We start from the raw sequence: 230,386 nt of genomic DNA on the forward strand, positions 1-230,386 counted from the left end.
CCTGTCACTGGAGATAGCCATCGTTGTCCTCCTGGTATTTTTCTTTCTAGAATGAACAGTCACAGATCTTTCTATTGGTATCTTCTATTCAACTGCCTCCAAATAGGTTTCACTTTTCTAACTTCCTTCTGGAAGTGGGATGCTCTCAATTAATTATAATCCAAGAGCTGGGGATTGGCCAGACCTGAGAATACCATCTCCATTCTGGATGCCATACAGGGCAGAAATGGTAAACAATTCCGCAATACATGTCTTTCAACTTCTATAATATAGCTTTGTCACTAGAAAACAGCTGGAGACTCTGTTTCCTAGTCTCCCAGTAATGAAATTTGAGGGGAAATGATGTATATGTAATACTTCTGGGCCAAGGTTTTTGTTTTTTTCCCCAGTTTGGTAAATTTGTTTTTTTAATATTTTATTTTATATAATTCTTACATCATTTTTCATTTTTGCACAATGTATACATTTTCATTTTGGTTATATTCCCCCTACAATTGCACTCCCCCTTATTTTGACCCTAATCCTTCCTCTCCCCGCCCCCCGCCATAGTGTGTATCTAGTTTATAGTTGCATGTTGATTTGATTTTTACTTTGTATTAATTAGTCTTTTTCCTGGTCCCTTATTTAGAGTTCCTAAATTCCTGCTATGAGTGAGACCATCCGGTATTTTTCTTTTTCTTTCTGACTTATTTTGCTGAGCATGATCCCTTCTAGCTCCATCCATGTTGCTACAAGCTGCATGTGTTTATCTTTTTTGATTGCTGAGTAATATTCCATTGTGTATATGTACCACATCTTCTTGATCCAGTCATCTATATTTGGGCATTTGGGTTGTCTCCATAGCTTAGCTATTGTAAATAGTGCTGCTATAAACATAGGAGCAAAGAAAGTTTGTTCAATAAATGGTACTGGGAAAACTGGGTAGCCACATGCAAAAGAATGAAGCTTGACTACACCATGCGCAAAAACCAACTCAAATGGATTAAAGAACTAGACATAAGTCCTGAAACCATAAAATATATAGAAGGAAATATAGGCGAAACACTACATGACATGCACCTCAAAGACATCTTTACAGACACATCACCCAAAAGCAGTGATAGTGAAGGCAAAGATAAACAGCTGGGACTACATCAAATTACTAGGCCAAGGTTTTTATAAAGCTGAGGTTTCCTCTCCACTCTTTTTCTCCTTTTCTTTAAGATTTATTTTTTTTTATACAAGAGCTGGGGCACAGGCCAGAGGTGCGGGAGGGTGAGAGGATTCACCAGAGACAGAGTGGGGAGAACAGGTGGATCTATTGAAATACACTGCTGAGGGGAGCAGCGGGTGAAACAGGAGGGGCTTGCCACGCCATGTGGGTATCTCCCTGGCTGGCCGGGCATCAAACCCGCGCTGCAGTGGTTGCGGACAGCTTCACAGCGCTGCTCTCAACCCACTGTGCCACCGGGGAGGCCCTCTCTCCTTTTCTTAAAGTTAGATGTAAATGACATGAGACCAAAGTTTAGAATCACCAGATGGAAAACCCAGAACCCTAAATGCCCTATTATCACCCTATTACCATGACTTAGAGATCCCAGTTTTGTTCTTTCCATAGAAGAAAACAACACAGAAAATATAGAATATCTAAATGAGCAGGAATTCTATTTCATTTATGGGAAGTCACTGTGAGTTAGAGATGTATTTTTTACAACAGCTATTACCCTGATACCACACAGCGATTAAAATAGTATAAGAAACCACTGGTTTTGAAAGGAGGAATAGGGTGCTTATACTGGTTATCATCTGAAACTCCTCATAGCTATAAACTTTGATTTTTTTTCCCCATTCAGTAGTAATGTACTGCTGGGGGGGTTGTGTGGGTTTTTTTCTTTAATACAATTGCAGAACTTGACAGTTATCCCTATTAAATTTCATCTTATTAGATTCTAAATCATTGAGATGATTTAGAGATCTGTTTGGAATTTAATTTTTTTCATCCAGCATATTAACTATCCCTTTAAACTCCCTGGCATCTACAAATTTGATGACAGCTTCCATCTTTGAAGCATTACAAAAATGAAGCATTATTAAGAAGTTAAACATGGGTTAACATTTCCAGAAATACTGTAACAGTTGCATACTTTGTGTACTCTCTATGGATCTTTGCCAATATTGGTTCAAAGCACAGTTCCATCATTCTAGTCAACTACCGTCATGAGTTTTGCAGGACTTGAAGACAGAAGGATGAATACAATGGAATGGAATACAATCAAAGGGAGAGTGTTCCTCTCCTTTTAATCCCCCTAGTCCTAGAGTTTCTTGTCAGCTCCACATCACTCCTTTGGATGTACTGGCTTCAGGCTTTTCTCCACTCCCCAGATTCACTCTCACACAGTTCTTCTCCTCTAAAACCAATCTGCTTGTGTCACCCTCCTCCAAAAGATATCCAGTGGATTCCCATTACATCCAAATCCAATCATTTCATGTACAAAGACCTTTCTGACATGGACTCCTACTGCCTAATCAGACTCATTTTCCTCCAACTCCATCATAAATTCTCATCATTCACTATGTTGACTCTTTCAACAAGCCCCTGCCTTGTAAATATTGTTCTCTAGCTTGAAACAGTCAACTCCCCCCACAGTTTGACTTGAAACAGTCAAACTCCCCCCACAGTCAACTGCTTTCTGAACTATGCTTTCACATTCACTCTGCTCAATTTCATTGTCTACAGGTCTCTCTTCCTCCTCTACGCTGTGAGCAGGTTGAGAACAGGCTGTGGATTTCATCTGTTTCCCTAGCTCCTAAACAATGCATGCCTCACTGTTGGTGCCCAACTAGTGTCTGTTGAAATAACGATGCTGTGAGGGCAACACAAATGGTGAGTGAATGAAAAAAGTGGTAAAAGGTGAAAGATACCACTATACCATGGAAACAAAAAATTCAAATTACCAATATTAACTCAATGTTAGGAGAAATGTCCATGCACTACTGTTCACCCTACTCCTATAACCTAAGACCTATGACTGGGGATATTTTTCCTTCGCAAAAAATTCTAAATTTTTTCTTTCCAAAATGACTGCGGGTCACCACATCGACACAGAGCTTTATCATTGCAAGTCCTGGACCTACATTGATACATACAATATAGATCAGGATGTCTCTTTATATTTAAATATAAATATATTCAAGAAGCATGGAGCTCCCTTAACATTTAAATCCTTTTAGGATGTGGAGAAAAAGGAACTCTCCTGCACTGTTGGTGGGAGTGCAAACTGGTCCAACCACTATGGAGAGCTGTGTGGAGATTTCTGGACCTACTAAACATAGAGCTTCCATATGATCCAGCAATTCCACTCCTAGGTATTTACCCAAAGGACACAGAAACATCAATTCCAAAGAGCACCTGCACTCCTATGTTTATAGCAGCACTGTTTACAATAGCTAAGCTTTGGAAACAACCCAAATGCCCAAAAATAGATGACTGGATCAAGAAGATGTGGTACATATATACCATGGAATATTACTCAGCATTCAAAAAAGATAAACACATGCAATTTGCAGCAACATGGATGGCACTGGAAGGGATCATGCTCAGCGAAATAAGCCAAAAAGAAAAAGAAAAATACCGGATGGTCTCACTCATAGCAGGAATCTAGAAAACTTAAATAAGGGACCAGGAAAATGAATATAAGAAAGTGAAAATCAAAATCAACAAAAAACTATGAACCAGAGACACTTGTTGGGGGGTGGGGGGCGGGAGGGGAAGGATTGGGGTCAGAATGGGGCGTTTGCAATTGTATGGGGGAATATAAAAATAAAATTTAATATTAAAAAAAATAATAAAAAAATAAAAAAATAAAAAGTACCTGAATGCAAAAAAAAAAAAAAAAAAAAATAAATCCTTTAGTCTAGTTCTAAGATTAGTATTCACATAGCTGGTCTGGTCAAATCATTAGTACTATTTACTTGTTTTGGTTTGGTTTTTTTTTTTTTTTTAGTAAAATAAGAAAGACTTATCAAAGAAAAATGTCCAAATACCTAGAAATAAATTGAGTAAGAAGAAAAAATCCAGTAATTAGTCTGGGAGTACAAAGCAGGGTTGATTTCATTACATAATAGTTTCCAAAGGGAACTAGCTGTCTTCCCTTTGAATCTTGATTAAAGGTGTACATAAGAAGGGGGTATTCTACTTAACTCTCCTTGGGGATTCTTTCCATGATTTTGTTTCCCTTGAGTAGTTGGTATGATTAACTGGGCTGGATTCTGTCATAATTGTCCTGGAGTCCTTTGTATTTTCAAACTGCTTTGTAATTGTTGTTTTTTTTTTTTTTTTTAAGATCTCCTTAAAAATGAACACATTAGGTGATGTGATAGGGCAAGCTCAGCCCAGGGAGTTTGTTGTTGGCAGAACCACGATAAAACCATAGAAAATCTTTCTACCTTCTTTGGGACCTCAGGGTACTCTTTCAAAATATTTTCACTTCCAAAATTTAAAGATGCTCAAAAGAACAGCAAGCTTCACTTTCCCTCTTTGGACTTAGGGCAAGACTGCCAGATAAAATACAGAGCATCTGAACTTCAGATAAGCAATGAGTAATATTTTGTTGTAAGTACATCTCATGCATACTAAGAGTCTTGTATTATGTTTGCTAAACTCAGGAACCCTAACTTAAGCAGACAGTATTTTTCATCCTAGTGCTATATAAATTTGGGCAAAGAAATTAATCTTTCTGGGTTGATATTTCCTTATCTCAGAAAATAAAGTAGTGTCCTACCTGACCTGAATTAACTTCCATTGTCAACTAGGTTATGGTACAACCTGTTTCCACCTCCCAAGACTTACCTCAGAGTGTAGCTATGGAGTCATGGAAGAAAGAATGCTGCTTTTGGAATAAGAAAACCTGGCTTGGAATCCCAGTTCTGCCACTAACTAACTACGAGGTCTCAGGCAAATCAAATCTTTAGAGTCTCAGAAACTTCTCCCAAAATGAGTCTGTATAAAGCTATAAACACTGCTGGTTTATTTAAAATTTACTCAACTCCTACCAAAGTTACTCTGTTCAACCAATATTAAAGTGACTTATTACCAAAGCTACATCTCCAGAGACTTTACTCCCCTATGAGACCCAAACTAAGTTTTCAAGTTCAGATAAATTCTCAGACGATGCCCACATCTTTGATTTCATCTTTGTACTTCAAGAGATTTAGTTCAAATGTTGGTGCTGACCCTCAATTTCTTCATATGATAAATGGGTAAAATAACACCCATTGCATCTATTTATTATGAGAACTGAAGGAGGAACTATATACAGCAGGCCTGGCACACAGTTTATCATTAGAAATAACTAGTTCTTTCCTCTTCTCTGTGGTTCTGTAAAAGGCCTCAATTGAAATCTGGGCCTGAGTACAAGCTGTTGGCAGGTAGGGTATGGGGGCACCTCAGTTTCCCTCCCCCTTCTTTACCTGGCAACTCTGTGGGCATAGCCCAGCAGAATGAGACCATCTCCCATCTCCAGCTCCCCTTAGGAGGGAGTCCAAGGTGCCTGATTCCTTTTGTGTTCCCTGACTTCTATAGGAAAACAATAACCTTCCCTAACCTCAACCAGATTCAAACCAGAAAGAAGCAAAAGAAAAGTCACCTTGACCCAAAGGGGCATCCATCCTTTCCCACACCAGATGCAGGATAATGAAATCCAGACCACACAAAACTCCCCATGTTTGATTATTACTCCTTGAGCCCTCCCTGCAGCGGGTCTTCAAGTCTCTCTCCCGCTGGCCCCAGACACAGCTCTTCCTTGCCACATTTTACAGGTCACCAGGCCAGACCGCCATGGGGACCCAAGATGTCAGCACTAGGGAATTTCAGAACTGCCCAAGGGATATAGGACTCACCCTCTGCAGAATCCAGCTTGGGAAGAGCAACCCAGAACCTTGCCCACCCATCCATGGTGCAACAGTGACCTCCGGTGGCAGGTGCGCCTCCGGCTGAGCCAGGAGGACGAAATGCCTGCACTTGGTTCTCAGAACTCCAGCCTTCAGCAGAGGCCAGCATCAAGGATGAAATCTTCCAGGAACCACTTTCCAGAAAATGTAAGTAGAGCACATAAACAAACAACCCCAGAGTTAGGCACTAACTGAATCTCCCTGCCACTGACAAGCCTAAAATGGTTAATGGCCCCTCTGCTGACCACAGGATAAGGTCTGAACTCCTAAGGACAGCAGAGAGAGCTTTATGGGATGTAGGCAGGATTACCTGTTATTGGTACAACTCCCATCTCCTTTAATACACACCAGATTTCTCCCTAGCCCCTAAGTGGCCCCTGCTCTTTCCTCCACTTTAAATGACCTTTACATTTCTCTGCCTGGTAAAACTCCTTTTTCTTTTTGAGGGTTTTTTTGTCAGAAATTGTTATCTTCATGACATCTTCACTATTATCTCCCAGCCACTGCAGAATTATGTTTTCAAAGCAAGTGGAGCTAATCCTGATCCGTTTATCTATCGAAGAGACCATAATAAGACACCTGTTAGAATGCCAGTCATTGTAGTGGGGTGTACTTGTGATGAGCAGATCTTATCTCTCCTGACTCATTCTCTGCTCCCCTCAGCAGTGTATTTCAGTAGATCTACCTGTTCTGCTCCCCACTCTGTCTCTGGTGATCCCTTTCACCCCCCTGCACCTCTGGCCTACACCCCAGTTCTTATATGCATACATAAAAAAAATAAATCTTTTAAAAAATAATAAGATTTGCCTTGACTGGCAAGACAGGAGGTCTGATGAAGCTGTCCTAAAAGGTCCAGGTGTGTGATCCTGGAGGCCCTGCCCCCCAGCAGGGGCTGTGGGGCTCCACTCTTGATTCAAATATATGCCCTGTGCATCTGGGAGATGATAATGTGTATGCCTGTTCCTCAGCCTCCAGGTAACAAATGCTGACTTCAGGATCCAATGCCTCCCTTCTCATCATTTTATCAAAATGGGGAAAGACAGCTGATTCTGACAGACAGCGCAGGGGAGTAATCAGGAGCTGAGAAAGGAGGGAGGTAGTTGAGAGGGAGAGATGGAAGGTAGTTGAGTATAGGCCAGAAGACTATGTGTCTATGCTTTTCTGTGTCTGTGTATCCCAGAGAACTCTTACGTGCAGATGAAGGGCCACAATCAATCTAGAACAGCTCTCCAGGGAAAGGCTGACAGGAAGAAGAATAGGCGGTCACTATGAAGGCACCAGGTCTCCATAACAAGCAGCCTCTCTCTATGGGGACACTTAGCACAAGAGAAAGACCTGTCTACTCAATGATCTATTTGTCCCACTAGAAAATAAGTTCCCTGAGGGTAAAAGATGCATTTCCCTCAACTAGCACAGTGTCTGGCACAGTTGGCACTCCTCAGACACTGGTTTGTACTAAAGAATCAGTAGGAGGGTGGGTAAAATTGGTTATAAAGTTCCCACAGATCCCAATGCGTTGGGCGGGAGCACTAGAAGGTTCCATACCTGCTCAGGCTTAGCCTGCATCCTTTTACAAACATTGCTATCATGTCCATTAGAAAGTATGTTCTTTTTGGAAACAGATGATAATGATTTTAAATTCAGACTATGCCATGTCATTCATTGGGTCATTTATTCAAATTACTTAAGATTCTGTTCCCTCACCTAAAATACAAAGATAATAATATCCTCACTAAACTGTGGTGAGAATAAGAAATCATATATGCAAAGAAATCATATATGCAAAGAAATCATATATGCAAAGTGCCTTACTACAGAGTAAAGCTAACAGTAGGCCACAGCAAAAGGTAGCTGTTGTGATTATAACTCAGTGCAAAGTCTCATGGTGGAATTTGAACCCATACCAACCCCAGAAAACTTAGTGAGTAAGCTTACCTTGTTCTGTTACCTGATTCTTAGCTAGTACTGTTGTAAAAGGAGGCCTTGGCCAGACTGGAAAGTTTCTGTCCAATTCTGTGGCTGGAAAGGGTGTGAGTGCATCAGCCTGACAGTAAGAGGGCTTTTCTGAGTGTGAAATCATGTTTGCATGGAGGTATGACTGTGTCCATATGTCCACCTGTTGTTGAAGGAGTTAGAGGTGGGGAGCTATGAAATTCTCACAACCCGGAATCACATCAGAGTTACACTAGTATTTTGACATCCAAGCAAAGCAGCGATACTACAGATCTAGTTCTCAGGATTATAGGTAATAACAGAAAGAAGGGGTAAGGGGTAGTAGAGAATAACAATGCCTGTGCCTGAGGTTGCTGGTAGTTGAGAGAGAAGTTCAATAACTCATGAATCAGTCCAAGCGACCACCTATTCTCAGCCACCTCCCGTCAGTGACACCAAGATCTGTGCCTAGCACTGTTTGCTCATACCCGATAATTCCACTCTAATGATTTTGTTGTTTCAAAAGAAAAAAAGAGGAGTAGCAGCCAGTTTCAGAATCTCCCTGGATCAAGTGGTTACATTTTAGAAACTGATTTCAATCAAAAATGTCTGACAGAGATAAGATGTGTCCCTGTGTATTAAGGTAATTCAGGGTCTAAGATCCTAGAAGTGACTTTAGGGAACCAGGGACCAAAGGCAGGAGTATTTTTCCCTGATATCTATGGGGAGTGATGACTCTTCATCACTAAGCAATCTCTTTCACATCATGACAACTCCAAAATGTGAATCTGAGACCAGACCTCTTCTACAATCCAGACCCTTCATCCCACCACCTGGCATACATGTCTACTTCAATATTCTCAGATCCCTAAGACTCAGCTTTCGGCAATCTAAACCATGGCAACAGCATGGCAACATCATGACAACAGCATGGCCCCCTGGCACTCTCCCTGTTTCTTCATTCTACTCCCTCCCCACATCTCTTTGCCATGTCTGAGCACCCTGCACTCAATGCTATTCCAGCAACCCTGGGCCAAGTCTCTACATGCATTTTGGTCTTCTATCTACAGGCTTTTGGGTCTTCTTTTGTAACAAATTACTACAGAACTGAAGGTTTAAAATAACACAGAGTTATTAGTTATTATCTTTCCTCACGAGAGGAAACTCGGGTGGTCAGTGCTGCATTCCTTTCTGGAAGCTCTAAGGGAGAATCCATTTCTTAGCTTTTCAGTTTCTACAAACCACTCACGTTCCCTGGCTCATGACCTCTTCTTCCATCTTCGAAGTCATTAACATAATATCTGCCCATCTCCGTCATCATACTCTGCCTGACCAAAGCAAAGAAAGCATTTCTACTGTCATGGATTTGTGAGATCTGATGGAAGTCAGCTGCTTGACCCAGTGTACTCCCCCCACTTCAAGATCCTTCACCTTACCCACATCTGCAAAGTTGTCTCTGGCACCAAGTCATTCATGGGAAGTAACATGGGAGGTTCTGGGAACTGGGATGTGGACATCTGTATTCTGGCTACCGCAGTGTGCATTATTTCATAATCTCGAGAATTCTGAGAAGGCTACTCCTGTGAGCCCCAATGTACAGATAAGAAAACAGATTTAGTGAGGTTGCCTGAATCGCCTAAGTTATTTTAATCCATGGCAGAGAGATTCGCCCTGAGGTCTGTTTGGCTGTCTAGACTATCCTGCATTCCTACTTTCTAAATATCTCTTGAACCTTTGGTCCCACTGCACTTGTTCAGCCACTATGATTTACTTAGCTCACTGGGTTACACTAACTGGTCTCTCTCTTCAGTTTTTCAGTCTGTTCTCCACTCTACTGCCCAACCTATCTTTGTAAAGGACACATCTACAGTCCCCACCAAAGACACACCATTATCCTTGGGGCAAAGCTCAGACTCCTGGACATGCTACACAAGGACTGTAAAATGTGGCCTCTGCTTAACTCTGCAGCTTCACCCATCTCACCCCAGCCACCACTGCCACCCCAGAACCCCACAATCTCAGTACTGAAAGCAAGACAGAATTATCATTTTCCCAATATCATGCCCTCTATTGGCTCAGATATTTCCACACACTAATCCTTCATAGGGTGACGGGGCAGACTGAATAAAATAACAGATGCAAAGTGCTTATTATTGTCCATAAAACATAGCAAGTGCTTAAATAAAGGAAAGCTAGCAGAGAAAGGCAATCTTTGTATGATAGTGAATAATATATGAGAAAACTTGCCAGCGTAGGTCTAAAATAAGTGAAATAGGAAGTTTAATGGAAATTTATCAAATATGCTTTTTATTTTTTCAATTTATTTTTCCTGGACTCTGATTTCCTTAAAGATTGGTTTGAGTAGAGCTAGGAAGAACAAAAGCATATTTCTAAAACAGTATAACTATCCATTACTGAATAACAAATCCTCTCCATCCTGTTGTCCAAGGCTATAGGCACATAAATGGAACAAAAAATAACAGGAACTCAAAGATTAAACCACAGCTCCCTCTGTTATAAACTACAGTAAGTGCAGGAGATGGGTTAGTTAACATAAAGGTATCTATCTTTGTTCTCGAAGCACTCTGTCACAGTGGACAGACAAAGGTCTAGGTGGTTTAAGGAACAGGGTGAGTGATCTTTATAAATAATTTGCATTTCTGTGTCAAATAAAATTTTTCCTAGCATGATCTAGGGAAAATATGCAAGACTGGGTCATATGTTATCCCAGACCTGCACGGGGAGTAAGCCACACTATTAATTCATTTGACAAAGGTTGACTGCACATCTACATGTATCAGGCACTGATAGACATAACCACCCGTTACCTGCTTTTAAGGAGCTCATAGGTTAGTGACAGACAAAGGCAAAGAGCAAAGCCTGGCAATGAATGCACTGGGGAGAGAGATAATCCCATGCAGAGTGACTGAGAAGTTCAGAGAGGAAGAATCTCCTCCTCTTTAGGATGGTCAAAACATCTTCACTAAAAGTAAGAATGATGCTTTAGCTGAATCCTACAGAATGTCCCAGAATAAAGCAGATATCAAAATGTGGGATGGGGCAGCATATGCACAAAGGCACAAAGCAGCATGAGGGGAAACAGCTGAAGATGAGATCAGAAAGGGAGGTAATGCGAGCAACATCTTGCTGCGTCTTGATTGGGATGTGAAGGAGTTTGAAGTTAATGGGACCCAAGGATAATTTTAAGCACACAGGCAATACATACACTAGTATTTGGGCTGCCATCTAGCAGACAGATTGGAGGGGGAGGTAGAAGTTTGTTAAGGAACTGTTGTAGTGGTCCAGGTAAGGGTTTTAATGATGTCCTGAGCTTCAATCCACAATGAAAATGAGATGAGAGGCAAAAGAGGGAATAAAGAAGATTGCTGGCTAATTGGAAGTGTGTGCTGCCATTCCCTGGCATAAGGAATGCTAAGATTAAGATCAGTTGATGTTGGGAGGCGGGAAAGATAGAGGAGAGATGATTGAGTTGGGTGTATATTTTTCAGTTTAGCGTATCTCTGGAATATCTAGGAAGAGATAGGCAATCAATAGTTGGACATCTGGCCTTGGACTTGGGAAAAGAGATTCACAATAGAGATAAATTTAAGGGAAAAAATAGGAAGTGTTGGCTGAAACCATGAGAGGGAGAGTGAAAGAGAAATAGCAAAGGTCCCTGAGAAAATCTAACATTTAGCTTTTAGGTGGATGAGGAGACGTTCCTGGGTGGATTGACATGCAGTCATCAGAAAAGTCCAAAGAAAAATCAGTGATTGTCACTTGAGCCAATGGAAGACATCAGCTTCAAGAAGGGAACACTAGCCCAGCACCGCCATCGAGTTCCTAAGAGGTGACAGAAGGCAAAGACACAGAGCCAAACACCAATCTATGCAGCCACACTCCCTGCCTCTTCCCCTGCCATGCCAGTCACTTTCTATTCTATTGCCCTGCTTTCTTCACTCAACATTTCTAACTGAAAGTATTGGTTGATTTTCTGTCTGCATTATCTGTCCTCTGTAGAATCAAAGGGCAGAATTCAAGTGTATCTTACTCATCTCTGTCTTCCTTTGGATTTCACATAGCAGTTCTTGATTAGAGTTTGAATGCAAGTTTATTTGAAAGACAGTCCAAGGCAACATGGGAAGGGGATCAGGAAAGAATAAGTGTTTAAACCAGTGATCCCTGTGGGCAACAGGTGTATAATCCCTCCAGGAACCTTGTCAATCCAGGACACACATCAGATTTCCCACCCAAGGGGCAAGGGAACTGTAGTTTGTGGCCACCTACTCCTGCTGGGTACTGCTTGAAACTAAGGGAGGTTTGGAGAAGAGGAATTTCATTTCCCAGCACTTCGGGCCTATCCTGGATGTAGGTGGAACAGCTGCACAGGGTAGAGAAAGCCCTCAGACCAAGAAACTAAGGTGTAGGCAAAAGAAATCTGAAGTTGGGTCAGAATGTACAGAAGTAGTAGGTTCAAGGGCATAGGGGCAGGTCCCTGACAGCATCCTGTATGACTCCCAAATCCCTGGCACAGAAAATCATACCCAGAACATTAGGAGGTCTCAATAGGTACTTGAGTGACTATTGCAACCAGTGAGGAAAGAATGGCCTTCTCCAGCTTTATTTCATGCCATGTTCCCCTTGACCTCAGTATGTTCTAGAATACTGGGCTTTTCACCAATTCCTCGCTGCAGGACTTCCTAGTGTGCTGTTACCATTGACTGACTGTTTCCTTTGCCCTTACATGCCACTTCCTCAGGAAAGCCCTCTTTAACCTCCTTCCCAATAGTCTGTGTGTCTGAGTTATGAGCCACCACAGGCCCAGGTGGCCTCCTTCCCTTTGCAACACTCACCACGTCTAAAATGACTCCCTCATTCATCACTGTGACTGTAATACCCCGCAGAGTGCCTGTTGTGTAGCAAGTTTTCAAAGTGTAGTTAGTTATTAAATAATTAATGAGTTAAGATGATACTTAGATGATCATGTGGAAATTTTGTGTAAAAAAGTGAAGTCTTAAAATAGAAGCTGAAAGAGATGCACAAAGTTGTTGCTGGCAAACAGGCAGTAATATTCCGGTGGCCTTGAGGACACAGTAGAGCTTGGATCATGAATACACAGTGGCACTGCTCTTTGGGGCCCTCTGTTTGCCCCCATCATGCTCAGAAAAGCAGGGGTAGCACCAGAGAAGGTAGATGGTTGTGTTGAAACTGCATTGGGGGTTTTGGAGAAATTTAAACATCCCAATTTGGGAGGGTAGACTGACACTAACATGCCCAGGGGGTGGAGGTAACTGGAACAGTGACCAAAGTGATGCCTGCAAGGTCGAGGTTGTCTCGAGGGAAAAGCACACTCTGGAGGATGGTAATGGGTATGCAACGAAGTGAGTAAAAAGGAGATAAAAGATTAGAGGTGCTGATAGGGAGGAGAGCATGAAGGTGTCAAGAGATGAAGGAACAGAAGCAGAATGCTAAAGTTTGTAATTTCAGAGAGGGAGAAAAACTATAACAAGGAACATGGGAACTTCAGTTTCAGCAAAGCCAAGACTGAATTTAACTTCAACTGGAAAGGCTTATGCTAGATGGCACAAGTTATGAAATTCTTGTGAAAGGTGTGTACCAGGGAGGTCTCTTTTGATACTCTCTTGAAAATAGTTATCTGGGACCTCCCTGGTGGCCTATGGGGTAAGTCTCAGCACTATCACCACTAAGGCCTGAGTTTGATCCCCAGCCAGGGAGCTAACCCACATAACACACAGCAGACCTCTCCTGTCTTGCCACTGCTCCCCTTAGCAGTGTTTTTCAGTAAATCTGCTTGTTCTGCTCCCACTCTGTCTCTGGTGAGTCTTCACACCCCCTGCACCTCCGGCCTACACCCAACTTTGTCTATGTAAAAGGAAAATAAAGTTATTCTATCTTGTTCTCTACTGTACCTCTAACATAGACAACAGTGGTTAGAACTCAGTGAAAAGTGCCAGGACTCTATGAACATTTGTTTAATGAACAAATAAATAAAACAACAGAAATCTTGACCCATTTGACCTAAGCAAGCAAGGAAATGTATGGGTTTATCCTTATCTAAGCTCTAGTCACAGGGTAAGGCTTGCTTCAGGCATTATTGAAATCAAATATCAAATAAAGTAATTAGGAATCAGACTCTCTCCATATTCTGGGCTTTATCTGTCATTGTTTTGGCGTCATTCCTGGATGTCACATGGTAGCAAGATCTGGGAAGAATCACTTTCCCAAAAATTCTAGCAAAACCCTCACTGTTCCTAATTGAATAATATGCCCATTTTCCAAACAGTCACTGTGCATAAGAGAATGAGACATTATTATTAGGTTAGGCCTACATCACAAGTTCTAGTCTGAAGGCCAGGATAGAGTCAACCTACTCCAGTTCCAGAGTCTGAGAATGAAATACTTGTAATTTGATGAAAAGGAAAATAAATGCATAATGTGTGGCAAAATAATGGCAGCCCATGACAAAGAGGTTGGCCCATATTTTCTCCAATAGCAATGGGGAGCTGCTGAGAAATTTGGGGAAAGCAGGATCATTCAAAGATACTGGATCTTTCAAAAAGATTATCCTGGAACAACGTAGATGATGAGCTAGGAAAGGCTGAGGCTAAAAGAAGGAGAACAAATAGGAGGACATGGTTCAAGTTCAAAATCATCAATGACCAATGGAGCATCTTCTCTGTCTGGGAGCCTGGAGGTACGACAATGAACAAGACATTAACCCAAGCAACTTTCAGCATAATAAAGAAGATAGACAAGTTAACAATTGACACGTTAATAATTGCATAATTCTAAGTGCCATGAAGGCTTCCTAATGTACCATGAAGTGCCATCTAAGTTAAGGTCTAAAAGATCAATAGATACAACAGTTTGTCCAACAAGATTCAAGTGGAAACACTGCCCATTTGCAAAGGTAATACATTCAATACAGCAAAAGCATAGAGTTCTACTACTGAAGTATCAACATATGAGGTCAAATTATTAGAGGCCAAATTTGGAAGGACCTTGCATAGATACAGTAAAGAATTAGGCTTTATATCTCAGAGCTTTGAAGAACCGTGAATAGTGTAGAATCACCACTTTCAAAAAAACAATCTGGCCAAGGGGAATGTGGAAAGATTACAAAATCAGTAAGATCACCACAGAAAAGGCTTTTGCAGAAATTCAGGGAAGAGGTGGTGCTATTAAGATGGTACCAATGAGAATGAACAGCAATGGACAAATTTGAGAGTTTCAAATTTTGGAATCAACTATACTTGGAAGCAAGATGATACAAAGGATGCAAAGGAGAGTAGGGAGTCAAGGAGGACTTTAGATTTCTTATTAGTGTGACTAGACAGATAGGGACACTATTCACAGCAGGAGAGCAGGTTTGGAGAGAAAGATAATGAACTTGTTAGTAGACATGCTGAGTTTGCAATGTGAGCAGGATATCAATGTAGAAAGGCCCAGCTTGTTAGCAGATACACGGAGCTGGAAATCAGGAGAGAGTCTGCCACTTAAAATATACAAGCAGGAGCCATCAGCATAAACACGGTAGCTGAAATATTGAAATGGGTGAAATCAATTTGGTATCATTCAGGGTTCAAAGAGAAGGATCCTGGCCACAAACACCCAGGAAAAACTAACATTTAAGCTAACTAAGGACCAGGATCCATCAAGCATGACCAAAAGGATAAGGCAAGGAGAAGAGTCTAAACAAGGGTTGCAAAGAGTTTACAAGAATGGAACTGAGAATTATACTTATGATGTAAAGTGAACAGAGTTCTTCACACCCTGCGGGGAGGAGGGAAAGGTTGAGTTCAGGAGCAAGTCACAGGGTTGAAGATTGGGTGACCAGTTGGCTGGTTAAGAAAAGACAGACATTAGATTCCAAAAATATTGGGTTGTTGGAAAAGTCATGACATATTTTTTCTGTTTTTCAAAAATGCGTCATGACTCTTCCAACAACCCAATAGTTGTTTGAGGGGCTAGTGGGACACCCAGTAAAAGAAATATTGACACAGGGCATTCAGGAGCACATCTGGAGAGCAGCCTAACAGTGGAAGCAGTCACTATGCTGGTGACATTTAGAGAGAGATAGGCCTAGAGTAACCATTAGTTGAGATAGGAGCCCCAGGAATCTCACATTTAAGGACTAGGCAATGAAAAGTGGTGCCACAAAGGAAAATGTAAAGAAACTGAGAACAGGGAGAACTGAGTTGGCACTTGAAAAGAAAACCTCCTTACCTGTAGATCAAATAGTGCTTTGGGATATGGGTCCTTGTACACTTTTCAGCCATCAATTTCCTCCACTGCTTTGGGCTAGAAAGTTTAATTACATCATCATTCCACATATCTTCTAAAATCATCCCAAAGCTTATCAAAGTTCCAGGACCCAGGAGTTCTTTAGAGCTCCCTAACCTGCCTTTGAATAAAGGACTTTCATGGGTTAAAAGCACCACTTAATCCAGAAATGGCCTGAATTTCCTACCATATTTGGAAATACTTCCATCATTAGAGTTGAGCAGAAACACACAGCATTCTTCAAACGCTGTTCCTCTTTCTTCCCTGGTATTGTGAATGGCTCAGCAAGTGGGCCCATCATTTTCTTGCTAATTAATTTAGGTCTAATTGGTTTCAGCCCACACAACAGTGCAGGTTGTAAGAGAGGGCAATAGCAGTCATATTCCACTAAAAGTACCTAGCAGCATCAAAGCCCCCGCCATTAAGCAATTCACTACAGAGGGAAGAGCTCTTAAGAGCTAAATAAAGTGAATTAAATCCCCCCCCTCCCAATTAGCTTCAGAAAAATCTCAAAGTGCTCAGAACTCTGTCAAAGCCCCAGGAAGCATTTCATCTTACTATCACCATTCTAGCATAACACATTCTTGCAAGGAGTTACCAAACACTTCCCAGCCTGCATGCTGTGTATTGTTTAGAAGGATTTCAAGTTCTCCAAATGACTGTTACCTCCATGGATGCCACAAAGTTTTCCTTATTATTTTATCCCCAGAGACTAACTCAGTCCCTGTAGATAGTGCACAATTAATGTCTGTTACACAAACAGATGACTGAATGAAGAGAAAGAGGCAAAAAGCAAAGGTGGGAGAGCAGAGGGATTGATTTATAGCGCCACTCCAATTCCAAAAGGCATAATAAAAGCATTCTATTTAAAGCTAGTGAGCCAACCCTATCATCTACCAGGTATGTGACCACAAATAAGTTAGTTGACCTCTCTGAGTCAGTTTCTTCTTTCGTTTAATGGGAATGATGTCCATACTACATCCTTGAAAGAGCAAAAATAAGGCTGAATTTATGAATTTGAAAGCATTTTGTAAACAGATAATGGCTGCTCATAAGGTTAGGGACTCAACTTCAAATTATTCTCAATTGTGACTACAGTTACATCATGCTGAGCTGTCACACAATGAATGATATTTAGGCTCACTCAGTTTCCGGCAAGTTTATGTCCTAAATGTACCAAGAAGAATGAAACCCAGTTGCTGTCCTTGAGGAGCTCACAATTCAGGGAGAGAGACCAACGTGAAAATGGAAATCACTATTCAGGGTATATTAACCTGCAGTGGAAGTGAGTGACTGGATGTCACAGAGGAGGAACAACAATTCTACAGAGCAAATCAGGGACCAGGGGTGGGTGGGGGAAGGGTTATTTGGGCCACAGTAAAGAACAGACACTCCCCAGGTGGAAACAGAACAGCCTTCCTTTTTATACTCAACATGTAACAACGGATGGTTTACGTGTTTATGTGTTTTCTGGCTTGTCCCCACATTTGGAATGTTCCATGATTAAAATTCATTTTTTTAGGAAAGAAAGAAAGTTGGGGCAAAGGATACCAGGTGTTTGAAAGGTGGGTTTGGTGGATCATGACAGACTGGGGAGAATGTTGCATGCTAGAGTGAACATTTTGTTTCATTGTCTGAACAAAAGGGAATCAACATTAGACAACTAAACAGGATTGAAATGATTTTTTATCGTTGTCATCAAGTGGCACCATAATGAACGAACTTGACAGCAACCAGGTGAAAGCCTGGTCCATTCACCTTTGGCTTCCTGTATCCATGAGCCATGAAAATGTCCTCCGTATTCTATGAGTAAGCCAGACAAGGAAAGTCATTAGAATCTGGGGGACTATGGGTATATTTGACATGTTCAAGTTGACCGTGTGCTTTCAAGGCCAGTGATGGAGGAGCAGGCCTCTCCCTCCTCCAAGGCAGGGGGGCAGGGAGCCAAGCCAGGCATGCAGAAATATTTTGTGTTCACTCTTCTCCCCAGCTTCCCCAATAAGTCACCCTCGCACCCCCTCATACCACATGAGGTCCCAGCCCGCCCCAGGATTGAAGGCCAATTGTGTGTTGCTGTGACAGCAAGTATTTAAAAGGAAAATAAAGACGCGACGAGCTGTGACACACTATCATTAAGTAATCATAATTTCTTCCCTATATTACGACAATAGATGTCACTCTCTCATCTGGAAGGCAGGCCATGTATAGAAACACCATGTCAAAAACCCTTTCAGACAAAGACAGAGGGGGTGAGTTAGCAGGGTGCAGAATAGAATATTTTGATGGGTTGCATCCACCCCATTTCCCACCCCCCACTCCTACATGTTCTGATAAAAGTCAGATCTGTAAAGAACTTCAAAGGCTTCCCAGTCTGACAAACAGTAATAAAACAAGAAATTGAAAAAAAAAAAAAATCTGCCAGAGTGCATGGAGGAAGCGGAGCTGACAAGTGTTATGACGGTTCTGTTTTAGCAATCCACAGACTAACTGCTGGGCACTTCCTCCTAGCGGGAAGTGAGTCTGGGCTGTCAACTGTGAAGGAATACAGAAAGGTCAGGCGCGAAGGGGGTGCCGCAGACATGGAACGAGCCAGCACACATTCTTGCTGGTTATTTTTCTTCCCTTCCACATCCCTCCCCAAGCCCACAACCTCTTATCACCTTAACTGCTCCCTTACCTCTTCCTTCCTATGAGAAATGTGAGAAAAGCAAGATCAGTCAGGTTGGGATCACCTTCCCTTCCTCCACGGAATGGAGGGCTGGGGGGCTAAGGGAAGCAACAAACAAATAGCTCTGGAATCCAGGACATCTGGCTTCTGTTCAGACCCAATCACCGACCTTGAGAGCATATTGAAAGCATTTGGCTGTCTCAACAGTCTAAAAGGAGCTATTTATTTCAGACTCAACAACCAGCCCAAACATATGCTTCCATTTGGAAACAATTGGAGGTAAGACAGAGTTCCTTTCTTTTTTTTTTTTCTTTTTTCTTTAAGGAGGAAGGTGGAAATGACACAGAACTTTGAATCAGAAGATTGACCTCCCTTCCAACCACTGATCTGCACTTGCCTTACAGCAGTTGCGTGACTTGGCTCCCTGCATCTCGCTGCAATTTCAGTCTCTCAACTGCAGAGTCGTGATGCGATGCCTCTCTCCTAGCATTATTGAGAGATTTAAATAACACAACAGAGCCTGAGGATGTGGTGCAATGCCTGGAAGAAGGTTGCTTCTTTTCTCAGACAAACTGCTTTGCTGTGGTTCGGTCACTGGGTAGTGAAGCACCTGTCCCTGCCCCCACACAGAGCTGCCATCATCATGTGGGTAACGCGTGTCTACGTGTTTGGTAACTTTAAAGTGCTTTGCAAACATGAGGGATTATGGTGGGAATCATTATCACACCAATAATGAGGAATAATGTGTTGAAAACAAATGCTTGATTCCAAAGGAATCTGGGTAAACTGAAAATAAGAAGTTTCTAGACAATCACTGGGCATATATTTAGCCAGGTTGATGACTCAAGCCACAGCCACAGCATTAGCCATTCAAGTCATTATCTTGTTCTCTGTCCCTCCCTCAAGACTGCCTTCCTCAGATGCCCGTGGTTCTGCTTCCTGGAGGCAGTTAGAAGCCATCCTGTGGGAGTGTCTCTAGAAATATCTGCTAACATGAAAAGTATGTGCTTGGGCCAAGGCATGATGCAAATTACTTCCACCTCTACACCTCCATGTGCATTCCTTAAAGATAAAGACAAAGCCTGAGGGAGACATTTTGATGGCTGGAGGACATTTTCATGGCTCATGGATACAGGAAGCCAAAGGTGAATGGACCAGGCTTCACCTGGTTGCTGTCAAGTTTGTTTATTATTCCTTTACTTTGGCCCATTGGTGGATCCTGAAATATTCCTCTAAACTTGACCTACCACCCAAAACATTCCTAAACCATCCAGCCTTGCTTCTGTAATCTCTAAGCCTAAGAATTTCTAAGAACAAAAAAAAAAAAAAAAGGATTCTTCACATAAACATTTAAAATGTTTAAGCTTTTCATTAACTCTCTTATTCTCACAACCACCCTGCACTGTGTCTTGCAGAGAAGGAAACTGAGTCTCACAAAGCAGCATTGCAGAAACTTGCACCAAGCGGTCTTTTTTCAAAATCCTATCACCGCTTCCAACCAAGACAGCCCACACTGCTTCAGCGTGGGGAGGTGAGTTGGGGGCAATCCCAGGACAGGGAAATAAGCTGGAGGAGCCACGTCAGGACCTCTGTAACCCCAGACGAGCCCTTGGGATCCAGTGGAGACCCTGCAGAGCTTCAGACAGTCCCAAGAAACCCCCTCCCCGCTCCAGATGTGGGCCAGGAGAAATTTTTCTCCTGTCCAATCCCTGCAGAATGAACCTTCTGCCTAAAACAAAATGTCAGTCCTTAAAATCGTGGCGGGAGAAACAGAGGGCAATGGCACCATCTCACCTCCAGACCTGGCCACCTGGGTTCATGGTACTTTCACCAGCAGTCCTGAGCCCCACACATTCTCGCTGCTAACTATCCTCCTTGGGGCGACCTTGGGGAGACCTTGGGGTGACCTTGGGGCGACCTTGGGGGCCGGAGGCTTGATGTGCTTGCTTCTTTCCCCTTGCATGTAGTCTTGGGCATAAGAGCACTAACAGTGGTGCATATAAATCATCGCTTAATCAATTATAGGAAGTCATTACTTACTCTGTCCCTAGGAACTTCGTTTTAGTCAATTAACTTAGCAGTCCAGTGAGTATGAAGCAGAACCAGAACCATGGCTGGTGTGCAGGCCCTGACCCATCCCGCCAGAGGGTGGCGCATGCGCCTTGAGAAAAACCCTGAACTTCCTACAACCTTGTCCTCATTATAATAATATTCCGCCTCCGGGTGGGATTAGCCTCGGTTTCCTGAACATATGCACAAGGACGCATGTTCTCCACTGCGGCTGCGCAGGGGTGTTCCAAGCACCCCTGCTTTTTCCCCCTCCCTAGTAATAATGTCACCCCGTCTTAGGCTTCTTATGGCTCTTATAAGGAAAGGTTGTTGCCCTGGCAGGGAGATCCCCTGCTCCTCAGGAACATTCTGTCTTGAATAAATCTGAGCTTCAAAATTAACTGCCATACTCGAGAACCCGCTCCTGCTGGCCATTGCCACAGCGTTTCACCGCCCCCCCCCCATCTCTGGCCTGTCCCCCAGCTCTTGTATGCAAAAATAAATAAATCTTAAAAAAAAAGTTAAAATCACGAAAAATAAAAGGACATTAATTTTTTATTATTTTATTTTATATAATTCTTATATCATTTTTCATTTTTGCACAATGTATGCATTTTCATTTTGGTTATATTCCCCATACAATTCCCACCCCCCTTATTTTGACCCTAATCCCTCCTGTCCAACTCCCCCCTCCCACCCCCAATAGTGTGTCTCTGGTCTACAGTTGCTTGTTTTTAAGGGACTTAATGATATACTTTTTCTTGTTCGTGAAAATCTCTTTCTTCATTAAGAGAGATGTCAAGTTCCAAGAACTAGGATGTGTATTTCTTTTCTTTTTTTTTTTTTTAATATTAAATTTTATTTTTATATTCCCCCATACAATTGCAAACGCCCCATTCTGACGCCAATCCTTCCCCTCCCGCCCCCCACCCCCCAAAAAGTGTCTCTGGTTCATAGTTTTTTGTTGATTTTGATTTTCACTTTCTTATATTCATTTTCCTGGTCCCTTATTTAAGTTTTCTAGATTAGGATGTGTATTTCTAATAGCTTTGTTTATGCTGTGAAGTCGTCCGCCTAGGGCCGGGTGCTGCCGGCTGCTGCTGTTTCTGAGCCTTGGATGTCATGTGTGGCTGGTAGCTCGACTGCATTTGAATGTTCCATCCACACCCAGTCCTTATATCTCACCCAGTCATTTGAGCCAGAATCTGTGCAAAATACCAGAATTCTGTCTACATCATATTCACTGTCCAATAGCAAAAATTTTTCACCCTTCCCCTTATAAGAAACTTCCACTCATCAGGAGCCACATACCCATTTCTTTTGGGTACGGAAGGAACTTGGTTATTCTTTTGCCTCCAGCTTCTAATATTGTTAGGGGGAAAGGATGTCCTGAGCTAATCCCATACAGGCTTTGTGGACCCCACTCCCACTCCAGACTAAAGCCATCAGGACATTGGGAAAGACAAATCCCATCACCACCAAGGGAGGGTGGCTGGGACCTGAGGGTGGAGTTCGGCAGCCAGGTTGGGTATAAAAACCAAACACATGGGCCTTGCGGGGCTCGCTATCACTCGCCTCCTGGCTTCACGGCTCCTGGCTGGCCGCCAGCTCTCAGAGCGCCATTTGGGATTCCTGATCGGCGGATCGGGTAGGACTCATTTAAAACTTTGTCTCCCACTCTTCTCCCTGAGCTGTACATTTCCTCATTTCCCCTTTCCTTGTAAATAAACCTTTTATTAACCTTTCGCGTGTGCCTGCAGTAGAGCATGGATAAGTCCTTCTAAGCGCGCTGGTGAGGACCCACAGTCAGGCACCCCGTTTTGTATCGGGGTTGCTCTACAACAATATCATGTGATAAGTTTGGTGAAGATGGTATAAAGAGCAAGCTGTTGTATCTTAAGTAGCCAAAGAATCAATAGTTAATGCTCTCAAAGACTATTGTGACTTATTAGCTGTCTTTCCTATCTGCTATCTCCTGGTAAACTTTAGGTTTTGATGGGTGGGAGGGATGATCCCCAAAGGATTTGCAAACTGATATGTTATTTTCTAGTATAGTATGCAATGTGGCTTTTCACTTTCTTATTTTATACTTCTAGTAAGTTTGATCGCCGTGTTTTTATAATATAATAATGGGAGTATTGTATCAGTTAAAACCAAACTGTCAAACCAAGCTGTCAACCAGTTATTTTAGCTTGTACAGCAAGACTTTCTTACAGTGAAATATTTCTGCAGTGAAATGCATACAGCAAGGAAACTACAAGGAATCAAGAGAGGCTGCTCCCCCAGAGAATTCCATGTTCCTGGTTCTGCCAGGGGGCTGGCCCCCCTGGGTTCTCAGCTTGTTGAGGACACTGAGTCAATCTGTTGTCTGACCTCTGGCTTCTGAAAGCAGTTCATGCTTTGGCTAGACATGTCCTAGGTTTCCTACCAGCTAACCAACCAAGCCTTCTAGCAGGACTTTTAGTATCACTAAGTCCATCAGCGAAAAAAGCAAGTGAAAATGTGGTTCTTTATTTTTTTTTTTTTAATTTCCCTGAATGAATCAGATTGATGAACTATTACAGTTGTAAAATTACAAAGACTTACATGTAGGACTCCATTTTTTTTAAATGTGCCTGATTCATCACAAGTCTACATATCCCACATTAATTTAATTAGCTAAGTTTTAAGTGTCATATATTTACATTTATATTTACATATTTCTATGTGTAAACTTAAGAAGTAGATGTCTAGGTTTATATTAAGTATGTTGTCTAACTTTAGGGTTTTTGTTTGTCTGTTTGGTTGGTTTTGTTTCTTTGTTTTTTTGCCTCCACCAAACTGCCCAGGCCCATACCCCATCTGCCTCCACATCCCATTCCCTCCTCCCTTTTCCCCATTCCCTTTGGTAACCATTATCTTCTTTTTTGCTGAATTCAAAATTTTATTTCTTCTATTCTTTTGCATATAATTTTTAGGAGGGGGTATGTATAGTCTACAGATAAGTAAAACCATTCTGATATGTGTCCTTCACTTTTTGGCTGATTTCACTCAACATAATTGCTTCAAGTTTCATCCATTTTGTACCCAATGCCGTATCTTCACCTGTCTTTACAGCCGTGTAATGTTCCATTGAATACATGCACCATAGTTTCTCTATCCATTCATCTGTTGAAGGGCGCATGGGTTGGTTCCACAATTTGGCAATTGTAAAGAGCACGGCTATACACATAGGTATAAATAGATCTTTTCATGCTAAGTGGAAAAAATCAAATAAGAAAGTGCTTCTTTGCCTTGCTCTAACTTAGCTACAGCCCCTGTGGGAAGTTTTGACAGTTCCTTGTCTTCTCCAGTCCTGCCCAGTCTGAGTTAGGTACACTAATACATACTTCCATGGAGCCTTTCATTTTCCTGCAAGATAACAGATGTAAAACAAAGTTAAAGAGACTTAAAATTTCAGAATTCTTTACTAACATGAGCTCCTGCCAAAGTTCTGCCCCAAATTTATTTATTTGTTTGTTTGTTTGTTTATTTTTGCATAGAAGAGCTGGGGTGTAGGACAGAGGTATGGGGTGTGAGAAGGAGTCACCGGAGACAAAGTGGGGAGCAGAACAGGCAAGTTTACTGAAATACACTGCCAAGTTAGCAATAGGCAAGCCAGGAGAGATCTGTACTATATGTGGGTTAGCTCCCAGGCCAGGGCTCAAACTCAGACAGTAGTGGTGATAGTGCTAAGCCTTAACCCGTAGGCCACCAGGGAGGCCCCATCTGCCCAAAATTTATATTTATAATTTTCTGTTCTTTTTCTCAGAGTGCCTCGTTGTGTAAACTTTGGGTCTCTTGAAACTTAAGTCTAGTCCTGCAAAAAAATCACAGCCCAATAAAACCAGCACGAAAGTTTGATAACCACAGTATAATTTTACCAATTATTATCAATTCAAATAATCCTATATAAAATTATATCAAACAGAATTCACCTTCATATATAATTCTGACCAAGTGGGTTTTATTTCAGGAATGTAAGGATAATTTAGTCCTAGGAATCTAATACTATATCATGGTATAATTTATATACTTAAAATATAAATAAATATATTTATCATGATAATATCTCTATGGAGAAAAAACATACATCTTCATAACTCATGCTAAGTCCTGTCTGGAGCTAGACCTGGGTCAAGTGCTCAGGCTGCAAAGACTGAAGCAGTTGAGGCCCCTCAAGCATATCTCTATGGGAGACCTCCAGCTGGAGACCCTAGGGGTGCTAGGTTCTTCAATGGCAGCTAAAGATGTGCAAGCAAGTATCTCAGGAGAGAGAGACAGGCCTTTTCCGACCTTGCTGGGAAAACCAAGAGTCAGTTTCACTGTACAATGTTCTTTGAGGCAGCCCTGAAGACCTATCCAAGTTCAAGGAGAAAAGATACAGTCTCCACCAATATGGGGACATGTCAAAGTTTTGCAAATATGTTTTTAAAAGCATCATGACATCATTCTTAAATGAGGAGACACCAGAAGCCTTTCCATTAAAGTCAGAAACAAACACTTACTAATTATAATTTAGCACTTGACCTTGTTCTACATTAGGGGTGGGCAAATTTTCTCTGTAAAGGGCTGGATAGCAGTTACTTAAGGTTATATAGGAATGTTGTCTCTGTCAAAACTCTTCAGTTATAGTGAAAAAGCCCTAGGTCATATGTAAATGGATGAGTGTGACTTGACAAAGAAGTTGGCAGGCTGAAAAACCCACTGTTTTATAGAATTTCAGGCCAGCATTAATTTACAGATAAAGGAAGAAACAAGTATAAATATTGAAAGAAGGAGTTAATATATTTTTTGCAGATATTATGATACACGTTTGCAAAACCCAGAAGAATCAACTAACAAACTGTATCAATTAATAAGAAATTCAGAATGTTATTAATCTGAATTACATGGCTATAATAATGAATATAATAAGAAATATATATTTGGTCTTCATGTTCCTGACACAGGTTCTAAACCCCTGGGAGTTTCCTAAGACAGGGGCGAGAGGAGTTACCTTTCGTTATTCATAATAAACACCTTTCAACCTTACTGGAGTTTATGCTAATGAGGTGACTATGGGTGGGCTCTAGAGGACTGGTTGCCAGAGGAACCAACCTTGTGATTGAAGGTAAAATTTGCAGTCCCACCTCCATCTCAGAAGCAGAAAGAGGGATGGAGATGAAGTCAGCGCCAAGGAATCAGTTATTCATGCAACACAATGTCACCTCCCTGCAATTTCTAAAGTGACCTTTGAAGAACACAGCCTGTTACGAGCTGTGTGACATTGTGTTACAATGTGACAGCCTGTTACAAGCTCAAGATCTTGAGCTTGTTAATTAACATCTTTGGGCCTCAGTCTACATGCCTATAAAATGGCAGCGTTGATTACTCCTTTGTAAGATAAATGGGGTGATCTTTGCATTTACGACTAGTTCCCATGGGGCACTTTTCAGAGTTTATCCAGGGCCTTGGTAGACTCATGAAGAAATAAAATCTTGCTGCAATGTCTTTCAAGGCAGATAGAAGATGAAGGATGGAAAGGTGGGCTATTTATCATATAGTTTCTGAGGATATTTATCATATAGTTTACAGAACTACAGAGTCTTAGACCTGTGATCTTCAAATTAAGAAACTCTACTTCTACTGCAGCCTCCTACCAGAGCCATCTGTTACATGCAGGTATTCTAAAGCTTGTTCAATAATGATGCCCTTGACCTATAGAAAACATACTATTAACTCTCAGGAAACTACTATTTAAAACAGAGCTTCTCAAATATTAACATGCATAGAATTCACTGGGATTTAGACTGAAAATGTAGAATCCGACTCAGTACCTCTGGCAGGGAGCCTCAGCACCTTTTTCCATTGAGTCTGATGCAGCTGGCCCACCAGCCACACTTCCTGTAACAAGGTTGTATAGAAGCAGTTCTGGAAATGCTGATGTGTGTCTTACATCTCTAGAAGTGTTCCTGTACGTGGATCTACTCATCTCTCCATTATTCAAGTGCACTGACTTGTCAACTTGTGTTTAATTGTATTTGCACCTGTCACAAGACAGGTTGGTTAATTAAATGTGTCAGTCAGCTTATTATCCAGTCAGGGGGGAAAAATCCTCATCCAACCCCAATAATAGTGACAGACTCCAAAACTTACAATACTACATACATTTTTGCTTCAAAAGAAAATAGCAACAATAATAAATATGCTATTTTTAAGTGACATTAGTATGATATTTGTTCATTGGATATTTTAGATATTTTACAAATCTTAGGATAGTTGACAGAGCCACTGGACATGAAATTCCTTACTTTTCTGAGCTGCCATTTCTTCATCTATAAAGTGATGATTTGCATGTCAAAAACTAACTAGAAAGTGTCAACTTGAAAGGGCTTGGCATTTAGTCAGGAATCAATACATTAATTTTTAATTGAAATAATTAAAGATGACATTTGCGTAGGGGCCCACAGCATGTAATTTAGGCTTTCTCTAAAGCAAATATTCTCAAACTTTAGTGAGCAGCAGAATTACCTGGAGGGTTTGTTAAAACATAGAAATTGCTAGTTTCTAAAATGGTCAATCTGGATCCAAGAATTTGCATTTCAAACTAGTTCCCAGTGGGTGTCAATGCTGTTAGTCCAGGGAACACTCTTTAAGGACCACTGCTCTATTAGAAGAGAGAAAAACATGTGAGAAAATATACGATTACAGAAAAGGCCACTGTGGAACATGGCCTTCTGTCCCAGGGCTACTAATAGGAATATGTGAGTCTGTATGCCTTTGGGGAACAGATTCAATTTCCTAATTCTATTTCATTTCAGACCTTCAGATTAGATTTCCTGAACATCTGAAAAAAAAAAAAGAAAAGGAAGAAGCAGCCCAGTAGTGTAGTGGTTGACACTTGTCCAAATACATTCCTTTAAAAATAAAGCCTCATTTATTCCACAGTGTTCTAACATTTCTATATGCTTTAAAATATCTTATTCTGTGTAGTATTATAATGAACCACACACCTCCTCCCTGGGAGGTAGACAGGAGAAGAATTTGTTTCTGGATATGGTACATGAAGACCCATAAACGCACAGAAATTGCACCACTGGGGCCAGGACACACCGCAGGTAGGAAACAGGCAGAAATCAAAGCCCAGCCTTCTGATCCCACAGCCTGGGGTTTTGGCACCAAGCCCCCTGACTGGAGACGATGGTATTTGGGTTGCTCTTTTCACTCCCATGCAATACTCCCTTTGCTCCATCTTTATGTTTCAATTCTTATTCTTCCATCACTCACAAAGGTAAATGTGATTAAGGCTGAATATTCCTGAACTTATTTATTTATTTGTTTGTTTGTTTGTTTGTATGTTCATTTATTTATCCACCAACCGGGGCACAGGCGAGATGCGCAGGAGGGTGAGAGGATCCACCAGAGAGAGAGCGGGGAACAGAACAGGCAGACTGACTGAAATACACTGCTGAGGGGAGCAGCGGGAGAGACAGGAGAGTTCTGCCATGCCATGTGGGAATCTCCCTGGCCGGCTGGGAATCGAACCCGTGCTGTACTGCAGAGGCTGAGGACAGCTTCACAGCACTGCCCTCAACCACCTGCGCCACCAGGGAGGCCCTATTCCTGAACTTCTATTAAAGTTGATTTTTGAACCATCGCTCCTAACTTTTTAACATAATGTGAACCTCCCTCTGCCCCCATATATTGATAACATTAAAAATGCCATTGATAAAGAAACAAAGCAAAGGACAGACAGACACATCCAAGCCAAAACAGCCCTAAAAATCTGACTGCAGACCTGAGGCTACCAGTGGGGGAGGGGCTGGTGGTCCCTGATGGGTTTTTTTTTTAAGGGTGGAACTTAATCTTTATTTACAGGACACTGCAAGATATGAAATTCCACATAGAAACAGGAACTCCATTGAAAGAAGCCGCTTCTTATAGTATGTACAGCTTGAAACTACTCAAGTATAGTTTTATTGTAAAAAGTGCTGCAATAACAAACCATATTTTAAAAGTTCTTAGTAGAGAAACAATAAGACAAACTTATACCAAACACAGCACACAACACTTTATGCCTCAGCTGTACAGTCTAAAAGTTAAAGGTCCCTGGAGTGGCATCCTGCACCCCAAACATTCTTGTCTCTGCCTTTAATTGTGCCACAGCCTCTACAATTCCCCTCCCTCTAGCCCACACCCCTCCTCTGTAAGGCAGACAAGACTGCCAGTCCACAGCACAGCAGCGGGACCCCTCGTCATAGAAATAAAGCTTATTTATTCCATGACTTAATAATACAGTGATCCGGGGGCCTCCCTGGTCGTGCAACGGGTTAAGACACAAGCTATGAAGCTGTTCACAGCCTCTGCAGCACGAGTTCGATCCCCAGCGCAGCAGACCTCTCCTGCCTCGCCCGCTGCTCCCCTCCGCTTTGTACTTTGGTCAAGCTGCCTGTTCTGTTTCCCATTCTGTCTCTGGAGAATCCTCTTGCCCCCCCCCCCACCTCTTTGGCCTTTACCCCAGCTCTTGTATGCATAAATAAATAAATCTTTAAAAAATAGTAATAATAATAATACAATGATCCTCATTAGCCCCTACCAACCATTAAGTAGGAAGGAGAGTCTGCCCTGACTTAGCTGAATCCATTAAAGGGAACTAAATTGTCCCTTTAGGGAATACTTAATCTCTCCATGAAAAACTCAATGTCTGTGCCCTCAGACTGCGCAGTCTCCTGCTTGCCTCCCTGCTCTTCTCTGCAGGGACATCTGTGTGTGGCAGGGAGGCAGGGAGTGGCTTGCTGGAGCACATGGTGGAAGCAAAGATCTGGGATTCTTATATCAACTGACCGGAGAGGGAGGGTGAAAACGAGGGGAAGTCTGCCTTTCTCTTCTTCTCTCTCAGTCCCTTCTTCTCCTTTGCATTTCGTCTACACGAATCCGAATCTACCTCCAGGTAGATGGATACCTGAGACCACCAAAAAGTCGCCTATGTACTCATGAAGCCAAAACAAAAGAACAGAGTTATCCTCCTTCCTAACTCCTTTATAATGAAACAGAGACATCTCCATCACAGGGGGAGGGTACATGTTCCCAGGGCCAGGACCGAGAAGCTATAGAATACAAAGGGCAAAGGGCTGTTGGGCTCTGGAGGAGACTCCTGAAAAGCGGGAGTCATGCAGAGAGGAAGAATCTATTGCTTCTCAGGCTTTGAACTTGCACCTGGGAGTTGGGTACTTGGAGAAGACACGTGGGTGAGAGATACATGGGGAGGCCGACAATGGCAGCCTTTATCTTGACTTGTACTTTGACCTTGCTTCTTTTGTCGCAGACTTGCCTGGCCCCTTTCACCCCCTTCCTATGATTCCAGAAGGTGCCTTAGACTTGTGGCAAGCTTTCAGGCCTCAGTGGCCTTACTTTGGGCCAACGCTGTTTGGCTGAGCATTTACCACAAAGGGATGGGTACGTTTGGGCATTTGTTGAAAACTATTATTCTTTCTTTTTTTCTCTTCTTTCTATTGCACACTAACTCAGTTAAAGTTCTTTCACACTAAGTATGCTTTGTGCACATGGATGGCCAGACCCCCTAAAGGCCAGACAAGTTTGGAGCATGCAAGTTTGGAGGCCCTGGGTGACCCTCTGTCTGCCGATAACAAGAACACCTTGTTTACATTGTTTAGGTGTTCATTATATCTCTGTAAGAAAGACACCAGAAGATGAAGATCAAGGGAAAGATGATGAGCCAAGCCACCCTAGAGAGACCAGAAGCAAGTGTGACCAAATAGGGAGGAGAAAAGTAAAAAATTATTTAACTAGAAGGTTCAAGATAAGAAGGGAAAAGAACAAATGAAGCAGAATGTTTGGGCTGGCAGAAAGAACACTTCCTCCAGGAAGCCTGCTTTGATTTTCCAACTCTGTATTGGATGCTTCTCTTAATGCCCTTCCATTGTGGTAGACTTAGAGGCTAGAGTCCTAATGGCCAAACCCAGGGTCTTGGGAGTCTTTCTTGTGTTCTGCAGGTAGCAAGCAGACAGCAGGGCAATGACCCTGAAGGGACAAGGTTACAGAAACTTGAGTCTCCGAGCCCACAGGAACTAGCACCCATTGACCAGAGAGGCTGCTCGATGACTTAGCAGTGACCTTGGGGAGAGGAATTCTAATAATGACTGAGCCTTAATTTCCTGCCAGCAAGTTCACTGGCGATTCTGAGAGAGATGAAATTTGGTTTAAAGGAAATTAAGCAATTTGATCTGCTCTGCACACCTGGGTTTAGATACTGGGGTCCAGTCCCATTCTTATTGCTGAGCTTATCCAGAGGGAATCTGAACCTGGAGGTGAATCTGAACTTGCTGTCTTATAAGTCCTGATACCATTCCCAGAGGCCAGTCAGCTCAGGGCGTGTGCTCAACTCACTCTGTGGATCTCATATCTTTTTATCTCAGAGATAATATGAGATATGAGCTAATATGAGAGTGACAAGCAAGGTAGACTCCCTCCACCCTGTTCTTTAAAGCTGTTCTTTTCTTTAAATACAATGTGGTTTATTTATAAATGAGAACAAATGAACAATGCTCAGTATCTCAGAAGTTGAAAAGGTGACAGAGATAATATCTAACAGAGTCTTTTATTCCTCTTCCCATTCAGAGGTTTTTGTTTTAATTATATAGACCAGAAGTCACTCTTACTACCTAAACAAATTAATTTATTAAAATATATGAACACTAAAATTAATAATTTCATAAACAAAGAAGATGAGATGAACAATTTCATAGAACTGCATGTCCGTCATGACAGATCCCTGTGGGGGGAACTGCCAGCACAACTTCACTCATCTGTGAGGACACAGCACAACCTTTGTAGAGACAGACACATTCACCTCCTCGTCCAGCACGGTCAGCCTCCACTTCTTGTTGGTTTCCTTCCGCTGTGGACATCCATGTCCAGCTGTCCGCTTCTTTGAGCAGACACTTCCCTTCCTCATCCAGCCATTGGAGGTGGACCAAGGCCACGGGGATGATGAATTCCACCCACGCCTCTGGGGGGGGGCTTCCCAGTGGGCCTCTTCCACCATCATATCTGGAATCAGTTGAGTTTCTGTAGCCACTTCTCTTTTTCACATCTTGCTAAAGCAGAGTTCTGAAAAATAAAACCACATGCTCAACTATTCCCCAGAAGAATTACATTATCAAAGATAGTGTCCATGGGGACTGCCTCTGGCTGGCCAACATGTCCACTTGAGATGCAAACCATCTTGTCTCTTGTTCCCCGTCTCTGGGGAGACTCAGTATTTTTACCAAGTGGTTCCTCCCTCTTCTTCAGCCCCATCAGCGGCTTGCACATGCCCACAGCCTGTGCTGTTTACAACAAATGTGTTCAAAATCAAGCCCTCTGGGAGTTCCCACGACCTTGGCATCCTAAGTCCTCCTTCAAGCTAACTTTTCAGTTTTCTCTTCCACCACCCACTTGCTGTGTGGGAATACATACACACACCACAGACACACACACACACACACTGCATACACAGACACACACACCACATATACAGACACACACATACCCCCCACATGGACACACATATACACACACATATCCCCCATGTATACAGATACACACACAGAGACACACACACACACCACATACATACACACACACCACATATACAGACACACACCCACACACACATATATACACACATTTCACACAGATACACACTCCCCACACACACAGACACATATAGACACACATACACCGCAGACACACACACACACCCCTCAGCTGCTCCCCTTTTGTGAGTGCACCATAGTCAGTCACATCTCTGTGTGTGCCCCATCTCCCCTGCTGGAAACGTCTTCCTATTAACCTCACTCTTCTGGGGATCACACCCACTCAAATGTCCAGATACTCCTCAGATGTTGCAGCCTCCCCTGACTCGGCATAGGGCAGAACTCCCTGCTCTGGGCTCCTGGCAGCCAGGACCACTGTGTCCAGAGCACACACCTTTTATAGCAACTGGTATATCTGCTTCCTGTCCTTGACCTAAGGGCTCTGAAGGAGGGGGGGCGGTGGCGTGTTCTGCGCATGCTTTACACCCCGGCATACTGCAGGGTCAAGGATGTGGTAAGCACATGGTATCTCTTATATAGATGAATGACTAAAAAAAATAAAAGCAATCTGGCGGCCAGAAGAAAGCAATTACATTACCAGGTACAGAAATTAAATGTGTTTAAGCAAGACACTCAAGTTCAAGTCTACTTCAACATGTAGTCAAATACATTTTTTAATTCCTAGTTGACATTTAGTAATATCATTCCTGGGTTTCATTTGAAGAGAAAACATTTCAGATGCATTTGCACATAGCAAAAATTAATTTCATAGATCACTCTTGCGCATAGGTGAAATAAAGTGATAACTACAAAATAAATCAAGGTATTTCTTGAGTTTTCACCCAGATTGCAGCTCTTTGGAATATCTTAGATGTGGCTGCTGACTTCTCACACTGTTGCCTTGTGTGTCATCAATCACACCAGTCATAAAGTGTTCCTTAAAGTAACTCAAGAAATAACTTTTAGGATTTGTACACATAAACACTCTATTTCCAGTAATGATGGTGTGAGGAAGTTGGGAGTTTCTCCTCAGGAGAAAATAAGTATAAAATTAGGTGAAAATCATAAAATGTACTATTTCAGCTCCTTGGAGAACATCAAAAGATAGGCAACAACTTGAAGAGTACGGACTCAGGAAAAGAGGCTAATGTTGTAGTAAGAATGGCAGGTTCATGGCCCAGAGAAACTCTGTTATCCCTAGCTCAGGTAGTACAAACCCACAGAACTGCTGGGATGGATCCGAGCAGACAGATCTACAGTAGAGAAACTTGGAGAGCCCAGGGGCATAGGGAGGCTGAAATGGAAACCGTTCCACACCTCTGGTGCTGGAAATACCCTGGATGGTCAGCAGAAATAAGTACAGCAGTGGACACACATAGTGTCTTTGAAGGCCCCCCTCAAACCACCAAACCATGGCAGCAAAGACTATGCAGGAACAGGGGAAGCACCTTGGGGGAAGCCAAGGAGACAGGAGCAGCAGCACAGCACAGAGAAAAGGAATTTTGCAGTTTGAGTCCAGACAAATGAATTGCTTACTGATCACTTAACTGAAATGAAATACCAACTCTCGTAGAGCAGAACAAAATCCAAAGTCACTATAAACTATGATTTACAGTGTCCAGGGCCCAAGTGCAACAACAAAAATTTATTTGACATGCAAAGAACCAGAAAGTATGATCCATAGTCAGGAAAAAATAGATGTCAAGTGAAACCAACTTTACTAGGATTCTGAGCTGGATTTAAGAAGCAAAGCCTTCAAGTAAGTATTATAAATAAATATGCTGAAAGAGCTACAAAAAAAAAAAAACAGGTCAAAGATTTAAAGGAAATTATGCTAAGACTGAATAAACAAATAGGAATCTTGGCAGGGAAATTAAAAACTATTTCATAAAAAATTACAATTTCTAGAAGTAAAAGGCACCCAAAATTAAACAAAAATATTCACTAGAGGGTCTCAAAAGCAAATATAAGATTACTTAAGAAATAATCAATAAATTGAAAGAGGTCAAACCACTTACACAATCCAAAGAACTGAAGAAAACAAGATTGAAGAAAAGAATAGTCTTGAGGTCTGTATGACAACACAAAAAATGCCTATGTGTGAATAATGTGATTCCCAAAAGGAAAGGAGAGCAAGAAAGGGGCAGAAAATATATTTTAAAAATAATCACCTACAGGTTTTGCAAATTTGATGAAAAATAGTAACTACTAATTGCAAGAAGTGCAACTAAATTCAAGAGAATAAATACAAAAAGAACCACTGGACAAGCACAGCAACATGTTTGGTTAAAAATAGCCACAAAAGACAATTTTTATTATGATGATTTAATGTCAACCCACACTTAAATATCTCAGAGACCCAGATATTTATAAATGATTGCAAATAATTGAACAAAAAATTTTAGAACAGTGGATCTCAAATATTCATCCCTTAAAGTGATGAATTTTCACCCCTTTGTAACAAAATTGTAAAATTAAGAAAAATGTAATTTATTTTCATTAAGATTGTGGTTAAGGGTCTGTCCTTTTTTTGAAGGTCTGTCCTTTAAAAGGTCTGTCCTTTTTTTCTGAGAAAACACTTTTTCTTTGGGAACCTATTAAAAGTAAGATAGGTAATTTTAAGAGATTAAAAGTAAAGTAGACAGATGCTAACTTTTTTTAAATTGGCAAGCTAAAAGTGGCATTGACTTGATTTTTCCATTTATGGGGTATTTTTGTTGTTGTTTGATTGTTTTTTAGTATTACAACTCGTAAAATTCACAGGTCTGGAAAAGGTAGAGCACCCTCACAAACTGCAGTTACAACCTCATCCACCAGATGGCAGAGTAGCCCTACATTTGACTCCGTGAGGCTCCACCTTCTGCTCTGCCTCTGAGCCCTTAGCAAAAAACCTTGCCAAAAAGACCTTACTTCCTCCTTTTTAGAATTCTCCCCACCCCCAGGAATATTTTGAAGAGAAGTATGTTACATCTCAACCTATAAATGAACCTCCCCGCAGTATTATATTTATTTAGTCTTGCCTATGTATTTTTAAAATTCAATATAAAGCTCTTTTCATCAAACAAAGACCTGGGTTTCAGAGGTACAAAAAGACTAAGTGAGAAAAGGCTGAGGAGGAATCAACCCTAAACGTCCACCCCATTCCTACACCTTTTCCTCCCCTACACACACACACACACACACACAAGAAAGGGCAGTTGTGTGATATGATTTCCCAGGTGGGGAAATACAACCACGTGGGGGAAACAAAAAGAGAAACACACGCAGGCTGCCACCCAGTGGTGTCGACTGTTTCCTTCTAGATTCATGAGAACAAGATTTTTCTACTGAGTCTCCCCACGTGGCGAGGGAGGGCCCTGTGCCAAACCCCTTCTGTGCCCATGTGGATGCGGACTTGTGCCCGCTCAGGGTCAGCATATCCCAGTCCTTTGTCATCTGGCCTGAGGCTCTGCCTATGCCAGGCTCCTGGGGACTTTGTGGTCCCTGGGCTTGCAGCCCCACCCTGCACACAGAGCAGTAGGGCCTGCCCCAGGGCTCGCTATGATTTGGGTAAGAGACACATAGTCATCCTCTGTGGTCAACTTTTAAGAAAACCTCCACTTCAGAAAGCCTGAATAAATGTGCCATTCTCCCACAACTGCTCTGTCTTAGCAGAACTGATTGCATGGAAAGTTCCAAGTCTTCAGGAAGCCAGTTGCCTAAGCAGTGGCTCCCTGGTCTCGGGTCAGGAGCACAGCCTGGGAAAAGACCCAGGGACATCCCTGCACACAGAGCTCAGCCCGGCTCCCTCCTGGCATCTCTCTACCTCCAGTCTGCGTTTTCCCTCTACTTCTATCACCTTTTTACCCCTAGACCTGGCTTCAAATTCAGACTATAGAGTACCCCCTGTTCTTGGTTTTCCTCTTTTTTTTTTTATGTAGAATTACTTTCTTTATTCCTAAAGCCTGACTTTCAAAATTATCATCTTATCCAAACAATAATTTGACTTTTAAAGCACAGCAGTGAGTTAACAATTCTAGTCACTAGTATTTTCTTTCTTGAATCACCATCAATTGAAGTAATTATGGTGGATAAGCCCAAAACCTTGATGGAGTATTTTCAAAATAATTATCTGTTATACACATAAAACAAAAATATATATATACTCATTATGAATATATCACAATAAATATACATATTTGTACAATTCATTATTGTTCTTACATATCCAAGCTACTTTCCTTTGATTATTGTTGAAGTGATAGGTATGGGCTAGAGTTAGCTAAAGCCCTTTGGAAATTATTTTCATTTAGATTTTTTTTTAATTTTGATGATTATACTTGATTTTCCTTTTTGAGTTTTCAGCAAACACAGCGGTGTGAAAATATTACATACAAGATATTTTGAGAGCGAGAGATCGCAGTCACCTGCCTTTTATTACAGTCTATTTCTGTAATTGTTCCCTAGTTACTGCTGTTAATCTCCTACTGCACCTGATTTATAAATCAAACTTGACCATAGTTAGCCATGTGTAGGAAAAAATAGCCACATGGAGTTCAGTCCCATCCTGGGTTTCAGCCCCCACGGGGCCTAGGGACAGCACCCTGGACTCACGGCCGCCACAGCTCCCTGGATGCTGGGCCAGGGAGCTCATTGCTGGGCTGTGCAGTGAAGGTAGGAACCTCGCCTGCACCTTCTTATGGGGTCTAATCCTCTCGATCGAACCTTTCCTTAAAAAACATCTCGTGGGCCTCCCTGGTGGTGCAGGTAGTTGAGTGCAGTGCTGTGAAACCGTCCGCAGCCTCTGCAGGGCAAGTTCAATCCCAGCTGGCCGGGGAGCAACCTACATGGCGCAGCAGACCTCTCCTGTCTCACACGCTGCTGCCCTCAACAGTGCATTTCAGTCAGTCTGCAAGTTCTGCTCCCTGCTGTGTCTCTGGTGAATCCTCTCACCGTCCCGCACATTTGATCTGTACCCCAGTTCTTGCAGACATGAATAAATAAATCTTTAAAATATATATTTTTTAAAAAACATTTCGTGCTTCTAAATGCTGCCCTGCATTCCTATCAAAATTCATTCTTCTTTGTCAGGCTTTATCCGGTTTCTCACAAAGCAAGCTGGCTGAATTAATTCCCAATAATGTGAAAATGACTAATAATAGCCTCTCCCTCCTAGACTTACATAATCCTCCATCGGAATTGCAGAACTGGCGGCGGTCAGGAGGGGGCTAGTGCTGGCAGGTTTTCTGGTTCAGACTCTGTATTCTCCAAATGATGCAACTGAACCCCGACATTTAGTGATGGCCCAAGCCCAGAGGGTTTCACCCAAGGGCCCAGCCTCGCGCACAATAGACACAGTGTACTTGCTCTCGGCCTGGACTCTTTCCAGGAGCCCACACCGCCACTGGGATTCTCTTCCTGCCCACTTTCCTTGGCTTCTTCCTATTGTCCACTTCCGAACCCACAAGATAGTTCTCCCCCACCCCCTTCCTAATCACCACTATCACGTGTAGGAGGCACAAAGGTCCCTTTCACAGGGTGGGTCCTCAGTGCTAACCCTTCTTTAGGGAATGGCTCTGGTATCCGCTTTCAAGGTAGTGGAGAATGGTGTTATTTCGGAGAACAAGTAGAAGAGATCTCTGGAAGAGAGAAAAAGACATCCGCAAAGGCAGCCAGGTCTGTGCACACCAATAAATATAAGGCAGGGCCAACTGCATAAACACAAACAGGCCAGGAGCAGATGAGACCTAAGTTTCCCCTGTGAGAAGACTCTGCCTGTTAAAGAACAGGAGGAAAAGATGTGGCTCAGGTGCCAGATTGATGGTGCAAGAAATCAGAAACTAGGTGCAGCTGGGAAGGAAGACTCCAGAGGACCCCAAGAAGAGAAGAGGGAGCAGACAGCAACTCAGCTCGTCCACAGGCCCTATCCTCGCCACTAGTCATTCCTTTCCCACGCCCGCTGCCCTGGGGAGCTCTCTAAGAGGTGAGTGCTTGGACTGTCCCCGGAAAATTACATGAGGCTTTCTGGGAGCGCGGCTACTATAGGCTGAAAGCTTCGTGTGAAATCTTTAAGCCCCAATGGGGTGGTACTAGGAGGTGGAACCTTGGGAGGTGATTAGGTCATGGTTAGAATGAATAACCATAGTTAGAGTGAATAAATAAAGATATGTTTATTTATCTTTATTATCTTTATTATCAAACGAAGATATGTTTCTTTGATAAACAACAACTATAACCAGAAAATTAGTGATTCTGATTTTTTTAAAGAAATGGGCCACAAATCAAAAGTAAGGGGTATTATTGGAGAACACTTGTCACCCTTGTGGAAGAAATTAGAGGTATCACAGAGACTATTTTGCTTAAAGTTCTGTATCCACGTAGTTTGGGGTCCCAGACTTGGTTTGATTTACTTGGTCTGTGAAGGCAGGTGGCAGAGGAGGCAGCTGCAGTATCTGCTGCCACATCTGCCGTGAAAACCGTGATCCACCTGAAGGACAACGGTGTCCTGACCCCTTTCCTTGTTCTTCTCAGCGCAGAGTTGTGGGTTAACTGTATTATTCATTATTCACACCTCGGTCTCTTACATAACCAGAAGCAAATTGTATTGGGACATCTCATCTCAACTTGCTTTTTTTAAACATGTCCTTTGGATAGAGAGGTTTTTCTTGCCCATTATTGAACAAACCTTCAGAAAACAGCTGTTTAATTTCTGTCCAAAAAAAAAAAAAACCCTTCAGAAACAGGGCAGGAACCGTGCTTGTGAGACAGTGTCCTTTCTGGACACCGCATTTTGCTATCCTGATATTTTCATCTCATTGTGATTCACATAATCAAACTGTGCTTTGGACTGAATGGAAAAGGAGTCTGAAGTCTGGGCAGACCCTAACATCAGGCATGACAGAAAGTGTCGGAAACAGAGGCTCCTCATCCTTTTTTGTCTAATATATTATCAGAGGGGGGCTCTAGTAAGTTCAATCTCTAAAAGAAAAAGTAAGTCTCTCTGTGTTATTATAGGTGAAGCCATTTATTTTGAGAAAATGACATTGGTGGGGGGGGCACGTAATATACAAGCACTAGAAAATGTGCGTGAACAACAGAAAGTTTGTAATGCAAATGTGCGGCCATCCGCAGACTAGGAGGAGCTGGGCAGAAACAGGGTGTGAAGAGACGGGAAAGTTTTCTGCTTTGCTGATCAGGACTCATTATGAATTGTCAGATCTCTTCTGATTATTAATATTACTCAACAGTGATGTAAGGGGAAATCAGAAGCACAGAATGTTGAAAGCTGCAAAGTTCCTCCTGGTGTTTTCCAAACTTTATTTACCTATAAACTTGTAATTAAGAAAGAAAGAAAGAAGAGAGGAATAGAGAGCAAGAGAGAGAGTGTGGAGGAAAAAGAAATCACTAATTAATATGTAAAACAGAGGAAAGGGGAAGTGGGAGATGTTTTGCCTGAAGAAATGAGTAATGTGAAGAGAACTCACAAATCTTCCACCATCTTCTCTCTAAAGGCCACTGAAAGTTCTACAGAATTTCTTAACATTCTGGATCACAGTCTGTAAACAAATCATTCAATCCAGTCTTCTCCTTTTACAGAGAAATCACTCAAGGTCCCACACGGTGAACCCCAATGCAAAGCCAGAACTACACCTCATCTCCGCAGCAAGTCCAAGTCTAGGAGAAAGAAATGTGACTCCTTCTGAACCCTACAGATGTCTGCCCTGAGCCGTGAACTTCCGGATAGAAAGCGTGAGATGAAACCAAGCCCCAGGAACAATCAGGAAACCAATCTTCATAGCAAGATAATAAGCATGAGAAAGTATAGTCAGAAGCTTTGCCAAAGACCCACATCCAGTGACCCAGCACCCCAGAACTGGCTGCCTGGCTTCTGGTTGATGTTGAACTGTTGGTAAGGAAAGTCTGAAGCTCCGTTGCTATTCCCAAGCACCTAATAACCTCTCTCTGGACTTCCCCAGGGAAGAGCTACTGGTGGCTTGGGCCTCCAATTAGAAAGAAGTAATTTTCTCTCCAGACTTGGCCAGCACAAGTTCCTCAGTAGGACACAGCCAAGCAGACGAAGCTTAAGTGTTATCTGTCTCATAATAAGGGGATAAATTGCACATGGTACCTAAATTCCATCTGAGGAATTCAAGCGATGTTTCAGAAAGGATTGCCTTCTCTTAGTAACAAAGCCCCCCAATACACAGGAACACCCACAGGGCAGAGCTGATGTTTCCCTGCACCCACCTCCTGCCATATTTTCCAGGGACACCATCCTCCTCCTCGGCACCCCCCTCCCCACTCCCAGCAACTCTCAAGCATCTCAAGTTCTTTAACCTGAAGGCACAGACACCTTCTTGCAATAGACACCTCTGAGTTTCTCCACTCTTCTTCCCTTCCTCTGCTTACCCTCCTTTCTTTATATCTTCTGTAATCCAACCTATCATCCTCATTCAGACTTGTCCAACTTGTGTCTTTTGCAGGTTTTTGCCTCCTCATCCTCTTCCATAAAAATCAAAGGGAAACAAAAAGGCCAAAGATGCTGTTCTTCTCTTTATGGACTTGAGACCCATCACCCATCTCACTGAGTCACACACTTGCTGCACGGTGAAATACCTCTGGTTCTTAGGAAACCCCCCAGCTCCCAGCTAGACACTGTGCCCTAATTTGGGCGGGGTTCAGCTTAAGCATCAGCATTTGTAAAAGCTCTGTGATGTTTCTAAAGTGCAGCAAACTTGGGGAGATACATAACTGTGTAGTCATGCTTCTCAGACATGAGACGTGGGTGTCCACACTAAACCTAGTTTTCTGTGCAACTGTCAGAACCTGAGAGATTTAGATTAAGTGGGTTCCATTTTGCAGATTCATGACGAGGCTAAACCCTTCAGAACAGAGCCTTCTTTCCCTTTAGCTAGTTTCAAATTTAGATTGTCACTCTGAAGCCAACATAAGGGACAAGCAGATTAAGACAAAGTTAAATGTGTTCTGAGTTGCTCACAAAAGAAAAGAAATGGCAAGTAGGAGAGGGAACTTAACTCATGGTGATATCCATCTGTCAAGTACAATTTTGAAGTCAATTTGTTATTCAGACAGATCTCGGCTCTGGTCAAAATTCCATCATTCTCTTTAATAGCTCCTTCTCTGGAGGTAGCAGTGGAACCCACTGTAAAAAAAAAAAAAAAAAAAAAAAAAAAAAAATGATGAAGCTCAGGAAGGTGAAATCTTTGTCCTACAGTCACGCATTCAGTTTATGGTGGACTCAGAACTGCAAGAACTCACTTGTCCTGTAAAATGTTTAGGCAAGTTAAATTTGCCACCAAAATTCTCTAACATGGAGGAAAGGAAAGCATTGTACACTGTTGGTGGGTATGTAAACTATTATGGTGCATCCATTCTGAAAAACAGTATGGAGTTCCCGCAAAAAATTAAAAATAGAGGGCCTCCCCTGGTGGCGCAGCAGTTGAGCTCCGGGCTGCAAAGCTGCCTGCAGCCTCTACAGCACTGGTTCAATCCCCGGCCACCAGCAAGGGTTCCACATGGCGTGCAGACCCCTCCTGCCATGCCCACTGCTCCCCTCAGCAGTGTACTTCATTAGTCTGCCTGTTCTGCTCCCCACCCTGGCTATGGTGAATTATCTCACCCTCCTGAGCTTCTGACTGTACCCAGTGCTTGTATAAATAAATAAATAAATAAATAAATCTTTTTTAAAAAATTAAGAATAGAAATACCATGTGATCCAACCATCCCATGCTGGATATTTATCCAAAGAATACAGAAATATGAAGCCAAAGAGATATGTATACTCCCATACTCCCTTGAAGCACTATTCACAATAGCCAAGAATGAAAAACACTCAACTGATGATTGGATAAAGAAGATATGATATACATATACAATGGAATACTACTCAGTCATTAAAATGATATGAAATCATGACATTTGCCACAACATGGGTGAAGCTAGAGAGTATTACGCTCAGTGAAATAATTCAAATGAAAAAAATCTTGGCATGATTTCACTCATATGTAGTATATAAAGAAGCAAAATGAATGAACTAAACAAAACAAAACAAGCTTTTAGACTATAAGTACAAAATGGTTACCAGAAGGGAAGGAGGATGAAGAAGATAGGCAAATTGGGTAAAAGGAGTTAATTGCACAGTGATAGATGGAAACTAGAATTCTGGTGGGGAACATAAGGGAGTACACACAGATACTGAGTTAAAAGGCTATGCATTTGAAACATATGTAATGTTATAAACCAATATTACATGAATAATAAAAAAAATTCTGCTGACATTATTAATATCTCATTAAAAACTCATCAATACCATTCATGGTAACAGTAGTAGGTATATTAGGTCACAATGCTGACTACAGACAGGAAAACAAAGAGCCTTGCCCTAGAGGGAGTCTCCTTGGACCTACTCCTCTACCTTGCTCCCTTGTGTATCTGACTGCACTTCCTGAGGCTGTACCATGAGCTTTTCACTGGAGAGTGATTCATTAGCCTAGGTGACTGGGTGGTCCTAACCACAGACCCAGAGGCAGCCAAGGTCACTTGCTTTAAAGCTCAGTCTGCTACCACAGGGGAGAAATCTTCTGAGTTTTTCTAAGTTCTTAAGCAATAACTGACAACAAGCCGAAGAGGAAGGTGCCTTGGTCAGGCCACATATCCCAGGCCTAACTCTCCCCTCAAGCAGTGTGGTCTTGGCCGGCCACACCAAGTCATCTGGAAAGCAATGGGACGGTCTCGAAGGACCCTTCCAGCTCTTTGATTCATGAATTCCATGTTCTGACTCACAGGACAGTCATGCAGAGCCAGGAGGACTCAGAAATTGGCGGGTCCCTAGAGTTCCATAACCATAAGTGAATAAGCTTTTCAGAGTGGACTTGCAAGTTTTGAGAATTGTCTGCCTCACTGAATGGACAGGGAAACCTGTGTGTGAGCAGAGAAATAGCATAGTGAGAGAGAAACCAAAAGTTCAGATTTTCTAAGACATTTCATATTTTAATTGTTGTGTCCCATCATCCCCATAAATATATCCTACTTGTCCAAATACAGTCCCTGGTTATTAGAAAAGAAAGTCCAATCTCCATTGCCATGGGACAACCAAACTCTGCTGCTCATGTTTGATTTACACAAAGCAATTTATACATCTTTGTTTTATTCTGCCAAGAATAAGTACATGTATTTTGTCCTTAATAATAATACTTTGTAAGCACCCTCAAGTGTCTTGCTTGCATTTATGGTTTTAGGGATTATTTCCTTTGTCCATCAACCCTTCAAAAGAGGTGGTGTGATATGTTATCCTATTTATCATATGACAAAACTCAGTGCCAGAAAGGTTAAGTATTTTGCTAGAAAATGTCAGAGTCTCTGCTGACTCAACCCTGGTATTCCAACTTCATTTCCTATTCATCTGTAGCTCAGAACAATAACAGTTTCTACCCCCTTAGGATTTGGAATCTCAGTGTTGTCAGTATGAAATAGGCTTACCAATGAGAAAATACTGGTTCACTGTCAGAGTCAACCACTGCAGATGACTCTGGAAGTGTTGGTGTCAAACTAAGGCTCAGTGAGCAGGCTCAATGCACAAATAAACCCTGGCCCACTGATTTTGATCTTTGTGTTGGCCAGCGCTGTCTTATGCAATGAGGCCTGGCGAGTGGTAATAGAAGCCAGGCCCTGTGTGGGAAGCAGCTGCCCTGTACACTGACTCACAGTGGAACTAATCTATAGTCTCTCCACTAAAGTGTGGTCCAGCAGCAAAGGAGCTTGGAAGCTTGTTAAAATACAGCATCTCTACCCCAGGTGCCCCAAAATTGGAGCCTACATTGTCTCCAGGACCCCAGGTAGTTCACAGGCATACTGTACTTGAAAAGTACTTCTCTGAGCTCCCCTCCATCTTTGAGTTTCTACAGGCAGTGATTTCATAAGTGCGACTTCCTGTTCACACCCTTTGGCCAGCAGGCTAGCCAGTGGGGAGTTAGCATAAGTCCACTGTGGCATTCTGGACACCCAGATTACGCATAGATATGTCAACAAAGGCCTTGATAGCTACTGTAGAACTTCTGGCACCATGCAAAATGCCTGGGAGCCACAGAAGAGAAACTGGTTAGTCCACTGCATTGGGAGGAGAAATAAGGTTACCAGACCCCACTTTCCTCCCTTGAAACTTGAGAAGGTAAGGGGTGAGCTTGCAAAAGCTGTATCATTGAACTTGCACTCTCACTATGTCAAGATTAGGAAGCTGATTTTATCCCTCCGTCCTCCTATTGTCACATCTGTTTCTCACTGGTCCCTCTCCTTGTCTCTTTCCCTTCCCCAGCATGCTCTGATCCTGCCCACCCATCCCCAACACACACACACACACACACACACACACACACACACACAGAGTTATATTTTCAAAGTTGAAGAAATGTAAGAGCTTCTGATTAGGACCCAAGAGAGAAGCTTCTGCAAATATATTTGCATTAATTACCACATTAATTTCTAGACCCAGGGAAAGCTCAGCAAACCCTAAAGCCTTCCTGCAGGCAATCACCTGCAAGACCTGACAGTGGACGAGGGGGGTTAGTGAGGCAGCAGCTAGAGCTGGAAAGGAGCAGGCTAATGGTTCCTCGCAGGTGTTCAGCATAATGGGGTGTTAATTGGGTAACAGGTGGAAGCACAGAGGGTGGAGGGAGCAGCAGAGTGAACAGGGCAGAAGCTGACTGCCATAACCTAATTTTAAACAGGGTGGAATTTTCCTTCTCTTACTTCAGTTAGGGTTCAGAAATTTCAGTCACAATAAAACTCAACAGCACATCATCATTTATAACAACTAATATTTAGAGCTGCTCCCTACATTCCCAGCTCTGTAATCTGAGGACGAAAGTATGAATTGCTGGCCCAAATTGAAAACACTTCATCTTTTCCCGTGTTGGCAAAGGAGATACAGTCAGCATTACAGAAGTTCTCAGGAACAATCTCCCTCAGATGCACAGCACAGCACCGCCAAAACTCAGCCGTAGGCTAGATTGTTTCTGTGTGCCCACAGTGTTATAGGGGAGGGTGAGATGCCACTGTGCTGACCCCAGAGGATTCCTAGGTATATCCCTTTGCTACCAAGCAGGTGCTCAGCATTCAGAGTCCTTTCATTCATTCATGGGCTCAAATACCCATCCCCACCTTCTCTTTTATAAGCTCCTTCCCCAGGCAAATTCAATTTTTTGACAACTTACTATGTGCTAGTCCCTTGACAAGGTACTAGAGGGCTATGAAAATGAAGAAGAAAAATGCTCTTTCCAGAAGGCCCAGATGAGCCAGGGTTCCAGAGGAGTGAAGGAATATACAGAGCATAAACCGAGAGAGAGCAGTGCTGGGGATGAACAACATGTTTAGATGCTCAAAAGGACAACTCAGGGTTTTTTTTTGGGGGGGGTGTTGGGTTTTTGTTTTATTTTGGGGAATATTTATTCATGTGTTTATGTGTGTATTTTTTTAATTTATTTTTTTATTTTTATATTCCCCATACAATTGCAGCTGCCTGATTTTGACCCCAAACCCTCCTTTCCCCACCCCCCTCCCAAGTGTGTCTCTGGTTCATAGTTGTTTGTTGATTTTGATTTTTTCTCTTTCTTATAGTTATTCTTTTTCCTGGTCCCTTATTTAGGTTTTCTAGATTCCTGCTATGAGTGAGACCATCCGGTATTTTTCTTTTTCTTCTGGCTTATTTCGCTGAGCATGATCCCTTCCAGCTCCATCCATGTTGCTGCAAATTGCATGTGTTTATCTTTTTTGATAAATATTGCTGAGTAATATTCCATGGTGTATATGTACCACATCTTCTTGATCCAGTCATCTATTTTTGGGCATTTGGGTTGTTTCCAAAGCTTAGCTATTATAAATAGTGCTGCTGTAAACATAGGGGTACAGGTGCTCTTTGGAATTGATGTTTCTGTGTCCTTTGGGTAAATACCTAGGAGTGGAATTGCTGGATCATATGGAAGCTCTATGTTTAGTAGGTTGAGAAATCTCCACACAGATTTCCATAGTGGTAGGACAACTTGGTTTTTAACAGCTTTATTGAGAACTAACTTAGCTGCAAAAAATGGCTTATACATAATGCCTATAGTTTCATCAGTTTGGACATAGGCAAACACCCATGATACTATCACCACAAAGTAATAGACACAGCAAAGCCTCCCAGAGGTTCCTTGTGTCCCTTTGTTCATAGTAAGACACTTACATTGAAACCCACCCATGTTCAAGTGCATGATACCATACTGTTCACCCAGGCACAACGGTGCATCTTATTTGCACAAACACATGCATCTTACTTGCCTGAAGCTTCGTACCCAGCCATCCACAAGACCCCATGTCCCCCCACCTCCCTACCCCAGCAACTCCTCTTGCATTCTCTGTTTCTATGAGTTGGACTGTTTCAGATGCCTCCTATAAGTGCAGTATTTGTCCTGTGACTGGTTCATTTCATGCAGTTTGATGTTCTCCAGGCTCATCCTTGTCCCCATAAATGGTGAATTTCCTTCTTAGGGTTGAATAATATTCCATTATATATAAAAAAGAAGGAAATCCTGCCATTTGTGATCTTAAATATATGTCTCCATATATCCATACACATATAGCCACATATATCAGTATATAATTCTCTTTATACATTCATCTCTCAATGGACAATTGGACTGTTTCCACATCTTGGGTATTTGAATAATGTTAGATTCAATTCACAGCAAAGGGAGGGAAAGACAAGGTGACTGAAGGACAGATGAATGGCAGCCCAAGGATGGGAAACTGCATGGAAGTGTCCATGACAGCAATCCTGGGATGTAAGAAAGAGGGGTGTAAGCTCACAGGAAATCCTGAAATTGGCCTCAGAGGGTTTAAAATGACTGTCCAGGCAACAGAAGGCCTGGGCAAGCCTTGGTGGAGAAGAGCCCTCTGCCCTCACAGCCCCACTGTGTGGACAGTGGACAAGGAAGGGAGGGACTAGAGGTATGCAGACCGATGGACAGTCTCAGACTGTCTCAGAAAAAAATGCAGGAATCCTGAAAATCGTCCTGTGCCTTCTCTGTTAGGTAAGTTTCTGACAGAGTCATCTGCCTTTAATATGAAGGGATGAGCAGGAGCTGCTTAGGGAGCCAGGACCTTAGCAAGGATTGACCCAGGCCTTCTCGCCTATGTTGCCCTTTGCTCCCTTAATTCCAGGTCCTTCTCTGCCTAGAAGGGAATTTCTTGCATTCCATCCTGACCTTTATGGACTGAATGTTTGAGTCTCCGCAAATGTGTATGTTGAAACAAATCCACAATGTGGCGGTATTAGGAGGTGGGGGGTTTTGGCAGATGGTAAATGAGGCAGGAGGCTCACACAAGCATTAATCAGCAAATGACAGGACCCAATGTAGCTCCCATCTCCTATTGTTTCCCCTTCTGGTGGACTGAGGGGGTGGCCCTCCAGAGCTGGTTCAGGTTGTTTCCGGAGCAAGTTGAGAGGAAGCAGACCACTTTCATGACCTCACAGTCTATCTGCCACTCTTCTGTTGTTTTGTTTCTGTGTAAGCCCTGTTTGTGGTTTCAAATAACTGCTTTAGTTGAGGTCAGCAGTCATGAGGATGTAGCCCTTAGGAATGGGGTTAGTGCCCTCGTGAAAGAGACCCCAGGGAGAGCTGTCACCTTCCACCGTGTGAGGACACAGCCAGAGACAGCCATGTAGGAACGAGGAAATGGGCCTCACCGGGCACTGATCTGTCAGTGCCTTGATCTAGGACTTCCCAACCTGCAGAACTGTGAGAAATAGAAGTTTATTCCTTAAACCACACTGTCTATCATATTTTTGTTATAGCAGCTCAACTAAGACACCAATTGATTCTATTGACTTCTGCTGGGCATCTCCATGCAGCACTTAGGACAATGTCTGGCACAAAACCAGGACTACTATGGCTATTTCTGTGGTCTGGCTGAACTTTGGCCCACTCTTCTCCCCCTGAGCTGTGTGTGAGAGACCCAGTCCTCTCACAAGTTCCTAGTCTGAGCAAATCTGGGCCAAGCATTCCAAATTGACAAGCTGATTTGTACCCAGGGGCCTCCATTGACTGGTTTTTCTTGGTTAGTTAAAGTAGGTTTTCAATAATCCCATAGAGTACTAATTAGGCCACTTTCATAGTACAGGGATAACTTCCAAATCAGGAAAAGCCAATAGGTCACCCAAGTAGTTCTGGAGTCTCTTCTTTCAGGAACTGAGTATTTTTTTTTTTTTTTGCTCACATGGTTGTGCCTTCTGTCTTCATTCTTCACTGCAACCTGAGTGAGTTTCTAAACTGCAGCCCCAGCATGCCATCTGTATCAGCCCTCTAGTTCCAGTAATAAACAATCCCAAACAGCCCCTGAGAACAGTAACAACAATCTATTGGGATTCTCTGGTGCCTCTGGATTCTGGCAGGGCTCAGCTAGACGGTTCTCACTCAGGGCCTTGCCATGTTCTAGTCAGACGGTGCTGGATTGAGATCCCAGGACAGGCACCCAGATCTGGGGGTGCTTTGGGCAACCCTGTCTATTCTCATATGACCCCTCTGATGTGGCAGCTATAAGACATTCAGACGTCTTCCATAATGGCTTAGAGTTTCACAGGCAAGAACCCTGACAGTGAGTCAGAAGCAGCAAGGCCTGTCCTAACCTCACCACAGAAATCACTCGTGTCATTTCCATCAATATCTGTTCAACACAAGTGAGTCACAAATCTGTTTACATTTCAGAGAAAAATTGGGCCCTGTCTTTTGAAGAGTGCCTATCTATATTTAGCTGAACTACTCCAAGATAGTGCTGCCCCAGCGTCCATTTTTTTTGGCCAGGTGGCCCTGAGGGATCTAACCTGACATTAGCCCCCCAAGCAAGCACCTGCCTAAATAACCTGCAGAGTTCCAAGCAAGTCAATATCCCCATGGGACCTCCCCAGCAGGCCTTGAGAACAACAGTCTCCTCACCCCTCAGGGCCTTCCCTTATGGGCTCAGTGGAATTTGCTAAAATCGCGCACTTCTGGGGTTGAATTGACCTATCTGGCCTTAGCCCAGGAGCCCCAGGCACTCCATCCTCATGTGCCCCAGGTCTACCATTGTCCCTGCCTTGACCTCTCTGTGTGGCTCTCAAGGATCACCATGCACTTCCCCCAGGCCTCTGGGTGGTAAACTTCTCTATTTCCATTTCCCTTGTGGGCTTTTTATGAACCGCGGCTCATCATCAGACAACAGCACGGTACTCCTTTTTTTTTTTAAGATGTATTTATTTATGCATACAAGAACTGGGGGACAGGCCAGAGGTGTGGGTGGTGAGATTCACCAGAGAGAGAGTGGGGAACAGAGCAAGCACATTAACTGAAATACACTGCTGAGGGGAGCAGCGGGCAAGTCAAGAGAGGTCTGCTGCACCATGTGGGTAGCTCCCTGACCGGGGATCAAACTCATGCTACAGTGGCTGCGGAAAGCTTCATAGGTTGAGTCTTAACTCCTTGCACCACCAGGGAGGCCGTCCAGCACTGTACTCTTTACTTAACAAATGTTAATTTTACAAAGTCACAAGCATAATAGGTGTTGCAGACATATCTTGAAATTCTACCATCAGCCCTCTACATAACATCTGTCCATTGCCTTTGGGGTAACAGTGGAGCTCCTAGCAGGCTCTTTGGGCTCCCTGATCTCCATCTTGTCTGGCTGTCTGCATTTCATTTCGGGCTCCTAACTTCTTGCCCCTGCTCACCGTCTCCTACCTACGCTCCAGTCTTACCAGTTGACTCTTGAGTCCCTGATGAAGGTGTCAGGACTGGCCACGTCCACCCTGGAAGGCGCCCATATCCATCACACCCTGCTCCATGCAACTTACTGAAATCATTCAAAATGGAACCTGGAAAGGCTTCCACTAACCAGCCTCTGGTCCCGAGGGTTTGGGGTCCACCTCACTGCCCATCATTTGGGAGCAATTCTCCCCACACCTGCACGTCTTCGCCTATATCTTACACTGAAAGTCGGCCCTTAACCCTGAAATCAGGTGTCACTCATCACTGACTCCCAGCTCCTGTCCACCCCAGTGTGCTGTAGGCCCTCAAAACATGATTCATGATTGGTTGAGGGGCCAGAGTCTTCAAAAATCTGCACTTTTAGATTTTTATCTGTGTTTATCTTTACATATGGGAAAATCCTTCTGACAGCTGCTGAGATATATCTAAAGCTATTCAACGGGGGTTCACTGGAAAACAGAATCTCATAATTTACTTGTGAGATGCAAATCTAAAGCAGGAAAAATAAACTGAAGCAAGGAGAAATGTGATGCTACTGCTGAAGACAAGCCACAGGGAGACAAAATGGGGTTTGACAAAGGTATCCATTTGGCATGTGGGATATCTCCAGAAAGGCTGTGTACAGAAAATGGTGGGCAAATCACTCTGCCCTTGGCTGCCCATTTCCAGACTTCTACTGGTGAAAGTTTACTCCATGGGGAGTTAATACCCCCATTCTTTTTTAAAATTGTGCTATTTTTTATTGAAGTAAAAATTCTGCTTTACAACACTGTATGTGACTAAGGAGTACAGGTTCACAGCTCTTCAAATGTGTTACCACACTACACCTACTACCAAAACACCCATAATCCTCCTCCACAGTCCACTGGACACCCCTCCTCCGTGCTCCCCAGTCCCACACTCCTGCTCTGGTAGCCTCAATCCTAGTCAGATTTCTTCCCCCATACTTTTAAGTTGCAATAAAGGAATCGAAGTTGCAGAAAAGGGATTTCAGAAGAGGTGCCAGGATGTGTACCGTATTCGAGTTGCCTATCACGAAGTGTGCTGGAGAGTGTTGTACCTCAAACTATATGTGGTGACAATTTTTTAAATTTCCAACGTATGACAGACTGATATTTTTGCAACACACCATAAAAATGAATTACTTGAAAAATAAATTTCTAAAAAAATTCTTACAAAATACTCTCTGAATAGTACTGCTACAGAACATATGAGTCACTCTTGGCGGGGGCCAGAGGGAAGTTTTATAACCAAATAAATGTGAAAAACACTGTAAATGCTGCTGCCTCCTCCTTGCTGAGAGTCTCTGCCAACCCCAGGGCTTGGGAAACCTGGATCCTTGTTTAAACCTCGATAATGAGGGAAATATTCTTTCCCAGGTAAGCATCTGGATAGTAGGGAAAATGCAACAGGTCAATCAGTAAAGGAATTGGTGTAAAAACTGTCAGCAATAGGATGATTGAAAGCAAACTGGACACCCACATTCACCACCACCACGTAGCAGCCAAGCTCATTTTCTCCCTGGAATATGCAACATTGGGGAGACTTGAGCTCGCTGTCTGTCTGCGGAAGCTAGAGTGACATAGAAATTAGAGGACTGAGGAAGGAGCCTAGAGTGAGACCTCCCCACCCATCCCCCCACCCACCTTGAGTGGGGCTTTCCCTAATGAACTTGGTAATGTGGCTTTCAAAACACATACGTGAGCCTGAGGGCGTTATGCTAAGTGAAGTAAGCCAGACACAGAAGGACAAATGCTGCATGCTTCCACTTATGTGAGGACTCTAGAAGAGTCGAACACATAGTGACAGAGAAAAGATGGTTTTCGGGGGCTGGGAGGAGGAGGAGGAAGGACTTGTCAAAATGTTATAGGACAGGGAGAGGGGCTAACAGGGACACTTCCAGTTATGCGAGATGGTTATAGCCTAAAGGTTGGCTGTGCCATGTCTGGCCTGGAGTTCACAACACTGCATTGCAGATTCAAAAATTTGTTAAGAGGTTAGAGGTTATGTTAAATATTCTCACCCCAATTTTAAAAGTGCTATAGGTTATCAAAACAGGTTTAATGAAACACTGGTATTTGTTTCCTAAGTTCAACAGGGGAAAATCAGGCCCTGATAAAAGTAGCTTTAACATTCCTATGTTGTCTAGCACAGTCCTTTGAATACAACAGATATACAATACACAATCAATGAATATTTATATGATGAAATATTCTGTGGGTTTCATCTCAGTAGGTTCTACTACCATTGAACATTAATTTATCTCAGGTTCTGCTAACAGTTAAATATCTTGGACATGTAAACATCATTAAAATTTCACTTCCTGAGGTCGAGCGTGCCAGTACTTTTCATCTTCTACTCTTAGATCAGATGTCTGTTTGAGGCCTGAGCTCTTCTCTTCCAGAACAACCACTTTGCTGTGATGGAACAACCTTACCGGCTGTGATCAGAATGGGAAGGAGCTCAGGGAAAGCTGTGAGCAGCTTCAGGGGGTGGCAGATGCTGTGGTTTTCCTCTCGGCGCAGCAGTTGTGTTGAGCTATATGTTTCTGCATAGACACATTCCCTTGGCAAACAGACTGTTCTTTTTGATTTATGCTTCCAAGAGCCTGGCAGCATCGTGAGCGAGAAGGGAGAGAGGCTGCTTCTCCAGCAACAGGAAACTAAGGCTGTTCAGCAGGAGCCAACCCCCTGGGATGCAGAGCCCAGGACAAACCACAAGGGGTCACTTTTGTGCACAGAAGAAACCCGATTAGGAGAAGAACACCACTGACTGGAGATGATAACTGGAGATTGCCAGTGGAGGTGAAAAAAGAGAGATTATAAACTGGTTGAGCTTGTCAATGCAATTCCTAGGTCCTTTACAAGGATAACAGGCATTGAGCAAGTTTAATGAATAGGAAAATTAGCTGCTTCCCTACAGTTCAGCTACCAGGTAAACGTTTAAATGTCTCAGGAAAAAAGGAATTAATAAGCAATTCATAAACCTTGTTCTATGAACACAATAAACTCCCAGCTCTCTCTCCAGCTATCTCTTGCTCTTTCTCTCTTTCTCTCTCTGAGCTGCAAACATCCTGTAAGGGGAAGTAGCCACAGCATTCCAAGGGGAGATTTCTGTTGCCCTGAAGGTCAATGTCAGTTAACCAGACAGCTTCTTAAATTTGCACACAGACACAGTTAGGGATCAATTCTTGCATGCAGCCCCCACAGGACAGCTGCAGAGTTCAAGTTTTTATTACAATCTGTTGAGTGTCTGTGTCTCTTATTCTGCTGGTAGATAGACCATGAACTCCTTTAGGAAAGAAACCAGGTCTTATCCACATTCTTTTCCCCTACAGTAGTGTCTGCAAAGATAACCACCACCGATTCATGCCAAGCCATCAAGAGGTGGAGCAGATTCTCCATCACCTTGAATCTGGGCTCTTCCTATGGCCAGCTCTAACCAGTAGAAAGTATTGGAAGTGACACCATGTCGACCCTAGTCCAAGACTATCTGAGGTCTGGCAGTTTCAATTTTCATCCCCTTGGAAGCCAGCCACCTTGTAAGGACGTCTAAGTATCCTGCTGGAGAAAGAGGCAACATGGAGAGACCAGTGATAAACTTGGGGCTAAAAGAGAGAGAGAGGTCTAACCCGACCCTAGCCATTTCAGTCTCACCAGTTAAGGCACCAAACATGTGAGTAAAACCATTTTGCATCGTCTAGTCTTCATTAAGCAACTCCAGGCAATACCACAGAAGCAGAAATACCTCATCCCTGTCCAGCCTGGCCAAACTGCAGATTCAGGAACAATTAAACCATTGTTGTGTTTCCACTGCTGAGTGATGGAGTAATTTATTACATAGCAAAAGACACCCCTGTCCACCTGCCCCATAGGGTCATCTGTATAGTCATACATAGTAACAGCACAAAAGTAGGCTGAGCTCAGATATTACCTCCTCCAAGAGGCCTCATTTAATCTTCCCACACTTGAAGTTGCTTCTTTATAACATGCTAGTAACCTGTGCATTACTTGGCATGACTTTTACCATGTCATATTATATCACACAACATCATATCATATCATGTCATAATGACTGTGATGCATGGACTATATGCCCGAGTCTTTCCCAGCCACGACTCAAGGACAGGAAGCACATTATATTCATAGCTGTATCCCCAATGCCTTAAATATTTATTGAAGGAATAATTCAACACATAAATAAGTGGAAACTGAGATGTAGGTCAGAGCATGGGCACACCCCGATAGAACAATCTTACAAAGCTTTAACTTTGAAAACACACCACACAATAAGAAAAACAATCAAAATCCAAGGATTATCCAAGCCAGCAGTGTCATTCTCCATTCCCAGCACTCTGACCCCAGCTTCTAATCAAGGGAGACTTGCATTTTTTCCTTCTCTCTCAGCTTCCCTCCAGGGGGTGTGCTAACTAGCAGGAAAACAGTCAAGATGTGGCTATTAGGGAAGGATGATCTGGAGGGCATTAGCAACGCAGACAAGAGACAATGGGCCCTGAGCATATAGATCAGGCAGGACACGGCAGGAGGAGGTGACACCTGGGTCACAGCCAACAACTGTGGGAATCACCACTGTTTGGTGGCCCAGATAGCTTCATGAGAACACAACTCCCCAGGGGGACTGGCAGCTGGAGAGGCTTCCAGTTCTCCTGGTGTGAGGGGGAAGGATGTTTTCTCTGAACCATTTTCTCCCCTCCTCACCTTCAACGCACATATACACATGGACACTGCAAATAACTATCATCAATGGCCCGGACACCTTCACGTTCATCACAGCCTCACCCTCAGCTGGAATAGGCTGTGGATGCAGCGTTCAGGCCCCTGGAACAGACACAAAATTTCAAAGGCTACGCAGAAAGCCAGGGCTTTGGAACTTGCTAGATGATGCTGGATCTTTCACCTTTCATTCTCTTACATGACACAAACTCTGAGAAGGGTTGGTTTTGTTTTTTTATTATTTTATTTTATATATTTTTTACATCATTTTTCATTTTTGCACAATGTATGCATTTTCATCTTGGTTATAGTCCCCATACAATTCCTTGTTTCTTCATGACCTAGTCAGACAATTGAGAATCTGATGCTGTCTCTTAGAAGTACTAAGGACAACTGTCCTACAGCAAAAGAGGATATCAGCTCGACTCCAGGATCCTCAAAACAATGAACTGTTAAGGGCGTCAGAAACACCTGGAATTTGATGTGTTGAAATAATTATCTCTAAGTCATTTTTAAGATATCATGGGGGTTTAATACTCTATCAACATAACTAAGCTAGAATTACATTTCTCAGAATCCCCTTTCCTGGATGGTACTGGGTTAGGTTGAAGGTAGAAAGGAGGCAGCAGTGATTACATGGGAAGATTGGGTGTAGAACCACAGAGGACACACCAGTTTGTATGTGTTGTTGCTTTTCTGTCAGTTCACTTCTGGAGCAGGATATGGGTGGGGGGAGAGGGAGTTGTAGTAATGAGGTCACATCACCTCCAAATCCCAATGGACATCACCCCTCATGTCCTTGTGTGCCCTGCCAGCTTGCATGCAGTTTAGTGGAAGGGCACTGACTTCTTCCCACTCTACTGGTGAGGTTTATGTGGGCTCCAATTTGCCTTCAGGGGCTTCAGTTTATTTTTCTGGGTTTCTGTTAGCTCTCACTTTCCTGTGTCCACCCCATGGACCTTCAGTTACTTGGAGTCTACCACCTTCCAGAACTTTCCAAAGACATCCCTAACCAGGAGACCATGAGCACAATCTCCTAGCCACAGATCAGATGGAATGAACTGTATGAGTCCAGGTGGGAAAAGTATTTAAATTAGAGTTTATTTCTGTAACTCAAGCTGTGTAATTGTTATAAATAAAAAAGAATTGACTAAAATACAGAGTTCTCACCAAAAGATCCTATTTTTAGGGGGGTAAAGCCCTACAATAGCAAATGGGATTTCCAGTTGAATCTAAGGAGAGTGTTTCTGAGAATACAGTTTATTTTCCATGTTGCCAAGGTAATCAGAGCATCAGCCCAGGCAGTTGTAGGTACATGCCATATGGAAGCATGTTAGCAGGGAGGCCTGTTTCTGCTTGGTGTACCATGTGGTGATGACTGTAGCAAGTCCTGTGTCTGGACATGACTTTGACCAATTAGACATGTCACCATGCAATCCTGGAAAAAGATTCCTTTAAACTAAAAAGCAAAAAGGAAATGAACTTATACAAGAAGGAGCAAGAGGAACATCTAGAGGGGCCTCCCCTGGTGGCACAGCGGTTGAGCACTGGGCTGCGAAGCTGCCTGCAGCCTCTGCAGCGCCTGTTCGATCCCCAGCCCCCAGAGAGGGTCCCACATGGCACACAGATTTCTCCTGCCACGTCGCCAGCTCCCCTCAGCAGTGTACTTCGGTCCTTCTGCCTGTTCTGCTCCCTGCTCTGCTCTGGTGAATTCTCTCACCCTCCCATGCTTCTGACTGTACCCAGTGCTTGTATAAATAAATAAATAAATCTTTTTTTAAAAAAAGGAACATCTAGAAGGGGAGTGGGGTATTAATCAACATTAAGGGGGAGGTAAACTTCTTTCATTATAAAAATGAGAAAGGAAATTAAATTTGGTAGAAATAGGCAAAACAGTCCAGTCCAGGTGATAAATAAACTCAGAGCTGAGCAGGCTGATCCCACTTCACTTGGGGAGGCAGAGCAGAATAGCAGACATGGTTGTGGAGCTGAGACCAAACACCACTGGCTTCCAATCCCAGCTCTGCTGCCTCCTGCTTAGACAAGTCTCTTGTCCTCACTGTGGCTCTGTTTTCACCTGCGGTAATAATCCCCACCCCACAAGTTTAGGAGAATTAAAAGAGACATTTGCAAGCAACTCATCACAGAGCCTGCCATGGAGTAAATTCTCAACTAGCAAAATGAATGATACTTATAACTAGTTCTGAAAGAAAGAGAGAGATAGAGACAGAGACACACACCTGGAAGACAAAGAAACGAAAATTATGTCATATGAGGGACTGTTTTAAAATAGATTCAAGAGCTATCTTTGGCTGGGTGGTGGGCTGGAAGATGGAAAGTAGCATTTAAGTATTTTATATTCCTCTAATGGCTAAGTTTGAAATCAGAATGAAGGCTAAAGGAAGACAGACTAGTTCAATATAAAGAAGACACTCTTTCTGAAATCGCTTTCTTGGTAAACAGCATATTCCCAGGACAACAGCTGCCTTGGTGAAGTGGGGATTGAACTTTAGCAGCATCATTGCCACAAATTTCAGGTTGAATAGGAAGCTTGTAAAGTTTCCTTGCAGCATCAGATTTTGAGGTCAACTTTGTTCTATTGCTTACTGTAAATATCATTACATATATATTGATCACATTTTGAGCATGATGGCGGGATAAGAGGAGAGAAAAAGGCATAAAAGAAGTGGAGGGTAAAGATCATGTTTTTGAAATATGCCCAGTGTCCTTAGGCAAATAAGATACATGATTCAACTTAATTCAATAAATATTTATTAGAGCTGCCTATGCTTGTTGGGATGAATTTTAAAAGCAGCTGAGACAGCCCCAAGGATCCTGGAGATGCATATATTGGAATGAGTAATGTAAAACAACAAAATGGTGTACACTAAGGGCTCAAGGAATTTTTGCATAAGTTCTACAGGAATTGAGAGGAAGAGGAATTCATTTTATCTAGTATGTACAAGAAGTAACGCCTTGGGAAATATTTTGTACATACAACAGTCTTGATCATTCTCAAGAAAATGTGTTTGCATTTTGATCTGAGGAGTTACTACAAACAGGTTTATTGTAGGACAGAAGAAACAGGCACTTGCCAGACAACTAGAAAGAAAAGATAGTCTAGTGACAACAGAGGCAAGGAGTTGGAAAAATGGAAAGTGAGAAAAAAGGATCCCTCCTGGACATAACGATGAGCAAAAACAGTATCACTAATTAATTTTCATTTTTTAAATCAGTTGCTTTGTTATTACCTAAGGTAATAGGGTGTTTAAAGATTCTTCATGCTTTGAAAAGTTCCCAGCACATCCAATTTGTCTCCATTTCATCTGAACACTTTCTTTGCAGCAATGTCTGTCTTCCTTAGAGAAGGAAAAAAGTGAATGGGGAAGGAAATCATATTTTTTGCACTTCACTATCAGACACTTTACCCACATGATCTTATTTCCTCCTGAAAACAATTGCATGTCACTATCACGACTGACATACAAAGGTGTTAGTACCTGGTCCAAGGTAACCCTGTGGAGAGGAAAGGACTCCACTTCAGATCTGATTCCAAAGCACATGGTGTGAGCTAACCTCTACTGCTTTTCCATCACATGGATGCTGAAGATGATGATGATGGGAACGTTTCATTCCAATAAAGTGATGAACTCAATTGCAGAATCATGTTCTGGTGCTTCTAGGGACAGAAGCAAGACAATGTTAACAACCAACACAAGAGGGACCTGTAACACCAGGCTAAGGAAAATAGCTTCTTCAGAAGCTGCCCACGGTTACATCCCAGGAGAGGAGCCTCGGCAACCCTGCCTCCAGTTCGCCCAGTTCAGTGTTTTACCCTTAGCTGATTTACAAGTCAACTACTACCCCTTGGTTTAAATTTAAATGAGTCTGTTAACAAGATATAAGATGGAGTCTGTGTATTGCCCACCACAAAACTACGTATCACTAATCAGACATGATTTTATTATTTTTTATTATTTAAGTAGGGAAGCTTCATCTTTGTTGGGGCGGGGGGGAGTTTAAAACACCCAAGACACCTATATTTGAGTGAGAACAAGGATTCTCTAGTTTAATCTCAGTAACAAGTCCCAACAAGGTCATTAATTGGAAGCGAGTCAAATATGTCTCTGCTCCCAGCTGAGCTGCGTGTTCTAAAGGGTGGGAGAGAAGGGGTGGGGGGATAAAAGAAATCCCGAGGAGGAGAAATAGAATGAGAAACAGATGGTCTTGACTGCCAAACCGGAAACTTTTTTTTCCCCTTTTTTAAGTTGGTTGATTGTTTACTATTTGTAATCTGAACCAAAAAGAGAGGCAGATACATTTGCCTTGGAGAAACAACTCACAAAACTGGGGCTGGAGTCAGGCCAGCAACCCCCTCTTGTTTGGAGCAGGGTAAGTGGGCGCCTGGGTTCTTCCCTCACCCATTCTTGGTCCTGGCTGTAGGGGGGGGGCAGCGCCTTCCAGTGTAGGGCACAGTTGGGGCTGACTAGGGATCTCCGTCCTGGAGAACCTGCCTTGCAGTGTATCACCGTTCTGGTTTTCATACTCCCCTACACCGATGGGGGCTGAGGACAGAGACCAGGGGTCCCAGATGTAGCAGGAGGGGTGGCCTCTTCTGTTCTGGAGAGAAGAACAAATATCTTTCAGGTTCCAGTTTCTTCTTCCCAGCCTACTGCCTGCTTTTCTGGCTTTTACAATGTAGAATATCCAAAACTAATTTTGCAAAGCCCTTCTCCTGCTCCCAAGTAAGTTTCTCTTCTGGGGGTATCCAGTTTCTGAGAATGGCATTTTCTTAGTCTTGTGGACTCTAACACTTCTTCACCTCTCACATCTGAATTGTCTCCAGAGCTCTAGAAGGAGTAGATTTACCTCCGGATAGCTCCTGAATCTAATTTTTCATTTTCGACTGCATTGCCAATATTGTATTCGATTTTCTCACCAGGGAATTTAGAAATATCCTAATCAGCCTCTATATCCCTAAAAATAATTGACTTTATACCACAGAGGGGAGAAATCCTCTGCTTCTCCAGTGTTGGTATATTTCATTGTCATGATATTTAAATGTATACAAACACAAATCATGTATTTTTTTTTAATATTAAATTTTATTTTTATATTCCCCCATACAATTGCAAACGCCCCATTCTGACCCCAATCCTTCCCCTCCCGCCCCCCCCCCCCAAAAAGTGTCTCTGGTTCATAGTTTTTGTTGATTTTGATTTTCACTTTCTTATATTCATTTTCCTGGTCCCTTATTTAAGTTTTCTAGATTCCTGCTATGAGTGAGACCATCCGGTATTTTTCTTTTTCTTTTTGGCTTATTTCGCTGAGCATGATCCCTTCCAGCGCCATCCATGTTGCTGCAAATTGCATGTGTTTATCTTTTTTGATTGCTGAGTAATATTCCATGGTATATATGTACCACATCTTCTTGGTCCAGTCATCTATTTTTGGGCATTTGGGTTGTTTCCAAAGCTTAGCTATTGTAAACAGTGCTGCTATAAACATAGGGGTGCAGGTGCTCTTTGGAATTGATGTTTCTGTGTCCTTTGGGTAAATACCTAGGAGTGGAATTGCTGGATCATATGGAAGCTCTATGTTTAGTAGGTCCAGAAATCTCCACACAGCTCTCCATAGTGGTTGGACCAGTTTGCACTCCCACCAACAGTGCAGAAGAGTTCCTTTTTCTCCACACCCTCGCCAACATTTGTTGTTGCTAGTTTTTTTAATATGTGCCATTCTCACTGGTGTGAGATGGTATCTCATGGTAGTTTTGAACAAATCATGTATTTTACCTATAGTTCTTACTCTGTATAACTAGACATTTTAAATTCTACAGACATGCAAACTAATGAGACCAAATACACTAATTTAAGTTGGTGGTATATGGTTTTACTGAAACTGGTATTAGAAAGATGAATTTGCTCATCTTGTGTTCAACTCACTATGAGCTGAATTCTTTTGATTTTGAATATGGTAAGCCACCTTTTGAGTTACAGTCACACTGTTAATTTAACAAGCAATTCTGAATTTTTTTTGTAGACCCATGGTTCTACAACAACAAAAAATCTTAATGCTTTTTTTTTTTTCACTTGCTAATGAACAGATGCAAGTTAAATCCTGTAAGAGAGGATTCTCAGGGAACATCCACTAAAAGATTCCATAAACATAAACTGGTTCTTTGGAATCCAGGATGCATCTACTTCCAAGTGCCAGATAAAGTCTCCGTTTTCTCATTCATTTTTTTTTTTTAACTGGCTTCACAACTTCTATTCTTTTCTGGTGCTGCGGCCCATATTGCCTTACCTTGTATTACCATCATAATTACAAATGCAAATGCTAGAAAGGAAACTCCATAGGATAGAGCTTCTTTTCCTTCTTTCTTTTACTTTGTATTGTGAAAATACTAAGTATACACAAAAATAAGACTAGCATGAGGAATCTTTGTACCCTTAATTCATTCATAACCATCAACTCCTGAACAATCTTCATCTGTATACTTGCAGATGTTCCTCCACAACCTCCCCTACTGGACAATTTTGATGCAAATACCAGACACCATGTAAATTTATGCATAAGTATTTTCAGTATGTATCTCTAAAAGATAAGCCTTCTTAAAATATAACCACCTGCATTATAATGTCTAAAAAATAACAGTAATATCTTAATATTGATAAATATCCAGTTTGTTTAAATTTGTCTACTGTATGCCCAGTACTTAGAACAGTACACATAAGTGCTCAGTTGTTACTTCTTAAGTACAGGAATAAACATTGAGTTTGAGTGGCAGAATTCTGTTACATAATATAGCCATTCAATAGCCCCAGAATATTACAATAGTTAAAATTTTTCACTGGGATAAAAATACATCACTTGAAAATTATTGTAGAATTACTTGAGCATGGAGAATACATCCATGAACTCTGGCTAAGTAACACTGGGCTGTAGAGACCTTTGCCAAATTCGTTCTTATGCTGATTCGTTATTATTATCCTTATTCTTATCCTGAATTCGTTCTTATCCTCTTCTGATAATACAGACTTGTAAGACTCCCCCATCAGGTGCTGAGTTAAATCCAAATCCCCCATCAGGTGCTGGAAACTCCTGGGAGTTTCCAGACTGGTGAATATGTGGAGATTTGGGGAGACTGTGTGTCCCAAGAGAGCAGAAATTTTCCCCATAAACTTGCCCTGTGCATCTCTTCCAACTGGCTTTTTCTGGGCTATCTCCTTTCCAATAAACTGATCTAATGCTCCAGTCCCTCAAGGCGCTGATTGAATATGCAGATGCCCTACATAAACAGACTGTGCATTGTCAGAAGGCACAGTGGAATTTCAGGAACAGCACAGGCACCTCCAACAGCACAGGATGAAGGAAGGAAAACCACAAAAAGCTTTACCTGGAATATTACCATCTTAATGGGACAAGCAGATCTTGTCAACTTGCTCATAATGAGACTTTGGGGTACCTGAAACAAACCCACTATGTTGCTATTTCTCGTAAACTAAGTAAACCAGACATTCAGAAGCCATGCCAGAGCCTGGAAGTCATATCTGAAAAAGCAAATGATGAAACTGAAGGATGATAGAACTGTCTAGAAATCATGAAATTTATTTTTTTTTTTTTTTAAGATTTATTTATTTATACAAGCACTGGGTACAATCATAAGCGCAGGAAGGTGAGAGAATTCACCAGAGCCAAAGTGGGGAACAGAACAGGCAGACTGACAAAAAACACTGCTGAGGGGAGCAGTGGGTGAGACAGGAGAGGTCTGTCGCACCATGTGGGACCCTCAAAGGCTGCTGGGATTGAACCAGTGTTGCGGAGGTTGCGGGCAGCTTCTCAGCCCAGTGCTCAACCGCTGTACCACCAGGGGAGGCCCACTTATTGAATATGTAACAAAAAGAAAATTATCTTTTTCATCAGGTCTTATGGTTGTTTACCTGAACTCTGCCATATATCTCAACAACTTTTAATATCCAGAGATCATATAGTGACAATAGCTAAGATATTGAACTCTGGAGCTGGGCTTCACAGTTGAATTCTACTCTATTGCTTACTAATGAGGTGTCCTTGAACAATATATTTAAAATCTCTGCCTTGGTTTTTTCTTCTGTAAAATGGGGATATTTTTTTTTTTTAAATATTAAATTTTATTTTTATATTCCCCCATACAATTGCAAACGCCCCATTCTGACCCCAATCCTTCCCCTCCCGCCCCCCACCCCCCAAAAAGTGTCTCTGGTTCATAGTTTTTTGTTGATTTTGATTTTCACTTTCTTATATTCATTTTCCTGGTCCCTTATTTAAGTTTTCTAGATTCCTGCTATGAGTGAGACCATCCGGTATTTTTCTTTTTCTTTTTGGCTTATTTCGCTGAGCATGATCCCTTCCAGTGCCATCCATGTTGCTGCAAATTGCATGTGTTTATCTTTTTTGATTGCTGAGTAATATTCCATGGTATATATGTACCACATCTTCTTGATCCAGTCATCTATTTTTGGGCATTTGGGTTGTTTCCAAAGCTTAGCTATTGTAAACAGTGCTGCTATAAACATAGGAGAGCAGGTGCTCTTTGGAATTGATGTTTCTGTGTCCTTTGGGTAAATACCTAGGAGTGGAATTGCTGGATCATATGGAAGCTCTATGTTTAGTAGGTCCAGAAATCTCCACACAGCTCTCCATAGTGGTTGGACCAGTTTGCACTCCCACCAACAGTGCACAAGAGTTCCTTTTTCTCCACACCCTCGCCAACATTTGTTGTTGCTAGTTTTTTTAATATGTGCCATTCTCACTGGTGTGAGATGGTATCTCATGGTAGTTTTGATTTGCATTTCCCTGATTACAAGTGATGTTGAACATTTTTTCATATGTCTGTTGGCCATTTGCATTTCCTCTTCAGAGAAGTTTCTTTTTAGCTCTTCTGCCCATTTTTTGACTGGATTATTTTCTTTGTTGTTGCTGAGTCTCATCAGCTCTTTGCAGATTTTTGTGATCAGTCCTTTATCATTAGTGTTGGGTGCAAAAATGTTCTCCCAGTTGGTGGGGTTTCTCTTTGTGTTTTTGTTATTGTCTCTTTGCTGTGCAGAAGCTCTTTAATTTGATGTAGTCCCAGCTGTTTATCTTTCTCTTCACTATCACTGCTTTGGGTGATGTGTCTGTAAAGATGTCTTTGATGTGCAAATCCCGTAGTGTAGAAATCATGAAATTTATAACTTTAGGACCAATCATTGTCAAATAGGACATTTGCTTTGTACTCACTAATTGAAATAATATTTGGCATTTGAAAGCGCAGCTGGAGTAGCTAATTACAGCCTGTTAAAACTGTGAATGTATTTAGCAGTCTGCATGTGAAGGCAAATAAACACTAACTAGAAAAAAATTTTTTTTTAGTTCTTTGGTCTGGCATGGGGGACCCTTGGCAGTCTGGCTTCAGTCTCTCAGGCTTCTCTCTCTCTCTTCACCTTCCCCCATCCAGTACGGAAATAGTCTAAGGGGCCTTCCCTGCTGTCCTGCTTTCCCCTGCCAGTTCTCACCTTCATGGGAACTTGTCCCTTCCTGCCTCCCATCACTCTGACTGAAGCCCTCCCCAATCTTCAACACAGCCTCAAATTGCATCTTCCTCCTGCCTGCGGCAATAATGCTGCAGCTTAACTGAATCACTCTTTCTTGAATCTGGCTAATGTTTGATTATACCTCTCTCATCACAATTTTAATACTCTGCTCAGTTTTGTTTTATGGGGTTTTTTGTTTGTTTTTAATCTCATTCCTTTTTCTAGGCAGTGAGATTTTAGGGGAAATCATTGGTGTTCTATTCTGTGTCTTCCTACCAGTTAGGCATAGAGTTTTGAGAGGAGGGGGTCACTTTTGACAAAAGTGAGCAAAGCAAGGCCTCCCCTGGTGGCGCAGCGGTTGAGCACTGGGCTGCAAGGCTGCCCACGGCCTCTGCAGCGCCAGTTCGATCCCTGGCCGCCTGCGAGGTTTCCACATAGCACGCAGACCTCTCCTGTCACGCCCGCTGCTCCCCTCAGCAGTGTATTTAATCAGTCTGCCTGTTCTGTTCCCCGCTCTGGCTCTGGTGAATTCTCTCACCCTCCCGCACTTCTGACTGTACCCAGTGCTTGTATAAATAAATCTTTAAAAAAAAAAAAGTGAGCAAAGCAAAAAGAAACAAATGGAAACTTCAAACCCTTCCCACAACAGGGGAGAGAAAGTACAAGGGACTGTGGTGATGGTGCATGGGTGAGCTGGTGGTGGGAATTCTATGGGGACTACATCTGAGAGGAGAAAGTAAACATTGTACAAAAATGAACAATTATGTAAAATATATATAAATAAATATTCAGTATGAAATAACAAAAACAAGAAGGCACAGTCTAAATGCTTTTTGGGGCTCAACAAGCCTTAGTGTGATCTGGCTCCTACCTACCTCTAGCTTCATCTCTTACCATCCCAAACACTAGCCCCTCTTCCTCTGGTTCCTGAACCCCATGTCCTTGTTACCTCCTGCATTTGCACATTCTGTTCCCTTTGCTTTAAACAACTATCCTAAATTCTTCATCTTTTATCAATTAACTTCAATTTAGAGACCACTGCTTTGGGAAGTCTTCCCTGATCTAAATCTGATCCAGGTGGTCTCCCAGAGTGTTCCACAAATCCCAAGTATAACACGGGTCTGTGCACTGTGGTGGCCTGTTTCCCTGTCTGCCTTCAAGAGCACCAGCACACATCTTGAAGGCAGGGATGTTGTTTTATTCATCCGTGTATAGAATCAGAGCACAGATTATAGGTGTTACTGGTGGAGAAGGTAGAAGCAGTGGTCTAGATGAAGTTGGAGAGGAAAATAGGCCACAGTGAAGAGGGCCTTTTACACCACATGAAGGAGTTTGACTTTATCCTAAAGGCGGTTTAGCTTTGTCTTAAAGGACGCTTTAAATCGTTTTAAAGGATTTAAGCTTGGGAAAGCCATGACCAGCTTTGAGTGCCACTCAGTGTGAAGGATGGATGACTGCTCCCTAACCCCACCTCCAGCTCATACCAGGCTTGCCCTGCACTTGGGGCATTCTGCATTCTAGAACTCTCATGATTTTGACCGAAATCACCAAAGCTGGGGCTGGATTCCTATGGTCTTATTCTATAAGAGCAGTTACACAACTAACCTGTTAACATGCTCTGAGGGGGCGTAGATTGCTAGGTTAGTCCTTCCAGATAAGGAAGTTTGGGCAAAGAGCAAGGACTGGAGTCACCCCGGAAGTTCATTTTTGTTTCAGTTTAGGTCCAGCCATGGGATTTTGAGAGACATTCTGGCTCACACCTCCACACCAAGTTGCTGTGACAGTGAAATCAAAGTGACTGCATTTCAGAGGAAAGAGGTTTTTCCCAGCCAGGGGTGCAGAGGAGTTAGGACAGTTTCATGCAAAAATACCATTTGAGTTGGGCAAAAGCCTGGAGAAGAAAATCTGGGCTGTTTCTAAGGGCTTTTCTTAGGGAACAGAAAATGTCATCTCAAGGATACATTTACAGATTGGTATAGACTGAATAGTTGTAAGTCCCAATAATTCAAATGTTCAACCCTCATCCCCACTGTGATAGTGTAGGGACAGGACTGGACACAGGGCAGGTTTTCTGATCTAGCAGACCGGGTAAAGGAGGAGTCAGAGTCCTCAGTGGCTTTTTGCAGGTCTTTTATTGGGATTTAGCAGGTACATGGCAGGCAGGAGTGCTGGGGGGCCGGGAGGCTGGCAGTCCTCCCAGCCCCCAGCAAATCTCCACTCTATCTGGGCTCTCTGGCATTCTCTCTCTCTCTCTCTCTCTCTCTCTCTCAGCTTCTGCTTCTCTTGCTTCTCTCTGCTTCTGCTGGCATCCCCGTGATGCCGCCCTTAAAAGCCCAGTCTTAGCCCAGGTGAATCCCATCTACCTATGCCCACACCCTACTCCAGGTGCCTGCCATCAGGCATGCATTCAGGACCGCAGGGATCCATCATCTATCCTGATGGCGGGAGGGCAGAAAAGCCTGACATTTTTCCTTACCCTACAGACAGTATTTGAGTTTTTACAGGTGATTAGGTTATGGGAATGGAGCCCTCATGAATGAGATTAGTGCCTTTATACAAGGGACCCCTGAGGATACCTCTCAACTTCTGCCATGTGAGGACCAGGGAGAAACACTGTGTATGACCCAGCAAGTGGGCTCTTATTAGATAGTGGGTATGCCTGCACCTTGATCATGGACCTCCAGCCTTCAGAACTGCGGAAACATTCTGTTGTTTGTGTCCCCATCTATGGTGTGTTGTTATTGCTGCTAGAACAGACTAATACAGAGAAGGAGGCAAGTGAGATTTGATCTCACGGTATCTGCGCTATAGATCAGGAAGCCTGTCCTGCAGGGAGGGCCTAGATAATACTATTTTTTTTAAGATTTATGTATTCATGCATATAAGAAGTGGGGTACAGGCCAGATGCTCTGGACGGTGAAAGGATTCACCAGAGACAGAGCAGGGAACAGAACAGGCAGACTGAAATACACTGCTGAGAGGAGCAGCAGGCGAGACAGGAGAGGTCTGCTTCGTCATGTAGGATTCTCGCCGGCCGGCTGGAATCGAACCAGCGCTGCAGAGGCTGCAGACAGCTTCATAGTGCTGCGCTCAACCACCTGCGCCACCAAAGGAGGCCCTAATTTTTATTCTTTTTACTCCCTTTTTCTTACACTCTCAGAAGGCCACCCTTCTGCTAATGCACCTTTATCTGCAAGCCTATTGCTCATTTATTGATAACATAACTTCCCTTTTAACATTCACAATGCAGGTCACAGCCTGTCTTAGTATAGGTGTCAAACATCTATTTTAAGTGGACTAATTTGTTGGATAGTTGAGCTTAGGTTTCTTTCTATCCAATTCTAAGTCACATGGTAACATCTTCCCATCCTGTCCTGTCTGGGAGCAGAGAAGACACTGCCTCTGTCTGGGAGCAGAGAAGACCCAGGCACACCTCTTACCCCACATGGGCCAGTAGGAAAATCAGTCACCATTCACATCACAAATCACCTCTAAGCATTTCCCAAGCACCAAAGCACTGAGGAATGCTATTATGATTTCTCCAACCCTATGGTTCTGAATTCTCACAAGAAACTAAGGACAATGTTTGCATTGGGCAGGGTGAGTGGATGGGTGGTTTATACAGGAACTATTCCAACCGTTTGTAGATCATTCTCATTCCTGTTCTGTTAAGGTGGAGTTTTCATCTGAGGATTGTGTCCATCCCCCAGATGCTTCTGCGGGATGGTGAGCTTTGCGGTCAGAAGCCTCAGGTGAAGCCTGTTTAGCATTTACAAGCCCAGGGCTGTGGAATAGTCTGCTCTCCTTCCTGAGCCAAACTCCCTCACCTATCAAATGGGGTAGCAATAGTTGGAGCCTTTCTGAAAACTCAGTTGTTGAAGCCTGAGTTCAGTCTCTCCAAAAGTTGCCATTCTTTCTTTCTTCTCTCCATTTGCAGAGCTCAAGTATAACGGAGTGGAGAGGAGCAGAGTGGAAGGAAATGAAGGACTAGAAGCACTGGGGCAATGCATGATCTGAGACTATTGCAGGGAAAGAAATTAAGGGGATTAGAGAGAGGCTGCAGGTGGGGTGATATCTGAAGAGGCATGAACCTGTACCTCTAAATCCTATTCAGTGTTGTATACCAGTTAGTTCAACAAAAAATTACAATAAAAAATTAACTCCCCTTCCTTCATCCCTGCCTTGCTTCCTCCCGCTTGCTCCCTCCTTCTCTCCCTTTTTGCCACGCCTGAGAAGCCATCACAGGGTAGACACTGCACCCTCCTCCCCATGCCTTTGCAGAGGATGGAGAAGCAGCTTGCAGGGACCAGTGCGCGCCTGAGTGGCACTGCCTGTCAGCTGGCATTGCTGGGCACCCAGGGGAGAACCTGATGTCCATAAAGAGGAAATGGTTGGAAAAATACAGGTGAGTCACTGAGGGAACAAGTATTTTCTTAGTGGGTGTGTTGCATGGGAATGTTCCTTTCCCTAGCCCTCTCATGCCATCCTGCCATCTAGTCATTTCTAGAAAACTGTAAGAATAGCTTGTGTGTGTGTGTGTTTCAGTTGGCAAGGCATTTCATTTATTTTCAACAACTTTATGTTCTAAGTCGTGCTGTCCCCCTTTACCAGTGGAGAATTTGAGGCCCAGTGCTTGTGATTTGCCAAGGCCATATTACATAAAAGCAATAGAACCCAAGCCAAACTTTAACCCCTATGAGCCCAGTGGTTGCAGCAGGACACCAAACCTCAAGCGCTGAGCTGACAACACTTGAGCTTGCAAAAGAGGAGCTGGGAGGGAAGGGGAATGGATTCAGTTATCCCACCACCTGCTCAGCCCTCCCCTCCCCTCCTCCTGCCCTGCTGTCTCTCCAGACTCTATCCCCTCACCGTCCCCCGCCAGCTGCAATTCTTATGACCACAAAACACTTCCCACTTCACATCCTGCCACAGACCTAGAAGCACAAGTCACCACCACAAAAGGAACCTGATCAAGAGACAGCTTGATCCCTCTGTCTCTCCTGCCTTTCTTCTCCTCATCCCTGCTTCACCTTCCCCTCCCTGCCCTCCACCCCTGCCTTCAGAGTACAGCCAGGCCTTTAAACTCCTCAGACAGACAACTGCCCTGCAACTGGCTTCTCTCCCTCTGCTGGCCCAGGAGATTTGGAGTTGCTAAGGCATTTCAAGAACTTTTACTTAATTTTTATTCCTTACAGATCATTCCTGCAAATGCAGGCCCAGCTCTGGTTTTGAGGTGGTTACCCCAGGGAGATTAGTAATCCTCAAAGCCATCCTCCCCAGTTTTAATGAGTAAGAGCAAGAAAACACAGGAGTTTGGGGATGGTGGGCCTGGACTCTGTTTTAGCCTGTATCTGTTTTGTTTTTCCCTTTCCTGTGCTTCCTCCTCCATCCCCATCTCATCCCAGTAGACCATAGCCTGCAAGTCAGCTAGATCGAAGCCCTTTGTAGGGATAACTCCTCTTCATGCCAGCCACAGGCCCATCAGGAGCAGCCCAGCTTCAAATATTGTGTCATTGTCACTTCAAGTGAGATTATGGTGGCTTCAGAAAACAAGGTCACCTCATTTAGAGATGACCGTATACCTTTCACTGGGGTACAGCCAGGTCTGTTTCTAGGGGAAGAGAACCAGCCTGCCTAAGTCCATCTTGCCTTCACTTCCATCTTGTATGCTTAGCAATGAGGAGAGGTGAAGACAATGTTCCTAGAAGAACACCCAGTCCTGGTCCCTGTAAGTGTCATCCTGGCCTTCGAAGCCTTCTCACCAGGCAGTAGACACAGGACATTGCTCCAAATGTGAGCCTTGTCATTTCAGGCATGTCACTGAAGGGTGAGTCCTGGTTTCCTCATCCAGACTTCCCAGGGTCACCCGAGAGGATTAAAGGCTAACCATAAAGCACCACAAAGATAAGAGCTCTTAGCAGGAATTCATGAACCCTACACAATGAATGAGGAAATAAAAGGGTGTGAGAATGAGCAAATGAATAAGATAGTTTGTTATCAGTGTAACTGGTATGATGAGCTAAATCACCATTGATAGAATATTATAGTCCACGATAAATTTTTTTATAAATTTTATTTTTTTTAAGATTTATTTTTTATTTATACAATAGCTGGGGTACAGGCCAGAGGCGCGGGAGGGTGAGAGGATTCACCAGAGACAGAGTGGGGAGCAGAACAGGCAGACAGACCAAAAGCACTGAGGGGAGCAGCAGACGTGATAGGAGAGGTCTGTGGCACCATGTGGGAATCTCCCTGGCCGGCTGGGAATCGAACCCACGCTACAGAGGCTGTGGACAGCTTCACAGCACTGCGCTCAACCTGCTGTGCCACCGGGGAGGCCCCTGCTTTATTTTCTTCACCTCATTTTTCACTACTGCCATTGGCATCATCGTATTTGTCATTGGTGTTGATAAGTCTGTAAGCCATGCTATGTGCCAGGCTCTGTGCTGGATTAGGCCTTTATTACCTCATAAATTAATCACAACAGTCTTATGACATTAGTATCACTTTTATCCCTATGCTACCTATGCAAACACTGAAGTTTTTAGAATTTAGATTACTTTACAAGTTGAAGCAGCAGAAGCAGAATTACTTAGATTGCCTTCTACTTAGATTGCAACACTCATGTTTTTCAGTTCTATACTACTGTCTCCTAAGAGAGCCAAATGGCTAATTTGTTTTGAGTTTTATTTATTTAAGTTATTTTTATTGAGGGAGGTAACTTTGGTTTACAATAGTGTACATGTTCACACCTCTTCAAGTATATATTGTCACACCACACTCACCAAAGTGCCAACAATCCACCATAGTCTACCATAGTCCTCTCCCCACAATGCATCCCACCCCACCCCTCACCCCCACCCCATGGGATTATTTTTTAAGAAGGCATATTGGTTGATGTTGTTATTTCAGAATTGAAGTCTACATTCTGCAACATTGGTGACATCTTATGACCTACCTAGTTCAGCAGGATTGAGAATTGCTGAAACCAACGATATAACTCATGTGTACAATAATAGAATGACTCAAGTTTATTTTTTAAAGTAATGGAGACAAGTGGCAATATGGGTCTCATTAATATTTGGCTTGAAGACAAATGTTTTTATTCTTCTCTATAGATTAAACTGGAGATATTTCACTAAGAGCACACTCACTTGTCATGGTGGGGGAGGGGATGGTTCAGATGTGCATTTGGGGTAAGAAATTAATTATTTAAAACCTGTTGGCTATCACCTATAAAGTATATACTGTTGATTAGACATTATTGGAGATAGTAGGCAAAACATAGACTGCAGCTTCTGGAACTTCTAGCAATATAATTTAGGTAAGTCTCTCAGCTCTTAAGTCTTACTTTTTTCATCTGTAAAATGAGAAAAACAAAACCTTATTTGCAGGGATGTTAGAAGAAGAATTAAATGGAACAGTTCATCTAAACTCCCTGATGCTACAGTCAACAATAAATAAGCATTAGTCTCCTCTGACTGTCCTTGATCACAATGATTCACTGGCCCATACATGAGATGTGACTTTAGAATAAAGAATAATATCACTACACAAGTAAACAGACTAAAATGCAAACATCTAAAAGAATTCTGACCCCAACAGAGCAGTACCTCTTGTCAGGTTACCCACTTTGCCTTACTATGCTGGGTTTGCTCAAGCATTTTCAGAATGCTTCTATCCAGTCAGACCTCTATGAAGAAGACATTCACAGGAAATGATATCAGCAATTTGTTATTCATCCTTCATGGACTGTTACTCATCCTGGACAAGGGAATAAATGATTATTTTCAAAACAGACCAACGCATATGAGCAAGCCACCACCAGGGAGGCCATTCAGATCTCCTGTCAAGTATCACTCAACTTCCCAGAATTTTCCACATATGTTCAGACGAGTAGTTGCTGCAATTTCACTGGTGGTCACTTTCTGAATGGGGAAGTGGGTTGGCTCTGAGGACAGCTGTATTAGTCACAAGAGCAAGGGATGGCGACATTCCTGAAAACAGAAGGGACCAGAAATGGAATTATAGATATCTAGAGCTTTCTTTTCTCTAGAGAAAGACTCAGAAAGAATAGCTTTAATGAGGGGGAGTACTGTAGTATGTAACAAGACTAATGGGAGGCAACCCCATACAGGAAGCAGCACTTCCTGAAATGGTCTGAAGAGCCTTCATTTATAGGAAAGATTCTGAGCATCTGAGGAAGAACCATATTACTTAGATTTCAAAAGTCAACCATGATGATGTTCTGAGCCCTTAGTTGCTAGAATTGTGGGTTTATGGGAACCTGTAGTGAAGTGAAAGAGGAAAAAGCCTATGAATGGAAAGCAAGCAGTGACAATGACTTTGGAAGCTTAGGAGCTTGCTGCTTGTGTAGGGAATCTTTGTAGGGGTAATATCTACATCTCCAGTGTCACCTTGAGCCATGTTAGCCCTGTTAGAAAGACTTAAGACTATCCCTTGCTCAAGTCTGTCATCTTTCCTAAAAATCCATCACCAGTACTGGAGAGAAATTCCAAGTCCTATCATCTGAAAGACTTAACAATCATTTCTCAATTAAAGAAAAAAATTGAAAATTTCAAACCCATGGGAAAATTGAAAGAACAATTCCATAAACACCCCTCCATTCCTTCACCTAGATCAAACAACTGACAAGTTCTTGCCATGCCCACCTTACATGGCACACTCTATGTTTATTCGCATGCTTTCCTTTAGTCAAACAACGCAAAGGTTGTCTTGCCATCTAAAACTTCAGCTTGCCTCCCCCAAGGACAAGAAGATGTTCCTACATAGTCACCACATCATTAATCACACCTAAGAAAATTAACATGAAGACAGTGATAGCATCTAACATTGAGTCCATACTCAAATTTCCTGAATTACCCCCCAACTGTCCTTTATGGTGGAGTTGTGTTTTTTGATGCAAGATGTAGGCAAGGTCTGAGCATTGTACTTGGTTGCTATGTTTCTCTACTTTTCCCGACTGTGTAGAACATGCCGCTGGCTCATTCTGATATTCGTGGGTCTGGGCCCTTTATTGGCTGAAGACTACTTGTCCTGTGGGATGTTCCACCTTCTGGATAAAAGACAGTTTCCTTGGGAATAAATGTAGGTGACATTTTTGTCCCACTCATTGTGTCTCATCTCAGGAGTTACAAGTCAGGCCAGCCCATGATTGGCAATGCTATTGTGGAGTTAAGTACATGACCTATTCTCTCCATGGTAATACATGGACACGACCTATTCTCTCCATGGTAATACATGCTTTTCCTTCTGTAATTAACAGAAAATCTGTGGGGGCAATACTCTGAAACAGGGTGAAGATCTTATTTTCTAACACCTCCTTTTTCCAATAGTTTGAACATCTACCAGGCAATCTTAAGTGAATCTGCCATTACCTTCAGAGCTACAAAATGGAGACAGCTAATTCTATCACTATTCCTATACTTATTTATTGTCATTATTTAGTAAAGAACAATTTCCACCCTGATTTCCCCACCTTTGTAAGTTCTCTTTATCTTTGAAAATGTCACTATAGATTTATATATTTTTCTTTTCCACTTAGCCTGTTATAATCCAGTGTCATCACTTGTACAAGGTGGTGTACAAATTGGATGTAGCTGTAGGAGCTCCTAAAACTGACTCCTTTATCATTTTCCTACAATCACATTAATCTGGGAGCAAATCCTCACGTTGCAGCACACATGTTCCAGGCTGACCTTGTGCCTCCTGTTGCCCTGGCTTGAGCATCCTCCATGGAGTCTTGGTTTCTTTTTAGTAGGAAATGGTACTTAGAAATTGAAATCTATATGCTAGGTGTACTCTCTACTGCAATTTTAAGTCAACTAATTCCTAGGCCTCAGCTGCCCGTGTGTGGAATTAAAGAGACACCATGAAGGTTAAGAGCAATCCAGAATAACGCTGAGGATCTTCCTGAAGGAATCTCTATTTTGGATGTCTTTTTGAAGCTGAGGACTGATCCATGCCTTTGCTTGGCTTCACTCAAGAGAAGTCTATATTTTAAGGAACTTGCCCTATCCTCAAAAAGAATACCAATTCATGAGAGAGTTTGGGACCTAGTCCAAGACAAAGAGAAGCACATTGCTAGAATGGTTTTCATTTCTGAAAGAACTGGGTCTGAACCCTGATTGATGTTCCTGCATCACTGTATTATCATGAGTAGGTCATATATATTCTGAGCCGCAGTCTTGTTTTTCCCTAAGAAAAATATATTTAATGCATCCGAGACATGAAAGAGAGATGAAGATTTGTCTAATCACCATGAGAGAGGGAAATGTAAACTTTTGACCTGTACTTTAAGCCAGTCCAGCCAGGGTGGGGTTGTGGGGTGAGAGCGAGTCTCTTGGCCTGGTGGCACAACCAGGGAAGCGAAGAAATGCAATTGCATATGTGATATCAGGGGCTCTCATCTCAGCTGGAATGCAGTTCGAGTCCTACAGATAGTTACTAAGAGCCTCCTGAGGGCATAACTATGGGTAAAGCACAGGGAGTTCACAGTCTACTCTGGAGTCAAGCACTGAGCACACATCTCCCTTGATTGATAATCGGGTTACATCCCGATAAAAACCATCGCAGTTTGTAAATATTGTAAGTCTAAATTGCAGTTAATACATCTAATTGACCGTACTCCTAGCTTAATCTCGCCTAATTTAAATGTGCTCAGAACACTTATCTTACGTATAATTGGGCAAAATCACCTAACACAAAGCCTGTTTAGAATCTTCATGTACTTTATTCAATACTATACTGAAAGTGAAAAACAGATGTGATAGAATGCAAAACACAAAACACTATATCCCCAAAATGCTGTTTACCCTCAAGTTCCTGGTGTTACTGGGAACTGGGCCTCACAGCTGCTACCCCACAGCAGCTTATCACTAGCCTGGGGAAAGACCAAAATTCGGAAGTCCTGTTTCTACTGAATGCCTATCATTTTCCTGCCAATATCAAGTCAAAAAGTTGTAAGTTGGAGAGTTTGTGTGTGTGAAATGCCACCATTGTGCTTGGTGCTTGATAGAGGGGACATAGAGGACAAAAGTGCAGGAAAGGTGGTGAGGTTGGAACAGGGTGGTCCGCAGGGAAAGGGGTGGTTCCAGCTTCCCTGTCCCACCCAAGGAAGGGTGGAGCTGAGCAGGTAGGAGGAGCAGAGAAGGAAGATCAAGAAGGAGACTTGGAGGAGAGAGACATGTGAAGAAGCTGCACTTACTTCTTGACCTTGGACTTGTACTAGGGACTTGGGGGACATGGAAGGTGATATTTGAAACAGATGCAGGTGAGCTGTGAAGAGGCTGAAAATGGCAGACTTTATCTTGATGTTTATTTTCCTCTTTTCCTTGCAGAGTTGTCTGGCCCCCGTCTGCCAGTTTCCTAGGGGTACCCACCAGAAGGTACATAAGACTTGTGGCAAGCTTTTGGGCCTCAGTGGTCCTACTTTGTGCCAACCCTGTTTGGCTGGGCATTTACCCAAGAGGGGATGGGTAACTTTGGGTGTTTATTGTTAATTATATAAAAATTCTTTTCTTTTAAAAAAGATTTATTTTATTTATTTATGCATACAAGAACTGGGATATAGGCCAGAGGTATGGGGGGTGGGAGGATTCACCAGAGACAGAGTGAGGAGCAGAGCAGGCGGATCCACTGAATTACACTGCTGAGGGGAGCAGTGGGCGAGATAGAAATCTGCTGTGCCCTGTGGGTAGCTCCCTGGCCAGGGATCGAAATCATGCTGCAGTCGTTGGTGATGGCTTGATGGCGCTGAGACTTGATAGCACTGAGATCACCAGGGAGACCCCTAAAGTTCCTTTCTATTGAAGGTCTTATGCACTAGAGTATGTTTTGTCTTGATGCAGTGGATAGCAGAACCTATTTAGAGCAGGCAGTTTTGGGGCTTCCTGGGTTGCCCCTGATGGTGCCCAATAACAAGGTCAGTCGAGGACTCTTAAAGGTCTGGGAAAGGAGTGTGAGATAGAGAGAAGAACATAATTGATTCACTCTGTCCCTCCCCATAACCTGTCTCCTCCCTTTAATCCAAATCAGGAGGTTAAAAATATTTCCCCTGAATTTTGATGTCCAGCTTCAAAATTAACTGCTCTAAGAAATACTGATGCAGACGGTTGAATAATGTCCACTAAAAGATGTCAGATCCTAAGCCCTGGAATCTTTAAATATTACCTCAGAAGGAAAATAGGGATTTTGTAGTCCACGATGTTTGTTGTTTCCTTGTCTGTCACCTGATGACTTGTTGAGTTTCGTAAATGTTATTTCAATGTCTGATTGGCTACAACTGCTTTTATTCACATGTCTTTACCAAACAACCTTAACCTGCAGGGCGAGGCAGTACTGTGGTTCATTTAATAGCATAGCCAAATAATTATCCACTGAAATTAATTGCCAATTAAAATAGTTTAATTGCTATTAATTAATTAAGGTTAATTGTCATGTGCCCTGCAGTTAGATTCGCATTTCAATGCCAGTTCCAGCACTTAGCAGCAATGTGAACTTGGGGAAGTCACACAACCCCTCTGAATCTCAATAGTTTATCAGTAAATTGCCCACATCAATATTTGCCTGACAGTTCTGCTGATGGGATAGAATTATGACATGTGAAAGTCCTCATCCATACGTGTGTTCCTTTTCCTCCAGGGATCACCATGAGAGGGTAGGGAAGCTGGGGAAGGAGGATAAAAATTGGCTGGAATATAGGAGAGCTCTAGTGATTAAGCACTCATCAGGTGTCCTGTGCCTTATGTGTACCAACTCATTTAATTCTCACAGCAACCCTTTGAGATTTGGTTCTGAGAGGTTAAGTAAACTGTCTAACTTTTTAATGAGATACTCTTTACTAGTGCCCTTCCACCCACCCCCCTTTTCCACTATCAGTTCTCAGGGCCAGGGGGAAGCATCTGCCAATTTCCATGCTGTAAATATTCCCAGTATGCCTGATTTCCAGCTACTTTTTGGTTGAATAGCTGGCTCCAGGTATTTCTGAAAAATTGGCAATGAACTCTGACCAGTTGTTTGAGTGGGGTCTGGCATTCTGGTGCCTGCCTGTCTTAATTCTCCACACCCTCATTGTTTCAGCTTTGTTGACCATTGTGTTCCTTTGACCATTCCTAACTTAGAGCATTGCATCTTCATTCGGCTGCTTCCTTCTTGTAATTCAGATCTTACCTCTTATGTCACCTCCACTCAGGTGACCTTCCCTACCTACTTTTGCTGAAATAGCTCCCTACCCTTACTCACTCTTTAGCACATCACCCTATTTTCCTTTCTTTATAACACTTTTCATTGTAAGGAATTTTTGCTTACTCATTCAATGTCTTATCTTTCACTACTGGAATGTAGGCTTCTTGGGAACAAGGACTTTATATTGTTTATTTCTATGTCTTCAGCACATAGTAGATGCTCAGTGAATGTTGAATGAATAAATGAGTGAATGAGTATGTTCAAGGTCACATGGCTCATAAGGAAGAAAGTAGAAGCCAAACATAGAGCCCTTGTTCTCTAACTCTCTATGTTAGTTTATCCTCAAGTAACTTGTAGAATAGTCTGCAACACAGAATAGTTATGTAGCCACAGACAATTACAATACAAATCTCGCATGTGCTGCTGTTGAAAATACAAGTTGGCATAATTACTCTAGAAAACATTTTTCCCTCATCTTCTAACTTGAATATGATCCAGCAAGTCTGTCCTAGGGATAGCTCAAAGAGTGATTCTTGCATACATACACTTAGGGACATATGAGGAAAAAAATGCTCAAAATAGTATAATGCTAAAAGCAAAAACTTGGATATGATCCAAACATGAATTAATAGGAGAGTGGACTATCATACAAAAAAACAAACAAATTACCCAATATTCAAAAGTATAGATAGACTATAGATAGAAAATATAAATGGTGCAGACAATAGTATATATAGTGCCCAGATAGACCTAGATAGTGTAGATAAATAGGATCTTAGCCAGGTACTATGGAACCAAAAAAAGTAATCACAGAAGAACACAAACAGCAATGTATATTCTCATGATATTAAAAAAAATTCTCAAATTCTTTAAGTATTCTTTTCAAGGAAAACATAGATGCAATAAAATCATATGAATGGAAAACCAAGGGACTACAAGATTACACCAACCTCTTGGTGTTGGGAAGCAGGGGATGGGTTTGTTGGAGGTGAGAGTGGTCATCTGGTAACAAAGCAGTTGTCACAGTCCTAACTTTTGTTTTGGGCAGAGGGCTTGTGGGTGCTTATCATATTACTAAAAGTGAACTGATTAAATAACCAGTTTAAATTGCTAAAATGGAGCCACACATGGAACATTTACAATTAATTAATATTAATTCTGTTTTTTTAATTTTATTTTTATATTCCCCATACAATTGCAACCCCCTGATTTTGACCCAATCCCTCCTTTCCCTGCCCCCCATCCCCCATAGAGTGTCTCTGGTTCATAGTTGTTTGTTGATTTTGATATTTTCTTTCTTATAGTTATTCTTTTTCCTGGTCCCTTATTTAGGTTTTCTAAGTTCCTGTAATGAGTGAGACCATCCAGTATTTTTCTTTTTCTTTCTGGCTTATTTCACTGAGCATGATCTCTTTCAGCTCCATCCATGTTGCTGCAAATTGCATGTGTTTATCTTTTTTGATGGCTGAGTAATATTCCATGGTGTATATGTACCACATCTTCTTGATCCAGTCATCTATTTTTGGGCATTTGGGTTGTTTCCAAAGCTTAGCTATTGTAAATAGTGCTGCTATAAACATAGGGGTGCAGGTGCTCTTTGGAATTGATGTTTCTGTGTCCTTTGGGTAAATACCTAGGAGTGGAATTGCTGGATCATATGGAAGCTCTATGTTTAGTAGGTCAAGAAATCTGATTAATTCTGCATCTAAAGTTCTAATTAAACAAAGAAGCTGCACAAATGTGGTGAGAATGGAAGGTGAATAGTGCATAGGGAAAAAAATAAATCCATTAAGCCCCCAGAAAATAGGTGGCATCTTGCTTTTTATATATCATTCACATAATTATCACAAAATCTCTATGAAGTATTGTTTGCAGTTTAAAAATGAGGAAATGGAGGCAAATTATTTTGCTAGTTTTCCCAAACTTACAACCCAATCCTAAAATAGAACTTGTCATCAAGCGTGACTAAATACTTTTTAGGGTGGTTTGGGTCAAGGATGGGGCAGGCCATAGGTAGGGGAAGTAGCAACTGGCACTTTTAATATTTTAATTTTCAGAATGAAGATGAAAAAACTATCACAAGCCAAAGTGTTAGTCTCCTTGTGACTTAGTCTAACAAATTTTTCCCTGTGCTATTCCTATTCACCTCATATAGCGTGCATGAATGAGAAAAGTGTAACTCCAGTGAGGCCCACAGGCCCACAATGCTTCAATAAAATGCACTTTATAGAATTTTAAAGTAAACTTACATTTTCAAAAGAAATATTCAGAAATGACATCTTGCCATCACTGAGAACACTGAAATTTTAAATGGTGAAAGTTGTTTTTCTGCATACCTTGTTTCATGACGATGGTGTCCACTCTTTTAAATCTTTGCTTCATATCTAGGTTTTTCTAGTTATTTGTTTCTTAGAAATAAAATTTCTCTTTTGGCTGCCTGTACATTTCCGTTAGTATACAAAGAGGAAGTTGTGTGAGAAGAGGGGGGAAAACATTTTTTATAAGCTGGTACAGTTTATTTCACAACACTTCCATTGTTATTTGGCAAGTCAAGGACACATACCCTGGAGCAACGATATTAAGACCCAGGCTTCCATGAGGAGGAAATGTGGACAATGGCGTGTCTCCTACAAGGATTCCAGAATGGACAGGCTGGGATTTTTGTTCAGAGATGAGCAAAGAAGAAATAAAAATAGACTCCCTCCCCTTTTCTTCTTTTTACCATTGTGGGACAGATTTTAATTTTTCAGTATGTGAGAAAAATATAAACTTTTTATTGGTCTGAAGCAATATGCTAAACTTTTTTTCAGTCTTAGCTTTTCCTGCTGGGTGACACAGCATCGCAGATTTAACAACCCACCAACTATCATGGAAGATGCTAGAACATGTATTATGTGTGTGTGCATTGTGCTACAACGTAGGGACAATTCCAGGTCCTTAGGTCTGTTATTATTGTGCCTTGGGACAGGTCAGAGCTGACATGACTTTCTAAAGTCTAGTTCACTCTATAGTCTACCCATACAGATCCTGCCCTTTTTCCTACTCCACCTCTCACCTCTGGTCCCTCTCTTGCCAATCCCACTTCATCCCCCTTCACTCTCCTTTTTATTAAATTACGGTCTCTCAGAACTAAAATGGCTGCTAAGGAGTCATCTAGTGCTTTTCTGAATGTCTTTTTGATCCTCTAAAAACCATCTTTCCATAGAAAACCTTACGTAAAAACCCCAAGACATAAAACTGATAGAAGGTACTCATTCTTGAAACTGTGATGGTCTCAGCGGTTTTTCTTGCTTCTGTTCATCCTTCGACAATAGCAGGCAGGCTAGCAACAATGGCACAAAAATATCCCGCCCCACTTGAAACAAGGAGGGAAAACACTTGATATTTCATAAGTTGACAAGTTGTGTTTCAGAATGCAGGCACAGAAGATTGTTCATGTCCTTGAGATGACAGTTCATTGTCTAAACCAAAAATAGCTATGGGAGATGGAACTAAGATATCCGACTCATGGTTAAATGGACAACATTCAGGAGTAAGTGGTGCTCAGTCTGTTGCAGTTCTGGATCCAAATTTGAGTGACACCATGATTTAGCAGAAAGCAACCAATCACACTCTACCAACTTGCATTTTCTATATTTGTTCTTCATTCCCATAAACACTGCCCAGAGCCCCATACTCTGGGGGACTGATTTGAAGACCTGGCCTCCAATCTCCTGCCTGGTGACCTCATATTAAACTGGTTCTTTTCTCTAAAGTTGGTGGCATGGATTTTGGCTTCTGTGCCATCGGGTAGCAAGCCCACGTTCTGCAACATTCTGAAGAAGGGAGGATGCCTTGCTTCCCCCACTCAACCAATGGAGAAACCACAACCCCAACACATTACCCACAAAGAGTCCCTGAGGGTCCCTTGCCAAAGCCCTAAGAATCCCCAGTCTAAGTTACCCCCTTATATGACAGATAGGGAAGCTGAGTCCCAGAGAGATCATAACTAGGTAATAGGCAGCACCGAGGCACCCTAAATCCCAATTCTGGAACCCTCTCATCGTTCTTTCCCTCTGTCCTTACCACATAGTTTCAAACACTTCTGGTCATGGGAATCCCCCTAAAATCTAGGGCTAAAATCATTCCCAGTGGTTTAAAAACTGCCTTTATTTGCCAGGGCAACATCCCAGCCCTCAGCACTGAAGACATTCTCACACTTTGTAGCTCTTCTCAGTGCAGGCCCTTGACCTTTCCTCGAGGACAGAGAAGAGAAGGAAAGGCAACAGGACATGCTCCAGAAATTACATGCGCTGTCGCCTGGCCCATCCTGGGCATTCCTAAGGCCATCTCAAAACTCCCACACCAAGAAAGTGGCTGAGGTCAGGGGGGGTAGAGTTCACCATTGTTCATGTGAACAAAACGGTTTATGCTCCAAGGTTGACTTCTGACATGACCTGCTGGTGCAAGGGGACAGGACAACTTGCTTTCCCTTCTGAGGGAGCAATTGAATGCTAAAGTGTCAGCTCCTTCTCCAGACAAGGCTGTGTTCCCACCTGACTCCTCCCTGCCACTGCACCACTGCCAGATCTCCAGTCAGATGAATAGTCATCCTGACTCTCTTTGCAATATAACAATATGGACATTTATAAAGCCTCCCTAGCTTTTCAAAGTCAATGCAATTAAAGCACAATGCATCTTAATTGCCAGGACCCTCCCCAGGGCAGAGCAAATGGCAGCCTTCCTAACTAAAACAAGTGCTGGCACCCAGCTGAAGCAGGGCGAAGATGCCAGGCTGGGGTTTCTGTCAAAGTGCCCCAGACAGAACAGTCCACATCTTAGGTGTCTGGTTTTCCATAGTGCTTTTTCCAGGCTACCTCAAACTACTTTTATAGCCATCATTTCCTCTCACAGTTTGTCTAGAGGCAAGGGAAATGATAATCCAATTTTTCCGGTGAAACAGATATCCAGCAATTCTGTATTGACGTGTATTAGAAGTCCAAAAGATGACCATGTTCTTTTAATGGTTGGCATCTCATTATCGTCCTAACAGTAGCAATAAGTGGTCAGTCAAAGCTGAAGAGTTCAAATCCTGGTTCTACCACTTATTAGCCATGATCTTGGGACATGACCTTGGACAACATACTAACCTCTGTTTGCTTCAATATCTTCATTTGTTAAGTGACTAATGGTGGTATCATGGTACATCCTTCAACTCCTTGACTAGGGAATAAATGAGTTATATATGCAAGACACTAAGAACAGTATAGCAAGTTCTCAATAAATTTGAGTTACTATTCACATAGTCCTTAAATTTACAAACTGCTTCCACAGATATTATCTCTTGGCTAGGCTCATTTGATGCTCCACCCAAGCCTTTGAAAGAAATTCAGAATATTGGGTGAGGTCCAGCATCCTTTACTGAACACATTCCAAGGGGCCTAGTGTACTAGGTATGGTTTTGCCAGCCGAGTGCTGTCTCTGCTCCATGCCCTGGAAAAGCACTCTGTCAGACTCCAGGATACTTCCTTTGCTCTTCCAGAGGCTCCCACCCAGGATGTGTGAACTTGCCCTCATCCTTTACACAACAAGAGACAGAATTATGCACATTGTTGTTTATGCCCCAGCAAGCTTTATCACCCCATTTCCATACAGCACTAGATGGACATTCCTTAGAAAACCAATTCTGGGCTAAGGAACTCAAGCTGTGTCACTTCCCTTGGTGAAAACTTCAGCTGCCTTTTAAAGCAATATCAAGAAGTCGCTCCATGTGTGCTGGTCACCATCCCTCCCCCACTGTCCAGGCTAGGAGAGGAGATGACATGCATGAAGAACCCAGCGTGCACAAGGCTAGGTTACTATGATGCACACAGATGAGGACATGCGCTCTGCAGGACGAGGAACTTGTCCAAGACACCACAGGGGACAAGAGTTCTGGCTATGCACTTCCGTCCTCAACCTCTCTGTGAATTTTCTCATCTGTAAAATTGGTATAATAATCATACACACCCTTATAAGGTCATTGTAAAAATTCAATGACAATTAATTTATTATGCTAAGCATAATGACTGACACATGCAAGAGCTCAAAGAATATTAGATTTTTTTACTTGTGGTTGTATTACCTGAAAAAGGAGCAGCTACAGTTGACTGCCTTGTCCACTATATCAGTTGGAGTCTCAGTCACCCATGGAGGGCAATTAAGTTTGTCTGGGAATGAAAGAGCTTTAACATCCCAAGTCAAGCTCATGGTGTGGGGGGGCTTGAGGGTGTGGCTGTGTCTAGGTCTTCCACCGACATTGAGGTGGTAGTACTTTTGTCCAGCCTATGATACGATTCACTTAATCACTTCTGAACAATGATACTCCAGTGTTTCTTTGAGTACTTTTATGGCAGGATGCTCAGTCCCTCCTGAGAAACAACCCATTCCATTTTGAACGCCTCTTAAAATTAGAAAGTTCTTTCTCTGTTCCTTCTCCCTCGGCCTCCTATCACTTCCCACTTCCTCTCGCTCCTTCCTCCTTTCATTTTCCCCTCCCTCTTCTTTCCGCCTGGCCCTCTTCCTCCTTTCCTTTCTCCTCCAAGGCCCGAGAGCTTGAGATGCCACCCTTTGCCTTCCAGTCACTGTCTCGGTCCAGGACCGCTCAGGCGGGCTTCATTGTACATGCCACCCCTCGGTAGGATCCTATGGCTTTTGCAAAGTCATTAGGGAGCAAAACCCTTTATCCAGGCATTATGCCTGATCTTTCTGGTTCGTGTCTCCCAGCTTGCCCGGTTTCCACTAATAACCAAATCCAGAGCCACACAAAACTTAAAATGGGTTGACCTGATGTCTTGAGGCCCAGCCGGCCCTATATGCATGCCAAGGAGTTGATTGGCACGCTAGGGATGGGAATGAGGAGCGAGGGCGGGGCCTCTCGGAGCCAATGCACCTTGGCAGCCCTGCAGCCCCTAGTCCTCTGCCCACCAGCACCGGGACCGCAGAGTGAGCGCCCAGCCTGGAGCTGCCTCCTGCGGGCTCGGACCGCGCTGCAGCTTTAAGAGAGGGGCGGGGCCCGCTGGTACAGGCAGGGCCGGGCCAGCCCACAAGGCTCCTTTTTCTTTTTTGATCCATTCAAAAATTACTCATTGCAAATTCCCGGACTGCTAGGAGAGCAGCAGGGGGGCGGAGGAGAGAGGGCTGCTGCGGGCGCGCAGGGGGCGCGCGGGGGCTCGAGGAGCTGCCGCCGGGTCGGGCTGGAGCAGCTCGCGGGCCGTTCGGGCTGGGGTGGCCTCACCAGGAAGCGTCAGAATCTCGACACCGGGGGAGCTCGGAGCGCCGCCTCCCGCCCGGCTCCGGTCCCGAGCCCCCTCCCCTCTCAGTCGGGCGCTCTCCTCGCTCCTGGACGCTCCTGCTCCGGCGCCCTCCCGGCGATGGCTGGCCGCTGAGGCATGGCTCAGCACGGCCACCCCAGCCCGCTCGGCATGGCTGCGAGAGAGGAGCTGTACAGCAAAGTCACCCCGCGGAGGAACCGCCAGCAGCGCCCCGGCACCATCAAGCACGGCTCGGCGCTGGACGTGCTGCTCTCCATGGGGTTCCCGAGAGCCCGCGCGTAAGTGGCGGGGCGCGCAGCCCTCGCGCCCCCTCCCGCCCCTCGCTGCCGGCCCTCGGCTTCGCTCCGGCTCGCCTCCCAGCGCCTGCCCGGCGGGCGGGCAGCGCGCTCCCCGGCTGCCCACGACCTGTTGGGGGCAGGATGGGCACCCCGGCTGCCCCGGGCGCGTCTCCTCCTGGAGAGGGTGCAGGGCCAGGCGCCGCGCGGGAACGCTGGGCTGGGGCTGGCTTGGGATGCCTAAGGTGAGGCATACCTGAGGGCGGGGAATGCCTACGGTCTGGAGCACGGGTTCGAGTCCCAGGCACGGTACCCGGCGTCCAGCCTCCTGGGTGGGGCTAAGCCGCGCTCCAGCCGGCTCGCGGAGGTCTCCAGAGCCGAGCCCCTGGGGAGGCGGGGCCCCACGGGGCATTCCGGCACCCCCAGGTCTGGATCGCTGGGCTGGCTTGGGATCCTCTCATGGCTGGGAAAGGGCAGGGGACAGCGGTGCTGGGAGGCCGACGCTCCCACTGCATCGGCTTCCAGCTCCGGATGTCGCTCTCCGGTTCTGTGTCCCTCCGGAGTAGGAGGAGCGGGAGCGTGGGTGTTGCTGCGTGTTCATTGATAGGGAGGATGGAATAATAAGGAGAAGCGATTCCTCCAGAGAGAATCTGGGTTCTCGTCAGTGGTGACGGCAGCGCAGAAATCTGTGGGTGCCTGAGAGTAAGGAGGGGGAGCTGTTCTCCCTCATCCATCTTCCCCTTGGAGGGTGGGGTTGGGTAGGGCAGCGGGAGCAGGAGTGCAGGTGGCTGCCCCTGCTGCCCGCCTGGAAGAGGCCTGGTCGCCAGCCTAGGCTGCAGAAGCAGCGGGAGCTTTCTGAAGCTGGTCAACCCAGACCTTGGGGGCTGGAACCTTGCCTAGGAGGAAGCCAAGGCCAAGGCCAAAGCCAAGGCCAGGCCCTTCTCCCTTAGGTAATTGCTGAAGAGCTCTTTGGTGGGGATGCAAGGCCGGGAGCCTACGAAGGGGGCACTGCTTTGAATTACTCAGCTGAACCTGAGACTTGGGCAAACTTTATCAGGAAGGGCCAAGTTAATCAAAGTTTTTCCCTCCCTCTCTTTTCACGTGGTGAGTCCAGGTTTCCCTTCCACCACCTCTGAGCAAACCTTGCTACACTCTTTGCTAACTTGATTGTAACCTCTTCGTCAAACAGACCCATTTTATCATCCTGCCCAGCCTGCTGGGACAGGGTAAGTGGCCTTGGAAGGCCAGGAATAAACTGAGTTTCTACCCTGTGCTGCTACCCCCTTTCTTATGCCACAGCTACAGGGAGAGGAGGTGGTGGGTTGTGCTGGAGTGTGTCAGCGGCCGCTGACAACTAGGCAGGCACGTCTATGGATGACCCGTGGGCACTCTTCCCCTTAAGAAGGGAGTAGGGGCCTGGAAGTCTGCTGGGCCATATATTAGCAGAGCTCCCAGCATCTGTCTGTTCTGAAATGAGGCCAGCCTTAGGACCTAAATTGCTTAATTCAGGGAAGAAATACTTAACTGCACAGATTGTCATGTTAGCTATTCAACCATCATTAAAGGGACATCTTTTATCCTGTTCTAAGTGCAGGAGGCCTTGTCCTGACAGATTAGGATGGTCTCATTTCAGTTTGTGCATCCCCTGAGATCTCATAATAGCCAGCACTTCTTCAGTACTTACTACATCTTGTTCTAAGCACTTTGCCTTTATTATCCATTTGATCCTCCTGGCAACCCAGTGAGAAAAGGTAATGGTATGCCCATTTTGTGAATCAGATTTAGAGAGATGATATAACTTGCTAAGGCTCAAAACAGTAAACCGTGAATCTGGGTTTCAAACCCAGGGAGTGTTCTTCCTCAACCCCAGCCTCACATCTAGCACTGGGATGTCCTGAGTTCGAAAGTAAAATGCTTAGTGCAATGCCTAGCACACCATGAGCAATCCTTCAGTGTTCCTCTCTGTGGATGCACTAACAATGACCACAAACTGGGTGACTTAAAACAACTGAAATGGACCCTCTCCCAGTTCTGGATGTCAGACGTCGATATCAGTGTCTCTGGACTGGAATCAACGTGTGAGCAGGGCCGTGATCCCTCCAGATGTTCCAGGGGAGAATCCATTCCTTGCCTTTTCAGCTTCTCTCTGCTGCTAGCATTTTGAGGCAGGGGCCCCATCACTTTAATCTCCACTTCTGTGGTTGCATTGTCGCCTCTTCTGTCTGTGTCTAGTCTCTCTCTGTCTCTTTCTTATAAGGACACTTGTTATTACATTTAGGGTCTATCCAGATAATTCAAGATCAGCTTCCTATCTCAGAATCCTTAGCTTAATCACATCTCCATATCTCCTTTATTTTGTCAAAAGGGGATAGGCAACAGTTCCCAAAGATGCTCCCTAGGTGGGAGGGCAGTTGGATTTGCTGATCTGTCTCTTTCCAATCCTCTGCTGCAGAGAGGATGGAGCTCTTGGTGGTCTCCTGGTCTGCTCTCAAGCCAGGTTCTCATCTCTTCTACTTCAACACAGAAGGGCTGACGCTGGTCAGCCTTCCACTTAACGATGACTCAGGCCATAAGAAGAGGGACTTCTGCATGGGCCATCTCAGAGTCTAGAGAGTCATTGAACTTCCTTTTGGAGAGCTGAGAAGGAAGCGAACAAGGTCATCAGGTGTAGCCTCTAAGGGCTTAGGTCTAGAGGGAGGAGCGCGATGGAATTCAGAAGGGGGGAAAACTGGAGTGGTTTTCTGGGTCCAGCAAGACTTGGCTGTGATGCCTCATAAAGGGACATCTGTCATGTGGCTGTTTGGAGAGCTGGCGGCAGCCAAGGCTGACACCTCTGGGTGTAATTTGGTCTGGTATTCTGCAGCAGCAAGACGGGACCTTCACTGGGCACTGGGCGGCCTGGAAGAGAGCTCTGAGACCAGTAATATTTGGATCCCACCCCATCCTGTGCCATACCTACGTCTTGGATAAATTGCTCAGCCCCTCAGAGCCTCCCAGTCTCCCTCTGAGGGAGCTGGATTAATTAGTGCTGGTTTGTTAAGTGCTTGACAGAGCTATCAAAGAGCAGTGCTGAGCAAGCAGAGTGACCTCAGAGTATGTTCTCTCTAGCTCATTGCTCCCTAGAGCTGTGCTGGAGTTTTTCCATCCTGTCATATGAAATGGGGTCCAACTTGGACAATGCTGCAGAGAAACCTGCTGCATGGAAGAGGATGGAGAAGTGGTGATTTTTATGATGTGTGTATGTGTGCATGTGCACACATGCATGTGCAAACACAAGGTAAGGGGTAAAGAAGTATTAATTAGGGAGACCTCAGGAAGCAAATTTTCACGCCACCAAAATGGCCTATCCTTGCCTTTTTTCTTTCTATGCCCATCAGCTCATCACTGTTCCAGAAGTTTTAAAAATAAAGGTCCAGCTTCTTCAAAACTGGAGAGAGGGTGGGGGAAGCAAACGAAAATGTGTGTTTGCCAGGCAGAGGTGTCAGGTGGGGGAGGCAGGGGCCAGGACAGGGGCTGACATATGTCCCCAGAGAAGGCAGGACAAGACCTGTGCTTTGCGCAACCCTACTTGATTTCTTAGCCCTTACCTCCCCACCCCCCAACCCCCTGTGGTTTCTGAGAAGGGAGGCTCTTATCTCTTCTGTAGCTGGAGGCCAACTGAACAATTGAATTTGAGGCATCCTTCCCCATATAACTCTGTCCTTTTGTCTTGTTTTGGTTGAGTTTGTTTAAGACTGCCTGTGGCTAGAACTCCTACAAAAGGCTTTCCAATGTTTGGTTAAGACAGAGAGCTATAATCTGGTAAGAGGACTGGCATTGGGTGTCCCGAATGCCAGCCTAGCTTCTGACTGATACTTTTGAAGTCTGTACTTCAAGTCTCCTCTTGCAACCCTATTCCTCCATATCCTGGTAGATTCTGTGTGTGGCAATACCTGTTTGCTATTACTCGTAAGACCATGTGAAGACAAAGGGAGATAATGGGCAGGAAAGGACTTGGAAAAGTTATACCTATAACATAGACAAAAGACATATTGTTACGGCATCATTGTATTGAATTGGAAGAAAAGGGAGATGGTGGTTGAGACTGATTGCAGGGATTTACATGGGCTCTTACGTTGTCCTTTTTTTCTGTGACTATTTGAACAGTACCTATTTAAAGAGCAGGGCAGCAGCAGAGAGGGAAGAGTTGGAATAAATTCCTTCGATTTTTGCTTTGGACAGTAAGCTGTGTTAGCTATGCCTCACTGCCCAAAGATAAAGGCAGCTCAAAACTGTCCTCACAAGGAGTTGAGAGGCATCTTGCAGAGCCCAGAATTTAAAGTATCTGTTACAGGGCAACCCCAGTGTGAAATGTGTTGGCCAGTTCCTCTGGCCATTACCTGGGTATTGACCTTGGAACCTCTGAAAGCACATGGTCCACCCAGCATCTGGATTCTGGCTGACTCTGGATTGTGGGAGCTGCAGCTGCTTTCTTAGGAATCTTGAGTAGAAAGAGAAGACAAACTGGGGCCACTTGGAGCTGAAGGCAGTTTCAGGCAAGAAAGTTTCTCATGTACTCATCAGTACTCTCTCTGCACCCATGAGACATTCTCTTGCACTTGTGTGTCATTTTGCAGTTTAAAAATTGCCCTCACGTGATGTTGCACAGGTGCATTGGTGAAGGAAACTCTATGGGGACTACACCTGAGGGGGTGGGGTGAAGCAAATATTGTTTAAAAATGAACAATGATGTAAAAAATATATAAAAATAAACAAAATATTCTGATATTTTAAAAAAATAAAATAAATAAAAATTGTCCTCACGTGCACTAAATACCCCTTTTGATCGGCGCAGCAGTCCTGTGAAGCAAACTACATGATGAAGACCTGGCTTTCAAATTGAGGAGACTTGAAACTCAAGGCACTCAGGAACCTGCCCTTTGTGGGGTCGTGATAGCTTCGGGCTAGAACTTCAGGTCCAGTGAGCTACACCGAGGCCTTGGTTTCAAAAGAACTGACATGCTTTCTTTTTTTTTTTTTTTTAACTTTATTGAAGCATCATTGATACACTCTAAACTAGGACATGCATGTGCAATATACTAAACCTATTTAGAGATGGGTCAGTTTTGATATTCCAGGACTTGCCACCATGGAATACAACACATGTCTGTCACCCCCAAAATTTTCCTTTTATCCCTTGGCAATCAATCCTTTCTTTCCATGACATTCCCACAAGTCCACCCAGCTGCTTTATGTCACAGTAGAGTAGTCTGCAGTTTCTAGAGTTGTAAGTGGGGTCCTGCAAAGCCCATGCTGGTACCTGCCTGGCTTCTTTTCTTTAGCATAATGTTCTTTTTTTTTAAATAAATTTTATTTTTATATTCCCCATACAATTGCAACCCCCTTATTTTGACCCCAATCCCTCCCCGCCCCCCACCCCCCTTAGAGTGTCTCTGGTTCATAGTTTTTTGTTGATTTTGATTTTCACTTTCTTATAGTTATTCATTTTCCTGGTCCCTTAGTTAAGTTTTCTAGATTCCTGCTATGAGTGAGACCATCCGGTATTTTTCTTTTTCTTTCTGGTTTATTTCGCTGAGCATCATCCCTTCCAGCGCCATCCATGTTGCTGCAAATTGCATGTATTTATCTTTTTTGAATTTAGCATAATATTCTTGACATTCGTCCATGACTTTGTCGGTGTCAGCAATTCATCTCCTTTGATTGCCAAGTAGACCTTGATGTGCTTTGAAGGTACTGGTAATGCAATTAAGGCCCCTGGTACACAGCCTCAGGTTGAAAATTCCCAGTCACACCCTCGTACTACCTTAGATTTTTAGACCATTTTATAGATAACAGAGCGGATGTCTATATACACGCAAACATATCAATACAATTACTATTAAGTCCCAGACATGAGTAATTTCATGAGAAAGTTCAGAAGATTGAGAATGAAGAGAACCTGCCTTGTGACTCTTTCCTGTGGTTTCTGTCACCCTTTCACCCTGCCTTAGGACACCTGCTACTCTGCCTGCTTTTCACTGAGTGGACAGTAACTCTCAGAGCTTAGAGGCCTTGCTATCCAAAGAGGCAGCACATATAGGGGATTCTGTGTCTCCCTCCAGCCCTGCTTCCCCTGCTGACAGTGGTTATGGAGTCATCCGTGCCACCCCAGCCCAACAAGCATGTGTGTGTGTGTGTGTGTGTGTGTGTGTGTCCCTCTGCTTGGTCAGCCAGGAACTGAAAAGACTCCCTCACTATATGCCTAATACACAGAAGTCCAAACTCAGACCAGCTCTGGCCCTTACCAGCTAGGTGACGTTGGGCAAGATGCTGAACACGCTAAGCCACAGGACAGCTGCCCACAATAGTATTTATCTCAGAGAACCATCACGAAGATTAAGGGGGCTGGGCCCTGCATATGTTGGATTTTCAGCACTTGGTAAACCCTTAGTAAGGAGCTTGGGGTTATTGCTGTGTCCAGGGCTGGTCTCATTCCACAGTGTCCCCTGTGTTGCCTGGTCCCCGGGCTGCCCTCCACTTTTACCCTTCCCCACTCCTCACTGGGCTGTGGGTGTTAAAGAAGGAGTGCAGGGCAGAGGAGGCCAGCGATGTCCTCCTTCAGTTTTCACCCCTGTGCCCTGCACCTCTCTCCGTCCAGTGCTCCAAGGGGTGCTGGCCAAAGGGACACAGACCAGTACAGCCCAAGATGCTGACTATGATAAATGCCTGGGCCTGGAGGACTTGAAGGAGTGCCACATGGTCACTGTGGCTGTGTTCTGATTAGTTGCAAATAGAAACAGACTCCAGTCCTGGAGATTAAAAAAAAAAAAGCACGTTTAAGAGGAGCTCCTCTGCACTGTGACAGATAGTCCCCAGTAGACACCAGAGCCATTGCTGGGAGAATGGGGTGCCTGGGGTTCCTGGGGTCCCCATCAAGCTGAAACCCTTCTCTTCATTAGAAGTTTCTCCCAGGGGTCACTGGTGTTACCTGGAAGCTAATGGGGAAATCTCTGGCTTCCCTCTTCCCTGGATGGATAGATGTACCATTCTGTCAGGGACTCAGGTTGTGTGATGGGGCAGACCCTTTCTTGTTTTTCTGTCTTGATAACAACCCCATTTTCCTGGTGACTGCAGGCATGTTCTCTGTCACCTACTATTTCTGAGGATGAAGCCTTGGGGAAGTACCTCGGACTTGGAATGGAATTGTTATAGCTCTTTCTGTGTGCACAGCATCCTACTAAATCCTGTGCACAGCTCGGGAGGAAAAAAGAATGTCAGGTTTCCCCTCCTGGCACTCTGGGTCGGCCTCACTCTAAGGGCTGCAGATCCTGCAGGGACCTTAGGGGAGAAGGTCTGCTTTTTCTAGGCATGGGGTAGAAACCATTGCAGTGACAGGTAACTATAGGCTCTGGATTCAGCGTACTCTCCATGGGTCTCCCACAGGAGACAGAACAAAAGCAAATTTCATTTATCTTTCTTTCAGACCCTGACTTTGCACTCTCCATTGCTGGCTGTTTGTACTCACAGGCATCCTGCTCCCTCTGCATACTTCTAGTTCCCCACTGTAAAGGGGGTTGAAGTCTGAGGACTGTGGGTGACCTGGGAGTGACCTGCTGACAGGGATGTTTTAACTACTTGCCCTTGCCTATCCATACGGAAGCTTTGGGCCTTTCTGTTCTTGTTTTGTTTTGTTTCCCCCTGTGCTTTATTGTCTTAGTCTTCTCTTCTCCCTTTAAAGAAAACTCTTTAGGGCTGTTGATATTCTAGAGAGTAAATAAACGGAAAGAAAGATATGAGGCAATTACAACGGTGGGGAGTCTTTCAACTAGTAGGCATTACTGTAATTTTTAAATTGGTACATAATGTGCATTTTTTTTTGCAAAATACAAACACTGGTTAATTGAGAGTGGAGGTTAGTGCTTGGAGCCCAAGTTCTCAGGGAAGGAAATGCCCCTGGGCACCTTTTTAATTTAAGGGACAGCTCTCCTTCTGTGGAGCAGCCAGCTGTTTGTGTGACAATCCCATTGTGTTCAGTTGCCCCAATGGAAGCATAAACATTTTTGTACATAAAGCGACAGTGGCAATGAACTCCACCAGGACCAGGACTATTGCCACACACAGTGGGGAGCTGAAAGAAACTCTACCCGAGCAGCTCACAGCGGCTCGAGGTCGGGAAGATGCCAAGGAGAAGCTGACAGCACAGTGAAACATTTCCGATTTCTTTCAGGTTTTGTTGGCTAAACCTCCACAAATCAGGTGGTAGGATTGTTTAGATTCCGACTTCCGTCTTGACTGTGCCCCATTCAAAAATATTTACTGTGACATTCACTCTCTAAATGTTTATTCTTTTACCTTGGGTAGGAAGCTCTGAGAGAGTAGGAAAGGAATCTGCTCCTGGCTGCTTTTGAGTACAGCACATTCAAATGCATGCAAACACAGGCGTGTCCTGTGGCCTCTGCTGCCTCATGTCTTAATCTGCCCTGGACTTGCCTGTCTGCCTATTCTTTCTCTCCTCTTTTTGCCTCATCAGATTTTTCCTGTTCTGGAGCACTAGCTAGACCATAGTACATAATGCTTTCTGCTTCCCTTTGCTTTCCTTCCCTCTACTTCCTTCCTCTCTCATCTTCTCTCCTTTTCTCTTTGCTCTTCTCATCTCTTCTCTGTCCTGCCTTACTAAGATTCACCCTGGAAGCAAGCGAGGGAGAGAGGGTCATCCCCCTCTCAACAAAGACACAATCCAAGGTCTTCAGCTATTTGCCTGCAAGTGATCTTTTCTCTTTGAAACCTCCTGTAATTTATCTTGACAATCGAAGGTCTTGAAGAACAAGACCAGGCAAACAACCAGCATCGTATTTATTTCATCTCAATGAAGTTTCCTGGGTAATGCCACTTAAACAAATAAAAAAAGATCTATAGACACTTCACGAATATATGGGCAACTATTAGAGTCTGTTTTAAGAGAGGTTGGGGGTGCAAAGATAATTAGATATAATCTCCACCCTCAGAGAACAGGCCAGCCAGTGTGGAAAATAGGAAGTTACGATAAAAGTAGTTAAGTGCTTTGCAAGAGATAGAGACAGTTTTCTGTGCAAGAGGATGAAGAAGGTGGTGAAACCAGACAAAGGGTCCTGGTGTGAACTAAAGAGTAACCAGATAGCACCCTTCTTCAGTTTGAGGGGTAGGAGCTGGAGAAGATCAGTAGTTCAAACAATTTAATATTACACCGTAGTATAGAAGCATAGGCATGCCCGCCTTCAGTATCATCAGTTTCTTGAATTATTCTACTCAGTCCTTCCCTCTTCCATCTCACCAACACTACCCTCATGCACCCTACCCCCCAGTAATATAACTACTATGTTACTATCTAGTTTAGAAAGAAAAGGAACATGGCTACCAAAGAAACAGCTGGGCCCACAGTTGCACCTCACTTTATTTTTTTTATAGATATTGTTATGTTCTTTTTTTTTTTTCCAGATTTATTATTTATTTATACAATAGCTGGGGTAAAGGCCAGAGGCATGAGAGTGTGGGAGGATTCACCAGAGACAGAGTGGGGAGCAGAACAGTCAGACAGACCAAAAGCACTGCTGAGGGGAGCAGCGGGCAAGACAGGAGAGGTCTGCGGCGCCATGTGGGAATGTCCCTGGCCAGCCAGGAATCGAACCCTCATGGCAGAGGCTGCGGACAGCCTCATAATGCCGCGCTCAACCCTCTGCGACATCGGGGAGGCCCGTCGCACCTCACTTTAGATTTGACATTATTTCATTCATTCATTTATTCATTCATTCATTCATTCATTCATTCATTCATCTATTTGGCATTTTTTGAGTGCCTTCTCTGTGCCAGGAACTTCATAGGCATATGAAGATTGCCTTTCTTCTACAGGAGCGTCAGGCTTTCTCAAGAAAGACATGTAAACCATAAACATAATATAATTATACAATTAGTGCCAGAGTAGAGGTTGGAAAAAAGCTCTGTGGGACCAAAGAAAAAATGATCAGCTCAACCTGAGAAGGTTGGGGCTAAGCAGTGACCATTAAGGCAGACCTTAAAAACAAATTGAGACTTTCCAGGCACAGAGCAGGGAAGGGCGTGACAGTCAGAACAGCCCCAAATGCAGAGCCTAAGGCACAACGGGTGGGGGTTGGAGGAAGGACACAAAAGAGGAGTGAAAGATGAGCGTGGAGAACTAATTTGGGACCAGATTGTTTCCTAGAAGTTATGGAAAATAACATTTTAGTGCAGAGAAGTTAATATAAAGAAAGGAAGTGAGCAGAGGAAAAAAAAAACAGATATGGAAACCACTAGAATGTGGTAGTTAATAGCTCAGATTAAAAGATTAATAGGGTCTGGATTAAGATGAACAAGAGTGAGATTCTAGAGACGTTTTTCAAAATGAATTGGCAGGATTTGTGATCTGTTAGAGGTAAAAAGTAAAAAGTAGGGCAGCAAACAGCTCAAGATTCTAACTTCGGAAACTAGCAAGGTGGAGACATTTTTTAACCAAGGTATAACCTACAGGAAACAAGGCAGCTAGAGGATGAGGGGATGAACTTGGTTTGAGACATGTTTTAGGTGCTCTAAAAATGTAGATAAAGATGCAGTTGGACATGTGCAACTCAAAAGAGAGCTTAGGGCTAGAAATGCAGTTTTGGGAATTGATGGTAGTAGAAGGCATGGGAGTAGGTGTAAGAACCAGAGTGGAAATGAAAGGAAAGAAGCCTCAAGGATAGAATTCTGGGGGACCAGCTGGTGGGTAGAGGGAAAGGAACAGGTGGAGGAGGCTAAGAGGAATGATTTGAGAAGCAGGAAAAGAACAAAATAAGAGGTACCCTGGAAGAAGAAAGAAGAGAATTTTATGAAAAAGAAGCTGTGTGGAGGTTCCTCAGAACACTAAAAATAGATCTATGATCTACGATCCAGCTTCCACTCCTAAAAATCTACCCAAAGGACACAAAAACACTAATTCAAAAGGTAACCTGCACTCCTATGTTTATTGCAGCACTATTTATAATAGCCAAGATATAGAAACACCCCAAATGCCCCCAAATAGGTGAATGCATAAAAAGATGTGGTATATTCATCAACAAAAAGAAATATAAAAACCATATGATAATATCAATAGATGCTGAGAAAGCTTTCGACAAAGTGCAACACCCATTCATGATAAAAGCCCTTGAAATTCTGGGGATACAAGGAACATACCTCAACATCATAAAGGCCATCTATGACAAGCCAACAGCCAGTATCATTCTCAATGGTGAAAAGCTGAAAGCAATTCCATTAAGATCTGGAACAAGACAAGGATGTCCACTCTCACCATTGCTTTTCAATATAATACTGGAAGTCCTAGCCAGGGCAATAAGACAAGAGAAAGACATCCAAGGAATCCAAATAGGAAAAGAAGAAGTCAAACTATCACTATTTGCAGACGATATGATATTATACATAGAGAACCCCAAAAACTCCACAGAAAAGCTAATTCAACTCATCAATCAGTTCAGTAAAGTGGCAGGATACAAAATCAACACGCAAAAGTCAGTAGCCTTCCTATACACAAACAATAAATCTGAAGAAGAAGAAATCAAAAAGACCATCCCTTTTGTTATTGAAACAAAAAAAATCAAATATTTGGGAATAAATCTAACAAAAGAGGTAAAGGACCTATACAAAGAAAACTATAAAACACTGTTAAAAGAAATAGAAGAAGACACAAAGAAATGGAGAGACATCCCCTGCTCATGGATTGGAAGAATAAACATTATTAAAATGGCCATCCTACCAAAAGCAATATACAGATTCAATGCTATTCCAATCAAAATTTCAATGTCATTCTTCAAAGAAATAGAACAATTATTGATGAAATTCATATGGAATCACCAAAAACCCCGAATAGCCAAAGCTCTCCTGAAAAAAAAAGAAGGGAATGGAGGCATCAGACTCCCAGACTTCAAACTATACTACAAAGCCATAATCATCAAAACTGCATGGTATTGGAACAAGAACAGACATACAGACCAATGGAATCGAATAGAAAATCCAGAAATAAACCCACAGATTTATGGTCAACTAATCTTTGACAAAGGAGCAAAGAATATGCATTGGAGCAAAGAAAGTTTGTTCAATAAGTGGTGCTGGGAAAACTGGGTCGCTACATGCAAAAGAATGAAGCTTGACCACCACCTCACACCATACACAAAAATCAACTCAAAATGGATTAAAGAACTAGACATAAGACCTGAAACCATAAAATATATAGAAGGAAATATAGGCGAAACACTACGTGATTTGCACATCAAAGACATCTTTACAGACACATCACCCAAAGCAGTGATAGTGAAGGCAAAGATAAACAGCTGGGACTACATCAAATTAAAGAGCTTTTGCACAGCAAAAGAGACAATAACAAAAACAAAGAGAAACCCCACCAACTGGGAGAACATTTTTGCACCCAACACTAATGATAAAGGACTGATCACAAAAATCTGCAAAGAGCTGATGAGACTCAACAACAACAAAGAAAAATCCAGTCAAAAAATGGGCAGAAGAGCTTAAAAGAAACTTCTCTGAAGAGGAAATGCAAATGGCCAACAGGCATATGAAAAAATGTTCAACATCACTTGTCATCAGGGAAATGCAAATCAAAACTGCCATGAGATACCATCTTACACCAGTGAGAATGGCACATATTAAAAAAACTAGCAACAACAAATGTTGGCGAGGGTGTGGAGAAAAAGGAACTCTTCTGCACTGTTGGTGGGAGTGCAAACTGGTCCAACCACTGTGGAAAGCTGTATGGAGATTTCTGGACCTACTAAACATAGAGCTTCCATATGATCCAGCAATTCCACTCCTAGGTATTTACCCAAAGGACACAGAAACATCAATTCCAAAGAACACCTGCACCCCTATGTTTATAGCAGCACTATTTACAATAGCTAAGCTTTGGAAACAACCCAAATGCCCAAAAATAGATGACTGGATCAAGAAGATGTGGTCCATATATACCATGGAATATTACTCAGCATTCAAAAAAGATAAACACATGCAATTTGCAGCAACATGGATGGCGCTGGAAGGGATCATGCTCAGCGAAATAAGCCAAAAAGAAAAAGAAAAATACCGGATGGTCTCACTCATAGCAGGAATCTAGAAAACTTAAATAAGGGACCAGGAAAATGAATAACTACAAGAAAGTGAAAATCAAAATCAACAAAAAACTATGAACCAGAGACACTTTTAGGGGGGCGGGGGTGGGAGGGGAGGGATTGGGGTCAGAATGGGGGGGCTGCAATTGTATGGGGAATATAACAATAAAATTTATTAAAAAAAAAAAAAAAAAAAAGAATTAACCAGTGCACATCATCATAAATTTTCTCAATATATTAAATAAATAATGAATAAAACAAAAAAAAAAAAAAAAAAAGATGTGGTATATTTATACAATGGAATATTACTCAGTGATCAAAAAAGACGAACTCATGCCATTTGCTGCAACATGGATGGAGCCAGAGGGAATTACGCTAACCAAAATAAGTCAGAAGGAAAAAGATAAATATCCAATAGTCTCACTTATATGTGAAATATAGAGAAACTAAGCAAAAGGTCAAGAAAAAGTTAAAACTAGCAAGCTGACCATAGATCTGAGGCATACAGCAAGGGAGGGGGATCAAAACAGGGGAGGGAAGAACACAAGAAAATATGGTGATGGTTCACTGGTGATACGTTGTTGGGCAAACTATGGGGACTATAATGATAAAAGAAAAAAATAATATAAAGGGGGAAAAAGATGCAGGTTAACAAAACGTTTCTTTCCCTTTGCATTTCCAAAGTGAGTAAAATCATGATTTGTAAGTGTAGCTGGTTGTGAATAAGATGTTCCCCTACTAAGATTCCAAAGCTGCTCTGGGGTTTCTGGTGATCCCCCAAATTCTCCTAGTAGCCTGAGGACCCAGGACTCTGGGATCCTGCTAGCTTTTTCATAGCGATTTTGTCAGAGAACTGGAATCTGCTCTCCCGTGTTGAGGCTGCTAACTGAGATCTGACTGTGACAAGACAGGTGACCTGGATTCTCCGACGGAAGAATCATCTGCCCTTCAGAATTACCTCATTGCTAAGTTCATTACAGATTTTACTCCCTCCCTCCCATCCCTACTCAGTATCAAACTCACCACGCCCCTGACAACTCCCATCTGAACTTACCTGTCCTCATTGGAAATCCAGTCAGAGACACCTGATTAACCTTGCTGGATAGCCTTTATTCATTTCTTTATTCGACACATCTTTGCTGATCTTTACTGCCTGCTTTACTGCATGAAGTGCTATGGAGAAAGAATTGAGAAGCCTTCTCTTTTCTCCTCTTTTTAGTCTTGGGATGCTGAGGTCTCAGCCTGCCACACTCTCTTCTGTAAGCCCTGCCACCACTACCAGCTCCCCCACCAGAAATAACTCATCAGGAATGCTGGTCATCTCAGCTGTCCAACAGACATGAAGACTCATGAGGTGGGGGGTGGTCTGGGGTTAGAGAAACTTCTATGCTCCCAAGGGAAGGTTTTCTCTTCTCTAAAGTCTTTGGAGTTACTGTAAGTTGTGTATTTAGGTCTGTCTGTTCTCACCTGCCACCTGGAGAGGAGAGGGCAGGTGTGGCATATGAATGGATGCTGGGCTTCTGGGGTGCTTTTGAAGGCAAGTGAAAGAAAATCGTGGAAGGAAAAAGAGACAGACCTTGAACTGGGGGTACCTGAATCAAGGTTGGAGAAAATTACATTTACCTCAAAGGGGAAGGAGTTGTATTTTACTATGGTAGGTTGTATGTGTGAACTGGATATCGAAGAGACACTAAGACTGAAACACAGAATGAATAGTTTAAAATTTAGGTGATTTGATGAGTGATGGTTCCTCACAGGTGGCCAAAGGATGTGAAGATGAACAGTGTCCTGAACATAGTATTTTGTGAAAGTTTAGATAGCAGATCAGTATAGGTGCTCAAGAAATGTTATTATTACACCCTAAGTTGTGTGTGTGTGTGTGCACATACACACATTACCCTAAGCATTATCCATATTCAACGCTGTTTCTAATATTATATCATTCCTAATAGTTATCATTTGCTTTTGGTTGGAGCCTTGCATAGGATGGGAGATATGTTTTGTTTCAGAGTGAGAAAACCCACACAAGGTTCCTGCCCTAGGTTCAGAGTCACTCAGGTACCCTACCAAAATAAAGGTTCCTGCTTGGGGAAAATACTGCAGTGGCAATTTTTCAGAATTGGATAGCTGGAGTTTCTGGTAGAGCTTTTCTTGTCCAATTCCCTCTCCTTGCAAATGAATAAAATAAGATGAGCAACTTCAAGATCAACAGCTAGTCTGAAAGAGCTGGGGCTTACCTCCTGACTTCCAGTCCAGACCACAGTTTCTGTTTTCAACAGCAGGCTACTTCCCTCACTTTAGGCTCTGCCTCTATGAAATAGATTTCTAACAAAATTTATTAGGTCTCTTTCCTACAGGAATGGGCCCGTCTATTGTCTAGGTTTAGACTTTTCATCTTGTTTCTCTGTCTTTTTTTTTTGCTTTGCCTCCTTCCTTCTGCCTGCCACTTGTTTGTGCCTCGGCTTATAGAAAACAACACTAATTTGGTGCTAGATCACGTGGGGGATTACCTCTGAGAATGAGGGTGGGATGAAAGGGTGAGGAAATGTCACACCAATGGTAGCCAAATGTTAGAGGGGATCCATAATAGTCTTAGTCACCTACCCACGAAGCTAAGAACAAAAGTGCATTCTACTAACGGGAAAAGAAAAAGAGTGAGTTCAAATTCTGGATCTGTCACTTTCTGAGGATGTGGTTTTGAGCATTATTTCTATAGGTTGGATGAATCTAAGTGAGGCAATGTGTATAAAAGTAATAAAAACCACAACATGTCATGCACACATAAAGTGATACTATTATTTATTTCATTGCCTGGGTCCTCCAGAAAGTGTGTAGAACTGTTGGTTTTGTGTGATGTTGGCAGATTATTCTAGTCTTCCCCAACCAAGCTCCTTTGTTTCAGAGAGAGTAATTACACGCGGGTGAGGACCCTGAGGAGCCATTTGAGAGGTCAGATCCATCCAAGCAAACACTTCCTTCAGGAAGCTTACATTTTCACTTTGCCCCTTTTAGGAAGTAGGGACATGAGTCATAATGAGTTAGCAAGTGGCTTTTGTGAAATATGAGAAGTTTTGTGAAATACAGCACATGTGAACAAAAGCATGCCTAGTAGTTTTTTATGGTTGCAGTGACTTAAAATTCCATGACTTAAAACAACACAAATTTATTTTCTTAAAATTTGGAGGTCAGAAGTCCAAAACGGGTACTGCAGTCTGAAATCAAAATGTCAAGAGAGCTGTGTTCTTTCTGGAAGCTATCAGAGAGAATCTGTATCCTTCTCCAACTTTTGCAGTCCACCTGCTTTCCTTGGCTAGTGGTCCCTTCCTTCATTTTCAAAATGTATGACTCCAACTTGTGCTTCTGTTGTCTCTTGTCCTATATGTTTCTGACTCTTCTGCCTCACTCTTTCCCATATAAAAGAACCTTATGATTATCTCTCTCCTGTTAAATCTCCTTAGCACAATCACAACTGCAAAGACTCTTTTGCCATGAAAGATAATACACTCAGAGGTTCTAGGGTTGAATGTGGACATCTTTGAGGAATATCCTGTCTGCCATGGCATGTGCGTTTGTAAGCAGTTGGTCTGCATTTCTCCTTTATTTGTATTTCTCACAGCATAGGGGCCCACCACTAGGCTGTCCTCATTTGTCTTTACTATTACTAGCTCCTCATTTCTTGTCTCATCACTCTCATTCCCAACCTAAGCGCCAAATATTCATAACTAACCTTTACTGAGTGTCTACTGTATCCCAGACCATACTGTAAACACTTAACATTTGCATTATTTTGTTTACTCCCTATGTGATAAGAATTATTATTATCCACATTTTACATGTTGAGAAAAATGAGGCACAAGGATGTTTAATTTGACCAAGATCAAGTAGTTGTAAGTGGTAGAAACAACATGTAAACCTCAGGCAGTCTGACTCTGAGTGTCAATTTCTAACCAGCACCCATGGTATTGATCTGGAGCTGGTATTTTGTAAAGTTCAATGAGTAACAGATGAGAGGAAACTTGAGGTCCGAAGAAGTGATGTGATGTCCCTAGATTACACAGAGCTGGAGTATTGTGTATTGTGTCTTGCGTATTGTTTTGATCTGTTACTGAACCCCCACTAACTGCAGGGTGGCTGGCTGCCTAATGGTGGTGTATAGAATTGCAATATTATCATCCTTTCTGAAACATGTGATGAATAGTGTGTGTCTGAGTGTGAGTGTGAATGTGTGTGTGTGTGTGTGTGTGTGTGTACTACCCATCTCAGCTCCAAACTATGAGGAGACAGGTACACAGGATTGTACTCAGGAGTTAATAGAACACCAAGTCCCTGCCAAACACCTCTCCCAAGTCTCCCTCTGCTGCTGCAAATTGAGCATCCATGAGAGAAACGGAAAGCATACTTCTAGCCCCGGGGCCCCCTGAAGGGGTTCCTTGGACAGAGTGCTAGTTGACTTGCCTGGTACTTGATTTTGTGATCAAAACACTACCTTTACATTCTTATTCCACTTTGGGAAAGTCACTTAACCCCTCTATGCCTCAGTTTTCTCATCTGTGAAATGAGGGTCATACTGTCCTCCTCAAAAGATTGCCATGACTATTAAATTAGATAATACACATGAAATGGTTAAGGCAGAGTCTGATTCTTATGCACACAGTGGTGAATATGACAGGGACTCACATTGGAATCACAGCATTATGTGTGGTACAGTAGGGATCTCTGGGTACAGATTCCTAAGCCATTCTAAATCTTTGGTGAGAGTGTGTTTCTAAGTTTCTAGATGCCAACATCTTTTTTTTTTAAGGATTTATTCATTTATGCATACAAGAACTGGGGTACAGGCCAGAGGTGTGAAGGGTGAGAGGATACACTAGAGACAGACTGGGGAGCATAATAGGCAGACTGACCAAAAACACTGCTGAGGAAAGCAGCAGGCGAGGCAGGAGAGGTCTGCTGTGCCATGTGGGTATCTCTTCAGCCAGCCGGGGATTGAACTCATGCTGCAGAGTCTACAAAAGCTCCACAGTGCTGTGCCCAACCCCCTGCCCCACCAGGGAGGCCCAACATCTTTTTTTTTTTAACTTAATTATATCTGTTTTTTAATAAGTTCTTCTTAAAAAATAATTATTTATTTTTGCATAGAAGAACTGGGGTGTAGGCCAGAGGTATGGGGGGTGAGAGGATTCACCAAAGACAAAGTGGAGAGCAGAACAGGTGGATCTACTGAAATACACTGCTGAGGGGAACAGCGGATGAGACAGGAGAGGTCTGCTGTGCCATATGTGGGTTAGCTCCCTGGCCGGGGATCAGACTCAGGCCATAGTGGTGACAGTGCTGAGGCTTAACCATTAGACCACCAGGGAGGCCCGATGCCAACATCTTTAAGACCTGGGACCTAGGGACCCTTTAAAGAGGGATTAGTGGATTGGGTAAGCATTCTGGGGAGTGGTGAAGTTAGGTGGGGAGCTGGCTTAGGAATAGGGATGCCTATTCCTCAATACAGCATCCTAACCACTCACTCCTGCCCTCTGTCTGGTCCCAAGAGCACACTGAACCACCTTCCTTATGAAGAACCTCTGACACATCAGCAGTGTGGTGATTGATGGCAAGGGGTCCAGCTTGTAGGGAGGTCTTGAAAATCAACTGATCCATCAAGATGAGCCTCAGACCTCACTTGGCCCCCACAGCGACTGAGTGCATCAGGATTGAACAGAAAGTCTGAAGTTCTTATCTCCCTCCGATGGGAGATCACAGGCTCACAGCTTTAAGACCGAACAGACAGTCATACTCTGCTGTCTGGCTGCTTCGGATGCCACAGCTCTCTGGGTGTCACTTCATTTATCAGGCCTTGGCAGGGAGGCAGCCAGTGTGGTTGTCTTGTTATGGCCTGTGGCTGCCTGCCCTGCAGTCAGCGGAGCAGAGATAGGTTAGATAGGTTGATGGAGGAAGAGGGCCTGGGCGCAGGCGACACCACCAGAGCAAGATGGCCTGTGTTCTGTGAGTCAGGGAAAGCTCTCAAATGGAATGACTCTCAGGGGATCCTGAGTCGACAAAGAAGGTTACTACTAGCTAGGCAGCTGGCTCACGAGATGTGGAAGAGAAGATGAGCATAAGCATGTTTTTTATTTCTCCTCTCCATCTTCTGCAGCCTGAGGGACCATGCAACTGCTTTTCTGAATTGACCTGAGGGGCAGGTAATGTGGGGCTAAATGTGTTTAGCCTGAAGCTTAGTCTGAAGAAAGCTTGGAAAGTAATAAGGCACAGAAGAGCGAAGATCCTTTTTGTCCAACACAAATTAATTGAGCAATGACTTTGTGCCAGGCCCTGGGGTTTGTGCTAAGTGCTTGGGGGTGCAAACATAGTAAGTTTCAGTCCCCACCACAGGGGCTCCCACACTCTTGAGGAAGACAGACTGACTTTGACAGAATATGATAAGATATAGAGGAAAGGGAGGTAACTCTCCTCTAACATCTTGAGAGCTGTTATGCATGAGGATGATGCTTATTTTGTGGACTTTTCAGTGAGACCTTAGTTATAATTATTGGGGCCACAGGAGCAACAGCTTTGGGGAACCAGTGGCCCAACTATGGTATGCGCTGCCTCCCCAGGAGTGTTTTCTCTCTATGGTTACCTTTGCTTACAATCCAAGCTGCCTTATCAGACTCCTCCACAAGGACCCAAGAGTTCTGAGTTGGAGTCCAGAGCATATCTGAAGTCCCTGGGGGATGAGCCTGGGCCAGCCTAGATGCTGAGGTTCCCTGGGAAGGATGTGGAATCTGAGGATGTCCTTTATGGGTAAGCTTTTGGATAGGTGTTTTCACATACATGATGGGGGATAAAAGGAGATTTAAGGAAGTGAAGTGCACACAGAACCATTAGACCCTACAGCTAGGCAGTCCTAAGCATATACATAGAGAAACCAAGGGGAGACCCCAGAGGGACCTAGTACACTCCCAGAGGTATTGACCAGCCCAGATGTAGGAAGGGTGGCAGGAGGAATATTTCCACAGCAATCCAAGCCTTTGGCTATTAAAATATCTTGGGCCAAGTCTCCAGGACTCTCTGAACCTCCTTTCCTATCAGGGTTGGTTGGGAATGGTTTATCCATCCACACAATGGTTGAAGAAGAGGTGTGCAGCGTTGAACTGGGAGGGGATGGTGGTTGAGCAAAAGTCTACGAAGTGGTGAGCTTTGAGCTTGATATATACTTGCCATTGGCTGGGCTCTGGCTACATAACAGTGAGTTGTGACCCACATTTGGGGACAGTAAGAGTGGGTGGAGGCTCAGAGAAACAACAGTGAGCAAGATGCAGTAGAGGAGACTGGCCAACAAGTCCAGCATAACCAAAACAGCACCGAACAGACGCTTTAAAAAGGAAGAAAAAGAACTGTTAAGCAGGAAAGAAAGGGAGTGAGAATGGGTTTGAGTTTATCATCAATGAAGAAGCCCCATGTTTTTAGCAGTAGGAGGAATAGCCTTCAGTCAGCCATTTACTCCTTCCAGCAGAAAATCCCAGAAGGACTAGTGTTCTTTCTGTCGTCACTGCAATTTCTGATGATGGAAAATATATGTTGCAACTTTTTGCTAAAGAATCCAAGTTTATTTCCTTGTTTGGGCTTCTTTGCTCTGGGATTGCTTTTCTACAGAGGGAGTTTTTGTCTTCAAGAGAAAAAAAGAAGAGTGGATGAAGGAGGAAGTGCTCTTATGTTCCTTCAGCTTTTCTCAGTCTGCTGGACTCCTGCCACAATATTGAAATATAATCTTAGAGCTGTATGTCAAGGGTTCAAGATGCCTCTTTTTCTCCCTTCTACGAATACTCTGTTAATATGGTTGATTTTTTTTTAAAAAAAAAAAACACATTTATTGGAGCTGGGATCAAAAGAAATGAATATGAATAAAGAGTGACTTCCTCCACCTTGCTGCTCCCACCCTCATAGGGAAGAGAAGAGGTCAAATAAGTTTACTACTCAGAAGCAGATGTATGCTGCACAGGAATAAGTGGGTAAATTCCACTGGGGTCCTTCACTTCTCCAAAGCTCTGGGCATTCTTAAGTGAATTCTTACAGTGTTTCAGGCAAATACCATTATAAGCACAATAAAAGACTTAATTATTTTTTAAGACCAATTTTAGGTTCATGGCAAAATTGAAAGGAAGATACAGAGAGTCCCGTATGCCCCATGTCCCCCTCCGTGGCCTTCCCCATCGTACCAGGATGTGGTACATTTGTTACAACTGATGAACCTGCATTACCCCCATCACCACTACCCAAAGCCTGTTGTCTTCCTTAGACTTCATTCTTGGTGTTACGCATTTTGTGGGTTTGGACAAAGGTATAATAGCCTGTACCTGCCATGGTAATATCATATGAATATTTTCACTGCCCTGAAAAACCTCAGGGGCTCTGCCTGTTCATCCCTCTTCCCCACCTTCTGGCAACCAGTGATATTTTTATTCTCTCCAAAGTTTTGCCTTTTCCAGAATGTCCTATAGTTGGAATCATACAGTAGTTGGTCCTTTCATTTTGCCTTCTTTCACTTAGTAATGTGCATGTAAGGGTGTTCCATGTCTTCATGGGTTGATAGTTCATTTCTTTTCCATACTGAATAACATCCCATTGTCTGGATGTATCAGTTCATTCACCCACTCACCTACTGAAGGGCATCTTCTTGCTTGCAGGTCTTGACAAACATGAAAAAAGCTGCTGGCAACTTCGATGTGCAGGTTTTTGTGTGGACAGATATTTTCAACTCATTTGGACAAATACTAAGGTGCATGAGGGTAAAGATCGCTTTTGACCATCTTTTTTGTTTCAGTCACTAGCACCTTACAAACACTCTGTCACTTACCCTTTATGGAAAACCTGTGCATTAGTGAAAATAGACCCATTTACAAATGAGCAGTGGAGTCTCAAGAGGTTATATGACATGCACCATGAATAAGGGGCAGGTGGGGTTTCTAACCCCAGTTTTTCTGACTCCAAAGGCCCTTCCTTTAGACCATAGTCAGGGTGCCTCTGTTCCTGCTTTGCTGGTTTATTTTCGTTCCTGGATCACAGCTTTAAGCTCACTCACAGAACTCTAGCACTCTGACTGGCAAGAAGACATTACTGGCAACCCAGCCAGCTGCTGTTTCCTGTGTTTACAGCCTACATTGCAGGAAAGTGTCTTAAGAGCTGTTTCGAGTGTTGTGTCTGAGAGCGCCAATGCCGTTTTGGGGAGAGAGGACCGGGACTCAGGATGCTGGGTGCTGGGTGGCGCTTTCCATTTGCTGGAGACCTGGAGGGGGATATGTATGTCACTGGGTGAGATCGGAGTCTCTCTTCTGTTTGGTCTGAGACCATGTGGTCTCAAGAAATCAATGGACTGTGAGGTCAAAGTTCTAGAGCTGGCTTCTCTGTCGTCTGTCCTGTGTCTTGGGCTAAGACTGTTTATGTCGGCTTTGCCTGTCTGCACGGGTGAGTTTGCCAAAGCTCCAGGGAGCATCCAGAGCATGTGTAGATCTGTGGGGCCCGGAGACAAACAGGATGCATTCCTGGCCCCTGTAATCCCTGAGATTAGGAAGAAGGTTGATAAAGAAGCAGCAGATAACCACCAAGCCAGGAGGTACCATGTGCCACGGTGGGCGAGGGCTGGTTTCTTCCAGGTTTTCAAAGGACCATCTTAGAACTGCAGGTATTTGGAGCTTCTTAACATAGATGGAGACAGATAAGTATCAAGAGCTGACATTTGTAGGGATCCTACTATGTGCGATTTTACCCTTTTCTCAGTCCTGAAAGGATTAGTAAACTAGTAGTATTTCCATTTTATGAATAGGACAGTCAAGGCAGACTGGATTTATCCAATCTATCTCAACTAGTCTGGCTTCGGAGTCTTTTGCCTTTCAACCTTACCCTAACAACCCTTGGAAGACTTCGATTTAAAGTTTCAGACATCTAGAGTCCAATACTCTACGACTCCACTGAAATGTCTTTGGCTCCCTTTTGTGTTTTCAGCTATCCCTGTCAATCAACAGTAATCACAGTCTGGTTGCTGCCAGTCTTTCTAGCTCCTTCTTCCCCACGTTCCCCTCCCCCACTCCCTCTGTGACTTGCATACTCTTTTACTGCTTAAGTTTCTGCATTTTCAAAACCTCTGGGTTTTCTTGAGCTTATTAATGAATCAGTGAGTCAACAAATACCTTCTTCCTGGGTACATTTTTTCTCTTAGGTGAAATCATATAACATCCTTTTCAAATAAACTCTCCTTGGAGATGATTTCTCATTTCACACTCCACCTACTTCTCTCTATCCCATCTCAAAGCAGAGTGTGTGTGCATGTGTGTGCATGTGTGACTGCGTGTGTGTGCATGTGTGTTTGCTGCCCTAGCACGTGGGATCTAACCCTCCCCTACTATATGGAGGACTTTTTCTCTCACATTGTCATATCACCCCAGACTGGGTCTTTTAAGACCTTTTAAGTCTTACTCTTCTGTTTCCATAGTATTTTGCATGGTGCCTAGAACATAGCAAACACTCACTTTATTAATTCATTCCTTTATTGGCATTTTATTTACTATTTATATGCCCTGTGCTAGGAACTAAGGAAATAATGGCAAGCACATTGGACTGTCTTGATCCTGCATTCAGGAGCTTAGTAAAGTTTGGTGGAAATTGAAATTAATCAACTTACCTGTGAAAAAGGCTGCTGTCAGCTCCGGCTGCTATCACAAAATACATGGACTGGAGCTTAAACAGCACACATTTATTTTCTCAGAGTTCTGAAGGTTGGAAGTCCAAGATCAAGATCCAGTGAGGCTGGGGTTCTGGTGAGCACCCTCTTTCTGACTTGCAGATGGTGTCTGTACTTGGCCTTTCCTGCGTGGGTGATCATGGTAGAGAGAGCAATTTCTCTTCTCACCAGGGCTAATCCTATCAGATCTATGCCTTGCCTTCATGCCCTCTTCTGACACTAATTACTTGCCAGTGGTAATTTATGTCTGCAGGTACCATCATGTTGGGGGATAGGACTTCAACATATGAATTGGGGGGCCGGTGACAAAATTCAGTTCGGTCAATAGCAGCTATCAGCAGTCTGGAGGAATGCCTCTGTGTATTCAGTGATACATGAAGAAAGGGAGGGGAGGCACTAATTGAGCTGGCAGGCGCATGTATCCAGGTAGGGTACAGCTTTTTCCACTGCCCCCTCTCCACCCTTCCCCCACCTCTCAAAGTCAGACTGAGTAAGAGGGTCAGGCAGGTGGCCATACTTTCCATTGCTTTGGCCCTCAGCCTCGGTCTGTCTGGCTGACCCACATTCCTCTGGGTTCAGGTGACCAATAAGGAAATAGAAGTCACAAGAAGCAAGAAGGGAAACTCCTGCGGCCTCAGAGAGAAGTGGTGCAGACTGAGTCTTTTTCCCAGGCCTTGTCACTAACCACTTATCAGCGCTCTGGGCAGGTCTGTCCCAGCACCCCTGACCTGCCACTGCTGTGGGTGCTGGTCTTGTTGCTGTGAGGCTGAAAGGTATATTTCCAGGAACTGCTGCTCAGACTCAGGAGTTCTCTGTGCCCCACAAAGTGGCCAGCATGGGAAGGGGCTTCTATTCTCAAACACTCCAAAGAGTTTCAGCCTACCAGCAGAACTTCCCTCTATTTGCAATGCCAATACCACCATCAGTTAGAAAGAAGAGTATCCATTGCTAACATGTGGCTTAGTGACAAGAAACCACACACAAGGACCCAGGAGGTGTGAGCTCTACCCCTAGCCTTTCACTGGCTTTACTGGATAATCCTGGATGATTTATTTGTTCTATTCCAAACAATATGCGGTATCTGTGCTGCGTACTGAGAGCTGGGCTTTGCTTGTGGACATGTAGGAATAAACAGGACACCCTCAGCTCCAGGGATATCAGTGCCACAGGTCATGTGATTCAGGCTGTGAAGAGGGGCATGAGGTACAAAGGTACCTCACCAAAGAGTGCCCTGGCCCAGTCTCAGGGAATCCAGGAAGTCTCCTGTCAAAGGAGGTGCCATTTGAGCCAGGGAGCAGAAAATAAGAAGTTGGATGACTGGACATGCTGATGGTGGAGGGGGAGGCAGATATGAGGGGATATTTTAGGCAAAGAAGTGAGGGTGTGCATGGGCACATGGATGAGCATCGGGGCAGAGGGCACAGTGCCCATGTGGGAGTGTGTTCCTGGGTATGTGCAACAGCTGCATGGTGGACAATGATGTTGGAGAGACTGTCACATCATACTAAGGAGTGTGAGATTAGTTTTCAAGGCTTTGGAAGGGCACCGAAGGGTGTTGAGCAAGTTCATGGCATAACCAGATTGTCTGATAGAGCTTCTCCTAGCCTCCCCAAGTGTGGTCCTCAGAACAGTGACTCTGGCACAACTTAAGAGTTGGTTTGAAATGCAGGAGCTCAGCTCCCCTCTAATTCTACTAATTAGAACCTGCATTTTAATATTCTTAGGTGATCAATATGTACAACAAGGTATGAGACATGTTGATCTATAGTAAGGGTCAGCAAGGTTTGTAAAGAACCAGAGAGTAAATATTTTAGATTTTGCAGGCCACAGTCTCCGTGGCAACGACTTAATTTTTTGCCATGCTGCGCAGAAGCAGCCAGACAAAATGTAAACAAGTGAGGTGGCTGTGTTCCAATAAGTTTATTTATGGACACTGAAATATAATGAACACATGTAATTTTCAACTGTGACAAAATATCCTTCTTCTTTAGATTTTTAAACTGTTTAAAAATGTAACAACAAAAAGCATTCTTAGTGTGTGGGTTTTACGAAAGTAAGTGGCAGGGAGATTTGACCATGGGCTCTAGTTTGCTTGTCCCTATTCTACAGGATTCCAAACCTCTGCTTTCACACAATACCTCCTGGCTTTTCAGCTTTATTGTGAACATCCAATGAGCTGGGAGTGACATCAGAAACCAAACTTGTATTATTCTATTTTTTATCAAGCTTTTTATTTTCTTATAATGTTGTTCATTTTTATACAATATTTGATTTCTCTGCTCAGGTGTGGTCCCTATAAATCTCCCACCACCACATCACCCATGAGCCATCACCATAGTCCCTTATGCTCTTCCCTCTCCAATATGGATCCCTCTCCCTCCCCTGCCCCTGCTATATGCCTCAGCACTATAAAATTTGCCTGCAGATTTTGTCTTTTTTGTTTCTTGACCCTTGTGGGGTTTTCCTGTATTCCTCATAGAAGTGAAACCATCCAATATTTTTCTTTTTCCTTCTGACTTACTTCACTGAGCATCATCCCTTCCAGCTCCATCCATGTTGCTGCAAATGGCATGAGTTTATCTTTTTTGATTGCTGACTAGTCTTCCATTGTGTATATACACCACATCTTCTCGATCCATTCATCTGTTTTGGGCATTTAGGTTGTTTCCATATCTTAGCTATTGTAAATAGTGCTGCACTAAATGGGAGTGTAGGTTTCCTTTTGAATTAATGTTTTTGTGTCCTTTGGGTAGATTCCTAGGAGTGGAATTAGTGGGTCATATGGTAGCTCCATTTTTAGTAATTTGAGGGTCTTCCACACAGCTTTCCATAGTGGCTGGACCAGTTTGCATTCCCACCAGCAGTATAAGAGGCAAACCCTTATTTTTAGAGAACAGAGTGCAGAACTGGAGTGGGAAGATGACTTAACTGATTAGGACTTAAAAACAGGCCTGCTTTCTTCCAAGCAAACACTTGTCCCCTCGCCCACCTGTAACTGATCTGAAGGGAGAACGAGAGCCCTATCTTTTCTACAATGGAAGCTGGAAAGTATGCTTAAAAGGGAAGTTAACTTTTTCCTTCTGATACGTTACAAGGGACTTTTGAATGCCAAAGCTGCTTTGTCAAAGCTAAACGCTGTGAGCAGTCTATCTTGGGGGAAATGTGTTATTCAGAGTAAGACCCAAGGCTTCAAAACCTGAAATATGACATCAAACCTCATTTGTTTCTTTCTATTTAGCAAAATAGTAGCTAACTTGGGTGCTACTCGACACCAAATGAGGTTTGCCTAAAACTGGAAGAAAACTAACGATTCTTATAGCAAAAATCCACGACACTGTAGATTTTAAAAAAATCCACCAATCCATTCACATCTTCCATAAATACATGCCCCAGTTGTGACACTTTTTCTCTTTTCCCACCCCAACTCTTCAGACAGAAGCAGCCACTCATAAAGGAAATGGGGTTTTTACATTCTTGTTCTTCTTGGCTTTGCCTTTGGATACAGAAATACAATGATGAGATTCAGAAGATAAGTCCTGGATAAGCCAAACTGGAAATCCACTTGGAAATCAGATGTGCAGGGAGGTTCACTGGAATTTGGCCAAGTAACCTTTAACAGGACTGGGGAGGTGGGGGTCCTGTTACAGATGTTTGGTGCCCTCTTCCCTGGGTATCCTTTATGGCACTGGGGTAGCCCACTGTCCCCCTCCACCTTGAGGTATTAGGAGTAGATTCCTATGCATGCTCTTACACGCACATGCACATGCACATGCACACGCATACACATACACATATACACATGCATGTCCCTCTTGCTACCTAGAAGAGTTTGGGAAAAAATGTTGTACTCAGTGGCTGGGAGAAGCCTGTAAGGTTGTCGAAAGCCTCAGGGGTGGGGGACACAGAAGATAGTCATCTGTTCTGTCAGACCACAGCCAATTGAGTGTGGGCAGCAAGGCTGATTCATCCCTGCCACCCGGGGTCACCCACCTCTCAGAACTACATGCCATCTACTCTTCTCCGTTCCGTGCACTGTTAAAAAAGCACCCGGGTGTGAGTCAGCTGTCCGTGGAGAGCCGTGAGGGAAGCTCAAAGGGTTAGTTAGCTGAGAGCAAAAGCTCCTCCTAAGGAGCACCCTGCTGACTCACTTTGAGGCCTTGAACAAATTGCTTTTTCTTAAATAATTAATTATCATAGTTTTCATTTATTTAGTAGTTGACTGTGTGGATGGTACTAAGAGCCACCATTCCAACCCACCACGGCACCAGGCAGCTTCTCTCCTCCCCATGAGACCTCATCTGATCCCCCCGCACTTCTCTGATGCAGATGGTGACAACCCACCCATTTATGGATGCACACATTAAAGCACTGAGATATTCACTGGCCCCAGCTGTGCGGCAAGGAGGGGCTCTAAAACCTGTGATTCCAAGTCCTATGTTCCTTCCCATCTGCCTTTCCTGAGTTTTAATTGTTCCTTATGCAAATGAAAGATTACTTTTTGTTACTTCCATTGTTCCCCGAGGGTGAAACCAGGAGTTTCTTTTCAATTTTTTTTTTTTGGCATAGAAAACTGGGATGTAAACCAGAGGTAGAGGGGTGGGGGTGAGAGGATTCACCAGAGACAGAATAGGAAGCAGAACAGTCCAATTTACTGAAATACACTGCTAAGGGGAGCAGCGGGCGGGTCAGGAGAGGTCTGCTGTGCCATGTGGGTGGCTCCCTGGCCAGGGATCAAACTCAGGCAGTGGTGTGATAAGGCTGACTCTTAACCCCTAGGCCAACAAGGAGGCCCACACCAGGAGTTTCTCTGAGGAAGATGTTGTTGAGAAAACCAGGGATCGTCTCTCCTGTTCTCTTCTAGCAGGTTTGGAGGGACAGCCCAAGGCAGGGCTCTGTGCAGCCTGCCTCCCTCCATGAGGCGCCGGCACCAAGTGCAGCACTGTCAGGGCCGAGCCTGCTCTGGAGTGAAGTGAGATTCCGTACACTACTGATTTCAAAAAATGTTAATGGAAATTTTCAGACTTTTATAGAGGTAGTGAGAATAGTATAGCAAAGCAAACGTATCTAGCAGTTCTTGCCCTATCTGATTTCTATACCACAAATTTCCCCACCTACTTTACCCTCCTCCAGATTATTCTGAATAAATCCTAGACATCATATTACTTCGTCTGTATATTTTCCCCATATGTATTGCTAAAAGAGTACAATGCTTTTGAAATAGAGCCATAGGATTCTAATCACACCTGAAAAATAATTATGTTACATCATCAGTGTCTAGTATGTAGTTAGTGATCACATATCTTCAATTACCATATGTATGTATATAAAATTATTATTTTCAAATAATTTTTTGGATGTGAACCAGGATTCAAATAAGCCTGTGAGTTGATAAGAGAGGTCTCTTAGGTGTGGCTACATTTCCATCCTGCCCTTTTCTCTCTCTCTTTTTTTATTTGTAACTTTTTTGTTGATAAAACTATTAGTCCATAGTTTCCCATAGTCTGTATAATGCTGATGGCAGCCTCAGGAGGTCATGGACATTTTCCTCTAGTAGCTCCTATAAATTAGTAGATCAAGAGGAAACTACCCATTTTTAATGTAGCTCTCATTCCAATCAAAATCTCCCCTTACCAAGAATGATTGGTATGACATTAGATACAGCACAAGTGCTTCTTGAAGAACTAGCAAAGTCCCTGAAGAATAAACCTATTTGGGGCATTTGTATTGAAAAACCAACTTGCAAATATGGTCTAGAGTCTATGTTTACATTTAACTCAAAAATATTTTTTGTTTGAATTCCTAAATTGACTAGAGATACAAGACTGACCAATGAGAAGTGATCTCGTGAGTAAACATTTATTGAGTACCTACTATGTGGCCCCCATAATACTAGGTTTGGGGATTCAAAGTCAAAGAAAGCATAGCTTTGGAGAAGTGGGGTATTCATCTCACTGAACAATAGGAGTCTTCCTGGAGGAGGTGACATATAGAGGACGAGATCTAAAAATTTTAGAACTGAAAGTGTTTGGTTCAGTTCCCTGCATTTGGAAACTCAAAATGATTCAGACTTTTATTTGTTTCTTTAAAATTTTTCAGCACAGATTCCAAGCAGAGGCTAGAAATCTTCATATAACTGGAAAACCATTTGCCCGAGCTGTCATTCTTTAGCTGTTCTAGTCCATCAACATTTTTTCATGCTGCCACTGTGCGAAAATAAAGAACATTTCCTGGGGCATCTCCATGTGCCCCAGGTCTGAAACTTCAGAGGGAAGATAATTTCTGTCTCCAATTCTGGGTCTGCTCCCTGGAATTTCATAGGCAACATTCCTTTAGCTTTGGGACCAGAAAATGGAGAGGGATAAAACCCTCTTGTGCTCACAATGGGTCAACAACTGCCCTTGTTTTTGTTTGCTTGCTTGCTTCTCCTCTGCCCACTCTCCTAGAACGTAACTCCGAGACCTTGACTGTCACGCTCATACCCTGCCCCTACTATCTATAAGACTTTGCCAGAGGAGGTGCCCCAGAAATGTTATAAATTAATTAATGTGCTTATCTTTGTCCTCCCTCTACTCTTCTTACCTGTGATAGTGTTTCCCTGGTAAAGTTTCCTCAGGTGAGAGCCCCAGGTTATGGACTGACAGGATGTGGACTTATTCAAATGTCAAGTGTTATAGCCTGACACACTCCCAGGAAAACACACAGTGCAGTTTATAAAGCATTTCCGTTTCTCTTACTTGAGCTTTTCCTCAGCCCCGTGAAGGTGAAGGCCGATCAGATATTATCACCACCATTTGTTGGTGGGGAGCTGGGGCTGCTAGTGGCTGAGTGGGTAGCGTTAGGTCCTACAGCAGGGAGGGGCAAGGGAGGCACCGAAACCCGGCCTGCCTGACACCTGGCTGGGGCTATTTGCCAGCCCACAGGCCTGTCTCTTTTCTCTTTTCATGAAAAATAAAGACCAACATGGAGCCAATTTCATTCTGGGCCACTCTGAAAAGGAACGTCTGGGTCCAGCTTCAAATTGGAATTTGAATGAATTGGGCTATGCAATGTATGGGGTGAAAAGTCTGCCAGATGTAGCCTCAGTGCATCTAGGGGACAACGGGCTTCTCCAGAGAGGATCACAGGGCCCTGCATCTCCTCAGGGCTCAGAGCTGGCAGCACCTGCTTCTCCTGGCTTGGGCCCCGGCAATGCTGTTTGCTAAGTCATGGTAGATTTATAGGAAAGGTTGAAATGCTGCTGAGATGATCTGAAAGGTTAAGAAAACAACTATAAAACATATTTGGGGGGTGGATCTGTCCAGGGTGAGTAAAGCTCTTGACCAAGGTAAGAAGGGAAAGGACGTAGCCTTGGAGGAAAGCCGTTCAAGCACATGACTAGAGCTTGCAGGGGTGGATGTTGAAGAATAAAGAGCAGAATATTTGGTCTGCTCCTGCTATCCTGTCACAAATGCCTGACTGGAATCATTCTCCCAGCCTTAACTTCCTCCTTTCCCGTAAATCCCTATTCCTCCACCTCTACTCCTACACGCTAAGTAATCTTGGACAGATCAGCGCATTTCTCCAAATAAGTCCTGGTTTTTTTCCTAAGTAAAATGAAGCTATTTCCTACTTTGTTCTATACTTCCAGGTGAGGTGAGGTGCAATCAATATGAAAAGGTCAAAGTTCTTCACAAACTACCCTGGTGGTAGATGGTTTTGATGCAATCACCTTAGATTCTAGGAATGTCTAATAAATATGACAAGGATGTGGCATATTCAGGTATGCATAAGATGGCAAGCTGCCATGTGCTTGGGGTCCTGCCAGGTTTCCATTTGGCATGATGATTGATTCAAGGAGTGGTACTCTGATTCAAACCCGTGCTCCAAGATGGTCCCTCATAAAACTGGGTTTCAAATGGGAGAGTTTTATTTCTCTCTTGCAAGGGAGAAGATTTTTAGAACTTGAGGACAATGGAGAACAGGTTTGCTATGCTGGGGTAAGGTTGGATAAGGAGGCACTGGGTGAAAGATATTAAACACCCACTACTACATGTCCCATACTAATTTGTGTGTTTTACATACTATTTTTTTTAACAGCCCCTTTATAGCTATTTTACAGATGAGAAAGTTAAGGGCTTGCCTAAGGTCACACAGCAAATGGAGATCAAGATGCTAAGCCATGTCTCCCTGAATCCAAAGCTCATGTTCTTTCCCCCATACTCCAGAGAATGGCTGCTTCTCTATGGCCATCTTCTTGATGCTTATGCCGTCTCCAATTTGAGAGAACTTTCCCAGTCATGAAGCCAGCTGTCTATTGTCTCTTCTCCCTATCCTGACACAAATGCCTCATTTAAATAAATATTATTACTGGTTATGAGAACAGTAATAATACTAATTGGTTTCATTTTGGGTTTTCTGCCTGACTTCTTCAGGGCATGTTGGTCCGGGCCAGTTGGCAGGGCATGACCTGTAACTGCAGAGAGAGAATGGTTCATCTGCCAAATACGCCATCCAGTCCCTCACTCTCCTATCACGTGCTTCAGGAGTAAAGAGAAGGAACCTCTCAGTTCTGGTTGGAGATATGTTCATTGCACAGAAGCTGAGTCTGGTAGAGGGTCTTCTCTAGGAGACTTTTCTAGAGGGGTGGCAGTGGCCTCTGATAGGATTTTATGTAGCTCCAGACTTTAAAAAGTGACAGATAATAATGTGTACATTTAGGTAACAGGAAAATATAGAGGAGAACAAACACTGTATTTTACACACACACACACACACACACACACACACATTACTATATGTTATTATATATAAATTAAACAAAGTTGTGATTATTACTTGGTAATTTGTTGTGCACATTTTTGTCATTATTTATACTAAACGATTTCTCATGCAATTCTAGTACACCGTTAGATGAACATACCCTTTAATCAATTCCCTATTTTTGGAAATCTGGGTCATATTGTCATGAACATACTTACACGTAGATTTCTGGGTCCTGAATAGCAGCGTGAGATTAAAAGTCTTAGTTTTATTCTTTTGTTAAAATGGAGATAATAATACCCATTTCAAAACTGTAGCAAGCATTGTATAGACTCACATATATAAAGAACCTAGCACAGTGCTGTCCATGGCGTTAACTCATACATGTTATGTCCATACATAACTATTATTATTATTAGATGACTTTACCTCTGATTATCTTCTTTAGCAAATTTCCAAGAAGTAGAATTACATTCTCAAGGTTTTTGAGGGGATGCGGTTTCACAACATCTGCCTGTCTGAAGGTCACTGGGAAGAGGGTCAGGTGAAACAGGAAGCCACTGTATCACATAAGCTCAGCCACTGCTTGAACCAGTCAGGTAAGCTAGCCACTGACCCACAGATATGGAATGGCCTGACCCAGACATCCTGGGCTCCTAACCCCCTAACATACTGTGTGGTCTAGCAGCTGCTAAAGTTTAAATATCTCCCCATAAGTGCCAACGAGCGCCACGTAGAGCCATCTTTCCCTTCAAAACTCATCCATGTTCCCTTATTTCACATCTTTGTACCTCAGTTGTGAGTACTGGTGGCTGAGGATGCTGTGCTGGGTTCCATGAAATCATCTTTGCTTTGGGAGGATTCACCTTAGGTGTGATTCCTTCATTTGGGTCAGACATGTCATCTTGCACTATACTGCCTAAGAATGGATTTCCAGGGCTGAAAGGAAACTTCATGATTATTGGGCCTGATCCTCTCTCTTCTTTGAAAAACTGAAGCCCAGAGCATTTAAATGATATGTTCAAGGTCATGAAACAAATTAGTGGCAAAGCCAGAAGCAAACCCCAGGTCTTCCGGATCCCTCCCCCTTCTGGGACTTTTCTCCCTGGACCATGCTTGTTTTCAGCAAATGAAGAGGAACCCAGAATTCGAGGTTGCAGTTAACTTGTTCTCCAGATATGTTGCTTCTCTTTCCAAAACGGAGTGTTTCTCCTGAGAGGCTCATCACTGGAAAAATGAAACCACATGCTGTGTGTCCTGCCCTGGGTTGGGCTGGCCCTTTGCTGCCGAGAATTCTGGTAACAGCATCAAGAGGCAGGAAGGAGCTTTTATAAAGTGGCTCTTATTCCTTCTCTCCCCTTCTAAGTTTCATACAAATATTTGAAGCTGGGTCTTGCTGGATAAAGGACCAAAACTTCTGTAGCCCAGTGGCATTTTTCTCACTTCCTTGGGTGCAAACCAGAGGAAACTGGCCTTTTTTTTTTTTACCTCGGATGCTTTCAACACAGGCCTGTGAGTGAAGAAAGAGTGTGTATGCTTCTTGTGCAGAGAATGCAGTTACAAAAACTGCACCAAGACCCTTCGTCCCTCTGGGATGCTTTTGGGACTCTTCCCTTAGCTTCACAGTCAATTTAAAGTTTTAAATCTTTATTTTAAAATAGTGTTTGTATTTACTTTTCAAAAACACCAGTCCATCTGTCAGTGCAGATCACTCACCACTTGCAGGAAAATCCCCCACGTCGAGCTGTGGGTTATTTTACAAATGCAAAAGAAACACTTTTGGAATCAGTGAAAAGGCTGCTGATTTTCTTCTGCCCATAAGTGTGGAGTGGGTGATTTTGCCGAGTCCCACCACCCAAGGGTGAGGCCATGATGGCCCTTCTGTGGCAGGGCCTTGTGCTTTGAACAGAGCCTATTTGGTGGCTGCATTGTGCTGTCAAAGGCCTGATTAGGGTTATCCATAGCAGGCCCACAGGTTGGCTTCTGATCATAAAGGAGGCCAGTAGGTCAGACAGAACAAGGTTGCAGACTGGACCAGAGTGGGAGTTAAGAACATTGGAGTTTTTCAAGCCTGGGTTCATTTTCTGGCTCTGCCACTTAAGTGGCTCATGCCACTTAATTTCCCTAAGCCCGGGTTGCCTCACCTGCAAATTGGCATCAACAGAAGGCCCTACCTCACAAGGTGGTGGGGATAATTAAATGAGAGACTGCTTAAAAAGTGCCTGGCAGTTAGTAAACACTGTAAATGTCAGCAGTCAATTTAATATTTTTATACTTTTACTGACCTCGACTCTTGGTACTTTGGGGATTGAGGAGGAGAGAGGTAAATAGAAAAATATTTCCACCAGCTAGTCATTTAGTGATTTTTCACTATATGCCAAGTATTCTCTAGTCCCTGAGGACAAAAACAAGTAGCTATAAACTGCTGAACCATAGTGGCTTATAAACAGGTATTTCACTGAGCAGGATAAGCCCCACTCTAAAAGGGGTATGTAGTGTGTTTTGTGGGAACAGAGACGAAGGTGTCACCCATGGCTTGGGGTGAGGACCTGAAAGCCTTTTAGAGCAGGAATATGAAAGGGAGTTTACCTGTTGTCCCCTCTGGGAGTTTAGAGACTGGTAGGAAGAGAGAAGACAAGAAAACGAGTGATTATCATCATGTGATCCTGGTGGTAATCATGCTTCCCTTGAGGCGGGATCCTGAAATGGTCCAGAAGATCCATGGCTAGAAGATAACACAACTAAGACTTGAAGATTTGAATTAACCCACTGAAGGAAAGTGGGGGGTGAAGGAAAATCATTCCATAAAGGACACAGAATAGAAAAGGGCATGGAGGTTTATGTGTGGGCCTGGGTCACTTGAACAGAAAATAAGCCTTAGGTATGACTGGAATCAAGAATGATGATGAGGCTAAGACATGCAGGGATTCATTCATTTAACAATGATGTGTTAAGTTGCCCACAGTTTTCCTCCATGACTTCAGTGCTCCGAGAGTGCCATAGTAGAGCTCCAAGGGTGACGTGGGCGAGGGGCACAGATTTTGTTAATGGACCAGGGGTCTGATTTAGTCATGTGCAAACTACGAAAGCAGAGAATCACTTGGTAGACAAGTACTCCTTTCTCAGTTTCAATTGCGGGGGTGGGGACAGGCGTTTCATTGCAAAGTTAGTTGATCTTTAATTTCTCTCTGACACTTGTTAATTTCTCTTTTCAGCAGAGAGCTATAGGCCTTAGACTCAGAACTGAGGTAAGAGTATGTAATAAAACTTAGTAAGATTGTTTTGTTCCATTTTTTAAAAATTATTGGATATTTTCTGTCGACTGGAAGTGAGACTAGACTTCTATGTATAGAAATCTTATCAAGTTTTCTTTAAAATACATTTGAGTACAAATAAATAATTACAAAAAGTACTTAAGTACAGTAAGGTGTAGATGCAGGTAGCAAAACTAGTGATTGAGGTAGAAAGGGCCAAGGTCCATGAAGAAGGGTGTTATTGATGGAAAGCCACTGTAAGCTTGGGGAAGGAAGAGCACCTGATGGAGACTTTCTTGGACTAAGGGTTCTTTGGGTGCCAAAGTGAAGGTTGTCATTCTGGTTTTGAGGTTCCAGCTTCCAGTAGAGAGCTTTACACTTAGCATGTATTGAATTTGGGGTATCTAAGGTCATGACAATCACAACTGCTCTGCTGTAAAACCTAAAGCTTGCATTTATTCCATTCACTCCAGTCATTGTTCAGGTGCATAGATGCTTGGAATGAGCTAGAAGCTCTGGCATTGTATGACTGGAACCTGTGGATAAATAGGAGTTCCTGTCCCAGGACCAGAGATCTTGTGCACTCAGGTCCTTTGCCAACATGTTGAGTCCCCCTGAGTATGTTATGGTGATGCTTCTACCCCTCCTGGGTTGTCTCTTTGGAGCCTGTTGTCATCACTTCATTATTGTCAGAAATGGCAAACAGACATGGTGAATGCTAAGTGTCTAATACTATCTCAGAAGTTCTAACAGACTTTGTGATTTCTCTTTTTTTTTAAAGATTATTTATGCGTACAAGAGCTGGAGTACAGGCCAGAGATGTGGGGTGGGTGAGAGGATTCACCAGAGACAGAGTGAGGAACAGGCAGATTGACTGAAATACACTACTGAGGGGAGCAGTGAGCGAGGCAGGAGAGGTCTGCTGCGCCATGTGGGTATCTCCCTGGCCAGGGATTGAACTCGTGCTGCAGTGGCTGTGGACAGATTCATAGGTTGCATCTTAACCCCTTGCGCCACCAGGGAGGCCCCTAGACTTTGTGGTTTCTTTCTTGCTCCTTAAAAGTAAATTGTTCAGAAGCATTTTTGTATGTCGTGTTTTATGCATTATGATCCTCTCAGCACCTTGGACATGTTGTTTAAACCCTCACTGACTCTGTGCCTCTCTCCTTGGAGGTCCTAAGATGCGCAGGAAGGATGGAGAGAAAAACTGCCTTGTAGCACTGTTGCATCAGTTCATTGGTTCCTGCATCCCAGCCATGCAAAAGGGGATTAAAAATGAAGTTTTCAAATATGTGATGGAGCACTGTGATATAGAACTGTTGTGAGGTTATTGAACAGACACGTTGAGCTGGTGACTCCCAGCCCAGTGACTAGTTCTAACTTCCTCTATTCTAGGCAGGCAGGTTTTTAACCTTAATGATTTCTACCAGGCATTACATCACTAAATATTTATTTTAAAAGTGAGCTAAAATCTAGATTGAGTGAGTTGCACGTATGTCTGAGTTGGGCCCAACCTGTCTCAGTCCATGCTTAGCACCGAAGACGAGTCACGGCAGCCTTGCAGGTGATGGGATGGCCTCTAGCTTCCCGTCTGTGCAGAGTACGCAGAAAGCAGCCCCACTCTAGGGGAGGCCCGTGTCTGTTGACAGATGTTTCTCCTTATCTTGTTTTCACATCGGTTGCAACATGATGTCTGTTCAGAACAAGCGTGGGTGGGGGTTCCTCCTGCCCTGCCCTATGCTAGCTGTTAAAATAAGAGGGTGGTTGATTATATTGTTTTTTCAAATAAAGATCAGGCCACCAGTAGCTGGTGAGTCTGATGGGTCACTGGAAGGATTTGCTGCTTGCAAAGGAAAACCAGCCCATCTCTTTGGGAATTCATCAACAATCCACAAAATACCCATCCAACTTTGAAGATTCTGGTATGTGGGAAGTTTGAAGTTTTGTTTGATGGTTAAGGCTGTAGGTAGGCAGCTCTCAAAATACTTAAACTAAATTTTCAAGCAGAAATAATTAGACAAATTTTCTAATCAATCACCAGGTCCTGCAATTGACTAGTTACATTTCAACTGTACTTTTTAATCCACCCAACACATTTATATACAGGATTATTCCCATGTTAGAGTTGAGAAAATTGGAGATCAGAAATATTAAGAAAATGTTGAGCAAATTTGTATTTCGAGGCTAGTGACTGAGGGAGCTAGAAACCCAACCCAGGTCCGCTGTCTTGTGGTTCTGGGTCTTTCTCCTCCACTATCACATTTGTTTCCATCTTCTTGTTCAAGTTGAACTGTCGACTTACTGCTGCAGCATACAGCACCTCAGTGTCTTGATTTAGGGTAGCCACGTAATTGGAGATTGTGCATTGTATCACCCCATAGATTTCCAGGTTTGCAGCAAATTAGAGAGAATTTTAAAAAGTATTTATTGAGTAAACAGCTGCTGTATGTGAGCTGACACAAAGAAACTTGCCCAAAGTTGCCTAACAAGTTAGTGGTGGAAGCTGAATCTCGAGGTGGGTCTGTCTAGTTCCAAAGTCAGCCTACATCCTATGAAGAAGGAAACCATCTGGAATGACAACTGTGGTCTCATAGCCAGTCAGTGGCAAAACTGGGTCTTGGCACAATCCCAATCCTCTGCCCAACACACAGACTTTATCTCACAGCTGACAGACCTTATCTCTTAGGGCTGGAATCTCCTCCTCATCAGATAAAAAGTTGTCAACATTGCAGATGACCTTCCTTCTCCCACCTAGATCCCTATAGTCATAGGAACTTTTTTCTACTTTATTTATTTATTTATTTATTTTGCATTTTTTTCTTGTATCTTGGGGGATGGAGTGACAGGAAGGCACAGTGCAGGATCTCTATGACCTGAGCAGACAGGGTGAAGGAAGAGAATCCTGGAGTCCTTGGTAGCTTTTTCAGGCTTTTATTGAGTTCACCAGGTACACGGCGGGCAGAGGTGCTGGGAGGCCAGGAGGCTGGCAGACCTCCCAGCCCCGGGCCATTCTTCTCTCTTCCTGGGCTCTCTGGCGTTCTCTCATGGTCTCTGCTTCTCTGCTGGTTCCCTTCTGGTCTCTTACTTGTTCTCCTGGTGGTTCCGTTCCTCCAGCGTCCAGTGATGCTGCCCTTATGAGCCCCATCTCAGCCCAGGTGTACCCACCTACATATGCCCACACCCTACTCCAGGTGCCCGCCATCAGGCATGCATTCAGGACTGCAGGGATCCATCATCAATCCTAATGGCAGGAGGGCAGAAAAGCCTGACAATCATTTACCCTACAGGGGAAAAGAGTACTTTAGTCTATTTTTTTATTGGGGTAACAATGCTTTACAATACTGTACGTGGTTTAAGGGAATAAGTTTACACCTTTAAGGATGCTGGTCACCACACCATAACCACCACTAAAGCACCCCTAATGCTCCACCACAGTTCATTGGGCCTCTCCCCATTTTGTTCCCCACCTGTCCACCTTCCCATAGAAGCCTCGATTCTGCAGTCATAGTTTTAGGGTTTGTTTTGGTTTAGTTTTGGCTGTTGCTTTGTTTTGTTTCTCTATATTCCACATATAAGTGAAACCATCCAGTATTTGTCTTTCTTCTGACTTAGTTCACTTAGCATAATCCCCTCCAGTCCCATCCATGTTGTTGCAAATGGTAAGATTTCATCTTTTTTTAATAGTTGAGTGGGTAATCCATTGTGTATATATACCACATCTTCATAAGAACTTTTTTGTTGCAATTCATACCAGACATTAATTTCTATCTCCTGTTGCTCTCTACTTTCTAGAATTTTCCATACTCCTCATCTAGGCTCAGACAAATATTGTTCATAAATAACTCCATTTGTCTATTTGATCTTATGCATTTCCCCTCTACCTTGAAACAAGGTGAGGGAATGACTTAGGAGACTGTAGAAAAGTAGGATATCTAACAAAGCTAAAGTAGAGAGAGATGATTGTGTCATGTAATGGAAACAGCACTGATAGTATATGCGAGCCCAGGGTAAGTGATAAATCAGCCCCACCTTCAAGGATTCTAGAAACAAGACCCTGGGCACCCTGGTTGCTGTATGTGGAAGGCTCCCTGTATTGCTACAAAGGCCAGAACCTAAGGCTGGCCCCCAATCCCCTGTGCTCCCACAAACCTCACTCTCTAAGCTCCCAGCACACTGTGCTCCTCATCCCCTTGGAAATCTGCTTCAGGATTGTCAGACTCATTTTAATCTGCAGTGTGTGTAATGCATGCAAAGCAGATATTGGAATTCATTCTAAATCTCGTGGTCCTCAACAGTGTCAGGGGCCAAGGAGGTAGAGGGTTGCATGAGAGGGAACTAGGATCTATGGGCGGGTCTGCTTTACAGAAGTCATTTCATTTATTCCTCACAACATCCTGAGGTGGTGTTTGTCCCATTTTACTGAGGATAAGACTGAGGCTCATAGTGGGTCATTTGCTTACCCTAGCTTGTAAGCAGCAGAGCCAGAAGCAGAATTCTGCTTTCTCTCCAGAACCCAGTCTTTCTGCTTTAAGAGACACCTGCCACCATGCAGGTGGCTAAGTACCTACATCTTCCAGAGGGTGAGATAATAGGACCCCTGACTTCAAAGAACTCACAACTGGAAGGCACAGGCGTGCATGTGGAGTCATGGAATTGGGTTTCAATCCTGGCCCAGCTGCTTCCTGTTTTGGAGATTCGTTCTATCCGTGCTGTCGCCTGGTCTGTTACACACCTGTAACTAATAGTACCTACCTTCCAGAATAAGTGTGAGAAACATATCGGCTGACAGACTTAAAGTGGTTTGTGATCTATGAAGCGAAATTATGAAAAACCTTTAAGGACTGGACCCTGGGGCGCACAGGCTGGCCCGGGAGCAGGGAGAGTGTTGCCAGGCTCGGGATTCGCTGCTTTCTTCACCTGCCTATGTGTGGTGGGCAGGTGTGCGCAGTGAGTAATCAGCCATGAGCACACAAGGAGGCTGGGCAGTTCGGGGTCAGGAGGTCCTAAAAGGGGAGCAGCCATCTTCCCCCAGACCAGCCTGCCTGTGGGTGAGAGTGAAGTCGGTCCCCAGTGACTAGGCAGGGACCCAGAAGTTACTCTTTACAGATATGGTTTGAGGTCCAGTTCCTCAAAGCTTTAAACTGGTGCAAAGCTTAACCCCTCTGCAGAGGAGTTGCTTTAACACCCAGAACTCCGTGGTTTGGGCTTGGACCTACGTTACAGGCGGTAAGTGGTGGTTTTTTTTTAAACCATTCTCCATATTTAGGAGTTTTTTGAAGTTTTATAGTTGAGTGGATACCTGCAATGTTTTTTTTTTCAATTGAAATTTCCGCGTGTTCATCTGATTCAATCTCATAATTTTGCTGTCGACGTTAGCAGTTTGGGAAACTGCTTTAGATAATGAACTGCATGTTAAGGGGGGAGTCCCATGGAGATTCAGCTCTCAGCACCCAGAAAAAGACACTGCCCCACATTCAACCAGAATAATCATGTTTCATCACCAAAAGACCATGAGAGCTGTGGGCTCTGTTTTCTGTTTTATATTAAAAATCCCCGGCCCCCAAGGTTCAAACCCAAGGGCCTGTACTAATTTGCATGGTTGTGTGATTCTGCTGCATCTGTTTTGAGTTTCTTGGCTGCTTTGTCCTGTCTGAGGGCATTAACAAATCTAGTTGTTTCTTGAGAGGATATAATGATATTGATTTTTTTGGATTACCTAGAAAAGAAAAAGACAGTGGGAAATGTTCTAATTGGCATTTTGATTGTGCCGTGTAGCCTGAAGTGTCCCCGGGTCCTTCACATGAAGTGCAAGGTTCCAGAATGCAAGGCAATCGTTTACCCAAAGTCACAGGGTTGCAGCTTTAGGTACACCGGCCCACTGCTTCTCATCTGGTCAGAAGGATGGAGGGTTGAGAATGACAATTGAGACGGACAGCAAACCATCTCGAACCTCCTTTAGCAGCCTGTCCGGCCATTTAACTGTGTTGTTATCTTGACTCCCAACGGAGAAGACAGTCTCTGTGAGAGCAGAAGCTGTGTTTACTTTCTTTCTTTGTCCTAAAATGCGGTTTGGTCATGCTATAGTGTACATACAATAATGTTTCAGGGGTGGTGAGGGAGATGAGCCGGAAGCCCATGAAGAAGAGTGGCATTTATTTCTTTGAGAATGGTATTATTTGCTTTCATAACAAGTCAATCTAGTTCTGTGCAAGGAAACTTCCATATGAAACCCTAGTGATATAAGAATGGAGTGAGGAGCTGGTAGCTACAGTGAAGATCCGTTGAAAGTACTTAAAGCAGGACAGATAATACAAAAATAATAAATTATAGGACTCTATCCCCAAAATTCATGAAGATTCCTTTAATCATTCAAGGTCAGCTGGAGATTTCAGAGAACCCCAAATGGCAAAAAAAAAAAAAAAAAAAAAAAAACAATTTGGAAACCAAAAATGTGTTTAGAGTTTGGGAGAGCAGATGAGACATTAGGCAGAAAGGATTATCAGATTTTAAGAAAAGAAAAAAAAGTACTTTCTCTTTACCATTTTTGGGCCATATTAATGCAATTAAGTGAAAGGGAGAAATTGCTAAATGACTTAACACCCTGATTTTGCATTTGTTGATTTCTTTACTCATGCTCTGAACCTAGCGCATGCTCCCTGAAGAGGGGTGCCGTGTCTGGCTCATTTTTGTAACGTCTTCTTCATTCCTCTTTCCCCTGAGCTTGAGTCCCAGCAGGTACTTAGTACATGGCTTTTGAACTGATTTGGTTGCAAACATGCCACATACCACTTGGAAGTTTCTTTATCTTTATTTCTCAAAGCAAAAATCAAACGATGCTTATTCCTTTGAAAATATGGAAAAATCTACTTGGTTGAGAGTAGAATAGGTTTTGGGGTAGTTTATTGATTCTAAAAAAGTATAGATCATGTCTGAATAGAAGCTTCTAGATCTTGAAGAGTTGGGGTCATCTGAGACACCAGGGTCTTTGGTGTAAAGGTAAAACTTTGTCCTTTCAAACCCCTTGCTTTGTGAGGCAAGCATCCTGCCTCTCAGGACACAGGAAATGACTGAGGTTCTAAGAGAGCACTCGGAGACCTGGTGATGGGGAAGTGCATCTTTCTGGAGTAGGAAGAGATTAGTGATGGTGTAGGCCCTAGGAAGTGCCCTCTGGGGACCTAGCATGTGCCCAACTCATCTGGCAGTCCTTTGTCTACCTATCTTGGTAGACAAAGAGGGTCTCCTGCCTCAGGGACCAACAGTCTCGGCTTCACGAATGACTCATTTGGTCTCAGATACAAGCCCCACTTGCTCAAGGTGCTGGTGACTATATAGGTCCTCTAGAGACCAAGGCCATATTTTGCCAAAGCAGCAAATACTTTATAGGCTATGTGTGAACGAAGAGAAACCAAAGCTGGATGACCTTTTACATGCAGGCTGAGGCTTTGACTTGGGGAGCCTAAAGTCTGCCAGTTAAGCGGTCTCATCTGGCTAAATATGGAGCCTCTGAATAACAACCTCCCAGTGTCTTTCTCTGAGCAGGCAGCTGGAAGAAGTTCACAGTTTTCAGCTTTGAAAAAACCTGCTGCTCTTTACCTTGGTTATAGACTGCCTTGTGAAGGGTCAGACAGGCCAAGGAGGGTAAGAGTATGTTTCCATGGAAGCCTGATCATAGGAGGCGAAGGAGACCTCCCTCAGTTGCAGCAGATATTAGGGGAATTACCTGGTTCTGAGAAGGGTGGGATATTAGGGAGGCCACTTTCCCCAGAGATTAGGGGCAGATATCTCTGGCAATGATTATTTAAATTCACTTTAAAAAACTAGATAACTTTATTCCAGGGTTTCTTTAAAGACTCCCCTTCCTAGAGGTACAGTAGGTAGAAATAGGCAACCCTTTTCTGTTTATCCTGGGTATTAGAAGAAAGGAAAATTTCACCCTGATGAAAGACTATGGTTAAAGAGAATTTGTATTAAAGCTCCAAGCCTAGTTATTTCATCAGGGGGAGGGAATAGATGTTAACCTGGTCAAAATTATGCGTTTGGCCATATCCCAGCTCTCTCTTCCTGCCGAGACAGAAACTGCCCTCACGGACGAGACTGCCCTCCTAGTTGCTGGCCAAGATCTTAAGTACCAGAGCAAAGTGGCTTTGAGGTTGCAGCTGGCTCAACCCGAAACCCTCTCCATTACTGAAAATCCAGTCCAAGAGCCCACAATCCACTGATAGAGGGCAAGCGACCTCCCTCCCAATTACATGCCATGGCAGTTTCTCATAGAAACCATAGAAGCCAGGCCTGCCTCCCAGTCCTAATGTAGAGATCCTTTCCCAGCTAGTTACCAGCCTGGATGCTGATGTGGCCTGTGGGCTTCTTCACAAGTAAATTTGAATCTTACCAGCTACCTTGTGTGGTTAGTTAATAGGGAGGTTGAGAGGCCTCGTGAGTAGGTGAGTAGAGAAAGAAAACAATTGCAAGTAGCTTCTTGTTCACCTTCCCATCTTCAGCATCGAGCTTATCCCAGGACCTTTTTCTACCCTTGTTTCTGCCTAACTCAGTCCTCAGAGGCTGAGATCATCCTCTTGTGAGGGAAACAGTTGAGTATCTGGAATTCTGATTGCAAATCACACCAAGACACTGGTGGTATACACACTCAACCTAACTGGGTCTAGACTTCAGGTCCCTTAATATCCTAATTAGGAAAAAAAGTAGTCCTAATTAAGGATAAAAACACTCCTTTCTGATTCACTCAAGTTCTAATTCATAGTGGCATCCTCAGTCTCAGATCTATGACTTGGGACTTTAGAAAGTGGGGGTCATCTGGGAGAGTCCATCCATACCCTTCCAAACAAAGTTGAAAAATAGATTTGCTAGCCCTCAGCTACACATCATTGCTAGCTTCTATCGATAGAATCTAGTGTTCAAAAGCATTCAAAGTTCTTGTTTGCACATCTGGCCGACTGTGGGAAAAATCCTCCCTTAAAGGTCTGGTGAAGTGGCTTTGTTACCAATTCCTGTTGTTAAGCTGGAGTGTACATTTTGCATTTTACGTGGTAGCCTGGATACAAGATTCCTTTAGGGAGTAGTAACTGATCCTCTTAACTGACTATGGGGGGAGTGGGTCTCTTGGGGAACAACCTACAGAATCAAGAGTTAAGGCTTGTTCTGCTAATGTTAGACTCCAAAAAGGCTTGGAGTTCTTCCAGAAGACCTATGCAGATGGGTGGTTACAGAAATCACTGTCTAGAAGAAGCATGACGTACTCACACATAAGTTACAAAATACAATGTACAGATTACTTCATTTACTAAAAAGGAGAATTTTCACCTACACATACCTGTAGATATCTTATGTATACCAAGTATAAGATTGCACCATTCCAGGTGAAAAAATTATTTGCCTCTATTTAAATCTATCCAGATCTAACCGGACTGATGGGCTTTCTTCCTCAATGATAACATTGGTCTCAAATTCTGTCAACACTAAAGTGAAATTCTTACAGAGCAGGAGAAGGGGTACCCCGGGACACCCAAATCTGCATGCTCTAAATGGATTCTGCCATCCGCCACATCAAAACATACTCTAGTGTGTAAGAGTCTTTGGAAAGTAACTTTAATATGTGTGCAATAAAGAGATGAGAGAGGAACGAATATAGTTTCCACATGGAACACCCAAGGTGGTTAAATGCCCAGCCAAACAGTGTTGGTCCAAAGCAAGACCACTAAGGCCCAAAAGCTTGCCACAAGTCTCAAGACACCTTCTGATGGGGAACCACAAGAAAGAGGCAGAAGGGACCAGGCAAGTCTTGGGACAAAAAGAGCAAAATCAAAATCACCCACGTCCCTATCTCTTTCAAGTGTCTCCTTCCATTTCCCCCAAGTCCCTGGTAAAAGTCCAAGACCCAGAAGCAAAAGCAGCCTCTTCACAAGTCTCTACTCCATGTGCCTCCTCCAGGTCTCCTTCCTGATCTCCTCTCAGTCTTCTCCAGTTTCTCCTCCCTGCCCAGCTCCAGCCTTCCTTAAGGTGGAGCCGGGAACCTGGAACCTTCCCTTTCCCTGGGGATTATCCATTACAAAATGAGTAAAATACTGTGCAAAGTTGCCAGGTGATCTTTGGGGAGAAGTACCCTTCATTTTGGGATTGTATCCTTCCTACTCTTTTGATATTAAAACATCCTGACTTCCTGTCTTTTTGTAAACTAAAGGTGAAAAATCAGTAGTGGGTATTTTATATTAATATTAATAATTGAGAAAACTAAAGTTAATGACTCCCTGTGACCCACTCCTACCCACTTGCCTCTATTTTTAAAGTGCATTGGTCCATAAAATGTAAATACTGGTCCAACATATCTACCTATCTTCCTGTCAGTTACCAGGTAGATCAGAGTCTCCTGCTCCCTATTCCATAGGAAGACTCTACAAGTCTACTCTGCAGGTTTTTCTACTCTTCTTCCTCCTGTCCCTAGTGGAGTTGTAATTGTCTAGCTTGTATCTTCTTGCTTGATGCCCTTATGTCTTTTGTGAAACTTTCTAGAAACATTTTATAAGAGAACTAGTCTGACTCTTCCTCCTCTAGGCTGCCCAAGTGCCTTGTCCATACTTTGCTGTAGCCCATACAATAAGGGATAATTCATTGAATACCCTCTTATTAAGCTGTCAGGTCTCCAAGAGTTATAAATACATACATATTTTTTCTGTCATCACCAAGATTGATAGGTATCTATATATGGAATGACTAAGCATCCCAAATCTTAGGTTGCAATTAAAATCTATTGTCTCCTCTGTCACCTTTCTCCTGTATAATCCCCCCTATGATGCACAAATGCTTTGATGATGTTCCTTCTTGGTCAGCTCTTCCCTGACATTATAATGATTCTAGTAGAGAAATACTGGGTCAGGAATCTGAAAACCTGCACACGCTTTCTGACTTCATCCAAAGTCTCTTACTCTTTGGAGATTCTGCATTTTCTCTGTGAGGGTTTGGAAGTAATTATCTCAGCATCTTGCCATCCTCAACATCCTACAAAGAGGTGGCTCAGAGCCTCAGCTATGAGATGTGTAAATAATCTCCAGGATGTTTCTCTAAATCATTTTAAACTTTAGTTGGATTTATTTCTTCATTCTTACAACAAATTTTATCACCAAATAGACAGTACCATTCACTTGTATCTCTCAAGAGGCCTACACAAAATTTTACAATCCATTATCTCTAAGCTTGCTGTTGGTTTAAGTCCTATGTTTCAGGAGCCACGTGATAGGAACACAGGTCTCCATTCAGGGCCTCAATTTTTCCTATGAGCAGAATGTATAAATAACCCCACTGTCACAATTGTTGAGAGAATGAAATGAGAGGATATGTATTACACATCTAGCATAGTCCCTAAAGTACAGTGTTCTACAAAGTCACTTCCCATCACCTCCCCTTAATGAAAGGGGCATTCTCGTGACATCTGACTTAAACACGAGAAACTCATTCATACTATAGTTATAGAGACTTGAAACTCTTCACCTTCCCTACCCCATCCCCCACTTTGATATCTTTACCAAAAGTACGCTACTGGTACCAAATTTGCTGCTGATGTGATTTCAGGAGTGAAGATTTGGGAAAACTAGGGTTTCGTTGCATCTATGTAAGTTCCAGTAGAAGTCAGCCAAGGGGGTATTGCCTGATAAGCGAACTTTAACTTCAGTGAATCAGAGGGTGAGGGAAACATGCGTGGGTGTTGAAGGGGCTTAGAGATTCAGTGTATGTGTCCTGCTGCTGTGATCCTTTCTTAAAGGCAGTGAAAAGAACCCCAGCAATTATGGGTAACTCTTTCCAGGTGTGGGCTGACGATCAGCAGAAGTGTTTCCAGTCATCAAGCACCCCTGGCAACCTCGGTGGAATCATCTAGTCCAAATGGGGAATTTGTGTCTCCACCCAGCTGTTTTTCCCAGAGACCTGGAAGAGCTTACCACAAGGCTTTCGATGTTAGAGTTCTAGGTGTGTGTGTGTTCATTTGTTCAGTTGCCTGGGATTGAAAGAGCATTTTCAGTTATGGATTTAAGATAATGTCTAATAAGTGACATGGTCTGGTCTTTGGTTCCCTACACCAGGAGGCAGCTGAGATCAATAGACGTTAGAAGACAGAGTAAATGCAGTTTAGGAAAGGTGTTCAGGATTGGAGAAAGAGCCAGTTTGGTGTGTGATGGTTGCTGGGGTTGAGGGGTCATTATTGTGCATGCTTGTCACGTGCCTGGGACAGTGATGTCCTTTGCATAGATTAACTCATCGCTTCACAGCCCTCTGCTATGCAGGTCTAGTTTCCTCCCATTTTTCAAGTAGAGGGCTTAGAGGTAGCAAGTGTGATACTTGTGTCCTTCATCTGAAAAGAAGCAGAGACAGAAGTGAAACCCCCATCTGTCTGGTCACAGTGTGTTTAACCTCTGCTTCCAGAAGCATGTGATCTTGAATTCTGATTAAGTGGTAGCCGAACCTGACATAAGTCAAAAATGGGAAAATAAAGGCATCAAAGCAGAAATGATAGTGGGGGTGGAGTTGCAACTGGGCATATGGGGAGAGCTGGGGTGGGGGGGAGTTGTAATTGGTGGCTGTGGGAACACAGAAAGCCTGCCCTGCATATTAATTCTCTAGAGCTTTCGTGCTTTCATTCCAGGGGAAGAAGTCCAGGTATAGGCTTTTGGAAGGTATGTTGGGACAGATGGTAGAGATCTTGGGAATAGCAAAGTACATATTTTGGGTATTCTGGGACACTTTTAATCTTCAAATCATGTCTTTTATTGATAGGTTATAGACAAAACATTGATCTAGATTCTTATTTCAGAAAATAAGGTCACTTATAAAATCATGGTGTTAGGAAGTGTGGGGATTCTGTTACCTAAAGACAGTTGGAAACAAGATTAATGGAAAGAAAAATAAGAGCTCTCCTGATTTTGTGATTCTGTATCTGAGCGGGATCCCCTCAGCCAATTCCCCAGAAAGGAGCCCATGCTTTCTCTTTAAAATCTCTGGCAAAGAAACCTCTCAGCCTTGCATTTCAAATTCCAAAAATCTCTACAGTAAATACTTCTTAGGGGGGACACCATCCTCAGCCCAAGCCCTGGATTCTTTATCTTTTTAGTGCATTAGTACTTAGGGAAAAGAGAGGAGAGGCAATTGGAACGCATTCAAAAATCCCTGTCCTTCCTTCCTTTTTTCTTGCCTTGCTCTCCAACTAAGTTGGTCCCATTCCAAGTCAACAACAAATGCTTGCCCCTGAGTCCTAGGCAGACTCACCAGACTCAGGCAGGGTGGAGCTCAGCTCAGGCTAGGATGTGGAACTGGTGAGGAGATCCGAGTGGTAGGCAAGGAAGGCATTGGCAACCCTCAGGTCACTTGCAAGGACACATTCCAGGAATACATATGCCTGTGAGTCTCTGGAACTTGCCCCCAGGTATTTCAGCCTAACCTTGGTCTTATTATGGTCTCAGTCTGCATGCTAGGCACAGTGCATGTGGGACAATAACTAAGGTTTTCTGACAACTGATTTCCTGTGCTTAATTTTGGGCAAATTGTGTGCTTTCCTTGGACCTTTCTTTTTCCGCCTCCAAAATGGGGGTACTTACTATGTCCCTGATGCCCACATAACCCTCACAAGGATGTTGTGAGGACAAGGGAGTAAAAGCAAGAACTTTCAGGTTAAAAAACATACCCCAGGGTTCATTTTGTCCATTCCCTACCTCCAGCCGAGTTGTCTACATAACAATACCCATACCAGACAAAGAATGTGCCAGGGCACACAGACCACCTAAGAGGAGGAACCCACAGCTTCCCCTTGGGTGGGAGCCAAGTTGGAAGTTGTCATGCCAGCTTTTTTTTTTTTTTTTTTCTGCATTACTGTTCATCATCAAGTAATTCAGGCCATTTAGAAAAAAAAAAGAAAATACTTCTTTCAAAATGAGGGAGTGATTTGCAGCATCTGTTACTTCCTTTTTAATTGAATCTGTTCTTCCCAGATACCAGGAGCAAGTGCCAAAGTCAGCAGTAGAATTCAGCTGTGTACATTTTGAAGGCGCTGGAAGATAAATTTGTGTTCACTGTGTGGATGCAGATTGTACAGAAACCAGATGGCCATGTTGTCCTCAACGTCCTCTCGAGGGTGGTGGCCAATCTGAAGCTCTAGGGTGAGGAGGTGGAGGTCAGTTACCTTTCCTGCAGGGCTGCCTTGGTGGATACATGTCTGGGATGGAACTGATAGCTTCCTCCAGAGAAGGGGGTCACACGAGAGGGACTTCCTCAGCAGCCCAAATGGACCCAGAGGCTCTGCTTTCTCCTACCCTGTCACCCCCACTGCTCCTCAGGGATGGTTTAGCATCCAGGCTCCTGTTGGCCCTAGTCTTTTGCATTCCCAGCTTTGCTGAGTGCCCAGAAGGCCACCAAGGGAGGTTATAGACTTTTCTACCCCCAGAAAGTACCTGGACTGAGTCTAGGTGCTGGGAGGCAAGGGAAGGAAACAGCAGGCTTTGTTAGTTCCTTCCCACCCTTGGTGCTGTAATACACTACAAAATCCTGAAACATACAAACTGCCTACAGTCTCATGTGTAGTATCTTCAAAGCAGTTGTTTCCAGGAGAAGTGGGGGTTTTGCTCCAGGGTGAATGAGTAACGGTGGGTGGTGCAGGAGTATACGCTTCAGAATTGAGCTCCAGTTGACTAGATATCTGTCTTTCCTCTCTGACATGCATTCTTTCTGAGCCTCATAAGCAGAATTTGCAGATTGTGATATGCCAGCCTCTTCACCGCCTTCTGTCCTGCTGTGAGACTAGACAAAGTGGCTTGGTATTAGTGTTCCCTATTTCACATGGGGAAGCTGAAGTTCAGAATGGGTAAGACTTTCCTTCAGGTGCAGGCAGGGTCCTAAGAGCAGCACCACATGAGGTAGAGGACTTTGGTTTGAAAAGTAAAAAGCCTCAGGATAGGCTGGCGTGGCATCGGATAAGTGGGCATAAAAATACTGACTCATCCACTTGAGGAAGCCATGAGGGTCTTTCAGTGATGGCAAAGCTCTGTGGATGTGTGAATTCTGAGAGGAGAAGGGATACTAGAGCTTTAGCTTGAGGGGGTTGAAGAGTGCATGTTGTCCAAGGAGCTAAGCTTCTTGTTAGCAAATGTAAATAAACTATAGACATCTTGTGTTTTTCTGTGAGCCAGACCCAAATTCTTGGTAAGCGTTTTCCAGAGAATTACAATATTTTATTTTGGCTTGTAGAGCTCCAAAATCTGGCTACATATCAGATTCATCTCAGGAGTTTTACAAAATAGATGTTCAGAGCTCACCGCAGAAAATTCTGATTCATTAGGTCTTGTGGAAACTGGGAACCTGGACTCTGCATTTATACTCAACTGCACTAGTATTGCACATGTACAGCCAATTTCGTGACCAGGTCTAATCCAACCTTCCATTAGAAGTGAGTGTCCCATGCCAGAAAACACCTCTAACTAGCTTAACAGAAGGTTTTAGGTAGCTCAAAGAACTGCCCTGAGCCTGTATAACCAGGCTCTAAAAACAAAACCAAGGAAACTGCTGTCCTTGTCACCACTCCTACACTTTGGGTTGCTCCTTTCAGGGGCTAAGTTCTTAATGGGAGTAGCTGATTGGCTGAACCTGGCTCATACCTGGTGTAGACAGTGTTATCTGGCAGGAAGCGGGAGAGCACATGGGTTCCACTGGCTTCCTTTGTAGGGCTTCATTTTAGGATGCTCCCGCAGCCCTCAAATAAGAAGAATGCTGAGATACTGGACCGCCAAAACAGTAGCTGCTCCCCACACATTCCCTGGACAGGATTCCTTTATCGCTGATCGGGAGCTTGCCACCTTACCTTGTCCTATTGGATATATTGGGGCATGAGGAAGCTCTTCACAAATTTGCCTCCACAAATTTGCCTCCCTGAAATTTCTACCCATGGGCCATTAGGTTCCAGTATTTTCTGAAGTCCCAGTAAAACATTTATGGCACCCTCAAGAAATCATCTGAAGCAATTGAGAGGTAGACCCCTTCCTGCCAGCTTTTGGTCAATAACAATGCCATCGAATGGAGAAAGCATGGGTAGAACACAGTCCTTGCTCCAGGTCCTTCAGTGCTGCTTATTGCATGACTTTAAACAAATTACTTGTGATCCTCCATTTTCTCATCAATACAACTGGAGATAGTAACGGTGGTGGGAATGAAGCCTAAGTATGTCGCCAGTGTTCTTCCTCCTTCCCTCCTTGCTCATAGTGAGGTGGATGGTGGTGAAGGCAGAGGCACTGGACCAGCTTGAGTGTGAGCACAGGTCCCAGTCACTGTCTACACAACCCCATACAAATGGTTGACCTCCTTCTCCACTCATTATAGCATCATGGGCGTCACAATAGTAGCTGCCTCCTGGAGATCTGGGCATTAAATGAGATAGATGTGTATGGCTGACATGGTGCTTGGCACATAAATAACACTCATGTTATTGCTTAGTGTTGTTGATCAGTAGGTGGGGTTATCACTCTTTGATCTGGAAGGACTTTGCATCGCTGCTATATGGAGAGGTGGCGGCTGCTATCAGCATCTCTCAGGAATGAGATAGGACAGGGGCAGCTTTATTGGTTTCTGCAGAGAACATCCAGAAAGCTTCTGGTTCAGTGAGTCCCTGTGACTGGTATTGCTTCAGCTGAGCTCTAAGGGGTGCTTATACCATGTTTCGCTAGCAGAGAGACAGCAAAACTTGCTGGAGAAACACTGATCAGAAAGTCCGTGATGATAGCTGCTACTCATCTCTGCCTCTTTCTCCTCTCCCTACCCCATCTGTTTCTCTCCCCCAACCCCCTTCAAAGCACACACATAGACATACACCCCTGTTTTTTTCCCTCTCTCTCTTTCAAAACAGGGAATCATTAAAAAACCAAAATCCAAACATCCAGCAGAAGTTTATGCTTGAGTCTCAGAACACAACATATGGCTTCCCAGCATTGCCAGGTTCTGCAAACCACAGAGAGCGAGGTCTTCAGCCTCGCCGCAGCCCCCAACTTTGAGAACATTAGTGACAGCGCTCCTCCCTCAAAGTTTAGGAGTCATGAAGTTCAACTCCTTGAATTTTACTTAAAACTACATTTTTCTCTCTTTTGAATGTGTTCCAAGGATGGAGGAGATTCAAATCTTTTTCTCTTGTTGCCTCACCAGCACCAACCTTTCTGCATTAGAATTAGAGATAGTAGGGAATGTGAATAGAGGATTTGGAGACAATTTTCTGACCACGTCACCCCGACCCCTGATAGATGCAGATCTGTGTGGTGGCAGCAGATTGGGGCTGGTGAGAACACTACGAGATGAGCAATCTTGGGACTCAAATAGGAGTGCTGATGATCCACATAGGGATATCGGGGTGCCCGTTCATGTTCTAGGGCCCATTTGCCTAGAAACCTGGCTCAGAGCTCTCAGTGTTGGCTGCTCTCCAAGGAGTCTTGGTTGCAGACATGTGCTGTCTCCACCACATAGCTGCAGATAACACAACTACAGAATCATCCACTCCCATAAAATTCCAAATTTTGGGGATCAGACCAGGCTGGAGAAGGGAGTCCCAGAAAGGTTTGCTGAAAGAGAGATAGAAAAGTCCAATCCTTTCCTCCTATTGGAAGACTTTGGACAATGTTGCTCTAAGCTCATTCATCTGTGGATCACAGGGAGTTTTTCAGTGACGGTTTCATCTTCTGCCAAGTGTTGACAGACTCGTGCCTTAACTTCCCATAGCAAGACTTGACTAGCTGCTCAGGAGCAAGGCTACTCCTAGGACCTCTGAATCTCATGGGGTTCCCCCTGGGCCTGGCTGCCCCGCAGGTGACAAAGACCATATGCCCCAGAATACAGTGAGATACCTTAAAGTCTTAGCATATGAAATCCCCCAGAGACTAGGGGATTCTTTCTTCTCCCCTTCCAAATCCTTATCTCCCCGGGAACTGCTACACCAGACTGGCCAACAATGGGAGTGTCAGACACCCCTGCTCACCCTTAGGGAGTGGTCATATGCTTTTTTTTGTCACAGAGTAATCACATCAGGAACTAAAGGACCCATAGCAGTATAAAGGATGTTCTGGCAGGAACTGAGATGGGGTGGGGGTTAGGTGCCCGTGCCCACGCCTAGACTGCCTGGATCCTGTGGCCTCTACCACATCCATTAGGCGTGGTCATGGCTGCAGAGCAATAGGGGGGAGACACTACAAAGACCAAAGACACTTGTAAATGTCAGTTGCCCTCAGTGGGGGCTGGGGAGATAGCAGCTATAATTAGCTCTTGGTACTCCTGTTCTCAAAAGGGGAAACAACCCCTTGGAGATTGTCTATTTTCCACTGTGTACCCCATGATGTCACCACAGGTGTCTGCTGGCTGACCCCAAGGTTCTTGTTCTCCAGGAACTGCTATGACTGTTGGTGGCAGTTCTGTAACTCTGAGAAGTCACAGGGGGCCTGGTCAACCACCAGCAAATGATTTCCTGTTGCCTTCCCCTGCTCCCCACCAACAGCCCAGCCCCGTGATATTTGGCTCACAGCTGATGAGACTCAGCCAAAAGTGAACTTCTCGCTCAATTTTTAAACACCTTCAAGAAAGAAAAAGCATGCACAGCTAGTCAGGTGTATAAAATGCAATTCAGAGAGAGGCTTTTCTGTTTCCCAGGTTCCCAAACTACCTAACATAAAGCCCTAGAGCCGTGGGTGGAAATCAGACTTCCGGTGGTTAATCATGGGGGTGGGGGGGGGAATCAGGTAAAGTGGTCAGTCCTACAGTGGTGGATGGAAACTAGGCTTTGGGTGGAGGTGTAAATTTCCCACATACAGATGTCAAACTAGAGTGCTATACACCCAAACCTGTATAAAGTTGTAAACCAAAACAAAAATTTTGATAATATAAACACAAAAGCCCTAGAGACCCAGTTTGCTGGTAGATTGCTGAGATGCTAGGACATGGGTGAACCTGTGGAAGGATCGAGGCTGTAGAGTCAGACAGACCTGGGTTTGAATTCTGGCTCTGCCACCTTTGGCCATCTAGCCTTGGTCAAGTTAGTTAATCTTTGAGCACCTGGCCTGTGAAATAGGATAGTTGCCCAATCGAACTATGCCAAGGGCAAGTGTATAGATAAAGCAAGTAACAGAGCTCAGCAGACCCTTGGTGATAGTATTGTGTGTATCAGGAGAGTGGATTGGTGAAGGTATAATAGAGGGGCAGAGATGAAAAGTCACTCACCGGGTGTGTGTTTTTTTCCAGAGAGAAGGATAAGGCTATGTCAGAATTTGCCAGACTGGAGTGGAAAGAGAATGGTCCTTCCTGAACATCTTGCTACTTAACTGTGACACAAATTTTCTAAGTGATTTGCACAGCAAATTAAAAATAACACTTTCCAAGCATCAACCATATACCAGGCACTGCTCCAAGTATCTTATATGTAATGATAATTTTCATTCTCATTATAACCCAAGAGGGTGGATAGTCTGATGACTGCCCATTTGCAGATGGATTAACTAGTGCCGCGAGGTTAAACGGAGGGGCTCAACACTGTATGGTTAATAATGGGGAAAGCCAGGAAGTCAAGTCTCCTCTCTGAGCTTCATTTGCCTCTTCAGATGTTGGTTTTGTTGTTGTTGTTTAATACTCATGTCGAAAATTCTATTCTGAGGGCCTCCCCGGTGGTGCAGCGGTTGAGCGCTGGGTTGCGAAGCTGCCCGCGACCTCTGCGGCGCCGGTTCGATCCCCGGCTGCTCCCCGGCCACTGGAGGAGGGTCCCACATGGCGCGCAGACCTCTCCTGCCGCCCGCTGCCCCTCAGCAGTGTACTTCGGTCCTTCTGCCTGCTCTGCTCCCCGCTCTGGCTCTGGTGAATTCTCTCATCCTCCCGCACTTCTGACTGTACCCAGTGCATGTATAAACAAACCAACAAATAAATAATAAATAAATAATACATGCCTCTTTAAAAAAAAAATTCTATTCTGTGATGAATTGGCTTGGGAAACTTTCTGGAGTATGGGAGCATTTGGTACTGACTCTAGTGATGGAAAGAAACCATTTAGGAAGCTTTAAATAACCTGAAACTCTTATTTTCTCTTCCCCCTCCTTAAAGTAAGAATCCAAGAGGGAAGAACCTGCCGTATGCACCATTAGCTCATCAGAACCAAGTGTCTATTCCAGCTTATAAATCACTGAGCCTCTGTAGAGCAGCCGTGCTTAGTAGCTGAGGAATCATTGTAGCTGTTTCTCTGCTTGGAAATCCTAGTGCATTAAAAAGGGAATCTGAACATCTCCGTCATCCTTACTGGCTGTTTCCACGTCCCATCCTGTTCTTCTCTCAAACCTAACTCAGTCAGATTCTGGGTCCCATCTCTTGCTAAGACTGCTTTGGTCACGGTCCCTAGGCCTTAGTATTACAGCATGCAGGGGTCCGTTCCTCCTCCCCATGCCCATCGGCAGAACTTAGCACTGGTGACCCCTCCTTCCATCCTTGACATTTCTTTGAAGACCCCTGGCTGCCAGGAGTCCCTTCTCTTGGTACTCCTGCCTCATTAGCTGCTTCTGCCCCTGCCATCAGTGCCAGTTCCTCATCTCCTTGTTTTAAATGTTGGAGAGCCCCAGGTTGAAACACGGACTCACTTCTCGAAGCTTGTTTAGACGGCTGGTTTGCAATAGCCATGAGCTGACAACCCAACATGTACATCCCAACCTAGTGGTCTCTCCTGTTTCCCAGATGACATAGCCAGATCTCCTTAGGGTGTCTCATGGGGCTCTCAACAACAGCTCCTCCTAAAGTTTCTGCATCTCTGAGTCTTTCACACCGCCATGGTATGGTAATTCCATTCTTCCAGATGTTCAAGCCTGATGCCTGGGAGTCATCTTCAGCACCTCTTTTTCTCATGCTTAATCCTCCAGCAAATCTGTTAGCTTCCCTGATCCAAACCACCCTCATCTCTTGTTTGTGTTATTGCAGTGGCCTGCACACTGGCCTCCCTGTTTTCACTTTTGCTTTCCTACTGTCTGTCCTCATCTATAAAACCAGACTTCCTCTTAAAATGTAGGATAGATTATATCATCCCACCTGTCAAAATACCCCAATATTTTCCCCATCACAGTCAAAGTACAATCGAAAGCCATGTCTCTTGTGGTATATTCCCTTGGTACCTCTCTCAATTTCCTATCACCCTCCTCTTCCATACAACTGAAGCTGCAATTCTGCTTATTCCTTGAACACATTAAATAGGATCCTGCCTCAGGCCTTTTGAACTTTCTGGTCCCTCTGCCAGGAATGCTCACCACATCCATGCCCATCTGGCTCAGTCCCCTTCTGATTCATTTATTGTCTTATCTGACTGCCCTCTATAAAATGGGGATCCCTTCCCATCCTTCCCTGCTTTATTCTTTTCCAAAATGCTTATTGTAAAAGGCTTTACTTGTTGTCCTCTCCCCAAGAATATAAATTGCACAAAGGTGAAGATTGTGTCGTGTGTGTGTGTTTTGTTCACTGCCGTGTCCTCAAGGTGGGAACAATACCTAGCACTTGGTAGATGTGCAATTAGTATTTGTTAAAAGAATAAATGATGATAGGTTAGCTTCTACAACAGATTCTGAATGGCCAGCCAATCGCTTTATGGAAGCCTGCTCACTTAGAGTAGTGGAATCTCCTCAACACAGTGGGGTGTAAGGATGCGAGCAGGATGGTTGGGAGAGCCACTAGACCTTTTATGCCAAAAATTCCTTTTTTATGGGGTATTTACCACACCAAGGTTTCGGCCTTAAATCCCAAGCTTGCTTGAGGATGCACTTGCCCTGAGAATTCAGTAGTTCTCAGGATGGTTTCCCTGTTCCTTGTTGGAATACCATCCCTTTAAAAGGCCTGCATCCAGACTGTGCCTGTTCTGCAGACATTCTGCATTATTTAAAGTTATTTCCAGTGGTGCGTGGGTGGGAGGTGGGAGCTACATTTGTTACTTAGTGGTTTTGAAAAACCTTCCAGGATCTCTTTCCTTTTTACCCCAAGAGTTTGCTTTCTTTTAACCCTTCTTCCCCCAGTCACCTAACATAACCTCTTAGACTTTGTAGCTCAGCAAAAATGTCGGTGCCCTTCATCTGCCCCTGCATCTCACAGTGGGTGAACTTTTGAAACACACCACTCCCTTCTTTGAGGATGTCGCTTAGGAAGGAGAGGCTTCTTTTCCTTGGGGAGTTCAAGAATGGTGTTCATAGAGGATACTTGTCAGTCAATGAACCAGTTGCACAGACGTAATTCCTTAAAGCATGTCCCATCTTCCAGGTACAATGCATTAGTCATAATACTTTTGAAGAATAAAAACATTGCATTGTATCTGTATGGCTCTTTACAACCCTTCACATCTGTTATTTCATTTGTGCACATGAAGCTTCCTGTAGCAGACAAATTGTGTCTACATTTCACAGATGAGCAGGGAGGTGGCTGCTCAGGGTCGCTCTTGGCGGATGACCCTGTGGGCTCCAGGTCTCAGGTCTTCTGTTCTTGAAGGTGGTCACTTCAGCACCTTCCCTAAATGTGAACAGGTGTTCCTGTGACTGTCCCTGCACTCCGGGAACTCATGTCTCCTCCTCAAACACCTGATGAAGGTGTCACCATGGGTGGGTGTCCCTTTCTAGCTTGCCTCTGGGTCTCTCCCTTCTGCTAGATGCTGAGAAAGAAGGGAAATGTCTGTGTCTCTGTACGTTCGGGGACAGTTCTTTCCTGAGACTGCTCAGAGGCAAAATGATCCCTGAAGAGCTACTCTCCTCCATTTCTGGGTACCAAACTCCAACGTGGTAAAAGAGTTAGGCCCACTTCCTAGGCATCCATCATGAACTCACATTCCTTGGAAAAACCTTCCACATGTAAGGGGACCCTTCAAGTATAATATTCAGACCTGTATTTCTTTCGCCACAGAGTTTTAGCACCACCAACTTTTGGGCAGCCCTTTAGAATTGAAACTATGCTGGAAAATACAGATCCAGGAACCCTCGTTTGGCAATGCTAATTCAGTAGATTGGAGAAGGATCCAGAAATCTATAATCAAAAAAAAAAAAAAATCCTTAGCAATTCTGACAATTAACCAGACTTGGAAACCACTGTTTAGATCACAAAGCCCTTTTGTATATAAGATTTCATTTGTTCCTCACAGCACATGAGGAAGCTGTTAACCTCTTTTGCAGATGTGGTTCAAACATGGTAAATAACTTATTCCAAGTCTCCGAGTTGGGGAATGGCACAGCCAAGTCTCTGGCCTGCGGCTTGGTCTCCAAGCCGGATTCTCTTTCCACCACAGTCTCCCTTATGAGATTCTCCCACCTCTGTTATTTTGGGATGTCTGATCGCTCACTGGCCCAACTCTTTGCTGAGAGCAGTCCTTAACAGGTTTGGAGAAGAGAGTGGAGAAGACAGGCCAGGCGGGGGAGGGGTAAGGATGAGGAGATGGATTCAGACCACCCTTCCTGTCAGTTATCTGGGACTATTAGGCAACAATGGTAGACAAGCCTGGCCTCACCATGGAGCAAGCACAGAAGTGCCTGGGCCCCACACCAGCTTGCATGCCCAAACGGATCTTTCAGCTCAGTTCCAAGAAAGAATTCTGAAGAGCATAGGCAGAAACCACTGACCACTGGCTTAGAGAACTGGTAGTAAATCTTTCCTCTTTCCATGTGCGTTGTGTTTGGAGCTAAATCATCATGAAAAAAACCTCAGAATCTCAAGTTTCATTGTAATGGGAAGGATGCAGGGTGGCTTGGGGGTAGGTGCGGGAAACTTCGAGTGGGTTTTCTGGTATTTGTGGATGAGGTGACACCAGCTAGTCAAGTAGAGACGGGGGTCTCTTGTTCCCGTCACCCTGCACCGTGTCGAGTCCCTACAGCTGAGATCTCTGGAGGGTGTCCCTACAGCCCACATTCTTAGTTGGCCACTGTTCTTGGCATTGCAGACCTGGAGAATATTTGCCTTAAGAGTTTGGGTTTGATTTCTAGTTATTTGACTCATTCATTTATTTATGGGCATTATTACAAAAGCATGGACTCTCAAAGCAGATGACCCAGATTCGAAATTTGAAATCTAGCATTGCCTCTCCCTGGTGATGTACATCATGGTGCTTATCTGTAAGATCAGGATGACCTCAGCCCCTACTTCCAAGATTACCAGGAAGATGAGTGTTGGTAGTGCTGAGAAGGCAGATGGGCACACTGCAGGGGCCACCTGGTGCTAATGTCACTCAGCAAACACCTGGTTCTGTGTCCACCACCTAGGTACAGAGGTCAGAGACAGATCATTGCCATGTGAAGTGGGGAGTCCTGCAACAGATGAACACGAGCATAGGCAGCCTGCTGCTTTGTACAGGAAGGGGCAGGGCCTGGGCCTGCACCAAGGGCAGCCCTTAGCGGTGATAGCTTTTGTTCTTAAAGGTCAGATGGGGGGAAAGGTACTCCTGGTACGGGGGCAACGTGAGCAGGTCGGCTCTGCCAGGTGCAGGATGTGATGTGGAGTGTGATGCGTCAGGCAGAGGGACCAGGAGGTGGATGGTCAGTGGGCACCACTGTGAGCGCTAGACATGCCCAGCAATCTGGACCACACCAGAAGGAAGTCACAGGGGCTTTTGAGCAACATGTTCAAATTTGTATTTTAATAAAATCATTCTGGCTGCTGTGGAGAGTATAGAATAATAAAAATGACATAGATCGGGTCTCCCTGGTGGTGCAAAGGGTTAAGATGCAACCTATGAAGTTGTCCACAGCCACTGCCTCACGAGTTCGATCCCTGGCCAGGGAGCTACCCACATGGCGCAGCAGACCTCTCCTGACTTGCCCGCTGGTCCCCTCAGCAGTGTATTTCAATAGATCTATTTATTCTGCTCCCCACTCTGTCTCTGGCCTGCACCCCAGTTCTTGTATGCATAAATATTTTTTAAAAATGACACAGATCAATTAGATGACTTGAGTCTCTCATCCTCATTAAATGTAAGGGCAGGTCATCAGCCATTTTAGAGAACCAACACTGTGACCAGCAAACTGGTGTACCGAGAGTGTGGGGCCCGCTCTGCTCAAGTCCTTCAGGGTGACATTAAGAAAGGCGCTTTATGTGTCTAGACCTCAGTTCTATAGGTTCCAACTCCCTCTCCTACCTCATCTTAAGAGGAGCTGTGTTCCGTATGCTACCCTCTGGCCCCTGAAAATGCAGTCTACTCAGAAGGAAAATGGGGTGGAGGGGTCCATTGCTTGATCTTTCTATAGAATATACTTGCATTTAATTTTATTAAGTAGATAGCATTCTCATAATTCAAAAAGCAAAGGGTAAAAAAGCTATACAAGACTTGCACCTCCCTTTTTTGCTTATACGTCTTTTGAGTCTCATCCCTGCCACAAGCAGCCCCTCATACTAGTTTTTTGAATATCATTCCAGCATTTAATTCTGCAAATACAAGTGAAGATTTTTATTGTATCTCCTTCCTTGTATTAGTGGGGGTACTTCTAGAATATGTATGCTCTCTTATTCAGGTAGTATATCAACAAGCTCTTAGAAAAATTGTACTCATAAAGGAATTTCTGACTAGTCCAGTTATTCCTTCTAGAATGGAATAAAAGAATAGAAGCTTGTTGTAACTTGGTCTCCCTGCTCTGTAAAATAGGGACAATATTCTCTCTACCTTGACTCACACGTGGGAAAGTCAGAAGTAATTTCATACTCATAGGCCATTTTGAGCTTTCCAGTGGAAGGGATTCTCACGATGGTGATGTTTTGATGATTTCTCAGTGAAATATTTCCCTCTTGTCCTCTGGTCCCAGACCTCATTAAAAAAAAAAAAAAAAAATCAGACTGCTAATTGTTAACAAGTTGCTGGTCTTTTTCTCCCCTCCAGCTTTTCCGCTGAAATCTTCTGAGCCTTAATTGGCAGCCCCGTCTCTGCCAGGGCCATGTGTGTCTGATTTTAAGTGCATCCTGCCTGCACACATGTGGCTTCAAGTGCTTCTCTGGTATCTGTTGCAAAGTTCTTTATTTTTTCCACCACATGAGCTGAGCCACACAGAAGCTTTAAGGCTTCAAGTCACAGCACAGCAGTGAGCCAGCACTGGCTGTAATTAGCTGGAATTGCAGGCTCCTCCTGGTTAAAAAGTCATGGTATCTTCATATCTTCACTTCCTGGGGAGAATTTCCTGCCTTCTCTGGGGTCGCTGGAGAGGCTCAAAGGAAGGAAGTTGTCTGTGAAGTGGGGGAGGGACTAGACTAGATGATCTCTAAGATTGCTTCAGTTCTAAAATTACACTTTAATGACATCTTTGGGGATCAGGCCTGTCCCAACGTCAGGTGTTAGCCATCATGCACAGTGAGGGTAGCAGACGGTGGGAGTAGAGGCTCCTGAGATGTTCCCCAGGAGGAGGACGGTGATGCTGCTGTCTGGAAACCACGGAACCTGGTTAATATTTTGAAAAGGAATCTGGGCTTTGGTTCGCTGGAAGTCTTTTTCCTTGAGGCAGTAGGCTTACCTGGTTCCTAGGAAGAGTGTAAGGCCAGGACTCTTAGACATGGACTCTGTCATGGGGAGCTCAGTTCTGGATAAAAACCTTGCCAGTGCCACCTGTGTGAATTGAAGAATTCCTGTCCCACCCAAGACTCAGAGGGGTTTTTCATAAGCACTTCACTCTCCCCACCAGGCAGGACAGCCACCTGTGGCTTATCTCCTGAGGGCTGACAACATTCTGTGGAAAATCCACTGCAATGGGACCCTGTCTCCTGCCTGTGGTTTTCGCCCATATTGAAGCAGAACTATGCCGTTGTTCTGGATGGCTTTGTGCTTGATCTTTAAGAATATGCAAGAGCCATTTAGCATTCAACATCATTGGTCCGTTAGCTGTGGACCTCCCTTTGGGGAGACCAACCCTTGAGAGGGCTCTGGGTGCTATTGGGGAGGTGCTCCCCAACACCCTTCGACACTGACTTTTTTGCTAGGACCACTCTATGGGTGTTCCTGCTGGAACAGGAGATTCATCTGGAGCATGTAGTGCTCACCTGCAAGATCAGAGACCCATAGATTGGGGCCACCAGTCCAATAGTGCCTACACATAGGTCTCAGCTATAAAGACCCCCAAACACTCCTGTTACAACTGGAGAGCTATCCTTCTCCAATGAGCTCCTATTTAAACATTAACCTCTCCAGGGAGATACTTGTGATCCCTAATCTGTGCAATGTCAGGGACTTTGTGAGTGCTCAGTTGTTGGATATTGGATTGGGCACTTAATTCAGCACCATCTACTTAGTGCCTACTATGTGCTTGGTACTGTGCTAGACCCTGATAATGCTATAAGAAGATGCAGATCCTCCTCTTCAAAAGTTCATACTCTAAGAGGAGAGGTATCTGTGTGCTCCCAATATCAAGGACTGTACCAGAAACATAGTGGTCACTTGGTGGCTTTGAGTTTAGAATTCTAGAGAGTACTGGAGGGTCTTAGGGATTGTGGAGTCCCTCTCTCTTTCCCCTGAAACATACAGATGGTGAGAGCTGTACTCAAGGCCACCTAATCAGAGTAGAGAGACTTCAGCCTGCAGTCCCTGCTTGTGGCTCTTTCTAGCTACCCCATGCAGCTTGCCATTGGCCTTTAACTAGAGAGATCAAATCCTGAAAAGCAGAGGTAGTACGAGAGAGAACAGGAACCCACTTTCATTGCAGGCCTGCTGTTGCTCAGTGACCTAAATCCTGTAAGGGCCTGTAAGTTCAGACTGGAAGTTTCTGGGGCTGCAGAAGTGAGCTACTCAAAGGCACCAGGGGCCTGACTGCCTGCCAGTGCCCGTCAGGACCTCTCTCTTTTTAAAGATTTATTTATGCAAGAGCTGGGGTACAGACCAGAGGTGCAGGAGGGTGAGACAATTCATCAGAGAGAGAGTGGGGAGCAGAACAGGCAGATGGACCGAAAGCACTGAGGGGAGCAGCGAGCAAGGCAGGAGAGGTCTGCCGTGCCATGTGGGTATCTCCCTGACCAGCCGGGAATTGAACCTGCACTGCAGAGGCTGCGTTCAGCTTCACAGTGCTGTCCTCAACCCACTGCACCACTGGGGAGGCCCTAGACCTCTCTTGAAAGACCAGAAGTCCCAAGTTGAAGGTCATCAGTTTTGATCTTGTGACTTCCTTCTGCTGAGATGCCAGGTGGTTTTCCGGTTAAGGTACATGAGTGGTTCCAGTTCTTATGTCACACAGCAGAGCTTTCCATCCTGCTAACATAGGGCTAGGACCTTATTTGACCCTGATTCAAGCAAACTAACAGTAAAAATACATTTTGAGGCAATCAGAAGAAAATGAAGGTGGATTTGACATTCGATGCTATTAAGGGATGATTGTAAATGTTAACTATGATAATGGCACGATGATTATGTTAAAGGAAAAAGCAGTCATCAGATAGAAATGCATACTAATGTCTGGGTTTTATATTACTCTAAGGGAAAAAGAAGTCTTAAGTGTTTTGGGGTGAGACTATATGATGTCTAGGATTGGTTTTGAAATATTTCAGGAAAAAAAAGTTGGAACAGATAAACACTGAGACCAAAAAAAATTAGCGTAATTATTAAAGTGGCGTGATGGATGTGAGACATTACTCTCTATTTTTGTATATGTTTGGAAAATTTTGAAACCTACACAAGATGGGGGCTAGCACTGCAATGGCAGACCAGATGGGTGGAGCTGCAGAGAACCCATAGTAATTGATTGGAGTCCCCGGCAATCTTAGAGGGTAAGTAGAAGGACTGAAACACTTTTAAGCATGTTTAAGGACCTGTATGATGTCACACACACACCCTCCATCCATCCCTGTTGTCTCTGACTCCTCCTCAGCCAGGGTAACTCACAGCCATTCTTGGTGTTGCCCTGCCAACCTCTAGTCATGTGCACTTTAGGCCAACCTCCTCAGATTCACCCAGAGAGGCCTATCCCCAGCAAGCCTGCTTATTGAGCTGTTAACACAACATATTGCCCACACTGCACCCTGGAACACAGCAGAGCTTATTTCTTCCCCACACTGCGGTGTCTAAATCCTTACCCCCATCCATGTTTTTCCCTTTCCTCTCCCCCTTGCCTTACTCATTTGTGAAGGTTTTGTTCCCAGCCCTGCTCTTAGATCAGAGGGCTCCTTCCTGTCCTGCTATGGTCATTGAACTATTTAGTACAGAGTGTAGATTCCTTAGGTCCACAGAACATGCTGACCTGGAGCATGGGTCCATCCCACCTCCCGACCCCTCCACTCCACCACCACACCCTGGGTATATTGGGGACCTGAACAAGGACCCTGCCTCCTGAGTTTCTCACTCATGTCCAGCTACCCCTAACCCTGAGGGTAACCAAGGAGCAGCTCTTTGTGGACTGATCTTTTATTTCACTCTAAAAAAAAAAATATTCGATTTTTGAAGTTTACATCATTAAATATGATTGATTCAGTAGAATAGGTTCACAACTCCTCAGATATGCATCACCACACACACCCACTCAGACCACCCATGTCCCTTTATTGATTACCATTGTGCCCCTTCCCTACTTTGTTCCTACCTTCATCCCCTTCCAGTGGTCTCAACTCTACAGTTATTTCTAGACTTTGTTTTTTCTGTATTCCACATGAGTCAAATTGCCTGGTATTTGTCTTTCTCCTTCTGACTTATTTCGCTTAGCATAATCCCCTCCAGTTCCATCCATGTTGTCACAGATGGCAAGATTGCATCTTTTTATAGCTGAGTAGTATTCCATTGTGTATATATACCACATCTTCTTAATCCAGTCCTCTGTCAATGAGCATTTAGATTGTTTCTATAACTTGTAAATAGTGCTGCAGGGGTCATAGGAGTACATATATCCCTTTGAATAAGTGTTTTTGCTTCCTTTGGATAAATGCCAAGAAGTGGGATGACTGGATCATATGGTTTATCTATTATTATTATTTTGAGGAACACCCATACTGTTTTCCATAGGGGCCGGACCAATTTGCATCCCCACCCAACAATGGATGAGGGTTCCTTTTTCTCCCCCACCCACACCAACATTTGTTGCTTGTTTTTTTGATATGGCCTCTTCTCACTGGAGTGAGGTGATATCTCATTGTGGTTTTGATTTGCATTTCCCTATTGATAGGTTATGTTGAACGTTTTTTGTCTTGTGCCTATTGGCTGTTTGTATGTCTTTGGAGAAATGTCTAGTTTCTCGGCCCATATCTAAGTGGGTGCTTTGGTTTTTTTTTTTTTTTTTTTTAATTGAGTTGTATGAGTACTCGTAGATCTTGAATAGTTCCCCCTTGTCAGATGTATGATATGGGAATATTTTCTCCCAATCAGTAGTGTGTCTTTTTGTTTTACTGATAGGTTATTTCATAGTACAGAAGCTTTTTATTTTGATGTGTTCTCATTTGTTTATTTTTACTTTCATTTTCCTTGCTGCTAGAGTCCAGTCCCCAAAGACATCCCTAAAGCCAATGATGTAAAGTGTTTTGCATTTCAGATAGAAATGCATACCAATGTCTCGGTTTTATAATACTCTAAGGGAAAAAGAAGTCTTAAGTTGATTTTTGAGTTAAGTCTTTGAGTTGATTTTTTTTTGTGTATGGTATGAGTATTCTAGTTTCATGTGGCTGTCCAGTTTTCCCAACACATTTATTAAAGAAACTTTCCTTTTTCCATTGTATATTCTTGGCTCCATTGTCATAAATAAAATATCCATATAAATGTGGGTTTATTTCTGGACTCTCAATTCTATTCCATTGGTCTATGTGTCTGTTTTTATTCCAACACCATACTATTTTGAATACTATTGCCATGTAATTTCGTTTTCAGTCAGCAGTCTGAGCTGTTAGCTCCATTCCCCTTACTTTTGGCAAACTTGTTTTGACTATTTGGGGTCTTTTGTGGTTCCATATAATTTTTTAAATGTTCTATTTCTTTGAAGAAGTGCATTGGATTTTTGATAGGGATTGCACTGAATCTATAAATTGCTTTGGATATGATGCACATTTCAATTATGTTAATTCTTCCAATCCATGATCATGAAGTATCTTTCCATTTCCTTGTGCCTTCTATATCCTCTAGAGGTGGCTTGTAGTTTTTAATGAATAGATCTTTCACCTCCTTTGTTAAATTTATTCCTAGGTATTTAATACTTTCTGATGTGATATTTTGTAGCCTGCCACTCTACTGTGTTGATTTATTGTTTCTAATAGTTTTTTGTTTGTTTTTACACTGCTGAGGGGAGCAGCTGGTGGCAGGAGAGGTCTGTGTGCCATGTGGGACCCTCGCCCAGTGGCCAGGGATCGAACAGGCGCTGCAGAGGCTGTGGGCAGCTTCTCAGCCCAGCGCTCAACTGCTGCACCACCGGGGAGGCCCTGTTTCTAATAGATTTTTAATAGTATTTTGGGGTTTGTGTGTGTATGTGTGTGTGTGTGTGTGTGTGTGTGTGTGTATAAAATGTCATCTGCAAATACTTTACCAATTTGTATTCCTTTTACCTATCTCTTGCCTGCTTGCTCTAGCTAGGACTTCTAATACTATATATGTTGAACAGTAGCAGTGAGAGTATACATCCTTGTCATATACCTGAACTTTAAGAAAAAGCTTTCAGTTTCTCAACATTAAGCAGGATGCTAGCTGTGGGTTTATCCTATCTGGCCTTTATTATGTCGAAGTATGTTCTTCTAACCCTATTTTACTAAGAGTATTTATCAAAAATGGGTGCCAAGTCTTGTCAAATGCCTTCTTGTATTTGTTGATATTATCATTACTTTTATATTCCTATGTTAATATGGTGAATTATTTTGACTGAGTTACATATGTTGAGCTATCCTTGTATCCTAGGAATAAATCTCACTTGGTCATGTTGGAAGATCCTCTTAATGCATTGTTGAAGTCAGTGTGCTAAGATTTTGTTGAGGATTTTTGCTTCTGTGTTCATCAGAGATACTGTGTCTATAGTTTTCTTTGTGGTTTCCTTATCTGCTTTTGGTGACAGTAATGTTGGCCTCATAGAAAGTGTTTGGGAGTATTCCATCTTCCTCCATTTTTTGGAATATGAACAGAGCTTTGATATGTTTCTGGAGTGAGCCCCATGAGAGCCCCTTCCTGGTGGAACTTGCATAGGGCACATAAAATGGTTGTAGGCAGACCACAGGTTTAGGGATCAGTGACTGCTGGCTCTTCACAAGCTACCATGTTCTGGCACAGAATGCCAAGGAGTCAGAGAAATCTAATGAGATCATCTTGAAGATATATTTGTCAAGTAGGAGGATAGGACCTATTTTCTATACCAGTTTGTTTGCTTGGTTTAATTACTTTTAAACATGTAGACATTGGGCATATGGGCCCCCTTTATACTCTTGCCCAGACCCTGCTCATGTTAGCCTTCTATTACCTAATTGAGACTCAGGAATTTTGCTCCTGGCTGGGCTTCATCTTGTCTTAAGGTAGGCTTATATTCTCCCATGGCATTTCCTGAACTTGTAAAATACAGCTTGTAAAGTCCTATCATAGCACCACTTATTTCCTGTGTTGATATGCAGGTGAAATCATGTTTTGTTTTCTACCATCCCTCTTTCTATTCCTCACAAGTCTCAATTGCATAAGCAAACAAGCTCATTTAAAGTACCCTTAAAGTGAGGGTCACTTGAGTGTGCCAACAACTTTTATCATAAAAGACACCCCTGTAACTTCATATGCCCAATCAAGGGAACTGACAGTGTTCTGGACTCCATTCAATAGGTATTAGCCATAAGACTCAAAACCTTGAGCTATCTTTTTAAATTAGTTTTCCAAAATGACTCCTCCTCTTCAAATAATGCCAGAATTCCACCTTTATTCTCTCCCTTCACCCATCCAATGAATGCTTCATCTCTCTCAATGAGTATACTGAAATTCCTGATTTATTATGGCACACCCAACATTATTCCTACATAATATCAAACAAAAAAGACTTGAAGACATTTCCAGATATCAGCAAGTTTTCCCACCCATATTGGCTATATAATTATAATTAATATTTGGTTAGACCCAAAGCTCTCTCTTTAGAGAGAGAGAAGCCCTTACCCTAAACAGGAAATGTAAAAGGACGTTGGGTATAGGGAATGAGTGTATGGGCGGGGTAAGCAAGTATGTGGCTTCACATAAACAGAAAAATCCTCCTGTTTTCATCAAGACTAACATTAGCAGATTTCACTCACTCCAGTACAAACCCCAATTAAATTATAATCCAAATCATCATGAATGCAAAGTTCCATTATTTCTGAAACTCCTTGGTGTCCAGTAATAAAATACTTCAGGGAAGGCTCTCTGGCAGTGACTGGATGAGTATATTGACTTTGGAAAGTCTTAACAAGTATGTCAGTGATAAGTCATTAGAAACAAATCCCAGCCATCCAGTTTGCTTGTTTATGTGATTCCAGCACCTTTCATCAAAGCTTGGCCCAAATCCAAATTTCACATTGACAGTTGCTGCCATTCAACATATTTGACTCTCTTCACTTAATGGGTGTCTACAAACAAGATCTACCTCCACAATACTTCTTTATGCAAGAGTAATTTCATTCCTACATTTATTCCATTAAATATGTATTGAGAAGCTCTGTGGTCAGCATGGGAGAAGGGATACCCATTACAGGGTAGTCGTTGCCATATCCATGGGTATGTGAACAGATTATCATAGTTATAGGAATATGTAACAGTAGAAGTATGTATCAAAATGTATAAACTCTGAAGTAGTTCCTGGGAGAATTGAATGAAGTATTAGAAACATGACATTTGACTTGGATCTTGAATAATGCATAAGAGAAGGGACAGCTAAAGTGGACAGTTGAAATTTAATTTCTCCTCTCTTGAGATTTGCACTTTAAAAGCCTTTGGTCTTCATGAGCACAGAAATAAAACTATAGGCCTGGAGGTTAATTGGGTGCTTTTAGATGGTTAACAGTGAAGAGAGAAAGCAGAAGAGCTAAAGATAGCCACGCCAGAGGGATGGGGATTACCAAGGAGAAAGGAAGGTTCAAGGGTTGACCCTACCCTTTTGTTTGTGCTATATTCATAGACTTTCTAGTTGTTCATGGTTTCTAGTATGCCACTGGGATGGGAACCAGCTGTCCAGAAAGGTCAGTGGATACAGTTGTCAGCACACATTACATCTGGTTCATTTCAACATCCTGAAGACTTGGTGTGTTTCACATACAAACCTCACTGAAACCACCACCTTGATTCACATCTTGAAATAACTCCTCATCACTGGATGAGTATTTTAAGATGCAGCTTTCATCAAGAAGATTCCATTAAGCAATTCCAGTAGAGTGAATAATCATTTTCCCTTCTCATCAGACATGTTTGTCTTACAGAATTATGATGAGTTCAATTCTCACTTTAACCCTATCTTAAAAAAAAAAAAAATCCTCAGAGAAATAATCCTGCATCTGTGTCAAAAAGTTTCCCTCTGCATTTTCAGATCCTTCTTTTCTGGGTCAGCATTTCTCTTTATGGCTTTCCTTATCACAGTCTTTTTTTAACTTCCTGTTTCCTATCAAACTTTAGTACATAAACTCATTTTGCCTGAAGTCATTCAGGAGTGAACTTCTCCCCTTTTTGGAGGCCAGTGCTTTTTCTGTACCATCATATTCACTGTACTCATGAAGGTCATAGATATTTAAAATGTTTTGACAACGTTCAATTATTTGCACTTTAAGAGTGGAGTAGAGAAGAGGAGCTGCATAAATTATCAGCAAAGTGACATGCGAGCAATCACATACATAATATCCAGTAGCACATATTCCCTTTTTATTTGCCCTTGGAATGTACTTGAGATCTTGTTTTCAGCACACTAAGCTGCTTGCAATTGCAATTCTTATACATGTAGTAGATGGGGAGCAAGGTTTATAGTAGAAATTCATCAACATGTGGATGAGAGAAAGCTGGGGTAACATAGCTCTTCTTTAAAGAGAACAGCACATCATAAAGAGAGGCTAAATACAGTTTCTAGTTAAGGAAAGGAACAAAAGAGTAGGTCTAGTCTGCTAACCTGACTCACAGAGACCCTGACTCCATTCCTTTATTTATTCAATATTTGCTGAACTTTTAATATATGACAAATGCTGGAGATTCAAAGAGCCAAGAGATGTTGCCCTGTCTACTCTGGGTTTAGCAAAGGAAAGAACAACTTGACACATGCCCAAATAGATCTGTGAGTCACTGGTAGCAACAACGCCACTGTGTGATACAGAGAAATATTTCATCTGGATATAGAAAAGTATGTGTGGAAATAGGGAAGCAATGTTCCAGGCACAGCGCCCAGCATGTGCAAAGACAAGGAAGGAAACAATGTAATAAGGGGGAGAGGGAGTTGAGGGTTGTTGATGTAGGGCCATGGGAGGGAAATCACAGTGTTAGCCTAGAAAGGTGAATTTGGGCACCATGATAGAAAACTTCTGTTCTGCAACAGAAAGTCTCTGAAGGATTAAGCAGAGGTAACATATTTAAATTCTGGAATAATAACCGAGAGCACTGGAGATGGGGAGAAAGACTAGAGAAGCCAGAGCAAACTAACAGGTGAGAGAGGAGATGTTCTGGCCCAAGACAGAGGAGGTGCTGATGGAGCAAAGGAGGTGGAGTCGGCCACATTTAGGTTGTTTGAGTACCTGGTGGAGGAAGGGGCATGAGGAAGTTGGGGAAATCAAGAAATGCCTCCTGAAAAAAAAAAAAAAAAAAAAAAGCCTCCTGACTTCTACTTATTTCAATGGTCTGGCCCATTTTTAAGTGTTCAGATAAAAACATCTACTAAAGCACAGCCCCTGCTGCTTCTCTGCGTTCCTCCACCTCCTTCAGAGGTGGGCAGCTCATCCCTACAGTTCTTCGGGGCCTCGGCCTCATTCCACATTCTGCCTGTAGGTCTGAGGACTTGTTCAAGGGATTTTAGTTTGGGATTTTAGCTCACTCTTCTTTAGTTCAGTGAACAACACCGGCAGGATGCTAGAAGAGAAGGCGTGCACAATGCAGACCCAGTCCTTTTCCTCAAGAAGCTCTTAAGCTCATGGAGGAGAAACACAGGCTATGTACCAACCAAGACAGAGTGAAAACTAGCAGACTGAGAGAGAAGAGAGAGAAGCCTGCAGGAGTCAGGAGGATTTCACATACAGGGTGGTTGTGTCAGGCTGGCCATTTTTCCTGAACATCTACCACATGTCTTGTACTTCACTCAGCACTGAAATAACAGATCCCATATACACTGTAAGGAGGAAGAACTTTAGGTAAGTAGTTATGAGCAGAATGAATCCAGGGAAAGAGAGATCATGATAGAAGAGTAACAGATACTAAGAGGTCAAGGAAGACAACCCAGATTTAAGCTGAGCTATGAAAGGTGAACAGGGAAATTGACAAAGGAGAGGGAAGAATGTTCCTGAAATAAGAAGTGCATGTGTCGCTGTTAAGAGAAAATGTGGCATCTTCAAGGAACCAAAAGAAATCCAATGTGACCAGAGCATACTCGTGATTAATTGACTTGAATATGAGCCCAAAGAAGGGGTGTGGGGAGGGGAGTCAAGGAGGGATCTTAGGTCTCTAACTTGGGACATTGAGAGATGGCTTGTCCTTAACAAAAGAATCTAGAGAAAAGCAGTTTTGGAGAGGGAGGAGGGAAAGGTGATTATGGCTTTTGAACATAATGAGATTTAGTATAAGCAGGTTATTTTTTTTAAGATTTATTTATGCATACAAAGCTGCGGTGCAGGCCAGAGGTGTGAGGGGTGGGGGAGGAGACTCACCAGAGACAGAGTGGGGAGCAGAAAAGGCAGACTGACTGAAATACACTGCTGAGGGTGTTGTAGAGCAACCCCGATACAAAACAGGGTGCCTGACTGTGGGTCTTCACCCACGCGCTTAAAAGGACTTATCAATGCTCTACTGCAGGCACACGCGAAAGGTTAATAAAAGGTTTATTTACAAGGGAAGGGGAAATGAGGAAATGTACAGCTCAGGGAGAAAAGTGGGAGACAAAGTTTTAAATGAGTCCTACCCGATCCGCCGATCAGGAATCCCAAATGGCACTCTGAGACCTGGCTGCAAGCCAGGAGCCGTGAAGCCAGGAGGCGAGCGGTAGCAAGCCCCACCAAGGCCCACATGTTTGGTTTTTATATCCAACCTGGCTGCTTAACTTCACCCTCAGGTCCCAGCCACCCTCCCTTTGGTGGTGATGGGATTTGTCTTTCCCAATGTCTTGATGGCTTTAGTCTGGAGTGGGAATGGAGTCCACAAAGCCTGTAAGGGATTAGCTCAGGACATCATTTCTCCCTAACAAGGGGAGCAGTGGGCGAGACAGGAGAGGTCTGCTGCGCCATGTGGGCAGCTCCCCAGCCGGTGGGGGATCGAATTTGTGCTGCAGAGGCTGCGGACAGCTTCACAGTGCTGTGCTCAACCCCTTGTGCCGCTAGGGAGGCCCTAAGCAAGATATTTAAGTGGAGATTTCCAGGAAGGGACATGTTAGGAAATGAAGCCCTAAGGTTGAGCTAGATAAATAATGACACACATCGATGGGGTGTTGCTAGCATGTAGAGATGGGGGGTTTAGCTGTAGCTCTAGAGTGTGAACAGAATATGAAAAGAAAGATGGGCTGATTCCTAGTGAACACTGGCAACAAACTCTGATCCAGTAGAGGATCTTGCAGAGGATCAGGGTTACAAAGAAAACTGAGAAGAAAAACTGAGCAGAAAAACAGCAGAATAACAAAAATGAAAGGAAAGGAGAAAGTAGAAAACAAATGTGAAGTGCTGCTGAGGGGTCATAAGAGACAAATTCAAAAAGCCTATTGAATAGACTGGAACAATTCAAATTTTCACTGCTACTTACTGAGTGACCTTAGACTAATTTTACATTGAGTCTCATCTATAACTGAAGTGATTATAAAGTATTCAGATTAGCATCTACATGCTTAATAAATGCTAGCCATGGTTCTTCATATCACTTTTGGTATGAAGAACTATTGGGGACTGTCAGGAGAGATACTTTAGCAGTGACATTTAAGCCAGAGGGGAAAACAAGATTGAGGATTGGGAGCAATTGTTTAAATGCAAGGGAGGAGTTCATAGGAAGGAAATGGAAGATACAGGAGAAGAATGAACTGACTCTCATGGGAATAAAGCAAAACACAGAAGACAGACTTGAGCCAAAGGGTCGAAGGAGTGTAATCACACAGTAGGATGGGGGGACATGGTCAAGTGTGCTGGTTGGGAAGATGTGGGCCGAGCTACAGCGGAGGAATGCTACATGAATGAGTTTGAGTACGTGAATTTTATTTTGTGCCTGTAAGAGAACCATTGATAGTCTTAAAGGAATAGGAAAATTAACTTGTTGTGGGAAAATGACTCTACAAGTAAAGAGAAGGATGAAATATAGGTGAGAAAAATTATAGGTGAGAGAAATTTAGAAAAGAACTTTTTCACCTTGTGGTTGCTGGTGGAACTTTAAATACAGGGCTGAAAGCCACCGCGAGCATCTGATCTTGCCTTGGTCGCTTTACATCAAGACTCAATTTCCCCATCAATAAAATGGGGATGATAATGTTTATCTCGGAGGTTCTTTGAGCTTTACATTCAGTGAACAATTCAACCAGTGTCCTTTTCCTTCCCCAGTGCCCCTTCCCACCTCTCCTGGTCAGTTGCCTGAATGTCTTACTCACCCCTGGTTTTCAAGGGATGGAACTATACTCCCCACTTTTCTTCTTTTTTTTTAAAGATTTATTTCTTCATACAAGAACTGGGGTACATGCCAGAGGTGTGGGGGTGAGAGGATTCACCAAAGACAGAGTGGGAAGCAGAACAGGCAGAATGAATGAAATATACTGCTGAGGGGAGCAGCAGGCGAGTCAGGAGAGGTCTGCTGAGCCATGTGGGTTGCTCCCTGGCCGGGGATTGAACTCGTGTTGCAGTGCCTGCGGATAGCTCCATAGATTGCCTCGTAACCCCTTGCACAACCTGGAGCCACCCCCCCCCCACTTTTCTTCTACTAAATTACAACAATATTCCAAAAAGTTTCTTTTCAAGAGTAAGGCTAAATTATCTCTGGTCACTCCCTACTTTGGCAAATTTACATAATGTATTTACTTTGGACCAAAATAGCTTAATGTCTTTGTGTTTGGAACTGGGCAGTGACTCACGAGTATCGCTTTCCCATTAAGCTTTTAAGGCACTTTCCTACAAGATGTACAATACGCCTCTCCTGGAAGGCTGATGAAGCCATTCCCCCAATTTCTCCTTTTACGCTGTCTCCCATGACATCTGATTTGGTTAAATTCATTGCCACCCAGAAATAACTGCTTTCTGGAAATGAAATAGTACGGATTTCATTACTCTAAAGCCATATGTTCCATACATCCTGGCATCCCCACATATGCCATTTGATTCCATTTTATTTTATTCATTCGATAAATATTTATTGAGTGTCTGCTTGGTGCCTGGCAGTGCAAAGAGGAGTCGTATTCAGCTCTCATTCTCATTCTCATTCTGAGAAAAGCAAGACCTAAAGACATCATTTTGGTAGCTTGTGACTTGGGTAAGTAGGAGCTGCCAACCTACATTAAAGTGGGAAGGACCTGGGGATCTTCAGGGATAAACTTCAGCAACGCTGGCCTTTGAACTGAGTCTCACAGTATGAGCTCCATTTTCCCAGGTGAAGAGAAAGGAAGGGATTTCCTGGTGAACAGCGTGTATCTGAGACAGGACCCCTGGCTGATGAAAGTGTGGATCCGTTGCTCACATCCCAGGATTAGGATGCTGACTTCTCTGTGTGCCAGGCAGGGTGCTCAGTGCTTAGTTCTATTTCACTTGACTTACAGAACAACCACATAGGGAGGTGTTATTATTATCCCCATTTTACATAGGCAGTAATTGAGGCTTAGAGGGGTTGAGAAACTTCCCCACGATCACACAGTGACACAACTATAATGTAAACATAAGCCCTCTTGCTCCCAAGGCTGAACTCCATGCTCCTCTGCTGTGCATGAGCTGGGGGCAGGGCTGGAGCCAGGATTGGGTGCAGGACTGGGGCAGGCTGGGGGCTGAATGAGGTACAGGAGGGCCTGAGGCCAGGGGACAGGCTGAAGGCAGGAGCATGGATTAAGGCTGGTTTTGAGATACTGCACATTAAGATGGAGGTTGTTGATTTCTCTTTGCCTATTTATTTTTTATAAAAATTAAGTCTATTACTTTTAAAGTGAACGGGAGCCCATTAGTTAGACACTTTTCTTTAGCAAAAGTCATGCTTTAATGGGAGATAATAGTTGTATAAATGAGACAAGAGGCTTGGGATAAGTAATCTAACTTAGAAACCGAATGTTCTTAGGGAGGTAGCTGCTGCTAAAATGAAAGCTGCCCGCTGACACATACATGGGTTTTCAGTCATCAGAGTAGACACCAATAATGTAAAAGTGCTTCTAAGTTTTTAGATCTTTTCATCTTAAAAATGATCAACTTATTTTCTGTTTAAAAAAAATTGAGAAATTCATACTGACTTTAACTTCACAGCTAGTTTGAGGAGTAAAGTGACATGAAATCTGATATGATTCAGATTTCTGTGAAACTTGTAAAGAAAAAAACCTCCATTTTCCTTCTGTTTGTAAATCATATTCATGTTCAGCTTTTTTTCCTACAATGAGTTTTGTGATCAATTTGGTGCTCATATGAATATATTCATGAAGTATTTCAAAAAGCAGAAATAAAGCAAACAAAAATTATCAGTCAGCCACAGGAATAGCACCCTTGTGTGTTCACTGTTGCCTAATAAGCAGGCTCCTGTCAGAATGCAGCCATGAGCATCACTACAGGGTCTGTTTGCTTCATTGCAGCCCCTGCCTTCAAGATCTAAGTCAGTCCCTTATCATGGCTGTTCAGCTTCCCTGCACCAGAGCTGCCTAGGTCACCAAATATCCAAATTTTAAATATTGGTCGGGCTCCTGGCAGGACTGCTGACCTATTTGGATCATGAAGCCCAGTGATGTTCCACTGAGGAAAGCACAGACCAAGAACAAGAGGCCAGCTGGTCCCCTTCCTGCCCATAAGGTCCTCCTGTCATCTAGGCTCCGCAAACATGAACTTTCTAAACTTGGGTGGCCAGGCTGCTTTGGATCCTCTTCTGGAGTCTGGAGGGAGCAGGCATGTTCCGCTCCTCCCTCCGGCCCTCTTGTGAGTTCTGCTGCCTGGGCCCTTGGCTGACCAGTGTCACCTTGAGCAACTCCTGGTGTGTCACTCAGCTCGAGCAGCCCGCTCTCCTCCCCTTTAGGAGACCCTCCGGAAGATTCTGTTCTGGAGCTTGGGCCTAGTCACCTCCCACAGGAGCTAGAGGGTGGTGGCCTCCCCACCCCCATGCAAGTCTGCAGTGACAGCAGTCGCTGGTCTTGGGTGGGCTCAAAGGCTGCTCAGCAACCACTTTCTCACATGTCAGTCAGGAGACGCCAGTGGTCAGTCTCAGCTCAGGGAGCACTAAAGCCTGGAAGGGTCAGGAGAGTTTTTAAGAAAAGGGTGGGACTTGGAGAAAGAGGGAGTGATTTGGACTGTATTCCAGACAGGAGATGCAGGAACAAGCCAAAGAGAAGAGCGAGGCATTCTCCCCAGTGCAGGAGTCTCTCATCGTGGTCCAGCAAAGTCAGGAGAGGAAATGGCAGGGCTTCCCCTGAGTCTGACCCATCTTTTTCTTGTGACCTCTGATGTCCCATTTTATAGGACCTGGCTGTTAAATATGTGAAACCTAAAAGGAAGGGGAACATGTAAAGGAGGTCATGCCTGACAGAAGTGCTAGCCTGGCGGAAAAATCCAGTCTGGTCTCATTTTTCTTTTTTCTTTTTTTTTTTTCCCCTTCTGTCTCCTTGTACCCAAACGTGCCCTCCTTCACTAGGGTTTATCCTCTTAGGATAGTTTGAGAGGGCAGTCATCCAGCACCCTTTTCCACTCTCCAGAGCACCCTTTAGCAGGATATGAGGAGGCCATCAGGGGTGCTCCGTGTGCTCCCAGCTTCATAGGAGTGAGGCCCAAGACTTTTTTGCAAGGTTGCTACAAAGAGGGGGAAATGTTTTGAATCATTTCTCTGCAAGAGAAAGTGAAGTTCCAGAAATGTTATTCATCCCCAGAAATATCATTTTCTGTAGCTCCCCTTCAATTTTTCTGTGTGCCTTGCGGAAACCAGTCTTCTTGTGTGCATGCACGCATGTGTGGAAAGAGATGGACAAGGTGAGCGTCTCTGTAGGCCTGCACGGCCACCAGCCTGGGGCAGTGCTTGCTTTCTTCTCTCTTTAGTGTTCTTTCTCTCTGTCAGTATTTGCTCTGGCTGTTCTGACAGACATGGTCATCTCAGACACACCTTCCATTGAGAGCCAGGGTGGGAGATGCAAGCTGGGACAATCTTGAAAGTGAAAAATGGGGATCCAAAAGTTGCCTCTTGGACCCTGGGATAAGTCCGTCATCTCTTTGCTCACACTTACTCATCTGTAAAATGGGTACATTGTTAACACCTTCATGAAACAGCCTTGAAGACTGAAGGAGGTGCTAGCTCTGAAAAGATTTTGTAAGATACAAGGTGCTGCAGGATTAATCAGGCCTGAAGTGCGTACACTGCCCTCAGCTTTATGGCAGGAAAAAAGTTTTATTTTGCTGGACTAGTCAGATCTGCCTCCCTGCCCATTAAGAGGTTTTGAGCTTTTTTTTTTTAAATAAATTTTATATTCCCCATACAAATGCAACCCCCTTATTTTGACCCCAATCCCTCCCCTCCCCACCCCCCACCCCCCACAGAGTGTCTCTGGTTCATAGTTTTTTGTTGAATTTGATTTTCACTTTCTTAAAGTTATTCATTTTCCTGGTCCCTTATTTAAGTTTTCTACATTCCTGCTATGAGTGAGACCATCCGGTATTTTTCTTTTTCTTTCTGGCTTATTTCGCTGAGCATGATCCCTTCCAGCGCCATCCATGTTGCTGCAAATTGCATGTGTTTATCTTTTTTGAATGCTGAGTTTTGAGCTTTTAAAGAGTTAATGGGAGATGGGTGAGAAGGTCAAGAAGAGGGCAGGTGTAGTGTGGCGTTTACATTGCCTAGAGATATCGGCTGTTCATGTCTCTTCATGGGTTCCATCATATGGGGGGATTAGCGTGTGTTCAAGGGAAATTTGGGGGAATTGACCTCATAAGTTTACTCCCCTTTGCTACTTCTGGGAGTTTGTCCCTGTGACCTAGAACAAAGCTGCTCCATCACCTGTTAGAATTTGTTCGAACCAGTTTCTGCTGGTCAGACTCTACTGATCCTGCAAAAACAATCTGGCAAAGGTAGTGAAAAAGGAGGGATGGGAGAAGGGGAGATAGGGAAGAAGAGAACTGTGGGTGTGACCTGACCGCTCCTTGAGTGACAGGGTTGGACTTTGCAAAAACAGTTTCTGACCATGGTTTCAGGAGGATTTGCAATTAGACACCAGACCTGTAGTGCAGAGTGGGGATGGGGACAGAGCACAAAGTGAAATATTTTCACGGCAAAGGTTCATGACTGAGAAAGTAGAAGCAGATCCATGGGGTGAAGCAGAGCAGGAGGTAGGTGGCAGTTAGTCCAAGGGCTCCTGGCGGAGGTGGTTTATAAAGGAGAAGGGGCTCTGTACTGGCATACAGGAAGGGTAGGGAGTTCCCTTCACACAAAACCTCAGGCCCAATCAGATCTGCGGGTCGGGAGAGCAGCTGAATTGACAACACCTGGCTGCAGTGATGTGGCCACCGGGGCCTCCTAGTTGGTGCTGATGTCGGAGCCGGGCCCAGGCTGTGAGGGAGCCAGGCGCCAGCGTGATGACCCTTTTGAATCCTGTCCATGCACCTGGTTGCCTTCACCGACTTTCTTGCTTCACCAACACCTCCCCTCCCCACTTAGGCTTCCTGTTTTGAAACCACCAATAGATGGAAAATGTGAGTACTGTCACTTTAACGGCTCAGGCTGGATCTGTGAGAGTGTGCTGTGAGCACCGTGGGCTTGTGCCCAAGAGTGGGTGTGTGTGCGTGCAAGGACATGTGTATACAAGTGGGCAAATGTGTGTGTGTGAATACACAGGCATGCGCTATGTGCATGCCTGTGTATCTATGCACCTGTGCGTGGGGTTGGGGTCCGTGGGAGCCTGTGTTGAGTGTGAGCATGTGACGCGAGTGTATGGTTATGTGATTCTGGTGGACAGCACAGCCTGGGAAAGGCAGGCGAGGCAGAGGGCCTACCCTTACAGGGGATGACTATCTGGAGGGGCTACTGGGAGCTGGTCCCTTCCAGCAAGCCCATCTGCCTAGCTGGGAAGAGAGTGGAGCACTGTGAAATTAGTGGCTTCGAGCATGCAGGGGAAGGTCACCAAGGCCTTTCCTGGCAACCTTAAAAAAACTCATCTCTCAGCTTATAGAAATGATTTTTTCTTTCCAAGCTTTAAAACAAATGTAATTTCTTACCACTCCAAAAACACCTTCCTAGATCATGTAATAGACCTAGGGCAGGCAATGGGTCTGGGCCATTTCTTTATTCCTTGTACCTAGTCCAGTTCCTGGAAGGGAGCAGGAATTCAGTGAATTTTCTAAGCAAGAATTTACAGGGAGTTTACTACACCCTGAGATTGTATGAAGCTGTGAAAATTCAACACAGATTATGACAGTCTCTGATCTCAACTTAGTCATCAGCAGCATGATTGCAAGGCCGTGAATACATGCAAATATGGAAGGTGCTGTTAGCACCGGATGAAAGAGTGGATTCCTTTTAAAGAACTCTTTCCTTGACTTGTTACATAAGTCTCTGGCTTGTTCCGGCTATTGGCAAGGGGAGGCCATTACCACCTCCCTATCTTCATATTCAGTATCATCACTGATATAACATCATTGAGCCGCAGTCTTTTGGAAATGAAAATTTTCCCCAAGTGAGAAAATACAAATGGGTAAGATTTCTCTCCTGCCATGTCTCTCCCCTACCCATTATTGGCCACCATGGAGCTTCTAACACCTTCTCTCTTTTCCCACAAGTCCTACAAGTTCTTCTCCCTTTTTGTCTGAGTAGCAAACTTCTATTTGTCATAAAACTCTGGGAAGAGTTAACCTCTCCTCATGGTGACCCCCCCTGCACACGTGAAGTGACCATATATGTGTCTGGCACAGCACATTGTGATTATTTGCTCCACGTTGGTTTCTAACAGAGATCCTGAAGCCTAGGAATTATAGTCTGTCACTGAATCTCCCAGAGCCACACAAGGCCAGGTTCTTCTCAGATATTCAGCATGTGAGAGGTAGGTGAATGGGTGGGTGGGCAAAGCGGTCTCAGCCCCTTAACCTTCTGTGTCTAATGACAGACACTGAAGATCACTAAAGAGCTGTGATGAGAGTGGGGCCACGCAAGCCCATACAAGAGACACTCTGAACCGTGGCTGATGCTGCATCTGTGCTACTTTCATATTTTTTTAAATGATCTGTGAAAGGAAATTCAGACTGAAACTTACACATCTGTGATGACACAGAACTCTTTCAGTAGTGACATGCCGCACCAATGGGGTGGACCATGGGAGAATTTCCTAGAATGTGGACTGGCAGACAAGTGGTTGGTAGCCTCAGCGTGAGCCCATTCCAGCCACTGCATCTAGGCAGAAGTCAGCTGAGGGAAGAGATGGTGTCTCCCCATGATTAGCATTGGTGGGAAAGAGCAAGGACTGGGGAGTCACTCCATTCTGTCAATAATTAAGCACCTACTCTGTGCTAGGGTTTATATTTAGGACTGTTCCTCTGGATCTAATGGAAAGGAATATTTCCCATATAAGGAGGAAATAGAGTTAGAAGGAAATAGTTAGGGGTAAGACTGGCAAGGGCTCACCTGTGCTGGGATACCACAAAAGATCAGACCTCTGCTAGTGGGGGACAGCAAAGAAGTAGTTGTTTGTTCTTCCCTTTGATTAATGAACACTTCAGAGCATTTACATGCAGTGTGCTGTATTCTGAAGAGCTTTATCTCCAAGAAGCTTACAGTTCTACAAAAATGCTTTCCATCCCCTCCCACCCACCTCCCCTCTGCCCATGCGCACTTACCCCACTGCCCTTCTCCATACTTCTCCAGCCTTGGGTTTTTGTTTATTTTTTTAAGGATTTATTTATTTATTTATACAAGCACTGGGTACAGTCAGAAGTGTGGTAGGGTGAGAGAATTCACCAGAGCGGGGAGCAGAGCAGGCAGAAGGACCGAAGTACACTGCTGAGGAGAGCAGCGGGTGCGGCAGGAGAGGTCTGCGCGCCATGTGGGACCCTCGCCCTGTGGCCGGGGATTGAACCAGTGGCGCTGCAGATGCTGCGGGCAGCTTCGCAACCCAGCGCTCAACTGCTGCACCACCCCAGGAGGCCCTCCAGCCTTGGTTTTTATCTCTTAAAGTATAGAGGCCCATACATTGAGCAGCTCTAGCATTTTCACTGTACTCCTATAACCTGGAAAGAACAAAGAGAGTCTACCAAATGGTGCACAGGTTGCCTGGGTTCAAATCCTGACTGTAATTTGGGAATATTGCCTTGGGCACTACTCAGTTTCCTTTTTTATCTAATAAGGTGGATAATCATGAGCTGATTGTTGCGAGGATAATCATCTGGTTGTGTCAGGACTGTGCACACAATGCAGATGCAGTGCTTAGTGCAATGAGTGAAACAAAAAGCATTTAGTATTAGCCATTAGCTGGGAAGAAGGTAGCAGCAGCCCAGTTAGTCCTCAAGTCCTATAGGACAAGAGAAAGAATACCTCCCTTGTGCTTGAAGAAATGCCTGGTGGCAATTTTTTAAAAGGTAGACCGAGCTCACACAGTGGGTGGAAATGGATGAAATTTGTCATCCCAACACCAATGTGAGTAACTGATCCCGCAGGTCAGCAGGTGTCTGGAGGGGGCCTGTATGGGAGTCCTAGTCACTTCCTTAGGCCAGTGATTTGCCACCTAACAAGTCTCTTGTCTGTCAGTGAGGGACAGGTACGGGGGAGCAAAGAGGGAGAGAGGGAGAGGGAGAACCCTCACCTCTCACTGTGGTGATTCAGGGAAAGCCTTTGCTGTGGGTGGCTGTGTGTCTCTGGCCCTGGCACAGCGCATGCTCCAAACTACACACGAAAGTGTGCTTATCCTCCTTGGGAGGAAGAGCCATCTGCTGACATATCGAAGGTGCTCAGGTTGGATCCCTTGTGGCTTTCACTGTCACCAGAAACCCTCCCCTGAGATATATCTGAATCATGTACTGCATGTCTTTAGTGGGCTTAATTTGTGGGGCTGGCTGCCTGGAATGTAGTTATCGCAAATGATACTAATCTCTGAGCTGAATTCCAGAGTGAAACTGCTCCTACGGATGCTGTAATTACATGGAGCAAATACTTATTGTGCTTTTGCTATATGCAAAGCACTGCATATATTGGCAAGACTTGCCCAAAGCCTAGAAAAGAATCAAAATTCTTTGCATTTTCATTGTGCTTTAAAATCCATCCTCTCTCAAATAATAAGAGAGAACGTTTATTTGTGCCCATTCTATGTCAGGCATAGTGTCCATGAAGATCTCCTTGATAACACAAAGTATTGTCACCATCCTCTAGTATCCAATGAGACAATTAGGGATTCGCTATAGGTGGTAAATTACTTGAGTTGTAGAACTGGTTAATGAGTAGTTGATCAAGGTTCAAATCCAGGTCTATCTCTTGAGTTCCTGGGTTTGACCACTGTGCCAAATTCTCTCTTAACTTTCATAGAGGCTTTGTGAAGTAATTGTTGTCACTTTTATAGATGCAGTACCAGTGCCCAAAGAGGTTCTCCCTAAACTGCAGTTAGAAAATAGGAGAACCTGGGGCCTCCCTGGTGGCACAAAGGGTTAAGGCGCAACCTATGAAGCAATTGGCAGCCACTATGGCACGAGTTCGATCCCAGGCAAGAGAGCTACCCACATGGTGCAGCAGACCTCTCCTGACTCACCCACTGCTCCCCTCAGCAGTGTATTTCAGTCAATCTGTCTGTTCTGTTCCCCACTCTGTCTCTAGTGAATCCTCTCACCGCTCCCTCCACACCTCTGGCCTGTACCCCAGTCCTTGTATGCATAAATAAATAAATCTTTAAAAAAAGAAAATAGGAGAACCAAGATGCCAAAGCCAGATCCTCTGACCGCGTGTTCTGCGTATTTATTAGTGCAATGCTGGTGCCCCAGGCAGAGGGGCCGGGCTGCTAAGAGAATAGGCTTACTGGTGCCAAATGCCCACTGCTAAGAGGAGGGTCAGTGGCAGGACCCCCTTTCTGGCTAATTGCTTGGATTGATTAGGAGGAACAAGGAGTTTTCTCCACTCAGACACAGTATGTCCTCAGTTATACCCACATAATGTGCTGGCATGCTTTTGACCTAAACCCCCAAAGCTGTAAAGACCTCTGTGAGGCAAGGGCTGAATCCAGTGTTTGTGCAGTATAGAGAAAGAGAAGAATCTTTCTCCCCAAATGTACCTGGTACAATTATTTCAGAGAACTGTAAATCCAGTCTCTTTCTGAATTCCACTTTCAGCAATGCCTTAAAGGCTAGCCTAGTGGGCTTCAAGAAGATGACCTTAATGGTGGCATTTTAAGATCCTAGTCCAAGCTCTGTCATCCTAGGAGAGTTGGGGGCAAGTTGCTTGAATATAGTGTTTGCCACCACCACCCCCCAACCCCCACCGCTAATTTTTCACTAATAAGATCCAAGCGTTTACCCTTCTTGTCAACCTCTTAGGAAGGCTGAAGTAATAGACTGTGTGAACCATGGCTTGAAATCCTTGGAGGAAAGATATTATAGAAACTCATTTTGTTATCACAATCACTGAAAAAGGGTATAGGAAGCACTGAGCGTGATGACTGCGGTCAAGTTGAGGGAACATCAGTGTTTCAGTGTCTGGCAAGACGGAAGAACACCTGCAGGTCAGAAGGAAGAACTCAGTTTTGTGCCCAGGTTTTGTGCCACTGCTATTCACAGCCCTTCTTGCCCCTACTGTTTAGGAAGGTGCATCATCTATTGCAATGCTGAGTGCAGAATAAGGAATGACTGTGTCCTTCCCAGTAGTATCTATCTCACATTAATCCTATGAGTTAGATATCCCATTCATTCTACAGAAGAGGCAGAAAAGTCCCCAAAAGGTGAAATCTTGCATTCAAGGGGCACCTTCCCCCATAGTCTTCCAGGAAACTAGATGCTGCTTGGGGGAGAAAGCTTTCCACAGCCCTAGGAGCTAAGAAGTGGTGAGGTGTGCCCTACTGCAGAGCGCTTCTCTGCCCTCCAACCCTCCATCTGCCCATGTGAAGAATCATTCCAGTCTGGGACCAGTTGTGGCTGATCTGGGAGATGCTGGCAGCCTGTTTGTTAGCTGCCTTCAAGGCCACCAACCAAGCCCACCTCCTGGTCTCAGCCTGCCCTGTAATTAGGTGTTTTAATTGGGTGCTCTGTTTATACTCAGCATGCACTGTTGTGCTGGCTTGAGCCTCACACAGGCAGTGGCTGCCTGGTGGCAACCTGCTCTTCCCTGGGAAGATGGTATTTATTACAAAGGGGAGGAAGTCTGGGGGCACACACCCCAGCTTTTTGTAGTGGATTGGGAGTCTAGACTCATCTTCCGGCATGAGGTGGCTAATAACAGTGGTCCACTTTTCCCTAGAATGCCATTTGAAGTCGCTGGGCTCCACATCACAGCTTCCACCTATACCAGTGTGAGAAGCTTCTAGATGATGAATAGGACTTAGAGGTTTGATCCAGGAAACCTAGGTGAAGAAGATGAAGTATTCTCAAGCATTATGGCAGTGGGGCTCAAAAGCAACTTGAGAGCAGGGTCAATAACACAAACATCCAACTCAGTAGTATCCAAAGTCCTTACTTGTATCATTCCATTTGGTCATATCTACAAAGACTTGGGGTAGCATCCTGACCCCTGTCCTGCAGCTGAAACACACTGACGCTTAAGGGGGCTGATCATCTTGCCCCATCTAGCTCATCTAGCATCTAGGTCTTCTCATTCCCATTGCTCTGCTTCTTTCAGGACCCTTAAATATCTCTTACTATTGTTATACTATATCCCACTTAGCACCTGGCTTTGGGAAGTGCCAGTGGGCACTTAAAAATTTCTAGAGAAATCTGAATTTCTCAGAAATAATTTGTCACTTTGACTTATTAGCATTTAGTCTCTGCTCTAACTTGCCTACCCATGATTTCAATAGATGTACTCAATAAACTAAGTGCCAGTTATGTGTCAGCACTTCACCATGCTGACCAATACTAAGTCCCTGCTCTTGGGGACCTTACATTCCAGTGCAGTACTATCCACTTGAATGTCTTCTGGTGATGAAAATATTCATATCTGTACTGTCAGCTTGGCAGCCACTAGCACTTGAGCATGATGAGGAACTGAATTTGTAGTTAGCATGTGGCTCGTGGCTATGTATTGGCCAACAGAGCTCCCGTGAAATTGTTATATGGGTAATAATGAGGGGAGTTCCAAATGTTGGCCTCAATTCCTAAGACAGACTATAGAGGGAATAAGGCTTTTCCTCTGAACAATGGAGGCTGCCTTCCCAGCATACTGTTACCACACCAGGAATAGCAGGTCTTTTAGCCTTCTCTCGTCTTATCTAGGTATCTGCCTTTTTGATAAACTGAAAATGACAGCTCATTTTTCTGAAGAATCATCTCTTTGGGTCTTTACCATTGAACACAGAACAATAATTGGGGGAACCTGCTCTGTGTGATATCTCAGAGAACAGCTGGAACATCGAGACCATGTATGAATGACTTGAAGACTGAGTATATGAACCCTCTGGGCTGGATGAAGCAGCTGCCACGTATAGAGAAGGCTGCAGCTTAAAATGGCTGCTCTACACTTGTTGGGTGTAGTGGGTATGACTCCTGCATTGGTATCTGGCGTCAGTTCCCAGTAAGGATGCTCCAGCTTCTCCATCTCCCCTAGCATGACCCCTCCACCCTCCCTTGCAGGCCACTCTTCATGACCCGCCCACACTTGGCATCTCTCATTGCCATTTAAGGTTAAGGAAAGAGACCAACTTCCTCCCCATGGGGTGTGGAAGGAGAAGAGAATCCATAGCATGAAGACATACCGGTTATTAGAACTGGAAGGGGCCTTTGAGATCCAAGTCCCTTTGACTTTTCCATGAGCTAGAAAGGTTAGGGCACTTGCCCAGGGTCACACAATGGCAGGACTTGGCTGTACCACCACTTGATCCTGCTCCCCTCGTTGCACAACAGAGCAGTGGAAGGAGGACCTAGGTTGGGGCAGCAGAATGGACAGAATGGCCTCATGACTTGGACTTCTAAGTCCTGGGATCTAAGCTAAGATGTATGCTGACTCAGTTTGATATGAAAGAAGTGGCTTTCTTCTCTAAGCCTCAGTTCCTTTTCTTCAAATGGAGAAGCTGAGATGTTCTCTTTCCCCTCCACCGGCCAGTGGCCAATATGCTTGCATGGGATTCAGCAAAACCCAGCACTTGGAAACACATGTATGAAGTCAGTACCCACTGTCAGGGACACTTCTCCAGAGGCTCATACTGTGCACAAGTGAATACCCAAGTGCAAGTGCAGGCACCCCACCCCACCCCACCCCCACCATCGCCATTTCTCTGTTCATAAACTAGATGCAGACAAACCTGCATAACAGTTGAGTCTTTGACCTGTAACCTACTAGGGAAGGGGCCTGAATATTTTATGCCTTTTTACTTTTTTTTTTTTTTTTTTTTTTTTTTTTTAAGGAAAGTGAGAATTGGGCTTTTGGTCACAACCTGGGTCAGAGTGTGTGGTCACTCTGGGGGATGGTCGGGTACTCAAGGGCTTCACCCAGCAGGGTAGGGTCTGCCCCTGACCAGGGTGAGTGCTGCTAAGCCTCTGCTTATCACACCCTCCCACTGAGAAGGCAGCTTATCAGCTAAGGGGGAAGCAGGCAGGGGGAAGTGACTCATTTAGGATCCTCCTCTGAGCTGGGGGGGCGGAAAGTCAGCTTAGCCCCTGTGGACTCTGGCTCAAGGCCCCATGACTTTAAGACTGGATTTATATTTAGATAAAAGAAACGGGCTAGAAAGCACTTTTGAAAGTTTCATGGCAAGACACACCTGGTCTAAACACAGGTAATTCATTATAATCTGCTTTGGTTTTCTTATTCACTGGTTAATTTGATTTTTTTCCTGTACTTGGGGATAATTACAGAAATCGTTTGCATCCAGACTTTGCACCACAGGGGGCGCTGGACAATTCTTGGGCTGATTAAAGGAGAGCCCTGTTAGTTAGGACAGAAGGAATCAAGTCCACCGTTTAACATAAGCTCCACCACTTGCTGACCTGAGAGGAATCAAGGCTGCCTGCAGTGCAGGGTGACATTTGAATGTGGCAGTGAGAATAAACTGCATGAAAAGTTCTTAAGTGCTTTTGGCCTTGAAAACCCCTGCAGTTACTTAGAGCAGAGCCAGGCGCCTTTTGTGTGAAATGTATAACTGAAGCCAGTGACTGGACTGGATTCTGAAGCTTGCACATTGTAAACCCAAGTCTAGTAATACTTCCTCTCTCTAAGCTTCAGTTTCCTCATTTTAAAAAGTACCTCAAATACCTGCCCTATAGATTAAATAAAGTATGGTTTTGTGAGCAGAGGTGTGCAGCTGGCCAGGTACAGTCCTTTCTGTGCTTCCTCCTATCCTGCCTCATCCCAGCTGCTGCTTCCTAGATCCCAGGGAAGGGGGATATTTAGCTCTTTGAAGTCTCCCCTCCCTTCACATCTGGGTGGTTCCAGTTCTCAAAGGCTGTAGTAGCCCCATTGGGGGGGCGGGTTACGAGGAGGGGGAAAGCCTAGGGGCAACCAGTGTAGAGGAGGTCAAAGAAGGAAGTGGGGGGAAGGGAGGCTGCACTGTGAACAGAAGCTTTCGACCTATAAGTCCCCCATGATGTAGCCCTCACCAAGGAAGGGGGGGTCTAAAGCAAATTAGCACCTACCCAGGGGCTCTAGAAGAGTCCCTAGATCAAAAGGAAGTTGAGAAGCGTTATCTAAGCAAAACACAAAAACAAAACAAAACAAAAAACCCAGCAGAGAGACAGCATTGTAACATGCACAGAGAAGTTTGAGACTTAGGAAACCTGACTTCCTGTCCCAGACAAGTCACTTGGCCTCTGCGGATCTTAGTTCCTTGTCTGTAACATGAGAGGACTGAAGGAAGTGCTTTTGATCTCCAAGGCCTGTAATTTTGTGGGCATCTTAAAATATTGTGTCTTCGTACATTGACTGCTGGGAATTCTGAAATCATAGGTATACCCCCACCCCGCTCTCATGCTGTCAGGTGCAGGACTGCTGCTAAGGACTGGGCATTAGTAGACAGCTGATAAATGTAGATATTCCAGGGGTGGGATACTAGAAGAGTGGGTTGTAGGGATCTCCGTCTGATGTTAAATTAGTAATTGCTTTGCAGTCACTGTGCTCTCTCCCTTCTGGGGCACCTAGGGAGGGAGGCACAGGAGGTGTAAGGGCTATAGGCTCTCAGAAGCCCAATGGGAAACCTCATTTTAAACCCCAGCCAGTCTTTTGAGTGAGGCTCACTCCCATCCAGGCTGGCAAGAGCAGCCAGCAGTGTTTCCCGCTCACCAAGTGTGTCTCCTGATTCCCGGAGCTCTGGGAGCATGCCCTGGAAATGGCCTAAGGGACTGGAGTCGGCCCGCAGATACATGGCTGGAGAACTTGGGTCTGCTCTGATTTCCCAGAGTGTTTGGTGAAGCCCCATTTATAATGCAGAATGTGCCCCATGAAAGGGGAAGCAGCAAGTCATTTCAGGAAATTGAGCCTTATCTCTCGGAATTTAGCAGGTTTGGAACAGGTTGGGTAGCATTTGCTGGGAATTCAGCTGCAGCACAAACTTCTGAAGCATCAGCCAAGATCTGTCTTACCGAAGGACACTGTTCAGGAGAATCCCAAAGTAGTCTTCTTAATCTTACAGTTGGGAAACTTAGGAGGGAACCAGTAGCTGAGGAACACAGAGCTTGCACCAGCAACTTCTTCTGCTGTCCCACATAACAGCACGCTGTCATTGGTCTTGTGTCACCGAGGTGGCACTGAGCTTAGTGAGCTTAGGTCATTTACCTGGCATGTCACAGCTTTCAAGGTATAGCTACTGATTCCAACTCCATGCTCTCTGACTCCAGACTCTGTCCTGGCCTCACCAGACAACCCCCTCTCTCCCCTACCCCTCTTAAGTTCTAAGCTATGATTCTTGGCCATGAATGGCCCAAGTCAAGTTTAGTGGCAAAAATGAGATAATGTTGTATTCATGATGAAGGAACCAGATCAACCAGTTTCTACTGGTTCTGACATTGGGGTCTCTATCTCTTGCACTGCATGCCTGGATTACTCCGTAGTGCTGATGTTGGTCTCACCAGCTCATACCAGCTGGTGAGTTACTTTCATACCAATGTTACTTTCCTTCCTATTTCTCCTTTTCTGAAAATCTGGGTATATTGGTTTTCCATTACTCATCAGTGAAAACTTAGTGACTTCAAAATATGCATTTATTATCTCACAATTTCTGTCAGCCAAGAGTCTAGACTTACCTTGGGTCTCTGCTCAGAGTGCATTTACAGTCAAGCTGGTGACTGGGCTGCATTCTCATCTGGAAGCTCCACTAGGATCCACCTCCAGCTCATTCAGGTTATTAGAAAACCTCATTTCCTTTTGTTGGTAGGAGGGTCCCAGCTTTTTGTTGAACGTTGGCTAGCAGCTGCTCAAGTTCTTACAGGTATCCACAATTCCCTGCCATGTGGTCAGGGGCATCTCTTAAGATACTGCTGCTTTAGAGTTGGAAGAAGGGAAGGTGAATTATTAGTCTTCAGTCATAGTGGAATCACAAGAGTGATGCCCATCACCTTTGCTGTATAAGGTCATCTAATTGTGGGATAGGCTCCATCACCTTTGTCATCTTCTCTTGAACAGAAGTAAAGTCAAGGGGCTCACCTACAGTCTAGGGGAGGGGACTGAATACCAGAAGGCGGAAATTCCTAGGATGTCACTTAGGGTCTATCTGCCTCACCTTGAACATCTTCATGAAGTTCACTTTATTTTCTTTGTAACACCAACTATGTGCCCACTGCTATGCCAGCTGTTGGGACAACAAAGAAAATAAGAAAATGTCTCTGCTTTAAGTAACTCACAGCCTTTTGCAGATAATAGATTTTCAAATAATGCACAAGGTGCTGTGTGTGATACAGCCGGGTACAGCGCGCTCAGGGACAATTCCCTGGAGGAGATGACTCCCATGTGGAGTAGTAAAGAAAAGGCAGGAAATAGCCAGGTGACTAAGTCAAGATGGTCTTGCAGAAAAAGGGCCCAACAAATAGATTTCAAGTGTGAGACAAAGGCCCAGGAATAGAATGCTTGAGGGTGAAACTGCTAAACAGATAGCAGCGAGCCATGGCTGGCTCAGTGTACCCCAGTAAAGAGTTTATACCTGATTTTAGAAAAGGAGATTTTAAAATTGGGTGTGGATGCTTCTATCAGGCCCTGGGTGACAGGTGTCTAAACTAGACAATCCCCTTTGCATCACTGAGTCCTCTTTTCCCTCCTCATATCGCGTATAGGACTGTACTTCATAAAGTGGTCTCCAGGACTGACTAGTCCTTTATTAGCCTGAATTTTGGTCTCCATGAAATGCCAGCAGAATGACATTTGACTGTAAGAGTTCTTGCTCTGGTAGAATCTGACATACACACAAGACTTAGTGGTTTTCCTCTTTGCTTCATTCTCCTTCAAAGGTCCACTCAGGCATCCTGAGATAATAACCCATCGTCCTGGTAGAAAACCCTTAGCTCACTGAGACTGCCATGGCCTTACTTCTATCCTTCTAATCCAGGACTTATTTTCACTTGCCCACATACTCCTTTTGAATCTGACCTCAATAATTCAGTAGAGGGCAAGGCCTGGAGGACCTTGGACATTGTGGGGCAAGAGTGCTGACAAGAACGTGGGTTTGAAAATCAGACTGGGGTTGATCAAAACTCTAAGACCTAAAGAATCCTCCTAATCTCTCTATACCAGAGTTTCATCATATATAGCTATATCCACCCCACAAATTGGCTTAGGGATTAAATAAGGAGATACCTATAAATTGCACAGCACATAACAGGTGCCCTGTTCACGTTTGCTTAATGTTCATTCAGTGTAGTGCTCTTTTGATGGCTTCTTGTAAGACAGGGGCCATAGTTTCCTGTCTTTGTATAACACAGGGTCTGGTAACAGCCGACACAATTACACGCATGTTGATGGGTCATTTGCTTGAGTGAACAAACCCATCAAGCACTATTGATAGATTGAGAGTGTGTTTCATAGAAAGTTCCCATGGACGAGCACCACTGCCCTGCACCTGGGCCACTGCTGGCACTGACATCCTGCTCGAGACACTTGTGGCCTGGGACTGAGCACATGCTTGCACGGTGTGCGACACAGCCACATTCTACAATCTCTCTCCAAACCTCACCTGATTGGTGAGGAAAATAACAGCACCCTCCTTGACAGGTTGAGTTAGGATTGAATGAGATCAAGTTTAAAATGCTCAGGACGGTGCCCCCCTCCCCATAAGCACCCAGGGTTCAGCTGCCCGCGTGAACACACACAGACCAGCCACAGCAGCTCGCTGGGCTACGTGGACTTGTCTCTGCCCCACCAAATCCTTAAGTCAGAGCCTCTCATGTAGCCTTGGGCTAAAACCATTTCAGAAGAACTGAAAATTCTCCCTGTTTAAGTATTTTTAGCTGATTCTAGTGGTTTTGAGAGGGAGGAGGTGGAAATGGAGGAGAAAAAAAATTAGTCTCTGCAACCTGAAATGACTCCGTATTTTCATCTGCTTCTCCGGGATTTTCTTTTTTTTCTTTCTTTTTTTTTGGTGGGGTGGGGGTGGGGCTGCTCCCTGTTCTGAACCCCACCTCCCTGTTGTTGTGGAGATTACCCCCAGATCATCTCCATTCTTTGCTCCCTAAGGCCTGCTGAGTGCTACCTCCAAGGTATAGACAACACAAGGCAGGCCAGGTCCTATGTCACTGGGTGAGCTGAACGAGTCTTAGCTTCTCTGTTGCCTCATCTGTGAAATAAAAATAACGGTATTCCTCCTACTTTGTGGAGCTGTTAGGAAGATCCCCATGTGATTTTCTAAAAGCCTTAGCTTCAGCACCCCACGTGGGTGCCACACGGTTTCTATCACTGAGCTCCGGCCCTTTCGTGGGCAAGGCCTGCTTCCTGCAGGCAGTTACTGCCTCCTCGGCTTTCTGGATCTTCCACAGACGTTTCACAGCCTTCCCACACTGGAGCACTTCCCTGTGGCCGAGGGGTCCCCCAGCTCTCTATTTACTTCCTGCTCTCCACCCCGCCCCATAGGGACACAGCTTCTTTTATTCACTGAACACCTTTGACCCCCAAGTCAGCGAGACTTTTCTCTGCAGGGACCCAGAGACTGTACAACAAACACTGCCCCCTCCAGGGGTGTCTGATTTCCATGGTTTTCTATAGAACCTGTAACCTAGAAACAGAACCTCCTGGGCTGACAAAGTCCGAGCCACTTGTTAAGCTCTAGCCCACATTCCACTCCCATGTCTCTCTTTAGAGGAGGTAATGTATATGAAAGCATGCAGAAGTGGTCAAGTCCTGGAGGCAGTGTCACAAAAACACAAATCATGGCCCTGTTTATTGAGCACCTACTATAAGCAGGGACTGGGCTAAATGTTGTTATGCCATTCATTATCCCATTTAATCAGTTCTGGGATCAGTGTGCCCCAGCTTGCTATGTTCTTGGGCAAAATAGAGGCAGCTTGGGAACCTCTTTTTCAGGGAATAAGAATAGTTTAATGTATACGATAACTTGAACTTTCAAAACTTTTCTCTGATTCTCTTAAAGTAGCTCAGGCCTGGAGAGATGGTCTCATTCTGTGGTGGGGAGAAAGGCCCCCCATGGAGTCCTAGTCACTTTGCCTTGTCCAGAAAAAAAGGGAACCCCAGCCAGTCTCTCTTAGGGCCTGATGACTGTGGACACCCAGCTTAGGGCAGCTCCCCTCTCCAAGGATACCTTCAGTGAGTGCCCCTACCCAAAGCTGAGCCTCTCCTGATCAAACCCAGTCTCTCCTGTCTGCCTCCCGACCATGTCACTTGCTGTCCACTCACAGTAGATTTCTCTATATGAGTCACCGCTTGCTGACCGTTTTCCCCCTCTGTACTTTTTCTTGCCATGCCTGGAAAGCTTTCCTCTCTCCCCAAATCCCATACATCCCCCATGACCTTCCCAGATGGTCGTAGATTGTTTTAGCAGAGAAGAGGTCTGGGTTTTCTGATGCCCAGTCTTGAACTGTTTTTATTAGCCTGGAACTCAGACATTTATTCTTAGGAAATTGCAAGGATTGTTAGATAATAAGCAGAGGCATGGCGTGCAGGTGTTGTTTTGTTCAGTTCCACGTCTATGCCAGGCACTGTGCTGAGCTCTTCAACGACATTATTGGTGGGGATATTCATTGTCATTCTCCCCTGCAAGGTGGGGTTTGTTACGCTCATTTAGAGGCTGGAAAGTGAATCTTAGAGTAATTACCTTGTCCATAGTCCCACAACTAATACAGAGCGTGGCTCCTAAGAAAGGATGCTTTTTACACCCGCACCCTCTCCCACATGTGCCTCAGCGTAAAACTCATTGATCTTGGGGGGAGGAGAGGGTGTCTGGATGCAGGGGAGACTAGAATAGAGGCTGAGCAAAATGTGTTTTATTATGTCACCACCCATGGTCTAATGGCTGGCTTCCCAATTACAAACTGCTGCCTCCCTACAGCCGAGTCCAGAGCTCCAGCCCCTTTTTAGCAAGAACAAAACAAGGCCTCTCACATGTGCTGCTGGGCTCCACCACATAAAAACATTGGGGAACTTAAGCAGCATTTTCCCTGCTAACCACCCCCTGAGGAGAGCTGCTTAATAGGCTCTTTATGGGTTGGAAAACAGTCTTGATATAGAGAAAGAGACACGGCACAGTAGGCTGGAGTTGAGCTGGAAGGCCTTCTTATACCCCCCAAATAACTTTTTTTGGTCTTCTCTGATAATCTTTACTAGAAAAAAAGAAAACAACAAACCCTCAGAAAACAACAAACCCCTTGGCCGGTCCTGATGGTAGTGTCCCCGACCCCCAGCAGGCCGGCTAGGTCATTGATTACTAGATGGACAGCTCTCCTCCAGGCCACAGCAACTGAAAGCACAGGCCATTAGCCCCAGCTAACTGAAAGGGTTCACCGCCAGGAGACTGATTCTGAAATTGGGTCTTTGTGATCAATATATTGTTCTCCATTAGGTCCATTTCCTCTGAAGGAAGTGGGTAGGGCCATTATGGTTTATGTTTATTGACAGACCCCTCTGCTGCCCTCCTTCAGCCTCATAGGGAGGAGTCCAGAGGAGGCAGAATCTTGGCTGTTAAGCTGACCTGCTGATCCTCTTTGCAAGGCTGTCTTACTGGCTTTGGTGGGGAAAACAACTGAATTCCTATGTGAAAGTGGCAGAATAAATTGTTACTTAAGAGAGGTTGGCTCCTCGGCATAGAAAGGGTGCTGTGTTTGGGCAGTTGGAAGTTCAGATTCATGGAAGAACTTTTGAGTGCAAGGGCCATTGAGTAATCAAGAACTCCCTTCTCTTAAGGTCTGTAAGAACAAGAGGGTCTTTCCAGGACAAGAATGGTCTAAGTGTGACCTTGTGTGTTCACAGGAGGCATAGGCAGGATGGCCTTGAGATCCTTTGCAGCCACATAGGAATCACTGTAGATCACTTAGGGGTAACTTTGAAGACCTCAGGACACTTTATAGATGTGATATCTTTCTCAGCCTTCCCGCGTGTGCATCCGTTACCTCCTCTTTAAAAATGAAAAAGCTAAAGCATCAAATTGGAAATGATTTTCTTTAGGGAAAGAGCCCCTGAAAACCCAGAGCCCACGTTCTAGCTCCCGCAACAGACTACCTCTCCACAGTATTTGGCCGGCCCCTGATTTTACTTAAGCAAAGGCTATGAGTCTGTCTTCTTGCCTCCTTGGCTTGTGTGATTCATAGCTTAGCTCCTCAAAATGCTCTCCCTCATTCATCTGACCATCAACTAAAGGTGGTATTGAACTTACACAGATCTTATTGGCCACTATAGCTGAGAGGCTAGCCATATGAGAAACTTGTCTTGATTAACTGGGAGTGATGGATGAAAGGAGCTGTGGTATATGAATTCAGAGATCCTGGCCACTATGTGTTTTGTATCCATTCACCCCATGCCTTAACCCTACTTATCCTGGTGGGAGACTCAGCAGGAATTGAGAGCCCTGGGAAGCATCTCTGCCCACAGCCAAGCTCCCACTTCTTGGGAAACTCATAGAGAAATAGCCCCCAAACCTCTCTTGGGTGGGATCCTGGAGATCTGCTCCAAACATGGGGGATATCTGTCCTTTCAGAAGTCCTGTTCCAGGCCTCCCCAGTGGTGCAGGGTTGACCGCTGGGCTGAGAAGCTGTCCGCAGCCTCTGCAGCTCTGGTTCAATTCCCTGCCACCAGCAAAGGTCCCACATGGCACGCAGACCTCTCCTGCTACGCCCGCTGATCCCCTTAGCAGTGTACTTCATCAGTCTGCCTGTTCTGCTCCACGTTCTGGTGAATTCTCTCACCCTCCTGCGCTTCTGACTGTACCCAGTGCTTGTGTAAATAAATAAATCAATCCTTTAAAAAAAAAAAAAATTCCTGTTCCAACCAAGAATGTATCCCAGGAGTTTGGAGCAGATCTCCAGGATCCCACCCAAGAGAGGTTTGGGGGCTATTTCTCTATGTGTTTCCCAAGAAGAGGGAGGCTTGGCTGTGGGCAGAGATGCTTCTCAGGGCTCTCAATTCCTGCTTTGACTACTCAGTAGACTCTTTCACTGATTCAGGCTTTTGTCCTCAGTTGTTGGATGGGGACAAGCATGAATTTGACAGGGACTGGCCTGTCAGAGTAGAGGCACCCGGGTCCAGGGGGGCTCCTGACAATACTAACTTCACCTTTTGTGATGAAGTTTAACATCTGTTAAGTGCCTGGTGCGGCTTCCCATCATTATTGACTTCGTATCTTTATCTTTCTACCACTAGGGAAACAAATAGCTGTTTGCTTTCTCTTCTCAAGATACTGTCAGCCTCAGGCTGGCCATTCGCTGCTTCCCATCATCATGTGAGGAAGGTTCCACACAGAGTAGGCAGTCCTTCCTAGAGCACAAAAACCCTCTGATATTTCTACCTAAAACCACAGTACAAAACAGCTTCTGTTCATCATGCCACAAAAAGAATGCCTCAATTTTGCTTAGTGGCACAGAGGACTTAGAATATGACTGGCCCCTTGAACCAAGAAAAATAGGAGTTGGGTTCTACTGAAGTCAGCCCATTCCACGGTCTATCACAGATCATTAAACTGATTTTGAGGGCAAAGAAAAAAACTTCTGACTAACTAGGTCATCTTTTAATTGAATTGAAGGTATTAGATGTGGAAAATTGAGCAAATCGCATCCTGGAGCCTGAGAACATTTTTTAAAATTCTGAAGTGGGCAAAAAATGTTTTTAAAGTCTGAGATTGTCTGACCTCAGGAAGAAAAGATAGAACTTAATTTTGGTTCTCAGGGCCGCTCATTCACTTGAAGGATTACCTACTTGACTCCTTATCATCTCTTTTCCTACATAAATCTGACCTTGGTCATGGAGGATCAAGGCACAGAGCAGGTCAGATCCAAGGCCACATGTCTATATCTCCCCATGACCTAAAGCCAAGGACCCCTTTAGCAATCGAGAAGCTCAACAGATAAGTCCTTAATTACATTGAGGCCTTACTGTTTGGTGGGACTGTATTTCCATTTCCATGAGTGTACTTGTTGCTTTTTACTTCAAGTTTCCAATAGTTGAGTTTCATGAGGTGCCGTAATACAAAAGGGGACCAACTCCCCTCCAAATGCACAGGAGAGATGAATTGCCCTGGAGAGCTTGGGGTTTGGGCCAGCCTTTCCTCCTGAGCCAGGGGCATTGAGCGAGTTGGGTACTGAAGGCATATCCTAGACAGGAAATAGGAACTCAGTGGGTAGCCTAAAAGAAATGTCTGGCTTACAAAAGAAAGAGACAAAGAATCACAGTCGAGCGAGGGGGAAGCTTCAGAACACGCAGACGTGCTCGGTTCTGCCCAGCTTCCAGTTCTTTATGGCTCTCTTCTGCATAATGAAAGGGGCTCCCAGCTCTCAGAAATGCCTTCAAGACTTTAGTGAGCTGTCCCCTGCCCACCTTTCAGCTTCACCATTACCTTTTCACAGCTTTGCTAATTTCGCGCTAGCATCACCAAAGTCTAATCTCCGTCTGTGCGTAGTGCTTTCTTGCCTGCACACTTCAGGCCATGCTCTCCACTTCCAGTGTTCTTTTCTCCTCCCCTCTTCCTCGAACCTGTTCTTACGCAGCTGTCAAGGTCAAGCATCATTTCTTCCAGGACAAATACTCAAATTACCTCAGTTCACGGCTCCCGACATGTCTCGTTAATTTTTACATACAGCTTGTAGGCCAACATAAATACCTAATAGTTGTTTATGGAGCACTTGATCCAAGCAACTTAACAAGTATTTATTCTAACAACTTAACTGTGAAAAATATACACAATTGAAAGAGAAATATTTTCATGTCATTCTCAAATAACCACAACTACTTCATGATGAGAGAGAGAGAGAGTGTGTGTGTGTGTGTCACCACACAGCTGCTCACACCTTCAACCCAGGTTGGGCACGGCTTCTTCCATTGAGTCTCACTGGGCACTTGCTTTTTATTACAGCAGTTGTCACAACCCCAGCTTCACAAACATAAGCCATTAAGAGGAATGTGACACAGTCTAATAATGGGTGACTAGCTCATTTCTTCTAGGACAGATGCTAAACTTGTGGCATGTCCAACAGACAATGAGTTTCACTATGTTTTCCACAAAAATTTTAAAACACCCCTTGGCCCTGTTGAGTGTGCTGTGGCATCCCAGCCCAGGGTGGTCTTTATTCCCTTGAGAACCTCGGCCCCAGAAACTGCTGCCTACTGAGTTTGCACCCCAGTCTGAGCTCCCTGAGTGCAGCCTCCAACATGGTCATTAACACATTGCACTACAAGGAGCTACTCGTGTGTCTGTTTCCTTCTCGAAAGCTGTTGATTCTCTTAGGGCAAGGCCCACGTGCCTTGCCTCTGTGTGCCCAGTGATGGTACATGCCTGGCACACAGCTGCTATTTAGCCGAGAGGAACTGAACTTACTAGGAGGGTTAGAGACCACAGTGGAACCCCAGAGAACCAGGATGGCTGCAGAGGAAGCCAGCCTGAATGAAAGTTAAACAGGAAATTCCAGCTAAGCTTAAAACCTGTGATTCTGAGAGGGGTTGAAAATCCTGAGCAACCTGCAAATGGGGCCAGCTGGAGTCTCCCGGGAGCCAGCAAGGGGACCAGAGGCTGTGGCCCCTACACAGGCACTGACAGTCAAACTTGAGAGCAGAAAGCTACACTCAATAAGCTCTTGGTTTTGGTTTTATTTGGTTTCCTGCTAAGCGTTCCATAGGAGGAGGAGATGAGGGAGGAAAGAATAGAAGAAGAGAGAAAAAGAGTGTGAGGAATGATTGTTCCTTTTCCTCACACAATCTGGAAAAGGGTGCTTTCTTTTCCAAATCGCCGTTAAAGGCATGTGGGCATCTCTGTGACCCTGGTGGCTGGATAAGCTGTTGCCGACCAAACCAGCTGCAAACCCCAAACACAAGAGTGCTGAGGGCAGACAGTGGGCAGAATCCCAGTGACCCATTTGGAGCCAAGCAAGGCCATCAGTGGGTGCTGCTGGATCCTCCCCAGTTGGCTAATTTCCTCACAGCTGCTTCCCTGATTTTTTGATGAGCAGTTGTTTTTATCTGATTTGCGCTGTCCTTCCCCATCATTATCAGGATGGGAGAATTTGCATTATTTTTCACGTTCTACTATGAATGACCCCCAGATGTAATTGGGAAATTGGGGCCAGGATCTGAAGCCATATGTATGTTCTCATATGACAGAACCCTAGCCATTCACATGTCCCCCTGATTCTAACCTCAAAGGTTCTATCCAAATGATGAGTTGCTAGAATCCAATGGCCTTTGAGTTAAAGGGATACTCCCTTTTATCAGCTCAAGGTCTCAAGCAATTTCTGCTAACTTCTGAGTCACTATGAGGGGAGCAGCTGTTCAGGCGCTGCCTGGTGTTTGGGGTCCACCCCGCACACCCCCATCGCCCTTGGCATTGGCCCCATTGATGGACGGTGGAGGTGGGAGCTCTATGGCAACAGTGGGGTGGAGAGGGGGAGATGAGTTCTGCCGCTGCCCATGTTCAGTCTGTTATGTGGGCAGAGTTCTGGGAACAAACTCAACCCAAGTTGTCAGCCTGGGGGTGGGTGAAGGACCAGCTGAGCGCTGCCTATGGCTTGTGACCTCAGGAAAGCAGTGATTTTACTACTCCTGCGGCCTCCTCCCTAGAGAATCATAACTATTTCAGAGCAGTAACTACTTTCTAGAAACTTCAAAAAAAAACCTTTACAGTACAAGACTACCCATAAGTTCTTTCTCAAGTCTAACTTGCACCCTTGCGCTGGAGCTAAAACTATATTTTGTCTGACCCTCACTAGAGAAGGTGCATCAGACACGATCACCTTCCAGAAAACTAAAGGTCTTCCAAGCCAATCTTCTCCAGAAAAATGAATTTGGATTCCTTAATCTTTCATCACAGCCTTATCATCAAAACTTTTCATTATTCTTCTCAATTATATCTTGAAGCTGTCTCCAAAATTTGCCTTTTGAGTTATGAAGATCATAACCTAATTAGATTTTGCATTTCCAGAGGCTACTCCTGGTGCATAAGGAAAAATAAATAAAATTTCAGTCCAATAGATTTCATTGGGGGAAGGGCCTAGAAAAATAGAAATTGGATCCTTTATATAAATAGCACATTGTACCACAAATGAGTTTTCCTTTTCCCAATTGTTTTTGAAACAATGGGTCTTGCTTTGGTGAATTTAATCCCTCAGAGATCCTAACCACTAAAGGGCCATGATTTGTGTTTATTTGTGGGTGGGTAGCTTCAGGATCTGAAAGAAAGCAAGATGTGTGGCCTCTGATGGTCTCAGAAGCAGTAAGGGGGAACAGGAATGGCAACCTGGCAGTAATTAAGCACGTTATCCAGGCGCGTGGGAATAGGGATGTGAGTGGGAAGTGTCTATGGTTCTAGCCTTTTCTGCCCCATTCGGTTTTGAGCAATTCAGATGAGGTTCTATGACTTCATCTTAGCTGCAAATTTTTTTAACCTGACCATTTGGAATTTGTGCTCAGATCTTCAGTGTGGGCATCATATCTTTCAGCTGTTGGGCAGTGCTACAGAACCTGGCCTTCACCCAGGCAGTACCTTAGCTAGACTGCTGTGATCGCCCTACTCCTACCCCTGGGATTCCCTCGTACAAGATGAAGTTGGGCTCACTTCTGATCTGACCCTCTGTGAGTCTAGCACATCAGCATTCCTGTTGCCCCGTAGAGGGACCAGGAAAAGGAAGGAGTTGGACTCAGCAGCCAAGTAGGAAAAGGATGCTTTAAGGACCATTTAACTAGAATTCCCTCCCATCTCTTCTGTTCCCTTCCCCCCAGCCCCAAAACCCTGAATCACTATAGTATAAAAGGGTGGGACTGAGCATTTATTGATAACCTCCAAGATGGCAGCTCCAAATCAAGGAACTGTCAATATACAACTCTTACTAAAGAGTGGATGTACTGGTATCCTCCACCACCACTGCCCCACCCACCCCGCCCACAGGCATCTCCATTCTCCAGGTCTTACCTGAAATGTCACTTCCTCGGTGGAGCCTGGCCCAGCCCAGTTTAGCAATCCTGTCCGATATCCCTATGGTTCCTCATGCTTTCCCTTCTTTGCACTTACCACCCATGTAATTAAATAATCAGCTACATAGTTCATACTTTCATGCCAGCTGGACTAAAAGCTCTGAGGACAGGAACCATATACTTCTTGGTTTTTATTAGATTCCTGGAACCTAGTCTAACTGATAAAATAATAAAGTATTGATTGAGTAGCCATAAGCATGTATGCATGACCGGATAGGCGAAGGGTAAAGCTGGATGCAAGCTTCCAGCCTCTCCACCTGTTTGCCCAGGCACCTGTGATAGCGCCCCCACTCCACCCCCAGACTTGGGGCTGTTCCTCCAGCAGTGGGTGTATAGTGGTGTGGCAGGGGTCATCCTCTCACCCAGTGCTCTGTGTTCCCAAAGATATGTATAATATAGCAGAGACCACGGATGTAGCCTGAGAGGAAGGTGGAGGTTGGATGTGGTGGGAGGAGGCACCGAACCGAACCAAATCAATTGTCCTCCTGGGCACTGAGCCCCACTTTCTAACACACTTTGCCACATTTTTTGGAAACACTTTATAGGGGATCTGGGTCAGGAAAAATAAGTGGGTGAGAAGGAAGGAAAAACAAAGGCATGACAACCTTTAGGGAAGCAAAAATAAAACACTAATGTGGAAACTACTGAAAATAGACTGCCTGGGCTGTGGGGCTGAAGGCAAATCCAATACTAATTACATGGAAATTAATCACTAGTCCTAACTTATACAGGCCTTGAATCTGACCCTGGGGGATCCCTGTTCAGGTATCTCCCCAACACCACCTGAAGGCTTCTCTAGTGCCCACTTCACACCCAATTCCTGCCACTGCAGTGGGAGAAGCCAATAAGAGGCTAAAAATACTAACAATAGAAATCTGATTTCTCCTTCCAGACAAAAAGCCTTGGCATCCACAGGAGGAAGAAGTGTTCAGGCGGCATGTGACTGGTTGGTATGAAATAAATAAATTGAGAAAATAGCATATAATTAACTCTAAGTGCATGTGGATGAGCAGAGATGTGCAGCCTTTCTCTCAGAGACCCTTCCAGGGGGCGCAGAGCCAAAAGATCACATGACAAGCCCATGCACAAGCCAGTTGCTTCCCCTGCCCCGGCCAGGCAGGCTTCTCCTTAGAGCTGTTGAAAGAAATCCAGAGCATTCCCAAGATAGCACCCCATAACAATACCCGCCCTACTCCAGTCACTTAAACGTACACTTGATGTGTGTGGGTGTTGGGCAAGTCAATTTAGAAGAAATCTTACTTCCAGGATGTCACTAGCCAGGGCAGCCCCCCTGGCGAGGTTTCCCTTGTCATTGGAGGCACAAGGGTTTAATCACAGGCTGAACTGAAGGGGCACACAGGGTTGGGACTGTAGTGGTGGACTGGGGAAGGACTTGGAGTTTATTGTAAAAATGCTCCCTCCTGGAGAGTGGCTTTAGGATTGTTTTTTTTTAAGATTTATTTTTATTTATGCATACAAGAACTGGGGTGTAGGCCAGAGGTGCTGGGGGTGAGAGGATTCACCAGAGACAGAGTGGGGAGCAGAACAGGCAGATCTACTGAACTACACTGCTGAGGGGAGCAGCGGCTGAGACAGGAGAGGTCTGCTGTGCCATGTGGGTTGCCTCCCTGGCCAGGGATCGAGCTCATGTGGCAGTGGCTGGCGATAGCTTGGTAGTGCTGATACTTTAACCCCTTTGCCATCAGCGAGGCCCGGCTTTAGAATTTTTTTAGGGAGTTATAAGGATGACTGCAGTCTGACAGGCAGAAGAGAAGTTGATGCATCTGAGAGTTGGCTACAAAGTGTGTGAGCTTCAAGGGTAGATTGTTAAAGTACAGATGTGAAATCCTTCCCCATCTATGGGGGGTAGGAGAGGTGGAGGGTGGATCTCTCTCTCTGGTCTTTCTTCCCTTCCCTTGTTCTCACACAAAGTTTTCTGGGCTTCCTTGTCCCCTGCAGGTTGTTCTCACACGTGGGCGACCCCTTCCTGGACGACCCGCTGCCCCGAGAGTACGTGCTCTACCTCCGCCCCACGGGACCCCTGGCCCAAAAGCTCTCCGACTTCTGGCAGCAATCAAAGCAGATCTGTGGGAAGAACAAGGCACACAACATCTTCCCCCACATCACCCTCTGCCAGTTCTTCATGGTGAGTCGCCATCCCAGGCCCCTGTTAGGGGTCAATGTGCAGGGCCCGGTGGGAATGGTCCGGGGCTCCAAGAGTCAGACTGGCCCTCAGGGGCTCAGAGGTCCTCTCAGCTCACCCACTGCTCTTCCTGTGGTCCGCTGAGGCCCAGGAGCACCAGGGTGGTGCCGTGGCCTGCAGCCCCGAGGGTCACATTGGTGCGGTGGCCACAGCAGGAACGAGACACCATCTCACTTCACCCACATCTGTGGTCCACTTTTCCACTCTCAAAGAAAGAATGGAAACTAGCGAGCTGAGAACAAGAAACCCAGTCTACAGACAGGGAAGGCGACATCAGCCACACGAACACCGTCAAGGTTGAGCTCACGAGCTCTTTCTAGAGACGGAGGAGGCGCCTTTCTGCTGTAGGTACCTGGCCCACTTCTAGCCGCCATGAGGCTTATTTAAGCACTACATTAAAACCCCCTCACTATAATTAATGTAAATACATTTCATCTATTTTAGGTCTCTGTAGAGGCCCAGGTGTATTCAAGATGAGGCAGAACGGTAGCATTTTAAGACAATCTCTTTTTTAAATATTTTGGGTGGTTGTTTTTCAGATTCTCTCTCGCTTTCCTTTTAGGTAAAAATATGTTCCTAACACCTTCTTTTTACCATTCACTCTGCAAATTAAGATGATTATCACTTCCTCTTACTCATCCCAGGATCCTTCTCAAAGACAGTCAGAGTTTGAGAGACACTCATTCTCTCTCCAAGCTCTGGAGCGGGTAGGAGGAGGCTGTCACTGCTCAGAGCTTCATTCTTCCCAACCACCATGGGGGTGGACGCAGAGCAAGTTTTGATCATCTAAGTGGAAGACAAAAAGGCTCAGATGATGCGAAACAGTGGGAAACACACAGCAACTTCTCCTGGGGTGTCTTGTGCTCCCCCATGTTCTCTTGACCCTGAACAGGACCGCCTGGCATATCAGAGCAGGCAGGGGGTGGGGAGTCTGCAGTCCTCTCTCCTCATAGGCAGAAGTGGTGGGTCAGTCATGACATCGCAGCCTCCTGCCCTGGACTCCAGGTGCCAAATGCCAAGGAGCAGCACACGCCTGGCTCCCCTGGTCTCTGAATGGAGCCTCTTATTTCCCTGCCAGTGTGAAGACAGCAAGGTGGACGCCCTGGGGGAAGTCCTGCAGACCACCGTCAGTCGCTGGAAGTGTAAGTTCTCGGCCCCACTTCCCCTGGAGCTCTATACCTCCTCCAACTTCATCGGCCTCTTTGTGAAGGAGGACAGTGCCGAGGTCCTCAAGAAGTTTGCTGCTGACTTTGCTGCGGAGGCTGCATCCAAAACCGGTGAGCAGAGCTGTCCGACCAGCCTGGGTCCTGCTCATCAAAATGCTGGGAAGGAAAGGGATGGGGAAGGATCTTAGAAGTGGGGTGGAGTCGGAGGGGCAGGGTCCTGCAGGAGGGTGGAACATAAAGAAACCGCTGCTCCTGCATGAGTCCTTGTCCTTGCAAAAAATAGGACGCTACTGCTTTGCTCACCTTCTGGAGAGACGCCCAGTGCCTGCTCCCCAACACCCAGGTTGAAAGGACACACATCACTGCTCCACATTGAACATAAACCTGTTCCTTTCTAGCACCACCATCTCCTTCCAGTTCAGAATTCAGAAGCCTGCCTGCTTCCTCGCAAACCTCCTCCTCTGCGGGCATTTAGCTGGGTGTCTCTCCATTTACTCTGTGAGGGGTGGCCAGTGCAGAGAGCAGAGTAGAAGCATGTAGTATCAAATAGTAAAATTCATTGAGCCCATCAATGCTCTTCAACCTGCTGGAACCCACAGAAGACCCCCACACCTGCGAGCTCAGGACAGAATCCAGAGGCAAATGCATAGCTGGAGACCCCAGGTTGCCCCCTACCCCAGCCCATCGTGTAGAGTACCACGGGGCAAGAGCCAAGTAAAGCCATACTCTTTCCTTTTAGTCTCCTGACTTAGGCCGGTAGGTCACCTGCCCGTGTTCCTGGGTGCTGTTTCCAGCCCCATCTTGGGCCCTGGTGCTCATTTTCTTCTTTATCAGGACAGTCCCCAGCCCCAGTCAGGGCTGGGGACCTTCTGGGGAGCCTGTGATCGGGGCCCAGCATCAGGGAGCAGCTTGCAGCTAGGTCTCCACTTAAGAGACACTGCCTCTTTTTCAGACCATGCCTCCCCAGACACCCCTTTCTCTCCAGGACTAGGCTCCACCCTGACTTTGTTAGGAGCCTAATATTTCAGAGAAATGGCATAATAGAGAGGCAAAGTATTTCTTGTTCCCATCTCTCTACTCAGGAAAATGTCTCCGTTTCATCCCACGGTAGCTATTGTCAAAGCCACTAAACCTCCCACAAGAACCAAAACTAATGTTGCAGCCACAAAACCCAAATCCTTCACAACTGAGTAAAGAAGATCTCAGCCAGGATTGTGGCTGATATGTATTTTTTTTTTTTTTTTGGCTTCCCCATCTATTTTTTTTCCCCTTTCAAAACTGTATTGATTTGCCATTCATTTACAAAAATGTTTGAGAGTCCAACTTCATTCCTCAACATGAGCACATGCTTCCTGGAAAAGCGCATATTGTGGTTCTTGCTGGCTTTCCTTATAGGAAAGGGCAGAGCCAGTTCAAGAACACACAGTCAATTTACCAACTTGTGGCTGTGCCCTGGTGGCGCCCCCTGGTGGTGATTTGGAGAACTGGGTGGCCCTGCCCCCTGTTGCTGGCCGGTCCTCAGGTCTTTTCCCTAGAACTTAAGTCTTGGTATTTAGAGTTTTTGACACCTCTGACTCCTTTAAGTAGATTTAGTGTCATCCTCCTCGCTAGGTGGCTAAGGCAATATGTTGATGTGTATCTGTTATTTAACAAGGCTCTGGTACAAGATGCACAGCCCTCATCTTGTGGGGTTTATACCAAAGAAATGCAATGCTGTGTGATAAAGTACTCAGATCCAAAGAGGCAACTTATACTTCTGTGTGTCTTGAGCTGGCCCCTTCACTCTTCAATTCCCTAGATACCTTCTAGTTGCATCTTTTTCAGTTCTAGCTCAAACCTTAAATGCATCTCCCCAAATTAATGAAGTATGAAAGAGAGGTAAAACTCCTCCAACATGTAAGTAGGATGGCTGGTTTTGTTTGTTATGAAGCCTTAGAAACAGTCTGCATACTTGAAGCCAATAGTCCTCAACTAGGGGTGATTTTGCACCCCCTAGGGCATTTGGCAAGTCATTTTTGATTGTTGCAAATGGAGGGGGCGTTTTCCTGGCATCTAGTGGTAGAGAACTGGGGTGCTGCTAAAAACTCCATCATTCACAGATCTGTACCCCCAAACAAGAATCATTTGACCCAAAATGCTATTGGGAAATCCTGTCCTAAACTTTGAAAGTACTCCATCTTTCCCCTCATTTCTCCATCAGAGTCACCCAGAAGCTGAGAGACTTGATTTCAAAACAAAGGCAATAGAACTTTTGGAGTCATGCAATTATGATTTCTGTTCTTTATTTCTATATAAGTTATCACATCCTGATAGGTCTCAGTTTCCTCATCTGCATGGTGGGATTGGTAATTAATTGGAGTTGCTATGAGGAGGAGCCAACCATGATTGCCTCGCAACAAATCCAAAGGTCCCACAGGAAAGCCATGGATAAAAGCTGCATGATTATCTCATACGTGGTGTGTGGATTCAGCATCTATTGCCCTCTTGCCTTCTGCCAGTGGAGGAGAGGAACAGCTTTGGGTGACAGAGGGTCTTCCTTCTTAGCTGGAAAGCAGAATTTATCAGGGCACCTTTCTATTTCCTAAGTCTTCATCATTGCTTTTATGACCACATCCTAGTAACTGACCTTTCCTTACTCTTTCCAGAAGTACATGTGGAACCTCATAAGAAGCAGCTGCATGTGACACTGGCTTACCACTTCCAAGCGAGTCACCTACCCACCCTGGAGAAACTAGCCCAGAACATTGATGTCAAACTTGGGTGCGACTGGGTGGCCACCATATTCTCGCGGGACATCCGATTTGCTAACCACGAGGTAGGCCTCACTGTCACTCCTGACTTCCTGGGTGCAATCAGAATTAGGAGCACTTGATGCTCGCTGCTGCAGAGAAATGGGCACCAGAGGCAAGCAAAGCAGTGAGTGCAGACCAGGAGTCCACTGGCCTGGGATCTTGCCCAGACTCTGCCCAACTCACCGGGAGGCTGCGAGCTTGTAACCCTCCATCTTGAGTTCCAAGTGGCTCATGTGTATAACATACCTATCGTTTTCTCTATCCTGCCAGTCTTGCTAGAAGGAGATAGAGATGAAACGGGAGAATAGAGAGGAAAACTATGTTGGAAAATTTTCAAATATTAGATCAGTTCATGGTTTGACAGATGATGTTATCCTGATCTTAGGTGAGGAGAGCACATTGATAGAAAAATCTGAAATCACATGATCTACATGCTTGGTGAATGTCATGCTAGGTATGTGGGAATGTTCTAGAATCTTAAGGAACTTTGATCCAGCAGGGGAGGGAGAACAATTGAAGCACATGGTAAGTGTTTGTGGCATTGCAGGGACTCACTGAGTTCTGGGCAGGTAAGAAGACCAGCACAGTCCTTGCCTCTTTCTCTTGAGGGAATCAGCATTGCTTTCTAGGACAACCTCATGCCATCTCTGAAGAGTAACACTGTCTCTTTTTTCCTGAAGCAGAAGCTGAGACAGGTTTAGTGGTTGGCCCAAAGCGAACTAGCAATTTAGGCCCAGAGCTAAAGCCAGTGCCTGGGGATTCTGACCAGTGAAAGTGGTTAATCCTTCTTTAAAAAAAAAAAGAAAAAGAAAGAAAAAACACTTAGTTTGAAGGATTAGTCATCCACTTAACTTTATTTATTGAACAATACTTAGTTCTTTAACTGACATTGACATTGTTGTTAGTTTACAGTCTTAACATCTTTTATAGACATTTTATTTCAATGTGAGCTACAGAAGCTTGGGTTCTGGAAGAGGCAGCCTGGTCATTGTTTTGTAAGTGCCAGGAAGAGCTGACTGTGACAAAGCTCCAGGCCTGGGCATGTGGTCCGTGTGGCAGGGACATGCAGGCTTGGCCTGACTCTGCTGCGAATGTCATGTCCTTCTGAGTCATTTGATGCATGTTTCTGTAAAGACACTAGGAGACTGGGTCTAAACTTATGAATTCTGACACCTCCTGGAATTGCTTAGTCTTACAGGTAACGAGAGAGGTCTGGCCAATAGGATTTCTTTGGAGGGCAAAGAAAAAGTCAAGGGTTGCATGCAGAGGAACTGTCAGAAGTCACCTTTCCAAGGGAAGGAGGTGGCAGTGGAATTTTACAAGGAATATCTTCTAATCAACACTGCCCTCCAGTTAACACAAAGGGTAATTGCTTTTCTGCCTGACCCACATTCTGTTCAATTGGCACTGAGGGAAAGAGGCAGCCAGTGCCCACAATGAATTATTTTCTAAAAATAACTTGGCCTCTTTTATCTTGTATTTGTAAAAGCTCATTTATACTGTTCCTTCTGATAACTCACCTCAGCCCCTTTAACAGAGACCTCCCCTCTGCGGTCATTTGGCTTTGCCCAAGCCCCCCTGCACAGGTAAGTCTCATCTTGCCTGCCTTCTCCCTCAGTCTGCCCCTAGGAGGCAGGTCTGGCTGATTGCTGTAATGAGGTGACAGATGTCCAGAGAAGGGAAGAGGCAAGGACACACAGCAAGGCACAGTGCTGCTCAGGAAAAAGCCCAGGCCTCACCTCTCCACTGTGAGATCTTGACTTAATTGGGACTCACAGGTGCCTATTAGCACTTCACACGGTCTCTTCCACTTATAAAACTGGCACAGCCCCATGCGATTTCTATGACAATCAGTAGAAATCTAAAGGATGGAGTTACACAAAGAGCATACATTTTAGAATCTGGCACCCATGGCCTCAGATTCTTTGCTCCAGCACTTTTGCAGTGATCAGAGGCATGTTTACAATGCTCTACCTGTCCTTGGTTTTCTCATGAGTAAAGTAGTTATGATCTCTTGCTGGGCTAGATAAAAGGGTGCATGGAAAGACCCAAACATAAAACCCAGTACAGAGTGGGTGCGTCGCCACAAATCTTGTTACTAAGAGTAAAAAGGGTGTTGGAAGCCACGAGGCTCAGTCCCTCTTATCACATCGAACTGCCACTGCCCTTCCCAAGGTGTCAGCCGGGAAACTGAGTGTGGTGCCCACGCAGGAAGGGAGAAAAGCATACTAGAGATAGACTCAAGAAGATACTAAACAGCAAACAGCAGAGTTAAAGAAATACAGTGCAAAGCTATGCATGTGTCCTGAGAACTCATGTGTAGGTGAGTGGGGGAAAAAAGTTGCAGGGACACAGGCAGCAGGTCTGGTTTTGGGTTTGCTGCAGTACCCTAATTCTCATATTTCTTGGTGAGTCAGGTGTGTGTTGTCCAGCCTCTCTGCTGGGCCTCCGTAGTCCTGGGGCTACAATTCTCTCCCTGTGATAGGGAGGATGAGCTGTCCCTGAAGCCGCTTGGAGTGTCTCATAGGAAAAGCTTCATTTGCCCAGACTCTGCTGTGCCTGAGTGTCTAAGGGGCACAAGTTCAGACTCACTCACCTTGAAGCGGTGCTTCCCTCCACCCTGTTCCAGGAATAGGGGTGTTCCTTTTGGTGGATCATGACATACGTAGCTTTGAGATTTAAGAGATTCCTCGTGAATCTTTGAGCTGTTTTAACAACCCAGCAGAACACCTTTCTGTTTAGCTTGGGAAACTGGTTTGAGTATTTGTAGGCAGGGGAGAGGGGAAGGGGTAGGCAGAGAGGGAGAAGATCTGGAGCTGAAAGATGTTAAGTAAAATTAAGAAGAAACAGTACTGCCCTCAATAAAAGGAAAATCGGAAATCTAGTGGCATAATCAAGCTCTATGTATTATCACTTTTAATCCTCTGGGAAAAACCCCATTTAACTGTTTCCTTTCATTAGAGCCTTCCAGAAGGAAATTTCTTTCCCTGGAAAAGTTTCTGATGTGTAACCTTGATACCAGTGAGCTGATTAGTATATAGACCTACCAGCTCAGGGTCAGCTAGAAGGGAAATTGGGAGTCATGGTGCACCACAATGAATTGTGCCCCTTTTGTATACAAGGCTTTGTCCTAAGGACTCTTCTAAGATCGTCTCATTTAACTTTTATAGTCCTGTAAAATAATACTTGATGTGGAAACCGAAGCTAAATAAAATTAGAAACCTGAATGTGGGACCTAGAATGGCTAGCCTGCTCTGGTGCCTTGAGGCTTGTAGGAAAATCTGTGAAAATGGCTCTATCTTTGTGTGTAAAACAAATAGGAAACATTTTCCTTATTACTGAGGTCGCCTGCTATTGTTTTCCAAAGTATCTTCAGGCTGTGATATTTATTTATACCAGGAAAGGAGACCCAAAAAAGTGGAATCAATCAGCATGGGCTGTGGTTAGTCCTGGGGGCTTTTCTGAACCCAGAAAAGGGAACACATGTTCTCCATCTGGGCAGTGATGAAAGCCTGTTACACCCTGACATACACGCTGATGACCATGAAAGATGATTTTCTTTCAAGGTCGCTGTTGAAAATGTGGGTTTAAAGAAACTCCTTGAAGACAGTGACCACATCTCTTTCAAGAAGCTGAGTTGCATAAAGGGGAATGCTACATTCCCACATTCTCCCTAGAGGCCAGTCGGCCCATTGGTAACCCCCAAATGGATGACTGGCTATCCCACAAGCTGGATTCCAAGTGTTTCTGGTGGTGCCTACCTGGTGGAGCAGGGAAGACCAGGTCCAACACATGAAGCCAGTGGTTTACCAGACAGCTGTGGCTTTTCAGATGAACTTCTCAAAATTGTATCTTATTCCTGAGGGGAAGAAAGGACACGCCTGAAGGAAGGTCTGGAACCATCCAGTAGGGCCAGGCCCCACCCATAATACCCTGAAAGAACAACGCTTTCTGATCTGCCTCCAAAACTATGCAGCACCTGCAGTCCCTGGAGCCTCCTGTAAACTTCACATCTGGATGTGGATGCTATTAAATAGATGTGCCCCAGGGGCACGCCGAAGAATGGGTCACATGTGGGCCTCACCCATCCCCCTCTTTTTCAGACATTGCAGGTGATCTACCCTTACACCCCACAGAATGACGATGAGCTGGAGCTGGTGCCTGGGGACTTCATCTTCATGTCTCCGATGGAGCAGACCAGTACCAGCGAGGGCTGGATCTACGGCACCTCCCTGACCACTGGCTGCTCTGGGCTCCTGCCTGAGAACTACATCACCAAGGCTGATGAATGCAGCACCTGGATATTTCATGGGTAAGCAGACCCTCAATTCTTTGCTGCTGCTTTTTGAAGAACTTGTGATGGCAGAGCTTGAGGAGGTGACAGGGCAGTAGTCACAGCGATGGAGAAAAGTAAGCTGGGTTGTTTCCAAGCTGTCAGGAGGGGGCTGACTTGGGGCTTGAGAGCAAGGAGAGACAACTTGCCCTGCTTTACTCTGCCTGCCCCATTTGATGCAACTGTCTGAGTTTCTGGTCGGATACCAAACCAAGGCTGCTCGGCCCACCCCAGCACTGTTTTGGGGCTTCAGGGGTCTAGTCCCACAGCAGCTGGGCAGATCCCCACTATGCCAGCAGGACTAGTCGTAAAGGACTTGATAGGGTCAGGAGACTAGACTGCCCCTCCTATGCCGGGTGGCCCTAGGAAGTGTCAGAGCTGACACACATGCCCAGATGACAGACTGCATGTAAGGAAATAGGCAGCACCCACAAGAGCTCTTCCCTGGGTGATGAGGGTCACCCACCCATCCCTCAGTACTGCTTGGTCCCTGTGTTCTATGGCCACCCTTCTTCAGAGAGAGAAACAAGAACAACAGTACCTTCTCTCTCTTCCACTGAGAATTTCTAAGCCAGACCTTCCCTGGTGCACGCAGCCATCTGGTTCTTGCCATGTGCAGCATGGCTGGGAGCCAAGGGCACCGAGCACCATCGGCGTGGGGTCTAAACGTCATTATTACCTCCACAAGAGATGCAGAGAGGGGCATGTTCGGTGAGTGTTTTGCCTGGAGGGAGAAAAGGAAAGATAGTCCCCGCCCCTAGTTAGCAGCAAGCAGACCACAAACCCAAGGATGGGAAAGAAAAAGTTCTTCCTCAATAGTCCCTCCCCAGCCTTTCTGTCCTCCTCCTCAGCCTCCATCCACCCAGTGCACCTGCCATTTTGTAGCACAGGGTGGAGGGTCAAACCTGCCGCATGTTCCCCCCAAACATTTTCAGAAATGCTTCTGAACATCAACATAAGTTGGGTTTTCAAAAATCACCATTTTATCCCTATAAAAATAAGGCAAAATATATGTGAATAAACTGAGAGTGGAAAGATGATACACAGCTCCCAGATTACTCTCTTAAAAGTAGGGCTGTGACCAGGAAAGAGTAGATGTGATCAGCCCTGTCACCCCAGCCAAACCCACTGGTGCCTAAATTAGAGCGCAGGCTGGAACAGGGGTGAGTGAGTGACCTAAGTCACACAACACTGGAAGGGCTAGTAAATGCTATTTTCCTGGGAACTGTCTGAAATTGGCACCAGCTTCTGCAGTCAACCCTGCGAAATGTGGGGAAATACGTTAGGTCTTACGATGTTGCGATTAATAATATGAGTCCTTATTTCAAAAGTCTTGGATTTAAGTCCTAATGCGCCAGTTGTGTGACCTTGGCCTATGTTACCTCTTAGCTTCTATTTGCTAATTTATAAAATGGAGATAATAATTGCACTTGCCTCAGAGGGGAGGTGTGGTGTGAGGCTGCAGTGGGAACTCAGAACAGCGCTGGACCCCAGGTAGCCATCAGCCTTAGGATCATTCTTTTTACCCCTAATGTCTTGTTTCCCAGTCCTCTTACATGCTTGTCAAATCAAATGTCTCTGCCACAAAAGTGATCCTATAGAAGAACTTTGCTTTTCTGTTTAACGCCAGAGGTGGAAGACAGGCCTTCCCTCACCGGAGTTACACACTCCTCACAGGGGCATGTAAACATGACCTGGACACCTTGATGGGAAGTTGGGAATTCAAGTAACAGTGGTCCTTCACAGCCCTTCCAACCCTGTCCTTTTCAGTTCTGAGTCCGCCCCCCTCACCCCAATACCCTCATTAGTGTCTTGCCTGGTTCTGAGTATCTCCAGATATTTGTCCATTGGTGAAGCTCTGGTGTCCTCCTACCTGGGGTGAGCTGATCTTCCTGGGCTTGCGTGCAGGCCTGGAGTACCCCAGCAAAGACCACCATCTCCCGGGTGCTGGTGTTCTTGGTGTCAGCTCAGCCTTCTTTCTAGCCTACCCTCAGCATCTGACTATTGTCACTGAAGCTCACAGCCCCAAACTCGCAGGGTGAGTCAGATCCTTTGGTTACGATGACAGTCAAGGAGGAAGGAGGCTGGCGCTGTCCTTGCCAAGCAAGCTGAAGGGGAGACAGGGATGCTGTCAGTGCCTTCACAGCTGCAATAAAGAAATTAAGGGACATGCACAAGCAAGATGTCAGGGCGGCTGCGTGCAGCTGGACGTTTCAGGCCCTGAAGCTTTCATGAATCAGACAGTGAAACCAGGTTTTCCTTAACTGTAATGTTCAGGAGGGTCTTGATTAAAAACAAGGAACGGCTGTTCTCTTTACCTGTGTGAACAGCACAAAATCTCCCTGGGCTATAAGGGCTTAAACTTAGTCTCTTGGCTGCTATTTCATACTTACTTATGAGGTCTTGTTAGCATTCAGGAAGACCCTGGAACCTCGGTTTATGTTTGTGGAGAGCAGGGCCACAGCAGCTCTCCTGGGATGCTGAGGGCACAAGGGCTAAATCTTCCCTTTTCCAGAATTGAGGCTTCTGAGACCTTAGCTTATAAGTAGGATCAGTATCTTTACAGTCAAAAAGGAATGCTTCTAAGAGAGGGGTGCTAAAATAATTAAAATTGTGTTTTTTCATATTTTTTCAAAGATCTTTTGTAACAACCAATCAGCTGTATTATACTGGGGACTATAAAGGTTCTTTTAAAAAAATAAAATTCAAGGAAGCATACTATATTAAGTAATCCAGAACAGATGCTAACCTGAACAGATTGCTGGGTCAGTAGTCACAAACCAGGACGCTCCTGGGCAAGTTGGGGTATCTGGCTACCTAGTTGAAAACAAGCAGGAAATCTAAAATCTCAGTGCCCTCCCTTGGCCCAGCCCAGGGATCAGAAGGTGTTGATTGGACATGCCTAATAACCACATTTAAGTTGAGATGCTTATTAGATAAAATTTACTAATCAAAATAATTTAAATACCACATGATTTGACTGCCTTCCCTTCAGCAAGACCTTTTTAGGGTTTCTGTAATTAGTGTTATACCCAGATCAGAGTTTTTGGCATCTGGCTTCACATCTGGTAAAAACGGTCTCCTCTGAAATAGTTCCATATTTCATCTCGTGGAAGGTGTTATTGAGACATGGATGAGGTTTGAGACTGAAGAAGGTAAAATAGGATATAGTAGCCATGGGGTTTCCTTGATCATTAGATTCCCCAGGCAAAGGGGTGGAGAGAGAAAAACAAATCAAAACACACAACATGTGATTCATCAGTTCAGATGGAACTCACCATGGAAAAGACTGAAGGCAACAGGAACTGCTTTGCTTTTGAGTCACTGAAATTACTGGAAACCGTGATATAAAATTGATTCCTCATTTTTCTTTAACATGCCTTTGGTACCAACTCTGCCTGTGGCATCCTACTAAGTGCAAGATCATTGGGCCCCTTCGCCAGTGAATGTGTGTGTGTTCCAAGTATGAAAATCCATCCACCCATAATTTATTGACTGCAAGTTGCTCCTTCTCTAATGGGGTCCCCCTACTCAGTTGTCCAGCCAGTGACCCGCCTAGAGGCGTTGCTTACTGGGCCGCAAAATGAAGTACTGATGACTCCTGGCTAAGGCAGTGACCATCTTCCTCCTTCCCCCCTGTAGCTCTTACTCCATCCTGAATACATCGTCTTCCAGCACGCTCCCTTTTGGTGATGGGGTGTTGGAGAGGCGGCAGTATGAGGACCAGAGCCTGGGAGAAACAACACCCCTGACCATCATCTGCCAGCCCACGCAGGTAAGAAAGACCCTAGGGACACATCCTTAACTCCACTCAGTATTTGCCAAGCACCCATTTAGTAAGCAGGAGGCCTTGCCCTTGCTGCTTCCTCAAAAGATCCCCGATCTCCCAAGGACAGAGGGCATAAAATTTTAAAAATACACAAAGATTCTTTTAAAATACACAAAGATTCAAGGCTCAGAAGAATCAGATGAATGGTCCTGTCAGTGGTGACAGGCATTTAGGTCCAGGCTGGTTAGGAAGGCTGTGGTCTGCAGATGAGAGAGTAGGGCTTCTCTGCCTGGTACCTGGCACACACGAGTGCTCACAGTATGTTAGGATTCTCCATGAAGCCAGATAGGTTGCAGAATGGAGGGGTTGGGGTGTGGGGGAAAGTCCTTGTTGATGGCACAAAGTCAAAGAGTTCAAGGATATTGAAGACCAGGAGAGCAGACTACTTTGGCACAGCAGGGAAGAGACCCTGCATCCCACACCCAGCAGGCCCTAGGAAGACATGGGTTTAGACCACGTGGACCACTCACACGCAGATTTCTTTCAGTAAGTACATTAGGCCCCCCATGTCTGTGAGTTTTGCACAACATGCCAGGCTGTATATAGAGCTGGCTGGGAGGTACTTGAGCACCCTCAGATTTTGGTGCTGGAGGGTAGTCCTGAAACCAGTCCCTTGTGGATGCCAAGGGGAAACTGTCGTTAAGTTTGGGGGCAGTCAAAGTTACATGTGGATTTTTGACAGTATGGGGTGGGAAGTTGGTCAAGGATCAACTGTATTACCCTCATTGGGGCGAAATGTAAAGAGCTGGTGAACAGAGCTAGCAGCACTGAGGACAGCTGGAACAGCAGAGCCACCAGAAAGAAAGGATGCAGAAAGAGCTAGCAGGACTGCCCGGCAGCTATAGAACAATGGGTGCTTGGACATGCCTTTGACTAGACTTGCCTCTTTCATCACCCAGGAGTAGCAACTGTCCTCCCTGAGGCATTTCTGGGAATGCAGTGGAGCCTAGATTGTGACCAGAGAGGGAAATGCAGGGTATTGTTGCTGAGCAGACCCTGGGACCCCACATTAGAGATGAGGCAGACATACTTGTGATAACAGAAGTCCTCACTCCCTGGAGAAGTGGACAGTGGAGGAAACTGTCCTACAGATGCCTTTCTCTCCATAATGGATAGTTTCACCTCCAAGCTGCAAATCAGGTGCAGTGATTTACTACTGGCAAAATGTTGCTCCTCCTAACAGCAAGGGGAGCGATGATAATGCCTTAGTCATATCCCTAATCTGTCAAACACCTGGTGTTCATCTGAGCCTAAATACCTTGTGAGGTTCTATACAACAAATCTTATGACCTCTACTGTATAGACAAGCCAACCAAAATCCAAGGCATTTAAGGGGCTTACCCAAGTTATATCCTGGCAGAACTTGTTCTAGAGCTCAGGGTTACATCTGCTTTCCTACATGCTTCCCACTGACGGCCTTTCTTTCTCTGCAGCCTCTGAGGGTCAGCGGCCAACCCGGCCCTCAAAGGCGATGCCTCTTCGTGTGTCGGCACGGCGAGAGGATGGATGTTGTGTTTGGCAAGTACTGGCTGTCCCAGTGCTTCGATGCCAAAGGTGGGTAGTCCATTGACCTACTTGGCATACCTGTCATGGCCTCTAGGGGGCACAGTCAAGCTACACTTATCTAAATGGAGTCATCTACAGTTACATGTGCTGTAGAAAATGCCTATCATCTATTATATCGTAGGTCTGCCCTATTGTATGGACTTACAGGGAAGAGATAAGTATTCTTGTCCCCATTCTATAAACAGGGACAACAGAGAAGGCAGACGTTTTGCCCTCAGTCAAATGGCAGAGGCAGAGACAGATGTCCTGATTCCATGGCCGGAGTTCCCTGTGTTAAGTCAACACAGACTCATTTTTGTTCCATTTTCATTTGAGTGGCCTATTTAAGATAGAAGCTTCCATATCAGAGACTCCTGCCTGCTTTAGATTGCCTGGTGGTTACTTTCATTTGAAAACTACCTCTTGTCACCTGAATGGAAGGATGGATTCCCAGCCACTACCAGAGGGAGAGTCTCAGCCTCCATGGTTCCCATCCACTCTGGAGAGTTTGAGCAAGAGAAAAGTGGCAGAGCTGGCAGGACCCACAACAGAAGTCCTAAGGACACAAACAGCTCACACAGCCTCCTCTGACTTCTCCCTCCCCCGCAGGCCGCTACATACGCACCAACCTAAACATGCCTCACAGCTTACCTCAGCGGAGCGGTGGATTCCGGGATTACGAGAAAGATGCCCCGATCACCGTGTTCGGATGTATGCAAGCAAGACTCGTGGGTATGTGCCCCGGAGGGCGTCCTGGCTGCTTTTTCAAGTCTGCTCTTGGGGATGGGATGCAGGACATGTGGGGTTTCTGTAACTTTCTCACAGTCAGCATATTTCCTTGACTCAAAGGGGCTTTATCATTAAATTCAGCCTATTTGGCACTTCAGTTTGCCAAAGTGAGTAAGAGGTGTTCCCTGTTGGGAGGCAGGTGGCCTATTGATGGGGCAAGGTCAGGCTTGGTCTACGTCACTGGGGTGGCACATAGGTCTGTCTCTGTGCGAGGCTGAGGAGGAGGGAAACTGAAGGCATATAGCCAGTTGGCCCTCTGAAGATGCTCAGCTCTGATTTGCAGAGACATGGTCCACACCTGCCACCCAGGGACGTAGCCTTTTCCATCACTTAACACATATATTGGGTTGTTGGAAAAGTCATGACTCATTTTTGCTTGAAAAACAGAAAAGATATGACATGACTTTTCTGGCAACACAATAGATGGTTCACTTGATTAAAGGTACTGTGCCAGGTGTTTGGGATCTGAGCTTGAGTCCCCACCCTCAGAGAAATAAATGTACACGTGAGTAAATACCATACACTACAGTACACTCGGAATATTAGGGAGCACTGATAGAAAGATGGGTAAGCTCACACCTGACGTGGAGGTCAGAGTGACAAAGAAGAGGCAGAAGAGTAGGAAGGAACAAAATAAAACCTGAGATGTGAGAATCGGCGCCGATAGCACAGGGGAAACAAGCTGTCTTGTAGCTAGAGCACAGATTGTGGGCAGGAAAGAGAAGCATGGCCAATATATTAAGGTTTGCGGACATGATGCTGTAGAGAAAAAATGGACTCCATGAGGAAAGCGGTGAAGTGGTGTGAGGATTTACCTTGTGCTCAAGAACATGACAGGGGAGGATTTTGGTTGAGCACAGAATGAAATTTAAACCAGTTCTGATTTTCACGATGTAAAACCGCAGTGTTATCACATACTTGAAGTCAGAGCATTATCACATTTCTAGGCACCTCTTAATGAACACTTCACCACTGTTAGCACTAGAGAACGGGAAAGGAAAAGACAAGAAGGGGTCTGTCACTTGCCCTACTCATAGAAACACTGGGCAGGGGCAATGTTGGAAAAAAGCCTGAAGCTATCAGCTCTACCTCAGCTCCCACTGGGAAAGGGAAGAGATTTGCAGGACCTGCCACACTGAGGGTGCGGCTGAGCCTGAGCAAAGCCATCAGATGGATTTTTCCTGGGGTCTCTTTGCAGGTGAAGCCTTATTAGAGAGCAAGACCATCATCGACCACGTCTACTGCTCCCCGTCCCTGCGCTGTGTCCAGACCGCGTACCACATCTTAAAAGGTAAGACCCGCCAAAGGTCAGCTGGCCTATCCCGCTTCCTCCAGGCAGCTCTGCCCCCACATTATCCTAGACCGGTGAATTCACTAATCAAAAGCTGTGAGTTTGGAATTTGTAGCAACAGTTCTTTTGGCAGATGACTTTGCAGAAATCCCCAAATCAAACTCTGGCAGCAGAAGTGAGATAAAAGGAAGTACACAAATAATGTTTCTCTTGAAAGCTAAAGCTCTCATGGATGAATTGTCAGCTTGTAAAATATTGTTGTCTGGTGATAATTTAGAGCTTACTGATCCTTTCGTGAAATAGTTTCCGCCCACTGTGCTCTGTTTGCCTCTTGCTGACAGCAGCAGTGATGCTTCAGGTGTCTGCAATCTTAGGTACCCTTATTTTTGTTATTGTAAGTTGGAATGACTTTAAAAGATATTCAACTTTCACTTGAAAATGGTGGAAGCTTGAGGAACAGGGATCTCCACTCATTTCACTGTTAGAAACTAGAAGAAAAGGACTGGAATGTTTACTTATACCAAAACAAAGAATGAGCCAGAAAGAACAGTCAACAAAGAATTCACACTATGTATGAGACTTCTCTTTGCTAGCCTAAGGAAACTAGCTTGCATTTACATATTAAAATGCATTAGATATTAAATTTGCACAGGAAAAAAAATGGCTAAACATGAAATTAAATGGGCAAATTCTACTAAGGATAATTATGCTGTGAGAAAGCACCTGCCTTGTGCATTGGCACATGTGAACACTCAATGCTGGGTTTTCTGATAAAGTGAATATATTATACTCAAAGATTATGTAAGCCACCAAATTGTAGGATATGCTAAGAGAACTTCTGGAGTTTCTTGGGAAAACAATCTTGGGATTTAATTTAGGAAAAAGAATTCTAGTAGTCACAGAAGTGTATAATTTATGGGAAAAGACTTGTTTTTTTCTTCAAAGCCAATACCACTTAAAGCTGGTCTATCTCCTAGGGGTAGACCAGGGTACGAAACTCATGTGTTTATTGACGTTTTTACCTTCTTTTAACTCTATAGGCAAAAGAATAGAAGGTTTACCAGCATTTTGGTAACAGTTCGGCCAAGCAAATTCCACAGAGGACAGAGTGCTGCTTCCCTCATTTTCATTTTGTTTTACCTCTAAGGTTTACAAAAAGAAAATCACTTGAAGATCCGTGTAGAACCTGGCTTATTTGAGTGGACCAAATGGGTTGCTGGGAACACATTACCTGCATGGATACCTCCGTCGGAGTTAGCTGCGGCCAACCTTAGTGTTGATACAACCTACAGGTAACTTAAAACCACTGCTTTTGAGGCCAATTAAGGAGCTAAAGGACCAGATGTGGCTGACAGGCAGCTCTCTGGGCTGGTGGAAGTTGTGATTTGAGAAACTGGAGGAAAAAACTAGCATTCTCTTATAGTTAACACGGAGTTATGTCCTGTCCCTCCTCCTTTTTCCCCCACCCCTTCCATGAGTTTCTGGAAATAATAAAACCACTTTCATAATAAGAGTAATCACGACCAAATGTGCAGCAGGTCAGGAGCTCATTTACAGATAGGAAATGACAGTGCTTTGCCTTGGGTGGTCATTTTTAATTTTTCAAAACATTTTAAATTCTCTTAATCGTCATTTATTTTTGCTATAACCCCCAAATGTAGACAAACCACTTTTTTTATATGTCAAGTGGCTTGCCTTAAGTCAGATAGGGTCACACATAACTACTTTCCTTGGTCATTTCTGCATGTTAAGTTACTGTGCAATCGACTAGACACTCCCCTCATCCCTAGTGCTCTGCTTTTCTCTCACTAGACAAGACTGCTGGATTAAAAAGAAGCACATGTAGATGGCTCAAAGGAATAATCTACATGTAAACAGTTAAGAATGAACCAATAATATATTTCACCTATTATCCCCCTGAAAGAATTACCCAATAATATAGTTACATTAATCATCAAAAATCCACTCAGGCGTTTTAAAATGTCTTTGAGGAAAGAGATTTTCACAACCTTCATGTTAGGAACTGATGTTCCTATATCTTAGGGCAGGATTTAGAATTTCTTCTGTGACCTTTCATTTTGATTAGCTGCCACAATGTCAAATGAAGTAATGTGAGGTTCTGGCTAAGGCAGGAGAGAACAGCTCACTTTGCTGCTTACAACTAGGCCTTTGGATAACCCCATAAATCCTGTGCTCCCCCTCCTTGTGCAAAGGAATTAGCATTCTTCAAAAATGAAATTAAATAAATCTAATATATTTCACAGTTTGTTCTATCCACGCTACGGTGGCTGCTTTACTGTGTTTGAATGTTCTTGGGGGAATACAGTGACATCTAAAATGGCATCAGCAATCACCCCTGTGGAGGGAGGGGGGTGAGGTGATAGGAAGGACGGTAAAGAGATGAAGAGAGAAGAGAGTGAAAGATGAAAGAAAGGAGGAGGTAAGAAGGGTGGGAAGGAGAGGAAGGAAGAATAGAAGAGAAAGAGGAGGGCGGATGGAGGCGGGGAGAAGAAAAGCAGATGAGCGGGCAAGAGGAAGTGAGGAAAGAATGGAAAAAGGAAAAGGGAGAAGGGAGGTGATGGTAGAAATTGAGGACAGTAGAGGTGAGAGAAGAAAAGGGAATAGAGGAGAGAAAAGGGTGAGAGGCCAGGAAACAGGAGGGAATAAGAAAAAGGGGTGAGAGGAGAGGAAGGATGAGAGTAGAAAGGAGGAGAGATGATGGGAAGAGGAGAAGTGAGAGAAAGAGGTGAAAGAAGGCGTGTAGGTGGAGAAGGGAGAAGAAAAGGGAGAGCAGAGAGGAGGGGCAGGCAAGAGTGAGGAGAGAAGGGAGGGAGAGGGGAGAGGACATGAGAGAAGGGAGGAAGGTGAAGGGAGGTGAGGCGATGAGCGAAGAAGAGAAGGGAGGAGGGAAAGAAGCTGAGGAGGAGATGAGGGAGAGGAGACGAGGAGGAAGGGCAGAGAGAAAGGCATGAAAGATGACAGGAACAGAAGGAGAGGTTGTGAGAAGGGAGTAGAGGGGAAGAGAAGAAGGGAAGAGTGAGGACAGACGACAGGAAGGGAGGTGAAGGGAAGAGAGGAGGGTAAGGTAGACGTGTGAGAGGAGTAAAAAGGAGAAGGGAGGAAGGGGAGATGAAAGGGAGGAGTGAGGAAGGGAGGGGAAGAGAAGGAAAGACAGGAGGAGAAAGGATGGGAGGAGAGTAGGGTGGAAGGAAGGAAGCTAGAGGAGGAGAAAGGAGAAGAGGACAGAAGGGGAGGAGATGAAGTGAGGATAGAAGAGGGAAGGAAAGAAAAGTAGGGTGGGCAGGAGAAGAGAGGAAGGGAGGTGAGGAGATGAAGAGGAAAGGGAGGAGGAAGTGAGGACAGGAGTGGGAGGGTAAGGGGAGGAGAGCAAGTGTGAGAGGAGTAAAAAGGAGGTGAAGGGAGAAGAGGAGGGGCGAGAGGAGACAGGAAAGAAGAGGAGAGGAAGTGAAAAGGGAGAAGAGAAAGGGAGATGAGAGGAGGGGAAGAGATGGAAAATGAGGCTGGAGAAGAAGCCAGGAGAGAAGGGGAGGAGATGAAGTGAGGATAGGAGAGGGCAGGGGAGGAGCGAAAGGGGTGAGAGGACAGGAAAGGAGAAGAGAAGAGGAAGGAAGGAGCGGGAGAAGAACAGAATAGGGTGGATAGGAGAAGAGAAGGGAGGAGGGAAGGAAGCTCAGAGGAGAGAAAAGGGGGAAAGGAGAGAAAGGGGTGAGAGGAGGAGAGCAGGGTAGAGAGAAGAGAGGAAGGGAAGTGAGATGAAGGGGGAAAGGGATGAGCGAGAGAAGGGAGGAGATGAGGACAGGGGGAGGGCAGAGAGGAAGGTGGAGAGATGATAGGAAGGGTGGTGAGGAGATGAGGGAGAAGAGGAGGAAGGGCAGAGAGAAAGGCATGAAAGATAGGAAGGGAGGTGAGGAGAGGATAAGAGAAGGGAATAGAGCAAAAGAGGAGAAGCAAGGAGAGAGGACAGGAAAGGAGGTGAGGAGAGGGGAGAAAAGAGGAAGTGAAGGGAAGAGAGGAGGGAGAGGCGGTGAGGACAGGAGGGGAGGGTAAGGGGAGGAGAGCAAGTGTGAGAGGAGTAAAAAGGAGGTGAAGGGAGGAGGGGAGGACAGGAAAGGAGAAGGGAGGAGTGGAAGGGAGGTCAGGAGAAGAGGAGGGGAAGAGAGGAGAGAAAGGGAGGCTCGAGGGGAAGAGAGGGAAAATGAGGACAGAAGGAAGCTGAGGGGAGAAGAGGACAGGAGAGAAGGGGAGGCGATGAAGTGAGGCTAGGAAGGGAGAAGAGAAGGGAGGGGAGGAGAGAGGGGTGAGGGGGCAGGAAAGGAGAAGAGGAGAGGAAGGAAGGAATGGAGGGGAAAGAAGAGTGGACAGGAGAAGAGAAGGGAGGTGAGGAGATGAAGGGGACAGGAAAGAAAGGGGTGAGGGGAGGAGAGGAGAAGAGAGTGGAGAGAAAGGGAGTGAGGAGAAGGGAGGAGAGGAGAGGAGAAAAAGAGGCAAGGCTAGGGGAAAGGGCGGAGAGGAGGGTGGAGAGATGATAGGAAGGCGGTGAGGAAATGAAGGGAGAAGAGGGAGGAGAGAAAGGTGAGAGAGAAGGGAGGACAGGAAGCGAGGAGAGGAGAGGAGAGGACAGTTGAGGAAGGGAGGGGAAGAGACAGAGGAGGTGAAGGGAGGCAAAGAAAGGGAAGGCGAGAAGAGGGGAAGAGAGAAAGGGAGGAGAGGAGAGGAAGAGGGGAGAAAGGGAGGCGGGGAGGACATGAGCAGAGAAAGCAATAAAAGTAGAGAGGAAGGAGGGGAGGGAGGGAGGCAGGAAGGGAACAGGAACCTTCCCAGTGCACGGAAGGGCAGCCTGGGCAGGACGCTGTCACATGTGTCCAGGGTGGCCCCAGCTTCACAGAGGTTGATCTCAAATCCAGGCTCTGAGAGTTCCTAACGACTTCATAGGACAGTCCCATCCCACATAAGCTGAGGCTTTGCAGAAGGGTGCTACGAGGTGGTATGCAAAGGATTCAAAGGGGCTCTGTGCACAGAGGCCAACGCGGGCGCCCTGTCAGTAGTCACAGCAGCAGCAGAGCATGTGCCGATCAGGAGGCCGAGAGCACTCTGAGCGCTCACCACCACCCTCATGCACCAAATACCAATGAAGACTCAACATACAAGTGACAGTTACACTCAAAAACAGTGTAAGCAGACACCCTGAACACAAAGGGCAGGAGAGGTAATGGGAATTGAAGTCTAGTGTTGGGTATATAAATTCTCAAATCCAAGGGACCAAGCATCTGCTTTGAAAACCCACTCTTGATCTAAGAAAAGGCCCTGGTGCTTAGAAATGAGACCTGATATGATCCCCGACTTCATGGGGCTCTTTGCCCCATAACGAAAAGGTTTTCTTAAGATCCATCTTGGCATTTTCTGGGCTGAAAATTGTCACTGAGTTAGTATTTTGCTTTTCTGAATTGAAGCAACTATTCACTGGCCTGGAATCCAGTTCTAGAACCAGGAGAACCACATGTGTAAAACTCTTTCAGTAAGTATCCACAGAGCACCCCAGTATGGGAGGCCTCTCATGCCACTTCAATGAAATAAGGGGGAAAAGGCACAAGGGGAGGCTATAAAGAAAATCTTTGAAAATAAAGTTTTACCATTGTTTTCATAAGGTTTGCCAAATTCACAAGGCAATGAGGGAAGTATTGAACCTGCAAAGTTTTTTTGTGTGCCTTCTACTAGACAGTAAAAAGAGGAAATAGACATTAAACCAAACTTATTTGTCTAGCTACCACATCGAGAGCCATATGCAACTAATACCTGCAACTATTGAGACAAGTTCTGTAAAAAAAGTGGGGAACTTGGGGACATTCACTTGGCCTCCAGCAATGACCATGGCCTCACAGTCTGCAGGAAAAGGATCACAGACAAGGGTCACTGATGCCATAATTGCAATAAAGGGTGACTGATTTACAAAGTCAGCATTACCCTGATACCAAGGCCAGATAAGGACTCTACACAGAAAACTGCAAACCATTATCCCTGATGCAAACTGAATTCAACATCACATTAAAAGGATCATACCCCATTGTATGGAACCATAAAAGACTCTTGTATATACACCATACACAAAGTTGTATGTTAACAGCCAAAGCAATCATGAAAAAAGACAAAGCTGGGGGTATCATACTTCCTACATTCAAACTATATTAAAAAACTATAATCATCAAAACAGTATGAAGCTGGCATAAAAATACACACATAAACCTACCCTTAAGGCCATTGTGTGTAAGTAAGGTTACTGAAGAGAGACTCAGGAATTATTCCCTGGTGCTCTAAATAGATAATAAATCAATTTAACCTCTGCCATGCTTCCTATTAGCTCTGTGACCTAGGACTGAAGGGCAATATGAGAAATGACAACCCAGAAATAATCTCTTGAATATATGGCTCAGGCTAAAATTTGACAAGAGAACATTACTGCCCAGTAAGAAAAAGAGAGGCTGCAATAAATGGTGTTGAAAATCTAGATAACCACATGAATGAATTTGGATCTATATCTTACACTCCTCGCAAAAATTAACTCAAAATTAATCACAGCCTTAAACATAAGAACTGAACCCATCAAACTCCTAGAAATCAACAGGGGGGAAAGATCTTTGACAAGATCTTGGCAACCATTTTTGGACATGACACCAAAAACATGAGCAAAAGCAAAAATCAGTAAATGGGACTACATCAAACTAAATAGCTTCTGCACAGAAAAAGCATCAAAATGAAAGGCAACCTACAGAAGAAGAAAATATTTACAAATACATATATGTAAGATAAGGGGTTAAAATCCAAATAGATGATTCAACAGTAAGGAAAAAACAATTCACAAATGGACAGAGGAACTGAATATTTTTTCAAAGAAAGCACACAGATGACAAGTACATGAAAAGATGCTTAACATCCCTAATTATCGGATAAATGCACATCAAAATCACAATGAGATGTCGGCTTACACCTGCTATCGTCAAAAAGACATACAAATGCTGGCAAGGATGTAGAGAAAAGTCTTTAATAGCGTTGGATGGAACGTTGTTTTTCAACCACTATGCAAACAGTCAGTATAGAGCTTCCTCAACAATTAAAACAAAACTACCCAGCATCCAGCAATTCCACGCCTGCGTATCCAAAGGAAATAAAAACAGGGTATTACGAGATAGCGCCACATGATACCACTTACAGTAGAATCTAAAACAGCTGTACTCATAAACAGACTAGGGGGGCTGTGCTGGGGGTGAAGAGATGTTGGTCACTGGGTAAAATTTCCATTGAAGTGAATTCTAGGGATCTAGTGCACAGCCTGTCTTGACAGTTAATAATAAAACCTAAAAGGCCCTAAGAGATCTGAAACATTTTTGCTACAAAAGAGACACAGGACCATGTGGTCTGTGGTGGGGCTGGCTAACTCTGTAGTGATGGCCATTTGCAATATTCTAAGTGCATCCAGTCAGTAATTAGTACACCTTAAACGAATACAAGGTTGTATGTTAGTTATATCCTGATAAAAAGTGGGGAAAAAAACTCTTATTAAATAAAACCTACCCTTGCAGTTTAACATGTGTAAGAAAGGCTACTGGAGAGAGGCAGGAATTATTCCCCAGTGATCTAAACAGATAAGCAGATTGATCTAATCTCTGCCCTGCTTCCTATTAGCTCAGGGACCAGGCCTGAAGGTCAGGAAAATCAAGCTCCTTTGAGTTTCCTGTGGGAGGAACATGCACTGAATGTTTCATTTTCAACTGGTCACTCACACCAGGCACCTCGCCTGCTGGACTTTCTGTACAATCCAACCCTTCTCCACAGCGTAAATACCGCCAGCATTTCTAGGAAAATGGATTAACAGAAATAAAGGGACTGTAGAAAGGTCTTGAAATAAAGTGGAGAGCGATATCAATTGCTTTGTCTCCGAATCAAAATGTTTTTATTTCCTTTGTTCACTTTTCTGTTACAGACCTCACATTCCAGTCAGCAAATTAGTGGTTTCGGAATCCTATGACACTTACATCAGTAGAAGTTTCCAAGTCACCAAAGAAATAATAAGTGAATGTAAAAGTAAAGGTAGGTGGCTTTGCTTTGGTCTCCACATTTAAGTATATGATTGTGGTCAATAGGCTATTCAAGACGTTCCAGCTTGCTTTGGCAGACTTGCTCAATAAGGACTCTTAGATGCTGTCATGTTAAATTTATAATGTTCTCTGAGTACCTAAGATGGTAGATATTCCATGGAAATATACCATGTTTAGTTACTATACTAAATAACTTAGAATTTTCATTATAGCTATTCCTCTTGCACTCTGTGAAGGAGGTTCCCTGTGACAATTTCCAGAAGTTCTTTACCGTTTTGCCTATAATTTGATACAGAAACACGGGTACCTTCTGCAGCACATCCCACCTGCTACCACCAGCCAAGAGCAGTGTTCTGTAAGATTCCAGTCTGTTAGCTTTTGAATTCTATAAACTGAGCTCAAATATTTAATGACATGGAGGAATGACTTACAATTTTTTTTTTTTTAGTGAAAAGGGCAGGTTACAAAAGAGTATGCAGTTTCCCTCTCCTCCCATTTATCTTCATAGAGCAAAGTCTAGAATGACACACACCCAGAGGCTCTCAGTGACTAGCCCTGGTCAGCAGTGCCATGGTGACTCCTTTCATGTGTCACTCAGAAGCTGCTCACCCTCCATCATTCCAACTCCTTGCTCCCTCCTGGGAGATTCCCAGGATGTTCTACGAGCCTCAAGTTCTCACAGTTCTACAGTGGCATACTAGAAGGAGTAGCAGAGGGTCCTGTAGACCAGAATTTTTTTTTAAAGATTTATTTTTATTTATTTATGCATACAAGGACTTGGGTGTAGGCCAGAGATGCGGGGCAGGGAGGTGTAGTAAGAGGATTCACTGGAGACAGAGTGGGGAGCAGAACAGGCAGATCTACTGAAATACACTGCTGAGGGGAGCAGTTGGCAAGACAGGGGAGGTCTGCCACGCCATGCAGGTCAGCTCCCTGGCCGGGGATTGAACTCACGCAGCAGTGGCTGGTGATAGCTTGATAGTGCTGAGACTTTAACCCCTGGGCCACCAGGAGGCCCCAGAATGGTTTTGATCTAGATTATGGTGATAGCTATAAAAAACTACACATGATCAGCACATAGTACACATGGTGTACTATGAATGCTCTGAGGATTGTCCTCTGCCTGTGTCCTGGTGTGGCCTATTTAGGCAGGATGTCAAGGTGCAGGAGGCTGGGGGCATGGTCCATGGGCCCGCCCTGGTGTATGTATTTGCAAGTGTGTATATACACACACACTATGTCTGTATGTGGTATAGAATACATGTATACAGTAGTCCCCCCCTTATCCACAGGGGATATGACCCCTAGTGGATGCCAGAAACCTCAGAGAGTACTAATATATACATACGATAAAGTTTAATTTATAAATTAGGCATAGTAAGAGATTAACAATAATAATGATATAAAACCATTCTAACAATATGTTGAAATGAAATTTATGTGAACATGGTTATTTCCTAAAATATCTTATTGTCTATAATAATTTTAGACTGAGATTGACTTCAGGTAACTAAAAGCAAACTGCAGATAAGGGAAGATTCCTGTACACAGTGTCATTTAAAAACACTGCCTCGGGCCTCCCCTGGTGGCACAGGCGGTTGAGCACAGAGTTGTGAAGCTGTCCTTAGCCTCTGCAGCGCTGGTTCGATCCCGGCCGGCCGGCAAGGGTCCCACATGGCGCGGCAGACCTCTCCTGTCTCGCCTGCTGCTCCCCTCAACAGTGTAATTCGTCAGTCTGCCTGTTCTGTTCCTCACTCTGTCTCTGGTGAATCCTCTCACCCTCCTGAGAATCTGGCCTGTACCCCAGTTCTTGTATAAATAAATAAATAAATCTTTAAATAAAAACATTGCCTCTAATATTCCCTAATTAGCTCAGGGACCAGGCCTTTAAATGGCATTACAAATGGCCAACAGGCATGTGGAAAATGTTCAACATCACTTATGATCAGGGAAATGCAAATCAAAACCACAATGAGATATCACCTCACACCAGTGAGAATGGCACATATTTAAAACACTGGCAACAACATGCTGGCGAGGATGTGGAGAAAAGGGAACACTTTTACACTGCTGGTGAGACTGCAAACTGGTCCAACCACTATGGAAAGCTGTGTGGAGGTTCCTCAGACTACTGAAAATGGAGCTATCATATGACCCAGCAGTTCCACTCCTAGGAATCTACCCAAAGGACACAAAAACATTAGTTCAAAAGGATATCTGCACCCCTATGTGTACTGAAGCACTATTTGCAGTAGCTAAGCTATGGAAACAACCCAAATGCCCAAAAATAGATGACTGGATCAAGAAGATGTTGTATATATACACAATGGAATACTACTCAGCAATCAAAAAAGATAAACTCATGCCATTTGCAGCAACATGCATGGAACTAGAAGGGATTATGCTCAGTGAAATAAGTCAGAAGGAAAAGAAAAATATTGTATGGTTTTCACTTATAGAAGGAACATAGGGAAACCATACCAGGGATCAGGAAAAAAAAGATGAAACTAGCAGGCAACTATAAATCAGAGACATTCAGCCGGGGAGAGAAGAATTAAAACAGGGGCAGGAAGAGCACAACAGACTATGGTGATGGGTCACGGGTGACTTGGTGGTAGGAATTTTGTGGGGACTACACCTGAGAGAGGAGAAATCAAACATTGTACGAAAATTAACAATGATGAGATATATATATAAAATTATATGGCATTAGGCGGCCTTAACAGTACAAAGCACATCAAAATTATCTCCTTAAGAATGCTTGTTTCTTCCAGGAACACTGGGCTTCTAGCATGTACAGTATTTACATGTCTTTAGAGAAACTGTCTTCCCATTCTTGCTTTCCCCCCCAGGAAATAACATCCTGTTTGTGGCCCATGCATCTTCCCTTGAAGCCTGCACCTGCCAACTTCAGGGCCTGTCGCCTCAGAACTCCAAGGACTTTGTACAGATGGTCCGAAAGGTAACTCAAACGGACTTGCACTTGGGGCCTGTGCTGCTGCAGGGCGGTGGTGCAGCCAGTGACTGGCTGGTGCTATGTGCTGCTGAGCACGTGTGTTTACCCAGAGCTAGGGAGGTATTGCTTCACTTAACCAAGATGTATCGGTCGAGATGGTACCCTATGTTAGGCATGTTTTTAGGAAAAGGAGTGTTTGAGCTAGCTCTGGCTTCTAAGAGTTAGATTTAGGAAGTGGCTAAGTATGTAAGCAAATTGCCTGAATTTCCCCAAGGGAGTGAGGCTTGGATGAAGAAGGTGAGTGGGTCAAATCACAGCATCTGACAGCTCAGTTAGAAGAGAGGCCTGAAGGCTGGTGGGCCAGAGGAAGCAGGGATTTAAAATACCAGGCTGAAAGGAGAGCCCAGGAACACGGAGGTGAGACAGAAAACCCATGAGGTTGATCACATCTAGATTCTCCCTCTAGTGCCTGTGGATTTTGTGGTCAGCCACCCCCACGCACTTCCCTTCAGGCTGTTACAGGCTTCCTTTATCTGCCCCCAGGGAACCTGCTTCCCACTCCAGAGCAATTCTTTTCTTATTTTTTTTTATTGTTATTGTTGTTGTTTGCTTTATGCATCTGTCCTTCCCATTAGTCTGTAAGCTATTTGAATGCACAGATTTTTTTGTCTTGTGTATAAATGCAGCTCTGGATACACACACACACACACACACACACACACACACAAAATGTCATGACTGCTAAAGTTGAGGAAGGCCGCAGCTTGAGCAAAAAACAAAGCAGAGTGAAACCATTTTAAAATTAATCTTACCCATTGTCCAAGGATAATTTCAGAAACATTGAGCTACATTTTTAACTTGATTTATAATTGGGAATTACCTCCCAGCATCTTGGATTTATATATCATTGTCCTCTTTTTTCCCGCACACTATTAGGAATCTATAAATAATTACTTAATTGCATTAGAGGAGTGCGCTGCCGCTAAGTAAATCCTGCTGATGTCCTCTCTTGCAGTTTAATACTCTTCCCTCTAAATCTGTCAGCTCTATCCATTTTTTAATTGATTCTGGGGGGAAGCTGCATATCTGCAAAGTCCCTGGACACCCCTATGAATACTCCTATCCTCCGGGGTCACCTGAATATATCTGTACCTAGGTAAAAGTTAAAGCACTAAGCCTCTGTTTTCTGTGTTCCCTTTTTTTTACTACCTCAGATCCCATACTTGGGATTTTGTTCCTGTGAAGAATTAGGAGAAACTGGAATATGGCAGCTGACAGACCCGCCCATCCTTCCTCTTACCCACGGACCCACTGGGGGCTTCAACTGGAGAGAGACTTTGCTCCAAGAATAGACCACAGCGTGGATGACCAGAAAGGGCCCTGGGAAGCCTTGGGGAGGAGTGTCTATTTGTGTGTTGAGTGACAGTGGGAAAATCTGAACCACCTTCTAAGCAGAACGCTCAGAATCATTTAGCATATTTCTTATCTGCTTTCAAGTTCTTCTGATGAGATGGAGTGAATGAAGGAAAGACTTGATTCAGGGATAAAATTCATTCTCTCTGGACTATTGCCCAGCTAACAAGGGTTTCCAGAATTGTCTTCCTAAATCAGGGCCTTCGCCACGGCAGAGGATGCCTACTTTCCTCTGTCTCATCAGGACTAAGGAACCTGTGCCTCCCAAGGGGGCTGCCTTTCCCCTTGCCAAAGGGAGAAGTGCACCCAGAATCCAGCAAGGGCCCTGAGCTGCCAGTTTGGTGATGGAAGCTTCTTTTTAATGCCACGTTCCAGTAAAGCAAAGCCAGGCTGACAAATTCTTTTAAGGCTATTAAAGAAAAAACCTGCCCCCCAGCCCCCAGATTCATTCTTAGGTGACACATCAAGTCCTGCCCTCCAAATGCCCCTGCACCGTGCTGCTGGCTCCAGCGCCTGTTCCTGGACTCCGAGATTTACCTGGTACCACCACACTTTCCTAGAGCGACTGGCTACAGCTTTTGGCTGCAGCCCTTCCCCTCTGCTGCAATCTATGAAATGGGGAGACAAAGCACTTTGGATACTCAGGAGGAGGATAAATGCGTGAAACGTTCCATTCCAGGAACAAAGAACTTGCAAAACCTAAAGTGACTTGGCACTTGTAAATCACCAGGATCTGTTGGGCTTTGCCCCCATCTAGCTGTCACTCATTACGGAGGTTGACACTTTGCAAAGATGTACGTTACATGCACTGAGTCAGCCAGAAGCTCATTCTCAAGCAGCACAGACACCTTTACAAACTGCACCGAGGGTCAGGCTGTTGTACACCCGGAGTACACGTCAACCGGAACAGAACATTCACAGACGCATCACTTATACCAGGGATGTATGACGAAGTCAGGGAACTAATTTAAATGACAGTCACGACTGCACTGCTGCTTGTGCTGTCGTTCTTGTTTGTTTTTCTATAATAATTTAAATTTTAAGGAAAATCGGGAGAGAGCCACATCCAGTGGTTTCTCCTCAAACATGCTTCCTGAATTTAGAGGGAGTTAATTTAAAAGAAAAATAAATGACAATCAAGCCAAAACATCAGTTATCAATGTCTATTTAATTGTGTGATGAGCTGACTGCTGACAGCGCAGACAGCGATCAGGCGGGGTATGTAGTTCACTGTGTAGAATCTGTGTGCAAAATGAAATCCTACCCACCTAACAGAATGTTAGTGTTGAGCAAATCAATATATATTGCAGCATCGAGAAAGCTTCAAAGCCCAGATGCATAAAACATACGGTATATAAAAATAGATCTGTGCTCTTATTTGCAACTAGAATTTCATGATCCCTGAAAAGAGGAGGAAGTAAAAGGTTGCTGACTGTGTATGTTAATCAGCAAGAGGATAATAGTTGGAGTTTTTTTTTAAGACACTTAGAGAAAGAAGTCATGAATTTTATATTTTAAGAAACAAATCTTGATTTCTTCTAGCACTGCACAGTGATCCAGCTTCTGGGTATAAAAATAATTCTCTCTTGACATCATTGATTAACATCAAAGTTTTAACCTTAAAATGGAGAAAACAACTTCCATTAAAAGGTTTTAAGAAAAAAGTGACATAGCAGTAAATGTCACTGCCATTCATTCTCTTATCTGTAATGAAGTGACTCCACTGTTTAATCAGATCTATAATATCTACTAGATTCTACACAAGTTTTCAAGGACTTTCAGTGCTCAGAGTAATGCTTGCCACATCACATCAGATGTCCTTGGAAACTGTAGCACTGCATTCAGACAAGTCTGTGCTTGTATAGAACAAAAGTTCAGAGAAGTTATCTCTCTCTCTCGGTTGTCTTAGTCCAATGATAACCTGACAGGTCATTTCAGCTGAGCTACAATCCACTGTCCTTAGCCCAATATGGACTGAACCTTAGATCATGGTCTACTTGAGCAAAAATAGGCAGAGATAGGGAAGTCTGAGTAATGTAGGTAAAAAAAAAAAAAAAAAAAAACCCTCGAGTGAAATAATCTAGCCTATGTTTAAATTGTCCAGATTATTATCATGGACAATTATAATTTAATGTGAATCACCTGAATTCATGTTAAATTCTTTTTCACACTTATTTGAAAAATTACAATGGGATGCCAATTGAGAAAAATCTTTGGAAATTTTGTTGAATTGATGTGTGATAAAAGGAATAGATAACTGTATTACATGGTTTCATATTCATCCAGAAATTCCAGGTTGATATTACAACTTGAAGTTGAAGCTGGTTCTTTTTGATCTGTGACTGATGCTTATTAAGAACAAATGTGTTGGACAAGGAAGGAAGAAAACGCCAGATAAGAAGAACTAAATTGTTTCTGATAGACTGGAGTTTTTTGTTTTTTGGTTGTTTTTTTTTTAATGCAGAAGGTTATCTGAAATAAACTAAGTGAGAGAAAATTAGCTAGAGGATTTAATCTAGAATTGAAAGTCTGAAACAGCTTGCTGTTTGCACAAGTGTGCCACATCAACCATTAATGCTCCAGTATTATTCATAGATAGGACTTTGCTTTGGGTGATTTTAAAATGCTACATCTATTCCTCTGTGGATGAGAATAATTGGCACATTTTAATGCACAAGCTGGGGGATTCATTTTCCCAGGCTCTCTTCTCCATCACTGCACTGGTAGCTAGGAGCTTTTTGCTTCACCCCAGTATGGAGTTCAGAATACAGTGTTTCCCATTACATTTAGATTCAGAGAATCTGAATGGCTGATTAAATGGCCATCTGATGGCCGAAAAAGGGGGGTGGTCTTTTTCACCCTTTAGTGAAAGGCTGGGAGGAGTTTCTACTTTTTATTTTAATTATACTTTAACCAAAGAATTATTTTAAAGCAACCTTATATTTGAAAGATGATTTTGCAAAAAATAAAAATAAATAAAAAATATCTTCTGGAGTGATGTTGATTTGGTAATTCATTGTTAATAACTTTCTTGCATTTTAGACTGATGTTATCATCTACCTGTCAGTGGTATCTGGAATACATATAGATTGTCATCTAATTGTACATATATGTATCTTTTCCATTCAACCAGCTGTGTTGGTATTAAACAAAGTCTCTTATTTCAATTACCTAGTGTCATTGGGAACTAATTAAACTACAGTGAGAAAAGTTTGGTCCAGTTGCCTTGGCAGCAAAAAGGGGAGGCACTCTCCCCGAACCTAGGCACTCTGCCACTCAGTGTTTAAATTGAAAGCAGTGATGAATTGCTCTTTGGAATTTACTCTAAGTGACGCGTGTGCTGGAATACAGATTAGCCTCCTCTAATTTCACAGGCACAGTCACAACTGTACTGTGTCTGCACAAACTTCTCAGATAATGAGACACAGGGTTATTTGCATTTAAATTGTAGGCCAGTACACATGTGAGAACTCGGAGGCCTCAGTCCCGCCTGGCCTGGAGGGATGTGGCTGGCGTAGAAGGGTGGGCAAAAGAGCCATTTAACATTTATCTAGATTAACGTTCACTTTACAGAGATGATGGGGGGATATTTGTTAGGTGCTGGCAGATGCTTTTCATGTTTAAACATAAGATTAAAATTGGATTTGCTTCTCTTTAATACTTCAACATATTGAATTTTCCTAAGAAAGTAGCTAGTTATAATGAAAATTCAAGAGAAGGGGAAAAAGTTGCCTCTAAATGCAGGGGAAATAATGATTTTTAAATACACAGAAAATTATGTTCAGTGTATGTAGGTTTGAAATGAGGATTAGTCTAACTTAATATGCATTCAGTTCTCAGAAATGTTTTTTGCACAATACCTCAGCTGCCATGCCACAAGAATCAAAATTTTGCAGCTGTTCAACTATTCCTGGACTCTGTACAGGGAAATATGTATGATGGGAAACATGTATTGCTTCTTTCTTTGGTTGAGACATCCAAAGTGTTTTAGTTTTGCATAGACCATTCTAAACCTGTTTGGGGCGGTGCTTTGGTTTCTTATTTATAAGGCTGATGTATCATCTTTTTTTTCCTATGTGATTTGAGTGTATTTATTTGAAGAAAAGGGTTTGTAATTATTAAACCACACCTAACTGTATTGCCAAATTCCTTGTAAACTACTTGTGGCCTTTGTGCTTTCCTGGCCAACCTTTTCAGGTACAGCTGTGGTGCCAGTGTGATTAGTTCATTCCATCCCATTTAAATGGTTCATAGATGATTTAATAAAGTAAAACTGTGTTCCTCTTCGGAGGTGATCTCATATTAAATTCTGAGTGATCTCTCTTCCTATCATGTTTTCAGATGTTACTGTTGTCATTATATTTCGTGAATGTCCATTAAGAGTGCAATTTTTGTCTCTGAGGGCCAGGGGGCGCTTGCTGCTGATGGGAATGGGGTGGAGGGTGGTTACTGTGCGAGCACAGTCGGATCTCTACTCCTTCCTGGGCAGTATCTTTTAGTTACCCAACCTTCAGAGGTACAAAGCTACCAGATGGAAAACAAGTTCCAAAACGCTCTACTCCATACGTGCCAGCCTCATCCCTCGCCACCAGCCCCCTCAAGCAGGAGCACCACGAACTACACACAAACTATGCACAAGTTTGGATGTGGGTACGAGAAAAGGCGAATCCAGCTCAAATTAGCTCCCACACTACTAAAAGCCATAGACCGTATTTTTAAAATAAGGACATATTAAGGCAGTAGATTTTAAAATAAGCCACATATGCCAGGACCCACAGATTTGTGTTGATACCCCAGCTTCTGCCATGGTCAGGTTTACTTCCTGAGGAAACAACAGTTCACGCTCAGATCTGACAGGAGGGCAAGCTGTGTTTAGCCTTCGGACTGGTTCTCAGCTGTCCTCTGCTTGACAGATTCCCAAACTCATTTTGCCCTTTTGTGAGTATGTAAAGGCTGCCTGCACATCCAGAGAAAATGAATCTGTGTGTGCTTTGCATTTGTCAAGGCTTAAATCAGCAAAGCAGCTTTTCTTTTTCTGAAAGTGGAGAACCAAAAAGCCATCTTCTGAAGAAACAGAATACTTCATTTGGCCAAAAATAACCATGTAAAATCCAGATGGCTTGCTCCTGGCGGTGAAAAGATGTCAAGGTTTATTCCGCTCACTGACTGTCACTGTGTTGGGGGCAGTCCAAAATGCCTGTGCGTCACTGGAGAAAAGCCTCCGGAACCAGACAAGAAGCTCTATTGCAAGAGTTAGAGTGAAGTTATGAGCCTGACTCTGCTACTTGCTAGATTCCTTAAACTCAGTTCACCTGCAAAATGGACACAGTAGTTCTCTACACTATGGGTGTGAGTATCAAGTAGCAGAGTGACTATAAAATATCTAATGCTACATGCTAATAAAAAGATACTGCATGCTAATAAAGAAATAATTGTTTTTGGCAAGCTCAAGATAAAATCACACATCTAGTCATTCCTGTTGCTATAGGAGAGTATCAGGGGCAAGGACTAAAAATGTCCTTATTCCTACTGATATTATTTTACTATTTTTTCTAAACATTAGTTTAGAAAAGAATAGTAAAAGTGGTTAATTTGGCTGAAATTTGTGGTTTGTCTAAGAGGTTTCCTTAATGATTAACTACCTTCCTTTTGTATCATTACAGGGTTTTTTAAAGATTTATTTTATTTATTTATGCATACAAGAACAGGGTGTAGGCCAGGGGTACAGGGGTTGGCGAGTGAGAGGATTCACCAGACACAGAGTGGGAAGCGGGAACAGGGGGATCCACTGAAATACACTGCTGAGGGAAGCAGTGGGGGAGACAGGAGAGGTCTGCTGTGCCATATGTGGGTTAGCTTCCTGGCCAGGTATGGAACTCAGGATGCAGTGGCTGGCGATAGCTTGATAGCTCTGAGACTTTTAACCCCTGTGCCACCAGGGAGGCCCATGTATAACTACAGTTTTAAAAACACATTTCCATTTGATCCTCATAACAATTTCATAAGGCAAGGGGATCCAGTATTAACTCTGTGTGAAAGATACTAGGATACTGAGGTTGTGGATTCATTTTTTCTATAACTTTACCAAAGACTAGATTCCCAACAGGGTAGCAGGCTGAAGATACAGCAGCAAAGAAAGCAAGGTCTCTGGTCTTCTGGAGTGGAGAGACAATGAATACAGAAATAAGTAGTTACAGATGCTGATCTATGTTCTTTCGGAAATAGACTGATAAATGGCAGAGAGTAACTTTGGAAGGGATACGAGACATGGGGTATCACTTTAGATGGAAGTCTGGTTTGTTGTCCCTGAGCAGATGGTAATGAAACCAACAGCTAAGGCTGAGCAGAAGCTGGTCATGTTGAAGATCAAATGAGGAAGGATCCAGCAAGATGGAATGAGTGCAGAAACCCCCAAGTGGAAAGGAACTAACTAGGCTAGAACAGAAGGGATCCAGGAGCTACAAGCTTAGTAGTCATGACTAAGTAGGAGAGAAGAAGCTGGAAGCAGAAAAACCCAAAAACCCAGGGTCCTGGAACCAGGGGCCAGTGAACTCATCTCCAAGCAGACAGTGACCTACAACCTATGTTTGTGCAGCCTACAATCTAAGAACAACTTTATAATTTTAAATGGTTGAAAAACATCAAAGGAAGAATATTATTTCATGACATGATAATTCCATGAAATCCAAATTCCAATGTCTACAGATGAAGTTTTATTGGCAAATAGTGACACTCAATCACTTCTACATCACCTTTGAATATTTCTAGGATATAGGAGCAGAGTTGAGTAAGAGGAACCATGATCTACAATGCCATTTACTAGCTGACCCTTTATGGGAAAAGACTGCCTACCTCTGTTGCAGACCATGTGAAGCACTTAAATTTTATTCTTAACCCAAAAGATCCACACAGAAACCAGTTTACCTGGTTTAACAAATATATAGATTGGTGATATGCAGTGACAGGCCAGTATTGATTGAATGCTTATCTATATATCAGGCACTTTTCTAAGTACTTTACATATGTAGGCTTATTTCTTCTCATCAACTCAGTAAATACTATGATTACCCCCAATTTACAATAAGGAAGCCCCAGTTATTTACAATAACTTGCCCAAAGTCACACAGAGCTGCCCAGTGCTGCAGCTGAGATTTCAACCATATCAGCCTAACCCCAGAGCCTGGACTAATAGTTTAAGAGAAATTCTAAGGAATAAACGGCAGAATGCCAAGGCATCTGGGAGGGTACTTGGGTTCTTTGGAATAGAGTTTGAAAGCCACTGCTGAACATCTAAAGGTACCAAGTCAGACCGCCCCAAGCTTCTCAGAACTGACCTCCTCAAGACACCCTCCTCTGATAGGCAGAGTATTTTGAGCTAAGAGCAATGAAATCCCTTGAGGCTAAAGAGAAGCTTCTGTCCTTGTCTGAGTCCTTGCTCCTCCCTAATTGAAGAAGAGATTGTTCTGTCCTATTTTCTGTCCTTTTCCTAATAGGAGGAGCAATCGCTGCTCCCCTTTCATGACCCAGGCAAATGTATTTGGGGGGTGGAAAGGGGAGTCTTATCCAGTTCTAGGTTCAGTGAACATGACCTCTCATCTTTCCTCTCAGAGTACCCCTTCTAGCCTATCATGTGAAGCGTACCCCCTACCCTTGATACCCTAAGCCGCTGAAAGCACAATAAATATCCCTGGTCTACTCCAATATTCTTTAGAATTTAAAACCACATAAATTCTCTATACATATGTCAAACTTTGACCTTTTATCCTGCTAACCTGTCTGATGTTAACTTGCTCCTCTGACCAGCTTTAGAAGAACCCAGATGGGGTGGGAAATGTCCCCCCATGTCCCAACACATGCCACCCACGCATCTGCTGATGAAGACAGAGAAAAGTCACTTGTTCTAGGAGAGATTATGAACTGAGACCAGAAGCTGGTACCTGCAGCTTTGGTACATTCCCCCCAAACCACAATTTCCTTCTGAAATCAGCTCTACTTGGGTTCTATTCCCAGAATGACCCACTAAACTCTAGGCAGAAGCCTTAAAAACAAAGCTTACTTGGGCCTCCCCGGTGGCGCAGCGGTTGAGCGCTGGGCTGCGAAGCTGCTCACAGCCTCTGCAGCGCCAGTTCGATCCCCGGCTGCCGGCGAGGGTCCCACATGGCGCGCAGACCTCTCCTGCCGCCCGCTGCTCCCCTCAGCAGTGTACTTTGGTCCTTCTGCCTGTTCTGCTCCCTGCTCTGACTCTGGTGAATTCTCTCACCCTCCCGCACTTCTGACTGTACCCAGTGCTTGTATAAATAAATTTAAAAATATATATATATAAAAAAAAAAAAAAGAACAAAGCTTACTCAACCCTTTCCTTTAGCAGGCACATCTAACCCACCATGCTTCTGAGGGGTGGCTCCAGACACCTGGGGGCTGCAGGGTGACATGGTGCCGAGCCCCGTCCTTTGGCTACTGTAGTGAACTCACATCTCCCAGTCGCCTGATGCGGTGTGTCCCAGGTGAAGAGCAGGAAACCAGCACCAAGCAGCACAGTCTGCTCAAGTCACATGGCTGCTAGTGACAGTCTCCAGTGACCAGGCCAGCTCTCTCTGTCACCGACCCCCACAGTCATTCTGCTAAGCCCTGCTGCTCGAGGAAGCCTTTTTCTCAATCAGCAACTACTTCCAAAGGCTGTTGCTCCAGCTTAGGTCACCACACAGCCACTTAGTTGAAGTTGACAGCAAAATTCAAAAGAATCACACCTCAATGATCTCACCCATCTTGGGAAAGGCCAACATTCTTCACAGGCACCGTGAAAGGCCAGGAAGAGAGCTCAGGGCCCTCTCGCAACTGTAACAAAAACCCCAGTGGCTTCTGTGTGTGGGGAACCCCCTATGTTTAGACCCTCAAAACTGCATCTTTCACCTCCTTAAAAAAAAATCTCCCCTTTCTCAGTTACTTTTCCCCTCCCAGACAGCCTACCTTGACCAAGATGATGATGGCAAACTGCGTGCATATTTATTTACTTCTCTAAAATATGTCTCCACAAAGTTACCCATCAAAAGTGACTTCTGATTATCACTGAGACACTGTGAGGACTTCATGAAATGGGGATCTAAATGGCAAATGAGCATCAGTGGCAAGGCCTCCCAATACAAGGTGGTCAGCAGACACTTTTCCATTTGAAAGTAAGTAGGCGGTCACTCCCTGACCACCACACTCCACTCTCATTGTTTCCTCTCCCTGACTAGGAGGCCACCATGGGCTGCCCGCCCCTGTGGAACCCTAGGGCCGCAGGCTGAAGTGGAGGGGAGGCGAGTGGGGAGGAGGGTGAAAACCACAAGTGCATGTCATTCACAAGCCTGCCTTGCAGCGTTTCCCCTGACGACCACTTCTAACCTCTAAGTCCAGCAGGCTACCGTGACGTTTGTTGAGGTGTGTGGCCAGCTAACTCTCACATCCGTGGAGAAAGAGATGCATTCATCATTGCCCAAGTGCAACCTACAGCTTCTTTAATGATTTGAAAAAATTATCAAATACATCCTTTTACTCTTCAGAGCAAAAAGAACAGAGCTTATACCTCAAATGGAGAGTTCATTCATTCTCTCATTCACTTGCCCATTTGACATTCAATCTATTTTGAGTGCTGTCCTGGGCAGGTGCCCCAGGAAACAGGTTGAAATAGAGTTTTGGATGTAGGAGTTTACAGACTTGCTCTTTGGAATCACTCTTGGTCCACTTGAGCCCAGGGGACAAGACCTTTAACCCTCCTTTGGGGGTCCTCTGAGGGCAGTGTGACCTTGGGGTAGAGACCCAGCTGACAGATGCCATCCTTCCACCACTGCAAGTTTGAGGGGAAATCCAGGTGGCACATCAGAGTGTATACCCCAAGTGCCAACAAAGAACCAGTGTTTCATATAACTGCTTCTGCTGATCTTGAACTTTTTCTCTGAAATAGGAGATATTACAGAAAGCAAATATGGGAATATACCAGTTTCCCTTTAGTTAAAGTTCCCCTACAAGTGACTCAATTTAGTAAACAATTACTAAAACTATTATGGCAAACAACCCGGAAATTCATCTACATGTGATTGAGTAAATAAACCCATTATTAATATAAAGAACTACTACTCAGCAATAGAAAGGAGTAAATTCTTAACATACTACATGTAGTGAAAGAAGCCACACAAAAGTACATACTAAATGACTGCACCTATAAAATGTTCCAGAAAATTAACAGGAATCTCTAGTGACAGAAAGTAGATGACAGTTGCTTGAAGAAGAGAGTGGAGGAGGGTAGAGAGAAAGGATCACAAGAGGCAGGGGGAGCTTTGAAGGGAAGGAGAGATTCACTATTTGGATTGTGATGATGATTTCATGGGTATATGCATATGTCAAACTTTATCAAGTTGTACATTTTAAATATGCATAGTTCATTTTGTCAATTAAAACCCAATAAAGCTATTTTAAAAATAAATGGTGAAAGGGTATGTGCCAGCCTTTGGAAATACCATGGTAAATAATAAGAAACAAATTCCACTTTGGGGAAGTTCAGAGTCCAGCAAAGGAGACAGATGGATCTTCAATTAAATAGAGTAACAAATCAGAGTGAAAACTAGTATGAGGGGGAAAAAAAGAAACTATTGTGGAAGAACTGACTTTTTCTGGGGGGTATAAAGGAGAGTTGCAGCTACCATCTGTGATATTTACCATATGCCAGGTACAAAATGCACCAACCTCTGTAAATCTAATAACCATTAGGCATGGGCTGCCATCATGCCCATTTCACAGGTGAGGAAGTAGACTTTGAATCCAGAGAGACAAGTACCAGAGTCTGTGTTCTGAATCACTAATTTCTATTCCTCTCTGAGAAATACCTCATTCGATCTGGACCTTGGAAGACATCAAATCACCCCAGAAAGAGAAGCCGATTTTGGGCAAAGAGGGCAGTGTGAACACTGACTATAAAAACGTACTATATTTGAAATATACATACTTGAAATATAACAAGAATTTCCTTTGGGTATATTTTGGGGGTGATGGGAATAGAGGTCGGAAAGGTAAATCAGGGCCACAACGTGAGTGACCTTGGCCCATTTGCTAAATTTCTTCAGACAAAAGGGAAGCACTAAAGATTTTCAAACAGAAGGATAATAGAGAAGCTTTTAGAAAGAGAATTGGAAGGCAAGAGAAAATCTTCCTGTCTGCAGTTATGTGAACACCAGGCAGATTCTACAAGAATCCCTTCTCAAACAACAGGCCACAAATATTGCACTGAAATCACATCAAAAGATTGGTTTACAATAGATTGATCAATGGAACAACAGATCGGGCTACTCTGTAAAATTACATTTCAGACTCAGAATGTTTTATTCTCCAGTGCTGACTTCTGTCATTATTCTATTTCCATATATGAACTGGTACATTTTTACCGGACATAAAAATCATAGAAAAACACAATCAGAAGACAGAGAAGCTGACCCTGCTCAGAATTAGCCCAAGTTTGCTTGTTTTTACTGGTTTAAATCAGAAGCCCCATGAAGCCACTTTTACTTTTGTTTCTTATAAAAGTGAGTTTTTACTTCCTCCTCTATTCACATTAGATGACAAACTCCAGATCTGGAAGACCACCCAAGGTCTACCTCCGGACAAGCTGCTGGCCACAGGGTCACATCTGACAATACTGGAAGAGAAACACTTTCCTCCAGTGCCTTCATAGGAAGTGTTAGTAAATCCCATAAGTAACAGCATTCTTCTTGGTGGAAAATTATTAACTAGCCACAGGCAATTCACACCTTCCATGGGAGGTGCAAAGAGAAAGCTTATATGCACTTTCCTTGGGTTTCCTTAAGGGAACATGGTACAAAAATAAAGCATCACCCTGAAGCAGGACATAGCATTAGCAAGAAAATCAAATGTTTAGACACCCATGGAGACCTGAATATAAAAACAGGAAGTCCCTGGAAGGGATCTTATGGGAAAAATAAATCAGGCCAAATACTCAAAAATCTCAGTTTATAGTCTCAGTTCTGCCACTGACTCATTGTACTACCTCAGGCAAACTCCTTAATTCTCTATTCTGAAAAATGATACAATGCAACCTACTCATTCCCAGCATCCATAAGCAAGTCATCATGTTTCAATACATTCAACAAAAATTTATAGAGAATCTTCTATGACCCAGGCAACATCAACAGGATAGCAGAGTTAGACTACACATTTCAATTTCTATTCCAGCACATTCTATTAGTGTTGTTCAAAGTTGCCCGGGGATACCTGGAGGGCTTGTTAAACATACAGGTGTCTTTTCATAAAGTGAAATTCTGATTTAATCAATCTGGGGCAACCCCTCTAGATCTGCACTTTTAAGCTGGATGCCCCTAAAATTCATATGATCATACAACTTGAGAAACATTATAGCATACAAAATTCTGAAAAAAAGTACTATTTTCTCTCATTTCATTCTTTCTACCTCTTAAAATAGGGTAAAATATTTGAAAAAAATTTTTAAGATTTATTTTTATTTATATAAGAACTGGGGTAGAGTCCAGAGACACGGGAGGGTGAGAGAATTCACCAGAGACAGAGCAGGGAGCAGAACAGGCAGACAACCGAAAACACTGCTGAGGGTAGCAGCGGGTGCGACAGGAGAGGTCTGCCGCAACATGTGGTATCTCCCTGGCCGGCTGGGAATTGAACCCGTGCTGCAGAGGCTGCGGACAGCTTCACAGTGCTGAGCTCAACCCACTGCACCACAGGGGGGGCCCTGAAAAAATATTTTTGATGGATAAAATTTTCCCTATGCAAACTCTCAAAACATTTATAGCATACGGACAATGATTTCAGTTAGAACCAGTAAATATTATTTCCTTTAGAATTTTCCAAATCT

The 230,386-nt window shown here is 44.1% G+C and overlaps 1 protein-coding gene across 1 annotated transcript; it reads left to right on the forward strand.

Annotated features, from left to right (window-relative positions):
• Positions 1-84,847: 84,847 nt before the first annotated feature.
• Positions 84,848-221,800, forward strand: UBASH3B (ubiquitin associated and SH3 domain containing B). Its single transcript, XM_054693158.1, has 14 exons — positions 84,848-85,312; positions 187,977-188,030; positions 189,044-189,230; positions 190,366-190,564; positions 193,099-193,268; positions 197,349-197,557; positions 201,221-201,353; positions 202,841-202,961; positions 203,562-203,684; positions 204,940-205,032; positions 206,180-206,324; positions 213,029-213,135; positions 215,996-216,105; positions 217,314-221,800. The coding sequence occupies exons 1-14, from the start codon at positions 85,152-85,154 to the stop codon at positions 217,449-217,451; spliced, it is 1,950 nt and encodes a 649-aa protein (XP_054549133.1). The 5' UTR covers positions 84,848-85,151; the 3' UTR covers positions 217,452-221,800.
• Positions 221,801-230,386: the final 8,586 nt, after the last annotated feature.

This window comes from Talpa occidentalis, unplaced genomic scaffold (assembly GCF_014898055.3).
Source record: "Talpa occidentalis isolate TD23 unplaced genomic scaffold, MPIMG_talOcc4v2.1 talOcc4.12, whole genome shotgun sequence".
Classification (NCBI taxonomy): Eukaryota; Metazoa; Chordata; class Mammalia; order Eulipotyphla; family Talpidae; genus Talpa; species Talpa occidentalis.

Bases quoted from the DNA above. Each gene is read 5' to 3' on its own strand.
- UBASH3B (XM_054693158.1), top strand. From the start codon at position 85,152: ATGGCTCAGCACGGCCACCCCAGCCCGCTCGGCATGGCTGCGAGAGAG. The intron at 190,565-193,098 runs GTGAGCAGAGCT...TACTCTTTCCAG, and splicing joins GGAGGCTGCATCCAAAACCG to AAGTACATGTGGAACCTCAT. The intron at 206,325-213,028 runs GTAACTTAAAAC...TTTCTGTTACAG, and splicing joins AGTGTTGATACAACCTACAG to ACCTCACATTCCAGTCAGCA.